Raw genomic sequence first — 253,207 nt, 5'->3', positions numbered from 1 at the left:
GATCACTCTCTCTCCATTATGTGTTAGAGAAGTCTACATTACCATGCATCCCTTCATGTTCTTTATTCTGTTATTTCTTTATTCTTTGTTCTGATATGGTATTGCAGAATGTTTTCCAATGATTAATCTATAAAGCACATGTTTGTAAACCCTGCACAATGGAACTGCTTTTCTATGTACACTAACATTTTGGGATAAAGAAACTCAAGTCATCCCTTGTGATGTCACATGCTGGAGCTCGCGTTCTCTACACTGTACCACAGGCATGCTTCTGGTTTAGAATATATTTCTAATAGTGATAGTGTTTTTTTTTCCTTTCCTTTTTATGTTTGATATTTTATTCTGGATTTGGTTCCTTTTCTTTACTGGTTTGTAAATGGCATTATACTGTATAATCAATAAAGAAATTTAAGAAATTGATATTTTTGTGTTTTTGTTTCCAGTCTGTTGTGTTCTTGCCCAGAGTGTAGCAGTCTGACCTGACCTAAACGCTACTTTGAGCACGGGATCTGTATGTTTTACAGCCTCAGAGGACCTGATTCCAGCCGTATTTTTTTTATTCCTATGCCAACCCATTCTTGGGACATAGGGGGTTTACCATTTGGGTGACTTTTTGGTTTCAGGTTTTCACTGATTCATCACATGGTCAGGAACTTTATTGCTAAATGAGGTGTCATTAGGAGGGGGTAAATCATGTTGGGGAGGGGGGGGGGGTTAAAGCGACTCTGTACCCACAATCTGACCCCCCCCAAACCACTTGTACCTTCGGATAGCTGCTTTTAATCCAAGATCTGTCCTGTGGTCCGTTGGGCAGGTGATGCAGTTATTGTCCTAAAAAAATACTTTTAAACTTGAAGCCCCGTGCCAAACTGGAGTATCTGTGCCCTAACTGCACCACCCCTTCGTCCCTCCTCCCCACCCTCTTCATCATTACCAATGCTCCAGGCAGATTGCCTCCTATTGCCCACCTGTGGCAGCCCGGCACATGGGCTGGATCGTTAAGGACCTGTGCAGTCTTCAGCATGTAGAAAATGTTTCAGTGGCATTCCTAATGATGAAGAGGGTGTGGAGGAGGGATGGAGGGGTGGTGCAAAGTTAGCGCACAGATACTCCTGTTTGGCACGGAGCTTCAAATTTAAAAGTTTTTTTTTTAGGACAATAACTGCATCACCTGCCGAATGGACCACAGGACATATCTTGGATTAAAAGCAGCTATCTGAAGGTACAAGTGGTTTTGGGGGTCAGATTGTGGGTACAGAGTCGCTTTAAGCCCATCTGAATACTCAGGAAAAATGCAGATAGTCACCCAAATAGTAAAATCCTTATATCTTAGGGATGTAATAGTGTAGCAAGAAAATAAAACACACAGCTGGAACCAGGGCACTAGAAGCTATAAAATGATATAAAAAACACATTTTTGACAGACCTCTTTTTTTTTTTAAAAAAAAAATGTGTTTCCCTAAATAAGGCATCCTCCTAAAATAAGACAACCCAACTGGTCTATCAACTAGCCCAAAGTAAGACATCCCCCAAAAATAAGGAACCCCCACTGGAAAGTAAGGCCATCCACCACCACCCGCCGCTGCTCACCCCCTCCCTTTCTCCCCATGTCGTCACCTCTGTCTCTCCCTCCCTGTGCCACTCACATCTATCCCCCAAACTGTCACCTGTCCCTGCCTCCCTGTGCCACTCACCTCTCCCCGTGCTGTCACCTGTCCCTGCCTCCCTGTGCCACTCACCTCTCCCCGTGCTGTCACCTGTCCCTGCCTCCCTGTGCCACTCACCTCTCCGCGTGCTGTCACCTGTCCCTGCCTCCCTGTGCCACTCACCTCTCCGCGTGCTGTCACCTGTCCCTGCCTCCCTGTGCCACTCACCTTTCCCCGTGCTGTCACCTGTCCCTGCCTCCCTGTGCCACTCACCTCTCCGCGTGCTGTCACCTGTCCCTGCCTCCCTGTGCCACTCACCTTTCCCCGTGCTGTCACCTGTCCCTGCCTCCCTGTGCCACTCATCTCTCCGCGTGCTGTCACCTGTCCCTGCCTCCCTGTGCCACTCACCTCTCCCCATGCTGTCACCTGTCCCTGCCTCCCTGTGCCACTCACCTGTCCCTGCCTCCCTGTGCCACTCATCTCTCCGCGTGCTGTCACCTGTCCCTGCCTCCCTGTGCCACTCACCTCTCCCCATGCTGTCACCTGTCCCTGCCTCCCTGTGCCACTCACCTCTCCGTGTGCTGTCACCTGTCCCTGCCTCCCTGTGCCACTCGCCTCTCCGCATGCTGTCACCTGTCCCTGCCTCCCTGTGCCACTCACCTCTCTGCGTGCTGTCACCTGTCCCTGCCTCCCCGTGCTGTCACCTGTCCCTGCCTCCCTGTGCGGTCACCTGTCCCTGCCTCCCTGTGCCACTCGCCTCTCCCCATGCTGTCACCTCTTTCCCTCTCTCCATGTGCTGTGTTACACAGCAGACCTGTGGATCCAAGAGTTTGATATGGATTCATGAGCCCTGAGTCCAAGTGATAAATGCCGTACTTACAGTATGTATTGCGATAAAAGAATGAAATTCATCTAAATTCTGTGAAGACATATTTGAGTAATCTTTGTCCTGTGCAATTATAGTTAAAGGGGTACTCGGGAGAAAATAATTGTTTTTCAAATTAACTGGTGTCAGAAAGTTATATAGATTTGTCAATTGCTTCTATTTAAAAATCTTCCAGTTATCAGCTGCTGTATGTCCTGTAGGAAGTGGTGTATTCTTTCCAGTCTGACATGTTCTTTGCTGCCACCTCCATCCATGCCAGGAACAGAGCCATGAGTTTTGTATGGGAGATTTGCTACGATCCCTCGAGCGAATCACATGAAAAGATGATTTCCCATGGATTGGGCTCTATGTAGTATCTCTCTACATGAGTATCCTCCATCAGCTTGCTATGGAAACATTGTGCTTTCATTCGATTAATCATAGCAATTTCAGTAAAGATGTAAAAAGTTTTGTCAAGATGGTTACTTGGTATCTGATGGATGACGCTTAACTTTGTGTAACATAACTAAGCAATAAAAGCCCACACATTCACACTAACACTTGTTAACATTATGCAGTTTGCACACAGCTGCGGCTAACAATAAATCAAAAACAGAAATTTGCTGCAGCAAACTGAAAGCGTCATACAGAATTTTAGTTTTTTTTTTAGGAAATTTAGCAAACTGTTAGATCAAACAGAATGTACAAACTCACCACGTTAAGGTGCCCTCAGAGTTAGACCCTACACTAGCAATGAACTCTCGGACTGTAAGTCTACATATCTGGGCATATAGGAGCAACTGAACTCTATGTAACACACCTACAGGAGCTGGGTGACGTGCACGGCTATAAAGGAGGGAGCTGACACTTGTTCACACTATGCAGATTGCACACAGCTGTGACTAACAATATATCAAAAACAGAAAAATGCTGCAGCAAACTGCAAGTGCCATGTAGCGGCTGTGTGCAAATTGCGGCTTTTGATTGCTTTTTTTGTGTTTTCACATGTGGGGTGTGAGGCTACCTCCTTTATAGCTGTGCACTTCACCCAGCTCCTGTAGGTGTGTAACATAGAGTTAGTTGCTCCTATATGCCCAGATATGTAGTCCAAAGTATTCCAACAGTACTCCAGATAGTGTAGCAAATGTGCAACTTTATTCCATCTTCAAACAACATTTCAGCCGTCTCACACAGCCATTTTTAAGCACTTTGGCTATATTTCTCATCCGTGGTCTGGATTCTCCAGCTGGCACCCACTACACCATTGAGCTCCAAGCTGTGCTGCTGACATTCTTGTTGTCCGAGAGAGGCCATTGCTAATGTGGGGTCCAACTCTCTGAGGGCACCTTAACGTGGTGAGTTGGTACATTCTGTTTGATCAAACGGTTTGCTAAGAAGCTCTTTTTCAAAAAAAAATTCTAAAAAAATAAATAAAAATGCTATATGCCACTTGCAGTTTGCTGCAGCAATTTTCTGTTTTTGCATAACTTTGTGTGTCATGGGTCTTTTTATCTGCAGACAGGTAGGGTGCCTACAGGAGCAAAATATTCGTCCACCATGGCTAACCTCACTATATCGTACTGGGAGCATAAATGTATCTACACATCTGCCTATGTATATTTACCATCTATACATTGGTATGGTAGATACATTGGAGGTTCTAAAACTTAGCAAAGTATGCAGATAATAACCCAGACGGCTTTCAATTTACGAGCAACATACAGACAAAAAAAACATGTTATTTCTGGATCTGGAGCTAAGTGGAGTGAGTGGTAAAACAATAAATGAGGTTCTGAACCTGCGCAAGGTGTTGCTGCTCTATTATTGAAATATGTCTTTTCTGGGGAATGAGATTCCGGTATCTCGGTATAAACAGACATCCAGTAAATGAAGCATGTATTCATGTATGCCTCGGCAGTAAGGTATGTTTTAATATGTAATGATAGTTGCTTCTAAATTTTATAAGGTTGGAGTCACTTCAAGAAAGTTTTCTCACTAGGTGACATCAGCATACACCTGATACGCTTTCTCTGATTTACGCAGCTTTATATATAGCTTGCATTACTATTCTTACTAATTATGAGTAAGGTTGTCAGATCAGATGCCAATGCGTTTGTTGCATTCCTAAGGAGTGTTTGTTGCACATATGTCATGGTAATTTTACGCTAAAAACATTAGACTGCAAAGATTCCGGAGTCTTCTGGGTTCATTTATTTGATTCTTATCACTATCAGACAGACTATGTGAAGATCTCCAAAAATACTGATTACTGATCAAAGCTATGCAAAAATATTGTCATGTTTGTTTTGTTAGCCCCTTCATGTCCACAATATGGCTATATACGTTCCTACTGCCAATGCCGCCAGCAGTAGGAACATGCTGGAAGCTTCCTCAGAGATTTTGGTCCATATTGACATGATGGCATCACACAGTTGCCGCAGATTTGTCGGCTGCACATCCATGATGCGAATCTCCCGTTCCACCACATCCCAAAGATGCTCTATTGGATTGAGATCTGGTGACTGTGGAGGCCATTGGAGTACAGTGAACTCATTGTCATGTTCAAGAAACCAGTCTGAGATGATTCTAGCTTTATGACATGGCGCATTATCCTGCTGAAAGTAGCCATCAGATGTTGGGTACATTGTGGTCATAAAGGGATGGACATGGTCAGCAACAATACTCAGGTAGGCTATGGCGTTGCAACGATGCTCAATTGGTACCAAGGGGCCCAAAGAGTGCCAAGAAAATATTCCCCACACCATGACACCACCACCACCAGCCTGAACCGTTGATACAAGGCAGGATGGATCCATGCTTTCATGTTGTTGACGCCCAATTCTGACCCTACCATCCGAATGTCGCAGCAGAAATCGAGACTCATCAGACCAGGCAACGTTTTTCCAATCTTCTACTGTCCAATTTCGATGAGCTTGTGCAAATTGTAGCCTCAGTTTCCTGTTCTTAGCTGAAAGGAGTGGCACCCGGGGTGGTCTTCTGCTGCTGTAGCCCATCTGCCTCAAAGTTCGACGTACTGTGCGTTCAGAGATGCTCTTCTGCCTACCTTGGTTGTAACGGTTGGCTATTTGAGTCACTGTTGCCTTTCTATCAGCTCGAACCAGTCTGCCCATTCTCCTCTGACCTCTGGCATCAACAAGGCATTTCCGCCCACAGAACTGCCGCTCACTGGATGTTTTTTCTTTTTCGGACCATTCTCTGTAAACCCTAGAGATGGTTGTGCATGAAAATCCCAGTAGATCAGCAGTTTCTGAAATACTCAGACCAGCCCTTCTGGCACCAACAACCATGCCACATTCAAAGGCACTCAAATCACCTTTCTTCCCCATACTGATGCTCGGTTTGAACTGCAGGAGATTGTCTTGACCATGTCTACATGCCTAAATGCACTGAGTTGCCGCCATGTGATTGGCTGATTAGAAATTAAGTGGTAACGTGCAGTTGGACAGGTGTACCTAATAAAGTGGCCAGTGAGTGTATATATAATTATTCCTGGCATGAAGGAATTTTATGTTTACTCTGAGTTTATTAAATTTTCAGATTATAACAAAAGACAAATATAAGGTAGTCAAATGTGCATCGCATACAAAGGTACATGCTGCAAACAATAAACAAATACAAACAACCCATCTTAAGATGAAAGTATCAGGGCGTATTCCATTTAGATGAACAATTGTAAAAACTGCGGGTATAACCCACCCTATAAGGCATGCCTGGGCGGCAGATGGGGAAATCTTGAAAACCAACCCAGGCTCTAGCAGTTGGGCATCAAACATACAGACAACACAGCACAAGACAAAGACAGAAACATGGGAGGGGGGGCAAAGGAAAGGAGGAAGTATTGCAATTGTTTACGGTAAGTACTCAGAAACCTGTGAATGGGACCACACGAAGTTCCCTCTTCCTCCTGGAGCAAGAAATTAGTAGGAGTGACAATCAATGTCAGAAACTCTACCCTGTGAGCTCAATGCACCAAGGTAGAAAAGGCATCCGATTCCACAAAGAGGTCCCAGGGCAGCCAAATCTGCGTGTATTTCTCGGAACGATCCTGTGCCTCGGCCACCAGTTCCTCAGCTCTTTTCATCTTTTTAAGCTCGCTGTACCACTCAGACAAAGTAGGGGTATGTGTTGTTTTCCAATGTCGCGGTATCACTGTGCGGGCTGCTGCTAGAAGATGTCTCAGTATTCCTTTCTTTTGGGTCGCCAGGGTGCCTGGCAGCATGGACAGCAATGTAATTTGGGGCGTGTTTGCTATTGTCTTTCCCGAATAAGCCTCATAGACCTTCAGAACACCCTCCCAGAACGGCCTCAATCTGTCGCAGCCCCACCATATGTGCAAAATGGAGCCCTCCTCCGTAGCGCATCTCCAACACCTGTCTGGTATCTCGGGGTAGATGCGATGGAGCAATGTTGGGCAGCGGTACCACCTGGAGAGAAGCTTATAGCTCTTCTCCTTTGAATGTGAGTCCAGGGACAAGCCATGGGTGAAAGTACAAATTTTGAGAATATCTTCTGGAGAGAAGGTGATTGCTAGGTCCCTTTCCCAGGCTGCAAAAAAGGAAGCTCTAGTGTCATTACTCAATGACAAGAGCAGCGAGTACATCCGTGACAATGTCCCTGTACTCCCCTCAGCAGATAGTACCCAATGGTCGAATTCCGTGAGGCCAGGGCTCGAAGCGGTTCCCATCATTGAGGTGCGTACAAAGGAGCAAAATTGGTTGTAGGAGAACCAAGACAAGACTTTATCTGAGCTGTGCTCTTGCAACGAATGTAGGGAGGGGATCGTAGAAACTACACCTAACTGATGGAGTCTGGGATTGTCTGAACTCTTCCATATCAGGAAGGATTGTTGAGTGACACCCGGTGTAAAAGCAGGGTTTGAGAATAGTGGGGTCATTGGGCCAGGTCTGTAAGAAATCTTAAAGCGTGTCACCCACTTGTCCCATACATTGAGGGTGTGCCTAGTCAGATATGCCCATGTGGAGAGTGGCTCTCTATGTTCCCTAAGTAGCCATGGGGCCATCCTCAGACCTATGGGCGCAGCCTGCCTCTCTATGTCCACCCACTGTTTGTCCTCCCCCTCCCGCGTCCAGTCAATAATCCATGCTAGGACTGCCGCCTCGTGGTAGAGTTTCAAGTCAGGCAATCCTGTCCCTCCCCTTGACTTAGGCTGAGTAAGTATTTGGGCCCGAACCCGTGCCCTTCCAGTGCCCCACACGTATTTGGTGAATGCGCGCTGTAGCTGTTTGAAATAGGATGCAGGGACAGAGATCGGGACCGTTTGGAAGATGTATAGGAAGCGCGGAAGAATGTCCATTTTTAGTACATTCATGCGCCCGAACCAGGAGAGAAACTTCCTGTGGTATGCTTGGAGCATATCTAGTGTCTTCCGATGCAGCGGGAGGTAGTTCAAAGGGAATAGGAGTTCTAGGCGTGCTGGAATCTGCACACCCAAGTATGTAAGACTTTCAGACTGCCAATGAAATGAGAAGTTAGTTTGGACAGAGGATAGGTCGGCAGGCGATAATGATATGTTAAGACCCTCTGTCTTAGTAAGATTCACTTTAAAATTGCTCAGTCTGCCAAAGTGTTCGAATTCCCGCAGGACAGAGGGGAGGGAAGTATGGGGACGGGTAATGTAGAGCAACAGGTCATCGGCAAACAGTGCCAGTTTGTGATGGCGCTGTCCAATCATGATCCCCTGCACGTCAGGATTGCTTCGCAAAGCGACTGCTAAATGTTCCATGGTCAGTATATATAGTAGGGGCGACAGGGGGCAACCCTGTCTAGTCCCGTTGCAAATCTGAAAGGCCCCCGACAGGGCCCCGTTGGCTCGGACTCTTGCTGATGGGTGTGAGTACAGCGCCATCACCCTTGAAATGAAGTCCGATCCAAGGCCCACTTGGGCCAATGTAGCCACAAGGAAGCTCCAACGGACCCTGTCGAAGGCCTTTTCGGCATCAACCGACAACAGACACAACGGGATTCCAGCGGAACGTGCATGGGAAATCATATTAATGGTACGTAGGGTATTATCCCTTGCCTCCCTGCCCGGGACAAAACCCACCTGGTCATTGTGGATAACTTGTGGAATAATGGAGTTAAGGCGAACCGCCAGAATTTTGGAGTAGAGTTTAACATCGCAGTTAATCAGCGATATTGGCCTGTAACTGCTGCACTGGGTGGGATCCTTCCCGGGCTTGGGCAGAACCGTTATGTGGGCTTCGAGGGATTGTCTAGGAAAGGGGGTAGTTACAGAGACAGCATTAAAGACCCTAACAAGGAAGGGAAGGAGACAACCCTTAAGGGACTTGAAGAATGCTGCTGTAAATCCGTCCGGCCCCGGGCTCTTGCCATTTTTAAGGGACTTTACGGCTCCCGTCAATTCCTCTATCGTGAAAGGGGTGTCTAGGGACTCCTTGGACTCGGCACTAATCGTGGGCAGGGCTGTCCTTACTACGTAATCCTCGATTTTTGCTTCCAAGCGGGTGGGCTGTAGATCAGAGTAGCAGCCTGGTATGGAATAAAGCGAGCTATAGTATTCACTAAACTGGTCTGCAATTAGTCTAGGATCATGAAGGGGAGTCCCTGCAGGCGATTTGAGGGTCGGTATATATGTGGCCGAAGTGCGCGGGTGAATATATCTCGCCAATGCCCTGCCACATTTATTGGCATGCGCATACAGGTAACTATGAAATTTGATACGTTGGTTAGTATGCACCTCTTCAATAAGGGTCTTAAGTTGTTCTCTCACCAAAGTTAGTTGAGGGAGGAGGGTAGGGTCTGAGGTTCGTTTATGGGTCTTTGATAAGGTGTCTAGCTCTGTCAGTAGTTTATTAATTTTGGATCCCCGGTCACGCTTGAGCCGGGCCCCATGCTGGATAAAAACTCCTCGAAGTACGCATTTCAATGCCTCCCACTGCATCGGGAGAGATGTTGAATCATGCTCATGTACCCTCACAAACTCTGCAATGGCTGTTTCTACCGCTGCTTTACAAGCTACATCTTTTAGTAGAGACTCATTGAGCCTCCAGGTCCACTCTCTGGGGGCCCCATCTGGCAGAGTAAGGGAGAGAAAGATCGGGGAGTGGTCTGACCACAGCGCTTGACCAATGATAGCGTGTGGGGCAAAAGTAAGGGCATGATGCGAAAGGAAGAACATGTCTATTCTGCTGTGAGAGGAATGGGCCGGTGAATAATATGTGTAATCTTTATTTGTCGGGTGGAGTACCCTCCAAATGTCAACCAACTGATGGGCATGGAGCGTTTCTCTAGCAGTATGTAGGGTCGTTTTGGGGATCACAGACCGCCCGGTGGAGCAGTCAATTGTGGGATCTAATGCCATGTTAAAGTCGCCCCCTAATATCAGTGTGCCTTCCAAGAAAGAATCCACCTCCAGTAGTATGTCCCTCAGAGCCCGGCCCTGATCTACATTTGGTAGGTATAGATTACCAACAGTGTACACTGTTGTGGCTATACGGAGCTTAAGGAAAATAAACCTACCATTGTGGTCCACTTTGGAGTCAAGAAGTATATGCTGTAGTGATCTATGTAGGGCGATAGAAACCCCTCGCGACTTGGAGTCTGGGTTTGTGCTGTGGTACCAGTGAGCGTAGTGGCGGGTCTGTAACCGAGGCACATGATCAGCCCAGAAATGGGTTTCCTGCAATAGAAGAATATTAACACGCTGTTTATGCATGGCATATGTGACAAAAGATCTCTTAGAGGGCTCGTTAAAACCCCTTACATTGAGAGAGGCGAGTTTCAAAGAAGTCAAAGCCATCCTGGGTAAGGCTTGGTAGTGAAGCAGCGGGGAAAGGAGGGTGTGCTCACAGGGGATAAGACCCACAAGGGGAAAAAGACAAGACAAAACAAAGACAAAACACAGGTAAACAATACAGGACGCCAACACGACAAACCAAGGGTCCACAGAGGAGCCCCGGAACTACAGAGATCTAGACTCTGCAGAAAAGTACAAAGTATAGGCAAGCGCTCCCGGCGCTTTACTACTACAAGGGAGCCTGTCTACCAACAGCGGTAGCAGTCTCCCCCACAAGGTATAATGAAATATGCATTAACAGTGAATAACACAAATCCCGGTCGTAACGTGCACAGCCCTACGAGCATTAGGAAGCCCCCATCCTGTAACTTAAGTTTCCACAGAAGCCAAAAACAGAGAAAAGAAAAAACTGTATCTAAATGAACAGGATCAAAAGAAGAAATGGAGGGCAAACAGGCTCATCAGGTAGCTGGAAACACATAATCATCATGAGGAAAAGGAAACCAGCTCGTCATCCTGTTCCAGGTGCTGTCCCCAGTTGCTCATTGGTAGGAGCCCCGCGGTCAGGAAATGACGGAATCAGCGACCAGTCAGGGAGAGATACCGTAGGGAGGTTCAAAATTTGAAGAAAGGATGGTAATTCAGCTGGGTCCCGTAGAATATGGCGCTTGTCCCGGTGACGGGCAACTAATTGAAAGGGGAAGCCCCATGCGTAAGGAATGTCATTTTCACGTAGTAAGGTCAACAGAGGACGCATGGCCCTGCGTTGCGCCAATGTGTGGCGGGACAAGTCTTGCAGCAGAACTATGGAAGCTCCATCAAAATCGATTACATCTTCTTCCCTGGCCTTCCTCATAATGTCCTCTTTGACTGTATAATAGTGCATCCTACAGATGACATCCCGTGGCTTGTTTGGGTCAGGGTTACGGGGTCCCAGTGCCCTATGTGCTCTGTCTATGTCCAAGTCTTTGGATATTGGGCATTGTAGTAAGGAGCTAAAGATCCCTTGCAGAGTGGGTATCAAGTCTGCTGCCTGCGTTGCTTCAGGTAACCCCCTGATTCTTATGTTATTGCGGCGGCTGCGATTTTCATTATCATCGTGTAATCGGTAAAGCTGCGCAATATGATAGTTATGAGATTTCACATTAGCTGCCACAGAATCAACTTTTGCAGACAGGACACCCTGCTCAGCCACCACTTCCTCAACTTTAGCCTCAGTCTCTTGTACAGTAGCTTTAAGAGATTGTAGCTCCTGTTTATAGGAATGCTCAAGTCTTTAGACAAATTGTTCCATTTCAGACCTAGTTGGTAGTGATCTCATGTGCTCTTGCCAGTCCCAGTTCTGGGCAGCTGGAGAAGCTGAGGGCGATGGGCCTGGAGATGGGGAATGTGAAGGAGCACCAGCAGCCATGTGGGAAGGGAGGAATGGCGGCGACAAGGCTGACAGGGATGAGGGAGGATCCGCCTCCAAAATGGCTGCTGCCGATTCCCGGCTGTCGTCTGCCGGTGCCCGCTCCGGTGAAGAGGGAGTGGGGGGCGCGGGGGTTACCTCACTAGGTGCCGGCTGGTCGCGGCTACAGAGCGGTGAAGTCGGCGGCTCCGTATTCACAGCAGCAGGTGCGGAGGCTTTCTCTATTGGCGGCGCTTGGGCCTGGGATCCGGGACTCAGGAACTTGTCCAGCCGGCCCTGTCGCGGGGTGGAACGCAGGCAACGGGTGCTGGGCTGCGTCTGCTTCCTCCGTCCGTGCATATGGCCGATGCTGCACACGGGGGGACCGGGATACGTGCTGCTAATAACGCCTCGTGGCGGGAGCTCTGCCAGTGCACGTCTCTACTCCGCCATCGATAGGCAACGCCCCTCCGGCATGAAGGAATTTTAATGTGTGTGGACCACTTCGATGTGATTGGCCCTGCACACATTAGTCCCCCAGGAGCTGTGGATAATGGCAGGCAGCTGCAGTCATGCAGCTGCCTGTCATTAATCCCTTAAACACAGTGATCTATAACCACTGTGGTGTTTAAGAAAGTCACTGACTGCATAAGCACCTGTCACTGACTGATCAGGACCCCCACAGGATAACTTTCCCTGATAGGCGGGGTAGAATACTTACCTCCGTCCTGTCGGATTGGTGATCTTCTCAGGCAGGCCCTATGGGGGAGATTTATCAAAGAGTGTAAAATATACACTGGTGTAAATTAACCACAGCTTTCAGCTCTGGTAAAACTAAAGAAGAACTGTGATTGGCTGTGATTAGGGGTTAACTCAAAAAATGCTGGACAAGATATAAAGATATATTTTACTTTATTTAGTACACAAAAAATATAATAATAAAATAACAGATTAAGAAGGTGAAACAACTTACAAACCCCCTAACAGCGGTGGAGGTAAATTGCGTAGCTTCAGTTTTTTGTGTATTTAGAAAAGTATTTTTATATCTTGTCCAGCATTTTTTGGATTAACCCCTAATATATATATTGTTAACCCCTAATATATATATATTGTTGTGTGCAAAATTGTCTGATCTATTTAAATATAACACAGCGTAAATGAAAAGAGTGGGGGAAAAACACCAGGAAACTTAATAAAAATGACGCCCCAACAATCCCTGTAGGTGGAAAAATAAAAGTGTTATGGCTCTTAGAAGGCGAGGAGAAACATTGCTTCAATCTAACCTGGACATCTGTGCATCAATGACCTTCGGTCATGAAGAAGTAAACAAATGTAAAGAGGACCTCTTCCTTTTCTGACCCAGGGCCGTCTTACCCATTGGGCATGGTAGCATGGTAGGCGGCTGCCCGGGGGCCCCTGCCCGCTGTGACATATTTCCTGTCCCCAAGCAAGCTCCCTTATAGGTGTTGTGCCTGTGCTGCCGTCAGCCGCTCCCCCCTCCCCCCCGGCCGACGTGACATCTTCCTTGACCCTGGTCAAGCTCCCCCTTGTAGGTGCTGTGCAGTGCCTGTGCTCTGAGTCCTGCCGTCAGCTGCGCCTCCTCCTCCTTCACGTATTAACTGAGGAGGACGACGTCAGGTCTCAGCCCATGGGGGTGGCCGCCGGAGTACTGTGCAGTGAACAGGGAAACGTGGTGAATATATTACATGCCCCAGATACAATATATTAGACATGTTGCTGTCCCTCTGCATATAAGCCCTGTTGTCTCCCTGTATACTGTATAATACAATGTACAGGGAAACAACATGACTTATAAATAGAGAAGGGCAAAACAACTTGTCTCGTATAGACAGAGGGGCAACAACATGACAATTATTTATGAGAACCATGTTGTTTCCCTGTATGTATACTGTATAATACATTGTACAGGGAAACTTGATTGAACTCGAACCTAGCCGGACCTTCCGTATTTGATTGCTGATGTCTTCACGGTTCGTGCCGAAGGAGGAGACATCCTGGGGACCACCTGGAATTCCAGGACACAGCCTATTACCTAGTTAGGAGACACATGCTACATTCACTGTCCTGTAAGCAAGTGAAGGACAGCTGAATATGATAAATGTAAAAGGAACAATCCAGTGATTGATCGGGCCCAGAAGCATAAGCATAGAAAACAAGTGCCAATCACAGAGATTGGTGCCTTTTCTCTGGAGTTTATCTGCCTGCCTAAAGGCCCAATTACACAGAGCGATTATCGGCCGTATTTGTCCGATTATTGGCCATTACGGCCGATAATCACTTTGTGTACTAAAACCCAACAATTAGCCAACATGCACGATGACAGCTGATCGTTGTCTTTCAACAAGTTGAAAGACGAACGACAATGATAGCAAAGATCGGCTGCCACCAATCTGCGTAATCGGAGCGGCAGCAGCAGACTGACGCAATCTCCTATGGGTTCCCCGGACAATCTTGCCTGCCCCACACTTACCCACTCGCTGTCGGCATGTGTAAAAACAAGAGACTGATCAGCCTGTGTAATAGGGCCTTTATCTGCATTGTCTACATATAGTCTGAAGCACCCCTCTTCTTATCACTGGTTCAGACTTCTGTTTTGTTCATCCCCACTACTTTACGCTGCTTGTTGATATTAGCTATTGTGTAATATGCATAAGCTCACTTACAGCTTGGGAAGTAAACATATGAAACAACTAGAACCTACACAGGAAATAATAATAATAATAATAATAATAATAATATAAAAAAAGCTAATGGACAAATACACTTCCGTAAATTATGGATGGAACAAAAACACATACACTTGTTTGCTTAGGGGGAAGAGTGCTTGCACATACTGCAGACAGTGTATGTTACATATTACTTTCAGATATGTGCTACACAGCAATTTGGAGGCTGCAAGGCAGCTGACTACCCTGCTGTTTAGCCAGTCAGCCTGTCTGTTGAGTTGTTGACATCATGGTTAAGTTGCAATCAATCAATTTCAGTTTTCTATCATCCATCAACTCATCAGCCCTCTTAAGTGGGTGCACAAGATAAGACCAAGAAATGACCTGTCATGAGGTGAGATATAGTCATCTTAAAGAGCTGACTGTTCACTTGCCCATCTTTCCTGCTTCCAAGACATACACAGCAAGTCTAATGGCCCTATTCCACGGAACGATTATCGTTCATTTTCGGACGATATCGACCGCTACGGACGATAATCGTTCCGTGGAATAGAGTGCAACGATCAGCCGACATCGTTCATGTCGGCTGATCGTTGCAGTCGCTTGTTTTTCAACATGTTGAAAAACAAGCGACTGATATAGCAGCGATCTGCTGCCGTCGCTCCGCTGAATAGGAGCATCGGCAGCAGACGCTACTATATCCTATGGGCTGCCCGGACGATCAGCGATCCTCCGAGCAGCCCCCCCGCAGCTCCCTGCCGCCCCTCCCGCACTCACCCGCTCGCTGCAGCCGCGTTGAATAGCGGCGGCAGCGAGCGGCGAACGAGGAGCAAACGAGCGCTAATAGCGCTCGTTTGCTCCTCTAAAACGGCCCGTGGAATAGGGCCATAAGGGCCCTATTCCACCGGACGATTATGGTTTGCATAATCGTTAACGATCTCAAACGACTGCTATTGCGAAAGACCTGAAAACGTTCAGTCATTTCCATGGAACGATAATCGTTACTTATGATCGTAATTGCGATCGTTTTTCTTCACTATTTATTCGCTATTGCGTTCGTATCTATTGCGAACGACCGAACGATGTCTTATTCAAAGCGAATGATTTGCGAACGTTTTGCGAACGAGCAACGATAAAAATAGGTCCAGGTCTTATAAAGCGATCAAGGATTTCTCGTTCGGTCGTTAATCATTAACTGCATTTCAACCGAACGATAATTGTTTACATTCGAACGATTTAACGATAATCTGAACGATAATCGTCCGGTGGAATAGGGCCCTAAGGGTACTATTACACCAAGCAATTTTCCGACGACTAACGATTAACGATAAACGATCTTAAACGACCGCTAAAGCAAACAACCCGAAATCGTTCGCCCAAGTACACGAAGCGATGATCGTTATTTATGATCGTTCTTGCGGTCGTTTAGTCGTCGCTATTGCGTACGATTCAGCTGTGAATTCTTATTCCACCGAACGATATGCGAACGATGTACAAACGATGAGCGAACGATCATACGATAAAAATAGGTCCGGATCCTATTAAACGATCAACGATTTCTTGTTGGTCGTTTAATCGTTGCCTGCTATTACACGAAATGATTATCGTTCATATCCGAACGATTTAACGATTTTTCGAACGATAATCGTTCCATGTAATACCACCCTTAGGGCCCTGTTACACAGGACAATTATCATGCGAAAAATCGTTATATCGTTTGAATTTAAACAATAATCTGTGTAATTGCAGGCAACAATCGAAAAATCGTTCATATGTCGTTGATTGTTGATTTAGATCTAAACCTAAAATTATCGCTAATCATTCGCTGTAATTCCACATTCGTTCACTCATGTTCTTTATTTTTTTACTAATCGTTCAGTGTAATTGCACATTGTTCATTGTTTTGCTGGGATCAGAAGGAATAAACGATCATAGGAACGATCACAATAACGATTTTAGTAATGATCGTAACTAACGATTATCATTCTGTGTAATGGTGGTTTTACACGGAGCGATAATTCGCCCGATCGCACGATTAACGATTTTAAATGAACGATGTTTTTTTCATAACGATCAGTGTTTACACGGAACGATACATCGTACGGAAAAATCGTTTTGCGATCGTTTTGCGATCGCTTAAGCCTATCTCATACATAGGTGAAATCTTTGAAAGACTGTTTACATGGAACGATCTGCAAATTTTTTGCGAACGATCAACAACGATTTGAGAAGTTGTTGAAAGATCAAAATGAACGATTTCTCACTCGTCGCTTGTTCATTCGCTGCGTTTACACGTAGGATTATCGTCCGAATTCGACCGTTATCGTGCAAATTCGAACGATAAATCGTTCCGTGTAAAACCACCATAATATGGTGAACGATTTCAGGTTAACGATAAACAATCTCATTTGCGATCGTTTATCCTTAGTCATTAATCTCGCTAAAAATCGCTCCGTATAATAGGACCCTAAGGGTCAGAACATCTCCAAACCAGCAGCTTTTGTTGAGAAGAAGAATAACCAGCTGGGTTCACACTACATTTTTGCAGTCCTTTTTTTCATCAGTTTTTTGCAAAAAAACACAGATGGAAAAACAGATGCATTTGTGTGCAACTGTTTCGATCTTTTTTTTCTATTGACTTCCATTATTTAAAAAAAAAAAAACGTTCAAAACACATCCTTTTTTTATGTACATAGAAATGTAGCCGACCATATTTATGTATACGTTAAAAAAACGGATGCAATTTGATCCTTTTTTATATTGGAAATCAATGGAAAAAAGATGCACATAAATGCATCTGTTTTTTTGCAAAAAAGACAAAAAATTTGATAGCAAAAAAGTAGTGTGAACCCAGCCTTATGAGTGCCTAAGGCTCCTTGATGCTCTTACGAATGATCTGTAGTCTCTCTGGTCTGACCTCATAGAAGGGCTACTGTAGCGCTTTCTTAAAAAAAAAAGAAAAAGGGATTGCTGGCTAGCTAAAGAGATGAACGAATTTACAGTAATAAAGTGAATGCCTTTGTTATCTCAGAAATCCGCTCATCAGCTGGCTGCCTTTTAACTCTGTGTCTCTCCTCCTCAGGTGCTGGAAAAAGCTGGATCCACTCCTGGGAGAAGGCAGTCGGCTGTTGAGCAAATTTCCGAACGAAGCCATTCACTTTGTTATTACTGTAAATTTTCTGATCTCCACTGAGTAGGATAGAAAGATGTCCTAACACACAATGCATTACTGCTGCCAGCACCTATAATGTAAGCATCAGAAATGGAGCAATGGAGGAAGGTGACCCAGTCTGATGAACCATTCTCTTTTGCAATATGTTAATGTGTGTGTCACTTACCTGGGTAATAGATGGCACCAGGACATGTATCACCTACCTAAACATACGAACAACATCACTTTATGGAAACAATTTCTCCCTCAATCCAAAAGTTCGGGTCACCATGGATCCAATCAGGGCCACGCACATTACGACCTCATTGCGTCTTTGTATCTACGGGGATAAGAACTTCTGGATCAAGAAAGGAAATCACCACTGATCTGGCAGAGGCTGCACTACAGTTTTAAGATTGTGCCAAATTTTAAAACCCTCTGAGCCACTGTTAAAAGTTTGGTGCACTTTGGTAACACCTACCCCCCCCCCCCCCCCCGATACTTTTGTTCTGCATCCTTTGAATATAATACTGCTACACATGGATGTGAATTATAATACAAACCATAAAGCCTCAATTTATTTTATTATAAACTGTGTTCCATTAATTAAATATAATGCACTGTGCCCCCTTAATAGACGCCAGGGCCTTTAAAGGAGAACTCTGGCCCAGTAAAAATACTGGGATGGCAAGCAGTGGGGGTGGGGGGCATAGTAAAGAAGTCATACTTACCTATTCTGGTGCCCCTACAGCGCAGCTTCACCATTTACTGACCCCCTCCAGCCTCCTGTAGCTACCAGCCTTGTGATGTCATGTCCCTGCTCAGAAATGCCCACACAGCCAGCCAGTGACTAAAGCGGTATAAAAAGGGGTGCACAACAGGTATGGGGTCAGGTGCTCTTTGGAAGGCCATCAGTCCATCAAACATAGAGGACAATGAATTCAGTTTATTTTACAACCTGATACAAGGCCAAGCCAGGTAATTATTCCCAACAGGACCTGTTTGGTGTAAGACAGTGCATGTATGTTATGATTGATATGCAACAAGCAGAAGGTTTTGACCCACCGAGGGTCTTTCTCAATGTTGCAAGAGCAGGTGTATGGTGGGCGCTTCTGGCATGGTCTGGATGTGTGTAAAGCTGTGTCACACAACACTTGACATACATCCAGACTGCTCCAGTGCGCTGCTGACATTAAGCTACGGAGTACAGGGACAGGTAGGCATAGTTTCTTTTATAATTTTTATAATAACCCCCTGCCCACCCAGGAATTTTAGATTTGGCCAGCATTCTCCTTTAACCCCTTCCCGACCCATCACATACCAGTACATTCTTGGGTGGGCAGGGGGGTTTAGAGAGGGGTCACACTGAGACCCTGCGGCTCCTGGCTGCAGGAACATCCTGTGCAGGAACTACCTGCTTTACATGACGTTCCTGGAACGTCATTTTGCGGCAAGGGGTTAGTAAAAGTTTAAATCACCCACCCAGGGCAAGGCAAAGTACTGTGCCCCCTGATGTATCTGCTTTTCTAGTTACCCCCCTGTGATGCTCCTGGTAACTAATGTTAACCCCTAGTAATGCCCTGGTAGCCAGTGTTAACCCCTAGTGAAGTCATAGTTCAGCCCCAGTGATATATCTGGTAGCTGTAGGTAACCCCCACTGATGCCCTTAGTAGTCATAGTTAACCCCCACTGATGCCCTTGGTAGTCATAGTTAACTCCCAGTGAGGTATCTGAAAGCTGATGTTAACCCCCAGTGATGCCCCTGGTAGCCCGCGTTAATCCCTAAGTGATGCCTCTGGTAGTCTATCTAACCCTCACTGATGTCCCTGGTAGCTGTTTTTAACCCCCCCCCCCCTCCCAGTGATGCCTCTGGTAGCCCTAGTTAACCCCCCAGTGATGCCTCTGGTAGTCCTAGCTAACCCCCCAGTGATGCCTCTGGTAGTCCTAGCTAACCCCCCAGTGATACCTCTGGTAGTCCTAGTTAACCCCCTCAGTGATGTCTCTGGTAGTTCTAGTTAACCCCCCAGTGATGCCTCTGGTAGTCCTAGTTAACCCCCCAGTGATGCCTCTGGTAGTCCTAGTTAACCCCCCAGTGTTTCCTCTCGTAGTCCTAGTTAACCCCCCAGTGATGCCTCTGGTAGTCCTAGCTAACCCCCCAGTGATGCCTCTGGTAGTCCTAGTTAACCCCCTCAGTGATGTCTCTGGTAGTTCTAGTTAACCCCCCAGTGATGCCTCTGGTAGTCCTAGTTAACCCCCGAGTGATGCCTCTGGAAGTCCTAGTTAACCCCCCAGTGATGCCTCTGGTAGTCCTAGTTAACCCCCAGTGATGCCTCTGGTAGTCCTAGCTAACCCCCCCAGTGATGCCTCTGGTAGTCCTAGTTAACCCCCCAGTGATGCCTCTGGTAGTCCTAGCTAACCCCCCAGTGATGCCTCTGGTAGTCCTAGTTAACCCCCTCAGTGATGTCTCTGGTAGTTCTAGTTAACCCCCCAGTGATGCCTCTGGTAGTCCTAGTTAACCCCCCAGTGATGCCTCTGGTAGTCCTAGTTAACCCCCCAGTGATGCCTGTGGTAGTCCTAGTTAACCCCCCAGTGATGCCTCTGGTAGTCCTAGCTAACCCCCCAGTGATGCCTCTGGTAGTCCTAGTTAACCCCCCAGTGATGCCTCTGGTAGTCCTAGCTAACCCCCCAGTGATGCCTCTGGTAGTCCTAGCTAACCCCCCAGTGATGCCTTTGGTAGTCCTAGTTAACCCCCCAGTGATGCCTCTGGTAGTCCTAGTAAACCCCCCAGTGATGCCTCTGGTAGTCCTAGTTAACCCCCCAGTGATGCCTCTGGTAGTCCTAGTTAACCCCCCCAGTGATGCCTCTGGTAGTCCTAGCTAACCCCCCAGTGATGCCTCTGGTAGTCCTAGTTAACCCCCCAGTGATGCCTCTGGTAGTCCTAGCTAACCCCCCAGTGATGCCTCTGGTAGTCCTAGCTAACCCCCCAGTGATGCCTCTGGTAGTCCTAGCTAACCCCCCAGTGATACCTCTGGTAGTCCTAGTTAACCCCCTCAGTGATGTCTCTGGTAGTTCTAGTTAACCCCCCAGTGATGCCTCTGGTAGTCCTAGTTAACCCCCCAGTGATGCCTCTGGTAGTCCTAGTTAACCCCCCAGTGTTGCCTCTCGTAGTCCTAGTTAACCCCCCAGTGATGCCTCTGGTAGTCCTAGCTAACCCCCCAGTGATGCCTCTGGTAGTCCTAGTTAACCCCCTCAGTGATGTCTCTGGTAGTTCTAGTTAACCCCCCAGTGATGCCTCTGGTAGTCCTAGTTAACCCCCGAGTGATGCCTCTGGTAGTCCTAGTTAACCCCCCAGTGATGCCTCTGGTAGTCCTAGTTAACCCCCCAGTGATGCCTCTGGTAGTCCTAGCTAACCCCCCAGTGATGCCTCTGGTAGTCCTAGTTAACCCCCCAGTGATGCCTCTGGTAGTCCTAGCTAACCCCCCCAGTGATGCCTTTGGTAGTCCTAGTTAACCCTCCAGTGATGCCTCTGGTAGTCCTAGCTAACCCCCCAGTGATGCCTCTGGTAGTCCTAGTTAACCCCCTCAGTGATGTCTCTGGTAGTTCTAGTTAACCCCCCAGTGATGCCTCTGGTAGTCCTAGTTAACCCCCCAGTGATGCCTCTGGTAGTCCTAGTTAACCCCCCAGTGATGCCTCTGGTAGTCCTAGTTAACCCTCCAGTGATGCCTCTGGTAGTCCTAGCTAACCCCCCCAGTGATGCCTTTGGTAGTCCTAGTTAACCCTCCAGTGATGCCTCTGGTAGTCCTAGCTAACCCCCCAGTGATGCCTCTGGTAGTCCTAGTTAACCCCCTCAGTGATGTCTCTGGTAGTTCTAGTTAACCCCCCAGTGATGCCTCTGGTAGTCCTAGTTAACCCCCCAGTGATGCCTCTGGTAGTCCTAGTTAACCCCCCAGTGATGCCTCTGGTAGTCCTAGTTAACCCCCCAGTGATGCCTCTGGTAGTCCTAGCTAACCCCCCAGTGATGCCTCTGGTAGTCCTAGTTAACCCCCCAGTGATGCCTCTGGTAGTCCTCGCTAACCCCCCAGTGATGCCTCTGGTAGTCCTAGCTAACCCCCCAGTGATGCCTCTGGTAGTCCTAGCTAACCCCCCAGTGATGCCTCTGGTAGTCCTAGTTAACCCCCCAGTGTTGCCTCTCGTAGTCCTAGTTAACCCCCAGTGATGCCTCTGGTAGTCCTAGTTAACCCCCGAGTGATGCCTCTGGTAGTCCTAGTTAACCCCCCAGTGATGCCTCTGGTAGTCCTAGTTAACCCCCCAGTGATGCCTCTGGTAGTCCTAGTTAACCCCCCAGTGATGCCTCTGGTAGTCCTAGCTAACCCCCCCAGTGATGCCTCTGGTAGTCCTAGTTAACCCTCCAGTGATGCCTCTGGTAGTCCTAGCTAACCCCCCAGTGATGCCTCTGGTAGTCCTAGTTAACCCCCTCAGTGATGTCTCTGGTAGTTCTAGTTAACCCCCCAGTGATGCCTCTGGTAGTCCTAGTTAACCCCCCAGTGATGCCTCTGGTAGTCCTAGTTAACCCCCCAGTGATGCCTCTGGTAGTCCTAGCTAACCCCCCAGTGATGCCTCTGGTAGTCCTAGTTAACCCCCCAGTGATGCCTCTGGTAGTCCTAGCTAACCCCCCAGTGATGCCTCTGGTAGTCCTAGCTAACCCCCCAGTGATGCCTCTGGTAGTCTGTACCAAATAATAATAAAAAAACAAAAGCATCCCTCACCTTTCCTCTGCTCGCATGCCTGGGTCCTCTTCTCTCTTCTGTAGTCTGTGCCAATCTTCTCCTGAAGGTGGTAAGCGATGAAATAATGCCACAGTGGGCAGCCTGCAGGAGAAAGACAATTTGCACCATTTCTGTAGAGTGGGTGCCAGCTTGCACACCAACCTCCTGTGTCTGGCGGCCACCGCATTCAATGTTATATTGTTTGCAGTGCCCACTGGATACAGAAGGGCAGAAGGTAGCAGGTGATCTCGGAGGCTGGATGCGGCCCGCAGGCCGGAGGTTCCCCACCCCTGATATAAATGATCCCATCCTGATGCCTATTTCAAATTGCAGATCAGGCAGTGGCCTGCTAGAGGGCAGTATGTGATTATTTATGGAGATTTTCATCACTACAACACTACCGTACATTTGATGTTATTTATTGTGAAAGCCCAAGGTTAAAAGCTCAATAAAGACACACAAATGCCAAATGCATGCACCAGTCTCCAAGGGAGCTGCAGGTTTTTGGTGCTTAGACCAACAACAACAACAACAACAAAAAACTTCAAATCACAAGAAATAACATGATTTGTAAAGAAAAAAAAAGCAAAGAAATAAAGAAATAAAAACACCTATATGAGAAAATGCCAGAAATAAAATGCTAGAAAAGTGGAGACAAGCTCCAAATGCCTATATTAACCTTGGAGGTTTTTAAAACTTAACTTTTATTGATTTTACTAAGTACAAAAATAGTGCTCAATTATACATTACACCAGTGAAAAAGTGTTTTAAAATATGTGTGAGTCGACTCATATAATTTTCCAGATATTGAGCTATATTGGGATTCACAATTGTGCAATCCCTGGGGTTATACTGCAGGAGCCGGTAGTCAGTTCTGGTTTTACCATAGAAGTACTCTGGCCACAAGTACTAGACAGGTATTGTCAAATTTTCAGAACACACTAGATCAGTGATAAAGCTCAAGACACACTGTCCAGAAAGGTAACAGACACTGCTCGCTAGCTAGCGATACGGCTAACAGCTACAAAGTCTTAAGGACTCTATCTAGATGCGATTTAGTATACGCATCATAACCCCCCCATACTAGCTAGAGCCGCTCTACACATAACTAAAATACTTTCTTTCTGCCATTATTTAGGGTCTAACATGTTTCGCTGACACCTCGTCAGCTTTTTCAAAGAGAATGGCGCAAGCGCTTGCGCCATTCTCTTTGAAAAAGCTGACGAGGTGTCAGCGAAACATGTTAGACCCTGTTTTCTCTGTATTAATTGTGCCTCTTGGACAGGGTAGGGATCTCTCCCTAGTAGAAATAAAATGCTATGCATTTGACCGGGTCAGCTTGGACGTTCAGGTTAGAGACCCTGAAATCCCTTGGCCTGGATCCCACTTTTTAGCATGGATTTTGGCCCAATATGTTAACCCCTCAGCTTCGGTCCGGGTGAATGGCATCCTCTCAGATCACTTTGACATCTACAATGGCACGAGACAGGGATGCCCCCTCTCTCCCCTCATCTTTGTTTTGACGTTGGAGCCCTTTCTGAGAACTTTACAAGAATGCACAGATGTTCGTGGGGTGAAGGTGGGTGACACCATCCACAAAGTTGCTGCGTACGTGGATGATTTGTTAGTTTTTGTAACCGACCCACTCAGCCATTCAGACTGCTGTATAGAAAAGTTTCTGTCACTGTCCTCCTGCACAGCTGTGATTCTCATTTCCTGATTGGTCCATGCTAAACACACCCCCTTCCTCATTGCGACAGCAGCCCTGCTTCTCTCTTCTAGCCTGTTGTACTACGCTCCTGCATGATGGGGATCTGCCGCTCCTTCCTGTATCTACAAACTGTTGCTGTTTTTTCATTCTTATGGAGTTACTATACATTATACACCACATGCTGATTGCTATACTGTACTGTAACTTATAATATCACATATTCAGCTGTTTGTCATTGTTTGTTTTATTTGTTTTACATGTTATTCAGAATTTATTTTAAAAATCATTATTTTTGGGGTGTGGAACCAATTGTCTGCGTTTTAATGATTCCTTATGGGAATATTTGCTTTGGTTTATGAGTGGATTTGGATTACAAGCACGGTCCTGGAATGAATTATGCTCATAATCCAAGGCACCACTGTATTATGATAAGTGTATAGATAAGTAAGGAGGCATTGCCCTCTGAATTGTCATGAGGCATAGAAGTGTTTTCAGAAGTGTCTGATGCTTCTCAGCCTTGTCCAGGGTGTAGCTAGGATTCATGGGGCCCAATAGCCCCCTACCCCCCCCCCCCCCCACACACACACGCACACACCTGCCCCAAGTCCCCCGATGTTCCTTCATTCTCTTAGCTCCCCAGTGCACAAGTGATGCTACTGTCTATTGTTGTTACCAACTCACACACACACACTGATGCACATATGAACGCACATACTGATACAGATATACACACACACATATATGCCCCCAGTTATATATAGAGCCCTTGTGTGCTCCCCCAGTTGTATATAGACCCCTGTGTCAATCATTCAAAAGCAGAACATCTTTTGGAGCAAACCTGTCAGTCACTTGAGACACTGCTGACATACACAAACACATATATACACCACTGTTACAGACACTACTGATATACCCACATAGAAACATACACACACTGTGATATATACAGCCACAGATGCATACACACACACACACACACACACACACAGTCATATACAAATATAGCCACAGATACATACACACACTGACATAGACACAGCACTTACAGCCCTCAGGCCTCCCCCCTCCTCCTCTAGTCAGGCTGATCTCCACACAGTCATGTGATAAGATCCTTCATCACTCCTCTGTGTGCAGTAAGTTGGCAGGTCCTGCTCCTCTGCTCATCACATCACAGAAGAAACAACCTGTGCCTGTGTTTTGACCTTTCCTATAGTCTTCCCACCACCCCATGCCCACCAACATTGGCCAAACCGTACCAATGGGTAACACAGGCCCCAGACCTTGTTACCTGGGATGAGCGGAATGGTCAGAATTTTCTGATGGAGTTCATCGACTTTTAGTAACTTTACTCCACCCGGATCAGTTCCTAGCTCTGTGGCTCTTTTACTTTTACTTTTACTGTCCTGCACTGTAGAACTCCTAGTCCACGGCATAGGTTGAGATGATCTGTTGGCTAATTCTCTCTGGAAGGGCTTAGCAGTGCATCACACAGCGTGTTTGATGCTTTAAGAAAGAGGTTTGCAAGAGCTGACTGATCTGAGTCCTACTCATGCGGGGTACCAACTAAAACTTCACTTGTAGAGGGGACCTGGCAGAGGGCCAGGGCCCAGGGCCCAGGTAGAACCACGGTGGTTAACAACTACTGGTTAACAGAATCTGGTATACACACAAACAATAACCCTTTGGAACACTTCAGCCATGCAGCTTCCATACTTCAGTTAAACAATACAGCGGCATCTAGTGGTCATCTCTAATAATACTGTAGCTGCAATGAGACCACAAAACGTTCAGACATTTACAAAGGGTGTGAATAGTAGCAACACCCGTAGTGGGACACCTCATATATGTAGCCATCTAAGCCTCCTTTTACAAGATAAGCCCCATGTAGCAAGGTATGGTCCCTGTAGCCAGATACAATGGCCCTGGTAGATAGATTTGGCCCCACTATAGCTAGATACTATGACCTCTGTAGCCAGGAATGACCTTTGTAAGCATGCTCGCTATAGTCACCTGTAACCAGGTATGGATCCTGTAAGCAGTGCTGCCTAATATCATCTTAACAGGCAGCAGGAGATACTGACCAGTGCATGACTGTGGTTGGCGTTCACTCCATACAGATTGTTGGTGGAGGAAGGTGGACTTAGAGCATTGAGGGGTGTATGCGGGGTAAAGGCAGATGGTGCTGCTGGGGGAAGTGTGTGGCCGGCCTCAGGAGCAGCACTGATTCGGGGGAACACTACAATTCGTAATATTTTTCTTTTAAAGGCACAGTGCGTACGGACTCGGTCTGTGGCGTGTACCACAGGCCAATAACCACTGATGGTCCAGTCTAGCCTTCGCATAACCACTAGTACTAAATCACTTGAGCAAATAAACAGGAGGCACAGGGGATCCCATTATAAGCATACAGTATCATGCTCACAACTTACTGTATACAAGGAATAGGTTTCAAATTCTCAAGTTGCACTTTAAGAAGTATCATCCATGATGGGTGTATTTCACTAAAACAAAGCTCCATTGTTTTTGATGGCAGCATGTAAGTTTGGCCCTACATCCATTAACTATCTGTGGAACAGACAGCGAAAAGAATAGTGGACAACCATGTGTGCTGCGTCTCCGTCCATTCTGGCCAGATCCCTACCAGTCACCTATGGATAGGAGGTAGCTGTGGATGTTAGAGTTACCCCTCTAACCCTCCCATGTGCCATATAGTTATCCTTTGATAATGTCAGAGAACACTTTTCATACTCTGATGACTTCTCTGGGAAACATTAGTGACATTAGGTCCCAAAACTCCCCCCTCTATAACCTGGCTCTATGAAAATAGAGACAACGATACTACGTCCAGATGAATAACTTTACATTAGTTATTAGAGACCTAGAAATGGGGATTCTTTAACAAAGTCAATTGTAAACCTGTGTACATGTTATACAGAACCTGTCACCCCTCAGAACTGAGACTGGACACCCACAAATTTCTATGATAAAAAAAAATTATGGGGCTCGGCTTGAATAACATCCCAAGCCGTATCCCCAGCAACAACCCAGAACATGACCGGGTATGGATCACTCCTTACATTGCTACATGAGGCCTTTCTAACATGTTACACCTTGACATAAACCATCATTGCAGAAGAATCTCTGCTTAATCCTCCCCTGTACACCCAGGCCTGCACTGACACTCATTAAATATAGCAGAGCATTGCCCCTTACCAGTCTATATTATTCCTGTCATTGGCATCAAGTACAATGTCTGGTTTATTCCTGCCCCGGGGCATATGGATTTCTCCATAGCTGCACTTGCCGTGGCCTTCCAGTAGAGATTATAACCACCACTATAATACACATACAAGTCCCATCACCTAATAATACAGCACTACAAGAACCAGCCATGAATGGCTCCATTCCTCTGCACACTACACTATGGCTCATGCTGCCCACAGCACAGTGTACATGGATGCCCAGGAGCTGGACCACTGGCAGCAGGGGTCACCTGATGACCTATGACATCATCATCACGTTGCCTGGATACGGCCAACTGTCACTCTGGACTCTCAGTTGTACCGATCGGACGGATGTCTACAGGATACCTGAAGATGGCGACTACTGGAGAAGACAGTGCGAAGAAGAGAGAAGATAAGCGGAAGAGAGACGAGGAGCGTGAGGAGGAGGAGAAGAAGAAATGGAGGAGAGATATGAAGAGGAAGATGAAAGAGGAGAGCGAGGAAGAGAGGAAGAGGAGGAGAGTTGAAGATGCCAGACAATTGGAGGATAAGGAGCCAATACCGGGCAGCAGCCAGGACCCGGGATCATCCAGCCTCTACCCAAAATTCAACATCAATCGCCTCATCGTCCATCAGATGTTGGGTAGGGGCGGCTTTGGAGAGGTAAGTGTATTCACTTTTTATTTCATGTCAAGGGGACAATTAAATATAAATGTTATTTAATCTATATATAGGGAGCAGCTAGTGTTTCCTGTTATTAGATATCAGGTTTGTTAGAATGGTGGGAACAACAGGTAGTACACAAAATACTCAGCCCCCATGTTTACCCCTATATATCCCATCCAGTAATATTTCCATGTGTGATATATCTGTAGTAAGTCTGCACATTGGGTCTGGTCTGCCAGAGAGGGGTCATAGACTGTACTGGGGAGAAGATCTCAGGGATGGGGAGTTATAAGAAATACATTGTTATGTACCTGTCTGGTCCATATAGGCTGGAATAAGGATAAATATATATATGTAATGTATATGTATATGTAATATTTACCCACAGGGGGAGATTTATGAAATACTGTGTAAAGTGAAACTGGCTCAGTGGCCCCTAGCAACCAATCAGATTCCACCTTTTATTTTCCAAAGACTCTGTGAAGAATGAAAGGTGGAATCTGATTGGTTGCTAGGGGCAACTGAGCCAGTTTCACTTTACACCATGTTTGATAAATCTCCCCCACAGTCTTTACATATTGCAGGTGATTTATATATGACAAATGTGTGATGTTTACTATGTGTAGGTTTTGTTACTATAACAACTGCTTTAATTGAATATAAAAGTTCCTAAGCAAAATTTTTTATTCTATTTATACTACCTTGTCCAAGGTGCATGGAGGTCTCAGAGGCTCTGTCCATTTTTCAAAATGTTTCCCAGTTCCCATGCTGGGCACAGTTCTTTTCATGTGCATTGGCCCACTCTATGCACTGGAGGTGAGCCCGGCACCCCCAATGTAATGATATCCCCTCCCCTTAGTGTTGCGCCTTTATTAGAATCATGTCTTTCCGTGTCACCAAGTGAAGGGAATATCATTACACTGGGGTTTATGGGTTCGCCTCCGGAGCATAGAGTGGGCCGTGAACATGAAGAAACCCTCGCAAAGTGCAGGAACCGGTGGCGTTTTGAAAAATAGACTGTGCCACCGGGCTCTCTGTGTTGACAAGGTAGTAACAAAAATGGTACATTCGCTTTAATAATGTAATTTGTGGTATTTTGGCAAATAACTCCTATATGACTTATGTTATAGCTGTTATGCATCTCTACCTGTATATTATGTTACTATTACTATACTGCCCAGCTGAGTTGTTGATGTATTGGATTCTCTTCTTTCTTAACAGATTTTTTGTTAATTATTTAACTTATTTGTGTTGATGTAAAATTTCTAATTTGGATTTCTCATCAATAACTTTTTTTTTCTTTGTAATGAGTAGATATGAGCGCAACTCGAGCATGATCCGGTCCATCCAAACCCGAGCGTCCAGCGTTTGATTACCAGTGGATGAAGAAGTTGGATGCTGCCCTAGATAGTCTGGGAAACGCAAATACAGACTATGGCCGTATCCAGGACCTGCATTGAGAGGGGGGGGGGGGGCAAGCTGGGCAGCTGCAAGTGTCCCCATCCCCACAGGGCCCCCTGGAGTGTATATGCAACCTCCCAGCTCAGCACTGCAAAGTATTTCAACCCATCTGTGCTCAGCACCGAGCTGGGATTCTTATTACACCACCAGCAGGGGACGCTGTGAGGGGGATAGGGGGAGGGGAACTTCTCTGGGAGCCAAGAGCAGGAGATGGAAGATGCTGCAGCTTACAGTACCCATCTCTTCCTCATGATACCCTGACACTCCTTGTGTGTCTGGCTCCATCCAGCCTTGCCCCGTCTCTTCCTGCTGCAGTGGAGTCACTAAGCAGAAGGACAGGGGGGAAGGGTGGATGGCATAGGGAAGAGAGGGAACTGAGCTGTGCCCCCTCCTCTTCATCACCTATGGCTGCCTGCTTACCTGTGCCCTGGGGATTGTGAGTACATCTGGGCAGACTACAGCACTATAGCGAGCCTAGAAGGTATGTATATTAGCATGCTTATAGTGTGTGTGTGTGTGTGTGTGTGTGTGTGTGTGTGCATGCATTAAATGAGTGTGCATGCATAAAGTAAGTGTGCATATAATGTGTATGTGGGAATATGGGTAGTGATGAGCAACCTTCAGAAGTGTCTGGCTCCAGCCGAACCTGAACACTCAGCATTCAACTCCCTGCGTCTGGAGAAGTTGGATGCTGCCCTAGCGAGTCCTGGAAAACATGGACACAGCCTATGGCTTATGCCTGTAACCATGTTTTCCAGGTAGCCTTAAGTCTGAATCCAACTGCAGTCACCGCTTTCCCCATTAAAATTTTTAGTTCAGTAATCATTTCCCATTTGTCTTCTTTCAGGTGGTCCTCGCTTCACTCCGTGGTCAAAACACCTACGTGGCCATTAAGGGAATGGACAAAAAGAAGACCAAAGCAGCAAGTCTACAGCGAGAGAGACGGGTACTCCTGCTGGCCCGAGGCTGTCCATTCCTCTGTCATCTGTATGCCGCACAGCAGTCTCAGGACCATGCCTATTTCATCATGGAGTACCTGTCCGGCAGCAGCCTGGAGGAGTTAATCAGAATGTGCGGCTGCCTGAACACCGATAATGTAAGGTGAGTAAATGACCGATCAGGAGACAGATGGGAACAGACATAAAAGACAGTGGACTGTAGTGGGGGGGATAAAAGGTGGCATGACAGGTCAGATGAAAAACAATGCAGAGAATGGAGGGAATACAGGCTGCCATAAACAGCGCCTCCTCTCTGCTGGTGGGGACTAATAATAATGATAATAGATAAGTATTTATTGTCACTGATACTACACTGTTCTCTCCCAGATTCTACGCAGCAGAGATCGCATGTGGCCTCCAGTTCCTCCATGGAAAGAACATCGTCCACCGGTAAGCAGAACTTTCCTTTGTCTCTCTGTTACCTTATAATGTTGGAAATTATGCACCCAACTTTCCCAGAGTCCTGAATTATCCCTGGTTGTGTTTGCTGTATTCTTATGTATATTATTTATCATTTATCTGTCTTATTCTATTGCAGAGACATCAAGCCGGAAAACATCATGCTGGACAGAGAAGGACACATCCGCATCGTCGACCTGGGACTCGCCCAAGATGGGGTCACCTCCTCCAACAAGACCAACGGAGTGACGGGAACGTTTGTCTACATGGCCCCAGAGGTGCTTCGGAGGATGGATTACGACACAGCCGTGGACTGGTGGAGCCTGGGGATCGTTGTATGCCGGATGTCAGCAGGATGCTCCCCATTTTACTACGGCACCAAGAAGAAGAAGGCATACAAGTCCATCACCACCGAAGAGCCTAACATCCCAGCCTGGCTCCCTGCTGACCTGCAACATCTGATACAAGACCTGCTGTGTAAGGATCCGGACAAGCGCCTCGGTAAGTACAATAACATCCGAGACCATGCATTCTTTTACAGCACGAATTGGGAGGAACTGGAGAGGAGGAGAGCACAACCGCCATTTACACCATTCAAGGCACCTCTGAAGGATGAAGACCTGCATTGGCCGGAGTACAAGACCCCCCTTCACCCCGAAGCCGGATTCTCTTACACATCACCAAGCTGGGACCGGTAAGAACCTTCTCCTTTATGTTTGATGTCTATCAGTCTTACCTGTATGTCCATCATCACTGTTCCTCTGGATCTGGTTTTAGGCTGTACATGATGTCATATAGTCATCCAGCTTCCTGTCACCTACAGTGGTAAAATAATGGCGACATTAGTCATTAATATTTCACCACTTATCTGAGATATGTACCAATGTTAATATTCAATAATCCAGCTAGTGCAGACCAGTATTAGCACTTACATGCAACGCTCATAATATCCCTGGTGACGTCTGGTCCATAGTCTTCCTTCTCCTGCACTCCATTCTTATTGCTCTAACAATCACTATGTCTCTGCTTCTACCTAGGATGATGAAGAAGACCACTACAGTGAAGGAGTCCACGACCATCTGGTGAGTTACGCTCAGGTTCCTATCCAAAGATTACTATACACCTATACATACTATACACCAATATATACACTATACTATACACCAATATATCATACTATGCACCAATATATCATACTATGTACCAATATATACAGTACATACTATAGTATAGTATACACCTATATACACCATACTTTACACCTATACATACATATCTCTAGGCCTCTACATACAATCTTTGGGTCATCCTCCCCTGAGATATATCTGTTTTTGGTAAATCTGGTTCACAACCCATTTGGCCTCCATTATGGCTGAAACATTCATATACACTCATATTATAGACATTGTTTTCCCATTTGTAAAATTTTTAATAACACTTTTATATAACACGTAGAATAAAAGCCGTCATGTTACACTAGATCACTTGTCTGTAGCCACAATAGGTAAAGCTGACCGTTCCCTCTTATGTCTCTCAGGATCAGCCCGTGACCACTGCCCAGAGCCCTGTGCCCCCTGACCCATGCCTCTGCTGCTCTACAAGACCTCGGCTTGCCCACAACATCCTCTCTACCATCATCTGTATGCTGAGAATTTCCATCAAGCTGCTGCCCTGGACAACATCTTGGCATCCGGACATAACCACCATCTGGCATCAGACGTCACCGCCTCCCGAAGACCCTTGGAGCCCCAGGAGCGGCCTGTGCTGGATCTGCCTGACATCTAGTAACATCTCAGCACAGGCCAGGTAAGTAACACACACCACACATACATTAGGATCACACACATGTAGGTAGATAGCGGTAGGATGTACACACACATACATACATACAGACAGACAGGTTTAGATATCGGCTGTGATCCTGGGACTTGTTCTGATCGCCACATTTGGGGTCGGGAAGGAATTTTTCCCTTTTGAGGACTTATTCCTCAGGAGGGTTTTTGCCTTCCTCAGGATCAACTTCAGCCATAAATAGGGTTAGTGTGATTATCCCCCAAATAATAATATTATATAGATAGGCTTAGGTCACACATTGATAGGTTATTAACATTACATGGATTCCACTTTAATTTTCTATAACTATAAATAAAATTATTTCCCCCCATTTACATCATTGTCTGAGTGTCTTTATGTCTATTGGTTGATCACGTAACGTAATAAATAAATGCCATTCCCTAATATACCTCTACTATCTGGATCTCTTCCTGTATGAGCGGGAAGGAATTAGAAAATGGATCTGGCAGGTGTCATAGAAGCTTTATAGCAAAGGATCAGAGGATCAGCTGCTGCTCAGTTCTCCCCTGCAAGTAGCCGGGGACACTAGAGATGGGTGGGGGGAGATGGCTGTATGGTAGAAGAGTAGCTAGGACATAGCAGTAGTGTAGTATACTGGTGACTGACATAGTTGGGTTGGGTTCACACTGTTTATTGCTGTCTGTTTAACAGAACAGTTTTTAAAAGTTTACTTTTAAAGCACAGAAAAACCTGATCTGCCACAGTATTGTGTATATTTAAAAAAAAATCAGTCCTGATCCATTTTTTAAAATAATATAAGGCAATGGAAAACGGATCCTGGCAGATGGATCAGCCTCATTTGTTTTTACCATCCCAACAAAGACCCAAAAGTGCTAAATGCATGCACCAGTCTCCTAGGGAGCTGCAGGTTTTTGGTGCTTAGAGCAACAACAAAAAAAATGGACTTTTTGCAAAATCAAGAAATCACATGATTTGTAAAGAAAACTAATGCAAAGAAATAAAGAAATAAAAACACCTATAGTAATTTACACTAAAATGAGAAAATGCCAGAAATAAAATGCCATAAAGCAGGAAAACTGCTGGCAGTTTTAAGGCTTTTTTGTGGTGTTTTTTCAGCCTCCAGAAAAATCCATGTAAATTGACTCTCGTCCTCCCATTTTGTCCTAGAGTGTCCCTGTCATGTGAAAAAGCTTTTGAAACGTTAAAAGTTTTGATTGGTAGGGATCTGGGTGTTTTTAAGGACCTTAGAGGATTTTTGAGCAAGTCTATGGAGCCTGTATCCTGCAGTGAGAGAGATAGCGGTCTTACACCCGAACCTGGATCAATCAAATCTTCTGATACGTCTCTGTAACATATAAAAAGTATTTTCAGATGACAGGGACATTTAAAATCTGTGTAAATTATGCAGGAGCGACCTATGTCTACTGATGCTACCACTTCCCAAATAATTCTAATTGTCACCCACACATTCCTCTAACTATAGATCTCAGGACTCAGAGTTCTTCCTTTCTTCCTGGGTAAGCGTCAGTGGTCAGGTCACTGGAATTTCCATGGGCAGCTGGAGTCCCCAGACAAAGCTTGGGGCTTCAGAGATTATAAACTCTCTGAAATCTACTGCTCTATCCAGGGGCGTAGCTAAAGGCTGATGGGCCCTGGTGCAAAATGTTAGCTTGGGGCCCCCCCATCTCGCCCGATCAGGCAAAGTCATATCTAACGTTATATCCAATTACTCTAATGTGCCAGCATGTAATGTGCCTCCACCTCATGTACTGCACTACTGCCCCCTATAATTAATGGACTGTACTGTGTCATTGTCTAATCATTGTATTCCAATCTTTGACTCTCCAGCTGAAAAACTAAAACTCTCATCATAAACTGCCAGTTGGAAACGATGGGGGTTGTAGTGCTGCAACCTGAAGAGCCACATGCTGCAAAACTACAACTCCCATAATAAACTGTCAGCAGGGCACGATGAAGTTTGAACTTCTGCAACCTGGAGAAGTCACCTGATATCACCTGCAGTCCTATGTAACACCACAGATAACAGTGATATCCCTCTGAGTACAGATAATGTAGTAGTCACCTGCAGTCCTATGTAACACCACATAACACAGTGGTATCTCTGAGTACAGATAATGTAGTAGCTGTCACCTCGGGGCGCCCCTACTAAATGATGTTCTACAAAATAAGAAAAGTGTCATACAGGGACTCACAGGTGACGTCTTCTTTGATCTGAGGCGTCACTTTCCCTTTTCCTCTCCATCTGGCCCAGTCCTCCATGATGATTTCTTCCAGATATGTTTCATCTTTTCAGAACCTGCGAGACAAACAATTTAGGCTCCGCACATTTCTAGCAACTTCGTTTCCTTTCTCCCTCCTGTAGGCTCCCATAGTAACTGCGCTGTGTGGGATGCCCCCTGTATGTAGGATCCCCTGCTGTGCACCCATGAGCTAATAATGCCCCCAGAGGTGCCCCCATGAGCTAATAATGCCCCCAGAGATGCCCCCCATGAGCTAATAATGCCCCCAGAGGTGCCCCCATGAACTAATAATGCCCCCAGAGGTGCCCCCATGAGCTAATAATGCCCCCAGAGGTGCCCCCATGAGCTAATAATGCCCCCAGAGGAGCCCCCATGAACTAATAATGCCCCCAGAGGTGCCCCCATGAGCGAATAATGCCCCCAGAGGTGCTTCCATGAACTAATAATGCCCCCAGAGGTGCCCCTATATACTAATAATGCCCCCAGGGGTGCCCCCATTAACTAATAATGCCCCCAGAGGTGCCCCCATGAACTAATAATGCCCCAAGAGGTGCCCCCATGAACTAATAATGCCCCCAGAGGTGCCCCCATATACTAATAATGCCCCCAGAGGTGCCCCCATTAACTCATAATGCCCCCAGAGGTGCCCTCTATGAACTAATAATGCCCCCAGAGGTGCCCCCCATGAACTAATAATGCCCCAGAGGTGCCCCCATGAACTAATAATGCCCCCAGAGGTGCCCCCATGAAGTATTAATGCCCCCAGAGGTGCCCCCATGAAGTAATAATATGTTAGGAAATGCAGGAGGAGGAAGCTGACAGGTCCTGCTCCTGTATTCTGATCGCTTTAAAGTTCCGCCCGCTCACTGTGCGGGCAGAACATCAAAGCGATCTGTGCATCCCGAAAAGCTGCGCGGCCGCAGCTTCTCGGGATGCTCAGAGACAAGTGGCAAGGGGGGCCGTGCGGGCCCCCCCCCTAGCGTAGGGGCCCAGTCGCCATGGCGACCGCTGCGACCCCTATAGCTACGCCACTGGCTCTATCCGAGGACTTGGAGAGAAGAGGAGCACTGTCTGAGGTCAATGTGTCACAAATGGGAAACTCAAAACACAAAGCTTGGAAATCACAAAATGCTCAACCAGACCAGAACAGAATTCACTCCAGGTTTGAGAATGATGTCAGGACGATAATGCAATTTCCATCAGAAAAGCCTTATCAACCCAATGATATGACAGGCAAACAGTTCAGATCTTTAAGATCACTAAAAAAATTTCTTTCAAGTCAACTGGTGCCAGAAATTTATAATTTAATAAAAAATCTCAAGTCTTTCAGTACTTATCAGTGGCATGGTCTGCAAAGCGGGGTCTACAGCACTGTACTCTGACCCAGGAAGTCTCCCTCATCTTCTAAATCATAGCAGATCAATTTGGACTGGAGATTGCATCAGGGGACAGGACTGTGGAGGTAATCTCACAGTTGTAAACCCTCTCTACCCTGGACAGAGAGTGCTGCTATACTGTGCCCACATATGCCCTGCTCATTCCTCCCTGCAGTCTCTGTCAGCCCTTTTGTTTTCTATCCTCTCTATTCCTGCTATAATGTGCCTGCACTCACACTCAGCTATACACACTGCTGCTATAATGCGCACTTACACTTAGCCATTCAGACTGCTGTATAGAAAAGTTTTTGTCACTGTCCTTCTGCACAGCTCTGTGATTCTCATTTCCTGATTGGTCCATGCTTAACACATCCCCTTCCCCATTGTGGTCATGTGACCACACAGACCTCTGACAGCAGCCCTGCTTCCCTTTTCTAGTCTGGTGTAATAATCTCCTGCATTATGGGGATCTGCAGCTCCATTCTGTATCTACAAACTGCTGCTGTGCTATCAGGTTTATGCAGTTACTATACATTATACACCACATGCTGATTGCTATACTGTACAGTAACTTATAATATCACATATTCTGCTGTTTCTAAATGTTTGTTTCATTTGTTTTACCTGTTATTCAGAATTTAAAAATAATCATTATTTTTGTGTGTGGAACAAATTGTCTGCATTTCAATAATTCCTTGGGAAAATTTGCTCTGATGTAAAAGTGGATTTGGATTACAAGCACAGGCATGGAACGAATTATGCTCATAATTCAAGGCACTACTGTTTTATAATAAGTATATAGATAAGTAAGGAGACATTGCCCTCCGAATTGTCACTAAGCATAGCAGTGTTTTCAGAAGTGTCTGATGCTTCTCAGTCTTGTCCAGAGGTGTAGCTAAGATTCATGGGGCCCCATAGCAAAAAAAAATAAAATGTATGGGGCCCATGGATCATGTACTCCTCCATACACACTCACCTGGCCCAAGTCCCCCGGCTATTCTTCATTCTCCTAGATACCCAGTGCACAAGTGATGCCATTGTCTATGGTAGTTACCAACTCCCGAACACACACACTGATGCACATATGAACGCACATACTGACGCAGATATATACACACACATACATGCCCCCAGTAATATATAAACCCTCTGTCTGCTGCCCCCAGTTATATATAGACCCCTTGTGTGCTCCCCCAGTTGTATATAGACCCCTGTGTCAATCAATCAGAAGAAGAACATCTTTGGAAGCAAATATGTCAATCACTTGAGAAACTGCTGACATACACAAACAAACATATATACACCACTGTTAAACACACTACTGATATACACACATAGAAACATACACACACTGATATATACAGCTACAGATACATACATACATACACACAGTCATATACAAATATAGCCACAGATATATACACACACTGACAAATACATATATAGCCACAGATACATATATACACACACTGACATAAACAAATATAGCCACAGATATATACACACACTGACAAATACATATATAGCCACAGATACATATATACACACACTGGCATAAACAAATATAGCCACAGACACGTACACACACACACACACACACACACACACACACACACACACACACATACATAGACACAGCTCTCAGGCTTCCCCCTCCTCCTCTAGTCGCATCTCCACACAGTAGTATTGTGATACATGTGATAAGGTCCTTCATCACTCCTCTGTGTGCAGTAAGTTGGCAGGTCCTGCTCCTCTGAACATCACAGTGGCGGGTCCCTCTCCCTCTCGGGGCCCTTGGGGGGAGGGGATGCTGTCAGTGGCGTACCATGGAGGCAGAAAAGCTCTCTCCAGGCCCCCATACTGCACAGGCTCCATAGCAGCCGCCTATTCTGCCTTCATAGTAGCTACCCCACTGGCCTTGTCTGAATCCTGTGCTGTACAGTTAAAAATTTCAAAAGAATAAAGTAAACCGATGTGAAGTAAGAAAGTGCCAAGAGTACATTGATACAGACTACGCTGTTGCATATATATTGCCCTTAATTGAAATGCATACGCCATGAAGCCAGATACAATACCCTAAGAAGCATTATATGTCCCCTGTACCCAAAAATAATACCTATAGCCAGATATACCCAATGTAGGCAACTATGCCCCATGTTACTAGTTATGCCTCCTTGTAGCCAGGTATGACGTCTTTACATTAGTATTTCCTCCTGTTGCCAGATGTGACCCATGTATCTGCCCCATGTACTGTAGTCAGATACTTTGTTCTTATAGCCCCACATACCTCCCCCATAGCCAGGTATGGCCATTTAAGTAGCCATGCCCCCCCCCCTATATCTAGATATGCCACCTGTAGCCCATTATATCCTCTGTACCCTAATATGTCCCAGTAGCCATGTACAATGCCACAGTAGCTAGATATGCCCCCAGGAGCTGGTTAAGTCCCCCCTGTATTCAGGTATTACTTATGTACCCAGGTATGTCTTCTGTAGAACCATACAATGACCAAACAATCTAGATAAGGCTTATGTAGCCATCTTAGCCTCGTATTACAAGATAAGCCCCATGTAGCAAGGTATGGTCCCTGTAGTCAGGACTGCGCTCTGTGGCCAGGTATGCCCTATGTAGCCAGATACAATGGCCCCGGTAGATAGATATGGCCCCACTATAGCTAGATACAATGCCCTCTGTAGCCAGCAATGACCTTTGTAACCAGTCATGCTCACTATAGCTACCTGTAACCAGGTATGGATCCTGTAAGCAGCGCTGCCTAATATCAGGAGATACTGACCAGTGCATGACTGTGGTTGGCGTTCACTCCATATAGATTGTTGGTGGAGGACGGTGGAGCAATGAGCGGTGTATGAGGGGAAAAGGCAGATGGTGCTGCTGGGGGAAGGTGTGTGGCCGGCCTCAGGAGCAGCACTGATTCGGGGGAACACTACGATTTGTAATATTTTTCTTTTAAAGGCACAGTGCGTACGGCCTGTGGCGCGTACCAAAAAAAAGCAGGGGGCACAGGGGATCCCATTGTAAGCATATCATTCTTACAACTTAGGGTCTTATTCCACGGGCCGACCAGGGTCCGATCAACAATGTAAACGATCGCCGATCTGCTAGATCGGCGCTTGTTTACTAGACCTATTCCACGGCCCGATAATCATTTAGCGAGGGCTGCAGGGACATCATTACAGATGTCCTTGCAGCCTTTGTTTCATACTTTACCTCACCAGGCTGCAGGTCTTCTGCAATCCTTCTTCCGGTCCCGCATACAGCAGCAGCTTCGGTGCGGCCTGTCTGAACTGACAGACTGCTCAGCCAATCACTGGCCGCGGTGATCCTGGCCAGTGATTGGCTGAGCAGTCTGTCAGCTCAGACAGGCTGCTCCGAAGCTGCTGCTGCACGCGGGACCGGGAGAAGGAGTGCAGAAGACTTGCAGCCTGATGAGGTAATGTATGATTTTTTTTAAATCGTCGGTCACCCGCCGCGCACCACTATTTCATGTGCCGATAAGATTTAGGGACCATTCACATTTTACATGGCATGCCAGCTATTTTGGAGTTGAGGTTGTATGTAAGTATATAAAAAGATTTAAAGTTATCATCCATCTACCAGATAGGTATTAAGTAGCTGAACACTGGAGGTGCAATAACTGGAACCTCCACCTATCACAAAAACAAAGCTCCATTGTTTTTGATGGCAGCATGTAAGTTTGGCCCTACATCCATTAACTATCTGTGGAAAGACAACGAAAAGAATAGTGGACAACCATGTGTTCTGCGTCTCCGTCCATTCTGGCCAGATCCCTACCAGTCACCTATGGATAGGAGGTAACTGTGGATGTTAGAGTTACCCCTCTAACCCTCCCATGTGCCATATAGTTATCATTTGATAATGTCAGAGAACACTTTTCATACTCTGATGACTTCTCTGGGAAACATTAGTGAACTCTGAGTAGTGGAGGTCCCAAAATTCCCCTTCTATAACCTGGCTCTATGACAATAGAGACAACGATACTACGTCCAGATGGATAACTTTACATTAGTTATTAGAGACCTAGCAATGGGGGTTCTTTAACAAACCTGGCTACATGTTATACAGAACCTGTCACCCCACCACCACCACCCAGAACTGAGACTGGACACCCACAAATTTCTATGATAAAAAAAAATTATGGGGCTCGGCTTGAATAACATCCCAAGCCGTATCCCCAGCAACAACCCAGAACATGACCGGGTATGGATCACTCCTTACATTGCTACATGAGGCCTTTCTAACATGTTACACCTTGACATAAACCATCATTGCAGAAGAATCTCTGCTTAATCCTCCCCTGTACACCCAGGCCTGCACTGACACTCATTAAATATAGCAGAGCATTGCCCCTTACCAGTCTATATTATTCCTGTCATTGGCATCAAGTACAATGTCTGGTTTATTCCTGCCCCGGGGCATATGGATTTCTCCATAGCTGCACTTGCTGTGGCCTTCCAGTAGAGATTATAACCACCACTATAATACACATACAAGTCCCATCACCTAATAATACAGCACTACAAGAACCAGCCATGAATGGCTCCATTCCTCTGCACACTACACTATGGCTCATGCTGCCCACAGCACAGTGTACATGGATGCCCAGGAGCTGGACCACTGGCAGCAGGGGTCACCTGATGACCTATGACATCATCATCACGTTGCCTGGATACGGCCAACTGTCACTCTGGACTCTCAGTTGTACCGATCGGACGGATGTCTACAGGATACCTGAAGATGGCGACTACTGGAGAAGACAGTGCGAAAAAGAGAGAAGATAAGCGGAAGAGAGACGAGGAGCGTAAGGAGGAGGAGGAGAAGAAGAAATGGAGGAGAGATATGAAGAGGAAGATGAAAGAGGAGAGCGAGGAAGAGAGGAAGAGGAGGAGAGTTGAAGATGCCAGACAATTGGAGGATAAGGAGCCAATACCGGGCAGCAGCCAGGACCCGGGATCATCCAGCCCCTACCCAAAATTCAACATCAATCGCCTCATCGTCCATCAGATGTTGGGTAGGGGCGGCTTTGGAGAGGTAAGTGTATTCACTTTTTATTTCATGTCAAGGGGACAATTAAATATAAATGTTATTTAATCTATATATAGGGAGCAGCTAGTGTTTCCTGTTATTAGATATCAGGTTTGTTAGAATGGTGGGAACAACAGGTAGTACACAAAATACTCAGCCCCCATGTTTACCCCTATATATCCCATCCAGTAATATTTCCATGTGTGATATATCTGTAGTAAGTCTGCACATTGGGTCTGGTCTGCCAGAGAGGGGTCATAGACTGTACTGGGGAGAAGATCTCAGGGATGGGGAGTTATAAGAAATACATTGTTATGTACCTGTCTGGTCCATATAGGCTGGAATAAGGATAAATATATATATATATGTAATGTATATGTATATGTAATATTTACCCACAGGGGGAGATTTATGAAATACTGTGTAAAGTGAAACTGTCTCAGTTGCCCCTAGCAACCAATCAGATTCCACCTTTCATTTTCCAAAGACTCTGTGAGGAATGAAAGGTGGAATCTGATTGGTTGCTAGGGGCGACTGAGCCAGTTTCACTTTACACCATGTTTGATAAATCTCCCCCACAGTCTTTACATATTGCAGGTGATTTATATATGACAAATGTGTGATGTTTACTATGCGTAGGTTTTGTTACTATAACAACTGCTTTAATTGAATATAAAAGTTCCTAAGCAAAATTTTTTATTCTATTTATACTACCTTGTCCAAGGTGCATGGAGGTCTCAGAGGCTCTGTCCATTTTTCAAAACGTTTCCCAGTTCCCATGCTGGGCACAGTTCTTTTCATGTGCATTGGCCTACTCTATGCACTGGAGGTGAGCCCGGCACCCCCAGTGTAATGATATCCCCTCCCCTTAGTGTTGCGCCTTTATTAGAATCATGTCTTTCCGTGTCACCAAGTGAAGGGAATATCATTACACTGGGGTTTATGGGTTCGCCTCCGGAGCATAGAGTGGGCCATGAACATGAAGAAACCCTCGCAAAGTGCAGGAACCGGTGGCGTTTTGAAAAATAGACTGCGCCACCGGGATCTCTGTGTTGACAAGGTAGCAACAAAAATGGTACATTCGTTTTAATAATGTAATTTGTGGTATTTTGGCAAATAACTCCTATATGACTTATGTTATAGCTGTTATGCATCTCTACCTGTATATTATGTTACTATTACTATACTGCCCAGCTGAGTTGTTGATGTATTGGATTCTCTTCTTTCTTAACAGATTTCTTGTTAATTATTTAAATGCATTTCAATAAAATATATTTTTTTACATGTATTGTGTAACCTATTTGTGTTGATGTAAAATTTCTAATTTGGATTTCTCATCAATAACTTTTTTTTTCTTTGTAATGAGTAGATATGAGCGCAACTCGAGCATGATCCGGTCCATCCAAACCCGAGCGTCCAGCGTTTGATTACCAGTGGATGAAGAAGTTGGATGCTGCCCTAGATAGTCTGGGAAACGCAAATACAGACTATGGCCGTAGCCAGGGCCTGCATTGAGAGGGGGGGATTCTTATTACACCACCAGCAGGGGACGCTGTGAGGGGGATAGGGGGAGGGGAACTTCTCTGGGAGCCAAGAGCAGGAGATGGAAGATGCTGCAGCTTACAGTACCCATCTCTTCCTCATGTTACCCATCCACTCCTTCTGTGTCTGGCCCCAGTTTTGCCCCTGTCTCTTCCTGCAGCAGTGGAGTCACTAAGCAGAAGGACAGGGGGGAAGGGTGCATGGCATAGGGAAGAGAGGGAACTGAGCTGTGCCCCCTCCTCTTCATCACCTATAGCTGCCTGCTTACCTGTGCCCTGGGGATTGTGAGTACATCTGGGCAGACTACAGCACTATAGCCAGCCTAGAAGGTATGTATATTAGCATGCTTATAGTGTGTGTGTGTGTGTGTGTGTGTGTGTGTGTGTGTGTGTGTGTGTGTGTGTGTGCGTGCGTGCGTGCGTGCGTGCGTGCGTGCGTGCGTGCATTAAATGAGTGTGCATGCATAAAGTAAGTGTGCATATAATGTGTATGTGGGAATATGAGTAGTGATGAGCAACCTTCAGAAGTGTCTGGCTCCAGCCGAACCTGAACACTCAGCATTCAACTCCCTGCGTCTGGAGAAGTTGGATGCTGCCCTAGCGAGTCCTGGAAAACATGGACACAGCCTATGGCTTATGCCTGTAACCATGTTTTCCAGGTAGCCTTAAGTCTGAATCCAACTGCAGTCACCGCTTTCCCCATTAAAATTTTTAGTTCAGTAATCATTTCCCATTTGTCTTCTTTCAGGTGGTCCTCGCTTCAGTCCGTGGTCAAAACACCTACGTGGCCATTAAGGGAATGGACAAAAAGAAGACCAAAGCAGCAAGTCTACAGCGAGAGAGACGGGTACTCCTGCTGGCCCGAGGCTGTCCATTCCTCTGTCATCTGTATGCCGCACAGCAGTCTCAGGACCATGCCTATTTCATCATGGAGTACCTGTCCGGCAGCAGCCTGGAGGAGTTAATCAGAATGTGCGGCTGCCTGAACACCGATAATGTAAGGTGAGTAAATGACCGATCAGGAGACAGATGGGAACAGACATAAAAGACAGTGGACTGTAGTGGGGGGGATAAAAGGTGACATGACAGGTCAGATGAAAAACAATGCAGAGAATGGAGGGAATACAGGCTGCCATAAACAGCGCCTCCTCTCTGCTGGTGGGGACTAATAATAATGATAATAGAGAAGTATTTATTGTCACTGATACTACACTGTTCTCTCCCAGATTCTACGCAGCAGAGATCGCATGTGGCCTCCAGTTCCTCCATGGAAAGAACATCGTCCACCGGTAAGCAGAACTTTCCTTTGTCTCTCTGTTACCTTGAAATGTTAGAAATAAAGCAGCCAACCTTCACAGAGTCCTGAATTATCCCTGGTTGTGTGTGCTGTATTCTTATGTATATTATTTATCATTTATCTGTCTTATTCTATTGCAGAGACATCAAGCCGGAAAACATCATGCTGGACAGAGAAGGACACATCCGCATCGTCGACCTGGGACTCGCCCAAGATGGGGTCACCTCCTCCAACAAGACCAACGGAGTGACGGGAACGTTTGTCTACATGGCCCCAGAGGTGCTTCGGAGGATGGATTACGACACAGCCGTGGACTGGTGGAGCCTGGGGATCGTTGTATGTCGGATGTCAGCAGGATGCTCCCCATTTTACTACGGCACCAAGAAGAAGAAGGCATACAAGTCCATCACCACCGAAGAGCCTAACATCCCAGCCTGGTTCCCTGCTGACCTGCAACATCTGATACAAGACCTGCTGTGTAAGGATCCGGACAAGCGCCTCGGTAAGTACAATAACATCCGAGACCATGCATTCTTTTACAGCACGAATTGGGAGGAACTGGAGAGGAGGAGAGCACAGCCGCCATTTACACCATTCAAGGCACCTCTGAAGGATGAAGACCTGCATTGGCCGGAGTACAAGACCCCCCTTCACCCCGAAGCCGGATTCTCTTACACATCACCAAGCTGGGACCGGTAAGAACCTTCTCCTTTATGTATGATGTCTATCAGTCTTACCTGTATGTCCATCATCACTGTTCCTCTGGATCTGGATTTAGGCTGTACATGAGGTCATATAGTCATCCAGCTTCCTGTCACCTACAGTGGTAAAGTAATGGCAACATTAGTTATGAATATTTCACCACTTATCTGATATATGTAACAATGTTAATATTCAATAATCCAGCTAGTCCAGACCAGTATTAGCATTTACATGCAACGCTCATAATATCCCTGGTGACGTCTGGTCCATAGTCTTCCTTCTCCTGCGCTCCATTCTTATTGCTCTAACAATCACTATGTCTCTGCTTCTACCTAGGATGATGAAGAAGACCACTACAGTGAAGGAGTCCACGACCATCTGGTGAGTTATGCTCAGGCTCCTATCCAAAGCTTACTATACACCTTTACATACCATACACCAATATATCCACTATATTATACACCAATATATCATACTATGCACCAATATATCATACTATGTACCAATATATACGTACTATAGTATAGTATACACCTATATATACACCATACTTTACACCTATACATACATATCTCTAGGCCTCTACATACAATCTTTGGGTCATCCTCCCCTGAGATATGTTCAGGGATAGGATAGGAATCTGTTTTTGGTAAATCTGGTTCACAACCCATTTGGCCTCCATTATGGCTGAAACATTCATATACACTCATATTATAGACATTGTTTTCCTATTTGCTAAATTTTTAATAATGTTCTTAATATAGCATGTAGAATAAAAGCCGTCATGTTACACTAGATCACTTGTCTGTAGCCACATTAGGTAAAGCTGACCGTTCCCTCTTATGTCTTGCAGGATCAGCCCGTGACCACTGCCCAGAGCCCTGTGCCCCCTGACCCATGCCTCTGCTGCTCTACAAGACCTCGGCTTGCCCACAACATCCTCTCTACCATCATCTGTATGCTGAGAATTTCCATCAAGCTGCTGCCCTGGACAACATCTTGGCATCCGGACATAACCACCATCTGGCATCAGACGTCACCGCCTCCCGAAGACCCTCGGAGCCCCAGGAGCGGCCTGTGCTGGATCTGCCTGACATCTAGTAACATCTCAGCACAGGCCAGGTAAGTAACACACACCACACATACATTAGGATCACACACATGTAGGTAGATAGCGGTAGGATGTACACATACATACATACATACAGACAGACAGGTTTAGATATCGGCTTTGATCCTGGGACTTGTTCTGATCGCCACATTTGGGGTCGGGAAGGAATTTTTCCCTTTTGAGGACTTATTCCTCAGGAGGGTTTTTGCCTTCCTCAGGATCAACTTCAGCCATAAATAGGGTTAGTGTGATTATCCCCCAAATAATAATATTATATAGATAGGCTTAGGTCACACATTGATAGGTCATTCACACTACATGGATTCCACTTTAATTTTCTATAACTATAAATAAAATTATTTTTCCCCCATTTACATCATTGTCTGAGTGTCTTTATTTCTATTGCATGATTACGTAACGTTGTAATAAATAAATTTATTTCCCTAATATACATCTACTATCTGGATCTCTTCCTGTATGAGCGGGAAGGAATCAGATAATGGAGCCAGCAGGTGTCATAGAAGCTTCATAGCAAAGGATCAGAGGATCAGCAGCTGCTCAGTTCTCTAGAGATGGGGGGGGGGGGGGAGATGGCTGTATGGTAGAAGAGTAGCTAGGACATAGCAGTAGTGTTGTACACTGGTGACTGGTATAGTAAGTCTGGGTTCACACTGCATTATTGCTGTCTGTTTAACAGAACAGTTTTTAAATGTTTACTTTTAAAGCACAGAAAAACCTGGTCAGCCACAGTATTGTGAATGAAAAAAAAACTGATCAGTCCTGATCCATTTTTTTAAATAATATAAGTCAATGGAAAACATTGTTTTTTTCCCATGAAATGGATATGTTTAAACAGACATCAAAAACTTTGGGCCCTATTCCACCGGACGATTGCCGTTCAGATTATCGTTAAATCGTTAAACCTGGACCTATTTTATCGTTGCTCGTTCGCAAATCATTCGCATTGAATAAGACGTCGTTCGGTCGTTCGCAGTAGATACGAACGCAATAGCGAAGAAATAGCGAAGAAAAAACGATCGGAAATACAATCATAAGTAACGATTATCGTTCCATGGAAATGAGTGAACGTTTTCAGGTCTTTCGTAATAGCGGTCGTTTGAGATTGTTAGTTGTTAACGATTATGCGAACGATAATCGTCCGGTGGAATAGAGCCCTTAATGTGAACCTGACCTGGGGAAGCCCAGAGCCGCCCTCCTAAGCTTCTAACTACAAGCACTTCTAATGAGAGCTTGTAGCTAAAATTTAACTATAAGTGCCCATTAGAAGTGCTTGTAGTCAGGGCTGGAATAAAGAAGCTTCTATCACTTGCAGAGTTTCCCACCCCTAAGGCACTTAAAGGGGTACCGGGCCCGGGGGTATTTTTAAGCTATGGCCGGAGAGGGGGTGGTAATAGACGGCGGCAGTCACCGTACACCCGTCCCGCTTCCTGGTGTGAGTTGCGGCACGAGACATGACATCTCAAGGTAGCTCAGCCATTTAGCGGCCGTAGTCGTAGTCCCACCTCGGCCACTGAATGGCTGAGCTGCCTTAAGACGTCACGTCTCATGGCACAGATCACACCAGGAAGCGGCCGCGGGACGGGTAAACGGGGCGGCTCGACCCGGGACCCGGCGTTGGAACCGGGGAGGTAAGTGACCGCTGCCGTCTATAACCACCCTCTCCCCGGCCATAGCTTAAAAATGCCCCCGGGCCGGAGTACCCCTTTAATAGCCACACATGCTGCTTGCCTGCTCTGTGCCACTGAAGGGGGAAGGGGCAGGACCGAGTAGCGGCATCGAGTGGAGGAATCCAGGCATAGGCACTGTGAGCTCCACCTCCATCCCTGTAAAGATCCAGCACTGGAACTCCGTTCTCTTCTGCTGCCAGCCGCCTTGATTCTGCTCCTTCACTCCTGGCACCTGGAGGAAAGGCGAGATGGAACAATATGCAATTCTCACCTACTGAGTCTGCTGCAGCATGTCCATTAGGAGTAGAAGTAGGTCAGGCTGCAGCTTCTAGACCTATTATGAAGAGGCTAGTACATGGCAATCACTGACCACATTGTCACCCACTGCCTGTATTTTCTACCAGGGTATATGCTCAGTGAGTGACTGCAAGCAGTTGATACTGGGGTCTACTAGTAGTAGTAAAAGAGTAAAGTGACTGGTTGGAGTAGTAGTACACTGGTGACTGACCTATCTCATTGATTTATGCTAAATAACTATACAGCATAGATCTCAATGAGAGATCAGTGTGCTTATACTAAAAGTCCCCCAGGGGGGCTTCTAGTATAAGTGTAAAAGTTAAAAAAAGTGTCATTACTAATGAAAAGCCCCCTCCCCTAATAAACGTTTGAATCACCCCCCCCCCTTTTTTTCCCGCATGTTATAAATAAAAAAAATAAATAAATAAACGTGTTTGTTATCGCCGCGTGCATAATCGCCCGAACTATTAATTTACCACATTCCTGATCTCGCACGGTAAACGGCGTAAGTGCAAAAGAATCCCAAATTGCAAAACGGCGCATTTTTGATTGCATCAAATCTAGAAAAATTGCAATAAAAAGCGATCACAAAGTCGCATATGCGCAATCAAGGTACCGATAGAAAGAACAGATCATGGCGCAAAAAATTACACCTCACAGAGCCCCATAGACCAAAAGATAAAAGTGTTATAAGCCTGGGAATGGAGCGATTTTAAGGAACATATATTTGTTAACAATGGTTTGAATTTTTTACAAGCCATCAGATAATATAAAAGTTATACATGTTATATATCGTTATAATCGTTACGACTTGAGGAACATATATAACAAGTCAGTTTTACCCCAGGGTGAGTGGCGTAAAAACAAAAACCCTCCAAATAAAAGAAATGCATTTTTTTTTTCAATTTCACACCACACATCTAATTTTTTCCTGGTTTCGCAGTGTACTTTATGAAAAAATTGAGCCTGTCATTGCAAAGTACAATTAGTGGCGCAAAAATAAGGGCTCATGTAGGTTTCTAGGTGGAAAAAAGCAACTGCTATGGCCTTTTAAGCACAAGGAGGAAAAAACGAAAACACAAAAATTTAAATTGGCCCGGTCCTCTAAGGGTTAAAGGGTTTGTCCAGCGGAAAAAAAATATTTCAAATCAACGGTACACTAGCAGCCAGGCATAGATCTGCTTTGTACTGTCAAAATGCCTGTGAATTGCACAATACCAAAACCAGCCAAAACAATGTAAAGTAAAGCCCCTATTACACGGGGAGACAGAGTGGAGCAAACGAGTGATGTCAGCGCTCACTTTCTTCTCGTCCCCCGCTTGCTGCCGGCGCTATTACACGTGGAGAGTGTGTCATTGGAAACCCCAACACGTTTCGGAACACCCTTCAACCCTTCATCAGGCCCCCTTGACGAAGGTTGTTTTTGCTAATGAAGTTTGATGTTTTTCTCGGGGGTATACTTTTTTCTTACGTGAATAGTGATTGATTTAAAACCTCTTAATTTTTTTTAAGTGGGATACATTTTTTTTGTGTGTGCAATAAGTGTGAATGGTGCCTGACACAGTGTGAGTCTAGCCTTACCCTAGTGCCACATCTGCTGAATGCCGGAACTGTTTGGTTCATGTCATGTCCAGGATTTGTGATGGAATCTGAAACAGCGTCTCTGAACAGAACCTCCAATGCGGGTGAAAATGAGGCCTAACCTCTAAAGGTTATTAGCTGTGTGCTTATTCTCCCTATTGAGCCCTAGACAGCTGTCTGCCATGGGTGAGGTTTGTACATACAGTAGTTATAGAGGCAGCCATCTTGTCTGAACAGTTTTCAACAACATTTAGGCCTTATTTCCACGTTCCGTGCACGTGCCGCATATACAGACGGTGTTTAGATCTTTGCTAATTTATGAAAATGAAAGGAAAAAGTTGAATTGACACTGGTCTTCAGAACCTTTACTCAGTACTTAGTTTGAGCCTCTTTGGCAGTGATTCCAGCCCCCAGTCATCTTGGCTATAATGTCACCAGGTTTGTACACCTGGATTTGGGGTTTCTACTATTCTTCTCTGCAGATCCTCTCACGCTCGGTCAGGTCGGATGGGACCATCAGTGGAAACATTTTCACATTTCTCAAGAGATGTTTGGGTTGAAGTCAGGACTGTGATGGACATTCACAGAGTTGTTCCCGGGCTGCTCCTGTGCCATCTTGGCTGTGTGCAGTCTCAGACCTGTAATGGAGACCACATTTCACTCCTAAGTTCTCTCCAGATTCAAACATCAATGAAGAAACTCATCTTCCTGCATTTTACCTAGAGTCCAGAGCTGCAATACAATCTAGGCTAAACACTTTGACCATCCAGCAGGTCACTAAAATTTATACTGTCAGGACTACAGACTTTGAGGAAGAGGATAATTCCAGCCATCTTTTCTGGAATATGACATCCTTTATGCCTTAGAGCTCATTCTATGCACCCAGTATCATCATCTTTAACAGAAAGCATACACATTTCTTACCTGACATATGTAAAGTATCATCAACAGTGATGTTTGTAAAGTACTACATACTCAATATCAAGGCATCTAGTACTTCAGTCTTTTCTTACCATTATTACAGAAGCAGTCCCACATTTTCCTTTCATTATGCAGCCAGTCAGCACATATAATTCCACTAGTATTGTCCCATTTAGTGTTTGCTTTGTATCTGAAGATTCTGGGAATCCTTTCCTTCGTTTAGGTCATGTGATCTCATGGTGACCCCCAGGTAAATACTGGTGTTTCTGTGCTCAGTGGGGTCACAATCTCTGCCAGAAATGGGGTCCTCTAGCTGTTGCAAAACTACAATTCCCATCATGCCTGGACAGCCAAAGCATTAGCTTCCCATGCATGGTGGGGATTGTAGTTTTGCAACAGCTGGAGGGCCAAAAGTTCCCCATCCCTGTCTTATCAAGCTGCAAGTACTGTTCCACACTCTCTGCATTGGGGAGGGGGGGGGGGGGGGGGGAGGCAGTTACTGATGATCAGAGTTATTGATGATGATGGTTATACATATTGTGTTTTTTTATTCTGACATATTACACATACAAATATATATATGTATTGTACATTCAATATGGCAGAATAAAAAGAATCAATTTTTGCATAAAAGAGTATTTTATTTTTACTAAGTATACTGGGTTCAAGCAACCAGATTGGGGACTATGCATCGGACTTTTCGGATTGCTCTATTATGATGTATGTACTGTATATGTGTGCATATTATATATGCATGCATCATATACATATATAATTTACATATATATGTATATGATGATTTGCACAAAACTATCTGAAATAATAAACTATCTGAAATAAAAGGTATTATTCTATTAGCATAATGAGGGGCAGTAATTACAGTGGGGGCAGTAATCTAGGGATGCTAGACATTGTAGAAAAAGGATAGGTACACTATATTTTCACTTGTAAATCAGCACATATGTTGGGTTGTAAAAAGCCAATAATAAGCCCCCATTGTGGTTGGAGGGCCCCGACACTTTTGCTGTATGGGGCCCCAAAATTCCTGATGGTGGTCCTGAAAAAAAAACTACTGGAAAGCGTACTGTCCAATTGGTCCAGATTTATTAATACAGTACTCTAAAGTACTCGATAGTCAAACGAATAATGTGTAGTGAGCAAATAAAATTTATAGTCTCCTCCCCACATGTTTGCTGACTTTATCCATTAAACATGTGGGAAAGGGGCTGGAAGCTCCTGCAATGCAGCAGCTATGTTGGTGGCTGGCATGGCCGTGATTGGCTGGCTGCATCAGGTGACCTGCGTGTGTATAGACCAAAGTGTTGAATTCAAAGCTAATTCAAAGTCTCCAGAGTCTTGACTTACAGTAGTTGCATGCTGTTAGTTGTCAGGGAGAGCTGCTGGAGCAAGGGAAGAGGTAATGTAAGTTTATACTAGTATTATGAGGATGACGGTATACTGGTATATAGCTAGTAATATCCACAAACTATCCAAAAGTTCTTTTTAGGACTAGAAAAAAAACAAAATAATCTGCTATACAGCATAGTACCAGTATAATAACAGTCTAACCAGTGTCATAGTCCCTTTCCAATCATGTGTACCACACGCCCTTCACCTGCCCAAGAAGCACCCATGTTTTACTACCCCTTTCAAACAGGCTACTCGTCGGCCAGTGTCCAGCTCTCAATACCCCAGAGCTTGGAATGATAGTGAAAATATGCTGAAACCCACCTACATACACAGGCAATTACCATGAAAATAGCCTGTCTCGTGACCCTGGAAATATTGCTTTATAGGCTGGTGAAAGCAGGCATTCGCCAGCCTCATGGACACAGCTGCCCTATGGCACTCCATCCCAAGCCAGCACTATTTTTCATGCTGTGCCATGCCAGCCTTACACCTGCACATCATGTGTAACGTCACCTGAGCTCTGACCAACATATTTACAGGGAAGGTCCACTTAACCTCCAACACGTGGACGAGATCTTGTGGCAAGGGTCGCTACATTTCCCTGATGGCAAACTGAATGAACATGCTGAAGGCCATGAATGATTTAGACTCAGGGCCGGGACACCTCTTACCTCGGTCACTGTTTCCCTGGCAGTTTAATCCATTTGCACCAACCTTTCTTTCTTAACCTCACCCTTTACAGAACACCACCCCAGAGCAGTGCTATGTGCCATGTGTGGTATATGTATTCAACCTTGTGGTTCAGAATTTTCTAAAAACGTACCTTGAGCTGCTCCATAAGGTGCCCATTTCAGAAAATCCCCCACTGATTGGGCTGCCACTGAGGAACTGCAGCAGCACTTTGGTTTGCCAGCTCACTACTCTTGACTTTGAATAGTCAACCCAGATGACGAGTGGCGATGTAGTGTTAGCTTAACCATGCCACTACTGTCTCTATTAAAACGCTCGCTGCAGTCAATTAAGGATGACGCTTTGCATGGGAGCCAGGAGATAGGGCAAGACTGTACAAAGGATGATAGCCAGACCACCCTCTTTTCAATTTTTTCAGCACAGATAGAATGAGGGGGGGGAGGAGAATGGACAAGAGCAGAAGAGTGTGGTGAACACTGCAGAAGGTACTATCCAGGCCAGTTTTTAACACATCTATTTGGCACGGATGGCCTGAAGAGGAGGAGGAGTTAGAGTCATCCTTCTAGTGAGGACAGCAAATTGTTGCCTACTGGCAGTGTGGAGCACATAGCAGACTTCATGTTAGGCTGTCTTACCCGTGACTATCTCATTGCAGCTATTTTTGCCAACAAGGATTCACCTTTCTCGACTCCTGGTATAGATAGAAGTTCACTTATCTTTTTCCCCAAAAGGAGAGAAGTATGCAAGTGGGCCAACAAGGAGGGGAAATGAAGGGACCAGGCAGCATGGCAAACACTAGAAGAGGGACACTATCCAAGATCTGGAACATGTTTATGACAGCCAACTAGATTAAATCCAACAACATGGATCCTAGAATGTCACAGAAGGACAAGTTCTGGAAGATGGTGAGGGAGTATGTAGTGGACTGCACACCATCACCCTCCCAGATCACTCTGCACCATTCAACTATTAGTTGTTAAAGCTGGACACATAGCATAAACTTGTATGTCGTAAAAGTGCTGGCCTGCCCTTCTTGTCAGTGAGGGTATTTAGCGCTGCAGGGGTATCATCACTGATAAGCATACTCGCCTGTCAACTGAGAATACTGACGCTTATCAAAATGAATAAGACTTGGATTTCACCAGACTTTTCTAATCCACCAGTGCAAATAAACATACCAAAAAGCCAACTGACAGGTGTGCTAGCATCTTCCTCCTCGTCAAGTCTTAACCAAGCTTTTACCCACAATTAGGAAGGTCACCACCAGGCTCTTACACACAATTTGTACAGGGGTCACCACTAGACTCTTGGCCAGTTTTTACAGGGTAACCACCAGGCTCTCGCCCACAATTTTTACAGTGGTCACATCAGGCTTGTACCCACATTTGTAAGGAAAGTCACACCTGGCTCTCGTCCATAATTTTTATGGGGGCCACCACCAAATTAAATGGTCTATTAAGAATACTTTGTTATTTATTGTCACTTCTCCACCGAATCTGGAATAATAATTTGTACACTTCCTGCCCTTTATGCTTACAGGACACTTTAATGTGCACTTCCTGCCTTGCAAACGCCCATTCACCTGCGCAGTCATCTACCACAACAGGCTCTTGCCCAAAATTTTTACTGGGGTCATCACCAATTTCCATGGTCTCTTGGAAATAGTGTATTGTTATTTATTGTCACTGCTTCGCCGACCCAGGAATGTTCATTTTCACACCTTCTGGCTTCCATGGAAGTAATCGTCATGGAAAGCAAAAGCCAGCTCACCTCTTCTGTGAATGTCTTTTGGCTTGCACGGATCAACTCCAATGGTAAGTGACGTAATTACATGAAGACGAAAACAGATGATCCAGAAGGGTCTGATTTGGCATTTAAAATCACATCCCGTTTACTATAGAAAGCATCACCTTAGTGTACACTTGAACACATAACCCCCCGGCAAAAAAAAACGTTTTTTTGCTGGAGGGTTATGTGTTCAAGTGTACACTAAGGTGATGCTTTCTATAATAAACGGGATGTGATTTTAAATGCCAAATCAGACCCTTCTGAATCAGGTTGGTAGCGGCAACTCTAATGGATGGTTTTTAGATCTTTAATTTAAATTAAAAAAAAAAATTATTTAATGTCTTTTTTTATTTTAATTAAAAGCAGCTTAAACATTGGTATATGTTGGAGTGCTGTCTCCCTATTCTGCAGTACCAGCCCTACTCCCCACACGTGCTATGCCTGGGCGCTACGTTCTCAACTTGGATAGTTCAGCTGCGTGCTCATTCAAATTCTATGTATCTTTAATGCATCAAGGCATACTCCCCCCTGCTATGCCCTTTACATTTCTGTGGTGTTTCCATCAGTTTCTGAGGTTTACCGGTGCACCAGACATCCTCCCCTCTGCCAAATAGGATGAAATCGAGCACTCAAGCATCGAAAAATACTCGACTCGAGTAACAAGCATTTTAGTACCAGCTCATCTCGAATAGCAACCGTTAACAGCTCCGCTTTCTTATGTTAATAAGCTCTGGTAAAACGAAGTCTGAGCTAAGATTAGTTGTCATTGGCAAATTACAACAGTTTTTGTTTTACACAGATTAAAAAATCTGGGCTATATATGTTCTGTAATTTTCAAGCTATTTAAAAACTGGGTGGTAAAAAAGCAAAAACAAAACCTCGAAGTTTGGAAATACATAGTACATATTAACCCCTTAACGACATCGGGCGTACGTATACGGCCCCGCAGGGTGGGCTTTAACGCAAACGGGCGTATACGTACGCCCAATGTTTCCCCGATCGCTGTGTGTTCACACACAGCGGTCGGGGAAGATGGCCTGCTATAATGTATAGCAGGTCATCTCTGCTCGTCGGCACGGGGGGTGATTAACCCCTCCCGTGCCGACGATCGGTGCTATATGCTGATCAATACAGATCAGCATATAGCAGCTGAAAACAGCTTTCCGGGTCATCGGTGACCCGGTGGCCCGGAAAACAATGGTGATTGGTGCTGTCCGAGATTGGAGCACCAATCGCCATTAGTGTCCCCAGCAAAGATGGCGCCAATGCCACCCCCACGATCGCCGTGATAGGCCGGCCAGTACCGGCCGGCCCATCACGGCGATCATACTGTAAAAAAACAGTGTTGCCGAGTTCTGCACCCCTCAGCTAGGTAGCTGAGAGGTGCAGAACAGGTGTGTGTGGTGCAGGTGTACCATACTCACCTGATCTGGCCGTCCGGAGCGAAGATCTTCGGTCCACGCCATCCTCGCGTCTTCTTCGCGTCGCTTCCGGGTTCGTTCGTCCAGCGTCGGAAATCTTCGGAAACACTCGGGTCTTCGTATTCGGCGGGCCTCGGTAATCGGGCCTCCGGAAATCTTCTCTCTACTGCCCCCTAGCGGCTGATCAGTGAATATCATTCACTGATCAGTTGCTTTGGGTTAAAAAGATTATTATTTTTTTTTTTCCCTATTTTTTTTTTTTTACTTTTTTTGCGCCCTAACGCCGCTGAGTACTGATCAGCATCACACGAAAGTGCGCCACTGATCAGCAACTCCTCCTTTTTGGCGTAGGAGCGTTTTTTCCCCCTATATCCTACCGCCACTGCCTGCTGATAAGTGCCGCACATAAGTGCGGCATTTATCAGCAGCTCCTTTCTTGGCGTAGGGATATTATTTTCTTACTGTCAAAAAACTTAAAAAACATTACATTACACTACACTACATGAAATAAAGTTTTACAATAAACATTTACATACCCCATATACTAGTCCCCGTATAAAGATGGCCCCCAGGGTGTTTTCGGCGTCGGACGCATACGCTATTATTGCCTCCAACACCGAAACAGCCAGTGAGAATGAATGGGGGATCCTTCTTTCCTCCATTCATCATCATCATCATCCAGTGACATGTCTGGGGGTAGCGTAGCGTACGCTGCCCCCCAGACACGTCTTTTCCGCCAGTACCGTCCCAATAAGAGATCACGGTATGGCGTGAAATTCTATAAACTCTGTGAGAGTACCTCAGGGTGCACTTACAGATTTAGGGTAGGTGCATACTGCGGAATGGCGAAGGATAACCCTTTGTGCATTCCGCAGCTGGCACCCGCCGGCGGACTGATGCAGGCGTGCGTCTCCGCCCGTGTCATAGACTCCATCCTATGCACGGGCGGATTCCGTTGTCCGTCCAAAGAATGAACACGTTCATTCTTTGGACAGAGGGCGGAATCCGCCCGTGCATAGAATGGAGTGTGACACGAGCGGAGACGCACGCCTGCATCAGTCTGCCGACAGGTGCCAGCTGCGGAATGCACAAAGGGTTATCCTTCGCCATTCCGCAGTGTACATGTACCATTACAGTGTATGAAGGAAGGGACACCCGAATCCAGCCCCAGATGCCCCCAGATGAACCCACTGCCCCAGGGGCGTAACTAGAAATGGCTGGGCCCCATAGCAAACTTTTGATTGGGGCCCCCCCCCTCTCGATCGACCACTATGCCATCAACACACTCAGCTCTACACAGGTCCTGTACACCATATAAATTACAGTACAGTTATATCAGGTGACTTACAGGGGACGTCTTCTCTGATCGGAGTTCTTCCCTTTTCATTTTCTTCTCCATCTCCTTCTCCGAGCCACAAATCCACAGAATCTGCCAGAAAAACATATTAGTCTCCTCACACTGGCACCATCCTCATCTCTCTATACTGCACATCTGCATTGGCCCCTTTACACCCTCATTTAGTGGGAAGGCTGACTCTATGTGATCCCATTTTATTATATGGCCCTCCTCTCTGTCGCCCCTCCTTATAAATAGCCCCCTTATGTTGCCCCCTTATAGAAGCCCCCCCATGTTGTCCCCCTTATAGATGCCCCCCATGTTGTCCCCTAATAGATGGTCCCCTATGTTGCCCCCCCTATAGATGGCCCCTCCTATGTTGTCCTCTTATAGATGGCCCCCTCTCCCCCTATATTGTCCCTTTATAGATGTTCCCCTCTCCCCCAATGTTGTCCCTTTATAATATCCCTCTCCCCTATGTTGTGCTCCTCTCCCCTATGTTGTCCCCTTATAGATGGCCCCTCTCCCCCTATGTTGCCCCCCCTTATAGATGTCCCCCTCTCCCCCCCTTCCTTATAGATGTCCTCCTCTCCCCCCTCCCTTATAGATGCCCTCCTCTCCCCCCTCCCTTATAGATGCCCCCCTCTCCCCCCCTTCCTTATAGATGCCCCCCTCTCCCCCCCTTCCTTATAGATGCCCCCCTCTCCCCCCCTCCCTTATAGATGTCCCCCTCTCCCCCCTCCCTTATAGATGTCCCCCTCTCCCCCCTTCCTTATAGATGTCTCCCTATCCCCCCCTTCCTTATAGATGCCCTCCTCTCCCCCCTTCCTTATAGATGCCCTCCTCTCCCCCCTCCCTTATAAATGCCCCCTTCTCCCTCCCTTATAGATGTTCCCCTCTCCCCCCTTCCTTATAGATGTCTCCCTCTCCCCCCTTCCTTATAGATGCCCCCCTCTCCCCCCTTCCTTATAGATGTCTCCCTCTCCCCCCTTCCTTATAGATGTCTCCCTATCCCCCCTTCCTTATAGATGCCCTCCTCTCCCCCCTCCCTTATAGATGCCCCCTTCCCCCTCCCTTATAGATGTTCCCCTCTCCCCCCTTTCTTATAGATGCCCTCCTCTCCCCCCTCCCTTATAGATGCCCCCTTCTCCCTCCCTTATAGATGTCCCCCTCTCCCCCCCTTCCTTATAGATGCCCTCCTCTCCCCCCTCCCTTATAGATGTCCTCCTCTCCCCCCCTTCCTTATAGATGTCCCCCTCTTCCCCCCTTCCTCATAGATGCCCTCTTCTCCCCATCCCCCTTATAGATGTCCCCCTCTCCCCCCCTTCCTTATAGATGCCTTCTTCTCCCCATCCCCCTTATAGATGCCCCCTTCTCTCTCCTCCCCCCCCCCCGGAAAGCAGGTTTAAAAAAAACAAACAAACTCACCTTACAACGCGCTCCCCCGTCGACCCTTTTTCCTGTCAGTCCCCCGTCTGATGTGCGGCTGCCGGGGGTGTCGCGTCCTATCCCCGACAGCGCGCGTATCATAGAGCTCTCTGTGGGCTTGTGCTGCGGCCGCGACTTCCGGCACACAGAGAGCTGACAGACGGGGGACTGACAGGAGCGCTGTCGGTCGGTCCCGTGCTCCTCCTGGCCCAGTGACTCCTTTTCCCTATAGTTGGGGAAATGAGTCGCCGGATCAGGAGGAGCACGGGACCCGCGTCACGGGCCCCCTGATGCGGCGGGGCCCCGTAGCAGCCGCTATGGCTGCTACGGCGGTAGTTCCGCCAGTGCACTGCCCCCCTCCCGTCCTTAGAGTTGGTGGGGAGATCGTCCGGGAACTGATCTTCCCACTGCTGGATAAAGGTTACCACCTGTACGGGGATAACTTTTATACCGGCACCCCCTCCTCTAGTCTCTCGCTGCCCGAGCTACTGTAGCTTGCGGCACAATCCGAAAATATCAGAAGTAGTAATAAAGCCCTAATATTTAGCAGCCATGGAGCGGACCCAGCGCTTCTGGATATGAAGGACCCCGTATCGCACCAGGGCAACATTTTCCAGGTGACGTCCCCCACACTGGAAAACAGGAGACCCCAGAAGAAGTGCAGAGTGTGGGGTAACAGGGGGATCAGGAAGGACACCATTTTCCAGTGTGACACCTGTCCTGATCCCCCCGGCCTCTGCATACTGGATCACTTCAAGGCGCACCACACGTCATTGGAGTTCTACATTATCTAAATTCTCTCCCTTATTCCTATTTCAGGGGTCACGTTGATCCAGGGATTATTCTGATCGCCATTATGGAGTCGGGAAGGAATTTTTCCCCTGTGATGAGGCTACTGTTGTGTGCCTCACGAGGGTTTTTTGCCTTCCTCTGGATCAACACAGGTTGAATTTGATGGACACCTGTCATTTCCAACCTTATAAACTAATAATTGGCCTAATACCCCCAAATAAATTAGAATTGTCCCTTTTCCCCAGCTACGTAGGTATGGCCGCCATTCCCATTACAGGATGCCATGATGCAATTACAGAGCCTCTGTGCTGCCGGGACAGAAGAAAACCCCCACAAGTGACCCCATTCTGGAAAATACACCCCATAAGGAATCTAACAAGGGGGGCAGCAGGGATATGGCCCCCTGGTGACGGGCACATGGCGTAAAAATAAAAAAATATATATTTTTTATTTTCACGGCACATGTTCCACATATGTGCCCATCACCAGTGGGGTCCATATTCTCACTGCACCCCTTGTTGGATTCCTTATGGGGCGTAGTTTCCATAATGGGGTCACTTGTGGGGGGTTTCTACTGTCCTGGCAGCACAGGAGCTTTGTAAATGCGACATGGCCTCCATCCTCCATTCTAGCCTCTAAATGGCGCTCTGTCCCTTTGGTGGCTTGCCCTGTGCCAATATGGCACATTATGTCCACATGTGGGGTATTTTCGTACTCAGGGGAAACTACCCTACACGTTTTGTGTTCACTTTCTTTTTTAACCCCTTGTGGAAAAGGAAAAAATCAAGGCTAGACCAACATTTAGTGTAAAAAATGTTTAATTTTTACACTAAATCATTGATCTTGTCTTGATTTTTTCATTTTCACAAGGGGTTAAAAGATAAAAAAAAACACTAAATGTGTAGAACAATTTCCCCTGAGTACGGAAATACCCCACATGTGGACATAAAGCGCCATGTGGGTGCAGGGTAAGCCTCAAAAGGGAAGGAGCGCCATTTGGTTTTTGGAGGCTGGATTTGGCTGGAATGGATTCCGAGGGCCTTGTTGCATTTAAAAGGCCCCTGTGTTGCCAAGACAGTTGAACCCCCCCACAAGTGACCCCATTATGGAAACTACACCCCTCAGGGAATGTAACAAGGGGTGTAGTGAGCATATGGACCCCACTGATGACGGGCACAAATGTGGAACAATATGGCGTGAAAATTAAATATTACATTTTTTACACTATAATGTTGGTTTAGCCTTAAATTTTTCATTTTCACAAGGGGTTAAAAGAGGAAAAAAAAAACACAAAATGTGTAGAGCAATTCCCCCTGAGTTCGTAAATACCCCACATGTGGACATAAAGCGCCATGTGGGCGCAGGGCAAGCCTCCGAAGGGAAGGAGCGCCATTTGGATTTTGGAGGCTGGATTTGGCCAGAATGGATGATGAACGCCATGTCGCATTTACAGAGCCCTCGTGCTGCCAAGACAGTGTAAACCCCCCACACAGGGGCGGGCTGGGCCGGGGGGCAGGGGGGCATATGCCCCCCGGGCCGGTCTTCCCCCAGCTGTCAGGGCCGCATGGCTGCTGACAGCTGGCTGGAGTCCTCAGTGCCCCGCCTCCCCTGCTTACAGCCCCGCCCTCTTCAGTCATATTTACCTGTGGCTGTGGTGGATCCGGACTGTGATGGAAGCGGCCGCCGAAGCCCCGCCCCCATGCCGGTAAGCCCCGCCCCCTGTATGGCCACTATGCTTTCTATAAGCCTAAGAGGCTTATGGTAAAAAGCAAACTGCTGTACGCAGTATCTTCCTCCGGCCACCAGAGGCCGCTCTCTCCTCCCAGCTGGTTCTTCTGCAACTGGGCTAGAAGAGCCTGAAGACAGAGAAGATGGTGTCTGCAGCAAGCAAGGTACCTACACAGCAGGACATCTACACAGCAGGACATAAGGCAGGGGGAGGGAACCAAGGCCCTCCAGCTGCTGCAAAACTACAACTCCCATCATAGCTGGAGAGTGATAGGCTGTCCATGGATGATGGGAGTTGTAGTTTTGCAACAGCTGAAGAGCCAAGGTTCCCCCTCCCTGACATAGAGGATACATATATACAGGAGACCTACACAGGAGGATACATATATACAGGAGACCTACACAGGAGGATACATATATACAGGAGACCTACACAGGAGGATACATATATACAGGAGACCTACACAGGAGGATACATATATACAGGAGGAGACATACAGAGGAGTATATAGAGCATACATATATACAGGAGGAAGCATATATACAGGGGTACATAGAGGATACATATATACAGGAGGAGGCATATATACAGGGGTACATAGAGGATACATATATACAAGAGGAGACATACTGAGGAGTATATAGAGGATACATATATACAGGAGGAGACATACAAAGGGGTACATAGAGCATACATATATACAGGAGGAAGCATATATACAGGGGTACATAGAGGATACATATATACAGGAGGAGGCATATATACAGGGGTACATAGAGGATACATATATACAAGAGGAGACATACTGAGGAGTATATAGAGGATACATATATACAGGAGGAGACATACAGAGGGGTACATAGAGGATACATATATACAGGAGGAGACATACAGAGGATACATATATACAGGAGGAGGCATATATACAGGGGTACATAGAGGATACATATATACAGGAGGAGGCATATATACAGGGGTACATAGAGGATACATATATACAAGAGGAGACATACTGAGGAGTATATAGAGGATACATATATACAGGAGGAAGCATATATACAGGGGTACATAGAGGATACATATATACAGGAGGAGGCATATATACAGGGGTACATAGAGGATACATATATACAAGAGGAGACATACTGAGGAGTATATAGAGGATACATATATACAGGAGGAGACATACAGAGGGGTACATAGAGGATACATATATACAGGAGGAGACATATATACAGGGGTACATAGAGGATACATATATACAGGAGGATACATCTATACAGGGGTACATATAGGATACATATATACAGGAGGAGACATATACAGGGGTACATAGAGAAAAAGAAATGGTGTGGAGACAGCATCCATCCAGTGAAAAAATATTTTTACTTTATTTTAAGCCATTGCATATAAAAAGATTACCGACGTTTCGGCTCTAACACTTGAGAAAGGCTCAGGAGTGTTAGAGCCGAAACGTCGGTAATCTTTTTATATGCAATGGCTTAAAATAAAGTAAAAATATTTTTTCACTGGATGGATGCTGTCTCCACACAATTTCTTTTTCGCTATTGAGTATCAGGTGTGGGCCCACCTGACAGAGACTGTGCATCCCTGGGAGGTTCCGCTGTTCCAACCTTGGACTTTACCAGGGGTACATAGAGGATACATATATACAGGAGGAGACATATATACAGGAGGAGACATACAGAGGATACATATATACAGGAGGAGACATATATACAGGGGTACATATAGGATATGTATATACAGGAGGAGACATACAGAGGGGTACATAGAGGATACATATATACAGGAGGAGACATACAGAGGGGTACATAGAGGATACATATATACAGGAGGAGACATACAGAGGATACATATATACAGGAGGAGACATATATACAGGGGTACATAGAGGATACATATATACAGGAGGAGACATACAGAGGATACATATATACAGGAGGAGACATATATACAGGGGTACATAGAGGATACATATATACAGGAGGAGACTTATATACAGGAGGAGACATACAGAGGATACATATATACAGGAGGAGACATATATACAGGGGTACATAGAGGATACATACATACAGGAGGAGACATACAGAGGATACATATATACAGGAGGAGACATATATACAGGAGGAGACATACAGAGGATACATATATACAGGAGGAGACATATATACAGGGGTACATAGAGGATACATATATACAGGAGGAGACATACAGAGGATACATATATACAGGAGGAGACATATATACAGGGGTACATAGAGGATACATATATACAGGAGGAGACATACAGAGGATACATATATACAGGAGGAGACATATATACAGGGGTACATAGAGGATACATATATACAGGAGGAGACTTATATACAGGAGGAGACATACAGAGGATACATATATACAGGAGGAGACATATATACAGGGGTACATAGAGGATACATACATACAGGAGGAGACATACAGAGGATACATATATACAGGAGGAGACATATATACAGGAGGAGACATACAGAGGATACATATATACAGGAGGAGACATATATACAGGGGTACATAGAGGATACATACATACAGGAGGAGACATACAGAGGATACATATATACAGGAGGAGACATATACAGGGGTACATAGAGGATAGATACATACATACAGGAGGAGACATATATACAGGAGGAGACATACAGAGGATACATATATACAGGAGGAGACATATATACAGGGGTGCATAGAGGATACATACATACAGAGGAGTTAGGGCTGGGCGATTAATCAAATTAATTTGCCCAGAAGGTTAGAATCAATTTCGATTAAAACCGTAAATTCAATTTTCACAAAAAATCATTGCAGGTGGAGCAGCGTAGAGTGACGGGTTGGCGGCCGGGCAAGAGGTGCAGGTCAAGCAGTCGGCGCGGAGGTGAGGTGCATGGCGGGCGGCGGTGCGTGGAGTGTCGGGCCGGAGGTGAGGTGCAGGGCGGTCGGCAGTCCGCCTAACAGAGCCGCGACTGACCTACCCCAGCTATACATATCACGTCCTGCTCCCCTCCCGGCCACACGTGCAGGTCCCCGGTCTCTGGAGGAGGCTGCAGGGACTGTAATGGTGATAACGTTGCTTCGGGTCCTGGAGCTGAACAGCGGGATCTGCATCCCCCGATCCTGCTATACAGCTCCAGTAATGGCAGTGACGCTATCACCTCTACAGTCCCTGTGGCCTGCTTCAGAGACCGGGGACCTGCACGTGTGGCCGGTAGGGGAACCTGTGTGCCGGGGTGAGAGGAGGAGGGATATGTGCACTCCTGCCCCAATCACCCCCAGCTGCCCAATCCCTCTAGAGTCACCCCCAGTCTGCCTCAGTCCCCCTCTGTCACCCCCAGCTGCCCCAGTCCCCCTAGAGTCACCCCCAGTCCCCCTCAGTCATCCACAGTCTGCCCAGTCCCCCTCAGTCACCCCAGTCTGCCCCAGTCCCTCTCAGTCATCCACAGTCTGCCCAGTCCCCCCTCAGTCGCCCAAGTCTGCCCCAGTCCCCCTTCAGTCACCCCCAGTCTGCCCTAGTCCTCATTCAGTCAACTCTAACTGCCCCAGTCCCGCTTAAGTCAACCCCAGTTTGCCCCAGTCCCCCTCAGTCACCCCCAGCTGCCCCACTCACTCCCCAGTTTGCCCCGTACACCCCCAGCTCTCCCAGTCATCCCCAGCTGCCCCAGTTTCCCCCAGTATGCCCCTATCACCTCTCATCTATACCTTTATTCCTACTACACCCCTCATCTTTACCTGTACTACTACAGCCCACATCTATACCTGTACTACTAATCCCCCTCATCAGTATTACTAATACCCCCCATATCTATACCTGTACTACCTCACCCCTCATCTTTACCTGTACTACTACACCCATTATCCACTATACCTCCACTACTACACTCTACCTAGATGGAGGCACCATGTGTCCCGCTACCCCCCCCCCTCGCTTATCCCGGAAATGCCCTCGCCTGCATGTGTCCCTGCTACATAGAGGATACATATATACAGGAGGGCATAGAGGATACATATATACAGGAGTACATAGTGGATACATATATACAGCAGTAAATAGAGGATACATGTATACAGCAGTACATAGAGGATACATATATACAGAGGGAGGCATATATACAGCAGTACATAGAGTATACATATATATACAGGAGTACATAGAGGAGGCATATATACAGGAGGACATAGAGGATACATATATACAGCAGTACATAGAGGAGACGTATATACAGAAGTATATAGATGATACATATATACAAGAGGAGACCTACACAGGAGTACATAGAGGAGACATATATACAGAAGTACATCGAGTGATATAAACTATTGTAAAAATACAGTAACCCCAGCTTTCCCAGCATCTTGCGTAGTAGTCAGTATAATGAGGGTCAGGCAGCTTTCCCAGCATCTTGTATTTGTAGTCAGTATAATGGAGGTCACCCAGCTTTCCCAGTATCTTATACTCAGTATGATGGAGGTCACCCAGCTTTCCCACCATCTTATCCTCAGTATAATGGAGGTCACCCAGCTTTCCCACCATCTTATACTCAGTATGATGGAGGTCACCCAGCTTTCCCACCATCTTATACTCAGTATGATGGAGGTCACCCAGCCTTCCAGCATCTTGTACACAGTTTTATGGGGGTCACCAGCTTTTCCACCATCTTATACTTAGTATGATGGAGGTCACCCAGCTTTCCAGCATCTTGTACACAGTATTATGGGGGTCACCAGCTTTTCCACCATCTTATACTCAGTAGGATGGAGGTCACCCAGCTTTCCCAGCATCTTATACTAAATATGATGGAGGTCACACAGCTTTCCCAGTATCTTGTAGTCAGTATGATGGAGGTTACCCAGCTTTCCCACCATCTTATACTCAGTATGACGGGGGTCACCCAGCTTTCCCACTATCCTATACTCAGTATAATGGAGGTCACCCAGCTTTCACAGCATCTTATACTTAGTATCATGGAGGTCACCCAGCTTTCCCAGCATCTTATAATCAGTATGATGGAGGTCACCCAGCTTTCCAGCATCTTATACTCAGTATGATAGAGGTCACCCAGCCTTCCCACCATCCTATACTCAGTATAATGGAGGTCACCCAGCTTTCACAGCATCTTATACTTAGTATCATGGAGTTCACCCAGCTTTCCCAGCATCTTATACTCAGTATGATGGAGGTCACCCAGCTTTCCAGCATCTTGTACTCAGTATGATAGAGGTCACCCAGCTTTCCTAGCATCTGTCTATGGGACCGTTCTGTGTCATCACTGAGCCGCCCCATAGACTTATACAGGAAAGTGAGTTCTGACCCTTTCACAGGGCACAGTAGGATATTTGGTCACAAATGACTGGAAGGACCGAAGATGTTATAGGTAAGAGGTAAGAGGCCAGAGTGGTCCTTTAAGGATGGGCCGCCAGCCTGCTACTCATGGGCCAGTGTTGTGTACTTGCCCCCCGGGCTAAAATTTGCCAGCCAGCCCCTGCCCCCACAAGTGACCCCATTCTGGAAACTACACCCCTCAAGGAATCTATCAAGGGGTGCAGTGAGGATATGGACCCCTTGATGACGGCCACATTTGTGCCGAGAAAGTGAAAAAATGAAAATTTTCCCTTTCACGTCACATTGTTCCACATTTGTGCCCGTCACCAGTGGGGTCCATATGCTCACTGCACCCCTTGTTAGATTCCTTGAGGGGTGTAGTTTCCAAAATGGGGTCACTTGTGGGGGGTTTCCAGTGTCTTGGCAGCACGAGGGGTCTGTAAATGCGACATGACCCTTGAAATCCATTCCAGTAAAATCCAGCTTGCAAAGGCCAATTGGCGCTCCTTCCCTTTGGAGGCTCGTCCTGCGCCCGCTTGGCACCTTATGTCCCCATGTGGGGTATTTCTGTACTCAGGAGAAACTGCGCTACACGTTTGGTGTTTTTTTTTCTTTTATCCCCTTGTAAAAATGAAAAATGAAGGCTAGAACAACATTTTAGTGTAAAAAATAGAATTTTTACATTTTTACACATTTTTCTGAAAATCTGTGAAGCACCTGTGGGGTCCAAATGCTCACCGCACCCCTTGTTAAATTCCTTGAGGGGTGTAGTTTTCTAAATGGTGTCCCTTTAGGGGTGTTTTTAATGTTTTGGCACCCCAGAGCCTCTGCCAACCTGAAGTGGTACGGTCAAAAATAACCAAATATAACGGAGGCGTTGAAATTCACTGGGCGCTCCTTTATCTGAGGCTTGTGGTTGCGTCAAATAGCGCAATAGGGCCACATATGGGGTATTTCTATAAACTGCAGAAACGGGGCAATCAATATTGGGGTGCATTTCTCTGCTAATAGGTTTATCATTATGAAAGATATTGGATTACAATAAAATCTCTGCACAGAAAATAAAAATTTTCAAATTTCTTACACACTTAGCTTTTATTTCTGTGACTCCCCTAAAGGGTTAAAACACTTTCTGGATGTGCTTTTGCAGAGTTTGGGGGGGTGCAGTTTCTGAAATGGGGTGCTTTGTGGGGCTTTCTAACATACAGGCCCCTCAAATACACTTCTAACCTGAACAGGTCCCTGAAAATATCTGATTTTGAAATTTTACAGAAAATTTGGAAAATTGCTGCTAATGTATTAAGCTTTCTATTGTCTAAAAAAAATGAAATATAGTTTAATAAAAGCTACCAACATAAAGTAGACATGTTGCTAATGCTATTTAATATATAATTTATGTGGCATAACCATTTTCTGTATAAGCAGGAAGGTTTCAAAGTTGGAAAAATGCATTTTTTCACCATTTTTCACGTTATTTTGGTGTTTTTCATAAAGATTCGTTATGAGTATCGACTCCATTTTACCAGAAATGTGAAGTACAATATGTCAAGAGAAAACAATCTCAGAATCAGCCAGATAGGTAAAAGCATCCCAAAGTTATTAATGACTAAAGTGACACAGGTCATATTCATAAAATTTGTCTCTGTCCTTAAGGCCATTTCAGGCTCTGTCCTTAAGGGGTTAATATCTTACAGTAAAGCAAAAAGAAACAAAAATAACAGAAACAAAAAAAAAGGATACCAATCATTGTTTATCTAAAAAGGATAAAAGAATACCAAAACCAAAAAATACATTAAAAATGAAAATCACAACATGTACAAATGATACAAAATAAATAGGATAGATTGCAAATCTACAACACAATTCGATAAATTATAGTCTTAATTTGGATCACATCAGCCCATGAAAATTTATACATTTCATTTGTAAAAACTTTTTTTTTTGTGCTTAAATTAATGTAATGTATATACAACACAGTTTTTGTATACCACAGTGAGAATATATGCGACTGTCTGATAGGAAATATTTGTACATTATACTACATGATATTGTAACACATAACACTTTAATACAGAATGTCTGTAAATCACAGCTTTAGATTACAGCACATTGCTGACATTTTTTTGCGGGAAAGAGGAAAATATTTTGAAACCAAATTTGCAAGTTAAAATGAATTGAGACGATATTTTTTGGAATTTTTCCTACACACATTTGCTCAAAAAGCATTTTATATCATGGAAAAATTATTATTGTGGATATTACACAGACTTTTATTGTACTCAAATTTTTGCAAAACATCAACAAAAAAAATATATATCTCTTTTTTTTTTTTTAAAGTATTCTATATGATTATACCTTAATATTGCATAATTTTTTTTAAATATATAGTAGAGATGGTACAAAAAAACAAACAAAAAAAACTCCCTCATCTACCTCAGTGGTCTTTATTGACACACAAAATTGCATATTAAATTGCTATCAAGCTAGAGAAGCTCTTAAAAAGGCACATACATTCATGGTAATTTAAAGAAAAAATAAAATCAGAAAAAATATGAAATGTATTATCCTGTGAACAACAAAATTATAAATTATAAATGATGAGAACATGTTCTGGTCATATATAAATTCACCACTATTCCAAATTCAAATTTATAAAAAAAAAATAAAAATAAAATTGTAACCCTGCCTACACATTGCAGCAGACATTTGTGGAGGTGAAACCTACATCATTCAGAACACCACAAGAGCAAGATAAATAGCTAACTCTTTAAATATACTTGTTTTAATTATTATATATATTTTTAGGAGATTAGTCATTTCTGATTTTAATGGCTGTAACAAATATTTTAAAGCAACTAAGGTTTGGGCACATAAAGACCCATCTTACCAAATATTATACCCATGGGCAATAAGTAATATCCCTCGTGTAAAATCATCTTGATATTAAAAGACTCATTTACAAGGTCAAACGACCCACACCAAATCACAAAACTATTTGTCATTTTATCTGGGGGTAAAAAAAAAAAAAAAAAAGAATTTTATTCTAGCAACAGCTAGAGGGCCGAAGGTTCCCCATCCCTGGCCTATACTATAGGGTTAGCTTTATGAAAAATATGTTTGATGTTATAGGATGGGTGGAAATAACAGTACATACTAGAATTAAGTTAATCTACGGTACGGCTACATTCACATGTCTGTAGGGCTGTCAGTAGCCGCGGACCTGTAACTACAGACAGCACTATGCATGTGCATCCGTAGCCATCCGCAATGCATGGACCCATACATCAGTGAACCGTGCCGCAATTGCAGTCTGTACTAGGATTGGTCTATCTAGTTAGTTGTTTGTATTTGTACTGATATCATGGCCTTGTAACACGTATGGGCACGTGAATGGGGCCATTTAAATGAATGAATCCATAGCCTGTCTGCAATTGTGAAAACATTTCATGGACGTCCTTGTAAAATGTGTTTTTTCCAAGTGTTCCAGTGAAGTATAACTTTTACAAGACCAAATGAATCAAAGACAGATTCCTCAGATTCAGCAAGTCTTCCTTTAGATTTGCTCAACTCTATGGTAGACAATAGGCCTATCTGCACCTTCACTTTAGTTGGGGATCAATCCCTTTTGGTCTTTAAATTAGGGTTTTTCCCGAAAATGTTAGATAATTCAATTTAGTGATTTTACATAGTGACAGAGGCTCCTAATATTCCTATATTTTATAGGTTATTGACTTTAGAAGTTATTGCTTTGCTTAAAATATATTATTTTACACGATTGTTCAAAATGGCTGATAATTATTTCTCATTCAATGCAACAGCCTTTAACAGCAATACCAGATCATAAAAAAAGGTTAGAGAAGAAGCAGAAGTGAGAAAGTCAACTATAATCAAATATATAAAGGTAACTTTATTAAAATGACACTCCATTACGTATAATACAATATTTCAATCAGAGGCAAAAAAAAAACTAAAAAACCTTTGCATAATAAAATTATCTCCTGCTACATATAATATATACTGTTTGTCCAACAAACAAGGATTTCGATTGTTAGGTTGCAGTGGCAAACATCTAGAAAGATGAGATCAGACAAGGGTATGGGGGGGGGAAGACGAATGTCCAATAGAGACTTTTCATTCAAGCTTACGATAAAGGCCTCTCAAGCATTAACGCTCAAGTTCATATCCTTCTAGCCCACCCAGTTTTGTTTTAGACACAAACAGCATAAAAACTCTACCCTACCATTATTTACAGGAATGCCTCTTGTATACAGTTGCTAAAATACTTTGGCAACGCCCAAGTTGTCACTATCTAGCAATGTTGAGTCTCTCCAGAAATGGAGAACGTGGAACAGGCTTAGACGGCCTTCACAGTGGTCACTAAGAAACTGTCTAGACATATTTTGTGCAAATAACATGAGGAAACATAATAAATAAAACCCACCACTGCACCATTCTATAGGACATCGGGCGACCAGTCAAACCCTACTGGTAGCAGGACAGTAAGTACCATATCAAACAATGTGGTATCCCAGGTTTTCCTGCTCATGTTATCCTGTATTTTAAAATTAATAAGGAGAGTACCAAGTCTGACAAGACCACAGAACAATCTACTCCTAATGCAACCAATAATATACTAATAATGCAGCTACCAAAAGTCTGGTAACACCTCGAAAATAAGGTTTAAAAGATCTCCGTCTTAAAACTCCTTACCAGTATTTTTGGCAGCATCTTCCAACCAAGGTTTCCATGGAATCCCTAGAAATAATTACAGCACTACTGGCCATACACATAAGATAGCTGTCAGTCAAATACTTTTTCTGCCAACAGCTCTCATCCAAACAGCCCCCCAACCCCCTGCCAGAAACTTAAGGCCATATTACACAGAACAATATTGAGGAAGCAAGCATCAACCAGTCAGGTCAGTGCTCGTTTCCTCCTCATTCCCCGCTCGCTGTCTGTGCTATTAAACACAAAAGTCAGCAAGAGGGGCCGCTGCTCGCATTGAAGTTAGCAGCAATCCGCTGTCACCGCTCTTATTAGATGGAGCAATGAGCAGCAGACCATGGTTGTCATGATTGGGCCGTTTCAACATGTTGAGAGACCACGATCATCATGGTCTTTCCACATGCGCTATTACACCAAATGATTAACAGGCTTTAGGGTCCTTTCACACATCCAGATATTGGGCTGTGTACAGCTGCAGACAAGTACCGACCAGAAACTGCCACTCACCTAGAGTCTTTACAAGGCACAATAAATCAGATTGCCGTATAGTTCGTGCGGCCGATAACATGCTTCATAATCGGCCGTACCTCATCCGTTTAGACATGTGTAGCCTATAACAACTGACCCATCACACAAAAGATCAAATCAACCGAAGTGCAGGCTTTCTCGTCGGCTGATCTCTAGCACTTTTACACAGGCTGATTATTGACCACTTATCAGCTGAATGAGCGCTCCTAGGAAAGTTCCATAATAATTCGCCCATGTAAAAGAGTCTACAGCAGTTAGTTACCTCCCAGATAACTAAAAGATGAAATACAACATGTGCTTTGGGGGCAATTCGGGAAGCTCCAATTGACAGTAGAGGGTCAGCACATCCTGCCAACATTGAGTAAGACCACCACATATCTAATATGGTGCGTATTACAAGCTTTAGAATGGGATGATTACTAGAGATGATCGAACAGCTGTAATGTTAAGGTTCGTTCGAACTCGAACCATCGGCAATTGACTCCCGCTGCCTTCCCGTTCTGTGGGGAAGGTGGAGACAGCCCGAGTACCGCCTGAAAAAAGTCAAATGTCGATGTTCGAGCTCGAACAAACATGAAAATAACCGCTGTTCGATAATCTCTAAATGATTACAGTATTGTATTCACAACCACTGCAGAGGCAAAAGTTTGAGGCTACCGTGGTAGGAAAAACTACTCCTATATTGAATTACCCAGTAACTAAGACTCCTCAATGAAAATGCCTCAACAAACCTGACCACTTGACCCTTCCTTGTATCATCCTACCTCATAGCCATATCTATTAATGGGATAGGAATTCTGAAGTCCCCCAGTAATAAGGTTTGGGTGGTAAGACTTCTCCATTACCTCTACTGAGTATATCTGCCAATAAGATTCTATTACTGTAACTACTATCTATATACTGATGAATAGCATAGCTCTACTATGGAACTACATTAAAATTCAGAAATGTTACCCCTAAAGTTGTTACTGGCCCTTAAACACACATATGGCAATCATATATATATAAACAGTGGGACACACATGGCATGCTTGCTCCAGTTACAGTCGCTTGATCTTATATGTCTATATAGCCGATGTACCTTGCGCTACTTTGGAAGGCCAGAAGTTAGAATCCTCAATGCATCTCTGAGAAAGCTCCCCCACAGAGATGCATTGGAGACCTTGACTTCCGGCCTTCAAAAGCCCTGGAGAAAAAAGGCAGTCAGAAGAGCAGTGACGTTATAGGACCAGAATAAAACCATGTAATATGAAAACCGATCATCGATGTTATGTATACGTACCAGTCTGCAGGAGGGGAGAGGGGATGGGTGAGACAATTAAAAAAAAAAAAAAAAAATGTCTTAAATATGTTTGTATTAAGTAACCAGGAAATTTGAAACCGATCTTTCATTTAGGGCACACAAGGTTTATTACATGAAGCCTTTGTTCAGCTACTGGACTAAGATATGGTCATGTAAGATTTGAACATCCACTATATAATATTTTATTTTATCAGGAACCGGTAAGATGCTCCATCTTACACAAATAACACAAAGATGGAAGTTAAGTAGCAATAAAATATATTGGAATTTATTGGATTTTATACTTTGTTATTAAAGTGATACTCTACCTTTAGTATCCAATATAAAATATAAAATCTTTGCAATATATCTTCATTGTCCCTTTTGGTTCCGTGCACTCATTTTTCTGTTTGCTTTTACTGTATGACAGTCAACTAATCTGTGATTCTCGTTTAGTGATTATTAGTCTGTTCAACAACCAAAAGTGTACTGAAGAGAGTACGACTATATCATGAATATCCAAGCCTTGCAACACAGTAACATCCAATAAAAGATTTAGGTATACATGTTTATCTAGCTATTGTGTGAACGCAAGGTGCTTATGACCTGCTTATTGATGGTTTTCAGGTGCAAACTTATTTTCCAGAAGACTGAAAAGAGTAAAAATTAACTGATACAGATATTTAAAGTGTTCTGAAAAAGTGTTGACCAGCTGAAGTCTGAATGTTCAGACCCCACCGATCTCTAGATATAGCCCACTGCACTCAGTTATGCCCTTACTTCACTGACCCCTCACTGCATGATACAAGATCTCCTACAGTAATATGGAGACAGCAAGGAGCCCCAGAGTGAAGCGAATAGCTGAGAAGGAAGAGGTTTGAACACGCAGAGCCCATCTGATCAAAACTTCTGACATGTCAAATGTTTTTATTTATTCAGTCAAGGAACACTAACAAAAAAAGTAAGGAAGATCTATCACAAAGATTTTACATTTGTCAACTACACAGCCAAAAGTGGAGAACCCTAAAAGGCCACAAACAAACCACATAAATATTGAATAATTCTTGACAAAACCTAAAAGGATCAGAAGTAACTTCATAAACCTCTAAGTCACCCAGTAACACAGCTGGGTTAGAGTATGGCAAGAAATAAATAAATTGGAGAGTAAGTCACCTTTTGGTTTATGAAAAGGAATATCTTTTTTTTCAACCAAAAAGTATATATTCTATTTCTTTAACACATATGAGCTTCGACCAAGTGGAAAAAAAAAAGGGGGGGGGGGGGGAGGTTTCTTACTTTTGCTTAGGTTTCTAGTTTGCTATGTAAATGTCTAAAAAGTGATTACATGTAAGCATCAGTGCATAAGGTGTGGTGGTAGAATTTGGAAGATCCCACCTTCAAAAGTTAGGGATATTTAAACAGGAAAAAAAATTTCAAGCAACTTTCTATATAAAAAATTTCCACCGTTCTGCATGCTATTCCTGACTGTGTGATCTATGTTTGCTCGCTCGCCATCCTTTCCCAGTGTTAGGGTATGTACACACTGAGCAATTCTCGAGGAATTGTAGCTGAAAGATTTCTGCTTGAAATTCCTCGCCTATTCTGCTCTGGCAGAATCCGCCCAAAGAATGAACGCGTTCTTTCTTCGGGTGGAACACGGATTCCGTGCGGAAATTTCCACTGTGTGCACGGAATTCCCATTTCGCTCTATAGAAAGGAGCAATGTTGTATTTAAACGGACGGAATTGCGCCCATATTTTGTGACGGAATCCAGGCGGAATTCCTCAAGAATTGCTCAGTGTGCACATACCCTGAGGTGGCATTCATGTTTTCAGTAATTATGTTCCGTGAACAGACGATGTGCTATAGGCCAAAATTCAGATCATCATCATTGGTCTATAGGGTGAACAGGGAGATCACAAAGGCTGTGTATAGCAGGAGAATAACAAACTACCCGCAATCAGGGTTCTGTCAGCACAAGGGAGAACAGATCTCTTATGGGATGCAGAAGGAGAAATCAGTGTAGGAATGAGGCCATGCTTTTACTTTAAGGGCTTGTAAAGACAGCAGCCTTCTAAGGAGATAGAGCTTATCTTCAACATTTATTACCAGGACCGACACGTCCACTAAAGTCTGAAACTAGGTTGCAATTACATCAGGGCTGAAGTCCGTAGTCTGAAACTTAAAGCCAACAACATTATGTGAAAAGGTGTCCAAAGCTTTTAAAATTAGGACCTTAACTTTTGTGGTTTTCTGAATGTGTACCTCATGAGCGGAGCTGTGAGCTAAATATTAAAGTGGTTGGAGATTCCTAATCCATCATTCTGGAAACTACTGACATTTCTCGGAAGAGAAACAATCATCTTTTCAGATCACTTTTGGTACATAAGTACATAAGAACATAAGTTGTTCACCTGTCGATTTAAAGTGATGGTACCATCTTGTAATGCAATTTTTTTTCCATTACCTTGTTGGTGGTGGCGTGGTGATTCCCAAGGGGCGGTCCCTTTTTTTAAAACGCCCGGTTCCAGAACTCCGCACCATTCACTTCATACGCACGAACACGCTGTATGCATTGGAGGCCCCCTTACCAGGGTAATGATATCCTCTCCGTGACTCACCTCCATTAGAATCAAACAAGGCCGCGTCATCAAGAGGAGGGGATATGGTTACATTGGGGGCACCGGGTCCACCTCCAGTGCATACAGGTGGCTGATGCACAAGAAGAAAACAGCAACAAGTGTGGGAAATTGCATTACAAGATGGTACATCCGCTTTAAAGCAAATAAAAAAATTTAAGGCGTAAGCTCATCTTTAAAAGTGAATAAGGGAGTGAAAAGAGTGACGAAGGAAAGAGAGTGCGTGTGATAGTGTCGTAAGAGTGAATGTGAGAGACAAAGTGGTCAGAATACAAAATTATTAAAACGGGTGCATGGTCTTCTGGCTGTTCCCATATGAAGCACAATAATACTGATGTTTTAATTCACAGTTAAAATCACAGAAATATCATCATTAGTCAAACACAGCCAACTAACTATAGAAGATATACAATCTTAAAGGGAATTTTTTAATCTATCTGGACATATTTTTGACTTAAAAAAAAAATAAAAAAATCAGTGAATGGGCTCCTTTAATGATCACATGATCATGTAAATGACGGCATATTACTAGGATATATCATCACGTCTGCAAGATGACGGGCTATAGGTCCTTCAGATTTTCCCTGCTTACATATACACATTGCCACTTGACCCTTCTTCCATCACAAAAATATGGGGTTTTGAAGATTTGACCCCCACTGATCATATTGTGGCATAACAAATACTTCATATCACCTAAAATCGTCAGTTTTCATATCATAATCACTGAAACGGTTATCAACTTCAAAATAAGGTCGCCAGAGATACATGAGATATTCCTGTCGGCGCCATGAAGTACCTTTATAAATTAGTCTAGGAAAAAGCAACAAAGACATTTTGATGGATAGATGGACCTAGAGGAAAAGAGTCATTAGCTCAACTACCAGACCTCTACTTATACTCCATATAAAATGCTGAATACCTTGGCATATCCTCACATTACTTATTTTGTCCTGATCCTGAGCGGTGACACACTTTGGGAGCTTGCCACCCCCCCCCCCCCCCAAACATTAATACGCAGAGGCAACTCTTATGGTATCTCAGTCTCCCAATTCCCTAGGGTATGTGTCTTGAATTGGGAGTGGCAGCAAAACATGATCTCCCCCATCTGCCATTAGGGGAGAGTAGGGATGGCCCCCATACACGTCAAATGGTCACCTGGTCACGCCATAATCAATGGGTTTAGCTATCACAAAACGTCCCTCGGCCAGCTTAACTCAGGATCAGAAAAAGATAAGTACTGCAATGTATTACAAAGTTACTGAGCAGCCTTTTGTACTATAAGCAGATTAAGAAATGTTGAACATACATTATAATGAATAGTGAAAATGGGGAACAATCCTGACGGGCAGGATCTAATGGAACGGGTGGTCCATCCGAATACAGGGATATAGGGGGTAGAAAAATAGCTATCTAGGCACACATATTTGCTTTACCTCTTACATAGCAGCATTGCTTCTCTGGCATAGCAATTCAATAGCATCTAGGAAGAAAATACAGAGCACATCTACAATGACTAGCGTTTTCTCATTATTTTACATTTTAGTGTAGGCAAAAATGAGCATATATATCACGGTCATATAAATCTATGGGACTCTCTTATATTCATTATCTAAAAATCTTGCATTGGTTTTGCTTTTTAATTTGGTAATTCTAAAAATATAATTCTAAGGGTCTTTTTTTTATATATATATTTTTTAAATATTTTTCTTTAAAAAAAAATGTTGATTCATGCAAGGTACAAGCACTGGGAGTTGCATACATTTTTTATTTTTGGAGTGTGTTAACAGCCAATACTATAAGGTGCAGCTAAAAAGTGCTACTCATGATGGAGACAGCCATGCTGCCTCAATATCTAGTGGAATGGAGTTCATCGGTTTACCAGCAACCAATTCTATCAGTGGGGCACTGGTCCCTTGTGAACTGCCAAGCAAATGGGCAACTTCATAAGCATGATCAGGGGTGAAAACTGCTGATTGTAGCGAATTGTGGTCTTGCATGTATTGAAAAACTTTGTACATTAGTGATGTTTTCCACAAATGGCTGCTCCCCCCCCCCATAAATGCAAATGTGTCCAGGAGAAATTGTTGCTTGTTTGATACAAGTTGTTGCAAAAAATATATATACAGTGACATTTAAGACTGTAATGTAACTGCACCCACTGCCAATAGTAATGGCAATACACTGACATTACATTGGCTTAAAAATAATTATACAGGGTTCTGGAAAGAGACCTTAATGATAACCAGTGCAAAGGTGTTAATGCCCATGGTAATCAGTTTTTTTTTTTTTTTTTTTTAAGTGACTGGGTACCAAAGGGCAATACTACCCTTTCCAATGGCATTTGGCCAGGCAAATTTGCTAGCACATAAGGAGATAAATATACATACAAGGAGGTAAGCATTCCAGACAACCTCATGTGTAATAGTGCATTATTAACAGTACAATTTTTAGGTACCTATAGCTTGTAACAATTATGCAAAGAAAGTATTTAGCAATTTATAGTATACAGTCAGGCATTACATAGGCACCACAGTATAAAGGACTTGGACTGTTAATCATATTTGAAGTTTATCCATGAAATCTATCATGACTTTTATGCGGTCCAAACCACTAGTCATTGGGAAGGTCCCTGATGGATTCTCGTTGACCAACCAGCCTTGATTAATAGAGCTAGGGGCTGGGAGGACAGGGCAGAAAGAAGCTGCAGGGGAACCGCCCTGACGAATAGTGCTGCCGGTGGCACAAAAGTGATGACAGGTTCCCTTTATAGGGGTTATACAATGATAGGAGGTAAGGTCCGTCAGATTCGTCAGGATTTGAGACCTAAACCAGCAGCCCCCAGAGAACCAACAGGACTGCTCTTTCTCTGCCCAACACTAGCTCTCAGTGGGTGAGAGGATGGCCCCATAAACATTACATTGTTGGCCAATCTTGCCAAATATCATGGCTATAGCAGACCTTTACCTTATATGTATAGCTACTTCAGAGTGGTTATCCCCGGTCATCAGCACAGTTTTGAGAAAAGGACCCGAGTATCCCATCAGAATGGAGCACTTGTGTGCATGTGCGGCCATAACTCCATCCATTTTTTATAGGAACCCTTGGAGATAGCCAAAAACTTTACTCTCGTAGCTCCCGTAGAGTATTTAGGGAGCAGCAGTGACTGCCCTTCCACTCGGATGCGAGATTCAGGTCCCTGTTCTCCATGTGGTTATCCTGAGGAAAGGGGATAGCTTTACACAACCCCTAGAGGACTGACTGACATAACAGAAGATAATCTCTTTGGAATATGCTTTAAACACAATGAAGGCGACCATTATCTATAAAAAAAAATATCCAAACAATTCTACATACATATTAGTGGACTTTTTTCCCCATAGTTTATACCAATAGTTATAATAAAGAAAATCTTCGACTTTGCCACAATATTATTTTTAGAAACATCCATGTTTTTCTTCCAATGAACAAGACTTTAGTACGTAGCGTACATAAACTGTTAGGAATTACAATTGCTGAATAGGATCTGGTGGGATAGTTAGAATACCTAATAAGTTTTGAACGTCATGTACTTAATACTAGTGTATGGACTTTGATCTTATGAATGTTAGCTCAGCCCACAAAATGTCTGCAAGTATTTAAACAAATCCACTCTAATATTTGAATTAAAACACAGACTAATCTAGCGGTATTAATCTCCAAACCCAATCAATAGATGGAATTGTCCTGAAAAAATAAATTAAACTAAATTTTTTACCCCAACTAGTTTTGTCCACTGGCTGTGCATATTGTATCCAAACACCAATCACCTACATAGAGATGAGCTGCAACACCAGACGCGGCCAGCAGGGCCGAGCTGGTGGCGTTTATGGAAAAAGTAGACTCTCCTTTTATAATTCTGGAACCCCCAGGGGACATATACATATAGCACCAAGCTGAATGAATGTAGTAGAAATATTGGAGCATCAATTTAAGGTATCATTTGGCAAGTTTAACATGTGACAACATTTGGGCTGGAAATCTGGCCACATTGTGGCAAATAGGACAAGATGGCTCAGTTACAGCTATGATTCTTTCTGCAAAAGGATAATCCACACTTTCTTTAGGGAAATTCTATATCAGCACCATTCTCAGGGTTGTAACCCAAATCTCATCATTGGCTGGACATGTCTGGAAACCCTAGTAGTCTTATTTTTACCTACTGTATTAATATTTTTATTCACTGAAAAATTTGGTACCAATGTCACTTTAAGGATCATTCCTTCACCATGGTAATAGCTCAGACACAAGACATAAGCAGGGAACTCCTACTTATGACCACTAGGACCACCATTAGGCATATTTTTAACAAACAAAAACCGCAATAAATGAAGTGACTTATGAAAAAGGGGCAAGAAAAAAATATATATATTTCTTTTCAAATTTCTGTGTTAGAGGATCATTATTTTTGGTCTTACACATCAATCCCTATGGTATAATATGTTCTCTCTTAAGTAATGCATCTCCCATGCTTTACAGGTAATCTCATCAGGTCCAGCCGCGGTCGGGCTCAGAATCTTTGGTCTCAATAATGCTGGATGATACGTAGCAGGTGCACGTACTCGATGTAGCAGGTGCACGTACTCGATGTATTTTCGGTCGCAGAGACAGAAATCCAGGAATGAAGCTGGAATATGGAGTGGAGATAGTCCTGAATTTTAGCAAGCTGCATGACACTGGCTCAGATAGGCCCTTCATTGTGCATACTGTGATTGGACTTGTTGTGTGAAACACAGTTCTGTTCATTTAGCAGATTTGCCGTTTCGTCAGTTAACCCGTCATGTAGCTCTGTTAGAGTCATTTCAATTTTAGTGTTTTCACTGTCTGAGGATTGTGGGGTTTTGTCCATTCTTGAGGCCATTAGGGCATTTTGGTACTGCTGTCTTGTAATCTATTGTGCAGGTGAAAAAAAAATACAATGGAAAAGATCAGTAAAATGGAATGAAAGCAAGATCCCACCATAATGACATATTAAGGGTTATACAAATATTAGTCCTAAACACTAGCAGTTTACGCCAACTGGCCTTTGTTGTTGATGGATAACTTTTTGCTGCTGTCATGGCTCATGGAGATTACTCTATTCTTTATTTAAGAAGTTGTCCTCTGCCCATTCCCCCACCTAGCAGCTCTATGCTCATTCCCCTGCCCAGCAAATGGCTCTACTCATTCGCCCACTCAGCAGTTGCTGCACCCTGCCAAGTAATTAGTTGACCCTTTTTCCCTCCCCAGGAATTCTTCTACCCATTTCCTTGCCCAGCTGTACATCAATCTAGCTCCTCACCAGAAGTTGATTTGCCCATTTCCCCTCTTCAGGAGTTACCCCACCCATTTCACTCCCCAGGAATTCCTCTACCCTTTCCCTGCAGAGCTGTCGATTTATCCAGTTCCCCAGCCCAGGGCCGGCTCCAGGTTCATGTGGGCCCTTGGGCAACAGAGCCTCAGCGGGCCCCTCATCCATCCACTATGCACCCATCATCCACACGCTATGCACAACCACCTGAGACACCACTAACATAAACAAACACACATTATTGATACAGACACTGACTGACTGACACACAGCACTTCAAAGTCTCTATTTCGGCACTCCACCCTTAATCCTCTTACCGTGGTGCACAAAGGTAAAACAGTATCCAATATAGAAGATCTCGGCACTCACGTCTTTGCTGCAATTGTATATTTATTGATGCATATAAACAAAAGACGCTGCACGCATTTCAACCTGACGGCCTTTTTCAACAGCAATTGCTGTTGAAAAAGGCCGTCAGGTTGAAATGCGTGCAGCGTCTTTTGTTTATATGCATCAATCAATATACAATTGCAGCAAAGACGTGAGTGCCGAGATCTTCTATATTGACACACAGCACTTACAGCTCAGTCTTCTCCCTCTTCCTCCCTGTCAGACAGCCCTTCACAATGTAAGGTAGAGGACCTTTGGGTCATGTGATCAGGTCCTTCACCCTTTTCTCTCTCTGTGTAGGTCCTGCTCCGTCTGTGTCTTCTGATGTTTAGCCCACTCATCCTGCACAACAGTGAGCGGGCTGAACATTAGAACACCGGGCCCCTTTCCCTCTCTGGGTCCCTAGAGACGCTGTGGGCTGGGGCACTTGCTCAGGTAGGCCCTGTGCTGACGCCGACCCTGCCTCACCCAACAATCCATCTATAACCCATCCCCCTCCAACAGTCCATCTATCCATTACTTGACCCAACAGTACATCTACATGCTCGCCAACCCAGTAATTCCTCTATGTATTCTGACAATTCCCCACACTTGTCTTTATCCATTAACCAGTTCATCTTTTTACCTACGCTTTAATTGAACAATGCTTCAATACAGCCCCCCCCCCCATACACACTATACTATCCATTTATCATCTGTATGATTTTATGTGGCCATACTAAGCATACATCAACAATACACAGAAAGGTAATTCTGAACACTTTGGAGTGTCGTAAAAGCAAATCGTACATAAAGGTATATTACCTTGACAAACTGCATGTCTGTTATGGCTCTCACAGAATAATCAGGAATATATACTTGCAAAAATGAAGCATTTAGCTGGTTGTTACTGCTACCCAGTGTTGGTGTGACAGCATCGATTCGATCACTTCTGTTTAGAGAGTCCGAATGATTTAATCCACAAGGTCGAGGTGGAGACTTATTCTCCGCTAGCAGATAAAGTAAAGAGAAAGATTTTACATTTCGCAGATGTGAAAAGTGGCTTCATAAACAGTTTTCTCAAAAGTTGGTAATTTTCTTGGGAGGGTGCTGTACTTTCTCAGGGGAGATATAACATATAGATAAAAAGAAAATACAGATAAGGTACTTATTTTAAACAGTATTTTGACATGATACAATTTTTTCTACCACATTGATTTATTCAACACCAATTCACATAGACCAAAAGATGTCTTCTAGAGTAAATCCTATTCTAGAAAGTGTTGAGCTCTGCATTTCTATCCCGCATACAAAGGTTTACAAACCTTAGAGTGACATAAGCAAAGCCTTGAGAAGGCTAAACTGAGACCAGATGATTGACAATAAAATAACAGTTTATAATGAAAAAGGGACAGACCCTAAGGGGACTAAAGCACAACTGCCTAAATGCATGGAGTGTCATAGTCATGCAAGCTGTGCAAATAGTTCTCATACCAGTCAGGACTTCATTACTGCCACAGTAGGGAGAGAATGGTAAAAAAACAGTAGAAAGCATATAGAGGTTAGGACAAGGGTGGAGGATACCACACAGCCATAGCTGCAATAGATCTGCAACAGAAAGTCCAGAGTGCTCTCCTGTCAACTACACTGGTCTGGTTGGGGCTTACGAAGGGCTCCAGGGTAAAAAGGTACAAGCCATATTATATTTGTGTTGGGCACTAAATTCAAAGTCAGTGGTAGATAAGATCATGTAAGTGATTTATGCAGTGTGTGTGTTATATACCTATATAGATCTATAGTGTCTCATTACCCAAATGAGGCCAAGACTTTTCTTTGACCTTCATTGGTCTAGTATACAACAAAAAATAAATATAAAAGTAAACTACTGCACAAAACGTTATACATTTTACAATGGGGCCCTATAGGTAACAAATCCTACTCCAGGCCTATATGTTAAAGAGACTCTGTCAGTAGGTTTATGTTGTCCTATCTAAGGGTAGCATAAACTAGTGACAGAGAAGCTGAACAGAATGATGTATCGCTTACATTGTTCTGTGCCACTGATCCAGAGATATCCTCCTGAACAACATGGACAATAAGTAGTCCTCTCCATTATGTGCGTGAGCCCAGTAGTCCTGGATATTCATGAGAAGCAGAAAACTCCACCCACCTGCTGCTGATTAAGAGTTATGTATCCATTATGAGTATAGGCAGTCAACTGTCAATCAGCAGCCGGAGGGTGGGGGGAGGCGTGTGGCAAGAATCCTATTCTCCTACATATTAGGAGAACGACTGAACAGAATAATGTAAGTAATAAACTGATCTGATGTTCAGCATTTATATCACTAGTATATGATGCCTTCATTTAAAGCAGCATAAACCTATTGACAGCTTCCCTTTAAGTATAATTTTTTAATAGAACATGGACTGTTCTGCAGAAGTTACAAAGGTCGCCATGCATCTACAAAACTGAAAACCACACAATTTAAGTTTATTACATTGTTCTGTTTGTTACCAAGGACCAACCTTTAAGGGAATGTCTCAAAGACAGCACCTCTCACCTCATCCATATGGAATATGGATGTCAGAGGGAGATGTCCTGTTTAAAGGAGCCTCTTCCATCCACTATGAGTCAGGGCAGAAAGCTGCCTACAAAAAGCAACTCTCCCTCTGTTTAACCCCAGGTATGTACTATGAGGTTGGACATACTGGTAAAGCAGAGATTGCAAGGAAAATGCATGGTCAGTAGAGATGCGCGAACTGGGTTCGGGTTCGTGTCGATCCAAACCCGAACGTTCGGTATTTGATTAGCGGGGGCTGCTGAAGTTGGATAAAGCTCTAAGCTTGTCTGGAAAGCATGGATACAACCAATGACTATATCCATGTTTTCCACATAGCCTTAGGGCTTTATCCAACTTCAGCAGCCACCGCTAATCAAATACCGAAAGTTCGGGTTCGGATCGACTCGAGCATGCTCGAGGTTCGCTCATCTCTAATGGTCAGACATGCAGCTATCATAAGCTTTAATGTGTCTTTCTGAGACAACAAATAAAATCTCTCTACCTGTAACTGAAGGAAATGCATACATAGCAATATATACTTTGAAGGTCAGCAATCTTGAAAGGCATTTTGCTGGTTCTATTAACGTTTGATCACTTCTATAAAACACGTAAACTAGATGAAATATACTGCAGATTATTCCTCCATCTTTAATTAAAGGAAGATTATTGCGAAAATCTGGCAAATTGTCAGAATCCCTGGAGGCCAATAACTCAGTGTGTCTGGAATGTGACCATTCTGAAATGGCCAGAAGAAAGAGACCAGTAATGTCACCTGTGTTTTCACAGTACCTAAACACTTTCTATGGAAGACATTTGTAACTTTATGTTTAAAGTGTCCCTTTGACCATGGTGTGCAGACCCCCACAGACTGCTAGAAAGAGCAGGGAGAAGTGCTCTGCTAAGCACTGCTCTCCCGGTCTCACTGCAGGAGATGGAATCCATAGGACTTACTATAGAATTCATCTCCTGCCGCGAGACGGCTAAGCACTTCTCATGGCTAATTCTAGGGATGGGGTTGGGTTTAAACACACAGACCCCCAACCAATTAAAATCTCTATGACACGGCAAAAGTTTTAAATGACAAAAACATGTTAAAGGAATAACCAGGAAACACAATAATAAATTTTACACATAAATCTCCCAGTGCACTAGCACTGCTTACCCTCTAGCCTTCTCTGCAGACCCGGAAAAGATGACATCACATACAATCACATAGCACAGCCAATCAGCATGATATATAGAGCAAGACCACTGAGAAGACTGACCGACCTCGGCATCATGTGATGATTTACGAGATGCCATTGCGGCGGGATCAGCAGGGAACAACAAAGCAGCAGAGACGCTGGTTTAGAAAGGGATTTATGGGTGAATAAAGCTATTTTCTCTTTAATTTACATAATTTACTGATCTCAGGCAGTCTTCTAAAATTCTCAGACATCCCCTTTAAAAGGGGTAAACTGGAATTTATAGTTTTAAGACTATAAAACCAACCTAGCCTTAAAATGTGTTTACTATAGGTGAATGTGATTCACTGTATGATAAAAAGGACCTTTTGGTTTAGGTCAACACAGTAAAACCTCTTTGAGAAGGCTAGCAAGTATTACCACCAGCAGGCTTGCAGCCAGCTGAGGTGTTGTGTGGGGAGAGAGAGTTAACTGATTAACACCTTCTTTACTGATACAACATTCTTTATTAACACAGAACACCTTACCTACTGTATTTTTGGGTTGTGGAACAAATCATATGCGGTTCAATTATTTTTTAAAGTAACATTTGCTTTGATATACAAGTGAGTTGTGTTACAAGCACATTCTCTGAATGAATTAGTAAACAATTTAAGGTTTCACTGTACTATGGATTGTGGACATTCTCTGTCAGAAGACCTCTCCTATCAAAGGAAACTTTCCAATGCAATTTTGTGTGGTCGTCTAAAAGGGTTTCACTGACAATGCAAAAATCAACTATTATTTTTGTGGTTACGACCTGGCAACCAATAAATAATTTAGCAAGTGATTGACTCTAATGATAACTGTTGTGTCAATAAGTCTATGTTCACTCTGCCATTAAGAGCCTCTGTCAGCGGTTTCATCAGTTTTGATAGCAAGTATGGCACAGCAAGCAGAGAACCTTGCTGGAGCCCTGACAGATCTTATTAAGTCAATGGGGTCCAACAGGCGTCATTCGGATCAGCGACATGACAGATCCAGCACAACCACATGACTTTCATTATGAAGAATATTATGATATCATGATCAGTAGAATGACTGTGGTAACCACTGTTTTATCATTCCCAATGAAGAAGCATTATGAGGTCATCATTATGTCACTATAATGCTGTTATTGTTGTTAGGGTAACCACAAATTTCACCAGAATTTTACTACAATACTTACGCCATAGTGCTATGGTAACCATTACAAAGTGCTCACTGTCATGGTTACTACCGTGGTGGTCAACCTGTCACGCTGCCTGAACTATGAGTCTTTGGAAGGTTCCCATCAGCTTCTTCCCACTGCACCTGCCTTGATTGATAGTTCTCCTTGTTTGGGTATCCTGAGAGCAATCTATCAAGACAGATGGGACAGGAAGAAGCCACTTGGGACCGCCCAATGACTTATGTTTCGGCCAACATGAAAGTGTCGATAGCTTCCCTTTAGTTCTTCATTATGGCCTAAATAGCACCTAACCCATCATACGAAGGTATAGAATAGATGGGGTGTTCTGTAGTATTCCCTGTTACATACATTTACAGTGATACAGGACTATTTCTAATAAACCGGATCAAGTACTGTTGGGTCATAACTGCAAGCTGCCATACAGAAGGACCCCATGACTAAACCTCATGACTAAACCTTACAAATCAGTACATTTTGGTGGAAGTAGGTGGTATAGTAGAAGACAAGTCCACAGAAAATGTGTGAGCAGAGGGTGAACAGACAAACTGGTGCAAGAATAAGTGAATAGAAACATGCATGATTTACCTGGAGAACCAGCTAAGGATTCTGTTCTGCTGACAACAAAGGTACGAGACAGGGACAAGGGAACTGTAATCAAGGAAAGAGGAGATGAGGAACCATCACAAGAGAACAAGATGGAAACAGTCTACACCAGCAGCTCCCCAAGTGATAAGAATCCCAATGTATGGAGGCAATGCTAAAGATCTGTTAGAGGCCACAAAATGGAACAGGAGAACAATTCCTTAAAGGATGCTGATGAACCTCAATATACAAATTGATCAACACCTTTAAAGATGGTGCAACTGGTGTAGAAGGCTCCATAAAGGAGAAGGAAAAAGTTTTTGCCAAATTACCAAGCATATCAAAATAGTAAAGCAGAAACCTGACAATATATTTACCATTGCATTACTTTTATTATACATTTGTTTGATTTGCACATTGTGTAACCAGTGAACAGAAACGTCAGGTTGCTTAAAGTTTTGTTATAAAAAGAAGTTAAAGGGGTTGTCCAGGCTTAGAGACACATGCCTTTTTCCTCGTCCACAGTTTGGGTGTGGGATTTGCAGCTCAGTTCTACTGAAGTGAATGTTGTAATGTTGTAATACCGCACACAACCTGAGGACAAGGGGGGTGCTGTTTTGGTAAGAAAGTTGCTGTGTGTTTTCTAGTCCTGGATAAAAGGTTCACCACTGAATGAATGGAAAGTTCTATCACGAATAAAAATCTTCTAATTTAGTTTCTCACTTTTAATATATCAGTTTGCTGTTCTTTATTTATTACAACGCTGAGATTTTCAGGATATGCAATAATTGCTGAAAGATCCAGATCCCACATCTATTGCTTCAACTAGAGTCCCCTGGTCCTATCCAGAGCAGTAGAAGCAGCAGGATGTGGCTAAATGGGCTGTTATACAATGTCGAAGAAGCTAATGGAAAGCAGCATATATCATGCAATGTTACGTCTGGCTGCCACAACCCTCAGACTAAAGATGGGAAGAGACATGCATGTTTAGGCTATGTTCACACAATGTACTTTTTATGAAAAGAACGTCCGTTCAATTTACACAACGGGCGTTCTTTTTATAATGAAATGATTTGCATTGAAGTCAATGCTAACATCAGCCGTTGTTCATACAATGCATTGAACAACTGTCACTGTTCGCTACTGCAAATAATAATGATCAGACAATTTTCAGCTGTTGTCCATAAACTTCAATGCAAATTGCATTTAAAACAATCGTCATTGTTTATGCAGCATTGTATGTGCAAACAAACAAGTCAGGAAAGCGCAGCTGATAAAAGAGGGATGTAGTTTACATACATAAAAAGGAGGATTGACTGACTACACCCAGGGCAAGGAATAATATTATTATTTATTATTATTATATTATTATTATTATTATCATTAATATCATGTAAAATATTTGGATCAGACTGGTGAGGATCAGGAGGTAGAGGAATGGCTGAAACCTCTAGAGGTTGAGGGATGGACTGTGAAAACTAAAATCTAGTGTAGTCTGAACACCTACCAGTATTGATGTAATATATTTAGGGTACGTTCACACGTTCAGGATCCACAGCAGATTTCATCTAAATAACTGAACACAGCATCAGATCTGCACCATCAAATCTGCTGCGGATCCTGTACATGTGAACGCACCCTAAAGAGGCATAATAAGCACCTGAATATGCTGCGTTCTCATACAATGGATGCAATGTGACCTAAAAACTCAAAGAGATGCAATTTGCCATGACTTCAGATTATAAAGTTTGGTACCATGTTGCCTTGGATATCAGGGTTGGCTGCATTGCCGAGAACCCACTTATAGCCTCAGGTTACCAAGTTGGCATACAAGGGGTGTGTGAACTAATTAGTTTTATGAGATGCCAAATAATTATCTGGATTTTTAAGGTGTGTCCCCCATCTATCCACAGAAGTGATTAACGTATGATTGGTAGGACCCCCAGTGATCAAAAGAATGGGGGCACTGGGTTGATAAACAGTGAATGGATCCGCATTTTTTTTTTATTTGTATAGTGCCAACTGATTCCACAGCGCTTTACATAGTTTGTCACTTAGCACATCATAGCAGTGGAGTCAAGAATCCTATTCTTGTAATTGCTTAGGATCCCAGTGGTCAGACCTCCATCACTCATAGATAGTTACCCTATCCTGTGGATTGGTGATAGAATATTATTGATGGGACTAGCCCCTTAAGCTTTGTCATTTTGCTTGTGTACAAATATTTGGATGATAATTTTCTTGGTATGGAAGCCTTATTACTGTGCATGGTGTGAGTGTTACTAACACTGCCTGATAAATGCAGCATGGGCTGAATACATACATAGATTTCAATTTTTTTTTTTTATTATGTGTGGAGCCAAAAAGGATTTGCACCCCAAAAAAATAAAACATTAAAAGCAAATATTTATTTTTCCACATATTTCTTGTTTTATGAAAAACAAAACTGACGGCAGGAAGATGTGAATAGAAAGTTTGCCTATGTGCATTCAGTCTGCTTTCATCCGGAGAGAATGGCAAACAAATGTCTATACAATTGACCACAAGATGGCACTACTTTACTCTTCAAATTACTCCTACCAGCTCTACCTCTTGGCACTGAAAAGAACACTGAGATCAATGCATTGTTCAAGGCAAATGATGTGTGAATGATCTGCCTGAAATGATGTGTAACTTTCTTTTATGAGGTAAGAATTTTATGACTAAGAAGTATGCCTGCAGGCCTTTCCACTGCTTCAAGAAAAGGGCATTCTGGGAAGTTCAGGTCTATTAAAACAAGGTATATATGAATACCAGACAGAGATAATGCTACATTAACTTTTATACAAGCCCAGTATAGTACTTGGTCATTGTGAAATATCTCACTAACAGATAGGAATCCGTTCCACTTATGTCCATGAGCTGTGCAGGGTATTGCTCAGTGGTGCTGTTTCTGGTAGAAAGCAGCCATTTCTTTCTACCACTATGAAACCCCTTGATACAATATAAATGGTAATGGAATCATTCACCGAGTTAAACAATTATATAAAAAAGCCCACATGTTTATTATGTATGGATAGGAAACATAGTAGTACCACAGTGCGGTCAATATCGTGCCTGCACTCATGTAGACGGAAAGCTCATAATATCTAGGGATTTATTCTGCTCAGAAGATGAATGTATTCATGGCCGAGCACTTTTCCCTGTTCTCTGTGACAAAGACCGTCCCATAGACTTAGACTGGAGCCACATGGAACAGAGCTAAGAACGAACACACTCAGTGAGCACTTCTCCCACATTATTCTAGTGACTGGGTCAGATTCCAATCAAATCCAAGACTTCTGACCTGTCTTTACAAAGGGCATTTCAGGCAATGTAGAGACTGGTGAAGGACCTGGAAAGCATTGTTACAGGAGTCACAGGGATTCAGCAAGGTTAGAACTACTATCTGAACTGTGTGTAGAATAATACAGAATACCATGAGCCATTAAAGGGGTACTTCTGAGCAGATCTTTTTCTTTCAAATTGACTGGTTTCAGATAGTTATTTAGATTTGTTTTTTACTTTTATTTAAAAATCTCAAGTCATCCAGTACTTATCAACTGCTGTATGTACTGAAGAAAATGGTGGTTTTTTTTTCAGTCTGACACAGTGCTCTCTGCTGACATCTCCAGAGCAGGAGAAGTTTTCAATGGGGATTTTCTGCTGCTCTGGACAGTTCCTGTCTCAGACAGAGATGTCAGCAGAGAGCACTGTGTCAGAATGTAAAGAAAACATCACTTCCTGCAGGACATACAGCAACTGATAAGCATGGGAAGACAAGACTTTTAAATAGAACTAAAATTACAAATCTATATAGCTTTCTGACACCAGTTGAACTCCTTTGAAAGAGCCCCTTTGATTTTATAGAGTATCCCTTTAAAATCATGGGGCGGGCATTTCAGTTGATATTTCAGCATTTATTAAAAAAGGATAAGTAATTTTGCGTCGACTTTCCGTATGTAATTACTAATGTAATGAATTAGGAATATGGTTTCTTTTTACATCTTTAAGATAAAGACACAGACTATGTCACACAGAGATCTATAGGTTTATTGCAGAAGGACCTAGTGAAGGATTCAGTACTCCTACACGAGGGCAAGTGCATAACCATTAGTAAAAGTCATCTGAAGGTTTCAGAAAGTCGTTCACATTTATAGAACTAGCATAACCAGTCAAGGAAATAGAATACCTGGTGACGCTGTGAGTGCCATCACTCCGTAGTATGAAAAGGCACCGGCTTCAAATTTCATCCCTTCCTTCCCGGCTTCCACTTCCACTTTCCCCTACAGATAAACAGATTATGGCTTACCTCATCAGGTCAATTAGCAATACAGAAAAAGCATAAAAATGTGGTGCTCACATCATCTGTGTAAGCTTCTACTAGAAGAATAGCAAATCCTTACTCCACTTAACTAAGGAGTCCGGGAAGGGAGATTTTTTTCAAAAGTGCTGGGGAGGGGGAGTGTGAAAAACAAAACAACATGCACTTACCACTCCAGCTCGTGATGGTGCCCGCATAATACTGCTCCAGTCAACCGGCCGCTAGCTGGTTTGAGAGGCGACCTGGGACGTGACGGCTCAGCAGCTGTAGTAGGGTTCCGCCTCTGCCACGGACTGGCTGAGTGGGCCTGGAATGTCACGTCCCAGGTCATCTCTCAAACCAGGAAGGGACCGGGGGACCGGAGTAACCGCATGCCGTCACCAGCGCTGGAGCTGGGGAGGTAAGTGCATGTTATTTTTTCATCCTCCCCGACACTTCTGAAAAAAAAAAATCTCTGCCCGAACTTCTCCTTTAAAACCTGCAAATTCAGTTTGCGCCATCCTAGGTTACCTATCCCCCCATATACAATTACCCAATCAATATGCCCAACATAACTAGATCTCCAGCTGTTCACCACTGTCATTAACAAAATTAACCATCAGAGTCTTGGTGCAGTTGTAAGAAACTGGAACATTCTGGCATTCAACTCTTAATTGCACATTAAAGGGGTATTTCAATGTTAAAACACTTATCACCTCTCTACAGGATAGGGGGTACATGTCAAGACTGAGGACAGTTCGACTGCTGGGACCCCCTAGCCTTGTTCTGGAATAGAGTGGTGAGTTGCACATATGTGCAGCCGCTTCCTTCACTGTCTATGGAGCTGCTAGACATAGTAAAGTATAGTGCTTTGCCAACACTGGCAGCTCCATAGACAATGAATGAAGCGAGGCTTGCATGCATGACTCAACACTCCATTCCAAAATGACTCGCTCATTCCCTATTCTACAGATGGTGGGGTTCTGACTGCTGGGAACTCCCCACAATCTGACACTTATCCTCTACATTGTGGATAAGTGCTTGTTGTTAAAAGTACAATGAGGGAGATTTATCAAACATGGTGTAAAGTGGAACTGGCTCAGTTGCCCCTAGCAACCAATCAGATTCCACCTTTCATTCCTCACAGACTCTGGAAAATGAAAGGTGGAATCTGGTTGGTTGCTAGGGGGGACTGAGCCAGTTCCACTTTACACCATGTTTGATAAATCTCCCCCAATGTCTTTAAAGAGGTTGTTCTAGGAAAATTAAACTGTGCCCTATCCACAGGATAGGAGACATGTAAGAGATTGCGGGGGTCCGACCATCATACCCCCACCGATCTCCCTATCAGGCCCTGGCTTCTTTGTTATATATACAGCACATGACCAGCGGCTCTATTCATTCCTATGGAGCTGCCAAGACGAGTAAGCACTTTCCGTTTTACTTGGCTCTTTCCCGCGGCTTCATAGGAATGAATAGAGCCGTGGGTCGACTGCTGTACCTGCGGCTGTATTCATAATAAAAAAGACGGGGCCTGATCAGTGGGGATACGGTGGTTGGACCCCTCGCAATCTCTTACTTGTTAATCTCTTGTTAATTTCCCTTGGACAACCTCTTTAACAACATTAAAAAAGTGAAGCACAGTAGGTCCGGGCCATTGTAGGCATTGTAGCTCTCGTGCAGTGGCAAACTGCAGTACACATTTTGGCAATAAATCGTGCAGCCATTTGCCAAAAAGCAAGACCACCAGGGTATTGAGGTCCAACCTTTCATCTACAAAGCACAAATACTCTATATAATAACATTAAAAAATAGTCAGCGTCTTCAGCTATCTGGCAGATCTTTAGACTGTACGTAATTGTGTACAATAAATCACACCATGACTTTGGGGCACAGAGTTTGGGCATTCATTTACAGAACAAGATCACAGCTACAAGTCTGACCTGTAAAACCAGCACAAAATAATCCACCGGCTTATTACGCTGGTAGAGGTAGTATTCAGGAGACTTCTTGTTCCTGTCATCCATTTTTAGTTCCTGGATGACATTGGGATGTTTAAGCAGCCGCAAAAGAATCTTCTCTGACATCTGAGATGGGCTGAAGGCATCTACTTCTGCTGGGAGAACAATGCATGATCAATCACTGTACAGTACTGTATACCAGCACAGAGAACGCCAACCATATCCATAGCCAGAGGAACCGGTTTTCCATGGTTATACTGATTAAGCAAGAGCTGTCATCTCTCCTGACGTGAAAGTGTTAGTGAATACCTGTATTCCCCATTACATAATCCTGAAGCATTTAGTCTGAGAGTGTTATTTTGTACAGATCCTCTGTTACTTCTCCTGCAAATACAGAAATAAACTGACAACAGGGTGTTATTCTTCTAAGTGGACGACGTCAGTGTATTTAGGGATACTACCCTTTGACAATTGGGTGTTACCATTTTCCAATTTATTTATGCATTTCCAGGAGGAATAACAGAGGATTGGCACAATGCCAAGCTCCAATAAAAACGATTCAGTATTTATGAACACAGACATATTATGAACACTCACATTTGCCATGTGCTGCCCTGAAGGGTAACTCCAGTGTTGCTGTCACGACTAGAGTTGAGCGAACTTTGAGCATGCTTGAGTTCTGCTAGATCGGCGCTCATTTACTGGGCCTATTACACGGCCCGATAATCGTTTAACAAGGGCTGTAGGGACATAGTTACCGATGTCCTTGCAGCCCTTGTTTAAACTTTATACATTACCTGTCCAGGCTGCAGGGTTCCTCTTGTTCTGTGCTTCTCCCCCAGGTCCGCGCGCTCCAGCTGAAGCACACGGGACCCGGGGAGAAGCACAGAACAAGAGAAGCCCTGCAGCCTGGATAGGTAGTGTATTTTTCTTTGCATATCGTCAGCGCTGGCCGCGCACCGCTATTACACGTAGCAATGCGCAGTCGGCGCCCTACAATTATAGGTCACAACCTATATCAACGATCAGCCGATGACAACGATCATCGGCTGATCGTTGTCTTTATTACATGGAACGATAATCGGCTGGATAGGGCCGTTATCGTTCCGTGTAATAGTACCCTAAGGCTGCCTGGAAAACGTACATACAGCCATAGGGCATAGGCTGTATCTATGTTTTCCAGGCAGCCTTAGGGCTTTATCCAACTACAGCAGCCACCAATAATCAAATGCAGCACGCTTAGGTTTGGGCATACTTGAGCATGCTTAAAGTTTGCTCAACTCAAGTTCCGTCTATTCTGCAAAGTTCAGGGTGGAGAGACGCACCATACACATGGCAGTCAAGCTGCCATGGGAACTGTACGAGGCTCAGCCTGTTCTGTGCACAAGCCCTCAAATTCACCCCAATTGTGCACAGAAACCTCTGGGCATAGTACAACAGTAGCCTCTGCCACCTGACTGCCCCCCAAGACCACTGCTGGAGTTACGCTTATATGTGTGTGTGTGTACATGGCATATATGGAACCTTGGGTCCCTTTGAACATACTGCTGGTCAATAAACAAGCCTGTGTAAGTATAAGAACACCTTCACCTTCTGTTTTTTATTTATTAGGTATCCATTCTGTAACCCTCTCCTTATTATGGAAAAGGCTGACCCTGTGCCCTGCCCGGGGGTGAGAAGAATGCAGCGGCTGCACACAGGAAGTGAGAACACGTGTACGCACAGAAGACACATTGGGAATGACTCCAAGCTCCACTCCCCTCCCTGCGTCTATCCAGAGTCAGAAGCCGGCGCGGAGGTTTTTAGTGATCTCACACTGTGATAAGCCCAACTTGCCTGTTGCTAGGAAACGGTGCATAGCCAGGAGAAGTTGCGGTGATATTTTAACCTTCATCTCATTGTCGGTTTGCTTAAAAGCAGAGAAATCTTGTTTTCTCTCTCGATGGGTTATTTTCTTTTTTGTTCTGTTATCGGCTAATGCAATTAATAGAAAGAAAGAAAAAAAAAAAGAAAAAAAACACAAATCTGTTAAAGGAGAAATCCAACAACATGCTGTAACAAGTAACATAATGGTCAATGTAAAATATCAATAACAATACCAGGGAGATTTATCAAACCTATGTGCAGAGGGCAGTCACCCATAGCAACCAATCAGACGCCAGCTTTTGTTTTTCAGAGGCCTTTTAAAAAATGAAAGAAGTATTCTGATTGGTTGCTATAAGCAGCTGCTCCGCTGCCCCTTTATACAAGATTTAATAAACCACCGCCTAGTTTGCATTGATACTGTAACCAATAGAGGGGGTGTCCAGGTGCCGAGACCGTCACAATCGGTAGAACAAGCTAAGAATGGTACAAGCCATGTAAGGTTTATATCCGGGACTTTAAAGTTCATGGCCTATACTCAAGATACGCCATCAGAGATCGGCAGGTGTCAGACTCTGGACATTCCCTCTAATTCAGATGTTTCAAAGGGCTCAGGACCATTTGCACAAGTCATACTTTTTACAGCCGCTGTGTAAAGGCCTTATTACACGGGCCAATATTAAAGAAGCAAGGGAGGGCCCAGCTGTCGGGTCAGCACTCACTTGCTCCAGGTTCCCCGCTCGCTGTTGGTGCTATTACAAGCACCGAGAGAGGGGAGGAGCAGAGGGCTGCCCAGATGATCTTTATATTGTTCGGGTGGCCCATAGGAGATAGCGTTCTGCTGCAGCCACTCCTGTTACACGGAGTAGCGGAGAGCAGACCATCTCTATCTGCATTGTCTTCTTTTAACACGTTGAAAGTCAATGAGCAGCCGACGTGCGATCGTTGCCCTTTAACACTACCTATTACACCAAGTGATTATTGTCAGTAACCACCAATAATTGGCCAAATATGTCCGATAATCCCTTGGTGTAAAGACACCAAGGGCCTTAAGACATTGCAGTGTCATTACACTGACAAATCCAATGTACTCAAAGAGGCGCCAGTGCTCAGCAGATCACTGCAGCCACATCGAGCTGATTGGCAGAAGCACAAGAAGCCGGACCCCCACTATTAGTATTGATGGCTTATCCTAAGGAGCCATACTGTTCTCTTTTTCCTATATGATCACTGCAGACCAAGGTGATGGTGGAGCCCAAAGCATTTAGTTTTCTTGTTACAGAAACAGGACAGATCAATAGAAGGATTAACACTGGGTGGTTAACCTCTACAGGATCTATTTTACTGTTATTTTAGGCCATAGTACATGTACCTCAAGAACTACATTTATCAAAGATTACATAGACTACATAGATTTATCAAACCTCGTTCAAAGAAACAGTGGAGCACTTGCCCATAGCAACCCATCAGATTCCAGCTTTTTATTTCAGCTTTTTCACAAGGTGTGATAGATCCTCCCCTATGTTTTTAAGAGGCACTAGCACTGTTTTTCTTCTGCACCATAACAAGTAGCAAAATGAATGGTCATGGCCTGCGGTACTCCAATGCAATTTGTATGAATAAAGGGGTCATTTGTATAAAGAGTACCAGTCACAGTTACAGTTACTTTTGACGTGTCATCAGGCATGTGAAAAGTTATTGATTGCAGCGGGTATTACTGATGAGACCTGCTGCGATCAGAAGATATAGATGTGGAGCAAGCGCAGCAGCATCCCCAGCCATTTCTCCTCAATTCTGACAGTGTAAGTCTATGGAGCTACATTGTCGGAATTAGTGGCAGACGGCTGACTGGATGGCACGGCTGCCACGCTCTCTCCCCAGCTATATCTCCTGATCACAGCAAAGAAACCCGCTGTGATCAACAACTTTTGACATGCCTGATGACAGGTTAAAAGTTATTTTTCGTGACTGTAAAAAGTTGGCCAACTGCAGACTTGTAAAAGACCAGCTCACTTTTAAATGTGTATGGGGCCTCCCTACTCTCCCCAAACATCATTGCAGGGTCGAGCATGCTGGACTTCACATGCCTAACCATCTGGTTCCTATACAGATCGGTCACTATCACAGGAGCCTGGCAGCACCTTACCACTCTTGCTTCTATTGAGAACACACAGGGAAAAGGAAAAATGACTATCACCAAAGCAAAATTAAAAAAAGGGTATAAACACTTTTAATTGCATTGAACGAACACTGCCCTAGACCAGCAGGGAGACATTTAAAGGGATAGTTGAGCAAAAAAAAAATTATTTTAAATCAACTGGTGACAGAAAGTGCCAGAGATTTGTAATTTACTTTTATTAAAAAAATCTCAAATCCCCCAGTACTTATCAGCTGCTGTATGTCCTGCGGGAAGTGGTGTAATCTTTCCAGTCTGACAGTGCTCTCTGCTGCCACCTCTGTCTATGTCAGGAACTGTCCAGAGCAGTGGTAAATCCCCATAGAAAACCTAGAATACACCCCTACCTGCAGGACATATGGCAGCTGAAAAGTACTAGAACACTTGAGATTTTTTAATAGAAGTAAATTTCAAATCAACTGGTGCCAGAGATTTGTAAGAAACTTTTTTTTGCAGAACTACCCATTTAAAACCTCAAAAACTCGAATACCAGGGAAATAAAGTCTTCCACTTTACTAGACCACCAGAAGTGAAACCCCTCCCCCAATACCCTGACAATACAGGTGCAGGACCCTTCACTATCATAGACCACCAGGAAAGCAAATATTTCCTATCTATTACCATCAGGGAGGCAAACAATGTAAGAGATGAGCGAATTTACAGTAATGGTGAAGCAAAGTGCTTCGCTAGTCTCAGCAGTCGGCTTGTCAGCCTTTGAATTTAGTGCTGCTCCACTCAGGGTGCCGGGAAAAGCTGGATCCAGTTCTGAGAAACTGGGAGAAGTTTTCCAGGACTGGATCAAACTTTTCCTGGTACCCAAAGCTCAGAGGCAAGGGGCGGCACAGAGTTCAAAGAATGACAAGCCGTCCGCTGAGAATAGCGAAGCATTTCGCTCAGCAATTACAGTAACTTTGCTCATCCCTAATTTAGGTCTCTATAACACAGACCACCAGGGAAGCAGCTATAAAACTATTCCACTACCCCAGGCCACCAGGGAAGCAGAGATGAACCCCTTCGTTGCACTAAACCACCAGGGAAGGAGAGAAGAACACACTTTAACTCACTGTATAAATCTGTTTCATCTAAGATTTCAGATTTAATGATCTCTTCTATAACATCTTCCAAGGTAACAATCCCAAGGACTTCATAAAACGGGTCCCCTTCTCCTTCATTGTTCACCCGCTGTACTATTGCCAGGTGGGATTTGCCTAGAAAAATAAAAACATATGTTACAATCTGGGATTAAAAATCATATCAAAAACACTATTAGGCTATATTCACACTACGTAAAAGTACGGCCGTTGTCGCGGATGGCAACAACGGACGTCCTTTTGGCACGGTGTAACAATGCCTTACTTTCAATGGGATCCCGTCAGGAGCGTATACATATCGTATGCGCTCTGGCCGGGATCCCGTACGGGGTCGGAAATAACTGACAAGTTTTCATTGAATTGCAGCCGTAGTAAACCCTGTCAGTTCACACTATGAAGCGAGCGGCTCCGGCCGCTTGCTTCATAGTGTGCAGGGGGAAGCTCTGATGCGGGCGTGCGCTGATGCGCCTTTATCAGAGCTCTGCGGCCGGACAGATCATCCGGCCAGTACTTAAGTACCGGCCGCGATGATCCGGGCAGAGACCGGCCGTTGTCACGGAACGGCCAGATGTTCACGTTGTGTGAACATAGCCTAAAAGTTTACCTGTCATTTAAGGGGTTGGCCACTTTATAGTAAAATTGCTCAGTGTAAAGTATTAGTAACTGTACTCACTGTATATACTGACAGCAGCTCCCTGTGTACCTTATAGAGCTAATATCAGACTCCCCTCCTCCAGGCTGGGCTACCCTGCTTTGTGGTGTGGTTTCTGTCCATAAGATGGCCGACATGGAGGAGCATGTGACCATGCCCCGCCCCCCAGTGTCCATTACAAGCATATACAGGCTCTGCGTTGAACACTTGGGGGCAGGGCATGGTCACATGTTCCTCTGTGTCGGCCATCTTATGGACAGAAACACCACAGAGCAGAACAGCACATCCTGGAGGAGGGGAGTCTGATTTTAGCATGAAGTCGCTCTTGCCCCTGAAGAAAAACTATGGATATGACCAGCCCGGATGAGTTCAGTTCACGAGTCCTATTAAATCAAAAATAGTTTTTTTTGCACTGAACTCACCCCGCATGGTCATATCCATTGTTCCTGCATCTTCCTGTGACAGGCACGACAGCACACTGATTGGATAAAGATTTGGATAAAGATTTGTAATGACAGGTACACTCCACAAATCAGAAGACCGAGCGCAGCTTCTTCTCTCCTGGCTCTGGGAAATTTGACCTGAGCAGCTGCATAATGTAAGACTATAGAGCCAACCAGATCTGAGAGTGAGCAGGGAGTGAACGCACGGTGCACGGACTTCTCCTGGCTCATTCTCCTGACATGTTAAAAGTTTTTTTGTCATGACAGTGCCCACTTAAAGGGGTTATATAGATTTGTAATTTACTTTTATTTAAAAATCCCAAGTCTTCCCCTACTTATTAGCTGCTGTATGTTCTGCAGGAAATATTGTTTTCTTTTCAGTTTGACACAGTGCTCTCTGCTGCCACCTCTGTCCAGGACAGGAAATGTCCAGATAAGCCGCAAATCCTCACAGAAAACCTCTCCTGCCCTGGACGGTTCCTGTCTCAAACTGAGGTGGCAGCAGAGAGCACTGTGTCAGACTGAAAAGAAAACATTTTCTGCAGGACATAGAGCAGCTGATAAGTATGGGAAGACTTTTTAAATAGAAGTACAAATCTATAGAACTTTCAAGAACAAAAAAAAAAAAAAAAAAAAGATTTTCGCTGGAGAACCCCTTTAAGCTTCAGAGGAAAACATAATTTTATAACTTTGCCAAGGCACAGGTGTCATCTGTTTGATCTCCTATTCAACAATTTGCCCATGTGTGCAGCTGCCGAAAATCTTCTGTTTCTATCATGAAGATCAATCAAAAAATGTGGACAATTCAGTAGTTGACAAGAAATCCTCAGCCAACTCTTGCATACTGTACATGAAAGCCAGTCTAAAGACTTTCCCTAGGGCCAAGCCAAGAAAGTAGACTAGAATTCAGTCCGAGACCTGCCATGTATAGCATTCAACCAAAATAGCCTGAATTTTCCAACAAGTAAGGAAAACTGAAACAAACGCATGCACAATGCAGACAAAAATACACTGCACATAGCTAAAATAGCTCTAGTATAAAACCATGACCAAAGATATCTCTGTCCCGCTAGTATAAACAATAAGAGTCACCCAATAAATACAATTTTCCCATGGTCTGTCGTAAGTGGTTAAAAATTCTTGGTGAATGCTGTTTGCTGAAAGTTGAAATTCTTTAGCTATTCTCAGCTTGTGATCATTTAAAAGGAATTTTCCAAAGCAGGGTCTAATATTAGACTTAAAATGAAGTTTCCATCTCGCTCCAGTTATATTCTCACCAAACTAAGTGCTATATAATCTGATTGTCTTGGAGCCACTAATTTAAATGCAGATAGACATACTTTACATACCAGCGAAACACCAAAAGACCAGAAATTAGAGGGCTGGGGTTTAATCATCAATGCAATAAATACGACGACAGCACACATCTATTGAAACTACTTCACTTAAAAAAAACACTTTGTAACAAACTGAAAGTAAGTTCTGAAAATTTTGTACCGATCTATCAAAGGCCCTATTACATGTAGGAATTATCGTCCGTTAATCACTTCGTGTAATAGAAGACAATGATTAGCCGACATGCAAGATGTCAGCTGATCGTTGCCTTTCAACATGGTGAAACGCTAACGATCAGCCTGGCAACGATCTGCTGCCATCACTCCATGTAATAGAAGCAGACCGCCACTGTCTCCTATGGGCTGCCTGGACGCTTTGCCGATCGCCCAGGCAGCCCCACGGCTCTTTCCCGCTCCTCCTTGCTCGCTATAACATGCGCCAGCAGCAGCTGAGGAAATGAGGAACAAGCTAGCGCTGACCTGTAATAGGCGCTTAAAACCCAAAAAGACTATTCCTATAAGCCCTATTCCACCGGACGTTTATTGTTCAGATTATCATTAAATCGTTCGAATCTAAACGATAATGGTTTGTTTGAATAGCAGTTAACGACTAACAACCGAACAAGAAATCGTTGATCGTTTAATAAGACCTGGACCTATTTTTATCGTTGCTCGTTCGCATTGAATAAGAAGTCGTTCGGTCGTTTGCAGTAGTGACGAACCCAATAGCGACGACAAGATGACCGCAAGAACGATCATAAGTAACGATTATCTTTCCATATAAATGGGTGAACGATTTCAGGTCTTTCGTAATAGCGGTCGTTTGGCTCGTTTATAGTTAACGATTAAGCGAACAATAATCGTCTCGTAGAATAGGGCCCTAAGGGTGGTATTACACGGAACTATTATCGTTTGAAAAATTTTAAATTGTCCGGATTTGAATAAGAGTTTTGTGTAATAGCAGACAACAATTAAACGACCAACGAGAAATCGTTGGTCGTTTAATAGAATTTGGACCTATATTTATCGTTGATTTTTCGCAAATTGTTCGCATGTAATAAGACGTGGTTCGGTCGTTCGCAGTATCGGCAAACTCAGTGGCGACGACAGGACAAATGCAATAACGATCATAACTAACGATTATCGTTCTGTGTAATTGGGTGAACGATTTTAGGCCGTTCGCCATAGCGGTCGTTTGCTTTGTTTATACTGTAAAGTTGCTAATCTCTAAAACTGTTGCATTTTGGCAAAGGGGCATTGGCGTATTGGATTTCTACTATACAATCCTTTTAATCTTGGAGAAACAAGCCAGCACCAGAGGAGACTGAAAGCAGCAACATGGAAGTCTATCAAGGCATCAAGAGGGAGGGCCATTGGCTAAACAAATGTTCAGCCAACAGTTGTAGCATGTGTATGGGTACCTTAAAGAGGTAACCAGCAGTGGGTAAGACCACTTTTGTGGTAGCTGCAGGAGTCCAACGGGAGGTAAGTATAGTATGTTTATTATTTTTACATCATCCCTAGCCTCTGCCCAAATTTTAGTCCAGACAACCCATTTAAAAAGGGGTTATTCAGCACTACAAAAACATGGTCACTTTCTTCCAGAGACAGCCCCAATTTTGTCTCCAGCTTGGGTGGGGTTTTGCTGCTCAGTTCCATTGAAGTGAATGGAGCTTAATTGCAAACCACACCTGAACTGGAGACAAGAGTCGTGTTGTCTCTGAAAGAAAGTGGCCATGTTTTTGTAGCACTTAATAACCCCTTGAACTCTAGCCACTCTGTGTGCTGCTGCAGGGTGGCTCCACATTCTTCCACAGATGCAATAAGTGTCATATTTTTTTTTAGAGGACAGCTCTGTCCAGTTCGGAGGTTGTAGGGAGCTGTAAAACAGCCATATGCAGGATTAGGAAAACATGGCTGCCTTCCTCCAAAAACAGCACCACACCTGTCCATGGGTTGGGTCAGCTCAACTGGAATGAATAGGGTGGAGGTGCAATACTGCACAAACAATACCACACAAAAGGTACTGCTGTTTTTCCCAAAGGCAGCCATGTTTTTCTAACTTTCGACAATGACTTTAAGACTCACACATTCTATATAAGCTCTATACTGACCCCATGATGGATGTAGCATATGGTTTCCAAGCTAGATTGCATGTTTGCCAAGTAAAATTAAATTATAAGGAATATAGGTCATGGTTGATTTTTCAAGATTTTTTTTTTTCCCATAAACTTAAGTAAAATTAAAATGTTCCCATAAGGGGGCTAGGAATATCAGAGACTGCGCTTCATCCCTCCCAACATCAGTTGTCAAATAATACTACAATGCAAATTGTGAGAGAACCGAAAAATCAACCTTCCCAAGGCAAATATAACAAGCTGAGGAATGTCAGGGTGTGAATCACTGTATCGTTTCATAGTGGGACAAGTTATCTGCACACAACCAAGTCATAATAAAATTCTTACAAGGCATTCATATTGAAAGTCTGCCATGTTGCTAAATCGAGTTATGTGCCAAAGTATTAGTCTATAAGCAAAACCCTCAACAATTCCTAGACTATTTACCCAATGAAGGACGTATCAGAGCGCACAATCTATAAAGCGGTTATAATGGCCATGTAAATAAATGAAATACTATTCGACCGTCTCAAACGTTATTTTAAGATTTCTCATGTCCGCTAATGTAAACTCTCTTTTAAAAGGGAGCCAGCTGATGAAAGATGGGGAAAGGTCAGAAACAGAAGTAAATATTCCTTTACTAAAAGAGTAGTAGTTGCTTGGAACAAACTTCCAGCAGAGGTGGTAAGTAAATCTACAATAACCGAATGTAAACCTGTCTGGTATAGGCATATATCTATCCTAAAATAATAAGAAGGGAAATACTAAAAGGGCAGACTAGATGGACCAGGTGGTATTTTCCTGAGTGGGATATCTGACCATCTATGTAAGAGGAGCTGTGATTGGGTGCTGGGAACAGTTCACACCAGGTGTATATTTACACCCTTCCATAAATTTCCCCCTCAGTGCCCTGTCAAACTCGATTGATAAATCTCCCCCTATACCCAATCATGGGAGATATCTAACAACCAATGATGGTGGAATTGTGCAGCATAAAAGTGGTGACACGTTCCCTTTGAAGGACTAAACTGTGAGCTAGAAAATACACCCCAAACAGCTCAAGTGACTACATAGCTATGTAGGCAGTCAGACTATCCATACCTTATGGTAGTTGTCCAAGGCTGCAATCACCTAAAGCAATGCTTTTTATTACTGCTCCGTCATAGGAGGTGAGGCCTGTGCTCAGAGGGGCACTGAAGCTTTTTAGGTGATTGCAGCCTCATCTACAGTAGAGAGACGGATAGGCTCACTATTTACATAGTTATGTGGCCAAGTAGATGACTTTTCTAGATGTAAGTTTCCCTTTAAGCACTATACAGATACTCAGAACAAATATCCTTACTTAGTCATCTTTTATACCCACAGGCATATAAGAATCTGTATAGTCATAGGGGAGATTTATCAAAAATGGTGTAAAGTGAAACTGGCTCAGTTGCTCCTAGCAACCAATCAGATTCCACCTTTCATTTTCCAAAGAGTCTGTGAGGAATGAAAGGTGGAATCTGATTGGTTGCTAGGGGCAACTGGGCCAGTTTCACTTTACACCATGTTTGATAAATCTCCCCCATAGTCTTTATGGCTAGCATTATATACATTGCACACCTCAGACGGACAATATGCTATAAACCTAGGGAGCAGATTTGACATTTTCTAGGATCCAGCTCAGTGTCCATGCCGTGCTATGTCACAGGTTACCTCACATGTGACAACAGCCTGGCTCCAGAATCAGTAAGAAACCCTCCAAAGTTTAGACAATGAGTAGATTCCAAGCTTCTAGACCAGTAGGACTTTACAATTCAGAACACTATGTAAATAGCATAGTAAAATCATTAGGTGTTAAGCACAAAGCTTTCCAAGGGAGACTCAGGTAAATTAATATACGCAGCTTAGAGGAGATGAAAGGGGGGCTTGTGATGGAAACAATTAAGTACATTATGGGTTTCTGGAGTCCTGAGGAAGTACTTTTCTAAATAAGGAACATTAAGGCGGACTTTATGTGAGCGCACATGCATGGTGTTCTTATACTATTTGCGAGCCAACACTAAGATAATGTTCACAGTAAGTCCCCATCATTACATTAATGAAGGTTTACTGCAATAAAGATCTTAAGACTTTAGTAGCGCCAGTTGCCTTCCATGCATTGATACTTTATACATTCAGTCTTAATAGAATAATTCTTCATCTAATATCATTGCTTATATTGTTTTAGTAAACCAATGACAGACATACTCTGAAAAGAAGTTGTTTCAGGTTTGGCGGAGGGTGCAGGCTTATGTCAATAAGGAGAGGGGAATAAATTCTTTAGAACAAAAGGACTATCAGGGATAGATGTGAGGCCCCCCCAAACATGGCCATGAAATTGCCAACTTCAAACAGGCACTGTCGTTTAAACACACCTTGCATCAATAAGTAGTATAAGTGAATGTAACAAACTTTGCAATGTATCTTATCAGACAAAAATTCTTCCTGCTTTTGTTATCAAGCATCTTCCCCCAATAAACTGTCACCCACTTCTAAAACCAGCTTTGGGCCATATTACATGTATAATAACGTTTATTTCATCGCTATTACATGTAGCAATGTATGGCTGATAGTTTAAAGGGAGGTTTAAAAGACATGATCAGCTGAGTTTTCATTGGCTGATTGGTGTCTTTATTTTACAGAGCGATATTTAGATCGGATTATAAGCAATGCAGCTGTCAGAAATAAGGATCAGCCAGTTGAATTTTCACTGAGAACATATGGTTGCTTACAAGAGCCAAACATGTATGGGTAGGGGAACGAGAGAGATAACAATTGGTCAAAAAATCATTCAGACAATAGTTATGGTATGCCCATGGCCATTTTTAGACTATATTCACATCAGTATTTTTCAACCGTTTTCACGGACCTGGAAATACTGAATCCATTACAATAGGACATGTCGTAATACTGTTCATGATTAAGGAACGAACACCCCCATAGAAGTCTATGGAGAGTGCAAAATTTGCGGAGTGTATTTCAATCTGCAAAACCGTCCATATCACAGATCTGATTTTTATGACATCACCAAGCTCCTCCTGCCAGATAGACATAGCTGTAAAATGGCCCCCAGCAACCATGTTACCTTTCTTTTTTTGGGGGGGCTGCTTATGACGCGATTTTGGCCTTCCCCTCTTTTTTTCTTTACTACACCTTTAATTTGCAGATCCGCAAAAACTGTATCCAGATTTTCATCCTTGAAAACAAACGGATGTCTGAATGTGGCCTTGGGGCTACTGCACCAGGTACTTCATTGCTGATCACATACTGAAGCCCAGTTGTAGTAAGGGTAATGCTTCCATTGAAATGCATAATGACTGCAAACAATCACGTTTCGGAGTGATGTAAGGGCTCTAAAGTAACAATTAAATAAAACATTTTCATAACATTTTCACTGAAACACGTGGGAAAGCTTTCAAAATGAAATTGACATAAGTGCTTAAATATGATGAGGTGGATTCCAAAGTAATGACTCAAGAGAGAGCAATCCCTTCACAGGCAAAACCCAATATAACTTTCTATGTCCAATTCCCATTTCCTTCTGGCGCTGTAGTATAAAAAAATCCAATGCTAAAGCCCAATCTCTGTCACCGTTGCAACTATTCAAGGCAGGATTCTATCCCTCCACCAACCCCATTTTCTGATAACCCTGAAATACCAGTCTGGAATCCTACCAATGTGGTGACATTTAGGGCCGTATTACACGTCCCGATCACTAAGAAAACGCTGATCTGCTTGATTGGCACTCGCTTACTAAGCACCTATTACACAGCTCGATAATCGTGCAGCCCTTCCTTTAAAAGTGTAATATAATAAACTTCATACATACCTGTCTATGCTCTCCTTTCTCACTTCTGCCCACAGCCGCCGCTGGAACTTCAGAGCCGAAGTGACAGGCCGCATAGTCAACCACTGGTCGCGGTGCTCCAGTCTCGCCCCGTGATTGGCTGAGCAGCTGAGACCGGCTTTGAAGTTCCAGCGGGCACAAGCCAGGACCCCAGCATTGTTATTACACCTATCGAGGCACGCCTGGCTGCCAATGATTTTTAGGCTGGAATAAATTACTACGATCAGCCAATGATCCTTTTATCAGCTGATCGTTGTCTTTATTACACAAAGAGATAATCTGCTGATTCTGCCTAATTTGGCCGATTATCGCTCCGTGTAATGCTAATTGGCCTGATCGTATGCTGTAATTGGCCTGATCGTATGCTGTAATTGGCCTGATCGTACGATTAACTATGTCGGAGTAACAATTTTTTTTTCATAACGGTCAGCGTTTAGACGGTACGATATATTGTACGGAAATTCGTTTTGCAATAGCTTAAGCCTATCTCACACATTGGTTAAATCGGCGAACGACTGTTTACACAGAACGATCTGCGAATTTTTTGCGAACAACAATTTTAGAACATGTTGTAAGATCAAAATGAAGGATTTCTCGTTCGTCGTTTGATCGTTCGCAGCGTTTACACGTACGATTATCGTTCGAATTCGATCGTCATCGTGCAAATTCGCACGATAATCGTTCCGTGTAAACGCAGCATTATAGGGCCCTATTGAAACCTATATATACTATGTTTAAGGGCACAGTACAGGCTCTTGCAGGTAATGGTAATATGGGCTTATATGAATGCGTCTCCATAACAAGTTTACTAAAAGGAACTGGAATTCCCTCTTGCATAGGTTAGACAATGAATGGAGCAGCAACTTGCCATTCCATTCATAGCACACACTCACAGTAAGGAAAGTTTCCGGTTTTCTCCACTATAATATGGAGAGCTGACTGATACTGACAGTACAGCTGCAAAAATGTGGCCATATTATTAAAATGTGAAACTGGCCTCAAAATATCAGACTGGAGGAATATTTTACAGAAGTCGACAATCCATCCTCAATTTGCATAGCGCTATCTTGCATCCTTGAATTTTTCTGCATTGATACATAACACTTTTTATTTGTGCTCTTTTCTCTTTCTTCTCCACACTTTCAATTCTTCTCATTTTATCTTCCACGCCACTTATGCAAGACTCAGACATCAGACTACCCTTTTTCTGCTTACCTTGCTGTGTATACCCGTTTCATGCTGTAATGGTATATACAGTAACCCACATTACGTCATCCTTTCTTCTGTTACTCTGTACAACAGTATCCTAGACTCCCTGTTTATTTAGATATACTATATCTCTGCTAAATGGCAGCTTCTTGTACAAAATGAGGAAAGTGAGTAGGTATCTTTAGGCTTAAAGTGACTCTGTACCCACAATCTGTCTCCCCCCCCCAAAACCACTTGTACCTTTGGATAGCTGCTTTTAATCGAAGATCTGTTCTGGGGTCCGTTCGGCAGGTGATGCAGTTATTGTCCTAAAAAACAACTTTTAGGGTCTGTTCACACGTACAGACTGGCTGCGTATTTATCGCTGCTAGTTTCTCGCACATAAATCCACAGTGATACTGATTGCTATCAAGTCAATGTATGTGTATTCTCACTGCGTGTTTGGTGCGATTTTTACATGCGAGTTTTGATTTTCACAGGCGAGTTCAACACGACAAAAAGCACAGCGAGTCTGTGCGTGTGAACAGACCCTAAAGCTTGCAGCCCTGTGTCAAACTGGCTTGGCCTAGAGTATCTGTGCCCTAACTTTGCACCACCCCTCCATCCCTCCTCCCCACCCTCTTCATCATTAGGAATGCCACTGGCAGGATTTTTCCTATTCCTCTGCAGTGAGCACTGCACAGGTGCCTTAATGATCCAGCCCATGTGCAGTGTTCTCACAGCTGATGAATAGGAGACAATCTGCCTGGAGCATTCCTAATGATGAGGAGGGACAGAGAGGTTGTGCCAGCCTAATTCATAGTCACTCTAGGCCACGCCAGTTTGTAGTTCTTTAGGACAATAACTGCATCACATGCCGAACGGACCCCAGGACAGATTTTGAATTAAAAGCAGCTATAAGAAGGTACAAGTGGTTTTGGGGGGGTCAGATTGTGGGTACAGAGTCACATTAATTCTAGTTACATGAGGAAAAAAAAAAAAGAAATACAACATTGGTGTCTTCCTTGGCCTTTTTGATTACTACTCAAAGTGTATAGGTCACGTACAGTATATGTATGATGTAAATTTGAATCTTTAGGGTATGTTCCCACAACAGAATATGCGGCAGAATTTCAAGCAAAGGCCATGCGGTGGACTCCACTCGAAATTCTGCCTGTCCCATAGACTCAATGATGATCTCAAACGTAATCTGCCATCCTGCAAAGAATTGACATATGAATGTTCAGCATTTCCGTCAGTCTTTTAGTAAGTTTTTTTTCAACTAAAACCAGGAGTGGGTTAAGAACACAGAAACTGTGCAAATATTCCCATTCTAATTTTGCCCTGTCAAGTTCCATTCCTGATTTTGGCTGCAAATAACTGACCAAAATACAATGTGTGAACATAGCCTTAGCCAGACCCGACTCACAAATACCACTATAGCGCCAATTCTCACGTTCTTGTATTATGCATTTCATGAGTTTACAAAGTCACTCTCTCCCTTTTAATGATCATAATAAGTCAGCTTCTCGGAGACTGAACTCTGTGTTACCTGACATGGAGAGACCCAATGGCCAAATACAGAACATTGATAGGCCAGTTTAGGGTTTAGAACACCTCTGCTGGAAAGGTAAGCCTGGCTCAAGTTCCAGGGTCAGATCTCACTGGGATCTCAAACAGGTAATAGTATCTGCTTCATCCTGTGTTCACAAGGGTTATATCACCGACAGGCAAAACTGGAAAGTCAATGCTTTTTTTTTTTTTTTTTTTTTTTTACAGAATTGGCAACTTTGTAAAGATCCTAAATGTATTGTGTGAGCACAAGCTGCAATACAATGGGCATCTCCTGCAGGACAAGGACACCAATAGGAAATGCTAGTGCAAGGGTTTTTATTTTGTATTTTTTAGTTTGCCTATATTACACAGTAGCTAGTTATTTACCAAAATCAATGCATTCCGATTTACTTTTACATTTACATGATAAAAAAGGTGTATTCTACAGGATATTGTTTTTTTTACATTTAAATGGGTATTCCACTCAAACATAACTTTGCGAAATGCCCTCCCATTGTGAAAAACTTGCAAAACCCCCTTTCCTTTGTGGCACAGCTCCATTGATTCTAGCCACGTCACAGAGGCGAGGGGAGATAGTCACATAGGGGGCCGAAGGGCCCGTCCCCAGTGCTTAACGCCAGGCCGGTGCCCTGGAATAGACCAGCGCTGTGCAAGGGAACTGGGCCATGGTTAAAATAATATAAAGAAACGACTTAGCTCTTTGAATAAAATCTACTCAGTGATGTACCCAGTAAAGTTAAGAATTGTGGCCCTAGGAGCAACATATATATTTAAGTCTCCTCAAGCTGCAATACCATGGTTGGATAAGCCAACGAACAACTTCATCACAAGAACCTTGGAAACTGGATATATCCTTACAGGTTATGACTGTATGCAGTGTCCACAAGAAATAACGGGACTGCATACACTAAGGGATAGCTATTCACGCCAGTTTCATCTATTTTTACATACTGTATGCCCCTATTGATGGAGCTGTAATATGGACAGCATGATAATGTAGGCATATGGGAACTTAAAAGTGGGGAGATGGATCGCTGTAAAGTCATCGCAGGGCAATGTCTAAACCCAAGATGGTGGTCACTGGCAGGCGGACTATGCTCTTCAAATGCCCTATTAGCACGGAGCATTGGGTATAGTACCCTGTGTATAATCTCAATCAACTGCGTTATTTTGTAAGAGTAGTGCTTCACTAGGTTTTATCCAAGCCATGTCTTTAATGTTTGGACTATGTTTTGTTCGGCTCATTGATTTGTTAAAGACATAGCCAGCCACGTATTTATCTATGGGTATAATCGAATTAAAATGCAGCATATACCACATGCGACAGGTAACAGGGAGTGGATAAATCTATTTTTGCACATGCATTTTTATCTGATACGATGACTTATAAGGTACACATAACTTTGTGGAATGGGAGGGGCATGGGACATGTTAATAAGAGATGTGCCATATAAGATTTTCAACCAGGTATCATATGCCTAATGGTGTGTTTACACGGAACGATTATCGATCAAATTTTTATGATAATCACATTTGAGCCAAAATTGTCCTGTTTAAACACAGCGAATGATCAAGTGATTAATCGTTCAGTGATCTTTCAACGTGTTCTCAAATCGTGAGATGGGCTTAAGAGGTCTTAAAATGATCGTAACAATGATTTTTCAAAATGATATATCGTTCCGTCTCAACGCTAAAAAACACATTTGTTACTTCGAAATCGTTAATCATCCATTTGGGCGAATTATCACTCTGTGTAAGGATCCATTTACACAGAAGGATTATCTGACAGATTATATGCCAAAGATTTGAAGCCAAAGCCAGAAACAGACTATAAACAGGGAACAGGTCATAAAGGAAAGCCTGATATTTCTCCTCTTTTCCATTTCTGGCTTTGGCTTCAAATCTTTGGCAGATAATCTGTCTGTGTAAATGGACCCTAAATGGACCAATGTAAACCCATCTAAAGATTCTGTTCAATTACTTAAGAAAAATAGGTCCACCATGTGTATCACGCCACTTACACTACACACTCGAGGGGAGTATCAATACTTGTACATAGAGTTGTTCCCTTTGTATGTCATTTCTACCAAATCGTACAATATATCAGAGCTTTATTTTGGTAGCATTATATACTGCTCAAACAAATAAAGGGCACACCTAAATCACACAATATAACTCCAAGTACATTAAACTTCTGTGAAATCAAACTGTCCACTTAGAAAGTAATGGTGCGTTTACACAGACAGATTTATCTGACAGATTTTTGAAGCCAAAACCAGGAACAGACTATAAACAGGGTGCAGGTCATAAAGGAAAGACTGAGATTCCCTGTCTTTTCAAGTCCATTCCTGACTTTGGCTTACAAAATGGGTCAGATAAATCTGCCTGTGTAAACGCACCATAATACTGATTGACTGTGGAAATTATTGGCAATTAGCAAGACACACTCAATAAAGGAGGGTTCAGCAGGTGGGGACCACAGACTACTTCCCAGTACCTATGCTTTCTGGCTGATGTTTTGGTCACTTTGGAATGTTGGTGGTGCTTTCACAGTCATGGTAGCATGAGATTGACTCTACAACGCACACAAGTGGCTCAGGTAGTGCAGCTCATCCAGGATGGCACATCAATGCGAGCTGTGGCAAGAAGGATTGCTCTGTCTGTCAGTGTAGTGTCCAGAGGCTGGAGGTGCTACCAGGAGACAGGCCAGTACACCAGGAGATGTGGAGGAGGCTGTAGATGGGTAAAAACCCAGCAGCAGGACTGCTACCTCTGCCTTTGTACAAGAAGGAACAGGAGGAGCACAGCCAGAGCCCTGCAAAATAATATCCAGCAGGCCACAAATGTGCATGTGTCTGCACAAATGGTTAGAAACAAACTTCATGAGGATGGTATGAGGGCTCGATGTCCACAGATAAGGGTTGCGCTCAGAGCCCAACACCGTGAAGGATGCTCGGCGTTTGCCAGAGAACACCAGGATTGGCAAATTAGTCACTGGTGCCCTGTGCTCTTCAGATAAAAGCAGGTTCACACATGTGACAGAGGTGAGTCTGGAGATGACCATGAGCAATGACTTCAGCATGACTGGTTTGGTAGTGGGTCAGTAATGGTATGAGGTGGCATTTCCTGTGCTCGCCAGAGGTAGCCTGACTGAGATGAGATCCTCAGACCCATTGTGAGACCATATGCTGGTGCGGTTGGCCCTGGGTTCCTCCTTATGTAGGACAATGCTAGACCTCATGTGGCTGGAGTGTGTCAGCAGTTCCTGCAAGATGAAGGCATTAAAGCTAAGGACTGTCCTGCCCATTCCCCAGACCTGAATCCCATTGAGCACATCTGGGAATTCATGTCTTGCTCCCTCCACCAACATCACGTCTCACCACAGACTATCCAGGAGTTATCGGATGCATTAGTCCGGGACTGGGAGGAGATCCCTCATGAGACCATCTGCCACCTCATCAGGAGCATGCCCAAGCGTTGTAGGGAGGTCATACAGGCCACACACAATACACAAGACTTGTTTTAAGAATTATACAGCAAAGTTGGATCGGTCTGTAGTGTGTTTTTCCACTTTAATATTGTGTGTGACTCCAAATCCAGGCCTCCATTGGTTAATAAATTTGATTTCTGAATATCTTAGCCATGCTGCTGCTGACTTTGGTAATGGGGATTTTAACAATGTGCTTGCACCGAACTTAGACAGGTATCACCCTAATCCTCCCCCCTTGCACAGATCTCATAAGCCAATACTATTGCAGGGGGAGGGGGGATTTTGTGATTTGTAGAGAATTTGCAATCCTGCTGTTCTTCAATATTCCTGTTATTCCAGTTCTCACAGATCACACTCTTACAGATGTGGAGTGGCTGTAACGGACTCTCCCCTGCCCGGGCAGCATCTGTGATTAGATGCTGGGAGCGGGGGAACTGTACAGATATGCACCACGCTGTAATAAATCAGCTGTGTGGCTCTGTCATTACATCGCAGCACATATCTGTACAGTTCCCCCGCTCCCAGCTTCTTATCACAGATGCTGCCCAGGCGGGGGAGAGTCCGTTACAGCCACTCCACGTCCGTGTTCCGTGAGGAACATGGAACATGAGAATGCAGCCTTATGATACTATAAACTGGACACATTGTATTGAGATTGTTGTGATCCCTTATCTCGTTTGGGATATATACTGATTTAGTACACCCTGCAACGTGTCTTGTTGTATACTATGGGGGGGGGGGGGTGATTTATCAAACATGGTGTAAAGTGAAACTGGCTCAGTTGCCCCTAGCAACCAATCGGATTCTACCTTTCATTGCTCACAGACTCTTTGGAAAATGAAAGGTGGAATCTGATTGGTTGCTAGGGGAAACTGAGCCAGTTTCACTTTACACCATGTTTGATAAATCTCCCCTTATGTATCTACTTGTATGTGTGTTAACAAAAAAACGTTAAAAAATTACCTGATTTTAAAAAGAAATTTACAAATCTGTATAACTTTGACACCAGTTGACTTAAAATTGTTTCTCTCAGGAGTGCCTCTTCAAAGAACTCCCACTAGAGTAACACTTGATTTTTACTAGTTCAGTGCAGAAGGTAAGGTATATATATTTACTCTCCTAGCCATAAAACCCAGAATAAATTCACAGACTACGGCCTTATTCACATGTCCATATGTTTTTGTGGACTATATTTTCAGTCTGCAATTTTTTATGTCCGCAATCCACATCCATAGTGAACACCCGTATTTTCAACCACATCTTTTGCATTAAGTTGAAACAATTTTTTAGAAAAATTTAAAAAATTATTGTAACGCTCATAAAGTACAGTAGCATAGAGATGAGATGATCTACAAAACTAGGTATCATGAAAGCCACGATCCATGGTATGATCCAAGAATGTGAACGACCTCATGAGAAACATGAGGACAATGGGAAAAGACCCATTTTTCCATTGGTGTAGGATTATTTTGAGACATTTTTGGTATGTCTGTTCCCATAATTAGCACTGAATGTTCTCTGGGCATGGCTTCATGTTTCGGGTGGTCTGTCAAGAATGGGATGTTTGCATAAGGAGTAAGCAGTGGAAACTGTCATAACCCAAGACATGAAGAACGTTGAAGAGATAAAACAAATGGAAAACTGTTCTCTCCCATGAGACAGGTACCAGGGAAAATTATTATACACTGTTCACAGACAGTCACTTCATCCTAAATAAAGTTCAGCTCCAGACTGCGCTCTCAGGAGGTCAATGTGGCCGTTCTTTCCATTCATACTTGATGTTTTTTTTATTTTTATTTAAAATTTCTCAAATCACATACATACAGAGAATCCTATATATTCACAACCCATTCTCACAATCCCTCCCATCAACCCCCTGCACACATGTTCAATATTAAGATTTTTTCTTTTTATTTCCTCTACCTCAAATCAAATAAATGGATCAGTTTTAGAGCATAGAGTGTATTTTGACACATGCCATTCATACTTAAAGGGGTATTCCAGAGGAAAAAAAATCCCTAAAGTTATACAGATTTTTTAAATTATTTAACTTTTTAAAAATTTGAAGTATAAGAAACAGAATTCTACTTTAAATATAAGAGGGGATAGCAAACAGGCCAAAAAAATAGTAATTACTATCTTGTATCACTTAAATATTCACAGTACATACTGATGCTACCTGACAAACTATTACTATCTATCTTCTTATCTAGATTACTCCAAGTATAACTTGAGATACATTTTTTGCAAGCAGGAGAATTAAAGGTCAATCAACCCATTGAGAGTGTTATGAGAAATAAATAAGAAAAAAAAATATATTTTTTTTTTCACTTTTTTCAATTATATTATTTTTTCACACACAGTGGGCCTCATTTACTAACAACGTGTCAATGTTAAGCCGTTATGCTGTCATTTGTATCTGGGTTTTTTTCCTCATCAAATTCATTATTGTAGCTCAGGCCCTTAGTAAATCTTGAAGGTTTTTCACAGGGCAGAACTAAAACTATCATCCCGCCACACTACAAGTGGCTGTTTTTTTAAAAGAGAAAAATCAGTCAAAAAATAAAGGTTTGCTTATTAAATCTGTGGGTCGTGGTGGGTTTTAAAGGACATACCAACTTGGTGGGTTATTGGACAAAAATGACAGGTTTGTCAGGTTTTCGGACAAATTGTGTCGCGCACCTTTAGTAAATGTGTCAATACACTAAAAGGGGACAAGACCCCTACAGTAATCGCCATCATCTGTATTTATTCAAACAGTGAATATTCTATATAAATTGTACCAGTGATCCAGTGTATTGCAGGGTTGTCCAATCTAAGTGAACAAAGGACTATGCTGGGGCTGCCATGATCACATTATCAGCTGTCAGCTCCCGGCCCATTCTCTGGCCGCCACTGTATCTTCAGGCTAGAGCTGGGCAATTATGGCCAAAAATCAACATCATGATTAACTAACATATAAGGGTCCATTTACACAGAAAGATTATCTGACAGATTATCTGCCAAAGATTTGAAGCCAAAGCCAGAAACAGACCATAAACAGAGATCAGGTCATATAGGAAAGCCTGAGATTTCTCCTCTTTTAAAAATCCATTCCTGGCTTTGGCTTCAAATCCTTGGCAGATAATCAGTCAGATAATCTTTCTGTGTAAATGGACCCTTACCTTAAGTACAATTATTGAATGATTAGTATACCACATTTTTGGTTCAGATATTTTTTTTCTTGGTTAATTGCACTAAAGCTGGGATGCTTCTTCTAGTAGTCTTGTATACTGCATATGATAGAGCTGGGTGATATTGCCAAAATATAAAATCTCAATTGTTTGCTAAATCTATCCCTAACCTTCCCAGGAGTGCCAGCACCCCCCCTTCCACACACACACACACACACACACACACACACACACACACACACAGCACCAGGGCTGGCATAGTATACATGGAGGAGACTGCCACAGTATATACAAACTCTGTATACAATGTGACCTGCTCCACGCTTGCCTACTACGGTGTCTATAGCACATATATTTTGGCACCTGTACCCATATAGCACAGCAGCCCACCCTATAGTGAGGAATGGCATATGCATAGTGAGCGGCAATAGAGGGGGCGGGCGGGACGGCTTCCTTGCGGTGCTCGGCACTGCTTGGGAGCAGTTTTTGCTTTATAGGACACACTTAGCTTTTCCTCCCACTTATAAAGCGAAAAATACAGGTATGTCACAGCGGGCAGGGGCCCCCTAGGACGCAAGGGCCCCCGGGCAGCCGCCTACCATGCCCAATGGATAAGACGGCCCTGCAGGAGCTCCTTACTCTGTTCCATAGTACATCTTCCGTATTTTAAGAGCTTGCTCGGAACGTAGAAATAAAGCTCTGGGCCATATTCACACGTCCCATGGGAACTTCATGAAACACGGAAGATACGGACAGTAAATGCCTGACCAGGACTGTTTCCCTGCGCGGCATGATATATCAACATAATGCCGAGAGCGGGGAAACCATTTGAATGTCCACGGCACTGTAATGACCATGAATAAAATTACACTCAAGGATGGAAATTTCACTTTCACCTAAAGCTTTCTCTTAACATGCTCTAACCACCAGTTAAGTTTTCTCGTTTTAAAGATGCAAACAGCGAAACATACTGGCTAGTAGATATTTGTGATAGTAGCCCTATAAAAACAGCATGTCCATTAGGAATACAAACAAATTTGATCCTTAAATTGTTAATTTCCAATGGAAATGACAAGGCATCAGTTGTGGTCCCAGGGCAGAGACCCTCACCGATCTATAGCTATAACAGGGTAGAAGCACAAGGCCATGGCTCAGTCTGTTATCCAACTGATACCAAGAGTTAGGATTTCACTACTTGCATTACATGTAAAACTTACACAGTAGATTCACCACTGATTTCATAATTTCAAACAGTGAAAACCTTCACCCTAACATACGGCCCGTGGATAAGAGCTGTAACATCCTACCCACTTGCCTGGTACTGGACCCCACGGTGGATATTCCCAGCACCACAACATTTTGTCCCATAAGAATTTACGGTTGCTGTTCATGTAGGAGTTTGGGGATCTAAACTCTATAAATATCAAACCTGTTCTCCGCATTGCGGGATGGATGTGTTTTTGCACTGACAGTTTGAAAAATAAATTCACGTAAGGTTGGAAGAATTTTATAATTACAGGATGCTTTTCTTAAATAAACTTAATCCTCTCGGTAGCCTTGATTTAGCTAATGAGATTTAGCAGTTATACTAGAGGAATGCCAGCTCCTTAGCTGCCACTGAAAGTAAACATCTCTCCTCAGAATTATCTCGAACGTAAATTGGAATAAAGTGTAAGAAAATGTTGGAGAACAGCAAAACGGTATAAGGCGGCGGACAACGTAGTGGCCGCAGAAATGACAATTTTTGTATATGAGGGCACAATCATACGGCAACTTAAAAAAAGAAAAAGAAAAAAAGAAATAGATGTCCCTGGTTGGATTAATTTTGTAGGAAAAACTACTTTAGGCCACGTTCGCATGGCGTGAGATACCGGCCGTTCAATAAATAGCGGCCGCAGAAAACTAACACGTCAGCTTTTTGTGGCACCGCTAGGGATCCCTGACGGAGTGTATACTATGTGTATACACTCCTGCTGGGATTCCCTCTAGCTGCACTGCACATAGGTTGTGTATTAATCACTGCTGTTGCTGCACATCGGCAACAAGGGCTGTGATTAACACACAACTTACGTTGTGTGAACTTAGACTTACTCATATATAAAAGTCAGTTACTTTCTCCTCAACTGAACCAACACCCACCATGTTTTGTTTTTCTAACAAAGAAAAAAAATAAAAAACAAAACACAAATTCACAATATTGGCCAAAAACATCTGGTGCTAGATACCAATCATATTTCACACTTTGCAGCAGTAATCTGCTACCTGTTGCTTTCCCGCTGTTGTAAAGGTACAAATTTTATCAGAACAAGATAGCGACAGATTGTCATGGTATGTTGGGATGGTCGCAGCATAATAGGTGTTGAAGGGCTATTCTCATCTTAAATATATAGTTATACTTGTCGGACTGATCTAAAAGCAGTGGTCTGACTGGTATACATAGCTATAAAGTAGATGTATAGAGATTCGGGGGGGGGGGGGGGGAGATTTATGATTGTACACCACAAAAAAAGGGCAAATTTGCCCCTTTTTTTGTGGCATACACCTGCATACTTGTAAGTCAGTCTTGATAAATGTCCCCCCATAGTGTATAATATATAAATAAATATCCTATATAGCTATGTATAGGGCAAAGAAGTACAAACGAAAGGCGCCTTCTGGCATAGATCATAGTAATGCTTTTAAGCTCCTTATAGGTGTCTACAGAATATACATAGATGAGCCGTCTAATACTCATATCATAGATCAGCCAGTGCATTAAAGCAAGGTGATGAATGACGATAGCCAGGGCTATGAATGAGTGCTTACTTCCAGCAGGGGACACACCTTTCATTTCTCCATGTGTTCTGGAGCCGCAGCGCAGTTACTGCAGCATTATGTGTCCCGTTCCAGCTCTACGGATTAAAGCTAATCCCTTCACTATTAGAAAATGACATTAACTCTTCCCTGACTGGTATTCCATGCCAACAAAAAGGAATGAGAAACTTTTGCAATGAAAAAGTTTTCTGATACAGAAAGTATTTTCTTCTTTAAAGAAAATATATCATTGTAGCAATGCAATGAATATTCTGTTATTATACTATGCACCACAGTAAGGGTATCACATATGAGTACATTTAACACGTTTGATTAAAGGGTTATCCAGCACTACAAAAACATGGCCACTTTTCCCCCTCTCTTGTCTCCAGATTGGGTGGGGTTTCAAACTCTGTTCCATTGAAGTAAATGGAGCTTAATTGCAAACCACACCTGAACTGGAGACAAGAGAGAGGGAAAAGTGGCCATGTTTTTGTAGCGCTGGATAACCCCTTTAACCTTTTTAGAGTGAACAGGGTGAATTTTGTTGTGGTTATCGAGGCCCTGAAAGCCCCCTTCATGAGGCACAGCTATTTCTCATTCAGGGGCTGCACCAGAGCAGAGTTGTTTACCAGTAGACACACAATGGGGGAGATTTATTAAACATGGTGTAAAGTGAAACTGCCTTAGTTGCCCCTAGCAACCAATCAGATTCCACCTTTCATTCCTCACAGACTCTTTGGAAAATGAAAGGTGGAATCTGATTGGTTGCTAGGGGCAACTGAGCCAGTTACACTTTACACCGTGTTTGATAAATCTCCCCCAATGACCCTCAGGTGTCCGGCCATTTACAGGACAGCACTTACTCCTCACTGTTATGTCATGACGAAGAGCACTGGCCTGTATAGACTAGCACTGGGATAGCTTTACAGTACACTACTACAGATGGTGGGATAAGAGGTTAGGGTAGGTTCACACTGCGTTTTCAGCATCCGTTTAACGGATCCGTTTTTTTTAGCGGTCAAAAAAGTAGTGTCAACAGTACTTTATTGTGCGTCAAAAAAAAAACGCATCCGTTTTGATCCGTTTTTTTTTTTATAATGGAAGTCAATGGAAAAACGGATCAAAAACGGATGCACACAAATGCATCAGTTTTTTGCAATCCGTTTTTTGCAAAAAACTGATCCGTTAAACGGATGCTAAAAACGCAGTGTGAACCTAGCCTTACTGACACACTGGGCCTCCAAGGCGTTATTCAAAAGAAAAAAAAAAAAAGATACAGCAAGGAAGTGTTTACAACTAATCATGGAACTGCCGCTAATGACAACAAGCTAAAGCGACAGAAAATAAAGCTCAAGAGACAGCTACTCAGAACATTATGGGTGGTCAGAGATGAGATGAAAGCCTTGATTTTGCTTTCAATTCTCATGTGGCTCATAGAATACAGGTACTCAGCCCTGGCTTGTCTTCATCCTCTTCTTCATCCTCTAGCAGTGGCTAAGCCCCACCCCCTTTCCTGCGTTCCATCAGCGCCTATTACTAGAGATCTAGGCTGCCGTGTGACAGATGTGAAGTAATAGTTCGACAGAGGTGAAAAGTTAAACCATGCCTCTGGGACATTACGGCAAAAGTGAAATCTGTGCATCAGAATGAACGCCTGGCTTAGTTCTGTCATTTAACTAATTTTACATTCTTGGTTTGTCTTGCTGACCTATATTGTGAGTAAATCTCCCAAAATTAAAACTGTTGGCATTAATATGGAACAACTGCCTTGATTGTTTGCAGCGATTAAGGAGGCTTTAGGTTGCCTGAGGGATTGCTACTAAAACTGTCCCGCTCGCTGGAAATTAATCCTCATTCCCAGAACCCCACTGAAATGTGATCCATGGCTGTGTCTGAAATAAAGAGGATGGACATAAGCATCCCTCGGCCCACGGCACTATGGACATTACAGTAACACGCCAACAAACTTTGCATTAACCCCTTAACTTATTTTGACATCCAGGGACATCATCATGGATTAAGGCATGTACAAGATAGGGCTCAAAACGTGATAGCAGCCGGGGACCACAGCTATTAGCCAGCGCTGCTCTGACTAAATAACCCTTTTTTATAGTAGCATTAAATGGCTTGATAAAGCTTTCACCTGGGGTCTGGTGGCGGGAGGGGGCGGTTTCTGCTTCCTGCCCGGTTGAGGGTCCGCACCTTAATGACACTGATCCCGGCTCAGCACTTAATTACTATGGGCTCCAGCAGCCCATGGTAATCAAACACTGATTTCAGAGATCAGTGCAGTACAGTGCAGAGATAAGTTTAGGTATAATAGGAGTCCCTCAGGAGGGCTTTAAATTACAGCACAAAAAAAAAAATAAAGTTTATTATAAAAAAAATCCCATCCCATATCAAAAGTTTAAATTACCTCCCCCTTTCCCATTTTATAAATAAAAGTACATAAACATTTTTATATATATAGAAAGCGTTCTAAAAGTCGCATATACACAAGCAAGCTACTTATAGAAAGTAAAGATCATGGTGCAAAAATAGACCTCAAATAGCCCCATAGACCAACAAATAAAAGTGTTATAAGGATGGTAATAGGGAAATTAAAAAAAAAAATTCTTCAAGGTTTTAATTGGTTTAAAAGCAGCCAAATAAATATTAAATACATTGCCTATCGTTACATTTTGGAGTTGACGAACATGGATAAAATGTAAGTATTACCCCAGGGCGAACGGCATGAACAATAAGCCCCCATTTTAGGTGGCTTTTCAGGGTAACCCAAAAGGTGTTTAGATGAGCAGCACTATTTCTGCTTTTAGAGCAGAGTGGTGGTCTAGACAAAGATGTAAAAAAAAGGAAAGTAAAGGGGGGGGGGGGGCATATTGAGAGAAGAGGCAAATTTGCCTAATAAATGTATTTATAAAAATATTTCACTCCACTTTTTTAAGTGGAGATAGGAATATCCCTTTAAATTTAAGAAAACCTGTAAAATGGGAGGCAAGTAACAGAAGGAGTAGCCATGAGTGATTCCATGAGATCACAGGGACTAAATGGAGATGAGCATAATGATACAGAACACCACATGTTCGGAAAAGCAGAGTGTCACAAAGTCACTGGCTGCCAATATACACCAATGCTAATCTCTCATAGATCCTTTGTGCGGCAGGAGACTGGCAAGGAACATCTTGTGCCTGCTCAGGCGGCAATAATGCAACCGCTCTATTAGGAGAAATCTCTCTTCAGGTATCACTTCTGGATCAGCAAGAAAACTGCAAGTGATCAGAATGAAAACCATTTTCTGCGTCCAGCCGTCAGAAGAGGTGTAGGGATGCACATAGTGGATGAGATTGTAGAAGAGGATATTAGATTGATGAATGGCTTCTAACAGCACTGCAGGATGATAAACACAGCAGAACGTAGCCACAGCTTCATGGAAAGGAGTTTACAGGCTACAAGATCACCAGACGCTTCTAGCACATCACTTGCATTATTCATTTTCCTAAATCCCAATGTAATAATCCTGGTGACTACCATGAAAACAAGAGACGCTGCTTTTTAGAGGTGTAGATACGAGAGAGCCAACATCTACCCAAAGATCTGTTAAAATTTTACATACATATTTCAGTTCATTTATTAAAGAAGCATTGCACATTATTTTTTTTTATTTGTCCCCAAGCAGCAGGTTGGCGCATATACTTATAAATGATGGTGTCCCACGGCGCAGCTTCATACTGGTTGTACAACCCTTTTTTCTCCAGGGCTATAGAAGGCCGGAAGATGGTGTCTCCAATGCACCTCTATGAGAGCGCTCTTATAAAGATGCTTTGGAGACCCTAAATTAGGACCCCCTTAGCTGCAGGCCGGTCAGCGGAGAGGTGATGTGGGTGCTCGCAGGATTTGAACTGTGCCGCAGGACACCAATCATCATTGGTAAGTATATGCACCAGCCTGCTAACTAGGAACAAATAAATATTTTCTTAAAAAAACAAAAACACAAAAACATTGAGGTTTGCTTTTTTAAAGGGACACTGTCACCTCCTTTGTGCATTCTGACATCTCTACACAGGTGTTAAGGGTAAATTTAGCGCATTTCATACCTAATTTCATATCATACGTCATGGTGTTTGTTCAAGTAAAAAGTGTCCTTTTATCAACTGCAGATTGTATTAAGTGGGCGTGGCCTCACAGCATTAGCTCCACTTAGCTCCTCCCACAACCGCACCATTGGCCCCGCCCTCTCTCCAGCCATTGGAACAGGCTGGCGGAAAGGTCTAGACTCCACCCCCTTTATGTCGCCCAACCAATGGGCATCAAGGGGGTGGGGCCAGCGGTTATGTGCGGGGCTAAGTGGCGCTAATGCCGCGATGCCACGCCCACTTAATACAACCTGCAGTTGATAAAACAACACTTTTTACTTGAACAAACACCATGACGTATGATATGAATTAAGGTGTGAAAAACGCTAAATTTACCCTTTACACCTGTGAAGAGATGTCAGAATGCACAAAGGGGGTGACAGTGTCACTTTAAGGCACTCCTAAGTAGTCTGTGCCATTATGAGCATCCATGCATATCTGCGGCACATGCCCTGTTTACACAGGAAGATGCGCAGCTGATAATGATATGATGACATAGCCACTTTCCCCCCTCCTCTTGTCTCCAGATTGGGTGGGATTTTAAACTCAGTTCCATTTAAGTAAATGGAGCTTAATTGCAAACCACACCTGACCTGGAGACAAGAGATAGGGAAAAGTGGCCATGTTTTTCTAGCTCTGGATAACCCCTTTAAGCGAGTGTTAAAGATGCAATTAGCCAATGATCGGGCGTTTCCCGCTCCTCAGCTGATCAATGCCACTTTTACAAGGGCCAAATTATAAGCCGATTGAACGTTTCTAATAACATTTGTGGCCAATAATCTGCCTGTGTAAAAGGCCCTTAGCACAGACAGCACTAGGAAGACCTGCATGGCTTCTTCCAGGGCAGAAGGTAGCCAATGAGTTCTTTAATTTAAAGCAATTTACAAATCTTTAAAAATTTCTTGCATAAGATGAACTTTGATTTTATTTTATTTTTTTTGATAGTACCCTTCCAAGATTTCAGAATACCGTGAAGGGAAACGTAATGAAGCTACTTATTACAGTCTATTTTTCCAAATGAAGAACAAATGATGAAACAGACTATGGACCTCTTATAAAATAAGCTAGTTTATTGGAAAATATAGGACTTAAAAGCTAGAGATTAAAAGGAAGAGGATCCAGCAACCAGAGGAATAGATGCAATCATAAGATATCAGACTAAGGACCCTATTACACCAACAGATTATGTGACAGATTTTTTTGAGCCAAATGCCCCGTTCACACTGAGCAAGAATGTCAGAATTCCGTGGCTCAGGGTGCTGCTTTGAGTGAAGGAGAGTGTGTGCACTGCCCGCTGCAGCCACTCTCCGCTCAAAGAAGTGACATGTAATTTCTTTAAGCGGAGAGCGGCGGCAGCGGAGGAGCGTGGGCCCTCTCATTCACTCAAAGCAGCACACTGATCACGGCGGGATTCCGCGGCAGAATTCCGATGTTCTTGCTCAGTATGAATGAGGCCAAAGCCAGGAATGGACTATAAACAGAGAATGGGTAACAATGAAAAGACTGAGATTCCTTGTCTTTTTAAATCTGTTCCTGGCTTTGGTTTACAAAAATCTGTCTGATAATCTGTTGGTGTAATAGGGCTCTAATAGGGCTCTTAGACGGTACGATATATCGTATGGAAAGAGTTTTGCAATCGCGCGCCCGCAGCCCGGCCCGCCCCGATCGCCACCCCCGCCCCGGCCACGAGCATACGTTACCTGCTCCGCGTAGCAGGTCTTCAAATCCCCGGCTCCCCTCTTCAGCGCATTGATTGGCTGAAGAGATGAGCCGGGAATTTCAAACGGCTCCTCTTCAGCACTGATTGGCTGAAGGGGAGCCGTTTGAAATTCCCGAATCCCCTCTTTAGCCAATCAATGCACGGCAGCACTGATTGGCTGAAGAGGGGAGCCGGGAAATTCAAACGGCCCCTCTTCAGCCAATCAGTGCTGCCGTGCATTGATTGGCTGAAGAGGGGAGCCGGGGAAATTCAAACAGCTCCTCTTCAGCCATCAGTGCTGAAGAGGAGCACTGATTGGCTGAGGAGGAGCCGTTTGAAATTCCCGGCTCACCTCTTCAGCAAATCAATGCGCTGAAGAGGGGAGCCGGGGATGTGGAAGACCTGCTACGCGGAGCAGGTAAAGTATGTTCTTGGCCGCGGCGGCGGGGGCGATCGGAGCGGCGGTGGCGGGGGTGGCGATTGAGCCGGCGCAGGGGGATGCGGACGAGCGGAGGGCCGGGCTGTGGACGAGCGGGGGGCCGGGCTGTGGACGAGCGGGGGGCCGGGCTGTGGACGAGCGGGGGGCCGGACTTTGGGCAGCGGGACTTTCACGCAACGACTGTTTACACGGAACAATTGGCGATTTTTTTGCGAACGACAAACGACGATTTAAGAACAAGTTAAAAGATCAAAATGAACAATTTCTCGCTCGTCGTGCGATCGTTCGCTGCGTTTACACGTAAGATTATTGTTCGAATTCGATCGTTATCGTGCAAATTCGCACGATAATCGTTCCGTGTAAACCCAGCATAAGGGTCCATTTACACAGAAAGATTATTTGACAGATTATCTACCTAAGATTTGAAGCCAAAGCCAAGAAAAGTTTTAAAAAGGAGAAATCTCAGGCTCTTCTTTATGACCTGATCTCTGTTTATAGTCTGTTTCTGGCTTTGGCTTCAAATCTTTAATCTAATAATTAATAATCTGTCAGATAATCTTTCTGTGTAAATGGACCCTTAAAAGTGAAACATCTAGGCTTGAACAACTTTAATGACCTTCATGTGTGTGCGGGGTAAATAAAGTGGTGATGGCGGTGGATTTCTAGTTGCATCTTCTTAGCCATCTGAACAAAATCATTGAGGTTAAAGAGGATGTACCACCTGGTACATCCACTTTAACCTGAACCCACGGATCGATCAGCGCCGGCACGGGGAAGCCGGTGCCGCGGTCCGTTTTTTGGACCGCCGCCCGGTTCCCGTGCACGGCGCCGTTCGATCCAGCGGTACCGGCCGGTGCTCGAGCACTGGAGGTTGGCCGTTGATTCTAAGGGAGCCGCGTCATACAGGGGAGGGAATTCCCTCCCACTGTGGGTGGCCCGGCCGGCCTCCAGTTCTTCAGCACTGGCCGGTACCGCTGGATCGAACGGCGCCGTGCACGGGAACCGGTCGGCGGTCTGAAAAACGGACCGCGGCACTGGCTTCCCCGTGCCGGCGCCCATCGATCCATGGGTTCAGGTTAAAGAGGATGTACCAGGTGGTACATCCTCTTTTAAAAAAAATGGAATTGCCCTTTCAAAGTCGTTTGACACCCTTCAATAACCCGCCAAGGCTCTTTTCAGACGTATTAAGTCAGAAGGATATCTATCCCAGTGCAATACATGTATACTATACAAAAAAGGCAAAATTACTTACATTACTATATGTAATGTAGTTCATTCAAGTCCAGTAAAGACAAAGCAGTGTCTGACATTAATGGGTTTAATGGACTGATTTAGTGACCACTGATTGAGAACATTACATGATCGTCAAACTGAAGAGTTAACGTATTAGTCCGGCAGCTGAAAACAAGCATCCTAGAAGCAAATGTAATTACTCCTCTACTATAATTGTGTTTGGAAGAGATTTTCCAGAATTACAGGAACATTTGGGATCAGAACTACACAGTTCATTAGAAGATTTTCAAAATAACAAAACTGCTCACAAAAGAAGAAGAAAAAAAAAACACATTCACCTAGAGATGGATAACAAAAAAACACATTCTTGGTACCTAGGTTACCTTCTGTGTTAGCCGCCAAATGAAAACTCTGGTTGAAACCAGCTTCCTATTGTCACTTTTCATTAAGAAACCTTTCAGGCTCTATAATGAATTATAGTTTAGCTTTGTTATTTACCCAATAGCAACTAGAGTACATATGGGATGCAGGTTAACAACCTAAGGGCCATATTAGATGACCTGACACAGCACTGTAAGCGAGTGCTGATCTATACCTATAACATAGCTCGATAATCATGCGTGCATAGATATAGTTAGTTATGTCTGCACAGCCCTTGATTTATATAGGAAATAATAAAGATATAGTTATTAGAGATGAGCGCAAGTCAAGCATGCTCAAGTCCGATCGTTCGGCATTTGAATACCGGTTTCTGAAGAAGTTCGATGGAGCCCTAGGGAGTCCTGGAAAACATGGATACAGCCTATGGTGCTCCTCTCTAGTAGTTATACTTACCTCTCCACACTCCCCCAGTGTCCTCCTGCCTTTTTTGCCACTGACACTTTTGAACTTGTCTCCGCCGTGACAGCCTGCTCAGCCAATCCCTGACAGAGATGGGACATCACCACAGTCAGTGATTGGCTAAGCAGGCTGTCACTGTAGAGACAGGTCTGGAAGTGTCAGTGGCGGCTGCGGTCAGTGGGGAAAAGGCAGGGGGACACTAGGGGAGTGTAAAGAGGCAAGCAGAACTCTTATTTTCTAAACCCTTTCATAAGCCATTGGCCGCGCATCACCTATCACACAAATGTGCAGCCAGAGGACAATATTTTTTCAAACTTGTTGAAAGACAACGATCAGACCAGTGAACGATTGTTCGCTCCTAAGCCAATCATTATCTTTATTCTTTCAACTTTTTATTGGTTTATAAAATAGCATAAAACACTAGGATAATAACAAATAACAGTAGTCTCAACAATAGTACAGACAAGGACAGAAAGGAGACACTAATGCCTCTTGGCTACATTTAAAAACCAACGCCAGGATGTTGGTAAATAATTTGATCCAACCATATTGCCCCATGTACCACGTGCAGGTCCCCTGGTTCACATGAGTCCCTACACTAACTCACCACTGTGTCAGTCAGCGACCGCCAACCCCGCAAACCCCAGTCTCAACAATAGACTACATCTTTATTATATTTGTCCAATTCGACACATTATCGCTCCGTGTAATAGGGCACTAAGGCTATAAGAACATTTTTAGAAAAAGCCAAAAACTATTCTGCAATGTTGATCCAGAAAAACCCTTTATAAAACAGAAGCGAAATTTTCCACATCTTATTGTGGGGGGAAAAAAAAACTTCCCTCCGGACTCCAAATACAGAAATCCAAGAAAACTTTCAATCTTACTACTTTTGAAATTAACCCAGGCTCATTTCAAACTCTTTAAATGAATGAATCATCAAACGACCCCTGAAAACTTATGGTGCCTTTAAAAACAGACAAATTAATCTGACAGATTTTTGAAGCCAAAAGGGCCCTATTCCACCGAACGATTATCGTTTGTATAATCGTTAACGATTAACGATCTCAAACGACCACTATTGCGAAAGACCTGAAAACGTTCACTCATTTCCATGGAACGATAATCATTACGTATGATCGTAATTGCGATCGTTTCTTCTTCGCTATTTATTCACTATTGCGTTCGTATCTATTGCGAACGACCGAACAATGTCTTATTCAATGCGAACGATTTGCGAACGTTTTGCGAACGAGCAACGATAAAAATAGGTCCAGGTCTTATAAAGTGATCAACGATTTCTCGTTCGGTCGTTAACTGCATTTCAACCGAACGATTATCGTTTAGATTCGAACGATTTAACGATAATCTGAACGATAATCGTCCGGTGGAATAGGGCCCAAAGCCAGAAATGGATTTGAAGAGAGAAGAAATCTCAGTCTTTCCTTTAGGACTAGTTCTCGGTTTATAGTCTGTTCCTGGCTTTGGCTTCAACGATCTGCCAGCAATTGAGTGGGTGGGTACATTTTCTTTTTAGTACAGCCTGGCCACATTTATATATCCAAAATTTTCCAAAAGTTATTAAAGGGGTACTGCGGTACTAAACATTTATTCACTAAATAACACACATTAGAAAGTTATACAACTTTGTAATGTGTGTTCCGAGTGTTCCCCCCCCCCACCCCAGAAGTGTGGTGCATTATACTCACCGCATTACTGTCGACCCCCGGCCGCCATCTTGGGACAATGACTACATCTTCTGGAGGCCGGCTGAACCGCTCCAGCCGTCCCTCATGCCGGCCCCCCTCTGCCACATCATCAGCTGTTTAGCCGCGATTGGCTGAGCATAACTGTCATCACTATTCACTTACATAACACACATTACAAAGTTGTATAACTTTCTAATGTGTGTTATTTAGTAAATAAATGTTTAGCGCCGCACTACCCCTTTAATAAAAAAAAAAAATACTGGGCCCAGTACTGCCCCCTGTAATACCCTACTAGTAACAGCTTGTCAATGTAAACCCTTAATAAAAACCTTCTGAGCCAATAACACACCTAATTGCACCTTTTCTCCAGTCCCGTGTTTGACAGGACCAACCCGTTAAAAACCTACCCTAGCGTAGAATTATCTAACATGGAGTAAAGTGAAACTGGCTCAGCTGCCCCTAGCAACCAATCAGATTTCACCTTTCATTTCCCAAAGAGTCTGTGAGGAATGAAAGGTGGAATCTGATTGGTTGCTAGGGGCAACTGAGCCAGTTTCACTTTACACCATGTTTGATAAATCTCCCCCCATATGTTTATTTCCACCCAGTACGGCATCTCTTTACACAATGTATCCATAACAGAGGTGGAACCTACAGACCTGGCTTCCCAGTTCATCCCTAAAAGAAAGACTTAAACACACCCTAGTGCTCCAGTGACACGATTGTGAATGTGCCCTGGAAGCACATGTTCTCCATGTGAGTGACAATGCTGAGTATGTGGAACTTCAAGATCCATCACAGAGTACAGACACTTGTGATGGAAAGTCACACATGCAACCTGAACATCTGGTTTCTCGCCTTCAGGGAGAGGAAGAGAAGCAGGAACTGGCAAGGAGTGTGAATTACCGAAATCCTATTCACTTCATGTTGTTCTTAAGATACACTATAGTCCCTGATTGGCTAAGCAGATCATCAACAGAAGCTGCCTGAATGGAAGTATAGCCAGGACCAGAAGATGTGACAGCAAGAGCTACGGTGGAACAAGCGGAGTAAGGCTGGGTTCACACATTTTGGCAATCTTTGCAAAAAAAAAAAAAAAAAAAAACACAGATGGAAAGATGTATGCATTTATGTGCCTCCATATTGATCTGTTTTTCTATTGCCTTCCATTACTTAAAAAAAAAAAAAAAAAAAGGATTGCAACTGCCGAGTTTTTTTAAGAGACACAAAAATGAGGTTGAGGGTATAAACCCACACACCGTATACGCAGCAAATACGCAGCAGATGTGATGGTGAAGATTTGATGCTGTGTTCAGTTATTTAGATCTAATCTGCTGCGTATCGCAGTAGTAAATACGCTGCATATACGGTGTGTGGGTTTGTACCCTGACTTTGTTTTTGTGTACCTTAAAAACTGATCTGTTATGATTAGAGATGAGCGAACCGGATCGTCTCGAACCCGAATGGTCGGTATTTGATTAGCAGTGGCTGCTGAACTTGGATAAAGCTCTAAGGTTGTCTGGAAAACATGGATACAGCCAATGACTATATCCATGTTTTCCACATAGCCTTAGGGCTTTATCCAACTTCAGCAGCCACCGCTAATCAAATGCCAAAAGTTTGGGTTCGGATCGACTCGAGCATGCTCCAGGTTCGCTCATCTCTAGTTATGATCCCTTTTTTCATTAACTTCTATTTTGAAAAAAAAAAAAAAAAAACACGGATGCACACGCTTTTCCATCCATTTTTTGGAAAAAAAACGTAGGTGTGAACCCAGCCTAAGGTCTCTATTACATGGAGCAATAATCTGCCAAATCGGGCCATTTGAGCATTGTCACTTTGTGTAATAAAGACAATGATGAGCTGATGAAACGATCATCCGCTGATTGTTGTCATTTATTCCAGCCTAAAAATCATTGGCTGCTGGGTGTGCACCACTCCATGTAATAGCAATGCGTGTCCAAAGGCTAATGACTGTATAAATATACTGTATACGGTATACCTATATATACACACCTCTCTTTGCTCCTTGGTGTCCTTCTTGCTGCTGCCCTCTTCCCACAGCTGCCACTAGAACTTCTGAGCCGGTTGCTGAAGTGACAGGCCACTCAGCCAATCACTGGCCGCGGCTTCATTATGTGGAAGGTTCCTGCCATGCACTGGACAGATGTAGAGGTATAAGAAGGTGTAGTGGGTGGGTGACATAGTGGCTAAATTCCTGAAACACCAAAAAACTAAGAAGATTGCCCAGTCATCTTAGGATAGATATACACTTATCTCACAAACATTGAGAGCAGCACAGGTGTATGCCACTTATTCTAGGGCCTATGTCCAACGGCACCAATGATACCAGCAGAAACAGACGAGTTGGCAGCACCTCATTCAAATGAATACCTTTTATTTTCACACAGTAACATTTTGGAGAACACCTTTCTCAAGCCAATGGCTTGAGAACTGCCTTTACCGAAACGTTGCGGATACATTTAACTGAAACATGCTTAAATTCAGTTACAGGGTGTGCCGCAAGAACAGGACGTTTATTACAATTTAATTACACCAGATAAGACGTAGGGCAGTGGAGAGAATGCAGCAGACAGTATGCATCAGAAAGTAATAAAATAACTTTAATTTACCACTATATGTTCATTGGTGAACAGGATTCACTGTTGGAAAAGCCCTTTAAAAGGGAAACTATCAGCAGGTTAGACAAATCTGTGTACGGCGTGCTGAGGATGTAGCAAAGTCTCTTACCTTCATCCTCAGCACAGTTTGCACTGCACTGCAGTTTGTAATTTAATTCAGTGTCTAGTAAGGCAGTTTGGAGCACTGGAGGTGGGACTACCACCCTCAGAGCAACAATCCGCCCCCAGAGAGCCCGCCCTTTTAATGATTATCGGTGGAGCTGGTCGCACAGGGGCAGGCCAAAACGGTGCTCTTGGGGTGGCAGCCGCACCCCCAGTGCTCCGAACAGCTTTAGTAGATGTTGAAATAAAATACAAAATGCACAGAAACAGCACCAAGGATGAAGGTAAGAGACTTTTCTTCAACCTCAATGCCCCTTGCGTAATAGGGAGCCATCATCAGCTTAGATTCGTTCCCTTTAACAGCCTGGGAAAGACAAAACAACGCTTTAGAGACCACTCTTGTATAGCTTTTTTATGGACGCGTTGCCATTAAAAGGTGAAAAACTGTGCAAGGTGAAGCAGAACAAGTCGTGCAGGGAACCCACGCGGTTTATCTAAAATGTCAGCTAGTCTATGTAGGTATAATGGCTACATGGGATTATTCCAATGTGGGTCTAGTCCTGGTCCTGAGACTCCTTTTTGAATCTGACCTGACACAGGTCCATCATCTTCCTCACACAGTATATTACATACACAAACATCTACTGCCATATTCTTAAATTGGTGAATTCCCATAAAACAATAAGATGTGCATAAAATCTCTATTATTAGCTATTTATAGGTCCTCTTTAGGTGAGGTTTACTGGAAGCAAAGCAATAACACAATAATGTTGGCAGCGATAGCGGTAGCTATGAATGTCCTAGTAGCTTCACTCCCACACCAAGCCCTCAAAGGCTTTGCTGTGCGCTATCAGCGGCATATTTCTGATAGGGGCCCAGACGGCCGGTTAAATAATGGTGTTATGTCTTATTCTTTATCAAGACAAAAACTTCAGACTCTGCTCCCACAGCGATCCTCACTGCTGTCCGCCACAACTTTAGAGTCATCAATGCCAAATCACCATGCAACAACATTTCCCGGACATATTTACTTCAATGATTTTTAGATCTACTGAACAGCCACCTTGTTTCCGTATATATTTGTGAGATAACATTTTCCTGGGTTACTGAATGAATATAAATAACAATAAATATAAAGTTTCCTGAAAGTTATACGCCCATCAAGAACCATAGACACAATGCAAAATATTTAAAGGGTGTGCTACCCCACCCCACATCTTTAATGTTGTATCCCCAACATTACCCAATGAGTAACTACAACACAAAACCAACAAGTTCAGTAAAAAGCTGCGGACACTCACCGGGATATTGCAATGCTTCTTTATTTCAACATGTAGTAAAACCTTCAGTGACAGCAGACGCCAAACCATTTCACATTTACAACATAAACATGACGGCCATTTTGCACGCATGCGTGCTTCATCAGATGAAGCGCGCATGCGCGTGAACTGGCCATCATGTTTATGTTGTATATGTGAAGTGGTTTAAGGGGGTACTCCCCTTTGCTTTTCAGTCTGACACAGTGCTCTTTGCTGCCACTTCTGTCCATCTTAGGAACTGTCCAGAGCAGTAGCAATCCCCATAGAAAACCTCTCCTGCTCTGGACAGTTCCTGCCATGGACAGAGGCGAGCAGAGAGCACTGTGTCAGACTCAAAAGGAAACCCCACGTCCAGCAGGACATACAGCAGCTGATACTGGAAGGCTAGAGATTTTTAAATAGAAGTAAATTACAAATCTATATAACTTTCTGAAATCAGTTGATTTGAAAGAAAAGGATTTTCGTGGGAGTACCCCTTTAGTTGTTTCCTTTTCCAGCAGTGTGTTGTATGTGCTCTATTTTCTCTCTATACTTGTACACAGCCTATATAATTCTCCCCTGTATCTACGCTCCTCTTATTCCAGCCTCCGAGGATTCTCGCCTCTACTATCTGAGCTGTGTCTAACACCTTCCTGCTGCTGCATCATACACTGAGACATGTCAAAATTTTTATTGGTCAGGGTCACTCTCCGATCAGGATAGTAAGCAGGGAGAAGTGTGCGATAGCGTTCTTCACTTGCCCATGGTCAATCATCTCCTCGCCCAGCGCCCCCCTTGACTTACAGAGCCACGTGGATACGGACCTCCCTGGTTTGCAGTAGCTCAATTAGGAGAACGAGGAGGTATATGGATGAAATGCATGTGATGGAAATGCTGCAATGCTCAGGGGCTGGAATGTATAAGAAATAAGAGGCCATCTAGTGCACAGTCCTTTCAGGCACATTATTTCGCCCACCCTGCATTCTTCATCCATCACAGCACTAGGTGTTATTATTATGAACTTGGGAGTGAGATATCCGGGAAGAAGCTGTATTACTGGGAAGAAAAAACACATTGATGAAAAACATTTTCTACACCCATAAAACTGCCAAAATATAAACACCCAACCCACAGAATGAGATTAGAAACATGTTTTTCCACACTTTGTGTGAAATAACAATGAGGCAGTGTCCGGGCTGTCCAGAGCTGGAGGATCTGCAGACGTGCACATTCTTAGTGACTCTTGTTTACAAGTGTGAATCATTATTAATACCTCAATGAAAACAATTGCTTATGTCTGATAGCCCTAAAGCTACAGCGAGCTGGTGACTAACCCCAGCGCCATGATCCGGCTGCGGGAATGTCACCAAAGGAGAGAAGGCGCTCATCTGCTGCTGCCGGGAACCTGCAATACAGGTCAAAGATTTTGCAGTGTTTTTTTGTTTGCTTGGTTTTATTTTTCTTTTCCGATTTGCTGCAGATAATTTCCATACTGAACTGTGCCGTTTTGCCTTTGCAGAATATTAATCTCTTGTGGATTTTCTGCAGCACATAGAGATCAACCTTTCTGCAGGGAAATCGTGTGGATTTTAGTGCCCAAAAATAAACTGAAAATGTATGCATTCACAATTCGCACTTGCAGATACTGCAAAGTTTTATCAGTGGACACTTGTTCCCCAGAGACATAAACCGAAGGGGGGGGGGGGGGGGCAAGACACTATTTTATTTTTTTATTTTTTTTTACTGTTAATAGTTTATGCATAGCTCTGGTATCATAAGGAAATACCGTATTTTCTGAAGTATAAGACGACCCCTGACTTTCAAGAAGATACTTCCGGAGCCTCTGTCATTCTTCCAAAGCTCTCCCGGCAGCTGAGCGTCTCTGAGCTTCTCCAATGAGACGCTCGGCTGCTCGGGAGAGCTTCGGGAATCCCTGGCGCAGTCAGTGTACGTCACACTGCCTGCGCGGTAACGGGACAGGAGGCGCAGAGGGCCTTTTTTTTTGTAGTTGTCGCCCCATACGGTGGGAATGTGGCCATTTTTTTTTAACTCCCCCACCGTATGGGGCGACCATACCCGGCGTATAAGACGACCTCCGACTTCTAAGAAGATTTTTCAGAGTTAAAAAATCATCTTATCTGCCGGAAAATACAGCAAATTATAGAAAATATGTGGGATGGTGACCCTATAGCCACACTGGTAGAAATAAAAGTTATTAAAATAAGAGTAAACAACATACACATTTACATTTGCATTAAGGAAAACTATCAGCAAGTTAGAATCATGTAACCTGCTTTCTATAGTACAGGGACTGGCGACTAGGATGCTGGTGCCGTGGTCCTTTTTTTGAACCACAGCCCAGTTCCCGCGCATGGCGCCAGTCTATTCCTGGGGACCGGCCCAGCTTAAAGCACTGGAGACGGCACTTCTGCCCAAATTTGACAAAACCCCTTTCCCTTTGTGATGCGGCTACATTAGAATGAGTAGGCATAAAGCAGGATACAAATGTACACCTGCTAGAAGCAAGATTTGTTGGTCCGGGCTTTCTAAGAAGCATGGGGATAATTGAACACCAGCGAAGAAATGAAACCTGTCACATAGAGATGAACATACCTTGCAGCTCCTCTATGATCTCTTAGAACTCCTGCACAGGTGTACAGAACCTGTAGAGTTACCTAGTATGTCACACAGCTTCCATGCGCTCCGCTGCAGGCTCCTTCAGGCACTGTATGTTCACAGATCCCCCCCCCCCCAGCAAAGATTGCAGCACGTATAAGCAACGTGAAGAATGAATGACTTTGTAGATAGCAGCACTTTCTATACTTTAGACCTCAATGCCTAGTAAGTAGAGATGAGCACAATTTATGCATGCTCACGTCTGATTGTTTGCCATTTAAATACCGGTGGCTGAAGTAGTTGGATGCAGCTCAAGAAGACATGGATAGGCCCTAGGGCTGCATGCAACTTCTTCAGCCACCGGTATTCAAATGGAGCATGCATGAGTTGTGCTCACCTCTACTAGTGAAACCACATCTGGAATACTGTGTCCAGTTCTGGAGACCTCACCTACAAAAAGGATATTGATAAAATAGAACCGGTCCAAAGATGGGCTACAAAAATGGTGGAGGGTGTGAAGCATAGTCTGAAAGACTTAAAGAGGTACTCCGAGCTGGGGTCTTTTTTACTGTATGGCCGGGGAAGGGGTGGAAATAGAGGCCGCCAGTCACTTACCTCCCGGTTCCAGCGGCCGGTCCCAAATCGCGCCTCCCCTTTCTTCCGTCCCGGAGCCGCTTCCTGGTCTGAGCTGCGGCTTGAGACGTGACGTCTCAAGGCAGCTCAGCTATTCAGCGGCCGAGGCGGGACTCTGCTACGACCACTGAATGGCTGAGCTGCCTTGAGACGTCACGTCTCAAGCCGCAGCTCAGACCATGAAGCGGCTGTAGGACGGAAGAACGGGGCGGTGCGATTCTGGACCCGCCGCTGGAACCGGGGAGGTAAGTGACCGGCGGCCTCTATATCCACCCCTTCCCAAGCCATACCCTAAAAATAACCCCAGCCCAGAGTACCCCTTTAAGGATCTAAATCTGTACAGTCTGGAGGGAAAAGGGAAGGGGGGTATATGATTAAAACCTTTAAATATGTTAAAGGATTAAATAAAGGTTCAGAAGCGAAATTAATAAGAAACTGGACACAGTAAGAGGTTAGTTGGGAGAAAGATCAGAAGCAACATGAGAAAATATTACTTTACTGAAAGAGTAGTAGACACTTGGAACAAACTTCCAGCAGATGTGGTTGGTAAATCTACAATAACAGAATTTAAACATGTCTGAGATAAATATATATCTAATAAGAAAGCATATAATAAAAAAGGGCTGACTAAATGGACTAGGGGGTCTTTTTTTTTTACAACAATCTAGGTTTCCATAATTCTTCTAGACAAGATGATATTGCATTCACTGACAAATACTGAAAGTCCATTATACAAGGTAAATGCATGGACTCACTGTATGAGGTGTTGCACAGCAACAGCAATGTTGGGGGGTACACAGCTTCCATAAGGCTCACTTATTCTTTCACAGTAAAAAGTTATGTCATCACATCACACAGTGAAAGATATAAATAAATCATACAAAATTTTTATATTACTTAAGGAAAAAAAACACCTTTAGCTGCATGAATATATCACACACACATTACAACAAAACACAATAGCAATGTGACAGCTCCTAAGGCTATCAGCCTCGGTTCTTCAAAGATGATGCAATTCGGGGAACATATGTTGGGAAGGCTAATCCCTAGACTAAAATTATAATATATATATACACACACACACACACACACACACACACATTATATAATATCAGGTAATGCACACACTAGTAGAAATACCCAGCATTCCTTGGGTATAAAGGTTCAGTCTCTGTTGGTCTACTGGATTTCCTCTACGAGGCCAATCCATCCATGCCCTTGGTTTGATTGTTTACGAGGAAATTGCTAGCAACCCTATATAGACACCATGATGAGGAACACAGAAGGAACTTGCCAGAAAGAAAGACCTGCCACCATAACTGCTGCAGATGCCATCAATGCTCAATCCAGGGAACAGGTCGTCATACTTGACCACAACTTGACGTTAATACTCCAACCACATTTTATCCTTCTCCTCTACAAGTAAATATTATTGAGGATGGCATTGGAACCATATAGCATGGCACCTCTATTAAGCAACAATATCTGCTCCGTACCGGAGACCACTGTCACATGAGGTGACCGCATCTGTCTACACAGCAGAACACAGGATTAGATTTGCTTGGATAGAAAACCTCCATGAGAAACCACCAACAGGAATGTGCTCAACTAAGGTGAAAGGAACCACGACCTTATCGAGGACACAACACATGAGGTTATTTTTACTCTGTCTGGTAAATAAAATCTAAATAAATGTTTGGTCTGTGTGGTCCGACAAGGCTTAGCAAGCTGTGAGGGCCAGCAGTGGTCAGGACCTGCTGAGGGTTGCACTTCTGCAATTGCTGGGGGTAAACAGGTTGAGGGGCTGAATCTGCACGTCGAGGACATGCAATGAAAATGGTAACAGATGATGCAATTGCTAGTTACGCAATTCCTTATTATACAAATAATTATGCATAAAATATCGGGACACAGTTTAGAAGGACATTTTAAGGTCTGACCATTTCTCCGGCTATAGGACGGTGTTTAGGCAAAAATCGATAAATAAAAGCGGATCATTGCAGTACGTATAGAGAATAAAAGGATCAATGTGAAATACATTAGGTCCACATCTGTAAATGTAAGCATCCTAAACACCCTGTGGGTGCAAAATAAAATATTGACGCCCTCATTCATGATTAATACGTCTCCTCCGCGTCAGCGTTTCCTTTTCACAATCACATTCATTTAGTTACAGAGCAACTGTGTCAGTCACACGAGAAGTACAGAAAAGAAGTTTTCAGTAACTAAAGTAAAATTGGCACCTAAGGCTACGGTTAGGATCTCTCAGAGGAGACAGTCTTCCAGCAGCCTCACGTGGCTAGGCCACTGCCATAGGGGCATAGTAGTGAGAGCACCACGGCTTCTTTTTATTGACTGAATCGTAAAAAAATAACTAAGAAACGGGGAGATCTCCACAAATCGAGAAACGATCTAAGCAAAAGAAATTAAATGAATATAGTAAAAGACAAAGTAGGAGAACTTGTACTTGTGGTCCTCTTCATCTTTGACTGGTGTCGTCCAATAGGCGAGACTAAAGGCCCTAATACACCATGAGATTATCAGCCATATCTGGTCGGTTGTCAACCATTACGGATAATGATTGCTTGGTGGAACAGTTCCTGGTAAAAAGGCAACAATCATCCAATATGCACGATGTCGACCGATCGTTGTCTTTCAACATGTTGAAAAATAACTAGAATGATACCGACTGTCTGCTGGTCATCGGTCAGTGTAATAGGAGCATTGGCAATAGCCCGTTCGCTGTTGGTGCGTGCAATAGTGCCAACAGCGAGGGGGACGAGGAGCAAGAAAGCGCTGATCTGACAGGTCGGCACTCACTTACTCCTCCAGATCAGCCTTTAGTGTGTGCCTGTCTATATACAAATCTTTATACACATCCTAGGGACATTTCATAGTTTTGACTGGTTTGGGTCTAAACAATCAGGCTATTAATCTGTAGATATAGCCAGGGGAAGGGTGAAGCAGGATGCTTTACTCCTTGACTAGCCACAATCTCTATTCAGTCACAGGAGACTGCTCCATGTAAAGCTTATGGGGTCCAGCTATGACTCGGAGATACAGTGGTGCTTTGGATTACGAGCATAATTCGTTCGGGACCGTGCTTGTAATTCAAATCCACTCTTAAACCAAAGCAAATTTTCCTATAAGAAATCATTGAAATGCAGACAATTGGTTCCACACCCCAAAAATAATGATTTATTATTCTTAATAACATGTAAAACAAATTAAACAAACATTCAGAAACAGCTGAATATGTGATATTATAAGTTACTGTACAGTAATGGGGATGGGAAACACAAGGACTGACAGAGACTGCAGGGAGCATGAAGGAATGAGCAGGGCAGATGGGCACAGTATAGCAGCACTCTGTCCGGGGAGAGAGGGGTTACAGCTATGAAGAGATTACCTCCACAGTCCTGTCCCTTGATGTAAGCCCCAGCCTGAAGTGGATCTGCTATGATTTGGAGGGTGAGGGAGACTTCCTGGGTCAGAGAACAGGGCTGTAGACCCCACTATGCAGACCATGCCCCTCTTCCACTCGCTCTCACACCCAGTACAGGAAGCTCTTAAACCAAAGCAATGTTCTTAAACCAAGTCACAATTTTAAAAAACTGTGAGCTCTTAAACAAAGGTACCACTGTACTGTGTTTCCCCGAAAATATAACACCCTCCTAAAATAAGACGCCCTAGCTACTCTACCCTCTAGTCTAAAGTAAGGCATCCCCCCAAAAATATATATATATTTTTTTTTTTGGGGGGGGGAGAGAGAATATAAGGCACTGTCTTATTTTCAAGGAAACACAGTAGCAGCCAGCCAAGGCATGAAGCATGCTACAGTGTTCTTTACCTGGCTATATTGCATTTTATTTAGGTGGAGCATTTACAATGGATAGAAGCAAGTTGATGGATAAAGAACCGCTGAACAAATAAACGACTGGTGAACAATTGTTTTGCAGATGCAGCCACACATTAGGTCTACACAGTGCACACATGACATTGGAAAATGGCAGAATCTTTCCTGAAGAATTGTACCTGGATGAGAGATTTGCTGAAAGAAAGATCTTTAAACAGTTTTGGCGTTACATAGTTAATACGGTTGAAAAAAGACACATGTCCATCAAGTTCAACCAAGGAGGGGATGGATACAGGCAAGGGGGAGGGGTGATAGGTTCTATACATATGCGTTCCCGGAATCATAATGATAAATGATGCCGGGAGGTCTGTTATTCCACAGTGTAGCTTTCCACTCTGTAGCTTTCATTATTTACAGAGCGTGTGAATGTGTCCTTAAGCTCCTTTTACACGTGGGTGCCAAGTGATGCTAGAAACAATCCTGATAATCAGTCTGTGTAAAAGTGTTAGCGTCCAGCCAAGGAGCGTGAAAACAGCTGATCACATCTTTTGTGCAGCTACAAAATCTCACTGTGTAAACAGTGTGACCAATAGCAATATATCTGAATGGCCACATAAATGATAGATGTCCTGCTAGCTTCGGCTCGCTTCCAGCAGTGTGTGAAGTGACAGGCCGCTCGGCCAGTCACCAAGAAAGTGCCGCAGCCAGTGATTGGCTGAGTGGCCTGTCACTTCACACACTGTGGGGAGCAGGCCGAAGCTAGCAGGACATGAGGGAATCTGGAGAAGAATGTATACTTATTTTTTGTACAAGATCAGCTGCGCACTGCTTTTACGTGTAGTGATGCACGGTCGGTGGATGATGATTTTAGGTCAGGGCCTAAATACACGATCAGCTGATTGTTATCTTTATTATAAGGAGCGATGATCTGCAGAATCGGCCTGATTTGGCAAACTATTGCTCCGTGTAATGGGGCCCTTACCCTCAGCCAAAGATTTTAAACACAGGCATTTTTTTGTCCCCCAGACAAGGACAGTGCCTTCACTAAATTTCAGCTATTTTGCTATTCATAAGGAGGTGACCCTCACCACCATACACACCATAACCATAAAAACGTTACCAAAATCTTGATAAATTTCACACTTAGTTTCTGAGACAACGTCTGGTCTGACACAGGAGTCAATGTACTTGTGTACATGGCCAATAAAATTACAAGAACAACAACTTTACAAGCCACCGTCCCATCCCTACAAGGTGCACGTAGGTCAGATTATAATTTTTATGTTAGCTCAATAAAATCACATGGAAGCTACAGAGATAATATCTTACCAACATGTTATTATTGAAGGTAAATACAAGCACAGCTCCTGGATATCTAATTACATGGTAAAAAAAAAAAAAAAAAAAAAAAGAATTGGGGGGAAAAAAATCCCATTTTCACAGCTACCATGCCAGTATCAACATCGTAGACTTACCAGCACATTCTTCTTTTATACATGCCGAAACGTCAGCGGCTGATGACCTTTGTGTCTACTACTTTCACATGTCCCAATATCCTCTGGCAATGAAGAAATGTGTGAAAGTATTGGGAAGGTCAGAATGTAAAAGGCCTGAAGCACTAGAGTTTACTACTCTTGTACTACAGGTTCTTGAAAAAAATATTTTTAACCATACGGTAGTTAAGAACAAGCTGCCCCAGACTTTCCAAAACTAGTATGATCAGGCTAGTAAGACAAGGTGCATAAAAACAATACTGAGATTGGAGCTACGATCTGACACGTAGTAACTGCAACAGCTGTGCAAATCTTACAGTGTATATTATGTGAGGGGTATAAAAGGTATGGGGCCGCTACATGGCAACTGGCAAGAAAAATGAATAAGGAGTTGCTCCACCTTTGCAGGTTTAAAGGGGTATTCCGCTCAAACATAACTTTTCATATGTTGCTGCCCATGGTGAGACAAAACTCATTCCATACTTATTATCTAGTTAGTCTCCTTCCCCCAGTTCTCCAGTGCTGAAAACACAAAAATCTGTGTGTGAGCTTTTCTCTCTGTCTCCCCCTCCTTCCCCCTCCCTTCTGAGACAGCTGATGTAAACAAGTCCCTGACTCACTATCTGCAACATTTTAGCTTCTGTGTAATGCTCGGAGGGTTATTCTGAGGTCAAGTTGCTAATGAACTAAAAGTAATTAACCCTCTCAGCATTACAAAAAAGCTAGAATGTTGCAAATAAAGCCAGTCAGGGACTTGTTTACATCAGCTGTTTCAGAAGGGAGGGGGGAGGCGGCGGAGACAGAGAGAAAAGCTCTCACACAGATTTTTGTGTTTTCAGCAGAAAGCAGCAGCTCAGAACTAGGTGAAGGAGACTGAATAAATAACAAGTATTGAGTGAACTGTTAGTATCACAATGGGCAGCAACAATCAACCAATCAGCCCAATTGGATCACTGCATCACTGTATAAAGCTGCTATGCACCACACTGTACATACCGGCCGCGGCTGCAGCTTTATACAGGAGAAAATTGACTTTTAGACCCCCGATGGACGGCAGGCAGGTAGCAATCTGGGCGGCTCCAAGCCCATGTGTAGTCACCGCTCTCTGCGGTAACACAGGCTTCGATAGCTTAGCAATTCCTGGGTTGCCTCTTATTACTGCCTCTCAGTGGAAGTAGAAGGGGAAAGTTAAAAAATATTACAAAGTAGAAATATGTATTAGAAAAATAAAAATACACATTTTTGAGTCTCCAGGGCACCCCTTTAATTTTGCAATAACAATTGCCAATAATGCATCAGAGACACATATTGATACTTATATCCGTAAAATTCCCAAGTAATTTAGAGTTCACAGCTAAAGGAAAAGTAACAAAACTTGCATGAAAAACCTTATTAAACAAAGCAAAAAAATTTACATTAAAAAAATGGAAATAAAAAACACAATTAGAAAAGTTTGATAAGAAATGAATTCTGATTAAATTGAACGACAGGTTTGTTTTGGGATATTCCGGTAGGAAGTGTCATGCTCCTTACCGCTGGAGACGGCTTGTAAAATGTCACACATCAAATATTGATGGCGTTAATCTGAGATCTGTCATTTTAGTCTATAAACCAGTATTAAATATGTATAAAGGGGTAAGGGATTTCATAAAGTTCACACTTTGCCTGTAATTAATGTTGCACGCCGGTCCTTTCATCCCATTTTATACAACACAATACAGACGAGGGACAAAAATTCTGAGATAGACGCCTGAAACCGGTCCAGGCAAAACTGCATGAGAACAGGTTACATATCTACTATTAACTTATTACACAAACTATTTTGGCGTTTCCTTACCATACTTTTAATAGCCAAGAATAGGTAAACTACCCCCCCCCCAAACACACACACGTCCCCGTTCTCTGGCCATTGTCACTTACGTATCTGTGTACACCTACAAGTATATCTGGCAGTTGAGGTTTTGGAATGCTCACCTAGGGTTGCATAATACTATAGGCCTATACGTACGTGTCCATTCTTCGAACCATTGTAACCTCTTTCTGTTTCTCAAATATGCAAAAAAAATAATTTGTTTAAGAAAACCAGCATCACTAGACTCCCCCTTTCATCCAAAGTGTGATCTGTAACAATACTGGCAGGTTGCTAGAATGCAGAAACAAACTTCTTTAGCAGTCTCCTTTCTGGGATCATTGGAATGGCTCTTAGTACTCCAGATGCCCCCATGACGGTAAGGCAGAATAGGGAGGTCCAACAGCAAACACACAAGAAACAATAATGCATAAGGATGAAATAGAGTGGGCACTCCGACATAGTCTCTGGGTGGCTCAGTTGTCTCAATGCGGGTTCCGGGCTTGGTCACTGTAACAGTGGTGCTCTACTCAGGCAGTAAAATAGTTCGGAAATGTAGAAAATACAGTGGCACTCACCAAATCCATAAAAGCAATGATTTATTTCTGGTCAGATACAGAGCAACAAACAAGTGCATTCCATAGAAAGGAGCGACGATCGTTTCGCGCTAATACGCTTTGACTGGCTCAGTCGAAGCGCAGCAGCGCTAAACGATCGTCGCTCCTTTTTGTGGAATGCCCTTTTTTGGCTCTGTATCGGACCTTAAATAAAGCTTCGCTTTTATGGATTCGGTGAGTGCCACTGTATTTTTTTTACTTTTCCCGAACACAAGAAACAATTACATGGCAAAAGCTACGATGCGTGCCAGAAAACAAGGTGCCCTGCCATGCGTAACAATATGTGGGTATATGCTATAAATGGTTTCTCCCAAAGAGGAGAGAAGTCACGAATGACACCCTTTTGATGGTCATTATGTTAAACAAGAAGAAAACCCTTAGACAATATAGAAGAGCATTTCCTAGCTTTGTGTTGTGACCATCAGTCTGGTTTATCAGAGATGACAACACTTCCCTAGTGGATCAGCAATCCAGACTGTGCTTTTCAGGTTAATGTATGTGGACAGTAACACGCAATCTTGTGAGTAAACCTCCGACAACAGGAAATCTTCAGAGAATTCCGGAGAAAGAGTCATCACCGAAAAGCAACCAAGACGCCTACAAGTCCCAGCAGTTATTACCCAATAGGAATCAGAAATGGGATACAAGCCAGCAGGAGACTATACCACTACACTCTATGTAGGAGTTCTCCTTTAACATTGTTAATTGTAACATTGTAATATTCACGTGTGCATGGCGGTGGTATCCAAACTTTTGTTCTTCAGCTAAAAAGCACATTGTCCTGGCAGCATCCATCTGTCCGGGGACACAGATACTAAAATACCGGTTTTGCAAAAATTATACTAAGATGTAGGGATGGTCCGGACCCTCCGAGGTTCGGGTTCGTATGAACCTGAACGCTTGGCATCAGATTCCCGCTGTCTGCCCGCTCCGTATAGCGGGTGTATACAGGGGGAGGACCGCCTGGAAAACTGGGATACAGCCTATGGCTATATCCCAGTTTTCTAGGCGGTCCTCCCGCTGTATCCACCCTCTCCACGGAGCAGGCAGACAGCGGGAATCATTACCGAGAGTTCAGGTTCGTACGAACCCGAACCGAACCATCCCTACTAAGATGCTTTGTTAGAAATCGATGAATAAAATATAGCTCTCTAACACTAAGAGAATCACAGACACATCAACAGCTATAACACATTAAGGAACCTGGAAACTACTTTAAGTGTCTTTTCCTGCGGTTAAAATCACCAAGGTGTAATGTCTGCAAGTGCTTCACGGCGGAAAACCAAATCGATCCATGTTTCATCTCCCTCTCAGTACACACATGGCATATACAATACTTGCCACAAGAACATTTGGAATAATCTGCTCGCCACCGATTCAGCTACAGAAACCACCAGCGATTTGCTGTTATATGGCCAGATGAAACTTCCCCAGAGAGATTGCTTACACAGCAGCCATCCAAGTCATAAGGACAGAACATAGGACCAATGGTATTCAATGGCCCCGTTCACACCCAAACCGAGGACAGGAGAGGTGCCGATTCTGCAAGAAAGTGTCCATGTTTTTATAAGCCTGGATAACCCCTTTAAATGGAAGATGCAATGGAGTAAGATGCATATCTTTGAATGTTCATGTGCCACACACAGGAAATTATGTCAGCAATGATTTGGAGCAGGCTTCTGCAATATTTTACGGCAGTTTCTGGCATAAATTATATTAAAGGGGTATTCCCATGGCCTAAGGGCCCTATTCCACCGGACGATTATCGTTTGCATAATCGTTAACGATTAACGATCTCAAACGACCGCTATTGCGAAAGACCTGAAAACGTTCACTCATTTCCATGGAACGATAATCGTTACTTATGATCGTAATTGCGATCGTTTTTCTTCGCTATTTATTCGCTATTGCGTTCGTATCTATTGCAAACGACCGAACGATGTCTTATTCAATGCGAACGATTTGCGAACGAGCAACGATAAAAATAGGTCCAGGTCTTATAAAGCGATCAACGATTTCTCGTTCGGTCGTTAATCGTTAACTGCATTTCAACCGAACGATTATCGTTTAGATTCGAACGATTTAACGATAATCTGAACGATAATCGTCTGGTGGAATAGGGCCCTAAACTTTTGCTAGGTGATAGAGAATGCAATAGAAAGCAATTTTGCAGATAGTTGACTAGGTTCCGGACTACCACGGTCAGCTCTGAGAGTGGTGGCCAGGCTGTGATGTCATGTATCCTCGGGAGAAATGCATTTTTGCTTCCTCACTCCCCTCCACTGTCTCTCAAACGATTTTTTGCACGATAATCGTCCCGTGTAATAGGGTCCTAAGTCTGTTGTTCTGTCAAACCCCCTGACTTTTTAGATTGTAAGCAGTGCAAAAGTAAAAATTATATATATTATATACACACTGCTTTCACACAAGTGTGTTACATGCACGTTTCTGCATCTGTGTTCTAGAAAGTCCCAACAGTAAATGCACATGTAGCACTCATGTAAAACCGCAATATCCCAATGGTGTTTTTGCACTTCTAGCAAGGAAACAAAAACTAGCTAACATAAGGAAGGCCTGCTGCCATACATGCTCAAAGCTGCTGTAAGATTATGCACTTACAAGTGACCCATATAAATCTACACAGTTATGTGCGCTGCTAAGCAAACCAGAAGGGATGAAGGCAAGGAATGGTGCGGAGGAATGCTGGCCTCCTGATCTACCACAATAAGATTGAGGGTAGTGGGACTGAAAGGACTTTGATCCGATGAACACAAGAACATGCCGCTTTATGATCAGAACAGCTGACTCTGCTATGGAAAGTCTATTCTTTATGTTGCAGGGAACTGAGCTCTTAAAGGGGTTATCCAGCGCTACAAAAACATGGCCACTTTCCCCCTACTGTTGTCTGCAGATTGGGTGGGGTTTTGAAACTCAGTTCCATTGAAGTAAATTGAGCTTAATTGCAAACCGCACCTGAACTGGAGACACCAGTAGGGGGAAAAGTGGCCATGTTTTTGTAGCGCTGGATAACCCCTTTAACTTTCCCTACTCAGCATTTGCCTAGTATAAGTATCTCCAGGGCACTGGCACTCCCCAATGTAGAAGTTGCTACATGGAAATAGATGGTACAGAAAAGGTCTTTGTTTCTCAAACGTGTCCTTATGCATTTCTGAAAGCTTAGATTTAAGTATCTCTGTACGAGCACAAACGAATTAGTGTAATTGACTGAGCCCGTCTTTATCCCACCGCCGCTCAGACAGGAATATCATTAAGACCTGGCACACGGCTCAACCGTTCCCATTAGATGTATACTACATGGACTGGTATGCTAAGATCACAGAACCAAGTGGTGTAAGCTGCGGAGCCCGGCATCCAATCATTTATACATTCCTTCTTGCATTAGCTTACCCAAGGCCATGATATTATTGTAAATGGAATTAGGACATTAACATTTTATCAGTTCTTCCCCTAAGTCCCGTCTATGGGGGTCTGGCCAGCAGTTTTCAATGGTGGTGCTTAGGCTTCGTAAAAAAAAAACATAAGGGTGATCTTAGGGTATGTGCACACTATGGAATCCGTGCGGATAACTTCCAGCAGATTCTGCCGCTCGCCTCCCTGCACTTCCACTTGAAGTTCTGCCCGTTCCATAGGCTCCATTATATGGTCAGACAGATTCCACTGTCTGCCCAAAGAATTGACATATTAACTGTTTGGGCGGACGGCGGAATCTTCCTGAGCATAGAATGGAGCCTATGGGACTGGCGGAACTTCAAGTGGGAGCGCGCACAGAATAAACTGGAAGTTATCCGCCTGGATTTTGTAGTGTGCACATACCCTAAAACAGTGCAGTTAAGCCAAAATACTGATCAAAACTACTTTTTGCGAACATAGACCACACTGTATGTTGTCTGTGCAAAGGGTCGCTTCCCAGATTTTAAGGGTTTTTTTTGTGCCTGGTTTTACCCCATTTGTTAAAAAAATAAAATCTAGAACCACCTGGAAGAGGCAAAACATTTAGCTAATGCCTCTATATTACAGAGCACTGACTCGCAATCTTTTAACCAATGCAAAGCCCATAACATTTTATATTTGGATGGTCTATCCTCAGGATAAGCCATAAATATGAGATTGGTGGTCTGCCAACCAGTTGTTGCAGAGCCCTGATGCCTGTAGCATACTGTAAACATGGATGAAACAAGACAGCGCTATACACTGTGTAGTGGTCATGCTGGGTACTGCAGCTTAGCTCCCATTAAAGTGAATTAGAGGGAATCTGCAGTAACCCAGCATTGTCACTTCCCAACATACACAGTTGTTTGCTTCCTGCTCTATTCACTGTGCGTTTCAGAAGCTGTGGGAGGATCAGAGGGATACTAGTGTAGTGAGGTGTTATACCCATACTGATCCGTTATGGATGGCATTGATCAGACTATAGCTGTTAGCAGAGCAATGACAATAGATCAAGCAATTCCAGATTTGTAAACAAAGAAGGAAAAAAAAAAAAAATTCACTTTACAAAAATATTTGCTGGAACCCTATTAGAAGCTATTAAAATACACAGCTAGTGCTTTACATTACAGGATGCTTTCATGTTTTTGCGTGACACATATAAAGGGCACACGAAGACACGCTTTACCAACGCTGGAATAAATCAAGCCTCAGACAGCAAAACTATTTGTCCCACATTTACAAGTGTGCTACAACCCAACAGGCGGGTAAGCCTCTTAATTACATAACCAGCAAAACCATGCAGGCTTTGTTTGTGCCTTTCTTACGAAAATCCTCCTTTTTTTGTGCCAGAAACACGTCCGACTCCAGAGATATTCCAAATAAAATTCCTTATCAGGAACTGATAAGAGTCTGGTACAAAGGAAAGTATATAGAGGGCTACACAACCTTTCATCGATAAAGATCAGAGCCTGCACCAACCATCAGCCAAGGTGTAAACTTTGAACACGAGTCCTTATACAGTTGTGTTTTCCTTTATACAATAGGAAACGTGTATTCAAGTACAGATACTGAGTGCTATGATACATTGTTATAGCACCCTGCTGAATGGGGAAGGTTATCAACACTATCAATAACCTAAGCTATCTCTACTACGAGAACACAACTTATTATCTTTCCTATTCCTGCACTTTTCACCTTTCCATAAGAAATCATCAGATTTAGGATCGTGACCCCACAACTGAATGAAAGAAATTACAAACTATCATATGTAGAGTCAGTCTGCTGTATACTACATAGGTGGAATTTACTAGGAACTATTGTACATGGAACTACAGTGAGACTACTTTGACAAGACCACCCAAAACTGCAGTATGTATAGACTGGTTGCTGAGTAACCTAAAGTACCAAAAAGAGAAGTTAGTGAACTGAATACGTAAAAAAAATATAATTATATATATATTTTCTATAAGAGGATTGTTGCGTATGTATATTAAGGCTGGGGGTAGTCAATGAGAGTCTCACTAGTCAGGCCAACTAGTTGTCCCCTATCCAGTATATAGGGGATACCTTAAAGATGAAAAAAGATGAAAAGTTTTCAAATATACTGATGCCGAAGCAGTAGCAAATCCCCATTGAAAACCTCTCACTCTGGACAGTTCCTGCCATGGACAGAGGTGGCAGCAGAGAGCACTGTATTAGACTAGAAAGAATACACCACTTCCTGTAGGGCATACAGCAGCTGAAAAGTACTGGAAGACTTGTTTTCTAAATAATTCATTTCCATATCTGTATAACTTGCTGACGCCAGTTAATTTAAAAACCTGTTTTTCCCTCTGGAGTACCGCTTCAAAATGACCCCTTTAAGACTCCCATCACTACATGCAATGGCAACCAAACTAAATTGCTATCCAAATAAAATAATATGGCTATTCCAGGCAACTAGATCAGTTACTACATGCCCTGCCTGACATAAGTTACAATGACATCCATCCAAAATACAATATTACCACTACAATGGATTCAACCAACAATGGACAAACAATGACCCTAATACCTTCCCATGCATTGCTTTTAAAGGGGTTATCCAGTGCTACAAAAACATGGCCACTTTTGCATCATTCTTGTCTCCAGGTCAGGTGTGGTTTGCAATTAAGCTCCATTTACTTCAATGGAACAGAATTTTAAACCCCACAAGAGACAAGAGAGGGGGAAATGTGGCCATGTTTTTGTAGCGCTGGATAACCCCTTTAACATGCGGGCTCATACAATGCTGTAAAATTAGGTAAATGAGGACGATACAGAAGAAAACTTCCAAGCACTTAGCAGAAGTCACCATACAAACTGCTGATGCTGGAACAAGCTCATTAATATTCCCAATGTGTAAAGATTTATTGCGTCCTTGTCTCTTTACCTGTCAGGCACCAAACAGAAGATTAAATTGGCAAGAAAAGAGTGAAGACTGCGTAATGTATGCATCTCAATGAAACCGCAATCCTGCCCACCCGCTGTATTCTGGTAATAGAACGTCCTGACAAGTGTTTACAATGTTTTCTTAAAGGGACCATTTAGATGTGTCAGAAATAAAAGCCAACTAATGCTAGGGACAGGGATAGGGAACCTTGGGCCCTCCAGCTGTTGCAAAACTACAATTCCCATCATGCCTGGACAGCCGAAGCTAAAGCTTCGGCTGTCCAGGCATGATGGGAATTGTAGTTTTGCAACAGCTGGAGGGCCCAAGGTTCACCCATCCCTGGTATAGGACAACAGTATATGGTGGATATCATGCGGACTACCTCAGACTGGCAAAGGGATGCGTTCTTGAGGCCACCTGTACATCTAGCACGTAGCTTCAATAATGGTTGTCACTCAGCTTTTCCAGAGTCCTGACCAGCATAAATACCATAAATATCAGATTACATCAATCCATCAACAGGCCAATCTGCAATCCAGGCACCCAACAGACTTTTTTTGTTTTGTTTTGAAGACTCACGGACTAATCTATAATGAGAAATTCTGGAATTTAAGTGGAAATGGTCTTTGATTTTTAACTGCAAACCTTTTGTGAACTCAGGAGTATCAAATTCCGTAAGAACCTCTGAAATTCCATATTCCCTCCAATTACCTGCCCATTATAACTAGGGTTTCATCTCTGCGGACAGAGCCCTGATAGAAAGTCTTGTCTGTGGTTCACAGACCATAGAAACGCAAGCGCCATGTTAGCCCGTCTCTCTACCACCAGCTGAATATTGTCTATTGTGTTACCACCAGCTTCATGAACCTAATCGTGTGTCCTGGTAACATGTTCTCAACCTCCATAACTAGAACACGGCAGCATTTACAGATGTGGCCACAAAATTTTGATGATTTTACTAGAAGTCTATTATGACACCGAAAACGTTTTCTGCCCAGAAGTTTTTTTACTTCCTTTGGCTGGGTTCACACACAGTATTTTTGCTCAGTATTTTGGTCCTCATATTGCAACTAAAACAAGGAGTGGACTGAAAACACAGTACAGCTATGTTCACACACTGGAAATTTTGTGGATGGCAGTCATTTAACGGCAAATAATTTGCATTATTTTAAAACATCGGCCGTTGTTATGAAATGACGGCCATTATTTGTAATGAAATGACGGTTATCCACTAAATTTAAACAGTGTGTAAACATAGGGGGAGATTTATACTGCCCCATTGTTCTCTCTTCCTGCCGTAGAATGAAATCCATCGCTTGCTCCCTGTTATCAGCCGATGTAGCAGAAAGTGATGGCAGAAACTCTTACGGTGCATCCAAAACGACAAAAAGTCCATGCAGAATTCACATAAAAATGCAATGGGAACCCAAGCTGTAGTTTTAAACAAGCAAAAATAGTTCACAAACCAACAGAGTGGGGTGGGTGCCCGTCTCACCACTCAGGTCCAGGGGTAGCAGTAAATCCAATGAAGAGACAGGAGAAAGCATTTGGAAGTGCAGTCTCCCCCCTCTTCAGTAGTTTTAAACAAGTCATATGTTGATGTGGATTTCGCGATGGTTAGAGTTGGACCTGAATGAGCTCTGTTAGATGGCATTTACCAAAACTGTACAAAGCGAACACTGAGGGTATGACCGGTCCAGAGTTCACAGGAATTGTGTCCCAACATAGGACCGGCTTCATACAAGCCTTGTTTTCCTATTGCTATATATCATTAATATTCCAGCACCCACCAATAATTACCTACAGTACAGTATATTACATTGATAAGGGCCCAGTATAATCCCTATAGTACAGCACTATATACTGTACAGTATATTATACACAACATTCAACAGAACCAGCAATTATAGTTCAGTAGTCACCAACTCCTCACTCATCCTTTACTGTATAGAGCCCCCCTCATCCCAGCACTGTAAAGGATGGGAGATGGTGGTGCACTGACTGTACTACTACTGTACTGTATATGCACTCCAGCAGTCTTATATAGTACAGGATGGGGGATGGTGGTGCACTGACTGTACTACTACTGTACTGTATAAGCACTCCAGCAGTCTTATATAGTACAGGATGGGGGATGGTGGTGCACTGCCTGTACTACTATTGTACTGTATATGCACTCCAGCAGTCTGAAGCCTCACCAGTGCTAAACTCCCCAGGTACAACCCACCATCCACGCTCGCAAAAAGGTTCAGATACCGAGTACTTCAAGACTGGGGGCCCGAAAAGTGTTTGAGAACCGAGCAGAGTTTGAGAACCAAAGCAAACTTTCCTTGAAAATACAGTTTGAGTTCCAAGCAGTTTGAGAACCGAGCAGTTCAAGAACCAAGGTACCACTGTGTATATATATATATATATATATATATATATATATATATATATATATATATATATACATATACATACACACACACACACACTTAAGTAGTGAAAAATAATGCAATTCTGGTGTAAAAAATACTAATAAAAAAAAACTAAACAATAGAGAAGGAAGAGAAAGGTCAGGAAGCATAAATCAGACACAAGTGGGTATGGGGCTTCACATACATAAGTACATTTCTGAAGACACTGGAATACAGGTGTGAAACCTGAAACCCTTCCCTACAGCTGTAACAAAACTACAATTCCCATCATTCCTGGACAGCCGAACCTTTGACACCTGTGCACAAGATTACAATGTCTACAGTACATCAGTGTTCCCCAACCTGTGGTGCTTCTGCTATTGCAGAACTACAGCTCCCACCATGCCGGGACAGAGCCGCAGAGCCACAGGTTAGAGAACACAGACCTAGACAACACCTTAACCCTAAATATACAGGACTACTTTTATAAAGTGATTGATGCGGTCACACACTACTATGAGGCAGGAATACAGTAAAGCAAGGATCCTGACTGTAGAGCAGTGCTGGACAGCGCTGAACAGTTTCTGCAGGATCCTTGAAGTCAGAGTCTATGCCTGGGCTGTATACACTGCAACACTCCCAACCCTATAGACAGGGGCATAGACCGCACTGCCTGGCTTTTAGAAGTACCATAAATTACCTGAATACTACCATCAGTGAGAACTATGTGGAAACCATGGCTAGTACATCCAACCTGTCTGACAGCACCATACCCCTGAGGCTTGTATGTAGATGCCATCAATCACCCTTCTGCAGCACGTGCAACCCGCAGGCTTTCAATGGATCCTACTCAGCATGTTCTTTAGGATCTTAAAGTAAAGATCAGCACTATGTGGGGTCATCAAGCAATGTCTACATCTCCGATCTTACATCACACTATGTTTTATATACTACTTGGAAAGGATGCTTACTTGACCTCTATTGAGGACTCTTTATAGACTAGTACTGTGCTCAATATATTTGCTCCAGGACCATAAGCAGTGCTTCCAATCTGTGCCTCTCTAGCTGTTTTAAAACCACAATTTCCATCATGCTCAGAGAATGATAGGAATTGTAGTTTTGCAACAGCTGGAAAGCGCAGGTTGGGGCGCGTTATAAGACATAAGGTACTTGGTTCGCAGACCAGGCAGGTGCCATCTACCATCTCGGCACCACCATGCCAGGAGCTGCACACAGCAGGGTGCCCACCTTTTTTGAATTCTTCCAGCATGGCGTCTAGCTTGGTGTCATTGAAGACAAAGTGCAGTGGGTGATTGTAGAACTTAGTGATAGTCTTTAAGGGCGTGCAGTCATCGGGGTCCACAAAGGCCAAGTCCTTGACGAAGAGGAGATCCACAATGTTGGACCTTTCCCCTTCGTAGACCGGGATGCGGGTATATCCGCTTTCCATGATCTCAGACATAGTGTTAAAGTCAAGGATGGCATCCCCGGCCATCATAAAGCAATCTCTCAAAGGGGTCATGACGTCTTCCACTGTTTTGGTCCTGAGCTCCAGAGCCCCCTGGATAATGTTGAGCTCCTCTTTGACCAGGTCATTGTAAGGGTCAGTCACCCGCAACATCTCCAACAACTTCTCCCGGTTGTACACTGTCCCGATCTCCTGCCCCAAGACACAGTCCAACAGCTTGCTGACCGGGTACGAGGCCGGGAAGGTCATCATCATGAAGAACTTGGTCAAGAAGATGGTGTTGGCCCCCACCGCCAAGCCGTGCCTAGAACAGATGGCCTGGGGCACAATCTCACCAAAGATGACTATGCCAATGGTGGAGACCACCACGGCCACTAAGCCCGAGCCGGCGATATCGTCCAGCAGGATGGTCAGGGTGGTGTTGACCAGCACGTTGCCCAGCAGTAGGGAGCACAGCAGGTAGTTGCCCTGGCGGCGCACCGGCTCGATCCGCTTGGCGTAGTTCTTCTCTTTGTCGGTGCCGCAGTTCTGGACGATGCGGAGCTCCATGGGGTCCAGGGCCATGAGGCCCAGGTTGAGGCCACTGAACATACCGGACAGGCACAGGAGGAGGGCGATGAAGATGACCTGGAGCCAGAAAGGCAACAAGAACTTCTTCTCCTCCACCACGATGACCCTGGTGTCGTCGCCGGCGTGGTAGACCCAGGTGGTCTCGGTCCAGGGCTGGTGGGCTCCGGGGATGGGTGGGGGGCTGGACACTGAGGTGCACAGGTAGTAAGCCTTGCTCTTCTCAGTCTTCCTCAGGGGTTTGATCTCGATCTCCACGATGCCGGAGCTGCTGCGGCTCAGCTCGATGTGCGGCAGGATCAGCATGTCCGACGTGCGGATCCCACACGGATGGAAGCCCTCCCGGCTGCCGGCCTCCGGACCACCTCCGCTCAGCCAGGGCGGCGGGTGCTCCGTGAAGGCGATCTTGCTCCAGGTCTCGTTGTTGATGTTCTGCCCGTACACCCGCAGCTTCACCCGGGTCCTCTCGCTGACCCGCAGCGCCCCGCCGTCCATGTACGACACGTCGTCGGTGTCCTCCAGCCGCAGCCCGATGATCTCCGTCTCCGCGTCGTCTTCTTCAGCGGCGGCCAGGCAACTGCTCAGCGCCAGCAGCAACATCATCATCACCAGACACAGGACCCGGCCGTGACTGCGCGCCGCCATGTTTACAGTGGGCAGTGTGATGGGGCCGCCCGCCATCTTTGGTCCGGGAGGGAGGTGGAGGAGGGAGGGGGGAGAGAGAAAGAGATAGTGGGGAAGAGGGGCTTACATCCACTCTGCTATTGCCTTCATTTCCCGGACCGGCGGCAATGCCCCCCTGCCTAGTCCGACACCCGTCCGGGTTCTGACGGCAGGCTGCAAGTGCGTCCCGAGGTGAACTAGTCTAGCCTAAGCGACGGGCCGGGCGACCAATCAGGCGGCGGCTTTAGGCATGAGGGGCGGGGTTTATTGACAGGTAAGGGGGCGGGGAGCTGTTGATGGTTCCTATTGGGTGATGGGGGCGTGGTCAGCAAGCTGGAGTGAAACAGTTATTCTGCGGATGAGCGGAGCTCCGCGATAGAGCTCTCCCTGACAGATAGAAGGTGTAATGGGACACTTGTTACGTCACAAGCACTGCATATAACTGGGCATAGTGAGAAGTGTGGAATACTGGGTAACAATTACATAGACGCACATGCATGTATAGGACAAACCTTTAAAGGGACTGTTCACACCATATCCTACAGAAACCCTCTTGTCCTCTTTTTCTCAGGGTGTGTGCCTATGGCTGTATCCATGTTTTCCAGGACTCCCTATGGCTGTATCCATGTTTTCCAGGACTCCCTATGGCTGTATCCATGTTTTCCAGAACTCCCTATGTCTGTATCCATGTTTTCCAGGACTCCCTATGGCTGTATCCATGTTTTCCAGAACTCCCTATGGCAGGGCCGATTCTGGGGTTTCTGCCGCCTGAGGCAAACCTCAGGCGGCCGCCCCGAGTGATGGCCGGCACTCCCCCCCGTAGCCGCAGCCATCCACTCACCTGTCCCACGCCGCAGCCGGCCCGCGCTCTCCGCTGTCTCCACATCCCGTCAGGTCCCGCGATGTCACCCTGCAGCTGTCACGGACCTCCAGGCTGTGGTGAGTGAGTGGGGTGATCGGGTCGCGCAGGGCGATCACCCCAGTGCGTCCCCCACCGACCCCGGGCACTCACCAGAGCCTGGAGGTCCGTGACAGCTGCAGGGTGACATCGCGGGACCTGACGGGATGTGGAGAGCGCGGGCGACGGGACAGGTGAGCGGCCACTGTCATTTTTGTTAAGTGATACTTAACAAAAATGACAGCAGGGGGGACATAATGCCGCCCCCTGCCGGACCGCAAAATCTGCCGCCTGAGGCGGAAGGCTCATTCCGCCTCATGGCAGAAGCGAGCCTGCCCTATGGCTGTATCCATGTTTTCCAGGACTCCCTATGTCTGTATCCATGTTTTCCAGGACTCCCTATGGCTGTATCCATGTTTTCCAGAACTCCCTATGTCTGTATCCATGTTTTCCAGAACTCCCTATGTCTGTATCCATGTTTTCCAGGACTCCCTATGTCTGTATCCATGTTTTCCAGAACTCCCTATGGCTGCATCCAAGTTTTTCAGCCACCAGTATTCGAATGGGAATGTGATTGGATTTGAGCACATTCACATTGCGTTCATCTCTAGAAAGGCTCCATCCTTGCTTACCTCCACTGATCACAAGAACACAGGTCACTTGTCTACTGACTGACTACAATGCAAATGCTCGGGGTACGCTCCAGTCACCGTCTTTGTGTACAGCGCACAGGGTTTGTTAGCACTATATATATAAATGAATGAGATAAATAAAAGGTGTCTGGCCGGTCAGTACTGTCCCTGCACAGGTGTTCTGGTGGAAGATCAGAGGGCCGGTCATTCTCTGGATGGCACCCCTGGCCTCCTATAAAGTGTTTCCCTGCCCTGACAGAGAAGCTGGCTATAAGACTAGATTTTTTTGCCTGCTTAGCCTTCCCACAGCTTTCTGACCTTTGCTTTCTTGCTTTCCTGACCCCGGCTTTTGTACCAGACTACCCTTTGTTATCTGGCTTCCCTTACCTTGGCATCTGCTACCTGACTACCCTTTTGGACTCTGATTGTGTACCTTGCTGCCCGTTTGGTTTGACCCCGGCTTCCTGACTATCTGTAATGAAGCGTTTACACAGGGAGATTTATCTGACAGATTTTTGAAGGAATGGATTTGAAAAGAGGAGAAATCTCAATCTTTCCTTTATGACCTGTTCCCTGTTTATGGTCTGTTCCTGGCTTTGGCTTCAAAAATCTGTCAGATAAAACTGCCTGTGTAAACGCACCATTAGTTTTGTCTGTGTTTGGTAGAGATGAGGGAACCGGGTTCGGGTTCGAGTCCATCCGAACCCAAACGATCGGCATTTGATACTAGTAGCTTTATACAGTGTTCAAATACCGCTGTCATACAGTACCCACCTGATATTGTAATTCAAAGTTCATATACAAAAGTCAGTGTTTAAATAATACCACCATACAATGCCTAAATGGGGCATACATTATGTTGTCCACATAATACAGTGTATACAGCAAATATAATAGCACCACCTAGTGGCTAATATGAGTAAAATTATGAGTAATATGCAAGAACCAAATATCAGTGTATGCATTAGTAAACATGTTAGTCTGATTCTTATCAGTCACAGTTATAAGGCAACGCAATCTAAACTCTTTATTGAGCATGCAGAGTACATCCACAGTGCAGGGAGAAAATGTAAGCAATGCTCTGTGTTACCGACTTCTACATGAGCCAATGGACTAAAGGCGTTCTGAATAAGCAGATTGGATTGAGGGGGAAGGTTTCACATGCACTTTGCCCATAAACCCATTGCCACTGCAGGTAGTTTTGGTCTTTAATGAGGGGGGATTTTTGTTTTCCATACTTCAAAAGTAATAACTTATGTTGTATTTTAACTTAATATTTTCTTTTCTGTGGTGCAGCCAGATAATAGCTTGGTTTTTCGGGGGAACATCTAACTTCTCTATTAAAGATGACTTTCCAGGATGAACTGTTGTGTGTGTACAGGGGTAGCATTATATATTGCGATTATATACCTTGCATATGACATTTTTTCACCAGTTTCACGCTGTTGCAGGTTACAATTCTGAATGTCAGCTTTTTCCTGAACAACAAAGTGGGTGACATCCAGCTACTAAGATTAGACAGGACCAGGGCCGGCCCTAGGGTAAATGGCATCCTGTGCAAAACCTTTTTTCGGTGCCCCCCCTAAGATGACATCCAACACCCATCACCCGACCCCTCCAGCCATACACACAACTATCTGATTCCGCTGCCATACACACAACTACCCCTCAGTCCTACACGCAACTACCCCCCCAGCCATACACACAACTACCCCCCCCCAGCCATACACACAACTACCCCCCGGCCATACAGGTGTGGTGTCCCACCACGAGTGTTGCTAGTCTGTACACCCCTCGCAAAAGCTTGTAAGTCAAGTGGTAATGAAGTTATGCCTAAGTTTTGCCACTAGACGTCGCTAGTATGTATGTTTGTACCTGAATATTGCACAGCTGTAGTGAGCAAGGGATTATTGTCTATTTGTAATGTGTGCACCAATGAGAGCTATTCTTCTTCACCTATCTCTACTCTCCTTTCTCTTGGCACTCTCCTCTACATCACTTACAGGAGTTGTCACACACCCTGTAGTAAGTTGTCACATGGGGAGATGAAGTGTACACCCACACATAGGGAGTTCTTCTCTGGTTCTCGTAAAAGGCAAGACACACAGACCAGAGTCTCCTGCAGAGTTTAGCCAGAAGCCTGGCTCTGTCAGGTTCCCCCTTTGGGACAGACCAGCTGTAGTGTATCTACATGGGAAACACAGAGACTCTTTTCTTTCAAGCAACACTTATTCCAACTATGCATTGCTAAACCACCCCAACCCACACAGTTGAACGTCTCTAAAGGTGCAGGACAGTATCCAAAAAGCTAGAGGAACTAATCCATAAAAAGCAAAGTTTCTTCATGCCTATGTACTCTATTTCGCAGCCCAGATGTGACCAGGTAGATTTGGCTACCTTTCTCAACTCAGGTAAAAAGGACTGGGGCTTGTGTCACCTTGTAAGGACGGGTCACCTGACACTGAAGGGTAATAGGTAGTATCACGACAGAGGTCGAAAACACGGGCACAAGTATTCTTCTACTCTCAAGTACTCTAAAGTATTGTACCTCTTCTTCTTCTTCTAAAGTTCCGGCAGAGCTCAGTACTTAATTGGGTTGGGACTCTCAAGACCTACTCCTCTCTACTACTCTGAACTCACTCTATTTCTCAGCATGCAGCTAAGTCAGCATTGCTATTCTACCTCTAAAGCTCTCAGCACAGATCTTGTCTAGTCAAGTCAGAAGTCTCTTGTCAGTTGATGTACTAAAGTGTTCCTTCACAAAAGAAGAGGGTATTTATGATAATGGGACTCAGTGGTTATTGCTCAAGCAACTACACAGTAGTTACACTGTCCTTGGGTCACCTCCCCTTTCTGTGGGTGGCGGTACCGACAGTCCGAGTGGGCCATAACTCCACTCCGGACCACCGTGATAAGCGCCCAAGGAACCCATCACAACCAGGCAGGTCACCAACCACAGGGAAAAGGGTATAGCCAGCCATCCTAAACTAAAAGCTGGTGTCACGACAGTACAAACTCAGGCTGCGACCAACCAACCATTACAGTAGTGGCGTCACACAGCACCATCTAGCCAGTGACCAGTCGAGCACACACCACACACACACACACAACTCCCCCCCCCCCAGCCTCACACAACTAGCCCCCAGCTATACAGTACACACAACTACCACCAGCCATACACAGAACTATCATCCAACCATTTACACAACTACCCCCCAGCCATACAAACTACTCCCCCAGCCATACAAACAATCTACCCCCCCAGCCATACACACAACTACCACCCCTAGCTATACAATCAACTACCCCCTAGCTATACACACAATTACCACCCTAGCCATACAAACAACTACCCCGCCCAGCCATACAAACAAGTCCCCCCTCAGCCTCAGCCATACAAACAAGTACCGCCCCAGCCCCCCAAACAACTACCCCCCAGCCATAAAAACAAGCACAGCCCCCGCCGAGAGTTCTTACCAGAGCACCGGCTGTGGCATGACACCCCCTTACTGATTGGCTTGACTTGTGGTCCAGGTGATGTCATGCTACAATGTCGCGCAGGAGAGTGGAGGAGAACTAACCACTGCAGGAGGAGGGCGGCCAGGGGCGCTCCGCCAGACAGAGAGCTGCACACCTAGCTGAGAAATGGAGATTCTTAACTTAGATGTGCTGTCTGTCTGTCACAGTGCCCACAACACTCTAACTTCTAATTCTCAGTTAGGTGTCCAGCTGTCTGTCTGCTGAAGTGCAAGCAAGCACACAGGTCACACACCCCAAAGGCCGGCCCTGGACAGGACGCACAATTAACATGAGATTGTACTCTCTGTTGCTAATCCTTAAAAATAGCTGCAGTATGGAGGACAAAATAGAGCAGTACTAAGAAGTGTAAGACAGTAATGGTACTTTTACACGGATCGATAATTCGCCCGATCGCACGATGAACGATCAGCGTTTAGACGGAACGATACATCGTACGGAAAATTCGCTATGCGATCATTTTGCGATCGTTTAAGCCTATCTCACACATAGGTAAAATCGTTGAAAGACTGTTTACACTGAACGATCTGCGAACAGTCTTTCAACGATTTTACCTATGTGTGAGATAGGCTTAAACGATCGCAAAACGATTGCATAGCGAATTTTCCGTACGATGTATTGTTCCGTCTAAACGCTGATCGTGCGATCGGGCAAATTATCGCTCTGTGTAAAAGTACCATAAGTCTATCGCTGCACTTTGTTCCTCATCTACCTCTTCTCTCCATGAACGTTTATGGTCAGTGTAAGCTCAGTGAAGCTCAATGCCAATGTTGTCTCTTTGTCTCTGCTGTACAGATTTCCTTAGTGAGTTATCAGTTAAAATGGAAGTCACATGAAATAAAAAAAAATGCAGGCAGGCAGTGGGGTGTGGGAACTTAATAAACACAGTATACTTACCAGTCCTTGTGCCTCTGTAGTGCTGATCCCAGGTCTTGCTGACATCCGCCGGCTGTTACTTTCGGCTGGAACCCAGGTACGTCACATACCTGGCTTTTCTAGCTGCAACGTCACGGCCTGGCTGATCGATTGCCCGCTCAGCCAGTCAGTGACTGAGACAGTGACCCTGCCTAGTAACTGATTGGCGGAGCAATCAGTCGATCTTCTGGGTACGTAATGTTGCACCTTGTCAGAGAGACCCGAGAGTAGCGCTAAGCGCGAGGATAGGTAAGAATACTTTGTTTATAATGTTTCTGCCCTCCTGCCTGTTTTTATTTCATGGGACTTTTCCTTTAACCCCTAGACGACCGAGGGTGCACCTGTACGTCCTGGCGTCGCTAGAAGAGTTCAAAAGGGGCCTGCTCTGAACCGCCAAGATCCCGGGTTATTTATGCAGCCCGGGACCGCGGCTTTTAGCGGACACTGTCCGATCGCTGTGCCCACTAATTGGCTTTCTAAATGCAGCTGTCAAAGTTGACAGCTTCATTTAAAAAGCAGCTTTTGCCCATCCCTGGTGTCTAGTGGGGGGGATCACCCCCCTGCGACGTGGTCGCGGAAGAGAGATCCCCGCATCTCATACCGGCCGGGGTCTGCGCCGTAATGGCGCTGATCCCGGCTCGGCATTTTATTGTTTTCTATACTGCATAGATCTCAATGAGAGATCAATGTAGTTATACCGAAAGTCCCCCAGGGGGGCTTCTAGTATAAGTTAAAAAAAAAAAAAAGTTTTGTTATTAATAAAAAGCGCCCTCCCCTAATAAATCTTGTCCAAAAGAGGTAAGGAGATATGGCACTCACCAGCTGATGTCTTCATAAAAGATACACTTTATTTCATCCAGGAATAGGGATACAGACAGGTAACAAACAGTGAGAGGACGCCATCAACGCTTACAGCGACAGCTGTTTCCTGCCCTTCGGCACTTCGTCTTGGCTGCGTGGCTCCCCTAATAAAAGTTTGAATCACCCCCCTTTGCCCATTTTGTACATAAAAATAAATAAATAAATAAATAAACATGTATGGTATCGCCGCGTGCGTAATCGCTGAAACTATTAATTTATTTCATTCCTGATCTCGCACGGTAAACGGCGTAAGCGCAAAAAAGTCCCAAAGTGCAAAATTGCGCATTTTTGGTCGCATCAAATCCAGAAAAATTGTAATAAAAAGTGATCAAAAAGTCACATATGGGCAATCAAGGTACCAATAGAAAGTAGAGATCATGGTGCAAAAAATGACACCTGACACAGCCCCATAGACCAAAGGATAAAAGCGCTCTAAGCATGGGAATAGAGCGTTTTTAAGGAACATTTATTTCTTAAAAATGGTTTGAATTTTAAAAATAAAAGCTATACAAGTTACATATCGTAGTAATTGTACCGACTTGAGAAACATAAATAACAAGACAGTTTTACCCCAGGGCGAACGGCGTAAAAACAAAAACCCTCCAAATAAAAGAAATGTGTTTTTTTTTTCAATTTCACCACACACTTAATTTTTTTCTGGGTTTGGAGGGTACCTTATGCAAAAATTCAGCCTGTCATTGCAAATTGCAATTAGTGGCGCAAAAAATAAGGGCTCATGTGGGTTTCTAGGTGAAAAAATGCAACTGCTATGGCCTTTTAAGCACAAGGAAGAAAAAGCGAAAACGCAAAAATTTAAATTGGCTCTGTCCTCTAAGGGTTAACAAATAGATAAAAATACAGGAGAAGAAGGAAGGAAGCCTATAAGTGGAGATTACTCTTGTGATAAGACATGCTACCGTTTCTTTTATTTGCTTGTATTATTTATTTATACAAAGTTCTTTACACTTTAAAGTGCGACTTTGTTACAAAGTGTACAAGTATAAAGAATAGCTGAAAAGGAGAAGATTTGTGTTCTGTAATGGCCAAGATCAGACTTTAAAGGGGTTGTCCAGTGAAACTTTTTCTTTCAAATCAACTGGCATCAGAAAGTTATATAGATTTGTAATTTACTTCTATTAAAAAATCTAAAGTCTTCCTATACTTATAAGCTGTTGTATGTCCTGCAGGAAATGTTTTATTTTCAGCCTGACACAGTGCTCTCTGCTGACATCTCTGGCCGAGACAGGAACTCTTGTCTTGGTTTTGTATGAATTCCCATAGAAAACCTCTCCTGCTCTGGACAGTTCCTGTCTCGGCCAGAGATGTCAGCAGAGAGCACTGTGTCAGGCTGAAAGTAAGACAACATTTCCTGCATGACATACAGGAGCTGATAAGTATGGGAAGACTTGAGTTCTTTTAGTAGAAGTAAATTACAAATCTATATAACTTTCTGGCACCAGTTGTTTTGAAAGTAAAAGATTTTCGCTGGACAACCCCTTAACGACCATGGACGTACATTTACGCCCCCCGCTGCCTGTGCTTTAACGCATGAGGGTGTAAATATACGCCCTGGCAGGGTCCCGGGCTATGGAGCGGGCTCATCTGCAGCCAGGCCCTCACCCTCAATGGTGCGCCGCCACAATCGCGTGGCCTTCCGCCATTAACCCTTTAAATGCAGCGACCGCAGTATCGCATGGCATAGCATCGCATGGCCTGATTGACGGAGGTATCTTACCTTCCTCTGTACAGTCAGGTCTTCACTCTTTACAGGCAGGCTCTATCAGAAGATCGCCGATAACACTGATCCCTACTATGCTATGGCATAGCAGTGATCAGTGCATGTAATCTAATGTAATAATGTAAAAGTCCCCTAACTTTAAAAGTGTAAAAATAAAAATTAATAAAAAAGTTTTTAAAAATGTCCCACAGCCCCTCCCACAATAAAAGAGAAAATTACCCCCCCCTTCTCATTTCATACATAAAACACATAAAAATAATAACAATAATTAACATATGATATACCGTAGCATGCGTAATCGTCCAATCTATTAAAATAAAACAATACTATTCCCGCACGGTGAACGGCGTGAACAAAAAGCGGTAAAAAAAAGCAGAGATTGCTTTTTTTTAATGACATTTTATGTATAAAAAAAATTAATAAAAAGCGATCAATACGTCTGATCTAGAAAAAAATGTTACTAATAAAAACTAGAGATCATGAAGCAAAAAATTACGCCCAATACGACCCCGTAGGTGAAGAAATAAATGCGCTATAGGAGTTACAATAGGGCCATTTTAAATATGCCTATTTGCTAAAAAAAAAAAAAAAAACTTTTACTGCTAATAAAAATGGTAAAACTTTAGAAAACCAAGTAAACATGCATATTGCTGTATTCAGACTGACCTATAGAATAAAGAAAAAATGCCAATTTTACGGTAAAGTACATTATGTAAACATGGAACCCCCCAAAATTAGCGAAATTGCATTTTTTTGACCTAAGTTCACCCCATAAATTACATTTTGGGGGTTCCATCATTTATTTTATGGCAGATTGAAAGATGCCATTACAAAGTACACCTGCTCCTGACAAAAACAAGTTCTCACATGGCCCTGTAGGTGAAAAAATGAAATTGTCTCAAAAGTGACAATTGGCCCGGTCCTTAAGGCCATTTCGGCCCGGTCCTTAAGGGGTTAAAGGGGTTATCCAGCAAAAAATCTTTTGCTTTCAAATAAACTGGTTTCAGAAAGTAATATAAATTTGTAATTTACTGTACCCAGTCGGTTGTTAGGGGCACACCAATGACATCCGGAGGCACCCGTCGACTGGCTAGGCTGCTGGGACATGCCAGCTAATGTATGTTGCCGGGGCTGGGGCTTCACTGTCCCCAGCCGATCGCCTTAGGTGTAGGTAATTGTGTTACACTGACTGGTGGCCGGCATTATATTACGTTGATTCCAACCTCCATAAAACTACTCCCCTGACTGCGATTCCCTGCCTGCGAGAGCGCCTCATACCCTGAGTTTCCTCTTGACCTAGCATTTGTCCCAGCATTGTATTACTGGTATCTTGGCTTTTTGGCTTTTGACTCTTGACTACTCTTTTGGATTAGGTTTTTTTGCTGCGCTGCCCGCTAGTTACTGACCCGGACCCCTGACCCTGATTTATTGTGTTTTGTATGGTCTGGTCTTCGTTCTGTGTCGCACCTGCATAGGCTAGGGACTTTTGACCAGTTATCCGCTGCCACCTAGGGCAGTCGGGGCAATTTGGAAGAGACAGCTGCGCAGGTGTCAGTGCCAAGGCAGCACCTGTCTTGTGTCGTCCAGTTCCCTAGTCCTAACAGTTACAGATGTAAAAGCTGTATATTTATAAACAAATGGGGCACCTTACTCGGATTATATATCTGATCCTGCTAACGTTTCTATTCTATGGTCATCTTATGTAGATGGCAGTGTAGCTGAACTGTGGCCAATCTGAATGCTACACATAAAACCCAGACCAAGTCTTCAGACTGCACATGGAATGCGCTCTGCTTCACACTCTTATGACCTTTGCTTGTGCTGAAGAATTTTATAGCCTGCCAGTAGCACAGTACAGGGGTACCTCCCTCCAATAAGGCCTTGACTTTTTTTTCCATTGGAACAAGATTGAAGTTAAACGCTGCTAGGTTGTATTTACAAATTTCTCAATGTGATTCCAATGGATGATCCGAAAGATAAAACTCATAAACATCTTAATCATGCTAAAAATAAAAATGCAGCCAAGTGGCCACAATTACGTCTTGAAGGAAGCCTGTCACGTGGAATTTGCTGTTTGACTTGTGAGGAAACAAAGCTAAGCAGATTGATATCTAGCTTTGTTGGACAGGATTTATTGTAACATGTTATTTATTTACTGGATCACTGTGGGATTATGAGTCCAATGGGCGGTTCTGTTAGTGATTGACTGCCTTTCTTGTATGTGAGCATAAACAGCTGTCACTCAATGCGTAGACCTACCCCCGTGTCATCAGCTGCTCAGCCGCAATTGGCTGAACATAACTGTGCTCAGCCAATCGCGGCTGAGCACAGTTGTGACGCGGTGGAGGGGTGGGCGGTGGCAGGGATTCGGCCGTGCGTCCGAAGATGACGTTTGGCACAAAATGGTGGACGGCCCTCGACACGGATCAGGTAATGTATAATGCACCACACTTCCGGGTACACGTGCGGGGGTGGTGGGACACGGGAAGGGGGCGATTCACAGACATAACATACATTACAAAGTTGTATAACTTTGTAATGTGTGTTATTCTGTGAATAATTTTTAGCGCCGCACTACCCCTTTAAATGTTTCCTCGTAAAAACATCTATTGTTCTACCTAGTTTCCCCGTTCACTATAATTTGTTGTATGCATGTTAGACAGCATATTCAGCTTTGGGTTTGCTTCAAATGTATGCAGTGTCCTAATACCTGGCTCAAGTCCTTGTCCACGTGGCGTCCCACCAGGCTGTTACCTGCACCCTGTCCTGTATATTGCAGTAGTTTCTGACGTGATGCTTGTGATGATACTTCTATAGATACTAAAATGTCAACCAGCTTTTCCTCCAGCTACATCATGAACAGCATTTCAGACTAATTGAACCTTACAGCAAGTATGGGGTGCGGACTCAGAGTCCGTTGAATTCATAATTTTTTTCACTATAAAATAGTCAGGAAACCTACTACAGCTCTGAGCTGGCGTAGGTTTCTTGGCAAGCGCACTGATGCGCACGGGATTTATGTAGAGGCAGTGCGCTTCTACATGAATCTCCATACTGTCAGAGCTGCGGGGACTTAATAAATGTCCCCCATAGTGTTCATATCCATACCATTTGGGAGAATGAACGAAAAGAGGACTGTGTTGCACTCAAGCTCTATAGACTTACACTATAAGCCCGACTTATTACGTGACAGAGAGCCGGGAAAGAAGCATGCTTAGCTTGATCTTCTCACAGCTCGTTCTCCCCATTGGTATGAACACTCAGACCTGAACCGATTGAAACTTTTGACATGTCTATATGACATGTCAAAAGTTCTTAGAAATGACTATGACTGCCCGGGGGAGGAGGTGAATATAAACAGTGATGTCTACTTACCCCCCAGACTCCAGCGCGGAGGCAGACATCCAGATACTCCAGTTCCTGTTCCCCTGGCTGCTTCCTGGTCTGAGACTAAGCTTGAGATGTGACTTTTCAGCCCTGCTCAGCCAGTCAGCGGCTGGAGCGGGATCCCGCCTCTGCCACTAACTGGCTGAGTGGGCCTAAAACATCACGTCTCAGGCCAGGAAGCGGCCAGGGGGATCGGGAGCAGAGCAGCTGGATGTCGGCCTCAGTGCTGGAGCTGGGAAAAGTAAGTAGACGTCATTGTTTATATCAACCCCCTCCTCGGTGATAGTTAAAAAACGTCTCCCCTTTAAGTACTCCTTTAAGGCTGTGTAGATCATCAAGCACTGACTCTACAAGTCAGCTCTTTTCCTTCTACATGATAGCTACTTAGCATACATACAGTAAATAGAAAGAAAACTCTCACTGAGTAGTAAAGGTGTTGATATAAATACACTGTAGTAAACTTTGCTACTTAGATGTGAACTACCATGGGGAATAGTGGAAACTCACTCACACCAAGTATCCTAGGCCTCATTTGTTAAACATTAAATAGATACTGTGCTGATAAGATACGTTATCAAAGCCAATCTCTATTTTTATCTATGATCAATCTGGAATGTACCAGAGATGAATGACCAGGAACATTCAGGTTGAAGACCACAGGATCCATTTATCAGTTATAGGGAGCCATAAAAATTAAATTATCTACTGTACTGAAATATTCCTTTAAAACTGGATCCACAAAACCTTAACCTTTCCTTCACATAAACCTGGGTCCAGGCCGTACAGGGCTTGTTTTAATAGTTACAGAATATTTTATTTTTGCTTTATTTATTATATTTAATATATATTTATATTATTTTTGCAGATAAAAGTTTTTGTGTCTTGTTTTTCAGATCTTTACATAACTTTACATGTCAGGAACAAGCATTCCTATTAACACCTATAATCATCCCATGTAAAAGGACCCTATTTACATTATGTTTTCTTGGAATGTTGCAGAAATGTATTCCAACATATACCATGGCCTACCTGCAGTGCATCTATTGTCTTTAATAGACTAAATATAATCCACTAGTGACTATTCTCAGTCTGTTTCCTGCTGCTGTGTAGGTAAAATGCCAATAGTCAGACAGAGGTCAGACCTCCACCTGGTGATATGCCATAGCATTGCACAATAGGAATTCCCTTTCAACTTTGACAAGCGCATAAACAGTAGAGGGGACCTAGAATGATATCTCTTGCATATTGGCCCTGTACACAGCTGCTTAAAGGGGTACTCCTGTTGGGAGGCCTTTTTTTTACTATTGCTGGGGGGTGCAACAATGAAAGCAACAATGTCAACTTTTCATTCTAAGTTTTGTATATTTTATTTAAACATCCTTTCAGGGTGGATTCACATATACGCAGCTAAATCCTCTGAGATCTTGACCTCTATTAAAGTCTATGGCACTCCATTCTCTCAGCTGTCACAACATATCATGCCATAGACTTTTTAAAAATTAACTACTTAGCTCCCAACACCATTCTTACCTGTCCGCTTTTCACAGCATGCTTCTCTGGGTCCCTGCTCAGTGTCAGCCCGCTCAGCCAATCACTGTGGCAGGACAGCACAGTGATTGGTTGAGTAGGCTGTCAGTGTGTGAGGACCTGGAGAAGCATGCGGGAGCGTGGTGGAACATGGACAGGTAAGCATGGTGTCAGGAGCAAAGTAGTCTATAGCACAATGTTATCGCAGCAGAATTTAAATCTGCTGCAGGAATGGAGTACCATGGAGTGACTTTAAATAAAATAAGTAACATAGCAGATATCACTGCATGAAACCCGCAGAGCGAAATCCGCTGCAGATGTGGTACATGTAAAAGTACCCTCAAGGGATACAAAAAATAGAACGAAAAACTGTGGTGGGTGGGAGATATAACTGATGTCCAGACAATCATCTGTCTGTCAGTTATTGAAGGTGTACAGCCAACTTTACTTGAGCACCCCAATGCTCAACTGAGCATACTCGCTTACCACTAAGGGGGCATTCACACATCCGCAGAATTCTGTCCGTACATGGACGGTGTTTTGTGGACCGGACCTTGGAAATCCCAGCATCATGATTAGTTATGATGTTAGCATACCTAACCATTAATAAACTCTCTATGTAGCTCTAGAATGTGTCTGGTTTCTTACTGTATAATAGACCCAAACATGCATATAATTCTATCGTGTTCTGCAAGATGGATCCTAAAAATTGTTATATTTATTAAAGTATTGTATTGCCGCCCAAAAGTTATACAAATCACCAATATAGACTTATTATGGGCTTTTTTCCCTGCACTTACTACTGCATCAAGGCTTCACTTCCTGGATAACATGGTGATGTCACTTCCTGGATAAAATGGTGATGTCACGACCCGACTCCCAGAGCTGTGCGGGCTGTGGCTGCTGGAGAGGATGATGGCAAAGGGATGCTCAGTGTCCCTCCAGTGCCCTGTGTCCCTCAGTGTCCCCCTGCCATCATCCTCTCCAGCAGCCACAGCCCGCACAGCTCTGGGAGTCGGGTCGTGACATCACTATTTTATCCAGGAAGTGAAGCCTTGATGCAGCAGTAAGCGCAGGGAAAAAAAGCATTTTATAAGCATTTTCCGTAATAAGTGTATATTGGGGATTTGTATAACATTTTGGGGGGCAATAAAATACTTTAATAAAAATCTTCGCCTGACTTTTTCTTTAAGATGAATCATGTGACATTATGGCAGCTGTCACACATCATTTCACACATGCAGTTCATATGGCCCTATACACATCTGAAGGTGTTACCCATCCGTTTTGGGGCAATGATCCATGACACAAAACAATGATTAAATCGACTTTGTCACCTGCTGCAGATTTGCAGACATCAATATAACTAAATGCATCAATCTGTAGCAGAATCCTGTATGTGTGACTGCATCCTTGAATTATAGAACTAAAGAACTTGTATAGAAATGGCTGTAAAATTTTCCTAGACTGATCCATAAGTGTCCCTCTTTGGCCATCCAAAAAGTTAGGAGGTATGATGTTTAAAACGTCATGCTGTGTCAGTACACTAGTACAAACTTTTAAACAGTTTAGGAGATCCCGACAACATAATTAATCATGATGCTGGGAGCTCCAAGTTCTGGTCCACAAAACACCGTCCATGAACGGACAGAATTCTGCGGACATGTGAAGTACCCTAAATACTAGCCATGAGTATAATCCATTGTTACTAACCATAGTAATCCTTTGTAGATAGTTTGCTGGCAATGTTTTATAGTGAGCCAGGGTCAGCGACATATTTAGCTCTTCTTATTTTATAGTTCCGGTTGCAAGGCAGTTGTAAAAGGATATTGTAACAGATCTCACATGAAAGTTGACCCCATCTCAACTACCCTTCATACTAATGTCTGTGGGCTGACTTGGAGGTCCCTGAACGAAAAATACATCATAATAAACGATTACAATGCTGTCATTTATGATTACAATTTGTATTTATTTTATGCTCCGACTAATTGTATTCTGTCTCTTTTTATGTCTGGAAAGGGCTTGAAAGTAACCATATACAGTACATGCAACAGCTTTACAGTAGCTGGCAGAGCCCTTGTGTTCTGAATGAAGAGAGAAGGGATCTGAGGAGTCTGGCAACAGCTTATCTCTCTGAGAAAAAAAGGTTTGGTATAAAGGCCCTATTACACAAGCCAATCTGGAGCGAGCGATGACCTGTGAGATCAGCACTGGCTTACTCCTTGTTCCCCGCTTGCTGCCAGCACTATTACACATGCCGACAGTGAGCGGGTAACAGCGGGGGGCGGTGAGCTGTGGGAGGGGCATGTCGGCTGATCGTTGCCTTTTAACAGTAGCTATTACACCAAGCAAATATTGGCCACAATGGCCAATAAACTTCCGAATACGATAGATAATCTTTTACACACACAGATATATGACAGATTTTTAAAGCCAAAGCCAGAAACAAACTATAAACCGAGGACCTGTCATAACGGAAAGACTGGGATCTATCCTCTTTTCACATCCATTGCTGGCTTTGGGTTAAAGGGGTTATCCAGTGCTACAAAAACAAGGCCACTTGTTTTAAAAGGACCCTTATATCCTTCTTCCCCAACAGATGATGTTGGGCAGCCCTCATACACTATAGATCAGTGTTCTGCAACCAATAGCTGTTATAAAAATACAACTCCCAGCATGACAGAGTTTTTTTTTTTTTTTATTAACTGCTGGAGAGCCACAAGTAGGGAAACACGACGTGATAGGTTTGGCTGACTTTTTTTCTGATGCACATGGGGGGCTTTAAAGGGTTTATCCAGGCTTAGAAAAACATGGCTGTTTTCTTCCAGAAACAGCACCTCTCCTGTCCTTAGTTTGGATGTGGGTTTTGAAGCTCAGTCTCATTAAAGTGAATGGAGCTGAATTGTAATACCACACGCAACCTGAGGACAGGGGTGGTGCTGTTTTGCAGAAAAGTATTTAATCCTAGATAACCACTTTAATTGCAATGAAGCACCTTGCGAACATTTTATTCGATCAGTTTTGAACTTTTTCTTGGCTTTCGCTGCATGCTGACTTTATTACAGTGTTGCATTATTACAATACAAAAAATAACAGAAAAAAATGCTCCTTAGGTAGAGAAAATCTGATCTGAAAACAAATCTTCACTTCAAGTAAACAAATGGATACCAGAAATGTAATAATTTGATAAGAATAGAGCGGTACATTCAAGTAACTCCATCCATCCCTGCAATCGTGAACCCATAAAGAGTTAATCTAATCAAAACAAGATGGCAGGGCTGTATAGAATGGATATGGGTTTAGGTAGACAGTATAGACAGTTTTCTTTTTGGCTTTACCTAAAGGAGACAAAAAAACCTACAAAGGGAAACCTCATAACGTCCTTTTGGATTTGATTTTAGTTTTGGCAAAACAACAACTGTGACCGCTATGGTATAACATAATCGCTGGTATGTGATCACATGGGCCAGTTTCAAATATATAGTATAGCAACATCACCTGAACCCCTTGCTGAACAGAACTTAGATCATCACATAGTTCTATGGTGAACCGAGTTCAGTTCAGTAGCAGGACAAGGGATTTTAGTAGAGATGAGTGAACCTGGAGCATGCTCGAGTCGATCCGAACCCGAACTTTCGGTATTTGATTAGCGGTGGCTGCTGAGGTTGGATAAAGCCCTAAGGCTATGTGGAAATCATGGATATAATCATTGGCTGTATCCATGTTTTCCAGACAACCTTAGAGCTTTATCCAAGTTCAGCAGCCACCGCTAATCAAATGCCGAACGTTCAGGTTCAGATCGACTCGAACCCGGTTCGCTCATCTCTAGATTTTAGCATTGCAACGATAATAACGGTTCTAAATGTGGCTGTAATATATAACTACAAAGGTCATAAAAGTCAGTCAGGCCTGACCACCACTGGAGGTAAGATTGAGACCCTTTTTTAAAATTATGGTAGAGTTCTGACCCCTTTTTTGTTTTAAAGACAGGGCCTTATTTTATTTTTTTCTCTGGATAAAAGGGCTATGAATTATTTTCAGTGTAGAACTTATTTTCAGAAAAACACGTTATGCCCGTACACTGTAGCCGCACTCTATATGGTAGATAGCTGCCATACAGTATATCCCACTGGTGTTAGACTTCTATTCAGTTCCCCTGTAGTTAGGCCTCCATTCTGTATACCTTCTTCTCTTCTCTGCAGGTAATTCCCACACTTCCGGTTCTGTATTTGTTCTTCCATACTGGATACCTCTCTCTCCCCCTCTGCATTGAGGCCCCCTATACTGTATACTACATATCTCCCAACTTTTTGGACGGCCAAAGAGGAACGCTTGTGTTTCACTCTAGGAAAATTGTTTCAGTAACTGTCCGCATTTGCAGGGACCCGCAGTCAGACAGGTGACACAGACACATAATGGCTTAATTATTGTTTTGTGGCATGGATCATGGCCCCAAAATGGATCCGTAACGGCTACAGATGTGTGTATGGGGCCATATAAACTGCATGTGTGTAATAATGTGTGAAAGGGGCCATAATGTCACATGATTCATCTGAATATGACAATTTTTAGGATCCAGCTTGCACCACATGATAGAATAACATGCAAGTTGGGGTCTATTATACAGCAAGAAATTAGACATTTTATAGAGAAACATAGACGGTTTAATAATACAACTCTAACTACTAGGTCGAAAAGAGGGACATGTAAGGGGCAAAGAGGGACAGAGGGACGTGGGTCAAAAGTAGGGACTGTCCCTCCAAAAGAGGGACACTTGGAAGGTATGCTATATACCTCCCTACGCCCTCTGCAGTAGTTCCCCCATGCAGGTAGTCCCCATACTTTACACCGCATCACATCATGAAAAGTAAAAGAAAGGTTTTGTGTTCATTGGACAACTCTTTTTTTCCTTTGATAGAAGGATTATCTTTCAAGAACATTTTGTGATATTTTAGCAGATCATTGTTATTTTATATATTTTAAGTGGACATAAAGATCACTAAATTATAAGTTGGTCAGTGCAGAGCCTGGGATATTCTGCAAGTAAAACTATTGTCAAACAAACAAAAAAAAAAAGACATAAAATGGAACCTAAAATCCACAGGTTTTGGAGGATGACATTTAAACACTGTACAATGTGATCACACAAGGAAGGAGTCTTGGACTTAACAGCAGGACAGGAAAGAAAGCGTTGCTTACGTGAACTCATTAAAAGTGAAGATCCTGCAAGGGAATCATTAGAGGCCGTGGCGGGACCCGCTGTGCGGAGATTAACAGGTGCTAGGTGACATTTTGCCTTCCTATTCAGCAGATGTAATAATGTAATATTAATAGAATATTCTAAGCATATGGCCTTGCAGGATGTCATTGTGTGTTAGTGTATAAATATCATGCTAAGCCGGCCTGATGAGAAAATGAATGGTCTGGTCTGCTGGAAAAAAAAAATTGCTTGGCATAAAAAGGAAAAATCATAGCAAGAATGAAATACATTAGAATTGTCTTCTGTGATTTTCCTAACAATGGCAGGACTGCATAAATTACTACATCCATGTGTTAAAAAAATAAGAGTCATTTCCGTTTTTACTAATTTATTTCATATTGGATATTTGCAGGTCAATTGAGATATTACTGACTCCATGTATCAATGCTAATCCCTGAGGGAAAGTCATCATATGGACCAGACTCTTATTGACTCCCAAAGGCAACACAGCCAAAAAGACCCCACATTTCACGTTTACTTTATACCTTAGTGTCCTATTACACGGATCGATTTTTAACGATTAAAGAATAACAATGAACTATCGCAAACGAGATTGTTTATCGTTAACCTGAAATCGTTCACCATATTACACAGAACGATGGTCGTTAGATATGATCGTTATTGCAATCGTTACTCTGATCGTTTATTCCATCTGTCCCCAACAATGTGCAATTACACTGAACGATTAGTGAACAAATGCGGAACTTGAATGTGGAACTCGAACGAATGTAGAATTACAGCGAACGATTATCGAACAATTAACAATAATTTTAGGTTCAGATCCAAATCAACGATCAACGACACACGGACGATTTTTCGATCGTTGCCTGCAATTACACAGAACGATTATCGTTTAAATGAGAACGATTTAACGATTTTTCACACGATGATCGTTCCGTGTAACAGGGCCCTTACAATCACCATATCTACTAGCCTTGCATGCATTTATGTAGTGAAAAGAGGCCCCCTAGTGGTGATTTATTCAAACATGCGTTTCCCATCCTAAAGAGAGATCAACTTTTGCACCCTCTTTCCTGTTGCATGTCTCCTGGGCGAAAAGTATTTTAATGTATTTTAGCATCTAATGTTAATTAACCCATCCTTTTCCAGTACGGCACTACAGGAAGCTTGTACAGGTTTAGGCTAGGTTCACACTATGTAAAAATATAGAACTGCAGTATGAAGAGAACTGCTGTTGTTTTAACAATGGCCGTTCTTTTAAAAAGTATTACGTTGTGTGAACATAGCCTCAAACTCTTGGGTACCTTCACATGGGATGGAAATATCACAAATCTAGAGCAAAACAGCTGCTAAATTCACCTGTGTTTTCAACAAAAATTGACATGTCTTTTGTAAGTTTTACCAACTGCAGGTTAATTCTGGTGCAGAGGAAAATCTCAGCTTCTCATGGACAGTATTGTAATCTGATGCAGACTTTGTGTGTGTAAGTTTGGTAAGTGCAGACATACCCTTACAAGCCCTGCAGTGTGTTGGAAAAATGTATCCTGTATGTGATTATTGTTATGATGTGAGAACAGAATTTATGGATAGGCTCCTTCAGGCCCTGTTCCCCGCTCGCTGACGCTGGCATTCCACGCGGCAACAGCGAGCTGGTGAGTGCGGGGGGCTGCCTGGGTGAACGTTAGATCGTCCAGGCAGCCTATAGCATACAGCAGCGGTCTGCTGCTGCCTCTCCTATTCCGCGGAGCAACGGCAGCAGATCGTTGCTGTATGAGTCGTTTGTCTTTCAACATGTTTGAAAGACAAACGATGTAACGATCAGCCGACATGAATGATGTCGGCTGATTGTTGCCTTCTATTCCATGGGACGATTATCGGCCGTTACAGCCGAATACGGCCTATAATCATTCCGTGGAATAGGGCCTTTCCTTTGTATTAGATAGTAATAAACTTAGAATAATAAAATTTCCCCGATTTGGAGGTTGTCAGTAACAGAAAGAGAGGGTCTAGGGAAACTTGTTTACAGATCCGGAATTCCAATTAATTGGTTTGAAGTAATATTAAAAAAATATTTATAAAAAAAACCCTGACATATAATGTTACTTTTTGGAAAAACAGATGCATTTGTGTCCATCTTCTCCCCTCCCTTGGTTGAACTCAATGAACATTACTATGTATATTGTCTGGTGTTAGGAAATGCGTGGCTTTTAGAAAAGAAAATAATGTGGTATTGCAATTCTGCTCCATTTTCTCAATGGAACGGAGGTACCATGGACAAGAGGGGTGCTGTATCTGAAGGAAAGTAGCCAAGTTTTTATAAGCCTTGATTACCCCTTTAAGGAAGTATAATACTGTCACAAAGTTCAAATTTATTGTCTAAACCTTAAAACATGTCACTAATGTAGTAACAATTGTGACACCTATGCAGGAATGGTTGTGGAAGGAAGGTATATTTCTCCTAGGTTCCTCTCCTATGTCAGCTAACAGCCAAGGCCTCTCACCTGCAGGGTAATTAATGAAGCTGCTCAGAGGGCGGGTATTTAAGAGAAGCCAGGAGGGCAGATAGATCTTTCTGGCTGGGGACACAGAAAGCCTGTCTGTGTGAGAGATTGGTGTAAATAGTAAAGGTTGCTTAAGGGCCCTATTCCACCTGACGATTATCGTTCAGATTATCGTTAAATCATTGGAATCGAAACGATAATTGTTCGGTTGAAATGCAGTTAACGATTAACGACCGAGAAATCGTTGATCGCTTTATGATACCCCTATTCCACTGGTCGTTAAGAGAAGCAAACGAGCGCTCTCAGTGCTCGTTTGCTCCTTGTTCCCCGCTCGCTACCGCCGCTATTCAACACGGCTGCAGCGAGCGGGTGAGTGCGGGAGGGGTGGCGGGGAGCTGCGGGGGGGGCTGCCCGGGTGATTGCTGATCGTCCGGGCAGCCCATAGGATACAGCAGCGTCTGCTGCCGATGTTCCTATTCAACGGAGCGACGGCAGCAGATCGTTGCTGTATCAGTCGCTTGTTTTTCAACATGTTGAAAAACAAGCAACTGCAACGATCAGCCGACATGAACGATGTCGGCTAATCGTTGCACTCTATTCCACGGGACGATTATCGTTCGTAGCGGCCGATATCGGCCGAATACGAACGACTTTCGTTCCGTGGAATAGGGCCTTAAGACCTGGACCTATTTTTATCGTTGCTCGTTCGCAAAACGTTCGCAAATCATTCGCATTGAATAACACATCGTTCGTTCGTTCGCAATAGATACGAACGCAATAGCGAATAAATAGCGAAGAAAAAAACGATCGCAATTACGATAATAAGTAACGATTATCGTTCCATGGAAATGAGTGAACGTTTTCAGGTCTTTCGCAATAGCGGTCGTTTGAGATCGTTAATCATTAACGATTATGCAAACGATAATCGTCTGGTGGAATAGGGCCCTAAGTGTTTTGTAAGCTGGGAGGGAGTAGCTCTCCAGCTAATAGTCAGGATACCTTTTTCTTTTGTTGCTGTTTTGTTTTATTTTTTGCTTGCAACCTTTTAAATAAACCTGACCACGTGTCAGATTGCACCTATTTATGCTGTTGGCCTGATTTGGATGAACCAGATACGTGTCCTTTGACCCCAGCAAAGGCGATCCCAGTGACTTATATCACACAATGTATGTTTCTTGCATAGGAAAAAAATAAAAGTTATCACAACCTTTGTAAGCTTTCTGTGTCTGTGTACAGATAACTCACATAAAAACATTTGGGTCTCAAAGAATATAAGATCAATTCTCTCAATATTTCATAGGCAATGTAGTATATGGAGTGCAGTATCTTACAGCACTCTATTTATTATGTCATAGAGACATGTCAAAAAGTTTTCATTAGCCAGTGACTATTCACTGAAACAAGCAGTTATCAAAGCACTTCTCTTCCTAATGTTTCCTTGCTGCTGTCTTTATGGCATACAAAAAGTGCAACAGCAACCTACAGGTGCAAGTGCTTACCGACGTACACACAATAAAAACCTGCTCTATACATATTGAAAAATGAGGATCTTAGCAAACTATTTGATCAAACAGATTGTACCATGTCACCACGTTAAGGTTTCCTCAGAGATATGGTCCTACTCTTGCATTTCCACACTAGAAATGGCCTCTCCTGGGCTGAATGAGCCTCCAAGTGGGCAGATAGGAGCCAAATCTCTATTTATAACACTTGCAAGACATAAGTGGAGTGCAAGCCAACAGGAGGTAGCCCCCCCCCCCCCCCCCACACACATGTAACTGAAAAAAAGGAAAAATTAGCCGCACCTCCATTCCTTTGTTCACACTGTAGGTTGCACGCTGCATGTGGCTTAAAGGGGTATTTTCCCCTAGATCTAAAAAAAAATAAAATGAAATTCTTTGAAACCTAGCTGGTCTCACTCATCAAGCCCCCCTGAGTATTTTGAGCTGTTTTCCGCCTTTCTAGCTACTGCCCTTCCATAGTTACAAGTTCTTAAAAAAGCTGATCTATATCCAACATGGCGCCGGCCAGAAAACATCTCCCATCATGCAATGATTATGCCTGATTGGTCCATGATGTAGCAGAGCTGATATCCACAAGATATAGCAGAATTGAGGCACTGACATAGCAAAGTTGAGGCAGTGGCATAGCAGAGTCGAGGCAGTGGTATAGCAGAGTTGGGGTAGTGGCATAGTAGAGTTGAGGCAGTGACATAGCAGAGTTGAGGCAGTGGCATAAAAGAGTTAAGGCAGTGACATAGCAAAGTTGAGTGAGTGACATAGCAGAGCTGTGGGGGGAGGAACAGGTGAATAGGGGAGCCGCAAGTGAGCCACAGGGGGAAGGGACGCAGATGAGCAGGGGGCCTCAAGTGAGCTGCGGGGGAAATGCGGGTGAGCAGGGGGGCGCAAGTGAGCTGCGGGGGGTGGGGGCGGCAGGTCAGCCATGGGTGAGCACGGGGTGGGGGCCACGGGCAGGGGGGTGCACTGTGTGGGGTTCCATGGGTGAGCAGGGGGGCGCACAGTGTGGGGGTCTGCGGGGGGTGCGGGTGAGTGCCAGGGGAGCACAGTAAGAGGGCACAGTGTGGGGGCCGCAAGTGAGCTCAAGGGAGCAGGGGGGAAATGTATTAATACAAAAATAATTTGGGGGGGAATACCCCTTTAAGCACAGACAAAAAAAACCAGTGCAACAGCAACCCACAGGTGCAAGTGCCTACCGTATATACTCCTCACAGCGTAAACACGATAAAACCTGCCCTATAGATATTGAAAAATTAAGATCTTAGCAAATTATTTAATCAGAGTTTACCACGTGTTAGTGAAGGCTATGAACCAAAACCTGTCCTCCTGTACTCTTATCATGTCTTTGCACTGAATAAATAAGCATTTCTTAACTTGCTGAGTGCAAGGATTCTTCCTATTGTTTCGCCAGAGGCAGTAAAATGGAAAATTAAAAAACAAAACAAACATTTCTTAAAAAATATTTTAACATAGCAACTTGAGTCACACAATAGGTAATTTTCTGATGGTAAATTCCCTTTAATATTGTGAATCTTAAATGCAAGGTATTTTTCTTCTTTATATTTGTTTAGATGGTTAGTCAGCCATTAATTATCTTCTGCTTTTGTTACATCTTCTTTCTTATACAAGTTTTCGCTTATGGACACCCTTTAAATTTAGTGTTGTTGCAAGAATTAGTCCCCTCAGTGCAGTCGGCAAACTGAAATGGATCACTGATAATATCCTGTAGGAAAAGCAAAGCAAAGAATATTTACTAATAATATATAAAATTTTTACCATCCCGCACTCCCCACAATTTTTTTGGCTCCTCGGCTACAGGCACAACCATAATGACCGCTTTCCCAGAGCGCAGCATTATCCTGGTGCTTTAACGCTGTTAGGTTCCTGTTGGCTCCTATGTCACATCTCTTCTGACCCCCTTGATTCTCCAGGACTTTTGAAGATTAAATTAAAACGACTCTGTACCCACAATCTGACCCCCCCCCCCCCCCCCCCCAAAACCACTTGTACCTTCGGATAGCTGCTTTTAATCCAAGATCTGTCCAGGGGACCGTTCGGCAGGTGATGCAGTTATTGTCCTAAAAAACAACTTTTAAACTTGCAGTCCGTGCCAAACCGGAGTATCTGTGCCCAAACTTTGCACCACCCCTCCGTCCCTCCTCCCCATCTTTTTCATCATTAGGAATGCCACTGGGACATTTTCTCCATGCTGAAGACTGCACAGGTGGTTAACAATCCAGCCCATGTGCCGGGCTGACACAGGTGGGGAATAGGAGGCAATCTGCCTGGAGCATTCCTAATGATGAAGAGGGTGGGGAGGAGGGACGGAGGGTTGGTGCAAGGTTAGGGCACAGATACTCCTGTTTGGCACAGGGCTGCAAGTTTAAAAGTTGTTTTTTAGGACAATAACTACATCACCTGCCGAACGGACCCCAGGACAAATCTTGGATTAAAAGCCGCTATCCAGGTACAAGTGGTCGGGGGGGGGGGGGGGTCAGATTGTGGGTCCAGAGTCGCTTTAATGTTTTCAATGCATCTGTAAGAGTGTGCTCTCATAGAGATACATAGAAAACACTAACTTCTGGCCTCTGAAGAAGCGGGAAAGCCAGAAAAGAGGTCACATGGGTTCCAGCTGGATTTTAACGGCGTCAGAGCAACAGAATAATGCAGAGCAAACCTGGTTTCACACTGCATTTTTTCGGTCCGTTTTTTTTCCATCTGTCTTATGCAAAAAAAACTGATGAAAAAACAGGGGCATTTGAGTGATTCTCTTTTGATTTTTTGATTTATTTTTCTATTGACTTCCTTTACAAAAAAAAATGGATCAAAACACATCAGTTTTTTCGTTAGCTTACACAAAAATGCATTTTAATCTTTTTTTTTTTTCTATTTTATTTCAACCCAATTCTCAGAGATCTGCCTCTTTCTCTATTGCACACACTTCTGAAATGTGATTCTAGAGTACATTCAAATATATCCCTTTATTTCCCATTCATATTACTTTAGTTTTTTATGTTAATTTCTTATATCGTATTCAGATCTTTTAATAAACTAGCCCTCGTATTACGTATTTTCATCCTGTTAAATAATCTCACGTAACATTGGTGAAGCCCATGGCTGAGAACAATGTCATCCTGTGACCTTATAAATGACTAGTATTTATTAACCTGCTACAAATTAAAGTGCAGGCTTCCACCATAGTCAGGAGGTGCCATTGTCAAAATTGTTACCACGTAATTGTTTACAATGACATTCTTCTGCTTTTACAGGTGCAAAAAAAACTAATAGATTTTCTTATCAAGGACCTGAAATGTTTAACAAACCTGGTTCAGTCGCTGGTTTAAACTAGTACTTCTACTAGTAAATAGCTGGGGGTTGTAGGTAAACTAGTGAACTTTTGACATAGCCCTGTATGTGAGACTCTACACAGGGATTGTAGTGTGTAACATCAGTCCCCTTGCTTCTGGAGTGCTTATAGACAGATATAGTACTTGCACAAGATTACAATTAAAGGGGTACTATAGCAAAAATGTTTTCATTTTAAATCAACTCGTTGCAGAAAGTTGTTTCGTTTTGTAATTTACTTCTTTAAAAAAATCTCCAGTCTTCCAGTACTTATCAGCTGCTGTATGTCCTGCAGGAAGTGGTGTATTCTTTCTAGTCTGACACAATGCTCTTCGCTGCCACCTTTTTCCATCTCAGTAACTGTCCAGATTAGTAGCAAATCCCCATAGAAAACCTTACCTGCTTTGGACAAATCCTGTCACGGACAAATGTGGCAGCAGAGGGCACTGTGTCAGACTGGAATACACCACTTTCTGCAGGACATAAAGCAGCTGATAGGTACAGGAAGACTTCACACTTTTAAGCAGAAGTAAATTACAAATATGCATTACTTTCTGATTATTTTTTTTTCTCGTTGTATCCCTTTAGCACTAATTAATTTTCTTTTTTTACAAATATCACAATTCTACGATTTTCATTAGACGCGTAGTATGGTGTTGTTAGGCATGTTGCAAATGCTACATCTGGCCTAATTTTCTTTTTATTTTTGAAGTTTCATTACAGCAATATATATAGAATTTAAAAAAAATTAATCAGCTTTTGACATAGTGCACATTTATGTGTCTCCATGGATACAGACTACAATCTGTGTGTAGTCTGATCCTGACAGCTGTGGGAGCTGCTGGTGCTTGTTGGCAGATAAATAATGTTCCCCTCTACTGGTAGTCTGTCTGGAGATTGTTTCCTGTGCCCACCCTCATTTAACCATTGTTCCCAGACCCTCCTAACAGCTTGGTCAGAGTGGCCTAGATAGCAGCCAATTCATTAAAACAACCATTCTGCAAGTCCAGTTATGCTCTTTCTCACAAAGTCTGTCACCTGGGAAAATGTCTTTGAGCGTGTCTTGGGGTAATGTCTAGCAGACATCAATCTTTCATCAAGAGGTACACTACCCAAAAGTAACCTCTTAAAGACTTTTTTTTTATAGGGCAACTGGAAAGCACTTTTAGGGTGAGATCACACGTACCATATCCTCGGCAGATTCACGCTGTGAGTTCGCAGGGAAATCCGCTGCGGATACCTTCTCATTCACTTCAATGGGATAATATACTTGGAACGGGATTGTCATAGTCATAGACAAAGTCAGCCCCCTTAACCCCCCACAGCCCGGGTACATTCATTACCGGGTCCCCGCTCTGGCTTGCTTCGGGGGCTCCTCGCATATCCCGGCACTCAGCCAATCAGTACGCTGCGGCGGGGCACTGCAAGTATGTCATCCCATTAAAGTGAATGGGTAAGACCCTGGGAGGAGATTTATCAAACCTTGTGTAAAGGAATAGTGGTGCAGTTGCCCACAGCAACCAATGAGATTCTAGCTTTCAATTTCCAGAGACGTTTTTAAAAATGAATGCTCAAATCTAATTGGTTGCTATAGGTAACTGCTCCACTATTTCTTTACACAGGACTTAATAAATCTGCTGACCTGTATCTAATCAGATCACATCTGTGTAGAGTGTAGAGAGTGCGGGGGAGAGTAAGTGCACTTACAATAAGATTTTTCTTGGTGCTAATAGCAACTAATCACTACTCAGCTTTCATTTTTTTAGAGCAAAGTAAGAAATGAAAGCTGAGCTGTATTGGTAGCAAGGTCTCCACTATATGGCACTTAAAGGAGTGGTGTCACTAAGAAAACTAGGTCTATAGTGATGCATTATATTACATGTAACATATAGTACATTTCCAAGTACTGTATTTTTTAAAATGTATTGTTTAAGAGATATACCTAGGCTGAATCCCGGATTTCCAGGCGGTCCCCGGGCACTCTCCTCCTTCCCCATGGAGCGGGAAGGCATCAGCAATCTAATGCGGAAGGTTCGGGTATGTTCGAGTTCGATCGAACCTAGGATTTTCCAAAATGTTTGATCATCTCTATTTATGATAACCTGTTGATCACAGTGACATGATCTGTCCCATTAGTACTGGCAGCTGGTTTTCACTAGACATGCAAGCCTGGGGAATTATGGGAAAGTGTCTGCATTGTGGCATGGTAACCGTAGGGTCACAGTTTGGAGAAGAAACCAGGAAGTAATCAGATGCATAGAGAAGAAAAATGGTGGGGTGACAGCTCCCCTTTAATAAAGTAAGGGTCCAAGCTGAATGCTACTGCCTGGTTAACACCTAGAGGCTGCTCTGCCATACCAAAGGGGCTGGAAGTGATAATGGACCCAGGTGCCCTCACTATTATCCAGCCCTGCTGGACAACTGGCGTCTATAGTCAGACCCTTTCTCTATATACACTGGACTTCAGCATTTTGACCTACTTGGTCTTTGTCACAGCTGTATGTGTGTAAGTGTGTCAAATGTGTCCCTGAAGTTTTTACCCCTCATTTGTGATTTTACCCATGGGGAATTGTATTAAAAGTATTGGCTTTGATGGTAATGAAGTGCTGGATTCTTTCTGCTTTAAAGTAAGTAGCTAGTACCTGGGTCTCACCTGCACCTCCCTGCTGGCATGGTGTGATCGGTTGAGCGCTCATTGTGAAACATTTCCAAGTAAACAGCATAGAAGTTCTAAGCGGTGTATGTTGGTAATCTCTCGGTAGTGTTCAGACCACGCCTATTGTAAAGGATGTTTTCTGCTTTTTAAATACTTCTGTTGACCTGTACATGATGTCCTTTAACTTTCACTAAACACTTTGGGCAGTCTGAACCAGTGTAGAGTACAGTACATAACATTACGTAATCGAAGTGTGAAAATACACACTACTAGACGACACCAGTTCGTACCTGACATTGGTCATTATCAATTTATTGATTTATGATTTCATCTCCTGCTAGAAGTAGGAGTTCAGTTTTGCTTGCAAAACTCTATTATATGTGAGATCATGCAGCCCTCAACCATCATGTTATTGACTGCATCATTGTGCATGTAAAACTGTGATACTAACAGCAAAACTGTGTGGTCATGTAACAAGTAATTTGTATACCCCATCCACAGCATGGTTGTGAAAGCTTTGTCTAAATTTAAGGGATTGTTCACCCAAATTTTTTTTCTTGGGTAGTCTTGATTGGTATGGTTGTCAATTTAGGTTGCATGGGAGTTGAGCAATGGTAAGAACATGCAGGTGTGTATACATTCACATACCACCACTTACTATAGAATAGGTAGGGTACGGAAAGTGGTTTGATGGGGATAGGGGAGGATGGATGATGTATATAAGGGATGCAAGAATAGGGGTAATAGGCTCAACCTGTACAATATAAGAGTGTGTGCACACTACGGAATTGCCGCGTATAACCCACGTCGTATTCCATCGCTTGTCCCCGCATGCGGCGGCGCGCTTTTCCGCCCCGTGCCATAGACACTATTCTGTGCACGGGCAGATTCCGCATTCCGTCAAAAGAATTGACATGTCAAAAAACACACCAGGGAGTGGAGTCTAAGGGGCCGCTGGTTTTCACCAGTGCCGGCCGCAAGGTGGGTTGGATTTGCTGCGGCAGGAGACCCCTAAGTTGTTACCCCTGGCTTGGCTTGCTAGTGGTGTTGGGCAAAGTGCAGCTGGAGACATGTAGGCAGGCAGGACCACAGCAGGACTCATGGCTAGAACCAGAACAACAGTCAAGGATGGCAGGAACCACGGAGAGTTGGGACCACATACAAAAGCATAGCATGCAGAGGCTCCAGCGGCGGGTCAGGAATTTAAAGGGAGTGCTTGGGTGCAACAACCAATTAGGAGCGTACTGCCCCTTTAAATCACCATGAGCTGGCACGCGCATGCCCTAGGAGGTTCAGAAACACCAGCACAGAGGAGACCAAACAGTTGCGCAGGCAAGTAAGGCGCCCTGTGGGGCCAAAGTAACGTCCGCACCGGGCCCCTGCACTTGGGCTACGGCGTTCACTGGGGACAGAGCCTGTGGGGTTGGAGCCCCTGGAGAACTGGACACGCTGCAGCTGTGGCAACAATATATACAGTGATAGGATAGTGCACAGTAATAGGGTAGTACACAGATAGGACAGCACACAGTGATAGGGTAGTACACAGTGATAGAATAGTACACAGTGATAGGAAAGCACACAGTGATAGGGTAGTACACAGATAGGATAGTACACGGTGATAGGGTAGTACACACATAGAATTGTACACAGTGATAGGACAGCACACAGTAATAGGGTAGTACACAGATACGATAGTACACGTTGATAGGACAGCACACAGTATTAGGGTAGTACACAGATAGGATAGTACACGGTCAGTGGCGTAGCCACCGTGGTCGCGGGGGTCGCCGCCGCGACCGGGCCCGCCACAAAGGGGGGCCCGCGGGGCCCTCAGGGCCCCGCAAGGCCCTCCCTTTCAATCACTCTTGTGACCGCAAGCATTGTTTTGCTTGCGGTCACAAGAGTCCGACTCCATCTTCCCCCGGCTGCTGCGCAGCTGCCGGGGATGTCGCGTCTTATCCCCGGCAGCGCACGCATCCCAGAGCTCCCTGCGCGCCTTGGGCCCTGACTTCCGGTTCCAGCGCGCAGGGAGCTCTGGGATGCGCGCGCTGCCGGGGATAAGACGCGACACCCCCGGCAGCCGCGCAGCAGCCGGGGACAGACCGAAGGAGTGAGGATCAACGTGGGAGCGCGTTGTCAGGTGAGTTAAGTTTTGTTTTTTATTAGCCTGTACGGGTGGGGGGAAAGAGGGGGCATCTATGAGGGTGGGGGGGGGGAAAGGGGACCATCTATAAGGGAGGAGGGGGGGGACCATCTATAAGGGAGGAGGGGGGGGACCATCTATAAGGGAGGAGGGGGGGGTGAAGGGGGCCATCTATAAGGGAGGAGGGGGGGTGAAGGGGACCATCTATAAGGGAGGGTGGGGGGAGAGGGGGCCCTCTATAAGGGAGGGTGGGGGAGAGGGGGCCATCTATAAGGGAGGGGGTAAAGGGGGCCATCTATATGGAGGGGGGAGAGGAGGCCATCTATAAGGGAGGGTGGGGGAGAGGGGGCCATCTATAAGGGAGGGTGGGGGAGAGGGGGCCATCTATAAGGAGGGCAACATGGGGGAGAGGGGCCATCTATTTGGGGGGGGGCAACATAGGGGGAGAGGGAATACACAGAGGGGGGCATATATTATTAGGGGGTCACATAGAGTCAGGCTACTCACTAAAGGAGTGTGTAAAGGGGCCAATACAGATGTGCAGTGTGTATATAGATGAGGATGGTGCCAGAGTGAGGAGACTAATATGTCTGTCTGGCAGATTCTGTGGATTCGTGGCTCGGAGAAGTTCTCATAACGGCCCAGGGCAAATGGAGAAGAAGATGAAAAGGGAAGAACTCTGATCAGAAAAGACGTCTCCTGTGAGTCACCTGATATAACTGCACAGTAATGTATATGGTGTATAGAGCCTGTGTAGAGCTGGGGCCACCTCTATATGACTGGATGAGGTGATTTAGTATACTGGATTTGGTCAGTAATAATATGGTGGCGATGGTAGTGGTTGTGGTGTGGCAGTAATGTTTCCTTCCTATATACTGGTATTACTGGTAATATAGGTCTCAGTATACAGGATTTGGTCGGTAACAGTATGGCGGTAATATGTACGGTGATAATACTTTCTCTTCCAATATGCTGGTGTTAGGGGTAATATCTGTCTTGGTGTGTGTGTGTATATATATATATATATATATATATATATATATATACACACACCAATAGCACCACTTGGTCTTGAAAGGAGGGGGGGGGGGCAAGTTGGCCTCTCGCACCAGGGCCCAGGAGACATTAGCTACGCCCCTGTACACGGTGATAGGGTAGTACACAGATAGAATAGTACATGGTGATAGGGTAGTACGCAGTGATAGGACAGCACACAGTGATCCCCATTGGGATCCCACAGGACCTAGTGCCCTAGTGTGACTGTAACTTCTTTACTCCCATAGATAACATGGAAGCATTTAATTACATATTAATTTAAACAATATTTTAGAACTAGATTTTATAAAAGGTTTTCCTGGAATACCATGGATATTTTCATAAATATAACGCCATTTAATGAAACAGTAATCTTAGATAACAAATATGTTGACTGTACACAAAACCAAACCAACCTTTATAGATCCCTTTTCCAGGGGAAGAAATGAGAAGTGCTCTGCAAATCTAGAGAATTTCAGGATTCTGTACAACTCCTCATCCACCTCCACAGCTTCCCCTTCCTTAAAAAATATAAAATATGATTCAGATATTCATTTCTAAACCGAGAGCAGAGAGCACCATACATAGTGTAGTGGCCATGCTGTGTTACTGCATCTCTGGACTACTGATCTGCCCAATACGACCATACAGAATAACCCCCCACCTTCCCCTGTTAATGATAACACTAGAAGAAGAATACCTTGAAAGCAAAATTTGCATCAAAATGTAATTCATTTTCGTAACCTGTCACTCCGCCTCTGTAAGTTACCAGGCACTTGTCATTTTTAGCATCCTTAGGGAGTTTGAACAGTCGGAATGTAGCAGAGACAAGTCTGTAGTCACCTGTAATAAATAGATAGTGAAGTTGATTTACAGAAGTGACTGTATAGAATGGTACAATAATGCTGCGATACAATGAGCTACAGTAGCTACACCTAGTGGCCAACATATGGTATTGCAGGTCAGCTGTGGATTTTGTATGGATGGTTTTCAGAGCCACAATTATGTCTTTCTGTCAATTAGCAAACGCTAAAGGCTAGGTCTTTGGCTACAACGTGGCTCACACCGCCAAAAATCACAGCGTTACACTGCAGAGATTGTACTGCATTCCAGCTATTGTAAGTGAATGGGGGTCACATTAGGCCCACTAGTGGCTGTGACTGCATCACTCACAAGAAATCTATTTCAAATTGATTCTTGCACCTGTCAGGTCTGCATTCACTTATGGATGGCAACACGACCCCATTAACTTAAAGGGGTTGTCCGGCGATAAAAAATTATTCACAGAATAACACACATTACAAAGTTATACAACTTTGTAATGTATGTTATGTCTGTGAATGGCCCCCTTCCCCGTGTCCCACCACCCCCCACCCGTGTACCCGGAAGTGTGGTGCGCTATACATTACCTGTCACGTGCCGACCACGGTCTCCGATCCTCAGCAGTGACGTCTTCTTCGGAAGGCCGGCGGATCTTCCCGAGTGCCAGCCGCCCTCTGCAGCGTCATCCGAAGCTCAGCCGCGATTGGCTGAGCATAACTGTGCTCAGCCAATCGCGGCTGAGCGGTTGATGACGCGGCCACGTCATCAGCTGCTCAGCCGCGATTGGCTGAGCACAGTTATGCTCAGCCAATCGCGGCTGAGCTTCGGATGACGCTGCAGAGGGTGGCCAGCACTCGGGAAGATCCGCCGGCCTCCCGAAGAAGACGTCACTGCTGAGGATCGGAGACCGTGGACGACACGAGATGCGGTGAGTATAATGCACCACACTTCCGGGTCTAGCGTGGGTGGGGGGAAACACGGGGAAGGGGGCCATTCACAGACATAACATACATTACAAAGTTGTATAACTTTGTAATGTGTGTTATTCTGTTAATAATTTTTTATTGCCGGACAACCCCTTTAAAGGAAAACTATCAGCAGGTTACAGGACCAGAAGTCAAATCCACACCAGATGCGTTAAGCGTAGAAGTCCTATAGTTGCACACGGTGGTGATAGCACTCGTTTGCCCCTTCCTCTGCATCGTCCGTGTAACAGGGGCTTTACTTAAGTCTGAGGGGATAGCAATTTTGGGGGCCCCATAAATATCTTTGTGGACCTCTGGTTGGAAAAGGCTGTTGAGATTTCTCTAAATCTTAAAAATAAGATATCAAATTTCCATCTACTTACCAACAACAGCTTCAAGCTCCTTGTTAAAGGTGATATACCGTGAAGTGACAAGGCGTGGGGGGCTGAACCCAATCTCCTCAGCAAACTGGAAAAGATCCTTCCAGAGCAGCGCTCCACCAATGCCTTCACCTGGATACAGGATCATTGTATTAAAATTAGCCAAGCTCCAGATATCCACATAGTAAAAAAGTTAAATAAAATATAAATAAAATAAAATGAAAATATTTAATATTTTATTTAACTTTTCCTATGTGTAGTTTAGTCTTACCACACTGCAGTAGTTCTGTAATGCAGTGTATAGCACCTGCCACTGTAGTTAGGGTTGAGGGGGGGGGGGAGTAGGGAGGAACTGCTGGAAGAAAACTACAAAACTTAGAGGCACTGCTGGCTTTCTGACTCATCACAGAGCTGAATTCACTGCTCAATACTGCCCTATAATGCCCACTTTGGATGGGTCTGTAGTGGCAGGAAAGCAGGATCTCCTGTTATTTGTATTCCCTGTATATGATACTCTCTGTATTTCTCAAGTAAACACATAATTTCCCCACAATGTCTGGAAGCTGCTTCTTCTGCTGTAAGCATAGACTTCTGCCCCAGACTATATCACCACTGACTGCTGTTGGTGCATATTGAAGCAAGTCCAACATGAATTAAAAAAAAAAACACAAGATGGTCACATTTTTGATTTTGGAAGGAAGTGGTGTCCGGGAAACAAGAGGTCATTTCCTGGGCTATCTTCTCTTAAAGGGAATTACCTTAAGCTACTTACCCCACACCATGCTGTTTTTCTTTAGTTCTTCAGAGAGTGTCTTGTTGATGTACATGTCACTGAAGAACATTTCACCCCCATTCTGGTGAAGAGAAGATGTATCAATTTAATGAATACCAAAATGATGGAATCCAGCATAGCAGCAGATTATATAGTAGACAGTCTTTAATAGGTGATATGACTATGTATCTAGATACATAGGCCATTAATATTATACTGGTAGGGATTCAAGGGAGGGCAGCCATGGATAGGTCATCAATATAGTAGTCCTGGAAAATCAATATAACCCACACCCTAATAATAAAAATGTCTGGCTATGTTCACACAACGTAAGTGTCATACTAATCACGGCCATTGTTGCCGATTTGCAACAATCGCTGTGATTAATATGACACTTACTTAGTGCTGCCCTCTATGGAATCCCGGCCGGAGTGTATACACATAGTGGGAGATTTATCAAATGTGGTGTAAAGTAAAACTGGCTCAGTTGCCCCCAGCAACCAATCAGATTCCACATTTTATATTCCAAAGAGTCTCTGAGGAATGAAAGGTGGAATCTGATTGGTTGCTAGGGGCAACTGAGCCAGTTTCACTTTACACCATGTTTGATAAATCTCCCCCTAGTATACACTCTGCCCGGGATCCCTAGTGGCACTGCAAAAAACTGACATGTCAGTTTTCTGCGGCTGCTATTCATTGAATAGCAGCCGTAGAGAACCTGTAAGTGCGCACAATGGAGCGTGCGGCTCCTGCCACACGCTCCATTGTGTGCAGTGGCGAATTGGGATGCGGGCACACACGAATGCACCCGCATCCCAATTCATCAGAAGTGAAGATCATCCGTCTGGGTCACAGAACGGCCAGTGTCTGCCAATTGAGCTGGGAGCACTGCTGGATTCATATGAGTAAAATCATTCAGAACATACCTTTGTTGCCTGTGTCTGTGTTTTTATTCATTAAAAAAAGTTTGTTTGTTTTTTATTCAGGCTGTAAATAGTATCAAGGAGGCAGGGTCTATTGTTCTCTGCTCTCTAGCACTACTATGCCCCATTGTGGGGGGAGGTGGGGTGAATAGCTCCATGCAGGAGACTATCTACTGGGGGTCTAACTGTTCAGTGAGGCCAAACTTCTATATAGATGCATGGGGGGCTTGACTACACTATTTTATCAGGGGCACAGAGGGGACTTATCTATTATATTAGGGAACAGATGGGGCCTTTCTACTATGTGAGGGCATAGAGGGGGCAGAAAGTGGGCACTGTTACAGTGTGGAGCAATACAGATGGGGACTTTGTATAGAAGTGAGGATGGTGTGCAGCATAAATGTTTGTATGGCAGATTCTTTGGAGGCAAGGCATCGCCGGGAGAAGTCTTTATGATGGCCAGGATAGATGGAGAAGAAATGGAAAATTTATCAGTGAAGATGCCCCCTGTGAGTCACTGGATGTAAATGCACTGTAATCACTTATATGTTGTTCAGAGTTTTTATACCATTGGCATCTACCTCTGTGTGGGTCAGTGTATGGTGTGTATGGGGTGGTGGGGGATACTGTTTTTTTGTATAGTGAATGTTATTTAGTATTGGTATGGTGGTAATGTTGGTGGTCATGGTGTGGTTATATGTTTCTTATGTATTGATATTATTGGTATTGACCAATGTAAATATTACCTATATGGTCAGACTGTTCCTTAGCAAATGCAAAGTTTTAATGAAGTGATAATACTAAGGGGGAATATATAATCCCCGCATCCGGTGTAAGTCGGCAAAAAGTCGCCAATTTTTGTGCAAACCAATTCGAAACACCAGTCAGCAAGGGGACGGTACTATCAGAAAGCCAGCCGCATGAGATAGGGAAGGTGAATAAAAACGTATTTTTTTAGCCAGTCAGAACCCAGTAAAAGATTCTGGTATTGGACATCTTTAATTTGTTTCAGATGGCTTTATGCCTATTCAGTGTTGTGAGAAAAATAATCACCTCTGCAATGTACAGTAGTAGGACAACATTTCTGTGAAATTCAGGTTCATTTATACAAAGTACATAAAATTAAGCGTTACATTAATTAATATATGAATTTATATATGAGTTGGAACATATTTCGATAACTCCAATCATCTATTGATTTTTTGTACAGATTTCTACAGATGTACAGCTGATGTTACAGAAATCCTGCAAAAGGAATATATATATATATATATATATATCTATTATATATATATGTATGTCTAGAATGGCGAGTTTTTGAAGTACTAATGATCATGTACTGACACCTTGTGGTCACATAGGTAACTGCTGCTGGTTAACAAATATATACTGTAGTAGTAGAATAATAATAATAATAATAATAATAATAATAATAAATTATTGTTAGTAGTAGTAGTAGTAATATTGTAATATTTATTTGTATAGCGCCAACAGATTCCACAGCGTTTTTTTGCACACAATAGAGGGGTTACATTTACATACAGACATTACAGAATTAAATAATTAAAGGGGTTATCCAGCGCTACAAAAACATGGCCACTTTTCCCCCTACTCTTGTCTCCAGTTCAGGTGTAATTTGCAATTAAGCTCCATTTACTTCAATGGAACTGAGATTCAAAACCTTACCCAAACTGGAGACAACAGTAGGGGGAAATTGGCCATGTCTTTGTAGCGCTGGATAACCCCTTTAAAATAAATAGAAATACAAAAGTGCTTTATTTGCAGATGGTCCAGCCATTGTACATGGAATTGGAAAGTGCCTATAAGTGTTGGGTGAGGCAGTCACCTGCCAGTGTCTCAGTACAGGTACAAAGTGCATGGAGTAAAAGGTGAGAGGACAGCAGAAGAGGAGACAAATCTAGGTAATCTTATAAGTGTGCCCGAAGAGATGAGTTTTTGGGGGAGTGTTTGGAATAAGGCTAATGTCTTTGGGTAAAGCATTCTAAAGAACTGGTGCAGCACAAGTGAATAGGTATATAATAGGTATATAAAAATAAATATCTACACTTCTGTAGTATCTTCTATATTTCAACTAGAATATATGTCTATTAACAATTTTCTAATTTTATTATAGAAAATGAAAATATAGGAAATAAATGACACAATAGAAGCATAAAGCAGAATCCCTTTCTATATAGAAATCACTAAATGAAGCATTTTCCTAACACACACACACACAAATAAAAATGTAACTTGACCTACCTGTTGTCACCACTAGGGGTGGCTCTCTATTCAGGTTTACAAGCCTCTTGGTGACATACCTCTGTATGTGTTCTACTCCTAGTTTTGACATAGTGATACAAAATACTGACTACAATACTGCCCTGTGAAATGACTTTAAAGGGAAAATGTTATAATAAAATGACCGATAAGTTTTTATGTTAAACATATTTTTAGTCTGGCCACTAAGCTGAGACAGATCACTTTCCAGCAGTCTCCTCCTTATCATCACAGGCAGGAGTACAGTGAAAGGTGTGTGTATAAGACACAATTCACAATAGCTGAAACCCAGTGCTTAGCACCCCCCAGTATATTGTGCCTTTGTCCATGAGGCAAGATGGCTGCCCTGTAGGTGTAATATAAAAATCATAAATCATAATCTAGGCAACATATTAACATTAAGGGTGAAAACTGTTATTTAATCCGGCGTTACCTTTAAAACTCTGTAGACTTCACTAAGCACAGCTTTTTTATCCAGACTAAGATTTATCACACAGTTAGATCTACAGGAAACAGATATCAATGAAATGTTCTGTATACTCCAAATTAAAATACCATGTAGCCAAAGAATTGTGTACCTGCAGTTACATGCCCAGTACTGTTTCTCCCTGCTTTCTCGGCATTCAAGTTACACCTCTGAATGGCAATTCTCTAAAATATTTTTATTAGTGGAATTTAGTGGAATCGATCTTTCTACATCAGGGGCATAGCTAGGATTCATGGGGTCCCATAGGTGCTGCCTGCCCTGCCTCTATGGTAGCTACGCCACTGTTCTACATACATATCAAGTTGTGCTGGCAGTACAATGTGAGGATACTGGCTGCAATATACAGCAGTCTATATTCTGTTTATGGGTTCTATAAAGAAAAACACAGGAAGTCTGATATTCCCATAGCCTTGCAGTACCGGATCACTTCAGGTTAGTGTCTAGTGATCCCTGACAGTGGCGGTCTTTGGCACCAAGCACCCCAAGCGATCGCTTGGGGCCCCCAACATCCAGGGGGGCCCCCACGCCCCACTCTTGGGCTTAGGACCGCTGAACAGGGCCGCTGCCCGTCTCGCTGCTGCCATCTGAACTGTAACTATGAGCACTCGTAATGAGCGCTCATAGTTACATGCAGCAGCACTGACAGGGCGGGAGACATTGGCCCCCTTCCTGTCAGTCACTCTTGTGGCCGCAGGAAGGGTTTTCCCTGCGGTCACAAGTGGCCGCTCTGTCCTTGTGGTGCCGGTACTCCAGTGACATCACTGGAGCATCGGCGCCAGGACAAGGGGAGTGCGGCCTCTTGTGATTGCAGGGAAAACCCTTCCTGCGGCCACAAGAGAAGAGGAGACCCAGGTGAGTATAAGTGTTTGTTTTATTGTGTACTATGGGAGGGGGAGCACACAGGGGTCTGTTTAACTGGGGAGCGCACATCGGGGGTCTATATAAATGGGGGGAACACAGAGGGGGGATATATAACAGGGGGAGCACACAGGGGGGGCTATAGACTACTGGGGCTTCACAGAGGGGTCTATATACTACTGGGGGCAGCACACAGGGGGTCTATATACTACTTGAGGCAGCAGAATGGGGTCTATATACAACTTGGGTATATACTATTGGGGGCAGCACACAAGGAGTATATATTACTGGCGGTAGCGCACAAGGGGTATATACTACTGGGGGCAACACACAGTGGTCTATTGTTTTGGAACGCGTGTCGAAGGGGGGGGGCCCAGACATAACTTTGCTTGGGGCCCCAGAAATGCCAAGACTGCCCCTGATCCCTGACAATGGCTGTTGCTGTCATTTTCTATTACGTTCTGCTTTTACTCACACCACAACATCAAAAGCCTCATCCTGTAAATTCGCTCCTTTCAGGTTTTCAATGTAACCTTTGGTAAAATCCACATTAGCTTGCTGGAATCCAAACTTCTGCATGTGATAATCTATGTATTTCCGTGAAAGCTCTAACTGCGAAATTGAGATAAAAAAAATTAAATGATTAAAGTAATAACTGAGTATCGAGTTATCAATATATATACGAGTATCAATATAACCAAAGATGTCCCATGCAAATGTCTACCTTCCAGAGTTCTAACTACAACTATATAGGTCAGAGCTGCTTTAAAGGGGTACTCCAGCAAAAATCTTTTTCTTTCAAATCAGCTGGTTTCAGAAAGTTATATAGATTTGTAATATACTTCAATTTAAAAATCTCAAGTCTTCCCATACTTATCAACTGCTGTATGTCCTGCATGAAATGTTTTCTTTTCAGTCTTATGCACTGCTCTCTGCTTCCATCTCTGTCCAACTGTCCAGAGCAGCAGAAAATCTCCATAGAAAACCTTTCCTGCTCTAGACAGTTCCTGTCTTGGACAGAGATGTCAGCAGAGAGCACTGTGTCAGACTGAAAAGAAAATTACCTGCAGGACATACAGCAGCTGATAAGTATGGGAAGACTTGAGATTTTTAAAAAGAAGTAAATAACAAATCTATATAACTTTCTGACACCAGTTTAAAGAAAAATATTTTAGCTGGATAACCTCTTTAATAGTTCTACAGACTTCTGAGCTGAAATTTTACAATCTTCTACACTTACTTAGAACATCCCTTTAACTAGATAACGCTATTGGTTAAAAAACCAATATCAGTATAACAGCAAAGGTCTTTGCTTTTCCACTATTATATTACATAATATAATTTTCCCGCCTCCTAACACCCCACTGTGGTACCCCATCTTTCTACACCTTTATTCACCTTTCCCTGAATTACCATGGACACAACATTATCAAACCCATGTATATTTTCTGTATTGTGACCAGTATGAACCTAGTACCTGCTCATCAGTCATGTCTATGCCAGTGACATGTCCTTTGGGTCCAACCAGTTTGCTCAGAATGTAACAATCCCTTCCGCTCCCACTGCCCAGGTCCAGAATCCTGCAGTTCTCCAGACATTGTGGAACTGTGAGCCCACAGCCATAATATCTACAGGAGACAACATAATAAAAAGGACGATTGTGAAGCAAAAAACCACATGGTACCCTACTACTACAATAGTAATCTACCAGCTATAATTCTGGGTGGTTATTATCCTAAGCCAACTATTATTCCTAGTTGCCAACATTTGATTCAGTTTTTTTTTTGGTCATGGACATTTAGGCTTTGACAATGAGGAGAGTGGCTTATTGCGGGGGCGTGCCCTGTTTTGTTTTTTACAAAATTTTCCTACAGTCCTTATTGTAAGAGCTTTACAGCTAAGACAATAGAGAGAGGGGGGGGGGATGCTTATGCAGTGTCCCAGAACAGCCCTTCTCATGCTCGCACTTGTATTATAACCAGTTCTGTTCTGGAAAGCTATGGTCCACTGCAAACTGTGTGTATTGTGTTACCCTTCTCAGTATTCACATCTGCTATTCCATTCATGTATTGTATGTATATTCAGGTATCAGTGCCTAATGGTATTATGTCGCCCCCCAGTGTTCAAGTATGGTACTTCTCATGTATATTTCTCTGTGTATGCCTAATGGTGTGATGATGCAATGGCTGGATGTCACGTGACTGTGCCCTGCTTCCATGGTAACACCAATGGTCATCGAGCTTTGGCTGGGGTTACCATGTGACTTCCTGTTCTACCTCAGTCTTGTCCTCCACCTTCAGAAGACAAGTTCTGTGTCTATTCCCTACCACAGAGGGGATAGGGTGTGTTTGTCCTCTCTCCCTGCTAAAAGAGAGGCCTGCGTGTGCTCTGCTGCTCCAGTCCACTGGCTGTGTTCCTGTCTGAAGTCTCAAGATTCTCATCTTTGTGTCGATTCTTCAGTCGTTCCTCTCATCATCTTCTCTAATCATCAACAGCAAGTATTTCATTCAAGTCTCATTCCACCCAGCATCTCATCTTCAGTTTCACTACTACTTCCATCATTCACCACGCTACTCTCACAGCCTATTGCAGCATCACCCATTACTCTGCTTTGTCCAAAATTGCCTTATTCCCGGTTGCATCCGGAGAGACTGTTACTACTAGTTACCACCGTTACAATAAATATACAACTACCGTTGTTTCTGAACCTTGGCATTGGTGTGATAATTGGTGCCCTGACTAAGGACAACGAAGAATCGCATGCCCAGTATTCCCGCATGGTCAGGAGCCGGTTTCCAGCTGTATCACCTTCGTGCCTACACCATGACAACCCTATACCCTACAGCTGCCCCAGTTCCTGCCTGTTAGCACCATCTACACTGCGGAGTGGCCCCTAGGGGCCAGGGCATCGCATTTGGCATCACGAACAGGATAAAAACTGCGTTGTGCCCGCTCCAACTATCCCCCAGGGGCGCACTACAACTCCCAGAAAGCGTGCTGCTGCTAACGTGGACAGTTTGCTGCATTATCATGGGTGTAATTGAAGTGCCTTGGGCCCTAGGCTGTACACAAGATGGCCGCTGTCTTTGTCAATTTCTAACTGCGCCATACCCCAGACAGGAGGGGGTTAACCGCTATGCTGCCAAAGCGCAGGAATCGGCTGGCGCCATAGACTTTGCTGCCGTGTCTCCTGATTGGCCACCTGTGCTGGATGACGTCACTGTTGCCGGGCAGACTGCTGGGCCGGAACTTCAGCCTCTGCGCTCCGCCTCCTCCCAGGTCCTCAAGCATAAATCAGACACCAGTATCAGACTCCCGGCATAAAACAGATACCAGTATCAGACTCCCAGCATAATTCAGACATCAGTATCAGTATTTACGCTATTCATTGTGTAGGAAAAATACACTGTATGTGTATTTTACAAAACTTTTTTTTATTTACACTTTTTAATGAGCAGTCATTATGGCATTGATCAGTGATATAGGCGCCATGCTAGTATAGAGTGCCTGACTCCACTGGACAGATTTCATACAGCTGCCCACAACCTTGGATTTAATTTTTGAATTTTACCATCTGAATTTCTTTTTGTCTTACTTTCCTTTATATGTTTTCTATCTTTAAAAAAAATAGTTATTGTTACTATTTTTGCTTTATAATATGTATTGACTTTCTTAAACAAAATCAGCTTATTCTGTACCTTGATGTAATATCTTCATGAATTTCACTCAGGGCATCCTTTATATGTTCTGGTAATGGTTTTGCAGGGGCAGCACAAGCTGAAGTTTTTAAATCTTTTGTGTTACTCAGCTGTTTCCCATAATAATGCTGAAAAAGGAAAAAATATAAAATGTTATATAGAAATATATCTAGAGGATGAGTGATTTAAGTAACGAACGCTATTAAAGTCATTGGGAGACTTTTTTCAAGGGCCTCCGATTGGGCAGAGGGGAGGGTGTTTGGTGTACCTGAAAACCTCAGAAAGTGATGGAAACACAGATATGAAACTGGCTCAGCAGGGGGAGCATGCATGGATGCATTAAATACTCCCAGTTCGCTGTACTAAAAGGACTTTTGGATGAGAGAGGGCAATATTGACAAACTATTAGTGCCAGGTCAGGGGCCGCAAAGCTACTCTGATAATACTACTCCTACAACACCTCCTGGTATTACTCCTACAACACCTCCTGGTATTACTCCTACAACACCTCCTGGTATTACTCCTACAACACCTCCTGGTATTACTCCTACAACACCTCCTGGTATTACTCCTACAACACCTCCTGGTATTACTCCTACAACACCTCCTGGTATTACTCCTACAACACCTCCTGGTATTATTCCTACAACAACTGGTTATACTTCTGAACACCTCCTGGTATTACTCCTGCAACACCTCCTGGTTCTACCCCTGAACACTTCCTGGTATTACTCTTACAACACTTCCTGGCATTATTCCTACAAGCCTGCCTCCTGTTTATACCTCTGAGGACCTCCTGGCATTACTCCTGCAACACCTCCTGGCAGTACCTTTATAATACCTCCTAACATTACTCCTACAACATCACCTCTGGTATTACTCCTGCAACACCTGCATGAAATCCGCTGCAATTCCGTTATGTGTGAACCACCCTGCGCAGGTGCATTTCTAGCAATGCTCCTGGCTGATAATTGGCCCATGTTACAGGCCCTTTAGAGGTTGTAGTAGTCTACACTGCAATCACACCTGATACTTTGCGGGTGTCTTTACACTACCTTTATGGCATCATGGGTTTGGTTGAAGCCACAATTCAACTCTGTCGGGCTAGACAAAAGAAATAAAAAAAAGGCGTTTGTCATTACTTTATCACTTTATATCACATTTTCTGACATGTATATACAACCCAAGAGTCTGCACACGCTCTGGCCACACTTCAACACTGGTGGTGCTCAAATTAAACCACTCAAACATTCCTTTTAGTATGTTGCTGCCCATGGTTAGACTAACAATTCTTTTCATACTTGTTATTATCTATTCAGTCTCCTTCCCCCAGTTCTCAGTGTGTAAGCCTTTCTCTCTGTCTCCCCCTCCTCCCCCCCCCCTCCCCCCTTCTGAGACAGTTGATGTAAACAAGTCCCTGACTGGCTTCATTTGCAACTTTGTAGCTTCTTTGTAATGCTAGGAGGATTAATCACAGTGAATTCATTAGCAACTAGCCCCTAGAATAACCCTCCCAGCATTAGGGCCCTATTCCACAGTAACGATAATCGGCCGAATCGGCCCCATTTGGCCCGATTCGGCCGATTATCACATTGTGTCATCGGCTGATCATTCATTTAGGGCCAGACCTAAAATCATCGTTCCCCCACCGCGCATCGCTACGGTTGAGTAGCAGTGCACGGCAGGCGACCGGCGATTTGAGAAGAAGCAGCAGCATACATTACCTGTCCAGGCTTCTTCTCTGTGCTGTCTTCGTCCCCGGGTCCCGCGCGCTCTAGCTTCGGAATGGCCTGTCAGCTGATGGAGCGCTCAGCCAATCACAGGCAGGGACCGCCACGGCCTGTGATTGGCTGAGTGGCCTATCAGCTGACAGGCCATTCTGAAGCTAGAGCACGCGGGATCTGGGGACGAAGACAGAGCGGAGGAGAAGACCTGACAGGTAATGTATGCTGCAAGGACATCGGTAACGATGTCCCTGCAGCCCTCGCTCAATGATCATCGGGCCGTGGAATAGGCCCAGTAAACGAGCGGCGATCTAGCAGATCGCCGCTCGTTTACATCGTTGATCGGGCCCTCCTCGGCCCGTAGAATAGGACCCTTAGAAAGAAGTTACAGAGTTGTAGATAAAGCCAGTCAGGAACTTGTTTACATCAGCTGTCTCAGAAGGGAGGGAGAAGGAGGGCGAGACAGAGAAAAAGGCTTACACACAGATTTTTGTGTTTTCAGCAGAAAGCATCAGCTCAGAACCGGGGAAAGGAGACTGAATAGATAATAACAATTAAGGAATAAATTGTCAGGCTGGGTTTATACTTATCCGGCCATCTGGCGGGGTTTCCCTCCTGTGCAGTCGAAAAACGCTGGAGGGAAATGCATCTTTGAAAGGAAACCTTGATTTCAATGGGACAATTTAAAGCCACCGGATCGCCGTATGTCAGAAAGCTGCTTGCTACTTTCTGCCATGCGCCCTTGAAGTTTAATGTAAGAAAGGATAGGACATCTGATGACAAGTGATGCATTTCTGCCATCAGTTGTGGCATCAGTTGTCAAAAAAAGGACGCTGGACCGCCGGATATATATAAACCAAGCCTTAGTCTCCCCATGGGCAACAACATATCAAAAGTTATGTTTGAATGGAATACCCCTTTAACAACTAGAAGCCCACCCTTGGACTCAATCTTGATTACCCGAATCCTATATCCTATTCTCCATGTCACTTAGCTTAGGAAGGGGCCATCATTTTAGTTGGAGTTGTCTTTATCAGGGAAACTCCTCAGACAGGGTTTGGGGACAGATTAATACCCTATATCCCTCCTGCTGTTATTACAGTCTGAAAACAGGATAACCGTATGTAGTATTTCATTTTGAGATCAGATAGCAGTATGCTAAGTTTTATAGACATAAATCGCCTCCATTGCCCATGGCTTTATTCCTAATAAACAGTGCGGTGTATGGCTGTTAAACACCTTGCAACTTGGTCCTCACTACAAGTTATTGGGACTGTAAGACCTTCTTAATGATGTGCCCCTTCATGCTTATCAGGTTGATTCCAGAAATTTGTGTAACTACACAATTTATTTGAACCTGTCTACCATTATGTACGAGCTGGCTTATACTTTCTATATAACATTTTGTACAATGTTGTTATGTACGGTATTATGCAACATAGACTATGTAATGAAGACTTCTCTGGTCACTTCTCATTTTACTACTATTGTCAGTTCTGTATAACAATGAGATGATCTACTGTTTCATGTGCGTTACCAGAATCATGAAATTTGCCCAGAAATTTGAGTGATATTTTATTATTAACTTTCCCTTATTCTATACTTTTACATAGATAGAACACAGCAAGTCAGAGACAGGTGCAAAGGGAGTAAGAGATGTGTATGTGTGTTTTATATACATATATTTGCGTGCATCTTTACAGCCCTGACTGTGACTGATCCCCCTAAGGCTGTTTGTTCCATTGTTCTACTCCAGTGCTCCATATTTTGAGGATTTCCCATACAAGGAACACCTGTGATAATACGTGATGCATAATTATATCACCTGTGAAATACTCAAATTGTATCACCAAGGAAATACTCAAAACATGACCTGTTAATGGCCATGAGGACTGGAATTAAGAAGCACTGTTCACCTCAATCGTTAAAGCAGAACAATACAAAAAAAACTGTTGCCAGCTCATCCATTACTAGACACCAACAGCACCCAAGAGACCCCACTGACTTTAAAGGGGTTATCCAGTGCTACAAAAACATGGCCACTTTTTCCCCTCTCTCGTCTCCAGTTTGGGTGGGGGTTTCAAACTCAGTTCCTTTGAAGTAAATAGAGCTTAATTGCAAACTGCACCTGACCTGGAGACAAGAGAGGGGGAAAAGTGGTCATGTTTTTGTAGCGCTAGATAACCCTTTTTAATAGGGTCTGTCCCGGTGTCTGGCATTTCACAAAACAAAATGGCGTCCAAATGAACAATCGGAATTATTTGCACAACCTGACTGCATGACTGATTTGAAGGCTATGTAAATGAGACTGGGCCATCTACTATGAAGCTGGGTCAGACAGAACCAGGAGTTTCCCCTACTCCTCAGTGAGGGTATGTGCTCACTACAAAATTTGCGCAGATTACTTCCAGAGGATTCCATCACTTGCCCCCCCCCCCCCCCCCATCTGTCAGATAATCTTTCAGATACCCACAGTGGCCCTAAATTACAGTTTAAGGCTATGTTCACACTGCGTAAAAGTACGTCCGTTGTTGCCATCGGCAACAACGGCCCTACTTTGTGCGGAGGGGAACATAGCCTATTGTTCTATGGGATTCCGGTCGGAGCGTATACACATCGTATACGCTCCGGCTGGGTTCCCGTGTGGCGCTGCAAAGAACTGACATGTCAGTTTTCTGCGGCCGCAATTCAGTGAATTGCAGCCTAGGAAACCCTGTCAGTCCACACAATGAAGCGAGCGGCCTATGGGGAGTTCTGATGTGGGCATGCGCTGATGAAACCGCATCAGAACACTCCGGCTATAAAGATCATAAAGCCGTTACTGCCGGTGTAAGGAAACCACCAAAACCACCATATTAAGTGGTCCTATAAGTCAATGTGATGACAAGGTAAAAAACAAGGCCAGGTATCCATCCACATAGAGCTGTTTTGGGGTGTTGCCCCTCATCAGTGTGGAGCAGGATTCTGGCTAGGTGGGAGCAATGCCTAGTAGAGCCATAAGAGAAACAGATCGCTGACCAGCCAAACGATAACACTGTTGGCTGCTAGTGAAAACGCTCCATGCAGTGAAATCCTAGGTGCATTGCCCACTGGGAAACATGTATATGTAAAAGAAATGCCTGTGGAGCCTCACTGAAGAGTCTCTCCGGTTAAGGACCCAGATGAGGGGTGGCTCCTGTAAAGAAACCACCAAAACCACCATAATAAGTGGCCCTATAAGTCAATATAATGACAAGGGAAAAACCTGTGTTTCAAATCTGTTCAATGAGGCTCCACAGGCTCTTCTTTTGCATATTCATGTTTCCCAGGGGGCAATGCACCTAGGATTTCACTGCATTGAGCGCTTTCACTAGCAGCCAGCAGTGTTATCGTTTGGCTCGTCTCCCTGAGATCAGAGATCTGTTTCTCTTATGGCTCTACTAGGCATTGCTCCGACCTAGCCAGAATCCTGCTCCACACTGATGAGGGGCAACTCCCCAAAACAGCTGTATGTAGATGGATACTTGGCCTTGGTTTTTCCCTTATTATTACATTGACGTATAGGGCCACTTAATATGGTGGTTTTTGTGGTTTCCTTACAGAAGCCACCCTTTGGCTGGGTCCTTCCCGGAGGGATATCTGGCAAGTCCTATGTTTCGAGACTCTTTGATGAGGCTCCACGAACTCTTCTTTTGCATATTCATGTTTCCCCGGGGGCAATGCACCTAGGATGTCACTGCATTGAGCGTTTCAATAGCAGCCGGCAGTGTTATCATTTGGCTGATCTCCCTTAGGTCAGCGATCTGTTTCTCTTACCTGCAATGCGACATTACAAAAGTAGGATATTTTTCACTCGCTCAACAGGATCTTATCACATTATAGTCATTCTGACACATGCATTGCTCATTTAACCTTTCCCCTTAAGTGTACCTAGCAACCGACTATAAATTGACCTTTAAACTCTGAACCGCTAGAAGCCTGATGTCTATACGTGTGTTACACCTGATCAAGGGAGCCCAGCTCCATCTGACCACTCACCCTTGGGTACTTCTCTAATGCCCAAATGTTCTGCCTCTAGCTGGACAACACTCTGGACTTTAGGAAAATTAGAATGGAGCAAAGATCTCTTACCTGCAATTCGACATTTCAAACAGTTCAGGGAGTGTAGCAGCCGCTCGGTTCAGCAGGTCCTATATGTTACTTCTCACCCTCACAACATGCAATAAAGAAAGGCAGGATATTTTTAACTCCACTCAGCAGAATCTTTCCGCAGTGAAAACCAAACAAACAACTACATACTGTATGACCTATGACTATATATGACCTTTAAACTGTGAAATGTGTGGCAAACAGAGGTTACAGAGTTCTTAGAGTATAAAAACTCCATATTTCTTATAAAGAAAACTTTAATATGTTGATTTAAGGAAAAACTTTATATTGATTTGAGCATTAGTATAGGAGTTCAACGTAGAAACTAAACACCCCTTGAGAAATGCAATGACACATAGACACTTAGGGGGACATTTATTAAATCCTGTATCTATTCACCCCACAGAATCTTAGTAAATCCAGTGAACCTGGGCCTGCTGCACACACAGGTGTACATTTCTGCCATGGTTTACACAACTTATACAACACAGGGATAGTTACACCCCCTCACCAGTATATTTTCCCTGAATATTGCTTTATCATGAAACCTGTACCCATACTGTAGATACATTAGCCCTACCCCCAAATGATTTCTATGGCTCCCCATTGCTGTATCATATCATAATAATGTCCTCACTAATAATGAGCCAACTGTACCCCTACTCACTAATAATACCACAAATGTGCCCCCACACATTAATAATGCAGAAGCAGTATACCCATGTGGTGTCCCACCATGGGTGTTCTCTTCTCACACACACCTGCCACAAAAGTTTCTTACTCCAGATTGAGTGGTGATGTAGTGCACTTTAGAGTTTCGCCACTAGATGTCAGTGTTATATGAATGCTTTTATGTATTGCACAGCTGAAGTTAGGAATGGGTTACTGTTTTATATGTACCATATGTTTTGCTGATCTATAGCAGATGCTCTTTGCCTCAAGCCTATCTCTTCTTCTCACACATTCCTTTCCACCACTCACAGGGTACCTTACTTAGCCCCTGTTGGAAGTTACTTGGTGGGAGGAGGTGTAGCGTCAGTTTTTACCCAGATTTTCGTGGGAGGACACACAGTGCAGATGTCCCTGCTGTAGCCAAGCCAGGGCTTTTCAGTACTTATACTATATCTACTATACATTGTAAAACACTACTAAAGGGAGAAGAGTTTGGGAACAACCTAGCCCACACCATAAACCAGTCCAAAAAGTGCAGGGCAGTATCCTGGAACTAGCCTGGATAGGACAAAGCTACCAGAGGGTCTATGTATCCTTCCTTGCAGTGCAGGTAACTGGGATGCCCCAGGAACTTAGCTTCACCCAGGTAACCGAGGCTGGGGCTTGTATCACCCTAGGAGGATGAGTTACTCGACACTGCAGGGCAGAAGGTGGTCTAAAGGTAGACTAAAGTCTATACGCTACTCTACCCTACCTCAACTCTTCTAGCACCACTACAACCACCTCTACTCTACTTATTCAAGCATCTCCTCAAGCACAACCAAGCGAAGCACTAAAGGCTGCGTAAAGATTTATCTATTCGCTGCAAAAGTGTTTTGTACTACTGAGAGACTGTACAGTAAAACTACTATATTTTTACCACACTGGGATTCAGTCATCCTTTTTCTCCGCACCAGCACCTATACATACGCACACCTTGGGTTATTTTTCCCCTTTTTGTGGGTGGCGGTACCGATAGTCCGGGTGGGTTAATTGCCACTCAGGACTACTATGACAAGAGCCCAAGGGACCCATCACAGCCCCGCAGGTCACCGACCATTTGGGGAACAGTACAGCCACACTAAAGCAGGTACCAACATCATACCTGTGTGCTGGACTAGCACTGGTGTCAGGACAATACCATCTCTGGCTGAGCTCTACAACACCACTGATGGTGCAAGGAGGAATCTATTCTTTGTCTTCTAACCTGGTCCGGGTTAATCCTGCTTTTCATACTAAAAAGAACACACCACAAGCTTTGTCTAGAAGATTCACAAAAAAGCGCACTTATGGGAGCGGTATAGTCTCTATAGAATACACCCCAAGCTTTGTGTAAGGGAAGGTAAAGCATTACGTCATCTGTATCTGACACAAAATGTGGATGTGACTAGTTTGCAAAGCATCTTTGAGCAGGATGACTAGTTTGCCATGTCTATTGTAGGGCCATGTTCCCACTGCGTAAAACGCTGGCCGTCCTGTGACCCGGCTGGTGCTTGTAAAGATCATACTGCAGTACCGGCCGGATGATCTTTCTTTGTGCTGAATTGGGATGCGGGCGCATCCAAGTGCATCCGCATCCCAATTCACCATAGCTGACAATGGAGTGTGCGGCCGGAGCCGCACGCCCCATTGTATGACTTGTCAGGCTTGTGTGGCTGCTATTCAATGAATAGCGGCCACACAAAATTTCAGTTTTTGTTGCTTTCGCTAGCGATCCCGGACGGAGTGTATACTATGTGTATACTCTCCGGCCGGGATTCCCTCTTGCTGCAGCACAATGTCAGTTAAGTATTAATCACGCCCCTTGTTGCAAATTGACAACAACGGCCGTGATTGCTAATAAACTAATGTTGTGTGAACATAGCCTAAAGGTGATAGATCTGTGTTTGAGTTCTAGGAAAATATTGAATTAAACTTCCAATTGAACACCCTATTCCTGCACACATACTCAAATCCTTGAAACCACTACTTCAGATAGTGACCATCTCAGTTTTATTTGTACTGCTAATACTGAAACCTGGTTATAACTGTAAAGGGTATAAAAGACTCAATAATTCAGACTCGTGTATGACGTTATGATTCAATCTCTGTTTATTAGAAGATTTTCAAACAAATGTAAATGTGACATCCAATCGACAAACAGACAATGGGACAGAAATGATCTGGATAGAGGCACAAATAATAACAGGAACATAACAGCACCATTAAAAATAAAAACCATAAAAGCCCATAAGAGAGTTTTATAAAACCATGTAGACAAGAGGAAAATGAAAACACAGAGAAAGCTAGAGAGAAATAGGCAGAAAATAAAAGGGGTGGGGGAAAAGATGTTTAATTGTTGTAAATTATCACTGTGATTTAAATGTTGCTTCTTTTCTTAAATGTTGGGTACTGTTCACACTTAAAGAAGGATCAAGGACTGGTGCTTTGGTGCCAGAACTGATTGGTGGAACAGTAGTCACTAGGGACAGCTGTCTGCTGTTGCCTGAATCACAAAGCTGCACACGGTCAGAGAGTTAAGCCATTGTGCCAAGAAAAGAGGAAGACGGCAGAGGTCCAGACCAGACCTATTCACCACTGAGGAGACTAGTGGCTAGAAACTATATGGAGAACCATGCAGAGGCATCCTGCATGAGGTTACCAACATATGACGCAGGTTACGGGTTACAGTCCTGAACAGTGGCTTAGCTACCATACAGGCAGGGAAGGCAGTTGCTATGGGGCCCGTTCAGGAGGGGGCCAAGGGGAGAAGGTAAGAGCATGTGTCGTTCTGCTTAACCCCTTATGTACTGCACTGTGTAAGTGACCCAATGTTTGCTTACATGCTGCAACACAAAAAAGGGTTAACAAGCACAAGACAGAGATCTCAGCTTCACTGCACTGAAGGAAAGGAAAAGGTGCAGAGCTTATCAGTTATCAGTGCACCAGCAGTAAAGCAGATCTATTTGTCTTCTGAAGTTTGGGTCACTTACACACTGCAGTAGATAAGGGGTTAAGCAGAAGGTAGTCTGCTCCTGCACCTATGTATTTAACCATAAATGCTCCTAATGGGCCTTAATAGGTAAAAACAGTGGACTGTCATAGCAAGCAGCCATTGGCTCTCTGCTCTGCCAGTCACTCTAGTGGCTGAAGCCAGGATTCTGCCACAATAGATTTTATTTTTGGCCACATCACAGAGCATACACTATATATATGCGCAGTGCTTTGTGTTGTGCATAGGGGAGCTGATGCTGGTTGAATAAAGAATCCCTTGTTCCTGCAGGAGATAAGCTGCTGCCAGATGTGTCCGGCAATGGCTCATTTTCTTTTTTTCTATTAAAATGTCATGCACTCTTGACTAGATGTGCAAGTATGCAAGGGAGTCAGGAGCGGCAGCTGTCCGTATAACAATGCTCAGGGATAGCTTTAGTCTGAATCAATAGTAGGGAAAGTGTGCAACAAGTTCCTAGGGCACCATAAACTCCATTAACAGCCCTGATGTAGTAACCTCATTCTAAAGACTGTTCCATATTGTATCCCAAAACTGTATACTCTAATTATTCTTCTATATATCGCTGACTGTAGGATATTTTAATAACTGTTCCTAGCAGCATCCTTTTGGTCCGCAGCAGGTGTTGTAGCTGGGAGGTGAGGGCTGTTTATTCTGGTTTTCTGCCAGCTGGAATGGATCCTTGATGATCTCCTGTAAGTATAAAAAGAAAATCCATTGACGTAAAATAAAAAACAAAGAATAAAAAAAAAATAAAAAAAAAAATGATATTTTTACTATTACAGGTTACAAATATGATCAGAGACCAACTTGAAAAATCTGGATTTTTTTGAATGCCACCTCCATCAACATTGTGTTAGGTTGTTGCTCTGTTCATCCCCTATGCTTTATACTGCAGCTCTGCCAATTCACAATGACTGCTCTCAACTAGTAAAAGTCCCCAAAAATGTTTATAACTACAGATAATTTAACAATGTGTTAGAAAAGTGAACAATATTGTAATTTATATTCCTAGTATTTTTATTATGTTTATATTTGTACTGTTTAGTACTAAAGTGTATGGCAGCATGACAGCAACTGTCAATGGAGAGAGGGATCTGGCATACTGGATTTTAGTATGCCTGGTACTTTTATTCTTTTGGAGAGAAGCTGCTGCTGAAGGTGCCTGGCAGCAGCAGTCTTCCTTCTCCCTATTTAGAATCAAGTTGAGCCTGTAGATATTTGTGTGGGGATCGATAGATGTCATCTGAGCAACAGCTGTCTAAGAGTGATAGAAGGTTTAATACCATTTGAAGCCTCCTGCAGTTAAAGAGGTATTCCATTCAGGTGAAATACATGTAAAATCATACCCCTCCTGGAGGCTTATAGTTCCTCCCATACTTGTTATTACCTTTTCTGTCTCCTTCCGCCAGTTCTGAGCTGCGGCTAAAAACACAGAAAACTGTGTATGAGCTGTTCTCCTCTCCCTTCTGAGATGGCTCATGTAAACATGGTCCCTATCCAGCTGATTTTGCCCGGAGGATGCTGATGACCTTACTGTGATTATACTACAGGCATTACAGTGCAGATAGAGTCGGCAAGGGGCGCTAATTATATGTTTTTATATGAGCCGTCTCAGAAGGGAGGAAGGGGAAACAGAGAGAACAGCTCACACATAGCATTCTGTGTCTTCAGCAGAAAGAAGCAGTTTAGAACTGGGAGAAGGAGGCTGAAAAGGTAATAACAAGTATGGCATAAATTGTTAGTAACCTGGAGGGGGGTAATTCAACATGTATTTTACCTGAGCAGATTACTACTTTCAATTGTTAAATACACCCCAGTCATACCTTTCTCCTCGGCGGCGTCCTTGTGCTAATAGCAGTGTAATCCTCGGTCCAGAGCACTGTCCCACCCTCATCACCCTGAGCCAGCCCGCTTCTTCTAGTAATAATTAATGGAGCGGGCAGACTGGCTTGCACGATGGGGCCGGAGCAGTGCTCGTAATGGTTCTCCGGAACAAGGGTTACACTGCTAACAGCACAGGAACCTTCCTCCTCGGCCCCCGTGCAGATTTGTCTAACCTGCTAATAATTCCCCTTTAATGGAAAAAAACTGATAAAAAATGTGATGCATGTGTGTTCATCCGTTCTGATCCGTTTTTCCATTGACTTAAATTTTTTTTTTTTTAAAACGGATCAAAGTCCATCTGTGTTTTTTTTTTTTGCGTACATAAAAACGTGGTGGACCACATTTTTGTATAAGCGGAAAAAAAAAGAATGTGTTTTGATCCTTTTTTTTTTTCATAATGGAAGTCAATGGAAAAACGGGTCAAAACGGATTCACTCAAATGCATCAGTTCTTTCATCTGTTTTTTTCAGATCAGTTAAACAAACAGCAAAACCGCAGTGTAAACTGAGCCTAATTGTGCGGACGGCTAGTGCAGCAGCCATCGGCTGCACATAGGATATTACACGGATGCGCGGACAGTGGGCGATGATTTTTAACGCCAATCAGCTGATGAGCCAACGTTTACTTACTCCTCGGCTGATTGTTGTCTTTATTACACAGGGCGATAGGTGCCTGATTCAGAAGATAATCTCTCTGTGTATTAGGGCCTTTAACCCCCTTAACCTTAGTCCCCCTTAGTTGAGTAATAGCATCATACAAGACGTTTTGTCCTTTAAAAGTTCTTTTTTCATCATGCAGCCTAATATAAAGCAAGGTCAGTGTCCGATACTGCACAATTACAAGGAACATTCCCTTCTCCTGTTAGTACACACAGTTCCTCTTTTCTATAGACCTCGAAAATCCGGACAATTGAAGAGAATTCGCACATCTGCTGAATTTTACTGTTATCATCATTTAGTTTATACCCTAAAAAGTAGCTAAATTATGTGTTGTGTTTTTTCAGAGCTTAGGCTATGTTCACACTACGTATATTTTTGTAAAACTACTGTCATGATTAATACAAAAATGCCATAATATATGTACTGTTGCTGCCTATGGAATCCCGGCCAGAGTGCATACACATAGGGGGACATTTATGAAACGGTCGCCCGCACCGTGGCAGGGAGAAGGTGCAGATTCTGAACATAGCCTTATTCTGTACACTACATTAGATTTATTGGATTTATATATTGGAACCTTTGGGCTATGTTAACAGAGCATTAAAAATCACATCCGTTTTTTTTTTTCCCCCCATGCCAGAAGACAGCCACAAATGATGAGTATTATCTGTGGTTATCATTAAGATGGCCATCATTTTTACACTGTGTGAGCATAGCCTAAAAGAGATTAAACCATGCTTCCTATTAAATAAAGTCGAGAGTAACCGTCCCCTAGGTTACCTTTTTGTTTATCCAATTGTCAACCTGATTCCTACTCAACTACAATGTGGGGGATTAGTGGTTTATGTGACCAGTCAGACCACTGTGGTTCTCAAAAAAAAATATATATATATATTTTTTTTTTACTGAAAACTCCAAAAAAAAAAAGATCAACATGGTGAAAACATTTTTGGCAGACATTAGTCTATGATTAGCCATTGCGAACAATCAATGATTGGCCAAAGGGGCTAAAATTGGCCAACCATCAGTTAAATTTCAAATGCCTGTCCCTATTGTTCTGGGAGAAATAAGCTGCAACCAGGGCTACTTGGCAGTGGCTTACCCCTCTTCTCTTCATACAAAATACATGAACGTTTTTACATGATCTACATAGCAAGCTACCCATATTTACGAGTATACTTTTCAGTGTTTCTAGGGAAGGGTGCACAATTAAAACACAAATCTTATTAGTTGTACAACATTTTCTTTACATGGTGGTTAACCTTTACTAACCAACGCAACAAAAACATGGCCACTTTCTTCCAGAGACAGCACCACTCTTGTCTCCAGCTCAGGTGTGGTTTGCAATTAAGCTCTATTCAAATCAATGGAACTGAGTTACAAAACCTGCACCCAAACTGGGAACAAGTGCTGTCTCTGGAAAAAGTGGCCATGTTTTTGTAGAGCTGAATAACCCCTTTAACCCTTTAGGAGGTTATAGAATATATCTTACCTTTTCCGAGCAGCATTGTGCAGAAAAGTTTCCCATTCCCAATGGCTTAAATAAAAAATCATCTGAAAACCTGGAAGATTTCAGGATACTCCACAAGTCTTCATCCACCAATGTCGCTTCTCCTTCCTATAAAGAAAAATATATGAAACAACATATGACAAGTATTTACATAATTTTGTGGGCTCAGTGCCCTGATTCCAACACAGGTACTAAGAAAGATCTGGATAGGGTGGGCCCTGTGAGTAGCCAGAGGAGATCTGATAAGTGATGAAGTCATCCTGTAGTTCACAGGAGTCAGCTAACCCAGGACAGAACACACATTAAACTCTGTGATTTTCTGTGGGTCAGACTAGTGATCACATGACCCAGTTACAGTAACATGGATGGCTCTGCACTAGTACTTAAAATCTTTTATAAAAGCATCTTTAGGCCAGTTAAGGCCGCCCACTTAATTGATTATCATTAGAAGGAGCAGGCCGGATAATGCAGCAGTGCTCCTAACAGTGCACTGGAGCGAAGATTACTCTGACTAACATTGCAGGACTGGTGCCAAGGAGGAAGATAATACACATACCTTATGGTGCGTTTACACAGAGAGATTTATCTGTCAGATTTTGGAAGCCAAAGCCAGAAATGGATTCGGAATGCGGAGATATCTCAATCTTTCCTTCATTACCTGTTCCCTGTTCATAGTCCGTTTCTGGCTTTGGCTTAAAAAATCTGTCAGATAAATCTCTCTGTGTAAACGCACTATTACTCCTTTGCGTCCCAGGCACTATAGGCGGCTATTAGCAGGTTAGATTGATTTAACCTGCTGATATTTCCCCTTTACTATTGATTTCACCATATTGCAATAATGTGTTACCTTAAATGTGAAGTTTGTTTCAAACTGAATGTCATTCTCACAGCCGGTGATTCCTCCATTGTAAATAACCATCCCCTTCTCCTTCCCAGAGTTCTGTGGAAGCTTAAACAGGCGAAATGTAGCGGAGACAAACTTGAGGTCACCTGAAAATAAAATCAGATGATATACATGAGAATTGTTGAGCACCCCCAGTTTGTACCCCCAAAAGGGGATGCCTCACATGTATCAGATGAGTATAGGACTGTTTGCTTTCTGTACTACACTACTCCCAATAGTATATGGCTATGTGGTTCTACTATAGGTTATCTACTGTACAGTCTGAGAATCTGAAAAACCGATTAGTTATTCTGTATCAATAGGAGATGTCCAGTTAGGTCTGCACTTAGCTATCTTCAGGTTAGGGGTCGGACCCGTGGCCATCTCCTACTTTTCCCCTATCCTGTGGATAGGAGAGAAGTAAGTTTTTCTCAGAATACCCCTTTAAGTTAAAAAACAACTTGTCCTCAACATTTTGCGGGGTCCCAGGTGTCAGGAGTCCTACAATCACATATCCACTAGCATGTGGATAGTGGACAAGTGTCTGTAATGGCAAAAAAAACTCCATTCACTTCAAAGGGACTGAGTTGCAAAACCTGCACCCAAGCTGGAGACAACAGTCCTGCTGTTTCTGGAAGAAAGTAGCCATGTTTTATTAACATTGGATAACCCCATATATTTTAGATGGCTGTTAGCCAAGTAAGCTCCTCTGGCCAACAACTCTCTCTTCTGATCACCATTTACACATGTATGCTGACCTCGCCATTTACATTTATGTATTCTCAATGGGAAAAGAGTTTAAAATTGCTGTCAGACACTTCTAGGTCAGCTTATATATCTAAGAACAAACAGATTATGTTAAAATCCAACATGCTGGACCCTTGTATCTTTCCTTCACCGTCTTGTTTTTTCTGAATAAGATCTTTGATAAGGCTATGTTCACACAACATAAGAGACCGGCCGTTCCGTGATCTGTCCGGGTCACGGAACAGCCGGCCTCTGAAAAGATCATCTTTGACGCAGCAGAGTTCTGATGCGGGCGCATCCGTGCGCGTCCACATCAGAACTCCCCACAGCACACTATGGAGCGAGTGGCCGGAGCCACTTGCTCCATAGTGTGCACTGACATGGTTTTCTGCGGCCGCTATTCAATGAATAGCGGTCGCAGAAAACTGACATGTCAGTTGTTTGTGGCGCCGCTAGAGATCCTGGCCACATCGTATACTATGTGTATACACTCCGGCTGGGATCCCATAGATGGCAAGGTAACGTATATTTTTGTAATCACGGCCGTTGTACGTTGTGTGAACATAGCAACAAAACGTATGATGAAATTAAATATGAAAGTCAATGTGTTTGCTGTAGAAAAAAAAGTGGCCTGTCAACAAAGAAGAATCATCATGCACCTTGTAGGGCCATAAGTAATCTTTTGTGTAAAACAGAAACAACTAAACCCTGTTACTAAAATGTTGCCAAATATATAAAACTGAGTTTTGTTGCATTATGTAGCAGAGTGGAATGCCTCAAGGTTACAGATGGAGTCTTGCATTTAAAACACCGTTTTCCCAGCTCCTCATGGAAGTCATTCCGATAACACATCAAGGTCTCTGGCAAGAGTGAGGGCTGTGAAAAACCAGATGGGAGTAAATGAATCAGAAATAAATCTTCTGGCATCTGAATTTAAAGTTAGTTGTAGACGTTGTGTACGTACAGCCAAACCTGAGGACATGCATAAGGTGTGCAATAATGTTATAGATTGTAAGCCTTTGCTAGCAGGGCCCTCACTCCTTATGTTTGACTTGAAGGTTGGTATACAAGGAATATGTTGGCGCTATATAAATAAAATTATTATTATTAGTAAATAGACTTCATGGCAGGTAGTCTTTGAGCCTGCTTATACAAATGGTCGGATTACACTGATAAGTAAGCTATAACTATTGAAACATACAGTAACAAGCTCTACTGCCAAGCCGACTGCCCAATCTGGCTCCATTATTGTCTATGTAGCCCACATCTTGGAATCAGTCGGACTGGGCAGCCAGCTTGGTAGTAGAGCTTCTGCTTCTTGCTTTACCCAAATAGAACTCACAGGGGGTCTCAGGACTGAGACCTGGTGCTATCCTTCTGCAATATAAACTTTTGACATGTTGGGGCAGTATGTAACAAGATTATATAAGTGACTGCTTTAAATCAAAGATTCTCTTACAGGAAGTTGCACAGTATTAGAAAACCATGGCGGCATACTTACAGCATCACGGTTGTGTCTGATATTGCAGCTCAGCATCATTGAAATAAAAGGACTGATCTGTGATACCACACACAACCTACAGACAGATGGGGAGCTATTCTTGTAAACAGGAAAGCAGCCATGGTTTTTTTAATCCCAGGAAATTTACCAATAATGTCCTCCAGTTCTTTATTGTTCACCGTGATGTAGCTGGAGGTGACTAGACGTGGTGGGCTAAATCCAATTTCTTCAGCAATCAGATAGAGGTCCTTCCAGGCAAGGGCTCCACTAATACATTCTCCTAAGCAGAAAAACGTAAGATTAAATAGCTAGAATTGCTTTAAAGGGAATCTGTTGGCTCTAGATGAGGCCCAGAGCTGCAGACATGAGTCGTTATCTAAAAAGGAGATAAAACAATTGATATGTTTCTTAGTCAATGGCTATTTGCAAAGTTATAAAATTACAGTTTTCTTTCAAGCTCAGGCTGTGCTGAGCTGCAGCATGCACACCACCTCTCTCCCCCACCTCTGTCTGTTTGCTTTCCAGCACTGAGCTCTCTAAATCAATCAGACAATCAATGCAGGGAGAGGTGGTAGAGGAAGGATATATGCATGCTCAGATCCACCTCATTGACACTCAGCTCTGAGCTGGATATTGAGCTAACATGCAGCATCCCACAACCCTGCTTCCTGTGCTGCTAATATGTGTCTATGTGTAGGATTGCACAGTACTAGTGTTTATATGAGTCTAAGGGTGTGTTCACACTAAGTAAATACGGCAGGATTCTGCGACGGTACTCTCCACTGCGGAATTCCACCATGCTCAGTGTCCTACAGTGAGTGAATGAGAGGGCGGGTGTGTCCGCTTCCTCCCCTCTTCGCTCAAAGAAGTGACATGTCTCCCAGAGACGGGCAATGACACACTGAGCATAGCAGAATTCCGCCTGATTTGCTCAGTGTGAACATACCCTAAGGGTATGTGTGATGAAGGATGTCCAAACTGCATTTCTATGTACTGTGCTAAACTTTGTACATGTTTTTCTGCACATAACTTGTCTGCCACCTGCTTGTGGAGTCGGTCTGTCTCAGGTCTCCTCCCCTCTCCTAGGCCTATCAAAGCCTTAATTCAGTCTCCCTATCCGTCAAGTTACCTCAGGATGCCTCCCCCAATGAGAACAAATCCCTGTAGTATATAAGGGTGGTTAGTACAAGGGCTCCTTTGTTCTCTATGGGGAAGGCTGTCTCTCTGTGTCCCAGAATAAATGGGCCGGGCAGTAATTTTCGATCACACCCGACCCCAATGTCCACTGACATCATCTGTCGGTGGACGGCCCCATACACCTTATACTGACAATCGAACCTGGATACGGCCGACTAAAGTATAAGGTTTATGAAGACCTTTAGAGCAGGTATCCAATGTATATATAGTATATAGTATATATAGTAAAAAAAAAACAAAAAAAAAACACAATCTGTTCCAGGGACAAATGGCAAACCAGACAGGAGTGGTGCTATTTCTGGGGGGCGGGGGGAGATTTTTTTTCTTATACTCCTCTTTAAACTTTTTATAGAACGTTCTTCACATGAACTTACCCCAAAGCACTTTATTCTGCTTTAATTCCTCAGGAACTGGCTTGTTAGAATAGACATCACTGAAGTACATTTCTCCACCATCCTATGAAACAGAATGTTCTCTTTAAATGTTCTGACATTGAGGATTCGAGATACCAGACAGAGAGAGAGATATCTTGCTAGTTTTATATAGGGCTGTCTTAGCTTGGAAAACTTTGCATCATGATTTACTATTGTATCCATGTAGACTCAGGCCCTCAGGCAGTTACAAAACTACAATTCCCATCATACCTGGATAACCAAAGCTAAAGCTTTGGCTTACCAGGCATTATGGGAATTGTAGTTTTGCAACAGCTGGAGGCCCTTAGTTTGCCACCAGACAGAGAGGTGGCCATGTGGCATATGGATGGGATAGGGATGGGAGGGAAAGTGAGGAGGCATTCCAGCTTGTACCTTCAAGCACTTTAAGGGCTTTAAACACCTACCTGACACTTTGAGAATTTGGAACTGTGGTGAACCAACTAGTTGGAAAAAATCCTCCAGAGAAACATCCACAAGTTCCTGCAGTGAATGTTATACTTAGGCCAGTCTTACAGGCTCATGTGACGTGTGTATTTCTGCATCCATATTAAAGACATATTATAGAAATTATACGTAGGGTAGCTTCACACGTACAGGATCTGCAGCAGATTTGACTAAATAAATGAACACAGCATCAAATCCGCACCATCAAATCCGCTGCGATACGGTACGTGTGAAGCTACCCTAAGGGTGCCTTCACACATGCCGGATCGGCAGCCGATTTGGCAGTGAAGCTTCCGGCTCCCCTTGCTCCCCATCAGCCAATTAGTGCACGGCAGCACTGATTGGCTGATGGGGAGCAACGGGAGCCGGAAGCTTCACACAGCTGCGGGTAATGTATGCTTCGGGCCAAGGCTGCGGGCTGCGGACGGCGGGTGGTTAAAGGGGCTGGGTCACATATCCACAGCTGAGGGAAAATTCCGCTGTGGGTATGTGACCCCATAGAACTTTACTATAACAGGATCCTCAGTGTTGCAGATCCAGTACGTGTGAAGTGTTTTTCTCCCCCAGAAATTATTATAGTAAATCGTTCTCCCTGTCGCATACAGTGGAACTTTTTGAGAGCGGGCATCCAGTACCATAGACTTATACGGCACTAGCTATGTAGCTATGAATATATATCCCCCCGGGTGTGTGAATGAGCTCAATTAGATAGATAGACAGACAGATAGGAGATTGATAGATACACAAACACACACACACACACACAGTATTCCTAGTTTACCTTTAGCACTCTGTAGGCTTCTCTTAGAACAGCCTTCTTATCAGGGGAAAGATTGATCACACAATTAGATCTACAATCATGAGAAAAAAATTATCAATTATCAGTCTTTTTTATTTTCTTTTTCAAGGGAAACTATCAGCAAGTTAGAAGAATGTATTATGCTTATATGTTCCTATAGCAGACAGGGCGCTGAGGATAACGGTACGCTTCTTACCTTCGTTTTTGGTGCCGTTCCCGCACCTATTAGGAGTTTAATCTTAATGCTAATTAGGCTACAAGAGTGATTGGCAGGAGAAGAAGTCAATGGCACCGCGCCCTGTCAATCAGAGCCCCATGGTTAAAGGACCAGATCCGGGGCAGTTGGGAGGCCATTTGCAGCACCCAGGAGGCCCACTCGGCCAACAGGTGAAAGTAATGTCATTTCAGGGGGCCCAGGCCATTATAAGTATCAGGTCCCATAGCAGCCGCTACGGATGCTAAGGCGGTAGTTCCACCCGTGTATGAAGCCAAACTAAGGGAATAAAAATGTATCTTGATCATGTGATGGTGACACAGCTCTTTAGGAGACACAACTCTGATACTGTAACTGTGACAAGACAAGACACGTGTCCATCACATTATTATGTAGACAATGAAGGGTTTTATTGCAAGCAGAAATAATGAAAACCATGAGGAACTGACACATAAAGTATATTAGAAAATGTATAGATCTTACTATGCAATGAACAAGCTTTATTAGCTGAAACCAAAATATCCCTTTACATAACATCAGTATTTAACCCTAGTTATACCGACAGTTTATGATTTATACTTACATAACAATGTCATAACTTTCATCATTAATGCCCACAGCTTTCAAATCTTCAATGTACCCATTCACAAAATCAATATTTGGTTCATGGTAAGCAAATTTTTTCATGTGGTAGTCAATATACTTTTTGGAGATTTCAACCTAAAATGAATGGTCAAAGAGTGCAAGTTATAACACTATTACTTACAATTTTTTTAAAATGTTGTCAGTGACCCCCTTTGATGTATTACTGCTGTTATTGCAGAGTGGCAGACCTTACCTGCTCATCAGTCATGTCTACACCAGTGACGTGTCCCTTAGGTCCAACCAGCTTGCTTAGCATGTAACAATCCCTTCCACTTCCGCTACCCAGGTCCAGAATCCTGCAGTTCTCGAGGCACTCAGGTACCACAAGTCCACAGCCATAGTAGCTATATAAGAAGTACAGGAGTCAGCTCCATTGTAGAAAAATCATAATAACAGAACTACACATTAATAATGGTGCGTTTGGTGCGATTTTGGAAGCCAAAGCCAGGAATGGATTTGAAAAGAGGAGAGAACTCAGTCTTTCTTTTATGACCCGTTCCCTGTTTATGGTCTGTTCCTGGCTTTAAGACCTATTCCACAGAACGTTTATAAACTGACCCCTAGTATATGATTCTCATACAAACCAAGTTAGACCCTTACCGTGAGGAAACTTCTTCATGAACCTCTGTTAGAGCATCCCGTATAAATTTTGGAATGGGCCTGGATGGAGTGACACACGCATTGGTTTTCAGATCCTTTGAATTCTTCAGGTATTTCCCATAATATTCCTATACAATTAGGAGAAAAATTGTATATTGCGTCTATAAAATATACACACTGTCTTTTTTTCAATGCCCCTTTTTAAGATGGCTTGCTTTCCCCAATAGTGATAACAGCTCCCGTTAGTTATTTTTGCATTTGCCCCATCAACAGGATGAGTCCTGAACCCCCTCCCAGCACCCATACCGCCATCAGCTGTTTGAAAGAGCCATGGTTCTTGTGTACCACAGCCTCTTAAATGTTTACTTAGGCTCATCCTTGCCTTATTTAAGTTAAAAAGGCAGCACTGCAGGTCCTTGTGTGTTGGCATGAATCTTGGCCTTATGGTGTGGGGGAACACTATAGAGGGCTAATAGTGTGGGGGAACAGTATAGAGGCCTTACAGTGTGGGGGAACACTATAGAGGCCTAATAGTGTGGGAGAACAGTATAGAGGCCTTACAGTGTGGAAGAACAGAATAGAGGCCTTACAGTGTGGGAGAACAGTATAGAGGCCCTACAGTGTGGGAGAACAGTATAGAGGCCTTACAGTGTGGGGGAACAGTATAGAGGCCTTACAGTGTGGGGGAACAGTATAGAGGCCTTACAGTGTGGGGGAACACTATAGAGGCCTAATAGTGTGGGGAACTTGATTAGTGGGGGCTGCTGAACTTGGATAAAGCCCTAAGGCTATGTAGAAAACATGGATATAGTCATTGGCTGTATCAATGTTTTCCAGACAACCTTAGAGCTTTATCCAAGTTCAGCAGCCCCAGCTAATCAAATACCGAACGATCGGGTTCGGATCGACTCGAACCCGATTCGCTCATCTCTAATAAATATGTTTAAAACTATACTATCTACGGATAATGGCAAGCCTGTGGTGATGAAAAGTATATTATAATATGAACAGCATGAAGTACAAATAAACCAAATAAAACTCTCGTATGTACGTAAATACCGCATCTGAGATATGTACGAGTGTGGGATCTGTGTGTAGCTAACACTGCTGGGTAGATGATTATCTAAATACATCTACTAAAGTTAGGGCTGTGGTATTTGGCAAGACATCAGTATCATAAGGCGCACATGCCCATCAGCGATTGGAACGATATTGTCTGCGCACGCGCAGAAGGCTTTTGCGGCTCAAACTAGTGAATGGTCTGTGCCGACAGAAAGGGATGGAAGCTGTGATTGGCTTATTGTCGATGGAAGAGACACAGGTGTAAGAAAGTTAGCCACAGTTCTAATCCAAGGTCGGGGATGTTAAAATGTGAAATATACAACATGACATGAAAAGAAATGCCCTATCGGAAAGGAAATTTAGACAGTGACAGAATGAAATGGTGTATAGAGATAAAATAGAGAGTCATGACAATTATAGAAAATAATGAATTAATAAATACAGTAGATATAGATATACATAAAAAAAGCCATTAAATGTTAATTTCATATGCCTCGTTTAATTCTTTAGGCATTAGGGTATCTAACTTAAAAATCCAATACATCTCTCTTCTCTTTAGTGTTTGGAATCTATGGTAATATGGATGATGGGACATATCTGAAAATTATCAAAGCAACAGTTATGTATTATGGATGCCTGTCTGGATACACTGTGTTTTTGATAACCATCTGTAACATTGCAGCTGTGTTTATTTATTCTCATACGCAATGGCATCGTTGTTCTGCCGATGTTCTGCAGACGGCAAGGACAATTAAGAAGATACACTACATAGCTGGAGGAACAGGTGAGTTGGTGTTTTATTGTGAACGTTTCATTCGTGGTCTGACTCTTGAATGTTTTTGTGAAGCAGATGTTATCACAGCATTTGCATCTAGGGTTATGACATTTTTGGCTCCCATTGAGATCTTTTGTAATTATAGATTTACTTGGGATTTGGCGTAATTTGCTTGGTACAATTATGCCTTTAAGAGTTCTGGCTCGACGGAAAAGGAGCTTTGGTTTAGAAGTAATATATTGTTTAACATATGGATCATTAAGCAATATGTTCCAATGTTTCTGTAGGATTTGTTTGAGTTTCTTTTGATTCAATAAAAAATAAAAAAATTCATTTATATCCGGACCCACTGTCCACTCTTTGCACCAGACCAGCTCCTTTGGAAGTGTTTACCGATCCAGGTACATTTCCTCTTCCTGCACCTTTCACCATATACCCTGGAGCCGTGACATGTGGCTCTCGTCCCCGGTTCTTGGAGCGGCAGCATCAACGTTTATATCAATCTATGTGACTGTAGGTGTGCTCTGAGCACAACCCCACCAGGTGAGTGCGTTCCTCACCAATATTATTATTTCTGTTCCTACTGATACTGATTCACCCAAGGAACGCCTTTTGTGTTTCCAGCCCACTCTGCTCTCTCTTACAGTGTGGGAGAACAGTATAGAGGCCTTACAGTGTGGGAGAACAGTATAGAGGCCTTACAGTGTGGGAGAACAGTATAGAGGTCTTACAGTTTGGGAGAACAGTATAGAGGCCTTACAGTGTGGGAGAACAGTATAGAGGCCTTACAGTGTGGGAGAACAGTATAGAGGTCTTACAGTGTGGGAGAACAGTATAGAGGCCTTACAGTGTGGGAGAACAGTATAGAGGCCTTACAGTGTGGGAGAACAGTATAGAGGCCTTACAGTGTGGGAGAACAGTATAGAGGCCTTACAGTGTGGGAGAACAGTATAGAGGCCTTACAGTGTAAGAGAACAGTATAGAGGCCTTACAGTGTGGGAGAACAGTATAGAGGCCTAACAGTGTGGGAGAACAGTATAGAGGCATTACAGTGTGGGAGAACAGTATAGAAGCCTTATAGTGTGGGAGAACAGTATAGAGGCCTTACAGTGTGGGAGAACAGTATAGAGGCCTTACAGTGTGGGAGAACAGTATAGAGGCCTTACAGTGTGGGAGAACAGTATAGAAGCCTTACAGTGTGGGAGAACAGTATAGAAGCCTTACAGTGTAAGAGAACAGTATAGAGGCCTTACAGTGTGGGAGAACAGTATAGAGGCCTTACAGTGTAAGAGAACAGTATAGAGGCCTTACAGTGTGGGAGAACAGTATAGAGGCCTTACAGTGTGGGAGAACAGTATAGAGGCCTTACAGTGTGGGAGAACAGTATAGAGGCCTTACAGTGTAAGAGAACAGTATAGAGGCCTTACAGTGTGGGAGAACAGTATAGAGGCCTAACAGTGTGGGAGAACAGTATAGAGGCATTACAGTGTGGGAGAACAGTATAGAAGCCTTATAGTGTGGGAGAACAGTATAGAGGCCTTACAGTGTGGGAGAACAGTATAGAGGCCTTACAGTGTGGGAGAACAGTATAGAGGCCTTACAGTGTGGGAGAACAGTATAGAAGTCTTACAGTGTGGGAGAACAGTATAGAAGCCTTACAGTGTAAGAGAACAGTATAGAGGCCTTACAGTGTGGGAGAACAGTATAGAGGCCTTACAGTGTAAGAGAATAGTATAGAGGCCTTACAGTGTGGGAGAACAGTATAGAGGCCTTACAGTGTAAGAGAACAGTATAGAGGACTTACAGTGTGGGAGAACAGTATAGAAGTCTTACAGTGTGGGAGAACAGTATAGAGGCCTTACAGTGTGGGAGAACAGTATAGAGGCCTTACAGTGTGGAAGAACAGTATAGAGGCCTTACAGTGTGGGAGAACAGTATAGAGGCCTTACAGTGTGGGAGAACAGTATAGAGGCCTTACAGTGTGGGAGAACAGTATAGAGGCCTTACAGTGTAAGAGAACAGTATAGAGGCCTTACAGTGTGGGAGAACAGTATAGAGGCCTTACAGTGTAAGAGAACAGTATAGAGGCCTTACAGTGTGGGAGAACAGTATAGAGGCCTTACAGTGTAAGAGAACAGTATAGAGGCCTTACAGTGTGGGAGAACAGTATAGAGGCCTTACAGTGTAAGAGAACAGTATAGAGGACTTACAGTGTGGGAGAACAGTATAGAGGCCTTACAGTGTGGGAGAACAGTATAGAGGCCTTACAGTGTGGGAGAACAGTATAGAGGCCTTACAGTGTGGGACAACAGTATAGAGGCCTTACAGTGTGGGAGAACAGTATAGAGGCCTTACAGTGTGGGACAACAGTATAGAGGCCTTACAGTGTGGGAGAACAGTATAGAGGCCTTACAGTGTGGGAGAACAGTATAGAGGCCTTACAGTGTGGGAGAACAGTATAGAGGCCTTACAGTGTGGGAGAACAGTATAGAGGCCTTACAGTGTGGGAGAACAGTATAGAGGCCTTACAGTGTGGGAGAACAGTATAGAGGCCTTACAGTGTAAGAGAACAGTATAGAGGACTTACAGTGTGGGAGAACAGTATAGAGGCCTTACAGTGTGGGAGAACAAAATAGAGGCCTTACAGTGTGGGAGAACAGTATAGAGGCCTTACAGTGTTGGGGAACAGTATACTGGCCTTACAGTGTTGGGGAACAGTATACTGGCCTTACAGTGTGGGGGAACAGTATACTGGCCTTACAGTGTGGGGGAACAGTATGGAGGTCTTAAAGCCTTATTAAATGTCTGGAGCTTGCTTACCGAGCCTATTACATGGCTTAATGATCATGTGGCCAAGGGAGAGGTAAACATCATCTTGATTATTTTCTGTGCACCAAGTGCCCCTTTCATCAGCCGTCAGCCATGCATCAGCTATTACACGGAGCGATATGCGTCTGGCAGCCGAAAGACAACAAATAGCCGAGGAGCAAACAATTGTTCACTCCTTGGATAATAGTTATCTTTATTACACAGAGCGATACCTGCCCGAATCAGCCTTATTTGGCAGATAATCGCTCGTGGACTAGGTCCCTTACATTGTGTGTGTGTGCGTGTGTGTGGAGAACAGGGAAACAGTATGGGGACCTTATAAAGTGAGTATGAGGGCATAATAAAGTGTGGGGACACAGAAGGGTGGGGCCTAAACTGAGCACTATTACTATGTGGACCGTTATTACTATAAATGAGGAGTCTCTATAGCTGTGAGGATGGTGTTGGAAAAACTAGGAGGAAGTCCTAAAGGGGTTATCCAGCGCTACAAAAACATGGCCACTTTCGTCCAGAGACAGACCCACTCTTGTCTCCAGCTTGGGCGGGTTTTGCTGCTCAGTTCCATTGAAGTGAATGGAGCTTAATTGCAAACCACACCTGAACTGGAGACAAGAGTCGTGTTGTCTCTGAAAGAAAGTGGCCATGTTTTTGTTGCACTGGATAACCCCTTTAATGGAAATTCCATAACAATATATGTGCAATATATATATATGAAGAATGGACATGTCGTTTTTTATTCCTCTTGAAAATGTGTTAAAAATGCACCATGTAAATGATAAATCATATGCCCACTTGGAATCAATAAGATGAGCTTGCATCTGTATCATAAATGTACTTAGCTGCAGAAACCATGTATTCTATTACAGACTACAGAAAAAAACATGTGAATCTGGCCTGACATATCTTGCTGTTTCTGAGTTCTTTGGAAATTGGTCAGGGCTCTGGTTTAGAAGGACACAATGGGCTCTATATAGTGTAGTGTAGCAGGATCGATACAATCGTGGGATAGATGTATGTAAATGTCAGACAAACCTGACCGTGTTGTACTAAGGGATACACACAACACTACTGAGCGTGTGAATATATGTATTGTCCACTGCCCGTCACAACGCATAAACCGTTTATAAAGACAAAAAATTAAATGGGACCACTTCAATTGTCCTGGTGCAGGACTGACAGAGACACAGGAAAACCAGGTCCATTTTTGATGTTTATTCATACGATAATTGAGGAAGGAAGAGCCTGGGGAACGTGCTGGTTCAGCACCAAAACACGTTGCTCAATTATCATGTGAATAAATGCCATGTATTGACCTTGGACTATCTATTTTTCCTGTGTCTCTGTCAGGGCAAGAAGGTACAGACACGACAAGACAGTGGGCCCTAGGTCTGAACCCACCCACTGTCCCTACTTACTTGCCTCAGTCGGCCCTAGGCGGCCGCGGACAACCACAAAGGCGTTCCCTACGCTATATATGTGGCACACTAAACAGGACAGACAGACAAACACAATAGGGGATGGTGAACAAGCCAAGTCAAAACCACACGGGCAACACAGTACAGAATCAGCAATATAATCGGATAGTTACAGGTCAGGCGGGAGGTCAAATAACGAGTCGAGCAGTCAGAAGGAAATAGGAAGGGATACGCAGGAATAGAAAAGGGGGAGCTGGGACCAGGAGTTCACCTACTAGCCAGCTCTGAGAAACTTCTTCAGGTTAGTTTTATGCTGACCAAGAGCCCGGTCCGGAACCTCATTGGACCAGCGCTCTGACCTCCCAGTCTCCAGAAAGGCTGAGGAACAAGTCAGTCAAGAAGCCCGCTCCGCTGCAGTAATCAGATCTTTGCAGGGCTCTGGTTAACTCCTGCATTGCCAGATGCCCGAGAATTAGTCGGGTGTGTCACATAAATGTAAAAACCAGGCCCAGTTCACACCAGGTTACTGAATGATCCTGACGGTCTCTTTCTGTCCTGCGCCAGGGCAATTGAAATGCTCCCCTTTCATTTTTTGTCTATATGGAATGCCTGCAGATGGATTCTAGCATGCTATTACAATGGTTTCCTTGGATAGTCCTTAATTTCCATAGAAAGCAACAAAAATAAATTAATAATAATTCATTATGACATATTGAGATGATTTGGAGAATCTAAACACAAAGGCGGCATATGTCTCAATGATCTGGCCATATGGGGTTGGCTAATGTGTTTTTTTTTTGTTTTTTTTTTTAAATAGAAGAGGTCATGATGGGATCCCTGTTGTGCCGGCAGTATTGCAGGTGCAGTGGGGGTTCCAAGGACAGTACTGGTCAGTGATTTATGGAGAGAGGTATCGCTTCATAACAAACCAGAAAATACTATATTTCAGGCAACTTCATGGCATATTGTGTCAAATAAATCAGTTTTGTTAGTACATAGTTACAGATGTGAGGTTAAACAAGTGGAAGGGTTTGGAATGGGTTACAGTGATCTGAATAGAGAATATCCAGCACTAAGTGAACATGTGATAAAGTGCTGGATCACGCTCTGTAATACCTTGACATCCTCGTGGGTCTTAGGACCTTGGGAGCAGCAGCTGGATGTGGGAGATCTAGACAAAAGAACACAAAGAGAACATTAGAAATCTTCAAACCTCAAACCACAATGCTTCCTATTTTACCTTTGAAACAACACTAACAGTGGTATTACACGGGCCGATGGGGGCCCCATAATACCTGTAAACGAGCACCGATCTGCTAGATCGGCGCTCATTTACTGGGCCTATTACAAGGCCCGATAATCGTTTAACAAGGGCTGCAGGGACATCGTTACCGATGTCCTTGCAGCCCTTGTTTAAACTGTATACATACCTATCCAGGCTGCAGGGCTCCTTTTCCTTTGTGCTTCTCCCCGAGACCCGCGCACTCCAGCTTCACAGCGGGTTGTCTCAGCTGACAGGCCGCTCAGCCAATCACTGGCCATGGCGGTCCCAGCCTGTGATTGGCCGAGCGGCCTGTCAGCTGAGACAAGCCGCTGTGAAGCTAGAGCGCGCGGGACTCGGGGAGAAGCACAGAGGAAGAGGAGCCCTGCAGCCTGGATAGGTAATGTATTCCTCTTTTCATATGGTCAGCGTCGGCCGCAGCGATGCGCAGTCGGTACCTGACGATTATAGGTCAGAACTAGAGATGAGTGAACCTGGTTCAGGTTCGAGTCCATCCGAACCCGAACAATCAGCATTTGATTAGCGGGGGCTGCTGAAGTTGGATAAAGCTCTAAGGTTGTCTGGAAAACATGGATACAGCCAATGACTATATCCATGTTTTCCACATAGACTTAGAGCTTTATCCAACTTCAGCAGCCACCGCTAATCAAATGCCGAAAGTTTGGGTTCAGATGGACTCGAGCATGCTCCAGGTTCGCTCATCTCTAGTCAAAATCATCGGCTGATCGTTGTCTTTATTACACAGAACGATAATCGGACGGATAGCGCCAATTCGGCCGATTATCGTTCCGTGTAATAAGATACATGTTTTAGTAGATACTTGTATTTCCCCATGAAAAATTTATTCTAAAATATCTTTTCTCACAGTTCTGCATTGTGCTATCTGAATATATTGACAACTAGGAGTTACCATTTCTCATGTGAATGGGGTGTGTCCTTACACAGTCAAATACTATGAGCACTGATTGGACAGCACATGTAAGGACATAACTTCAACTGGTAACACCCAGTTGTCAACATACTCATTGGACATCTTGTGGTTCTACTGAACCAGATATTGACCACCAGAGTGATCTAAAGGCCCTTTTACATGGGCCGATTATCAGCCAGGAGCATTTCTAGAAACGTTTCTTCAGCCAATAATCTTGTAACAGTTACAGTGATCAGCTGAGGAGCGTAAAGACACCCAATTCTCTGTTGATGGCATCTTTTGTGTGGGCTTTAAAATCTGGGAGGTAGGAGTGGCATCACAAAGCCTTAAATTTTCGTAAAAACTCTATTTATTTGAGCAAAAATGCCAGCGGCTAGATGTTAGCTGTAAGTCAATGGCATTTTATGAAATGCCATACATACTTAGCGTTTTTTTTTGTGGTTTTTTGCTGAGGGTGTGGCATATTTTTTCTGCAAACTGTGGCGATTCTCTCCTATAGAGTCCAATGGAATTTTTTTCTGTTTGTCTAAAAAAAAAAGGCCACACATGGAATCACACACAAACCCAAAAGGTAAAAAAAAAACAACACAACAACAAAGCCATCAAGTCAAAAACGCCAAAATAATCGGTGTCAGTTTTTTGGGGGACCAGAAAACGCCACACAAAAGCTGCGTGTGTGAAGCCACCCTCAATATGATAAAACTGTTGTGGCATATGCAATCTAGGAGAACAGGATGCTGATGTATACTGACAGTGCTGCTTTGCTGAAAGACCCTTCCCCTTTCTCTTATAGGAATTACACAGATTTTATACCATTATTACACATGCATAGCCACAACCCCCCAGCAGAGACGTATTACCTGCACTGTGACATGTCCACGCTCGGCAGCAGCTTCCTCATCCCATAATGCATTGCAGTTCCATAGCTCACTCCTTCCCTCCCCTCTATGTATAGCACATGAACTCACTAACCTCACCAGTGCTGTGCAAAGTCCCTGGCTTGTATGCATTGTGGAGGGATTACTATTCTTTAGCTTCATTCATTTTAAGTGTAATCAAAGCTACAGTCAATGACTAGCAGGCAGTGCTGGGGCTTGTAGTTCTTTAGAACTAGAAAGCTATTTTCCCCAATTTCCTACTGTGCACAGTACGTGTACTGATGTCCTATATCTGTATGATTACTGCACTGAGAACATATCCACTTATGTATGTTCAACGGGTGTATGTGCCTGGAACATGCTAAATGTCTATAGATCCATATGGTGATTGGACAGAAAGAAGAGGATTGATACCCCTTTCCTTCAACCTCTCCCCTTGTGTTGTGTTGTCTTTTTAATAAAGCTTCGGGCCTGTGTTTTCCTTACCCCCATCACTTGTCTGTAAGGCTAAGTTCACACTGCGTTTCTGCAATCCATTTTTTTCAAAAAACTGAAGAAAAAAACAGATGCATTTGTGTGCATCCGTTTTGATCCATTTTTCCATTGACTTCCATTGTAAAAAAAACGGATTTTTTTTTTTAACGGACACAAAAATAGTGTCAGCTACATTTTTGTGTCCGTCAAAAAAACGGATCCGTTTTTCTTTACAATGCAAGTCAATGGAAAAACGGATGCACACAAATGCATGTTTTTTTCGTACGTTTTTTGAAAAGAAAAAAAAAACGGATGAAAAAAAACGGATTGCAAAAACGCAGTGTGAACCCAGCCTAATGCTTTATTGTTTGTTGTTTAGGTGTGCAGGAATGTAAGTGTAGCGCGTGGTATGATATAGCGTAGGGAGCCTGTGCTGTATGTTGTACTGTCACGCCTAGTGTATATATTGTCTTATTTGGGTTGCGTAGCAGTTTATGTATGTTTGATGATGACGACTGATTGTAATAAAGTTATTTTCAATAAAAAAAAAAAATGGGCTTGATGGATATCAAAAGTGTTTATTTTTTCTCTAAGGTTGCATTCCCACGTTCCGTGACGCAGAATGCCTATAACAGACTCTCCCCGACTGGGCAGCATCTGTAATTAGATGCTGGGAGCGGGGTAACTATATATGCGCTGCGCTGCAATAAAAGTGCCACGCGGCTGATTCATTACAGCACGGCGCACACCTGTACAGTTCCCCCGCTCTCAGCATCTAATTACAGATGCTGCCCGGACGGGGGAAGAGTCCGTTACAGGCAACACAGAACGTGGGAATGCAGCCTAATGGTGACCTGTGGGAATGTAGCACATAGATTTGCCTTTTTTACTGATTAGAGACAGATATTGATTTTTTTTTTATTTTTTATATCTTGGCATTATGATGGGGGCAGGCAGTGAAAACAACAGCGTCAGTCCGATCCTATTGAGATATAATGGACTCCCTTGTATAATGGAGGTTCCACCAAAATGTTATTTTCAATGGAAAAACAATGATGTGTGCAGGGCTATTTTTCCCATCAAGAAAGGCTCCAAATGGAATGATGATGTGAATGTAACTAGAGATGAGCGACTCTACGGCATTAGTGAAGCGCTTCACCACGCTTGGCTGTCATCTGCTTTTGAACTCTCTTCTGCTCTGGGTTTCTGGAAAAGCTGCATGTAGTCCAGGAAAACTTCTCCCAGGACTGCATGCAGCATTTCCAGGCAATTAGAGCAGAGTTCAAAGGCAGCCGACTAACAAGCCAACGGCAAAGCGCTTCACTAATTCCGTAGATTCGCCCATCTCTAAACATAACCTTACTTCCATTGATATAAAGGAGGCTGCAATAACAGATTATTAGATATCAACCGTGTATCGGCACCTCAGTTTATCCCAATCTCCACTGAAAACAAATGGACGTCATAGAGGCCTGGTCAGAGGCCTGTCAGCCAAATAAGTTTTACTGGAAACCAAGTTAACTAGACAAAATTGTATTCTTAGGGTACAAACACACACATCGTATACGCAGCGTATTTACTGCTGCGATACACAGCAAATACGCAGCAGATTAGATCTAAATAACTGAACACAGCATCAAATCTGCTGCGTATCTGCTGCGTATACGGTGTGTGTGTTTGTACCCTTAAAGGGGTTATTCAGTATTAGAAAATTGTATTTAAATAAAGCCATCACCCCAAGATATATAACTCACTAATACAGAGTTTAAACAAAAACACAGGCACCTTGCCCCTCAGACCTGCAGTATGGCAATTAGACGGGCAGCATACAGCTTTTGGTAACATGTTCACACAGGATTGATTCAGTTGTGCTCTGTGCTAAATTCAGCAGTTATGCATTTACTAAAGTGTTTCAGTCAAACTGACTGATATTACTAGATTTTCCCTGTCGGGTTCTTGTTTCACCGTATTTACTAACGTGGGGCGTCACAAAAATTTCAAAAACCGACACACCCCTCATTTTGTGCTACAAAACCAAAAGTGGGTGTCTCCCCTTAAAGTGTACCCACAATCTGACCCCCCCCCCAAACCACTTGTACCGTCAGATAGCTGCTTTTGATCCAAGATCTGTCCTGGGGTCCTTTCGGCACGTGATGCAGTTACAGATGGAAAGCAGCTATCCGATGGTACAATCGGTTTAGGGGGGTCACATTGTGGGTACAGAGTTGTTTAAAACTGCCATGACCAACATATTTATTAGTTTGTTTTTTTATGGTTTTTCATTCTAAAAACCAAACATCCCTAGTGTGGTGGGATGGTTTCAGTTTTGCCATGTGAAAAACCCACTAAGTTTTTTTTTTCAATTAGTATAATCATTGCTCACATTTAATGTATAAATAAAGTCCCTTTTAGAGGATACCTACCACAACCACAAATTACCTTGTTGTTGGAGTTCTTAATTTGTTATGTTGTGGAGACATGTCATATGGACCACAGCTGGGAGAAAACCCACAGAGCATGCACTTCTCCTGACTCATTCTAGCGATCAGGCAGGATCTAAACACTTGAACTTGACTGACTGTCACTTTAAAAACTTAACATGTTGTGTCAATTTAAAGGGGTACTCCAGTGAATTTCCTTTCTTTCAAATCAACTAGTGTCAGAAAGTGCCAGAGATTTGTAATTTACTTATATTAAAAAAATCTCTAGTCTCCGAGTACTTATCAGCTGCTGTATGTCCTGCAGGAAGTGGTGTATTCTTTACAGTCTGACACAGTGCTCTCTGCTGCCACTTCTGTCCATAACAAGAACTGTCGAGATCAGTAGCAAATGCCCAAAGAAAACTTCTGTGCTTCAGACTGGAAAGAATACTCATACAATGCAGGACATACAGCAGCTGATAAGTACTGGAAGACTTGAGAATTTTAAATAGAAGTAAATTACAAATCTCTGGCACCAGTTGATTTGAAATATTTTTTTTAACTGGATAACCCCTGTAAATCTGAAGTATTTAAGATTATTCTTATCTTATTATCAATGACATTTATTAGCAATAGACAAAATAATACAGACATAAAAAGGTTATATTTACATATTGTACAAAACAGCCAATGATTTTTGCAGAGATAAGTAGTCAAGCATTAAAAAAAAAATTACAGTAATATTACAGAAGACGGGGGTAAATATATCATCACTATCGCCTAGAACATTTCTGGTGCTATGTAGTTATTACTGACAAACCTAAACCGTGTATACAATATCTGATTAATTCACATGGCATAGTGATGGAGGAGAGTAAAGCCAATGCATTATGGCAAACTGCGGGAAGCTACATTGCATGGGCTTTTTTTTGTCACATACATGGTAAAACGAAAATCCTCATATACTGTAAGGGTATGTTCACACTAAAGAAATCAGGCCTCAGTGTGCCATAGTCTGTCTATGGGAGAGCGTGCACTCCTCCGCTGCAGCCACTATCCCATAGACAGGCTATATCACATCGAATTCCACCTGATTTACTCAATGTGAACATACCCTAACTGATTTAATCAAACCATCCAAACACATGCAGTATCCCCATAACATTACCGCTCCCTTGTGCATACACTGACGCCCCTTCTACAACATGTGACATGTCGATAAGTCTGCCCTACTATGCATTATATATGAATCACAAAAGCATTTTCAAGTAAAGGCTTTCCTCTGGAACCGTCCAACTGCAGGAAAACGTGACAACTTTCAGTGCATTTCAGATCTGTAGCCATCCAGGCTCCTGTCACTTTAACAGATGCTTCAACTGATCCTGAAGATTGGAAGACTGCTCAACACTGGACACACAAAGAAAAGAAGAGAAAATAGATTATACTTGTAATATAATTGCTATACACTAAGTACTACAATCCATAAAGCATCTACATGCACTAATATAACCTTCAGGACGCAACTTAGAAACATAGAAAATTGTCAGCAGAAAAAGACCACTGGGTCCATCTAATCTGCCCTTTTCTATTTCCCTTCTTATCATATTAGGATAGATATATGTTTATCCCAGGCAGGTTTACATTCATTTATTGTAGATTTACCAACCACATCTGCTGGAAGTTTGTTCCAAGCATCTACTACTCTTTCAGTAATGTAATATTTTAGCACGTTGCTTCTGATCTTTCCCCCAAATAACCTCTCACTGTGTCCTCTTGTTCCTGTTTTTTTTTTTTACTTAAAGGGAACCTGTCACCCCCCCCGGGTGACAGGCTCCCGACCCCCCGTTAGAGCCCCCTATACTTACCTAATCCCGCCGGGTCCCGCTTCTGGAGGTGGTCGGGTGATGAAGATCTCAGCCGCTGCAGCCCGGCGCGCGCGCTGAGAGATGAGTCCAACGCTCATAGAGAATGACGGAGCGCTGGACTCTCCTGTCATTCTCTATGGGTGTTGGACTCATCTCTCAGCGCGCGCCGGGCTGCAGCGGCTGAGATCTCCGTCACCCGACCACCTCCAGAAGCGGGACCCGGCGGGATTAGGTGAGTATATTGAGCTCTAACGGGGGGTCGGGAGCCTGTCACCCCGGCACGGGGGGTGACAGGTTCCCTTTAAAACACCTCCCTCCTGAACCTTATTTAGTCCTTAAACATACTTTTTCACACCATGCAGTTTTCATATGTTTTTTGCTGTAGTTTTTGTCAGTCAAAACTGGGGCTGCACCTGGGGGCTTCATTTTTATTATTTGTACTTGCTCTCATCTTTACCTCACTAGGCACCTTATCCTAGGTAAATGTAGCCATACTATTTTAATGGCTCTCAGCTATAACATGGCCTACAGCTATCACCACAAGCCCCATGCATACACTTAAACATTCGGCATGGCTGAACATTCATGTGTTCTCAGTGGAGAAAGGAGGTGTAAGCCGCAGCCAGATTCCCCAGCAGCAGCTTATCTTTCTAAGAACCCAACAGATAAAAGCCTAATCACAGGGGTTAAACCAATAGCCCCCCCAAACCTTGAGAACAAGCACCTCTTATAACAGAATGGTACAGTGGTATATGCATATGCGAGTCTGCTTATGGGAGCATCGGAGATAGTCAAGTGCTGTGCTAAGCTATCTTTTGTGATCCAATAGACAATAAATGGAGTGGCCTTGCCCATGCGCAACCCACCACACCCACCCAACTGCTCATTGCTAACAGCCCTTTAAAGTGTTGCTGTCGTTTAAAATTTTTTAGCAGAAATCAATAGTACAGGCGATTTTTAGAAACTTTGTAATTGGGTTTATTAGCCGAAAAATGCTTTTTTATCATGAGAAAGCAGTTTAATGCTCTCCCCCCTGTCTTCATGGTTTTCTATGGAGGGGGGGGGGGGAGGGAGATGAGGCACCAAAACAGGACAACAAAGAGTTAATTTACAGCTACATCACCGGGCTATCTCCTCGGAAGTCAGCACTGACCTCTCTGACCTCTGAATACCGGCTTTCAGCAGCTCCCGCTGTGTAATCCTTTGTTCTCTGTTGGCGACTAATCTCCCTCCTCCCCCCTCCATAGAACAGACAGGGCACATCTGATGTAAAGCCCCTATTCCATGGGCGGACTGTGAGGAGCAGCGCTCGTTTGCTCCTCGTTCCCTGCTGCCGCTATTTCACATGTCGGCAGCAAGCAGGTGAGTATGGGAGGAGCCGCGGGGGGCTGCCCGGGTGATCGCTAGATCGTCCAGGCAGCCCTAGAGGATAGTGGCGGTCTGCTGCCACCGCCCCTATTCCACGGAGCGACGTCAGCAAATCGCTGCTATGACAGTCGCTTGTTTTTCAACATGCTTGAAGAACAAGCGACGCAACGATCAGCCAACATGAACGATGTCGGCTGATCATTGCCCTCTATTCCATGGGACAATTATCAATTGTTCCGTGGAATAGGGCCTTAAAAGAGTCAAGATTTCCTGATAATGAGCAGTGAATGAGAGAGAGGAGGGAAGGGGGGGAAAGTCTTTTTGAATGCAGATAATGTCATATTTGCCTAATAAACCCATTTACAAAGTTTCTTAAAATCACCTGGACTATTGATTTCTGCAAAGAAAAAAAAAATACGACAGTGACACTTTAAGAAACTATAATGTAATAGTTTACTATTAGGCAGCTTGAGGAAGATAAGAACAATGCAAAACGAATCCATTTACACACTATACAGTGACAGGAAGAGCACTCACTTCTTCTGGATGGCTTCTTGTCTGGAAGATAAAGGATGATGATATAGACGGTATTAATGTACAGACTTCTGCTAATGATACATGTAAGGGGGTCAGTATAATACATGCACTTACTGGTACTGTAGGTGAGTTGTTATTATTGCCATTTTTCTCAGGCTCTGAAAAGATCACACATTGAGCAAGTTAGAAGTCTCAGCCTTACAGATGTCAGTTCTGGTCATCAGACATGTGGTCAGACTGGGAATTGTGGCTCAAGAAGAACAGAAAGTAATAGAGCATATACATAAAGGGGTATTCCTATTTCAAGAAGTTATCTCCTAGCTACAATATAGTGGATAACATGGTGACCACTGGGACCCCATCAATCACAAGACTGGAAGTGAAATCGCCCCCGGAATGAACATTATGGCATCCACCAGTATGCAAACACTGCAATATTCGAATGTTTCCTTACATCTTCTGAATGTAGAATAGCATCTTCCTGCATTACCATGTTTCTTGCTGCATGACCAAGGAACTAGAAGAGAGAGGGAAAAAAAAGTGACCACATAATTATTGCCAACATCCACTTCCCATAAGAGCAGGTCCTGGTGCCCCCATCCCTGCCCATGTTTATCATGATGTCTTGTTTCTCACCTCGGAGCTGCGGGAGCCTTTCAGCACTTGCTTGGTCAGTGCAATAACATCGGCACCACATGTGCTGACCTTCTCGGTGAGGAGCCCTTTTACCGACTGTCCGTATTTGGTCTGTCCATCTGCGGACGCTGCCATCTTAGCTACCACTTCCCTCTCCATTATAAGTATAGCTGTGGTGAAGGCCAAAAAAAAGGTTCCCTCATTTCTACATTGGACACATCACGCAGATACATCAGTCTTTAAACAGGCTCTATGTGTTCAGATTCCTACCAAACGGCATAGGGCCAGGAGAAACAAGCTGCTGCACAGTTCTTTTCCTGACTTGTTGCATATAGACTTGGGGTATGGTCACATGTGTGTGTATATATATATAATCGGAACAAAGCATAAAATCTGCAGCATCAGATGCAAAGTATATAGAGTACCTGTAGGCATACACACATACATTTACACGTCTATGAGCCTGTGTTATGCAATGAGACATGGGGGAGCAGCACTCATCCTTGCAGCTACTGTATATCTACCAGTCAGTGGGGTCTGGACACACAGACCCTGATGGATCAGAACCTGGGACATGTCTGTGTGACATATAAAAGGTTTTGTACAATCACCATAACACTTTAAGGATGAGAAGGTAACAGTGTAACGTGTCCTATACATGGGGGTATTACAAGAAGATATGTATCCACAACAAGCACTTCCTGAAACAGTGAGATCATATTACTTATAGTATCTGGGTATTATTCTACTTTCTGTGCAGCCATGACAGATATACATAGAGGTAACTGCAATACAGAGCAGGATGTGCAGCAATACACCATACAGATTACTGCAGGATACACCGCCTGATAGTAACACAGTCTACACAGCACATCAGTGTAACATAGTGTGATCTGTAGGATCCCTCACCTTGTTATCATAGGAATCCTGCAAACCTCCACAACCCCATATTACCTGCACTGTGACATGTCCACCCTCTGCAGCTGCAGCAGCTTCCTGTCCTCCCAGAATGCACTGCAGCCTCATGGTTCCCTCCTCCCCCCTCTCTCCTGATAATATCAGCTCACTAACCCCAGCCTTGTATGCTCACTCATGGTATATAGTATATTCAGGATCCTTGTATGTATTGTACACTTATGGTATATAGTATATACAGGTTCCTTGTATGTATGCTCGCTCATGGTATATAGTATATTCAGGAACCTTGTATGTATTGTACACTTATGGTATATAGTATATACAGGTTCCTTGTTTGTATCGTACACTTATGGTATATAGTATATACAGGTTTCTTGTATGTATCGTACACTCATGGTATATAGTATATTCAGGAACCTTGTATGTATCGTACACTCATGGTATATAGTATATACAGGTTCCTTGTATGTATCGTACACTCATGGTATATAGTATATACAGGTTCCTTGTATGTATCGTACACTTATGGTATATAGTATATACAGGTTTCTTGTATGTATGCACACTCATGGTATATAGTATATTCAGGATCCTTGTATGTATGCACACTCATGGTATACATACAGGTTTCTTGTATGTATGCACACTCATGGTATATAGTATATTCAGGATCCTTGTATGTATGCACACTCATGGTATATAGTATATACAGGATCCTTGTATGTATACACACTCATGGTATATAGTATATACAGGTTCCTTGTATGTGTGCACACTCAAGGTATATAGTATATACAGGTTCCTTGTATGTGTGCTCACTCATGTTATATAGTATATACAGGTTTCTTGTATGTATGCACATCATGGTATATAGTATATACAGGTTCATTGTATGTGTGCTCACTCATGTTATATAGTATATACAGGATCCTTGTATGTATGCACACTCATGGTATATAGTATATTCAGGATCCTTGTATGTATGCTCACTCATGGTATATAGTATATTAAGGATCCTTGTATGTATCGTACACTCATGGTATATAGTATATTAAGGATCCTTGTATGTATCGTACACTTATGGTATATTATAGTATATACAGGTTCCTTGTATGTATGCAAACTCATGTTATATAGTATATACAGGTTTCTTTTATGTATGCACATCATGGTATATAGTATATACAGGTTCCTTGTATGTATGCACACTCATGGTATATAGTATATACAGGTTCCTTGTATGTATCGTACACTCATGGTATATAGTATATACAGGTTCCTTGTATGTATCGTACACTTATGGTATATAGTATATACAGGTTCCTTGTATGTGTGCACACTCATGGTATATAGTATATACAGGTTCCTTGTATGTATCGTACACTCATGGTATATAGTAGGGATGGTCCGAACCGAGTTCGGTTCGGGTTCGTACGAACCCGAACCCTCGGTAATGATTCCCGCTGTCTGCCCGCTCCGTGGAGAGGGCGGATCCAGCGGTAGGACCTCCTGGAAAACTGGGATACAGCCATAGCCATAGGCTGTATCCCAGTTTTCCAGGCGTTCCTCCCGCTGTATCCGCCGGCTCCACGGAGCTTCAGACAACGGGAATCTGCTGCCGAGCGTTCGGGTTCATACAAACCCAAACCTCGGCAGGTTCGGACCATCCCTAGTATATAGTATCTACAGGTTCCTTGTATGCATCGTACACTCATGGTATATATTAGCCAAAAATAGCATAAATACAGAGCCACCACTATTACATGTAAAACCACTAAATTGGTGTAAGTAATAGTGTGTTTACACAGGCAGATTTATCTGACAGATTTTTTAAGCCAAAGCCGAGAATGGATTTGAAAACAGGAGAAATCTTTAGTCTTTCCTTTATGACCTGCACCCTGTTTATAGTCTGTTCCTGGTTTTGGCTTAAAAAATCTGACAGATAAATCTGTCTGTGTAAACGCACCCTAATGCTCCTCGTTCGCCGCTCGCTGTCGCCGCTATTCAACGCGGCTGCAGCGAGCGGGTGAGTGCGGGAGGGGGAGGCGGGGAGCTGCGGGGGGGCTGCCCGGGGGATCGCTAGATCGTCCGGGCAGCCCATAGGATATAGCAGCGTCTGCTGCCGATGCTCCTATTCAACGGAGCGACGGCAGCAGATCGCTGCTATATCAGTCGCTTGTTTTTCAACATGTTGAAAAACAAGCGACTGCAACGATCAGCCGACATGAACGATGTCGGCTGATCGTTGCACTCTATTCCACGGAACGATTATCGTCCGTATCGGTCGATATCGTCCGAAAACGAACGATAATCGTTCCGTGGAATAGGGCCATAAGGGTCCATTTACACAGGAAGATTATCTGCCCAAGATTTGAAGCCAAAGCCAGAAACAGACTATAAACAGAAATCAGGTCATAAAGGGAAGCCTGAGATTTTTCCTCTTTTCAAATCCATTCCTGGCTTTGGCCTCAAATCTTTGACAGATAATCTGTCAGATAATCTTTCTGTGTAAATGGATCCTAAGTGGATAAAGGCCTGAGCCGTAATGCTACCTCAATATAGCTAAACTATACCACCAAAAAAAAAAAAAAAAAAATTGAGTTGTGTAGCAATAATTTTATTCAGATAATATTAAAATACAAAAAGCAAGAGAAAAAAATAAATCAACACTAAGGATGGTCCGAACCTGCATCAGATTCCCGATGTCTGCCCGCTCCGTGCAGCGGGTGGATACAGCCGGAGGACCGGCTGGAAAACTGGGATACAGCCTATGGCTGTATCCCAGTTTTCCAGGCGGTCCTCCCGCTGTATCCACCCTCTCCACGGAGCGGGCAGACAGCGGGGATCCTTGCCGAGAGTTCAGGTTCGTACGAACCCGAACCTCCGCAGGTTCGGACCATCCCTAATCAACACTATAAAAACATGGTGGCAATCCTAGAGAGATATCACGTTACATAATTATGCAGCAGCCATTCATTATAAAGAACACTGGGACCAGGTATAAAGTGCTAAGTGCAAAGCTGTCACATGGGGAACCAACCCCTGTATCTACTGTAAGGACCCTTCCCACCCCATATATGAACCGCTCGTATTACCAGTGAATCACAAAGTCAGCTCGCTCTCCAGGACGCCACCACCCCGACGCACGTTTCGTGTCCTTCGCCCCTGGGTGGGAAGGGTCCTTACAGTAGATACAGGGGTTGGTTACCCATGTGACAGCTTTGCACTTAGCACTTTATACCCGGTCCCAGTGTTCTTTATAATGAATGGCTGCTGCATAATTATAGTGCTTGAAAAGTGCTTGCGCGTAATACAGCCCGAACTGCACAGACTCCGTTCAAACTGCGTTTTGAAGCCCTCGGTGGTGTGAGGTGTGCTATGTATTTTTCGTTTCGATCGGATTGGAAGTTTTTAAGAAATTTACGTTTAAAGACCCCTAATTTCCCATAGAAAATAATGGCCCATTGGAAATAATGGCCACACTCTAACCGCTAACATCCAATCACAGCACATAAGCAAATAGCTGAAATATAGAAGCCAATAGGAATTCTGAGGTCTTGTTAGGCAATGTATCACAACATCCACAGTCACATGTCCACTATTGGCCAATAGAAGATGTAGAAGATGGAAGGTCCTAAACAATTTTGTCTCCCTGACATGAGCAAGATTGTCATGGTAACCGAGCAATGATCTTTACCATTATAAGTTCAGTCAGTAAAATAGCAGAGCTGAGGCAGCCATGTAGCAGGGAGGGTACCCAAACCGCTCTTAAAGGGACAGTACCCAAGCCGCTCTTAAAGGGACCCAAGTCCCTCTTAAAGGGATGGGACTCATGTCGCTCTTAAAGGGACCCAAGGGACGGGACACATGTTGCTCTTAAAGGGACCCAAGTCGATCCAAAAGGTACGGGACCCAAGTCGCTCTGAAAGGGACCCATGTCACTCTTAAAGGGACCCATGTCGCTCTTAAAGGGACCCAGATCACTCTTAAAGGGACGGGACGCATGTTGCTCTTAAAGGAACCCAAGGCGCTCCAAAAGGTACAGGACCCAAGTCGCTCTGAAAGGGACGGGACCCAAGTTGCTCTTAAAGGGACCCAGGTCACTCTTAAAGGGACCCAAGTCACTCTTAAAGGGACGGGACCCAAGTCGCTCTTAAAGGGACCCAAGTCCCTTTAAGAGCAACCTTGGTCCCTTTAAGAACGGCCTGGGTCCCTTTAAGAGCGAAATGGGTCCCTTTAAGAGCGAAATGGGTCCCTTTAACAGCGACCTGGGTCCCTTTAAGAGCGACTTGGGAAAATCACTGCCCGACACTCCATAGAGAACATAGGAACGCTTGCCTGTGCTGACCGTTCCTGTGTATGAGAGGATGGGGGCCAGATGGGAGAGATAAATAATGGCTGGATATCTGGTTGTCAGATATTGAAGGTGTATAGGGACCTTAGAATTCGATTAATTTACTAATTCCTGCTAAATATTGTTGGTGCAGATTACACCAGCAATCTAGATCAGCAAAGTCCGTGATGAGCAGGCAAACATTGCTATAAAATGGCCCAAATGTATCAATAAACATGCACCAAAATAGTCACTACAGTATGGTACTATAAAAAACACAGATTACCACTAGGTAGTCTACTCTCTACAGTTTATAGTAGGGGTCCTCTGCGCAGTGTGGCCACAAGAAGGGAAGAGAAGAGCAGATGCCCGGACCCAGGTGAGTATAAGTGTTTGTTTTTTTATGTTATATGCTATATAGGAGGGGGAGCACAGGGGGGCTATATACAACTGGGGGACGCACAAGGGGGCTGTATACTACTGGGGGAGCACACAGGGGGGCTATATACCACTGGGGGAGCGCACAGGGGGGCTATACACTACTAGGGGAGCGCAAAGGGGGCTATATACTACTGGGGAGTGCACAGGGAGGCTATATACTACTGGGGGACGCACAAGGGGGCTGTATACTACTGGGGAAGCACACAGGGGGGGCTATATACCACTGGGTGAGCGCACAGGCTGGCTATACACTACTAGGGGAGCGAAAAGGGGTGCTATATACTACTGGGGAGCACACAGGGGATTATATACTACTGGGGGAGCGCACAGAGAGACTATATACTACTGGGGAAGTGCACAGGGGGACTATATAATACTGGAGGAGTGCACAGGGGGACTATATACTACTGGGGAAGTGCACTGGGGTCTATATACGACTGGGGGAGTGCACAGGGGGGGCTATATACTACTAATGTTTAGCTCAGACCTTCACCTGACAATAGACCCCGGTACGTGGACCTTCACTAAAAGTTGTTGAGTACCCCTGATTTATAGGGTTACAGACAAGTTGCTATGTGTTATTTTATTTTAAAATGCTTGTCTACATATCTCCAGAATTAAAGCTATGAATATATAAAACATGTTTTAGTATTTAAAGGGAAACTCCATGAAGAACAGAGGCTTATCAGTCTGCCTCAAACCAAAACTGTCTGATGTTGCCCATAGCGGCCAATCACAGCCTAGCTTTCATATTACCAGCGATTGTTGACAAATATAGGCTGAGCTGTGATTGGTTGTTATGGTAAAACCAGACAGGCTTGATTTTAGGCAAACTGATAAATCTGGACCAGAGTCCCCCATTGTCCTTCAAACTCTGTAAGAAGAAGAGTCCAATGTCCATAGGAAATCCCTGATCAGTGATTTCCTATGAATGGGGCCCTGGATTTCTCGGCAAAGCGACCGACTGCCAGAGCGTCACCGGGATCAAGAGGGTAAGTATAAAAATCTTTATTGGTGGTATGGTGCTTTTTTCCCTATTCCCTTGTGTGACAGTTTCCCTTTAAACACAGGGTCATGTAAGCACAAAGTGTATTTTTACGCAACACTTTTCCCCACCAGCAGAGATGACATCTATACCAATGAATGTGTTATCCACTTAGGAAACCGCAGATACAAAGAGATTACAGCGCAGACCTTGGCACCAGAGTCGTCTAAATGGTGGGAGGTGGCAGACATAATATCATTTATGCAGTGCCAACTTCTTTCAAACCTTTTTACAATCAGAACCGCTAGTGCAAGTGACCTTACAATAAGGACCTCAGTGCTACATTGTTATTTTGTGTACTTAAAGGGGTACTCTGGAGGATTTTTTTTTTTTTAATAAACTGATGTCAGAAAGTTATACAGATTTGTAAATTACTTCTATTTAAAAATCCAGTACTTATGAGCTGCTGTATGTCCTGCAGGAAGTGGTGTATTCTTTCCAGTATGACACACTGCTCTTTGCCGCCACTACTGTCCGCGACAGTAGAGGTTTTCTATAGGGATTTATTTACTGCGCTGACATGGACAGAGGTGGCAGCAAAGAGCACTGTGTCAGACTGGAAAGAATACACCACTTCCTGCAGGGTATACAACAGCTGATAAGTACTGGAAGACTTGATATTTATAAATAGAAGTAATTGACATATCTGTATAACTTTTTGACACCAGTTGATTTAAAATAATTATTTCTTCTCCAGAATACAAGGATCATTCTCATTTCTATTCACAGAATAGGAGATAAAAAGCAGATCTTTGGGATTCTATCCATTGGGATTCCCACTAAACTTGAGAGCACATTAAAATCGTAGCCCCGAATGAACGGAGAGTGCTCAGCACTTCATTCATTCCCTATGGGGCTTCCAAACATCTGAGAATGCAAGTATTGCTAGTTCTCCCCTATATTGTAGATAGAATCTAGCGGAAATGAGAATACCCCTTTAATTTAAAAGTTCTAAAGAAGTAATATTGCAGTCTAATAAGGCTAATTCCTTTGTCTGTCCTCCACTATCATTACTGAGGGCTAAATCTACGTATTGTAAACTATGGAAAATATGGCAAAGGCATGTGGGGCAGGATCCTCAGTGTCCAGCACTGATGGAGTTAAAGATCTCTTAGCAGTGATTGGTCGGTGTGAAAATCCCAGCAATATTTATTAGAGCTGTAATGTGAATTGGTCATTCCAAGGTGGAGGAGGTCCCAGCATGATTGTGTGGCTTGGTGGTGCTTTGCTTCTAGCCATTGGGCTTCTTCTCATCTCTATCTGGAGGCGAGGATTAAGAAGCCATGGATGTGCAAAGTATCCCAAGAGCTTACCTTCATTGCCTGTCATTGGGAGTTTACTTCACCTTGGGAATCACCTCCCTCCACACATCCTGTTCTCTAACCTGCAGAAAAAGTATGGCAGCCTCTACTCCTTCATGATGGGTTCCCACTATGTGGTTGTGGTGAATAACCATGAAGATGCCCGGGAGGTTTTGCTGAAGAAGGGTAAAACGTTTGCTGGAAGACCCCGCACGGTGAGTAGCTTAGATACAGTCCAATGGCAAGAATACAGGATGGAGGGGAAGTATCGCATACGTATCAGTTATCATAGTCAGAGTCTCGGGAATGTGAGAAACTTGGAGGTCTTGGGTTGTCGTAATGCTAACGCTCAGTTACATGGACGGCGCTTCAAGGCCGAACTCAAGATATCATTAAATTCAGACGACTCTAAACATTATTATCTCCGGGAGGCCTTGTTACTTTATGTAACTTTCTTTGGTGAAGGACCACAGACAAGTTGTAGTACAGGAAGGAGTCATATAATATGTAGAACAAACTTCAGGTCTATTGTGGAGCTGACAGAATGCAGCCCGAACTACATGGTAACAATGGTAACCCTTCACTCATCTATTTGCAGATAGGTGCCCGGGCCACTGTGGGTTTACCCTAAGGGCCAGTTCACACCGAGTAATTTCCTTGCTGAATCCACGCTTAAAAAATTGGTGCAGAGCAATTTTTCATTGAGTTCAATGGGATTTCCGCTCTGCTGTGTACACGGAAAAATTTCCACGTGGAATGTTCCACCGCAGAACCACCCTCCGCCCAAGGTTTTCACATGCCAATTCTTTGGACGGATTCCGCTAGAGAAATCCTATAGAAATCAATGGGGCTTAAATTCAGCTCAAATTCTGCTCCTATTCTGCCAGAGCTGAATAGACAAGAAATTTCAAGCAGAAAACTTTCCTCTAAAATTCCTTGCTTATTGCTCAGTGTGAACATACCCTAATGCCTCAACTAGTATTGTAAATGGGACAAGAGAATGGTAAAGGAGGCCACCTCACTGTTCCCCTTTATGGCACCTATACTGACAGATGTCACTATGTAAGCACAGCCTCATCAGTCTGAACACTGCTTTATTGGGTTCCCGCCTCTCTCTTGGGGGTTCCTCCTTTGGCTGAAGAGAGGGCATTTGGGCTTGCTGAAGAGAGGGCATTTGGGCTTGCTCATAACTAGAGCTATAATTATTTAGGCTGCCAACATGTCATTAACCCTTTCACGACCATGGGTCATTGATTCCTCAATGCCCAGGTCATTTTTAGACATCAGCTTATGGCATCATAATGATCCCATAAGTTGATGTCCCTATGTCTGCCACCTCTCCTCTGTCCCCTGCCGTTGTCACAATCTAGTGACAGAGGCAGGGGAAAGAGGGGAGGGGGCAGAGCGCACGGCCACGCGCCCTGCCTTCCCCCCAGCGCGCGCCCTTGCTTACCTCCCCTCGTTGGCCTCCGTAGACAGGAAACCGGAAGCCTAAGGGTTCCGGTTTCAATGGCTACCTCGGGGCTCTGCGATCACTTCTCAGAGCCCCGATGGACAGTGGACAGAGAATTCTCCCTCTGTAGAGGGAGAATTCTGTGTCTGGAGCCCTATAGATGTTGCGGTCGTGCTGACCACAGTATCTATAGGGTTAACTCTCAGCACCGGAGCGCGGCTCCGGTGCTGAGAGTTGCGGTGGGTCCCCAGCAGTGATAGCCGGGACCTGCCAGGAATGACACAGGCGCAGTTTCTGGCATAAGCATAGGCTGCAGCGACGTTAATTTACTGTGCAGCGGCCGGAGGCGCTTAAGTTCTAAACACCCATTGTACGTGGCTAATGTTCGATCAATGAGGATCTAGTTTCCAGTTTCCAGAAACAACCATCATTTTTATGTGCTGATTGGTGAAAGTCCCTCCATACACCTTCAATAACTGACAGCTGAATAAACAGTTATCTATCCCATCTGGTGCCCGTCCATCCTATATACCGGAACTTTCCCCACAGTTTTCTGTTTGGAGCTGGCTGCGACTTATCTCTCCTAGAACAAAGGGGTCAGATAATTATTTTCCTAAATGCCTGATCCTTATCACCACTGACATCTCTCCATCCTGTCAGTGGTAATTCGGGAGAGCCCCATATACCCTATACTGGCCGTACCTGCCTCACAATGAAAGTATAAGGTAAATGGGGGCCTTTACCCCTGCCAGTCGGATTAATCGGTATAAATGTTTACTGAATATTGCTTTCTGTCTTGCACTGATCCTTACAGTCCTGTGCTGCATTCAAAAATCTTTCAACATTCTTTTTGGTTACGTTTCTGCAGGTACTAGCATAGAAACACCGATCTGTGTTTCCATGTCTGTTTAGCATGATGTAGTATAGTTTTACAAACAATCTATAAGATACCATACAGATAACATAAAGGGGAGTGCAAGGACTCTACCTGCAAGACCTCTTTATTCAATTCATGTTCTTTTGAAGCGTATTAATTTGAGTATATACACCGTTGTCTTAAATGGGTACTACTATCTCAACTAACATAGATTTGTTATTTACTTCAATTTAAATGTCTTCCAGTACTTATCAGCTGCTATATGTCCTGCAGGAAATGGTGTATTCTTTCCAGTCTGAAAGTGTTCTCTGCTGCCACCTCTGTCAGTGATGGGAACTGTCCAGAGCAGTAGCACTGCGTCAGACTGGAAAAAAATATGCCACTCCCTGCAGGACATACAGCAGCTGATAAGTACTGGAACACTTAAGATTTTTTTTTAAATAGAAGAGTAATAACTTTTGAAGTACCCCTTTAAAGAGAATTCTGAACTGGTTACTCAATGTGACTCTAAAGGCATACACAAATAAAACTTCACTGAAGCTAATTGTAAATTTGTGAGAAACAAAACTTCTGCATTTGATCCTATTTTATTACATATGCTTTAAATTGATTGGTTGTTGGGACCCATGTACGTGTAAGTTGCTAACAAGGAAAGGAGCGGCATAACATCCAGATTATGTATATGCTGTCCATCATGTATATGTGTATGCCATGTATCAGGTATTGCATCCTTACTAATGATGTGCTTTCCTTTAAGGTGACAACTGATATCTTGACAAGAGATGCCAAAGATATTGCTTTTGCCGACTACAGCCCCACGTGGAAGTTTCACCGTAAAATGGTGCACTCCGCTCTCTGCATGTTTGGTGAAGGGACTCCCGCCATTGAGCAAATTAGTAAGTATAGAAAATGACTATAGATGTATAGTATGTATGAGAGGTTCCAGGCCTGATACAGTAGCCCTAAAACATAGTTTGAATGTATGAATGCATGGTCTTGTCAATGATCATGAAAAATATATTATAATATATATTATATAATTTGCTCAATCTAACTCAATGTTCCCATAATCTTTGTATGTGGTGCTCCCTCTTGTGGTAAAATGTGAGAATGCAGCTCAAACTACAGACATCAATATTATAATCCATGATATCATATTATTTATGATTTTATTATACATATCTTTTCAATGTAATGCATAATGGGTCAGCTGATGCTAAAGTCATCCAATCCCCGCCATAGAGAAAACATACATGATGATACTTTACAACAATACCACAGTGGACCTGGGCTGCATTGATGTAGAAATAGTTAAACATTTGTTGCTCTGGTGACATCTAGTGGTTAAATATTATAGTACTGTATGTGAACAACATTTATTATAATGTAGTCTACCCCAGAATTTACTTTTCCACTATAATTATATTTAGTTGATTGGACAAAAGATTATTATGCATGTAGGGAAGATGCAAAAAGTAAGGGGGGGGGGCATCACAATGCCTAAAAGTCCTTTTAGACGTGGAGATTTCTCGGTTGCAGGGGCTTCAAACAAGCGGCGATCTCAATGATGTATGCAGTCCCCTTACATGGAATGAGAAATCCAGCGCCCGGGCTGCACAAATGATCGCTGGATCATTCGTGCAGCCCTGGAAACGGACCACAGATATGTGTATATCTGTGCTGTCAGTTTCCAGATCAAAAGAAGTCTATACTTACCACACTGTTTGTGATCCAGCATCTGGCTTCTCCAGTCCTTTGGCTGTATATTCAGGCCCTGCATTCTCCAGCTGTCAATCATTCCAGAGGAAGCAAGGGCCTGAAGATACAACCAGAGGACTAGAGAAGCCAGATGCCAGACTACAACTAGCGTGGATGGTAAGTATAGACTCGTTTAGAAGTGTCACCAGTCAGCCAAAAAGCCAGAAAACGCCCGCACCTCAACTGATTGCATCTTTTAAGCAGTCCACACATCTTCCTGTGTAAACGGCAGATATGCAGCCAATAGCAATGCATTCAAATGGCCGCACTAACGATACAGGGATTGTATAGTGCTGTGTTTATTAATACTCCATAGCACTAATATGCATTTCCGTGCTTGACTGTTCATCAGCGGATATAGGATACATAGTTTGTAGGAACAGCAGAATTTCAACTATATTACAGTGACAACACCTGTAAGCTCCTCAGTTCTCCTGAATGGTATGTATATCATAATGGGGCCCTATCTTAGTCCATTCTATCTTAGTCCAGTTAGATTCAATAAAACTGAGGATAATGGGAAGGATGGTAAGGTGTTGCAGACCTACTATGGTCTAAAGGTTAAATGCAATGCATTATAAAGGATTATTCCCATTTGCCATCACTTTATATAATCAGTAGGTATCAGAACTCTGGGACATCCACCAATGTTGACACTGAAGGGGCAATGGTGCTCAAGTAAATAGGACAAGCTGCAAGTACACCAAGAATCCATAGCCATGAGCATCACTTTAAAAGCATTTTCAAGAACAGGGGTGGTCCAGATCATAAAGTGATCAGGAATAGGCAATGTAGCATGCTACAGGGAGGATGCTTATGTCATTTCCAAAGGCTTGTGGTGCCACACCTTAATACAGATGGGTCATGGTTGCTAGGGTGAAGTCCCTGACCCTGGGGAACACCTTCAACTGATGCAACAGCAGTGGTAATTGGGATCTCCACAGGTGTTGCAGGAAATGTTGGTTCCTCAGTACTGCTCCCAGGGCACCCCCAGATACAGTGCCCAACAGTTGGCACCTTTGGGATTCATAGATTGTAAACTCTTGTGAACAGATAACAAACTCCTTATGTTTGACTCAATGGTTACATGTGTATCTTTGTCATCTCTGAGTTTGTCAATGTATGTACCTTCAGAATTTGAAAGTGATGCGGAACATGTTGACACTATAGAAATACAATTATACCGAAAGATGTTCTCCAGTCATCTTTTTCCAACAAAGTGTGCGAAATCACCCTTTTGCCAAAATGACCCAATGACTCTTGTTTCTTTATCGTAGTTTCTCGTGAGGCTGCCTCCTTGTGCCAGACACTGAATACTCTCCAGGCCGATCCATTCAACATGGCTCCAGAACTCACTCGAGCCGTCACCAATGTGGTTTGCTCGCTGTGTTTCAACACAAGATATAGCAGAGGGGATGAAGAGTTTGAGTCCATGCTAAACTACAGCCAAGGCATCGTAGACACCGTGGCAAAAGACAGTCTGGTTGACATCTTTCCCTGGCTCCAGGTATAGACATAATACAAGGTAGACAGTACTGTGCAGAATGCTAACTTACCAGGGCAAGCAGAAATAATAAGGCAGCCAGGAATGCTGGGAGATTTCAGCTCTGCCAATCTATCTCTAATCTAAAATCTATGGACAATTAAAGTGGTGTCAGTGTCGGACTGGCCCACCAGAGGACCGGAGAATCCTCCGGTGGGCTCCCAGCTGTAGAACCTGCACTAACACTGACTGACATGTAGTTTGTCACTAGTTCTTCATTGGTGGGCCCCCAGGATTATTTCCTTTGGTGGGCCCCAGATGCCCCAGCCCGACACTGAGTGGTGTGCAGTGTATTGTATCCTAGATCCCTTGTACTTGTTGTAGTTTTTAGATACAAAAAGTAATGAAAGTGTAAAGCCAACAAGAAAGAGAACTAACCACTGAAATGTTTCTTGATTGTTGTCAGATATTCCCAAATAAGGACCTGGATTTATTGAGGAAGTCAGTGATAATTCGGGATCAGCTGCTCCAAAAGAAACTAAAGGAGCATGAGGTAAGTGTGGCGGGAGATGTAAAATAAATTAACTGAGACATGAAATACATTGGAAATTTATTTTTGCACAAACCTTTTTTTTTCTTTATTTCCAGCAAGTTCCAATTTTTTTTTAATTACAAATGTCTAGAAACACAATTTCTAGAAAATTCTAAAATAACCCAGCAATAAATAACTACTGTTTGTGCAACTTTCTCTTTATGTTAATAAGAGGTGCATGTTATGCCCCCTCCCAACCCATCTATACAATAATCATACAACAACATTATGGTAAAAATGTGTAGCACAGTTGAGCTACCCTACAGACCACAGCGCCTTACAATTAGGGCCGATACATACGACATAAAATGAACAGTCAGGAAGGGCTGCAATATGGGACTTGTTACCGCTGTAAGTACAGAAAAGCTCATTCCCATGCAGAGACAGTGATGGGAGGGGAAGCGAGGAGGAATTCCAGCTTGCAGCAATTCAGGGGCATGGGTGTACGTCTTTGACACTTTGCACAGGAGAATAAAGTTGATTCTATTTCCGCAATTTGTATCTTTTTACTAGCATTTTACTTGCATTCCTCTGCTATAAGCCCACAAAAGAAGGAGTGTAAATAGTCCTCTCCATTATATTCTTAAAGGAGAAGTCCGGTAAAATTTTTTATTAAAGTATTTTATTGTCCTCCAAAAGTTATACAAATCACCAAAATACACTTATTATGGGAAATGCTTATGAAGTGCTTTTTTCCCTGCATTAACTACTGCGTCAAGGCTTCACTTCCTGGATAACATGGTGATGTCATGACCCGACTCCCAGAGCTGTGCGGGCTGTGGCTGCTGGAGAGGATGATGGCAGGGGGACACTGAGGGACACAGGGCACTGGAGGGACACTGAGCATCCCCCTGCCATCATCCTCTCCAGCAGCCACAGCCCGCACAGCTCTGGGATTCGGGTCGTGACATCACCATGTTATCCAGGAAGTGACATCACCATGTTATCCAGGAAGTGAAGCCTTGATGCAGTAGTAAGTGCAGGGAAAAACACTTTTCCCGTAATGAGTGTATATTGGTGATTTGTATAACTTTTGGGGGGGTAATACAATACTTTAATAAAAAAATTTTACTGGACGTCTCCTTTAAGCTAAGCAGTCCTCTCTATGCATCAACATGTCCAGTTTGCAGGCTTACAGTTTGAGGCTGGGTTCACACTACGTATATTTCAGGCAGTATTTGGTCCTCTTGTCAGGTCCTCATAGCAACCAAAACCAGGAGTGGATTGAAAACACAGAAAGGATCTGTTCACACAATGTTGAAACTGAGTGGCTAGCCGCCATATAACAGTAAATAACTGCCATTATTTCAATATAACAGCCGTTGTTTTAAAATAACAGCAAATATTTGCCATTAAATGACGGCCATCCACTCAATTCCAACATTATGTAAACAGATCCTTTCTGTGTTTTCAATCCACTCCTGGTTTTGGTTGCTATACAGCCTCAAATATAACTAGTGTGAACCCAGCCTGGAAATGCAAAAGAGTAGAAAGATACAAATTACAGAGCAGGAGAGGTTTTCTATGGGGATTTGCTGCTGCTCTGGACAGTTCCTGTCTCGGACAGAGGTGGCAGCAGAGAGCACTGTGTCAGACTGAAAAGAAAACATTTCCTGCAGGACATATAGCAGCTGATAAGTATGGGAAGACTTGAGATTTTTAAATAGAAGTAAATTAGAAATCTATATAACTTTCTGAAACCAGTTGATTTGAAAGAAAAAGATTTTTGCTGGATAACGCCTTAAAAACTCTTGCTCACTTGTCACTCTTTATAATTAATAAGGACATTATGCAGTCATATTATACTTTCTTGTCCTTTGACAGTGGGATCCTGGCATACTAAAGTGCCACAATTACCCTAAAGGTTCCTCTATAACTTGGAAGACCCAGCACTGTACGTGTAATGGGAAAACCGCTCAAAGTGTCTCTCCTGCCAATGGTGTATAACAGGGGTAGAGAACCTTGGCTCTACAACTACAACTCCCCTCATGCCTGGACAGCCAAATCTAAAGCTTTGGCTGTCTAGGCATAATGGGAGTTGTAGTTTTGCAACAGCTGGAGGGCCAAGGTTCCCAACCCCTGGTGTATAACAATACAGGGAATGTAGCTTAGTCTTCTATTGTCAGATTAGTGCTCTGTACATAGCAGCACTATTTCCTTATCTTAACATTGTTATTCTGACTATTAATAACAATAAGTAAGGATGTGTCTCAGGCATCTGGTTTCTGACTCTTATTTGTATATGTTACAGGCCAATTTTTGCAGTGAAACGATCAATGACCTATTGGATGCTCTTCTAAAGGCCAAACTCAGCATGGAAAATAACAACAGTAATATATCCCATGATGTGGGGCTGACAGAGGATCACATCCTGATGACTGTTGGGGATATATTTGGAGCCGGAGTAGAGACCACATCTACAGTGCTGAAATGGGCACTTGTGTATTTATTACACTACCCTGAGGTAGGAGAATTCTCTGTAGAGATTTTTTGGAAGCAGTTTGTACCATTGGGTTTTCACTTACCCAGATTTACAAAGAATGTCTTCCTTTTCTGTGTTTGCAGGCTTAAAGGGGTTCTCTGAAGAATTCTTTTTAAGTTATGAATACAGATTTGTAAATTACTTTTGTTTAAAAATATCAGGTCTTCCAGTACTTATCAGCCACTGTATGCCCTGCAGGAAGTTTTGTATTCTTTCCACTCTGCTGCCACCTCTGTCTGCATCAGGAACTGTCTAGAGCAGGAGAGTTTTTCTATGAAATGTGCTACTGCTCTGACATGGACAGAGGTGGCAGCAGAAAGCACTGTATCAGACTGAAAAGAATACACCACTTCCTGCAGGGCATACAGCGACTGATAAGTAGTGGAAGACTTTAATCTTTTTAATAGAAGTGATT

General features: G+C 43.6%; 7 protein-coding genes across 9 annotated transcripts in view; 3 read left to right on the top strand and 4 right to left on the bottom strand.

Annotated features, from left to right (window-relative positions):
• The first annotated feature begins 27,443 nt into the window (after positions 1-27,443).
• On the top strand, positions 27,444-32,918 carry LOC138799276 (protein kinase C delta type-like). Its single transcript, XM_069980215.1, has 6 exons — positions 27,444-27,901; positions 30,213-30,466; positions 30,691-30,753; positions 30,902-31,456; positions 31,800-31,844; positions 32,300-32,918. The coding sequence occupies exons 1-6, from the start codon at positions 27,518-27,520 to the stop codon at positions 32,310-32,312; spliced, it is 1,314 nt and encodes a 437-aa protein (XP_069836316.1). The 5' UTR covers positions 27,444-27,517; the 3' UTR covers positions 32,313-32,918.
• Positions 32,919-40,927: 8,009 nt separating this feature from the next.
• Positions 40,928-46,303, top strand: LOC138799274 (protein kinase C delta type-like). The gene is made up of 6 exons (XM_069980214.1): positions 40,928-41,284; positions 43,568-43,821; positions 44,046-44,108; positions 44,257-44,811; positions 45,155-45,199; positions 45,672-46,303. The coding sequence occupies exons 1-6, from the start codon at positions 40,970-40,972 to the stop codon at positions 45,682-45,684; spliced, it is 1,245 nt and encodes a 414-aa protein (XP_069836315.1). The 5' UTR covers positions 40,928-40,969; the 3' UTR covers positions 45,685-46,303.
• Positions 46,304-79,955: 33,652 nt separating this feature from the next.
• On the bottom strand, positions 79,956-155,661 carry CNNM2 (cyclin and CBS domain divalent metal cation transport mediator 2). 2 transcript variants are annotated; one of them, XM_069980210.1, is made up of 8 exons: positions 154,015-155,661; positions 98,185-98,328; positions 94,918-95,055; positions 93,064-93,233; positions 91,010-91,103; positions 86,803-86,865; positions 82,088-82,272; positions 79,956-80,494 (listed from the first exon to the last, which is right to left on the bottom strand). In XM_069980210.1, exons 1-8 carry the CDS (start codon positions 155,480-155,482, stop codon positions 80,285-80,287), a joined length of 2,472 nt encoding a protein of 823 aa, XP_069836311.1. In that variant the 5' UTR covers positions 155,483-155,661; the 3' UTR covers positions 79,956-80,284. The 2 variants fall into 2 exon arrangements, with proteins under 2 accessions (XP_069836311.1, XP_069836312.1); XM_069980211.1 differs by lacking the exon at positions 86,803-86,865.
• Positions 155,662-179,695: 24,034 nt separating this feature from the next.
• Positions 179,696-204,476, bottom strand: LOC138798537 (arsenite methyltransferase-like). The gene is made up of 11 exons (XM_069979048.1): positions 204,400-204,476; positions 199,621-199,669; positions 198,566-198,693; positions 196,345-196,495; positions 195,343-195,479; positions 193,956-194,025; positions 190,320-190,401; positions 189,551-189,679; positions 188,081-188,223; positions 187,797-187,901; positions 179,696-179,924 (listed from the first exon to the last, which is right to left on the bottom strand). The coding sequence occupies exons 1-11, from the start codon at positions 204,411-204,413 to the stop codon at positions 179,838-179,840; spliced, it is 1,095 nt and encodes a 364-aa protein (XP_069835149.1). The 5' UTR covers positions 204,414-204,476; the 3' UTR covers positions 179,696-179,837.
• A 2,725-nt stretch (positions 204,477-207,201) lies between these two features.
• Positions 207,202-228,855, bottom strand: LOC138798536 (arsenite methyltransferase-like). The gene is made up of 11 exons (XM_069979046.1): positions 228,792-228,855; positions 226,835-226,889; positions 219,638-219,765; positions 219,231-219,381; positions 218,976-219,112; positions 218,161-218,230; positions 216,876-216,957; positions 215,453-215,584; positions 213,021-213,163; positions 212,156-212,281; positions 207,202-208,810 (listed from the first exon to the last, which is right to left on the bottom strand). The coding sequence occupies exons 1-11, from the start codon at positions 228,842-228,844 to the stop codon at positions 208,712-208,714; spliced, it is 1,176 nt and encodes a 391-aa protein (XP_069835147.1). The 5' UTR covers positions 228,845-228,855; the 3' UTR covers positions 207,202-208,711.
• A 3,493-nt stretch (positions 228,856-232,348) lies between these two features.
• Positions 232,349-237,118, bottom strand: BORCS7 (BLOC-1 related complex subunit 7). 2 transcript variants are annotated; one of them, XM_069980212.1, is made up of 6 exons: positions 237,064-237,118; positions 236,110-236,279; positions 235,928-235,990; positions 235,588-235,631; positions 235,474-235,494; positions 232,349-233,110 (listed from the first exon to the last, which is right to left on the bottom strand). In XM_069980212.1, exons 2-6 carry the CDS (start codon positions 236,266-236,268, stop codon positions 233,059-233,061), a joined length of 339 nt encoding a protein of 112 aa, XP_069836313.1. In that variant the 5' UTR covers positions 236,269-236,279; positions 237,064-237,118; the 3' UTR covers positions 232,349-233,058. The 2 variants fall into 2 exon arrangements, with proteins under 2 accessions (XP_069836313.1, XP_069836314.1); XM_069980213.1 differs by having other exon boundaries at positions 237,019-237,108.
• A 6,898-nt stretch (positions 237,119-244,016) lies between these two features.
• The window catches only part of CYP17A1 (cytochrome P450 family 17 subfamily A member 1), a 14,674-nt gene continuing 5,483 nt past the window's right edge, over positions 244,017-253,207 (top strand). The window contains exons 1-5 of the mRNA XM_069980209.1: positions 244,017-244,362; positions 247,235-247,373; positions 249,513-249,742; positions 250,185-250,271; positions 252,562-252,774. Coding sequence (XP_069836310.1) covers positions 244,048-244,362; positions 247,235-247,373; positions 249,513-249,742; positions 250,185-250,271; positions 252,562-252,774 — 984 coding nt within the window. The 5' untranslated portion in view covers positions 244,017-244,047. The remainder of the gene's footprint in view (positions 244,363-247,234; positions 247,374-249,512; positions 249,743-250,184; positions 250,272-252,561; positions 252,775-253,207) is intronic.

This window comes from Dendropsophus ebraccatus, chromosome 8 (assembly GCF_027789765.1).
Source record: "Dendropsophus ebraccatus isolate aDenEbr1 chromosome 8, aDenEbr1.pat, whole genome shotgun sequence".
Lineage (NCBI taxonomy): Eukaryota > Metazoa > Chordata > Amphibia > Anura > Hylidae > Dendropsophus > Dendropsophus ebraccatus.
This window is presented reverse-complemented; position numbering and strand designations above follow the sequence as displayed.

Excerpts from the sequence above, each read along its gene's own strand:
- LOC138799274 (XM_069980214.1), top strand. The coding sequence starts at position 40,970 with ATGTCTACAGGATACCTGAAGATGGCGACTACTGGAGAAGACAGTGCG. Across the intron at positions 43,822-44,045 it reads CTGAACACCGATAATGTAAG|ATTCTACGCAGCAGAGATCG; the intron begins GTGAGTAAATGA and ends GTTCTCTCCCAG. Across the intron at positions 44,109-44,256 it reads GGAAAGAACATCGTCCACCG|AGACATCAAGCCGGAAAACA; the intron begins GTAAGCAGAACT and ends ATTCTATTGCAG.
- LOC138798536 (XM_069979046.1), bottom strand. The coding sequence starts at position 228,844 with ATGCATTATGGGATGAGGAAGCTGCTGCCGAGCGTGGACATGTCACAG. Across the intron at positions 215,585-216,875 it reads GCAGAATAAAGTGCTTTGGG|GAGAATGTATTAGTGGAGCC; the intron begins GTAAGTTCATGT and ends TTTTCTGCTTAG. Across the intron at positions 208,811-212,155 it reads CACAATGCTGCTCGGAAAAG|GAGATCATCAAGGATCCATT; the intron begins GTAAGATATATT and ends TTATACTTACAG.
- CNNM2 (XM_069980210.1), bottom strand. The coding sequence starts at position 155,482 with ATGGCGGGCGGCCCCATCACACTGCCCACTGTAAACATGGCGGCGCGC. Across the intron at positions 95,056-98,184 it reads AGATGAAACAGATTTATACA|CCGATAACAGAACAAAAAAG; the intron begins GTGAGTTAAAGT and ends TAATTGCATTAG. Across the intron at positions 82,273-86,802 it reads ATCCTTAGCTGGTTCTCCAG|CGGAGAATAAGTCTCCACCT; the intron begins GTAAATCATGCA and ends TTTATCTGCTAG.
- BORCS7 (XM_069980212.1), bottom strand. The coding sequence starts at position 236,268 with ATGGAGAGGGAAGTGGTAGCTAAGATGGCAGCGTCCGCAGATGGACAG. Across the intron at positions 235,991-236,109 it reads AAGGCTCCCGCAGCTCCGAG|TTCCTTGGTCATGCAGCAAG; the intron begins GTGAGAAACAAG and ends TCTCTCTTCTAG. Across the intron at positions 235,495-235,587 it reads ACAACTCACCTACAGTACCA|ACAAGAAGCCATCCAGAAGA; the intron begins GTAAGTGCATGT and ends TTTATCTTCCAG.
- LOC138799276 (XM_069980215.1), top strand. The coding sequence starts at position 27,518 with ATGACATCATCATCACGTTGCCTGGATACGGCCAACTGTCACTCTGGA. Across the intron at positions 30,467-30,690 it reads CTGAACACCGATAATGTAAG|ATTCTACGCAGCAGAGATCG; the intron begins GTGAGTAAATGA and ends GTTCTCTCCCAG. Across the intron at positions 30,754-30,901 it reads GGAAAGAACATCGTCCACCG|AGACATCAAGCCGGAAAACA; the intron begins GTAAGCAGAACT and ends ATTCTATTGCAG.
- LOC138798537 (XM_069979048.1), bottom strand. Across the intron at positions 194,026-195,342 it reads GAGGCTTTTGATGTTGTGGT|ATCTAACTGTGTGATAAATC; the intron begins GTGAGTAAAAGC and ends TGTTTCCTGTAG. Across the intron at positions 188,224-189,550 it reads GGAGCTTGAAGCTGTTGTTG|GTGACTACAGACTTGTCTCT; the intron begins GTAAGTAGATGG and ends TATTTATTACAG.